Source organism: Eumetopias jubatus, unplaced genomic scaffold (assembly GCF_037043125.1).
Source record: "Eumetopias jubatus isolate StellerSeaLion01/CBP00866 unplaced genomic scaffold, mEumJub1_p1.0 scaffold_5, whole genome shotgun sequence".
In the NCBI taxonomy this organism is placed as follows: domain Eukaryota; kingdom Metazoa; phylum Chordata; class Mammalia; order Carnivora; family Otariidae; genus Eumetopias; species Eumetopias jubatus.
Genome location: NW_028274811.1, coordinates 147,678,753 through 147,967,110, shown reverse-complemented (window position 1 = coordinate 147,967,110; position 288,358 = coordinate 147,678,753). Strand labels below are relative to the sequence as shown.

The following is a 288,358-nucleotide window of genomic DNA, read 5'->3' as shown; positions in this document are numbered from 1 at the left end:
TTTCAAGCTACTTACCCGGTAGGCTGGGTTTCGTTATTATTTATTTTCTATTTTTGTTGTTTTTGCTCTCATATTTCTTCCTTTTTTCTTTCCACTTTGCATTTAAATTGCTCTTCTTTTTCTAGATTCTTACAGTGAAAGCTTAGGTCACTGATTTGAGCTTTTTATCTTTCCTAATATAAACATGCAAAGCTATATGTTTCTTATCAAGGCTGCTTTAGCTGCATCTCATATTTAATATGTAGTTTTTAAAAAATATTTTATTTATTTATTTGGGAGAGAAGGAGAGCACAAGCAGGGGGGAGGGGCAGAGGGAGAGAGAGAAGCAGACTTACCGCTGAGCAGGGAGCCTGACGCAGGGCTGGATCCCAGGACCCCAAGATCATGACCTGAGCCAAAGGCAGATGCTTAACTGACTGAGCCACCCAGGTGCCCCTAATATGTAGTTTTAAATTCATCACTTAATAAACTATTTTTAATATTTCTTGTAATTTTTTCTTTTATCCACGTGTTATTTGGAATTGTGTTGTTTAATTACCTAATATCTGGGGGAAACTTTTAAGTAATTTTATTGATTTCTCATTTTAATTCTGTTGCAGTCAGAGATAATACACTGTATAATTTTAATCCTTTAAATTTCTTAAAAGGTGTGTGATGGTTAGGTATATGTATTATGATCTTGGTGAATGTTCATTGTTCACTTGAAAAGAATGTACACTCTGCTCTGTTGGGATGAAGTGTTTTCTCAATGTCAATTAAGTCAAGTTGGCTGTTAGTGCCATTCCATCATTCTAGTGTCTTCTGTCTTTATTGATTTTTGCCCTAATGTTCCATAGCAGTTGAGATACCATTGATAAAAATCCCCCACTATGATTGTAGATTGGTTTTTAAAAAATTCCTTTATTTGTGTGAATTCTTTCTTTATGTATGTGGAAGCTCTATAATAGGTATATATTCAGAGAACTTTTAACACTTGTTGATTTATTCACTCTTACCATTATTTGATGCTCCTCTTTTTTCATTGTTTTAAAAACTACTCTATCCAATATTATCTTTCAAAGCTTGTTATAATTATTATTCACAATGGCATATATTTTCTCTGTACATTCACTGTGTTTTTATATTTAATGTATGTCCCTGTACTCAGCATATAGTTTTATTGACCTGTTTTTAAAAAAAATCCTGAACTAGACTGTTCAGGTCATTTTATTTTTTTATTTGTTTTGTGTAATTTAGATTTTTAAAAGATAACCTAGACTGTTTAGATTAATTTAATGTAATTTCTGCTATTTTGGTGTTTAATTTTCCTTCTTGCCATTTATTTACTATTTATGCCATCTCTTAGTAGTTCTTTTCCACTCTTTTCCTGTCTTTTTGTGGATCCAGTGATTAACATTGGTATTCTATTTTATCTCCACTTTCAGCTTATTAACTCTCCTTTTCTTTCTCCACAAACCTCCTGCCCATGACTGTTCTTGAGATTAATATACAATTTTAATTTATTGTTAACCTTTATGTTGATTATAACACTGGTAGAGTGTGAGAACTTGGCAGAGGTAGACTTCTATCTCCGGCTTCTCATCCTATAGGCTATTTTTGTCCTTCTCTATACTGTTACAAACTCCAAAATACATTGTTATTATCTTTGCCCTAAATCAAATTTCCTCAAATTGTGGTCCAGAAACCCTGAAATTCATGTTGTTCTTGAGTTTGGAACTATTTTCAGAATGCTTTTAAAACCTTTACCTTTTTACTCTCATTCCTTCATGAGGATATATTCACATTTTTAGAGGCTAAATAACATATGGCATGTAACAGATTGAATACAAAACAGATATGAGAATCTAGCTGTCTTCTCTTAATTCAGACATTAAAGAAATTTGCCAAAAATATGAAACAGTTACACTCTTCTTGCTAATGATTTTGTTTTAAAATACAGTTATATTTCTTTGAAAATATGTTATTTTTGTTAACATGTATGCGATTCTTATTTTTAAGTAAATTTATATATATAAAATGAATATATACTTATTGTACTGATGTACTGTATATATTATATATTCACTTTTTACATATATTTATTTTATATATATATATAAATTTAAAATAAATAAATATAAATATAAATATATAAAAATTTTATATATATAAATATTTATATATATGTAAATATATATAAATATTTTATATATAAATATAAAAAATAAAAAATATAAATATATATAAATATTATATATATAAATATATATATAAAAAATTCACCTTATATGTATAAATTCACTTGAAAATAACAAGAATATATATACATACATATATAATTTCTTAGTTTCAGTTTCTAATATGTTGAATATATTAGTAGCTATAATTCACATAAACAAAAGCTCCTTGGTATCTTCAATGTTTTTAACGTAAATGGGCCTTGAGACCAAAAAGTTTGAGAACTGATTCTTTAAACTTTAAAATGACCTGCCTTCGGCTCAGGTCATGATCCCGGGGTCCTGGGATTGAGCCCCACATCGGGCTCTCTGCTCAGCGGGGAGTCTGCTTCTCCTTCTCCCTTTGCCCCTCCCCCTGCTTGTGTTCTTTTGCTCTCTCTCAAATAAATAAAAATCTTAAAAAAAAAATGAAATTTAAAAGTCTGTCATATTTACTTACATAACTATCACTTTCACTGTTTTGCCTTCCTTTATGTAGATACAAGTTTTATGCATTGTCATTTTCCTTCAAACTGAAGAATTTTCTTTAATATTTTTTTATACAAGTTGCTGCATTGGATTGTCATTCTTGTGTTTGCCTAAAAATGTCTTTATTTCACCTCCATGTTTAGAAAAAGCTGCATATAGAATTCTAGGTTGACAACTGTTCTTTCATAGAAATTTGTGGTGAACATGGCAATGCCCTCCTCCTATTCCCTATTCAGAAAGACTAGTTGCCCCAGCTTCTGGGAATGGATATCTGAGAAGGTCAAAGTCAGTTGTATATTAAGGAAGGAAGGCAGTTGGAATGAGGAGTGAAAAGGAGCATTGCATCCATCTTTAATTTAATGGAGTGAACCTGCCCTTTTTATCAATTCATGCTCCATTGGCAGAAACTGGAATATTTTGAAGTGAGTTCTACTATAAATTTTGTATTTTTGCCCTGACCTCAAATCTTGAAAACCTTTGTTCTCAGAAACCTACGTCTGTGAACACCGCACTAATGGAATTTTTAGTTAAGCTTAAAATCCTAACTTATGCTAATGGTATTGTACATTTTGGAAGAAGCAGTTGGGTGACATTTTATAATTTTTTTTCTTTTGGTATTTATGTTGCTAGCAGTGACATCAATAAGCCTTACTAGAAAATTATAATTCTTTATAGAATGTCACGAAACGATGATATGTTTTACTTGGTGTTTGAATACAGGTGTTTTATTAGAATTTTAAAGGGGACTAGTCATTTCTCCTTTGAAACAGACAACCTCAGATCTCTTTTAGCAACAAATGCAAAGCCCAGATCTTACAGAAGAAAAATCAAAAATCCAATTATTGGAAGAGAAAAAAATTGGGATCTACCCAATAGTACCAAACAAAATCGCGATAAATGTTTAGAAAAATGCATTTTAAAATAAATATATCTTTACCGGAATGAGTACCGTGCTCAAGACCCTCCCTCTCCCCCCCTTTGGAGGAAGCAGTGCATTTAAGGAGAGCTGCAAAACCACTGTGAAGAGAAAAAAAAAATATATTCTAAAGGGTCTTTGATCCACTTCAGCTCTGCGTTCTAGGATTTCCTAGGGACAACTGTCCTATAGACATGGGTGTGCCTAGGAGGGCGGTGGCGTCAACTGATGTAGGTTTTATCCTGCTATCCTTTTGCTATCTGGGCAGATACAACACACTGAGAGCACATACCTCCGAACCCTGCAGGGCTCTTGCCACCCAAGCACCCCACACTTTTCCCCAGTCCCTGCCTTGGCCCCGAGGCCTCATTCCTGATAGGTCCAAATCCTGCTCAGCCTTCAGGGCCCCACCCAACGACCACGCCCTCCGTGAAACCGTCCTTACACCGCGGATGGACTGAGTCTTCCTCTCGCTGCAGCCAGAAGAACGCTGCTTTTATGCCCCCGTTTAACACTCCATGGGTGGGTTGTTTACTTGTCTGCACAGCTCCTGCACGGTGCAGAGGGGTGGCGTTCAGACAGCACGAGCCCGCGGTGCAAGTGGAACGTGGGGTTTCCGGGGAGAACTTAGGTGCTCAGAGGTAGTAGAACACACACACTTGTCTCAGTGGGTCTGGGTGGTTATGACAGATCACCACAGACTGGTGGCTTATCAACAAGACATTTATTTCTCCGAGTTCTGGAGGCTTGGATGTCCAGGATTAGGGCACTGGAAAGATTCAGTGTCTAGCAAAGGCCCACTTTTTGGTTCACAGATGGCCATTTTCTTTGCGTCCTCACATGGCAAGAAGAGACCTTTCTTTGCTAAGGGCACTAATCCCATTCACGGAGTTTCCACTTTCAAGACCTAATCACCTCTCTGAGGCCCCATCTCCAACACATTAGGGGTTAGGATTTCTACATATGGATTCGAAGGGATACAAACATTCGGTCTATAGCAACCCTTGAACTCTTACTATCCTAACACCTTAGTCTCCACACCCCACAGTCAACCCGCCAGCACACAGTGTTTCTGTTCCTCTGGTGCTCTACATATAGGGCCAGGGGTCAGGGAACACCTGTGTGACCATTACCAACGGATACTCTCCAGATGGACAGTTGGGCTTGTCAGGAAAGGTGAGCAGTAGTTGATGTCAGCTTGTTCTTTCGTTGAGCAGATTCTGACATGCTGAGCCACCTCTCTGCTAAGCTATCAAAAGAGCTGTGGAAGTTGCTTTTAGGGTCAGTTTTGTTTCTTAGTAAGAAGTTATAAAAAAGGGCGCGTCTTACTGATTTTTCTACCCTGTGTCCTCGCACATAGCTGGCCTGGATGAGCATCAAGATCCAAAGTGTTATTAACACATGGCTGATCTGGACAGAATAACTACATTCTCAAATCAAGACATAGCTGGAAGTTTGTAACAAATGTGCGAAGTATAACCTTCATCAGAATATTCCACAGACATTGCTTTTGGGTTTCCACCAAGTTATCAATGATCGAACAATAACCCTAGAGGTATTCCTTCAGCCTATCACCAAAGGGTTGAGACTCCATAAGCAGCTATCCTCGTGGCAAGAAACATTCTTTGCACTTCAGCCTTCAGTATCCGGCCAACATCCCCTAGTTGAGCTCACAAGACTTTGCTTCTTGCTTCCACTCTCCATTCAAACCCCATGTCCTGGGCAACTGTTATTTTTGTTGTTGTTCCTGAGTGCTTTCCTGAGAATATAAAAAAAATAAAAAGGTTTTTTTTTTCCATCCGTTTTACCATGTAATTCTCCAATGCAAGTATACACTGTTGAAACTAATAAAAAAATGCAGTTCCAGCTACCAGACAAGTTATAGGTCCTGCTTTGACTCTGGAGGCTAACAGTATTTTAGTACCTTCAACCCAAGAAGGAGAACACAAACAGGATGTGTTTGCTGTTATATCTGCTGTTATTCTAAAGTTCAGCTGAGGACTGATGGGTATTTCATTGCCCTCCTGTATAATGCATGAACCAGAGGCAAAAATATAAGAAATTGTATGAGAAAAGACAGGAGTACTAGGGAGAGCTTTGAAAGACTCATCTAGACAGAGGTCACTTGTGATTTCAAATTCAAATCATCCCAGATGGCAGCCAGGGGCCTGCCTTCGAAAAGCTTTGGTTCTCTGTTCATTCACAAAGAGTGAACTTTGCTTCCTGATTCCTGATGCTCAGCAATGTAGATTTCTTTGGCTTCAGGAACTATTTGATTGGAGACAATTCTTTACTTTTTCTGTCTTTGTTTACCTATTTCTTTGATGACTATATTATACCTTTGGACTTTAGAGTCTTAAATGGATCTCCCTGTTATATGATAATCATCTGTATTGGAAATGTATCTCATTTAGCAAGCAGCTGTGCTAAACAACCTTGGTATTTTAATTTTTCGTGTAATTTTATGCATATGATCCCAATTGCATGTCATTTTCCTAGTTCATTGCTGTAAGCATTAGCTCATAACAAGTCTGAAGTACAGAATGCTAAACTGAATAAAATAATCCCAAAGGGGAAAATTGTCTCTATCATATCTCTATGAGCACTCTCCGTAAATTCTCTTGAAATCTCGCTCGCTGACTGCTAAATTGCAAAATTAGCTCTTGCTGCACCTTTGTCTGTTGTCCCTTTAGAAACTTCTTTCCAAAATAACCCAGTACTTTTAGCCTTAGAATCATAAAACTTGGGAACAGATTGAAATCTACAAGTCACCTTTACCTAAACCCAGAAATTGCCATATGAGGTCATAAATACGTTTATAGTTGTCACACATTAAAAAAGAACATTTTTTTCGTAAGTAAAATACATTTACTCTATCAGAATCATCCTTCTCATTGCCACATGGTATCTTAATCTCAGTTAAGCACAAAATATTTTAAGTTTTCAGAAGTTGGGTGGAAGGGCATCAGTCAGAATAGACCATGTTTTGCTGAAGTAACAGATAATCCCAAAAATCTCAGTGGCTTAAGATAATGTTTTATTTCTCAGTGGCACTACTCCAATGTGGGTTGGCAGGGATGTTCTGCTCTTCATAATTATCCAAGGATCAGAAGGCCAAAAGTTCGTGTCAGTGAATTTTCACAGTTGCCCTAGTAGGTCAAAGGGAATGTGACAAATCATACATTGACTTTCAAAGGTTCTAACCTGCAGTAATATATTTCACTTCCATTCATACATCAGAGGCCAAAGCAAGTTACATGCCACTCTCGTTTTTAAGAGGACCAGAAATTCAGTCTTGCTATGGGCCAGGAAGAAGGACAGGATGTATAACTCCTCCACCTTCCCAAATGTGGAATTTTTTTAAATTTTTGAAATGAGTTTTGGGACTGATTAAAATCTAATCTAACTAAGTCAGGGATTTATAATCCTGGCTGGACTACATTGTAATCTGGAAACTTAAAAAAATATTCTGATGTCCAGGGCTGACTACAAAACAAGGAGACTAAAATCTTGGGGTGAGGCCCAATGCAAGAGAACTTTATCCCAGGGTGAAGTTTTCTGTATAAATTCAAAAATACAGATTCTCTGTGGTATATACATATATATGTATATATATATATATATATATATATATACACACAGGGACCAAAGTACCAAAGTACAAAGTACAAAACCAATGGTTCATCTTAATTGTCACAGGTGCACCAGGTAAGAAGGACAGTGATCTCCATGGTAACTGAGCTCCGAAAATTCAAGAGTAGTGCACATTAGTACTTCTTTCTCTTATGCATTTCTTCCCACAGCAAAATGCTATCTTCCTCAATTTAATAAGAAAGCATTCCTTCTGCATTTTTTTCTCCTAGAATGTTATGTAGACTCTTGCAAACAAAGGGCTAAAACTAGACAAACAAACAAAGCTCCTCTCACAGAATGTCCCTGAGTGTGTCCTTGGCTACCAATGCCTACATTTAAAACTCATGTTCAAAAGCAAAGTCAGAGAATTTCAGGATTTTTCAAATTGATCTCATGCTACGGTTGCATCCCCTTCTTCTAAGCACACATGAGTATTAAAAAAAAAAAAAGAAAAGAAAAATGTAGGTCAGAGCCACCATCCAGGCATGACAGGAGAAGTGAGGCTCTCTGACCTCAATTACTGTCTGACGATGTCATATCTTCAACAAGTGAGCAGATGCCCAGATCCCGACAAGGCAGAAGCAAGCATTGGCATTTGTTTTCACACTGATCAAGGGGTAAACAATCAAGAGAAATAACTGTCTCTGGAAATTCGAGAGAGAGATGATGTCACTGGAATCAAACCTGTGGCAGGAGCAGAAGGTGGGAGGAGGGCCAAAGACTGAAGGTAAATCACAGGTGAGCTGGGGCCTGCAGCTGATGTCTATGTATGGATGAATCTCCGTGTGCTGGCGTGGGGTTCTTGGGCCTAACGGTGAGCTCGGGAGTCCTTGAAACACATCGCCCCAGCACCAACATCTACAACTATGGCCAGCCTCTCACCTAGTCCTCATCCTGATTCTGCTGCTTTGTCATACTCTCCCAAAGAGCTTCCATCCAAACTTCCCTCCCCTCAACCTGTCATGCACATTGCTATGGGGATGTTCTATTTGACCTCAATTTGATAACGCCACTTCTCTGATCAGAAAGCTGCACTGGTTCCCTTCTTCCTAAGGAAAGTTCAGCTTCTTTCTCCCAGGCAGAACCTGAGGACAGGTTTCCCCTTTGGGAAGATGTCAGTTAGCCTTGCACATGTGTATTTGAAATCTCATCCAGGTTTCCTGCAGGTGGGGCTGAGGAACATGCATAGTAAATAGGGTTGCAGTGGTCTTGCTTCTTATTCCTGCCCAGAATGAAGGGCACAATTTTGATAGCATGGGGTGAAGAAAACCCAAACTTCTAATTTACTATATTTGAAAAAATAATCTACTATTATAGACACAGCCATGAAGACTATAGAAGTTAGAAAACTGTTTTTATTTTCTATTTATTTTTTATTTTTATGAAATTCTATATACTTTTAACATTTTATATGTGTACATTTATATCTTAGAAAATTTTAAAATTTTACTTCCAGTCTAATAAATATACAGTGTTATATTAGTTTCAGATGTACACTATTATGACTCAACAATTCTCTACATGACTCAGTATTCATCATGATAAGTGTACGCAATCCCCTCCACTTATTTCACACATCCCCCATGACCTCCCCTTTGGTAACCATCAGTTTGTTCTCTAGAGTTAAGAGTCTATTTTTTGGGACGCCTGGGTGGCTCAGTTGGTTAAACGGCTGCCTTCGGCTCAGTTCATGATCCCAGGGTCCTGGGATTGAGTCCTACATCAGGCTCCTTGCTCGGTGGGGGGTCTGCTTCTCCCTCTGACCCTCTCCCCGGCTTGTGCTCTCTCTCTCTCTGGCAAATAAATAAATAAAATCTTTTTAAAAAAGAGTCTATTTTTTCATTTCTATCTTTTTTCTTTGTTTCTTAAATGCTACATATGAATGAAATCATATGGTATTTGTCTTTCTCTGACTTATTTCACTTAGCATTATACTCTGTAGATCCATCCATGTTGTTGCAAATGGCAAGATTTCATTATTTTTATGGCTGAATAATATTCCATTGTATATCTATACCACCTCTATATCCATTCATCTATCGACGGACACTTGGGTGGCTTCCATATCTTGGCTATTGTAAATAATGCTGCAATAAACATAGGGGTGCATGTATTCCTTTGAATTAGTGTTTTTGTATTTTTGGGGTAAATAACCAGAGGTGCGATTACTGGATTGCATTCCCACTAACAGTACAAAGGAATTCCTTTTTCTCCACATCCTTGCCAGCACTTGTTGTTTCGTGTGTTTTTGATTTTACCTATTCTGACAGGTGTGAGGTGATATTTCATTGTAGTTTTGGTTTGCATTTCCCTGGTGATGAGTGATGATGAGCATCTTTTCATGTGTCTGTTGGCCATTTGTATGTTTTCTTTGGAGATATGTCTATTCATGTCTTCTACCCATTTTTTAACAGGATTATTTGTTTTTTGGGGGTTGAGCTTTATAAGTTCTTTATATGTTTTCAATACCAACCCTTCATTGGATATGCCATTTGCAAATATCTTTTCCCCTTAAGTAAGCTTTTAGTTTTGTTGAATTGTTTCTTTCACTGTGCAGTTTTTGTTTTGCTGTAGTCCCAATAGTTTATCTTTGCTTTTGTTTCCCTTTGCCTCATGAGACAGATCTAGAATAATGTTGCTAAAGTTGATGTCACAGAAATTACTGCCTGCGCTCTCTTCTAGGATTTTTATGGTTTTAGGCCCTCACATGTGGGCCTTTAATCCATTTTGAGTTTATTTTTGTGTATGGCGTAATAAAGCGGTCATTTCATTCTTTTGCATGTATCTGTCCAGTTTTCCCAACACCATTGTTGAAGACACAGTCTTTTTCCCACTGGATATTCTTTCCTGCTCTGTGCAAGACTTATTGGCCATATACTTGTGGGTTCATTTCTGGGTTTTCTATTCTATTTCATTGATCTATGTGTCTATTTGTATGCCAGTACTATATTGTTTTGATTACTATAGTTTGGTAGTATATCTTGAAATCTGGGATTTTGATACCTTTAGTTATGTTGTTCTTTTTCAAGATCGCTTTGGCTATTTGGAGTCTTCTGTGGTTCTGTACAAATTTTAGGGTTATTTGGTCTAGTTCTGTGAAAAATGCTGTTAGGGTTTTGATAGGGATTGCATTAAATCTGTAGATTGTTTTGAGTAGTATAGACATTTTAACAGTATTTGTTCTATAAATCCAGCTTGATTGGTTTCCATTAATCTGTCCTCCAGGTTGCTGATCCATTCTTATGTTTCCTTTAGTCTACTATTTATTCCCTCTAGTGTATTTTTAATTTCAGTTGTTGAGTTCTCTATCTCTGATTGGTATTTTTTTATGTTTTCTATCTTTGTTGAGGGTCTTACTGAGGACCTCCACTCTTTTCACAAGTTCAGTGAGTATCCTTATGACCATTACTTTAAATTTTCTATCAAGCATATTACTCATCTCTGTTTCCCTTAGCTCTCTTCTGATTTTGTCCTATTCTTTCATTTAGGACATGTTCCTCTGTCTCCTCATCTTGTTTACCTTTGTGTCTGTGTCTCTGTGTTAGCAAAGTCATCTACGTCTTCTGCTCTTGAAAGTAGTAGCCTTATGAAGAAGAGGTCCTGTACTGCCCTGCAGTGCTGTGTCCCATGTTCACCAAAACCTGACACTTCAGGGTGTCTCATATGTATGTTGCATGTGCCCTACTGTTGTACCTGAGCTGTGTTTGCCTTCAGTCCAGTCATCTGCAATTACAATCTTTGCCTGTTGTGGGAAGAATTTGGTCCTTGTGTTTTTAGTGGGCCAGTCTGGGGCCACCTTGAGTTAAGTCAGACCAAATCTGTGCAGTGAACTGCAGGGCACTCTCCTTGTGTTGTCCCCTGAGAAGCTTTCACTGATGGGCAAAGCCTATAGTCAGACCAGATGTCTGTCCCTAGCCCGCTGTGTGGCTGCAGCCAAACTGGTATATGTGGTTTTCTCCCCTATTCCCCACTGCAGGAGGTGGTGCTGGCTCCTGAAATGGCTACTTGTACACTGTTCTTGTGGTACTGCTTTGAATGGACTCCTGCCAAGGAAGTGTTGGAGGAGGTGAGTCCACAGGAGAGTGTGGGGGTAGGGTGCAAGATGCCAGCAAGGTCTGTGCAAGTCTGCTGCAGGAGGGGACCTGAAACCACCCTGAAAAACTCCCGCTGGTACTAGGTTGGAGAAACATGTCCACAGGAAGCTAGGTAGAGAGTGTTGTTGTTGCACTGGTTCCTGCAGATGTCTGGATCTCTAGGTTTGGATAGGGGGAGGGAAATGGCATCCACCAGCAATTTTGTTCTTAGAGAGGTCTCCCAAAGATGCCTGCTCCTGCAGCACACACTCTGAGATTAGTAACAAATCTTCCTCCCATATACCCCTGGTGTTTTCAAACTGCTGCTTCTGTGCTATATCTCAGGGGGCTCTTTGTTATTCTGTCTCTTTAAGGGTAGGGACTCAGTTTCCTATTGCCCTCCTGGTTCTCCCAAGGCTGAGCCCTCTGATATTTAAAGTTCCAAGTGTTAAGCCCCACTGGTTATAAGAACTTGTGAAGTTTGACCCCTCTGGTTTTCAGACCCAAATATTATGAGGATTTGTCTTCCCGGTGTAGGTCCCCTGTGCCTGGGGTGACTGGTGTGGGATCTGCTCCTCTCCCTTCTCTCCTCTATTGGTTCCCCCCCTGTCATGGACAGTCCCATAAGTCTGTTTGGCTCCAGACCATGTCTCTACCCTTCCGACCCTCTTCAACGTGGCCTCTTCTCTACATATAGTTATGTAGAGTCTGTTCTGACTGTCTTTGGTTCATGTTCTGGGTTATTTATACTGATATGGGTGTTATCTAGGTGTACCCATGGGCTGAGGTAAGCTTAGGATCCTTCTTCTTTGCCATCTTCCCTGGAAGTCCAGCAATTTCTTTTTAGATTCTACTATATTTGAAAATTATTTTGACAACTGTGTGTGTGTGTGTGTGTGTGTGTGTGTGTGTTAACCTAATCAATTATTCACCATCTCAGGAGTACACAAGACACATCTCCTGTAACTCACACTTGGCTGGGGACAGAGATGAGGGCTATGGCCACTGAAGGGGTTGGCCTGGGATTGTCCTTGGCAACTCTAGGCTCTTTTGCAGTAGTTAAAGCAAGAAAACGGTTCCTGGAACATTCTTGGTAACTGGAATGCTGAAGGACATTCTAGAGAGGCTCATACATGCACTCCTGGGGAAGAGGATGGAGTATGGGGCAAATCCATCCCAAATCAAGACAAATTTCTGCAAGGTGACATTAAGAACTCTTTCAAATTAAAAGATAAAAACATTGTTAGAAAAAAAGAAATCAGATGTGTAGGAAGTACTTAAAAGAGAAAATTTAAATGATGATATTAATTTATCGGATTAGAGAAATTTATAGAAGAGTGGTAACAGCATTGGCAGTAGTGGTAGGACTGGCAACTTGATGTTCCTCAGTGAGGTTTTATTCAATGAAAACTTTAGGAGGGCTTTTAGATCTCTCATTAAATCCCTTTGCCTCTGCACATCTCACCTAGAAAAATTGGCCAAGTGCTTTGAGATGGATATGATGGCCATCATGATACCATTTATGTTATAGGGAATTATCCTATTTTTCCATAAATAAAAACATCAGTTGAATGAATCACCAAGGTGAATGTCCCTCACAGTGATCCGTAAATCGGTCAATCAGTTCATCAAAGCATACTGCGTGTGTATTTGGCTCTCTGCCTTGTACCTATAGCTCCTGCTGCCATGGGCATGCTATTTTGTGGACTAGTGAGGGAGCACCTTGTTGGCCCCTCCTCATCTGGTGCTTGGCATTACAAAGGCCACGAGCTGTGGAGTCAGAGCTTTGGGAGCTGAACCCCAAAGAGCTAGCACTGTTTTTCACCCAGCTTGGTAATTAGTAATTCAAATTAAATACTAGGTGGAGTTACATAGAGTCCAGGTGTAGTTCTCATACATGCAAGTCTGTGGACTGAGATTTGTAACAGGTGTGGGGCACCACTGGTCCTAAAGGGTGGATAATGTCAGAATTCCCAGGTAAGAAAATACCCTGTTGTATTTATTTGCAAAGTGTTGGAATCTCATTGAAATGGTTGTTATGTTTACATTGCATATAAGTAGTAAGAAATCAAGACAAGCGGATTATAATAATTGGTGTGGATATTTATCCATTGATAGTTTATCAAATCTTCCTCTCCTCCCCCCAGTACAAATGTATTAAAATTTTTAATGATGTTTGGAAGGAACGGTGTTTATTAAGCAAATAAATTCTAGATTCTAGCACTCAAAATGTGGTTTCTGGACCATCAGCCCCCTTGGCCTCAGCATCCCCTGGAAGCTTGTTAGCAATGCGGAATTGTGGACCCTGCCCAAGACCTCCTGAAACAGAACTTCTCCAGGTTATTCCTATGCCAGTGGAAGTGTGAGCAGCACTGGTCTAGGGAATTGCTCTCAGCCAGGTAGTCACAGAAGATCCCTGCCAGAATGCAAGTCACAAATGGCAGTTCCATTTGACTTTTGGCTTTAGAACAAGAAAATACAGAGACTAGAGAATGTGGCCTTTCAATGTAATTGATTTGAGCTAAATATAAACCTCAATTCTTGCTGCATGTTAAAGTCACCTGGGGAGACTTCTAAAGGTACTATGTCCCAGTCTTCCCTAGCACCACAGCATCCCGGCCCCTGGTATAGGCTCCACCTGTACTCTTTAACAACCCCATGGTTCCAACATGCAGCCAGTGTTGAGAACCCCTGAATTTTTGAGCCCCACTGAGTTGCTTCTGCTCCTCCTGGCCCACTTTTATAATCACTAGGAAAAACAAATTTCTTCAAATAAATTCATTTGCTCTCCTATAATGAAAGTGACCACTTGGAATATGCTGCATATATAAGTAAACTGACTTTTCATTTCATTCTACTTACACCAGGCATTTTTTTAAAAAGATTTATTTATTTATTTGAGACAGAGAGAGATAGCGAGAGGAGGAACACCAGCAGGGGGAGTGGGAGAGGGAGAAGCAGGCTTCCCGTGGAGCAGGGAGCCTGATGTGGGACTTGATCCCAGGACCCCGGGATCATGACCTGAGCCGAAGGCAGATGCCTAATGACTGAGCCACCCAGGCGGCCCCAACACCAGCCACTTTAAAAAAAAAAAAAATTTATTTTGAGAGAGAGAGAGGGAGCATGGGGAGGGGCAGAAGAATGAGAGAGAGAATCCTCAAGCACATTCCCTGCTGAATGCAGAGCCCAATGCAGGGCTTGATCCCAGGACCCCAAGATCATGACCTGAGCCGAATCAAGAGTTGGCTGCTTAACCGACTGAGCCACCCAGGCACTGCACATCAGCTACTTCTTAATTAGCCATTGCTGTTGATGTAAGAGTACTTTATCTTTCCATTCCACCTTTTTCCTTGACACAATTCTGTAAGAGTGTACAGATCAATTTGTGAGATAATTTTCACTAATATAGGCACTGTTCAAGCTTTTCATTGTATTTGATATTTTAAGCTCTTTCCTTACTGTGTTTCATGTGCTTCCTAAACTCATCAAAGCCTGTGCCTTTTTGGAATAATAGAAGGTATTTGAGTAGATAGAGCATCCTTACCTGTGTGCTTGGTAATGGCAAGCCATGTCATTAATAAGACTTCAGAGCAGATGGAGAAGGTATGTTGATTTGAGTAAAGGCAGCGGGTCTAATCTAAAATTACCCACTAAATGGACTTGCATTAAGCAAATGAACCAACAGCAAAAAGATGTTTTAACTATGAAGAGTTAGTTTAGTTTGGCCTCCGTACGCTAATGTCTGATTCTGTTGGCAAGATTCTAACGTCAATTTATGCCAAATTCTTTTGTATTAGTGAAAAGCCATGGAATACACGAATTATATGAAATGCTTTTATAGCTGAAACATATTATAATCAGGTTCAAAACATATGGAAAAAATGGCCAATTAAATAACTAGAACAATTCAGACAGAAAGGCAAGAAAAAAATCATTTCTATGAAAAGATTCAGTCCATATTATGTGATGGATGTTAGGTAACAGACATCACAATACAGATTTTCTCCACTATCCAGAAGTGGAGTGTTCCTATGAAAAATTTCATAAGCTGAAATGGTGTGAAGTGCAGAATACATTAGTATGGTCACAGATTTTTTTTTTTATTTTTAATTTTTTTTTGTAAAGCAAACATCCTCTCTGGATTACTTTTATTTAGTGAAAATAGGTACAAATATAGGTCTTTTGTGAAAGCGAAGTGGTGTAATATGAACTTTTAGACAGTGGAGAATACCTGTATGATGCAGAGAGCTTGAATTTGTGACCTTGGGTTCACCTTAGCTTTTCCTTTAAAGTTTTTCAAACTTAAAATAAAACTATGTGAGAACTATCAATTGTCAGACACAAAAATATGTGTATTTAATGTTCAGCATGATTTCTAGATTTTCCAGCATTGATGATGAATTTAAATAATGCTTACTTCCAAGAGACCAGAGGAGGACAGGTAAAAACTTGCAAAAACTTGCATATGAAAATCTGAAGAAATGCTTTTTCTGAAACATGAAAATTATTTGGTCACAGGATATTAATTAAGACCTGCCCAATGAGCAGAACTTTCTATCCCCTCAAGGAGGCAATACTTTATTTCAGCGTATTTTCCTCTCAGGATACAAGGTAACAAGTCTCCTATTTCGAGGCCATCTTTCCTGAGGAGCATGAAGCTGGAGAACATGTTCTCATTAATCCTCATGGTTTCCTGTGAGAGACTTGGAGAAACATTAATACCCGATGACAAGGTGAATGAGGACCCAAGGTCACACAACACATTCCGTGACAAACACTGAGACTGTGGGAAAGCAGAGTGGAAGAACAGAACAACCCCATTTCAATGCCACACACCACCTGTCAAATACCCACTTCCAACTTTGAATTTTCCATGAGCACTTCTCCTTATATCCAAACGGATTAGCGTTCATTCAGACCTAAATTTTACCTATTTCTTCTTGCCTCATGTGGCATGTGCTTTTTCCCTCTGAAATTTAAAGACCTTACTTTAACAGCAAGCTTCAGAAGTATATATTTACTAAATATTAAATAAATGAAGGACTTCATGGCTACTACTTCCAGATTATGAATCAGAACCTGCTATCCTCATTTATTTTTTCCAGGAATTTTTCCCCATTAAGACTACAATGTTAATAAATCACCTTACTGCTTCAGATCCTTTCTTTTACTAATTTATTTAGTGTGAAAATGCAGTTACTAAGTACAATATAAATGTACTGTATATTATTATACAGATGTAAATCTATAGGTTCATTTTTTTGTTATTTTTACATCCTACTTAGGAAAAATTCCTTAGAAATTTTTATAAGATGTTCTTACAAAGAATATATTGGCTAATTGAACATAATAATAAAAAATTAAAAAAAAAGATGTTCTTACAAAGTGAGATGGAGCAGGAATGGAAACCTGACTTGTAATGGGAATGCACTGTGAGGAGGTAGGAAATGATTAACCAGTGTCTGCGTAGCACCTTAACGTGGATGTTTAAAAAATATTTAAACATAAATGTCTCAATTTGATTTTGAACCTCACGGTCATTCTACGATCTGAGGTGTCGGCATCACTGGGCTTTGAAACATGAAGACAGAGACAGTGGAGCGACAGAGAGGCCCTGAAACAGCTAAGATGTGCAGGATGGGAGCCCTACCTCATCCACTGGATTCAGAACTATGCTCTCAACCCTCTTGTGAGGGAGGGGGCCTGGGGCTCCTATCACTGACTTGCCCTGGCCAGAAGGAAGATTTTACCCTGGTCTTGAATTTCCCTGAGTGCAGTGAGTAAGATACTGAGTCAACCCAACAATTCTTTTGGGCCATTTCTACCTATTATTATAATCAGTAATATTTTTCTGGTTAGGAAGACCATATCTTTTCCATTAAAGTGAATCTGATACTATCACTGTATGTATTTTCTTTTTGCCTCTGAATTCAAGCCAATACATTAACATTTTTTTTTTACACCTCTAAAATAAAACCCTTTGGTTTCAAGTGAAATTCTCCCTGAAATCAATTTTAGGTTGAAGAATGTGATATATGTTGATTGGAGACACAGTGGTGTAAGGGACTGAACCCGTTAGAAGGAGACAAAGCTCTGGAACGGAGACCCTTGTGCCTGCTCATGTTGACGGGGGTGTGACATAGTTATCCTGCTTTGCAGTGGGCACATCAGCAGCCCACAGTGACGGCGAGGGGAATGCAGCCCAGGTTAATGGAACTTTAATGGTTCTTTCTAGTGGAAATGCTTTGAAGTGAATATTCATACTATTTTACTAAAGGGCAAGATCTTGCCAGAAGAGAAAATATGAGATAGTTTGGTATGGAGGAGTCTGTGCCCAGCTCCGGGCCATTGTTTTCACTCAATGGGATTTTCTTCTCCCCTTATAGGTCACTGCAGAATTGTACTACACTCCCTTCTATCTTCACCCTCACCCTTGCTTAGAAAAAGTTCTTTTTTTTTTTCTTTTTTCTTTTTTGAGAGAGAGAGAGAAGGGGGGCAGGGGCAGAGGGCTGAGGGAGAGAGAGAATCTTAAGCAGGCTACCCACCCAGTGTGGAATCTGATGCGGGGCTCCATCTTACAATGAGATCATGACCTGAGCTGAAATCAAGGGTCAGACGCTTAACCAACTGAGCCACCTAAGGGCCCTTAGAAAAAGTTTGAATAAGCTTGTTCATACTAAAGTGTAATTGACTGATAAAGGGATCACTGACCTGTCACTCAACAAGTATTTTTCTAGTAACAGAAACCAAGATACTCAATTTCCTAATTTTTAAAAGGTGGACCCACTTGTCAGAAAGTACAGGGAGCCATAGGATAAAGATGATAAAACTTCATTAATTTTTCTTGAAGAGGATATAAGAGAAGTTTCCTGTAACTTAAAAATATTATTTTTATAAAAAAGGTTTTTTTTAAAAGATTTTATTTATTTATTTGACAGAGCGAGAGAGCACAAGCAGGGGGAGCAGCAGAGGGAGAGAGAGAAACAGGCTCCCTGCCGAGCAGGGAGCCCTATGCGGGGCTCGATCCCAGGACCCTGGGATCATGACATGAGCTGAAGGCAGACGCTTAACAACTGAGCCACCCAGGTGCCCCTTTATAAAAAAGTTTCATAGCACTTAGTACTGTAAACATTCACAATGTGAATGTTTACAGGTGAAATATGAGGGTTCACATACGAATTTCCGTTTTTCCGAAGCTACACTTCCACCACCATATTTCAGTGGTGCCATTCCTCTCGCCCTTGCCCTGAAAGAGTAGTTATGGGGAAAAATTTTGAGAAGCATTGTTGTAAAACAGAGATATGGCTCTCTTGATAAGACTAACTAGAAACAGGAGAAGTATTTATTAAGAGGGGAATGGGAGCAGAGGCTCTGAATGACACTGCAGCCACATCTCGTTATCAACTGTCAGAGAATGAGACACATTAGACAACATGGAGTAGCTAAAAGCTGAGGGGAAAATTGGACAATTGGTGGTTTAATTCTAGGGAGTGTCTGCAGCAAATGGGTAAAATGGGTCCACAGAAAGCTGTGTTGCATTCTCACCAACTCCTCCCCTTATGTCAACTGGTGGCAGGATGAGCTTCATGGCTGTGATGGGTGTGGTCCCATAGACCCCCCACATTCAGAAAGGCCCCCATGTTTGACTTAGGGCTCTGCTGTCATTACCTTGACATTTTTAATATTTTGAACAAGGGACTCAGCATTTGATTTTGCACCTGACCCTGAAAATTATGAAGCTGTTCCTGCTAGTGGAAAGGATATTGATAGAAGAACAGAAGGTCTGAAGTACAAGTCCCGACCTTCCCATGACTGCATTTTGTGATGTTGAAACTTGGCGTATGTTGGTTTGCTCCCTCTTTCACCCCCACTTATTGGCTCCTCAAGCATCTGTGCTGTAGTTCTAGGTGCTGAGAGGGCATTGTGCTCCTCAGGTAGAATTGGGGCAGCCAGTTCCTACAAGGTAATGGTTTAGTACAACACGCTCCAAATCCATTTAGCCTCTGATTTTTTTAAAAAAGCTTAACATTGTACCTGATGCTCTGGTTCAGGAATCAGGAGTCTGGCTGTCATATCACGGTTGCCTATAGAGGAGAGAGAAGAGAGCATGAGTTTCTCTCTGCTCACGACTCAGCAGTGCTCAGCATGGTTTCTCATCACTCCCCAAAGGAGGTGAATACAGAGTTGTCCTTGAATATGACAGTTTACTAATGATGCACAACAGACTCATAGCCCACCAGCCCACATGGCCACACTCTGTTGCAGGTTCAGAGGTCTGCAGAAAAGGGCAGAGGTCAACAGCCCCCAGGAGCCTGGGCATCAGCTTTGTGTGGAGAGGGGAGGGTGTCATGCAGTAGTCCACACCCCCTCAGCCTCAGTGCCGGGAAACATGGAAACTGCTGGAAGAACTGGACTCAACGAAGCTGAAGTCAAACACTTGATTTGACCATATTTGATTGCTGTTTTTCATCATTATTTCTGTCTCCATGGCAGCCTTTTTACTTGGCTACAGGTGGGGAAAGATGAGAAAAGCTGAACAAGTAGAGATTAAATATTTGATGTCTGTGACCTGTGGGAAGATGAGTGGAAATCAGAAACCCCAAGAAGCTCCTCCACCTGCCGAGATACCTGCTCATGGAAGGACATTGCCCAGAAGAGGGGGGACTCCTGGCTGCTGATCTGTGGCATAATGGGATGCAAGATACCACCGTGAGAGAGAGAGCTTCATCCCACACACAACAGAAGGGAGTGAAGGGGAAGAAAGCAAGCAGCAAATCTCTGAGTGAATTTAGTAACCTGATAACATGATTATTCAGTGAGCAGCTTAGCAACAGAGTCACATCATCACAGAGGCACAGGATCTTTCATCTTCCAGAGAGGAACTGATGAAGGGTGTGACAAAATGAGCTAATGCAGAGTTAATGAAGCTAGGAAGGGAGATGATAATATGTTTTGAGGGTATGTGGTTCAATAGAGGAGGCAGAATTCCATTTCCTATGGCCTAACATGTGAAGGAAAATTAATGACTATGAACATTGTCTTTTACAACAGAAAAACATAATACTTAAGTATTTTAGAATAAAATATTATTGGGCGCCTGGGTGGCTCCGTCAATTGAACGTCTGCTTTCAGCTCCGGTCATGATCCCAGGGTTCTGGGATCAAGTCCCGCAACAGGCTCCCCGCTCAGGGGGGAGTTTGCTTCTCCCTTTCCCTCCCTCTGCTCATGCTCTCTCTCTCTCTCACCCACTTTCTCTCTCAAATAAATAAATAAAATCCTTAAAAAATAAAATAATATTCAAATAATGCTTTCATATCACATAAGCAAAACCAGGAAACATGTTCTCTGGCTCACATAAAAGTGATAAAAGTTCGTGGAGAAGAGCAAAAACATAACGAATAGACAAGCATCTGCAGAGAATTAGGAGTGGGGCCCTTCAGCGGAGACACCCTGGGAATATGGGGGGTGCCCTGAAGAGAGCATCTTCAGCTCACAAGAAGTCGCAAAAGGTGAGTCATTGAAAGATGCTTATGGTTAGATGTGGCAGCAATAACAGTTAAGAACTTCCCTTATTGGGACATTTCTGATTTTGAAATATTTTTTCCTTCTTAAAAATTTGTTACAGAAATGTGTTAAGTTATGCTTTGAATTACAGCATTACATAAAGTAACAATGTACACATTTTAAAAGTTTATTTTCATGGAATAATTACAACTATGAAATTGCAGTAGATTGTCAAAATATAAATCATTCTAATCCTATTATTTGCTTATAAGTTTCACTGTGATGAAACAATGTTATATTAGTTTAAAAGAAACTTCTACATAGTAGTTTGAGTGAGAGGGAATTTTATCTTTAGTGGGACATAAATATTCCATTTATTTCTTTTTTAAATTAAAAAACATATTTTGCAAATTTTAAGTCATTCAATTCTCATATAAATTTTAGAGTCAGCTTTTCAAATTTTACAAGAATGTTTGCTTAGATTTTGACAAAAAGTTTATTGAATTTATAGATAATTTGGAGAGAATTCACATCATAACTATTGATTTTTTGATCCATGAACATGATATATTTTCCAGTTTATTTAACTATTCTTTAATTTCTCTTTCAATGTTTTGTAGTTCTCAGCTTATAGCTTCTGCACATAGGTTGTTCAATTTATCCCTAAGTATTTTGTGTTTTATGATGCTATTTTATTTTTTTCAGAGAGGAAGAGAGGGAATCTAAGCAGGCTCCATGCCGGGCTCAACACAGGGCTGGATCTCACAACCCTGAGATCATGATCAGAGCCGAAATCAAGAGTCACATGCTTAACCGAATGAGCCACCCAGGCGCCTCATGATGCTATTTTAAATGTTCATTTTTTTATTTCAATTTTCTGTTGCCAGTATATATTGACCTTGAAGAAGGAGGAGCCGTTTCAAAGATTTATTTGTTTCTTTCAGCAGGGACCATACCCATACCTTCTGCAATAAAGATAGTTTTATTTTTTTCTATCTGATTTATCTATTTCTGCATAGCAAATTACCTCAAAATTAGTGGCATAAAAGGACAAATATTTATTATGTCACAGTTTCTGCGGGTCAGGGATCTGGATGTGACTTACTTGGTTGGGTTCCTCTGGCTTAAAGTCTCTCATGGGATTCCTCTGGGAACAATTATGCTGTTGGCTTGGGCTGTGGTCTCATACAGGGGCTCAGCTGGGGTGAGGAGATCTGCTTCCAAGCTTACTCACATAGCTGTTGGCAGGCCCTGGGTTCCTTCCCATTTGGAATTTGCCATAGGCTTCCAAGGTGACCTCATATCATGGCAGCTGGTGGTCTAATAGAGAGGGATCCATAAAAGGCCCAGCAGAAACCATAGTCTTTTTAGAACTTCATAGTGGGAGTGACATCCTTTTTTTAATCATTTTTTTAAAAGATTATTTATTTATTTATTTGACAGAGGCACAGCAAGAGAGTGAACACAAGCAGGAGGAGTGGGAGAGGGAGAAGCAGGCTTCCCACGGAGCAGGGAGTCTGATGCAGGGCTTGATCCTGGGACCCTGGGATCATGACCTGAGCCAAAGACAGATGCTTAATGACTACGCCATGCAGGTGCCGCTGGGAGTGACATCCTATTACATCTGACACTTTCTATTTGTTAGAGGCAGAACAATAAGTCCAGTCCACACTCAAGGGGTGGGGATTATGTAATGGTGTAAATGCCAAGAATTGGGAGGGCCATCTAACAGGCTTTCTACATACTTTCTAGTCTGTGTGGCATTTACCTCATTTATAACTCTTGAGTTATTGGAATGACTAAGACTTCCAAAGTAATAACTTAATAAATGTGGAGAAAGCAGATATCCTGATCTTTGATCCTGCTGTTAGGTGGAAAGTCTGTTGTAGAAGCATTTTTATCTGGTTGAGGAAATTCACCTACATTCTGATTTTATTGAGGTTTCTTTTTATCATGAAGAGGTGTTGAACTTTAGGAAGTATCTATTTTTAAACTATTGACATGATACTGTTGTTTTCTCTTTTGTCTATTAGTGAAATTATTTAGTCTATTTAATAAATTATGCTGATTGACATTTCAATGATAAACCAAACTTAGGATAGGATATCTACCTATCTATCTATCTATCTATCTATCTATCATCTATCTATCTATCTATATCTATCTATCTATCATCTATCTATCATCCATCTATATTATCTATTTATCATCATCATCTATCTATCCATCTCTCTATTAGTAAAATAAATTACTATGTGCACAAGATTTTTTCCAAGGTTTGGAGTGTTACATTTCTGGAAGAGGATTTTGTGAATAGTGTAAACATGGTGCTATGGTATGTAATGACCAAGGGGATTTATTCTTGTATCAGAGGAATGTAAAGACAGAGCTCATTCTGGCATGGGAAACATACTGAGAAGAAGGACATAGCATGGAATAACATGGAAGCATGGAAGGAATAACATGTCCCATGTTACTGAGAAGTCCAAGGGTGGATCAGGTTTCTGTATGGCTGGTTCCAGGTACTCAAATAAGATTAGCAGAATTCTGAATGTTCCTTTTTGTTCAGGTTGTTTCTAAATGGCTTCTTTCTGCAGATAGACTTTTTTCATACAGAGGGCAAGAGGACAATTAATATCTCAGACCTCTTATCTTTTCAGGGGAAAAATAATGTGCCTGCCCCCAAATTCCATATTGTAATCCCAGGCAATACCCAAATATGGCTTTTGAGTCATTTCTCAATCTTGCAACTATCATTGTGGCATTTCCCTCTTCTTCTGTTTGGGACGGGTCATAGTGACTAACAGCCCCCACCACAGGCCCTCATGCAGTTGGGAAAAATTCCCTAATGGGATATATTACCCAGCCATAAAAAAAGGAAATCTTGTAATTTGTGACAACATGAGTGAACCTGAAGGGCATTATTCTAAGTGAAATAAGTCAGAAGGAGAAAGACAAATACTATATGATCTCATTTATATGTGGAATCTAAAGGAGAGAGATAGAGAGAGAGAGAGGGGTCATTGATATAGAGAATGGACTGGTGGTTGCCAGAGGCAGTGTGCAGGGGGGGTTGAAATGGGTGAAGGGGGTCAAAAGGTGCAAACTTCCAGTTATAAAATAAGTAAATCATAGAGATGTCATGTACAGCATGGTGATTGTAGTTAATAATACCATTTTATGTATTTGGAAGTTGCTAAGAGAGTAGATCTTAAAAGTTCTCATTACTAGAAAAAAGTTTTGCAATATATAAGGTGATGGATGTCAATGAGACTTACCATGGTGACTATTTCACAATACATACAAATATTGAGTCATTATGTTGTATTCCTGAAACTAATATCATGTTAAATGTCAATTATATCTCAGTTAAGAAAAAGAGAAAGTGAATGTAGTGGGAAGGCATGCAGACTTATAGAAACTTAACTCCTATTCATTGACAAGTCCATTTTTTGTTTTATTTTTTGGCCGTGTGCTTCTACAGAGAAGCATGCTTCCAGTGTAGACCCTTGAGCTCTCCCAGCAGATTAAAAAGGCAGAGAGAAGAAACAGTGTCTGATCTGCTCTTCCAGTTTCCTAGCCCCTTCTTTCATGCATACATACTCCCCAACATACATGTGCCACATGTCCTCAATCTCAGACATGGGAGGAGAAGGCTTGGACCTAGTTCCTTTTTCACTCTTAATAGTGAGAGCTCTTGGGTAAGAGATAGAACTGCAATGATACGCGGTTAAAAGACAGTGCAACTTTCTATCTCCATGGTATTTATGCATTATTTTTCCAACCAAATTATAAACTCCTCATGATGTACCATGCTGTCTTCCACATACTAAGCATAGCAGAGAAGCACACAAAATTTTTTGAATTAGTCTAGTGCCTGTAATAGTTTCCTAGGGCTGCCGTAGCAAATTACAAAAACAAATGGCTTAAAACGACAGAAATTTATTCTCTCATAGTTCTGGGAGTTAGAAGTCTGAAATTAAGATGTTGGGGGGAGCTACGGTTCTGGGGAGGATGTTTTCTTGTATCTTCTTAGTCTCTGCTGTCTGCTGGCAATCCTTGGGGTTCCTTGCCTTTTGGACTCATCACAACTATCACTGTCTCTACTATCATGGGATGATCTTCCCTCTGTGTCTGTCTGTCTCTGCCTTCATGCGGCATTCTTCTCTCCATATGTGTCTGTGTCCAATTTCCTTGTCTTAGAAGAATACCTGTCATGGTACAGGGTCTACCTTAATTCAGTATCACTCATCTTAACTTGATGACATCTGCAAAGACCCTATTTCCGGATAAGATCACATTTGCGATTAAAACTGCAACACATTTTTGGGGGGGACATAATCACCCTACAACAGTGCCTCTTTCTGTAGTCTTTAGAACTAGAAAGAACATGAGCTCTGGTGTGATTAAGATACATGTATTTTCCATAAAATCTTTCCTAAAGAGGCAATATTGTAGTGAAAACATGGTATCAGTCCTCTCACCAATATTCTGGAAAGATGACTTTCCTGTTTTTGGTCTCTGAAAAATGGAAGTGCTGGTGTAAAGTGGATTGTGTTTGATGAGTGGTAACAGGGCCAACAGCAGAATTACAATTTCTCCCCCTGATCTGTGAATCCACATGTTAGCTAGGGCTTCCTCTGGCCTGTGAACAATTTGTGTGGATCTGTTCCTGCTCACTTTGACATGAACAGTAATGAGCACAAACAACACTTAATAAGTCTGATCACTTAAGGAGCCCCATATTGCTTCTCAATTGCATATTTTGTTCAGGGCAGTTACTGGCATCTATCCACGTGGAGTTCAGAAAGATCCAGCAGTGTTATTACTGAGCTCCCAGGCCATGGGTGCTATGCAGCCTGTTTTTAATTGGGATTCTATAGTGACTGAGACCAGTCAGCATGTGTGACAAGAATGCACTGGTTTTCAAGGAATATTAGCAGTAACTCTGTAACTGCAGTATGTTGAGAAGACCTGTCTTTCCCAGTGGGTCTTGATTTAGTGAATTCTTTGCAACTATTTGAAGATTTATATATCCTTTTTCTGATGGACTGATCACAAATGCCAGGGATCATGATGAAAATGTTCTTGATGCCTTGGAGAGCAGTCTTGCATTGTTTAGCCTAATTATGTGCCAGGAATAGTGAGCTGCCTAGAACAAAAAGACCCTATCTTGTTGATAACAATTCTTAAGGATGAATTAAGACATCCATGCTCCAAGGAAGGTGCTATGGATTGAATTGTGCCTTCACCAAAAAAAGATATGTACAGAATGTGACCTTACTTGGAGATAAGGACTTGACAGGGGAAATTAAATTAAAATGTGGTCATGGGGTGGGGGGGCTGTCCAGAGTGACTGATGTCCTCATAAAAAAGGGGACATTTGGGCACAGAGACAGACATTCATAGAGGGAAAATGATGTGAAGACAGAGGAAGAAGATGGTTTTCTATAAAACCAAGGAGATAGTCCTGGAGCAGATTCTCCTTCATGGCCTAAGAAGGAACCAACCCTGCCAACACCTTGATTTCAGACTTCTGGCCTCCACACATGTGAGACAGTACATTTCTGTTCTTTAAGTCACTTGGTCTGTGGTACTTTGTTATAGCAGCCCTGGAAGACTGAAACAGAGGGAAACTATTTGTCTAGAACTTGGAGTATTTGGTCCCAAAAGGCACCCAGTGCATCTCCAACAGGAGGGAGTTTAGCACTGGTCCCCCCAATTGTTAACATATATATTTTCGGTGTACAGAATGTCCTTTTTTTGCTTTTCCGAGGTGATATCACTACTTTGCCCATAACTTTAATTTTTTAGGCTCTGGTAGGCTAGACTCTAGATGTATAGATATCCTAAAACAGAAAGGTAAGGTGTCTGTATTCAGTGATATGTCTTTATGATTTAACTTTCTGGTACCCAAATCTCTCAGATGTCAGATGCCTAATGAAATTATAGTTCGGAGAATCAGTGATCCTTGAGTTGTTTGCATCATCTATTTTTGTTAGCTTTTCCTTTCTCTTTTATGTTCACCCTTTAATTAGGCCTCCATAGCAATGGGTAACAAATTGTTCAGCACAGTGTCCCATGGAGAAGGGAAGGGTATTAATCAGACGGAGCCTGAGATGCATCACCCCAGATAATTGAATGTTTTTACTAGGTTTTCCTTAAAAAACATGCCTTTATTTAAAGGCTTTTGATTGTGACAGCTCACTTAGCATAGGACCATAAAATTTAAATTCTCCATGTTATTTGGAAAGCAAATCCAAAATGTCTGAAATATGTTAGGTCTCAATTTAAAAGCCTAGAGAAAAACATCAGTAGGAAAAAGCAAAACACAAGGCCACCCAGTCAGTTTAATTTGGGGATGCTAATTTGGGTTCCACCTCAACACCCCAAGTGTAGGAAAAATTTCCAAAGGCAGCCAGATGCATTTTTGGCAAGCTCTAATTTTTATGTAATTCTTCCTTATATTGAGAGAAAATGTGCCTCCCTGAAATTTCATATAGCTATCATGTCTTTCACCTCAGTACTACTAGTATATAATATAAAGATTGTCCTTTTAACTGCCAATTTGCCAAAGACAGGCATTCAGTGAAAGATCTCCTTGATGTCCTCTGATCTGGGGCTAAACATGCTGACCTCCTTCAATCTTTTTTCATGTGGCAATGCTGTGTGTGTCCATCTAGGTCAGTTCGCTGTGAATACTCCTCAGTGTGGCCTTGTCCCTGAACAAGGATGGCCGGGGAACAGAATTCAAGGTTTTGACCTTGAATTTCTCTGTGGCACTAAGCAGAGTGGAAAGTGATTGCCACCCATTTGACATGAATTCTGAGCTTGCACTGAGGCCACATCCACATGTGGAGGTGGGTCAGTGTCCCCAAACACCTGAAGGTTTTGGATTCTTCTGAGAGTCACATACAGTTTAGAATATAGCTTTATATTACAAAACAACATTGGCAAACTACAGCCTGAAGACAAATCTGGCCCATGATTTTTTTGTAAATAAAGTTTTATTGGAACTCAACGATATTTATTTATTTGTGTATCATCTGCAGCTGCTTTCATGCTCCTGTAGCATTGAAAAGTTGCAACAGAGACGATACAGCCTGCAAATCCTAAAATATTTACTATCAAAATGAAAGTTACCAAAAAATTTTGCAAACTCCTTGTTATAGAATATCAGGTTTATACTCCTTTCCTCTGAAATATCTGGCAGTTTTATTTTCTCCTTCCATAAATATAATTAGATAAAATCATAAGATATTAGGGACCTTGTGAGCCTAGAAATAATGTAGCTTAATGCCTACATAAAACATAACATTGAAATATTTTTAAAATATGCATTTCCTTAAATGAGTTTTTACTTCATCAAAGTTAGATTTGTTTGTAGTTTGGAGCAAAACAAACTATATCACCTCATGATTTCAATGGAGTCCTTCAACTCAGTGAGGTAGGTGTAAGGCGTTTCCTTGGCGCCTTCTGTGGCTGACTTGTCCTGCTGTAAACTGATCCTCTGGAAGGAGCCCCTGACCCCTCCCTGCTGCCCTTTCCTTGTGTGCCATCCTCACCAATGGCCCTCATCTCTATGGCAGAGTTCCAGTCTCAGATCTGGAGCTGTCTCACTGACATGGACCTCAGGAGGGTTCTCACATTGTACTTTATTTTGAGCTTATTAGAAACTCTGAGTTTAGAACTAAGACACAAGGCAAATGGTTTCACAATCTCTCTTGGAAGCAGCTTGTTGAAAGCTCTAAATATTCATCTGGTTTTGTAAACCTGAGTGCATCTTCCACCTCAATATTTTTATTCCCATAATTAAGTTGTGTTCTAGGAATGTTTTATCTAACAGACTAAATGCATGTAAAAAGAGAAAGCAGATAAATAAAAACTGATTACTAAAAAATCTTGTGTTTTTTTAAACTAATATTGATTTTTATCTTCATAGCTTCAGATGCAGATTATGAGGATTTGTTTGGCTCTCCAGGGTCAACGCAGATGCTGAGATGATCCACAAGACATCACCAACAATCTGTGATTCTTTAAGGTTTGCTTCATGTTGTAGCGTTTCATAAAAGATGTGCGTTATGGCTTAAATAGCAGTCAATTTTAAATTAAATGAAGTAAGGTGTTTTGGTGGTGTACAGATAATTCTAAGAAATATCACATTTAAATTTATTTCTGCTCTGGGATATAGTCAGTGAATTGGAAAAGAAACCCATGGTGCAATGAATTTTAAAATAGGACTTGTTACAGAGATATTCTGATACTTCTGGCACCATACACATTTCTTTTCTGTATGATAATTGCAAATTAATACAAAAACATGGACTCACAGTCCTTGACAGCTGTGAGAACACAGGGTTTACAGGATTGGCTGCTTGATTATCTAACTGGTTTTGGAAAGCCAAACAAAAGATGCATAAAAATGAATTGCAATCAGAATAAACACAAGAAGATAATAAATAGTTTTGAAACCACTAGCCTTAGTGAAGGGAGCTTTTGAGGGCATTAAGTTGCATTCACTGGCTGCCTCTCCCCTCCCTGGCTGGCATTGCTCTGGGAGTAGAGAGCCTGCTTAGAAGTTACAGTAATTATTTGTTTACCCTTTGGCTCTGCAGTCAACCATTTGCTTCTCTTCAGCATAAAACAGGTCATTTCAGTACTCTGATTTTTTCCATCCACAATTTCTCCCCAACCCTCCCCTAGAGAAACAAAAGAGAGTTACTGACACAGGGTAGGTTCTAATAAATGATTGTTAAGTAATTAGATGCATTGACAGTTTTATTGACTTTGTTATGCATGTCCAAGTTGCTAATAATATTATATATATAGTCTTTTCTATTCCTGATATCTTTAGAATATTTGTTGTACCCTGAGCTTCAAATGTATTTGTTAATAATATTAAATTCTAGGACGATTTTGATTTAATATAATTCCTGGGGAATATTTAGGGGGGGAGAGAAAGAGAAGAAAAGAAGACCACATGGGCATATGGAAGAAGAGAGAAGATAGTAGTATATATTTCTCATTGGGACTTTGGTTAGAACCAAAGAAAACAGAAACCCTTCTGAGAATTTCAAACAAAGAGAGTTTAATACAAAGAGACGTTTGTGGTGGAAAAAATGATGGAAAAATTGAGAAATTCAGTAGGAATCCATAGGGACAACTCAGAAAAGGGCCAGCCACAGAAAATGCTACTACCCTCGCTTTCCCCCAGCTGGATATGGAGGAGATACTTATCAGAACCCAGGGTTGGGGTCACCCAGGGGCAGAGGCAAGAACAGAATTCTGTCTGGATATATAGGGGATACTCAGTCATTACCAAGATCTCCATCAACTATAGAGGGAGAGGAAGAAAGGCCCAAGTTTTCCTTTTCCTTCACCATCCCATTTTTTTTGGAGCCTCCTATTGGTGGGATCCCGACCGAACAAAACTGTCATGGGAGAGTAGAAAATTCAGCTTACAGGGATGGACCCCATGATGGAGAATAGAGTGGGGAAACAGTGAAGAATGGAATTGAAGACCAACACGTTGAAGAGCAGCTCAGGGTGAAGGACAGAAGAGGGAGCAGGTGAATATTTGTGAACTAGCTTGACTTAAGGAGCAGATCATGACAAAGGTATTACTTGATGGAGAAACATTTGTTAGCAGATATTTCCTAATACCCTGAGATGCAGGAAAGATTGATTTAAACTCTCATGCTAATAATGGTGGAGGTTTGAAACATCCCCAGGTGTTTTCACATTTTCAGCAGGATCCACATTTTCCTCTTTCCTCTGGCTTCAATGCACTACCTCTAAGAGGGTGATCTTTATGTTGTTTCACTGTCATCAGTTCGGACCGGAGACTTAGCCTCTTCATTTCTTCCACCTAGGGTAATTGCTTAGTTAGAGTAGAAGATTCTTTACTGAAGAGCTGGAGGTCACTGGGAGGGCTTACCTTGCACACTGCATGAGATGGAACTCACAATGACCTGTTTTTCTTTCCAGATACCTTGACACTGATAGTTTCTCACTACTCCTTAATCTCAATTTGTACCTATTTCCCACTCTTTTGCCTGGTTTTCTCTCTTCTTCTGTCCTCCTCACTCTTTCTTTCTCCTGCCTGGTACCCAAGCATTCAAAATTCTCACTTAATTATGTGAAATACTCAACTCATCCCGGGTATGATTGCCAAGTTCAGCTCCATACCCACCCTCAGATAACACTGTGTTTATCAGATTAACAAGGACTTTGATATTATAGGAACTTCTTAGCAGAAAGTTGACAGTTAATTAACAAAGTCATTATTTGTAATATAAGGTGTGTAGGAGGAGGAGAGGTTCAGGTCCAGATAATGAGATCAGGTTTTAGAATTTTCAAATTTCCTTTAGGATATTCTGATAAAACTGTTGCATACGGAAACCTCTGGAAGGAAATCAGATATTCATTGGTCAATGATGGCTGAAGACATGAGAAAAATAATTTTTCCTGGGAACTACATGGATACTAGGATCCATAAATAAGCTCAACTTGTATAAGAGCACAGATGGGGAAGGGCACGTACGAGACACTGACGGGGGGAACAGGAGAAAATGTTGTCAGGTAAATAAAAGTTCTAGAAGAGGATCATAGCAGATCATTGTCAAAGGCCAAAGAGATCCCATTCCCTGATCATTTGTGTAATAACTGGATTAGTAGATGTCTCCTGAATGAAGAAAATCCAAACTGGGTAATAACGATTAGGACCCTGATGACCTTAACCTGAGTGATTTCAGGGGGCAGATAGGAATCACAGCATTTGCAGTTTGGTCAATGAACAGAAGGGAAGGAAGTAGAGACTGGTTACAGATGACCTCAGAAATTTGACAGGAAGGACAGAGAGGAATAGGTCAGGTGTATAAGGAGAAAGGAGAGTAAGGTTTAGGAAATAATTATTTTAAGTGTGGTAAGAGGTTGAGTATGATTTTATGTTCATGGAAGGAAGCAATAGAAAGGGAGAGATGGATGACACAATCCATAGATGTCACATGTGGTGGTACAAGGTAAGATAAAACGGAGTCAAGCCCACAAGTTGAAGGAGGAGTCTTCATCAGAGGGCAGATGCTTTTATTCTCAGTGATGGAAAGACACTGATGAATGGCCGAAGTCCAGAATCTTTACAATCTCCACTAGCTGCATGGCCCTGAAGGAGATAGGAACGTTTTCCAGTGCACATTTAGCTTACCGTTTTCAGTGTGGGCCAACAGCCACATGAGGGAATGTTGAACATATTGGACCATTCTGGACCAAGTGTAAGATACCCAAACTTGGTTCTGAATGAGGTAGGAAGGCCAAAGCACCCTGAATGCAGCAACCTCTTTTTACCAAGGTGCTCCTATTGTACCTCCACGGTTCCTGCCTCTTTTTGCCTTTATTGCTCTGTTGTATCTCCACTGTTGAGTGGGGAGATAGCATGAGAGAAACACCAGAGGAAAAATAGCTCAGGGCACAGAAGTCTTCTCCTTGAACAGCTTGCTGAAATCATACATTGCTTTCCTCCCTTCCTCTGGATTCTGCCTGGATATTGGTAACATTCCAAAAAAAGAGGGCCCTTTCCAGGCCTTGGTTATGTTTTTAGTGGCCAAAAAAACTGATAGCTGAAGATATCTAAGCTAAAAGATTAGTGAGATGTTCATTAAACCAAAAGGGAAGGGATGGGTATGATGTGCAGAAGGAGGGATTACAAACACAGAATCTCAAAGAAGAGAAAATAGAGAAGAAGAAAACCTAAGAAAAAAAGATCCTCAGAGGAACTCCCCAAGTGGATTCTACAAGTTTTAATCTTTACTCTGAGAATCTACTGATTGCACCATCATGTCACAAGGTGACCTCGACTTTGAGTATTATCCTGGTCATTCCAGATAAAGAAGTGAGTGCCACTAATAAAGTAGGGGTTGTGAAATATACAGGATTGTAGTGGCTCATCTGTGGGCTGAGAAAGGCAGGGATTGAGACAGTAGGAATACTGAATGGGGGCAGTGGAGTGTCCCTGAAGTAACATCATACATTTGCATTTCATTCATTTGTTCATTCATTCACCCCCTCCTGAGGAATTGGAGAAATGTGTACCCAACCCACAGTATGTGCCTATGCTTGGACCTGGCAGTGAGAATAGGCATGCAATGATTCCCTCTGTGCTCTTGAGGAACATCCCCTCTGGTGGGAGGGATAGCTAAAACTTAAGTTATGTATAGTGTGAAATGTGAGCTTATGCCTTGAGTGGAAGTGCTTATTCCAGCCTGGGGAGGTCAAGGAAAGCTTTCCTGAAAAGGTCATGTCTCATCTGAATTATGAAGATACCTACTTATGTGAAAAAGCTGGTAACAGTCTACCAGCACAGGGGAGGAGAACAGGGTATAGATCAGAAAGTGCAAAGCCCCAGAGGCAGGATGCTCTTGAGAAACTGACCCAGTCTGAAGACAAGGACAATTTGAAGCCAGGAGTCTAGGAAATGACTATCTCTGACAAGGGCGCAGAATGAAGCAGAGCCTAGATTTGGGAAGTCCTTGAAATGATTTCCATCTTTAGAGAAAACTCTGGATTTTCTGGGGTAGAGATTATGGAAGAAGCAGACCAGTGCCCAGGAGAATATTCAGGCCAGGTGAGAGGTGCCTGTACCAAGGTTGTATCTGGAGGAATATAAACAAATTTGAGCCCTATTAAGAAGGGAGAATTGACAGAGGGACTTTCAGGAAAATCTCATCATAGCCTAGTCTTATTTGCTTTCATTTGATTGAAGATGCTCCATTATCCTTGTTCTGGATGTTTTGATTTTTCTCTGAATAACTACAGACAGATGGAGTGGACTGGCAGTGCGCTATAGCATATATTAACATTTGACTGGTTAATATATGAGTAACTATAAAAGAACCACAATTGACTAAATATACATTGGGCTCAGAGTGACAATATTTATATCAGCTCCCATTACTTAAGTGTCTGCCAGGTATTTTATAGATTGATCTCATCTTACTTAATGCACATATTTAACTGCATCTGCATTTATGCATGAGGAACAGCACTGAATCAGGTGGCTTGCTCACTCTATGGGCTGGTAAGTCTTGGGTCCAGAGTCCATGCCAGGGGTGCCCTACCCTAAAGCCCTTGTGCTGGGGGCAAAACCTTGGCCAACCCTGAATCTTCCATCCTGGGAAAGGTGCCCCCTTAGTGTGGTATCTGGCTTCTCTCCACTCTCCTCACTGTGCCCAGGAAAGAGCTGTGTGTGAACTCTGGGAAGAGTGAGCTGAGCTCAGGTTCAGTGCAGTCCTGCCCCCTGTCCCCACTGGGGGCACCCACCTGTCTCAGCGTGTCTGTCCAGAAGGTCCTTCTCTTGGCCTGGGTCAGAGCAGGGAGGGTCCCTGGTCCTTGGTTTGCCAGCCTCCTTTCCTAGCAGCTGGTGTCCCCCACCCATCCTTAATCAGGAATGGGTGTGATGACCAGATCAGGCATCTGCTCATTACTATCCATCTGATGCAGAGCCCGGGTGGGGGAACAGGTGCGTTGTGTGTGTGTGGGGGCCCTCTGACACCCAACACCTAAGTCTCACCATCACCCCACTGCCTGTCACAGTGAGAAAGAACAGTGTGTACCTCGACCACACTGCTTTGTGTGCCCTCAGTTCCGGGAGCGAGGCTGGAGCCCCAGATCCACCCTCACCCTTTCCTGGGTGACGTCACTCACCCGTGGCTGCAGCTTGCTGACATCACGCCCTTGTGTGACCGCAGAGAAGGACCCATGGTGGGGCAGAGAATCGGGGTCTGAGGCCATGATGCCAAGTCTGGTGCCAGCACCGAGGGTCATAGCTTCCACTGGTGGGTAGTCCTCTCAACTTTGCCTGAGTCTGTTGAATCCCTTTGAAAATATTAAAGACAATTTGTAGACCATTTTTACAAATGATAATACAATGCTATAAAATCAAGACATCAATGTACAGTATTTGCTCAGGGCAGGTTTTCTCATGTTTAATACTTCCTCTCTGTCCTTCTCCTTTCATGGTTCCTTTGCATGTAACCTTTAGTGCTGCAAATTTCTCTTTGCAGAAGTTTTTTTTGCCTTCACTAAGCCATGCTTTAGAAAAAATAGAATTCAATTTATTTTACTCTGATGTTATCTTATATTAGAAATTTTCTGTAACAAATGAGTAAAAATCAGCATTTTATTCTGAATAAAAATTATAAACAGTTGTGAAAAAAATAATTTACTAAGAAAAAAAAAGTAAAGACAAAAACAACATAACCAGTATTGAGAATGCTGTGCCCTGAATGTCAAGTACCTGCAGAGTACTTCCCCGTTTGTGGTGTTGGCTGCAAAAAATAATTTGACTAAACTAAAATTGCATGTGGTTTTAAGTTTGTCGTTGGTGGTGCTATTTCTCTGTATTCTCAGGAAAGTCAAAGCCTTCTTGTGCAGGGGTGTTGAGTGTTCCCTCATTCTTTACTCATTGATTTGGAATGAAGATTTCTGAGGCATCAGGGCTTAGCTTCAAGCCCTGATAGTGAGCCATCTGTCTTGTCTGGGACCAGATCAGAATACGTTTCTTAGAAATCAACCTGGTTTGTAGGAATGATCCATAGTGCGTGATAAATATTTGATTTCAGCCAAATATGAAAGCAAATGGTTTGTGCACATAAAAAAATAAAGTGGTTCACTATAAAGATAAATAAAATGTAGACTATAATCATTTTAGTTTTCCCCTATTGACTTAAAATGGAGGTGGTGTCTGGGGGTGAGAGGCAAGGCATTCATTTTTTAAAAGCCCTAATACAGTCCATTATATTATAGGAAAAGATGCGTAGGAAGAAACAGCCTGATCTCTTTACACGTATTAAGCAGTTACATCTTTTCCAATAAAATTGCCAATAAAATATCTTACATTTTACCTAGTGACATAGATAATACACACTTATTGTACATACATAAATCTCAGAAATCAGAACAATGAAGAAGAAAGAAACAAATCACTGGAAATTTTAGTGTTCAGTACACAGGCAAGTTTAGTGACTGTTCTTTTAGACATTTACACATATGCACCCATACACTGCATGTATATGTACAATCTATAAATACATATCAAATGTTCATTTGATATTGTATATAAATTTTAAAAATTAAAAAATATTGTATATAAATATACACATATGAAAATATGCAAATGCATGGATTGAGATACAGAGGAAATCTAAGTAAATGGACTCAAAATGGGACCTGTAGCCTTCCCAATGTATGTATGTACGTACGTATGTATTTATTTTTTAAAAATTCTTATTTATTTACTAGAGAGAGAGAGTATGTGTGCAACAGCGGGGGGAGGGAGAAGCAGACTCCCTGCTGAGCAGGGATCCTGATGCAGGGTTCAATCCTAGGACCCCTTGATCATGGCCTGAGCTAAAGGCAGATGCTTACATGACAGAGTCACCCAGGCACCCTTACCTTTCTGATGTATTTAAAAAAATAATTCAGTATTACCTAACTCCCATCGATCTAAACACGCATTCTATTTTTTTCCAAATGAAGACACTTTTAATGGAAAAAAATGGTTAAATCTTTTGTATTATTTGAAATTACCACATACAAATATTTTTTTTCAAATATTTTATTCTTGTATTTCTTCTAGAGCTGTTGGAAGATCTACGTCATGTGGTCCAGTTCACCTTCCACAAAGCAATCTTAAGTTCTTAGCTAAAACCTGCAGTAGGAAGAAGGCATGTTTTAGGAGTAGCACATTCTCCTCAGGGTCAATGGTTTTTCTCAGTGTAGGCAAGGATGCAAGATCCTTCCACAAACTTTAAATGTAGCTGCTTGTTTCAGAATATACAGAGCCGATATCAGCTTGCCCAAAATAATATGGAGCCAGTGGCTATGAATAGAATCTAAGATGATTGTAATACATTTAGGACAATATAAGAAAAATTTTATTTTAATTTCTAATTAAATAGATGTGTCTGTTTTTAATGGAAATTTAAATTATTATTCATTAATGGGTAATTAAGCTGCTTGCTTTCCATCTTTATGTTGCCTTACTTACTGTTAAAGTTGATGTATCTGAATTTGATTCTTCTTTCTTTTCTAGCCCATGTGCTAAAAATCTCCATACATTCCAGAAACAACATCTCTGTGACCTAGTCAAGTGTTTCACCAAGAGCCCATCATTTATATTCTACGAGTCCAGAATTTTGGAAGATTCACTTGTTTTTTTTCTCTACATATAGCATGTATTGATTTATTAACATTTATGAAGGACCAACAACCTAATTTCTTTTCAAATATTTGTAGTTCTTTTTTAATAATTTGTACACACAGCATGGGGCTCGAATTCACAACCCTGAGATCAAGAGTCACACTCTCTACTGAGTCAGCCAGGTGCCCCAACCTAATTTCTTTTCAATGAATAATGAATCAAAAACAGCTTAAGCAGAGACACTTACTCTTAGGTTCTTGGCGCCAGCCAAGCTACTCATGCTGTTTGACAAAGTCCAAGTAGGAGGGACAATCCTGAAAAATCAGGAGACTCCACAGCTAGCTCCTGCTACTTCCTTTCATTTTATTTGCGGCAATCTTTCTAATCAATTCTGGGGTTTCATGATAAAATGATTTATAAATTTAGTTATGCCTATGCAAACAATCATAATGAAACTGATTCCAAAAAGGCCGACGATGGGCCAAGAAGTAAAAATACCCAATGTCCTCCAATCTGTAAGGGAGCTGTTGGATCCAGGCCCAGTAAAAATTCCTATTGATGAGATTCCTCAGGCACCTCTGAAACATTAGGATTCTAGGAAAGAGAAATCTCAGGACATTCCACAGCACAGGAACCCCCCCTATGTCGTATACAAAATAGGAGGCCACCTTTGGCACGCCCCCCGAGGCAAGCCCCTGGTGGAGGATAACTTCCTTGCCCCTACTCCTCCCATTCCTTATACTGGAGTTGATAATGAGGACATAAACAAATGGTATAAGATTAAAGGAGAAAAGGGTGCGGGCATCATCTGACAGCCTCTGGGAAAGGAGTGATCCTTCGTGGTGTCTATGGAGCAAAGACAAGAGACATATAGAAATAGAATAAGGAATTTGGTAAGATAGGGTGCACACATTGTAAGCTGCCTTTGGAGAAAGTAGATAACCTTCATAGGTCACACTTTGTCTCGCACGGTCATGCTGTTTTTTAAATCTGAAATGATTGCCATAAAATGTAAAAAAATAAGATCACATGGAAGAATGGAAAAACAAGGAAACATTCTAATGAATGAAAAAGTCCCTCCGAGGCTATCGGGACGGAGATGCTTGCAGCCTGATCCTGTGTCCGTGTCTCCTCACTCGCCGATGCCGTCCTTTCCTTCAAGGACCCTTCCCCCGCTGGCGCTGGACTCCGGCAGGTTCTATGGAAGGAGATGCATTTCTCATTGGGCACAAGGCCTGGTCATCATAAAGCAATGCAGGAATTTTCATCGTCTGACTCTATTGACTAATAATTAAAAATGCTGTAATGCTCCCTGTGGAATCTTGCTTTTGTCTTCCCAATGTCCTTCTCAATTCTTCGTAGCACACGCCAAACAGATGAGAATATTAGGTTGCTTCTCTGAGCTGGAGGAAAACCAGGGCCTGTCTATCGGTGTTGCTGTAGAACGATTAAGACAGGCCCTCCACAGTGACCCAGATAATTTTCCAGAGGTGTCATTAATATGTAGAACTGCACTCTCCCTCACCTGCTTCAATCAAGAGGTTGTAAAATCCTGCCAGGTCTCTATTTTAAGTCGGTATGAAAAGCTCACAGGCAAGAGTCCTTGCCTCACGTGCAGTTCTCAGAAATGAAAGTCTCTCGGCTTCTAAAATGTTAGAAATGACAGGAGAGTGTCTTTTGCGGTATTACCAGGCATTTTCCCTTTGGCTCTGGGTTTAATCTTAAGACTGGAAGATCACAAAAAAATGAAAATCCACAAAGGAATATATCATAGGTGATTTTCTTCCAATTTGCTCCATCATTTTGATATCTTATTACATATATATTGGTATTAATAAGTGAAGGACAGGTATTATTTACATTTTTCAGAAGAGAAAAATGAGTTATTACCAGGTAATATCGGACTGAGGGCACAGTTTAGGAGAGACAAGACCCCCTCACTTTGCTCTGATTGTGTTTCTCCATGAAGGTTATTATCCCCGACGAACAGCAGCAGTGGTCACTATACAGGCTGCAGAATGGACCAGAGACAAAGTCTCCATCCCTGTTTGCTTGGGGCCATAGCTCATGCACGTTGAGGTGCTGCAATGCACAGCTCTTAGTTAGGGTCTCAAGTCAGTAGTAAACAAGCTTCCTAATGTGGTGCTTATTGATGCTCATGGAATAAGACAAGTTTTCTCAGATTAATCATTGAATGTCTATATGGGATGTCAAGGTTTTTTAACTCGAACATTTGGAGATGAAAGCCTAAAGATGAAGACTTGTGTCTTGACTCCCTGCCCGAGGTTCTCATCCATGGAATGTTCCAACCGTCTGTCCTCTTTCCTTGCTGGGGCATCTTTGGCTTCTAAGTGAGTGTTTCCTTCTGGACCGAAAGAAGCTGATCTGGGACACGTGAGCGGACACCACTCATTTTCTCAGAGAGATTTGGCAGAACAGGGCTGTGAGCACCGCTCCCCCCCCCCACCCCAGCTCCACGGCAGCCCTTCCAAGCCTCCTGTGCAAGGCAGACCGTAGACCTTCCCCTGTGGAGGAGGAATGTTCTTCCTGGAAGGGAAGCTGGTGCAGCCACGCTGCTTGGTTAGGACTTTCAAAAAGCTCTTGGTGTCCAGTTATGGGGATTTCTTCAGGGCAAAACAGAAACAGCAAATTCAGAAATCCTTCTGTGCTCTTCTGCGGATTTTGTTATTTAAGTTGCTTTACCAGGTGTATGGAAGCAGATCTAAACTTAGCAAGCAGACTTTTTCCAAATCATTTCTCTTGGAAAGTTGTTGACCTGAAGTGATCAGCCTCCGATGTTCGAAAAGTCTGAGGGAACGAAAGGACGGGCTGGAAAAAGAGGGAACGGGGAGAGGAGATCTATCTGCAGTGGTTTCTGGCCACTTCTCTCTCCCCTGATACGGCAAACCCGCACGAGAGAGCAGAGTGGCCGCCGGGAGGAAGGCACTGAAGGGCAAGGGTAAGAGAGCAGCGAGAACGCTGCATTTACAGATCTTATCTTCATTTTGAAGGGCTGCCATGTCATTGTTCCAGCTCCTGGGGCACTGTGACGTGTCAGCAAGACACGCGTGTGCCGGGGAGGGCGAGGGCCAGTGTCCCTGTTTTCCCGGGAAAGTGCTTCAGACTGTCCACGCCCGTGTTCGAGCCAGTCCCCAATCTCCCTACACAGGGACACAACCATCCGTCCTCACGGGAGCGCTCACCCGACACTCCCACTCCCACACACTCACATGGCACCCACATGTGCGCTTACACGCACACACTCACAACACACCCACAGACGTGTGTTTACAGTCACACACCACACCCACAAATGGACGTTTACAGCCACACACTCTCCCACACATTCACAGCCTCTCTCCTCTCACACTTGCACACACATACACGCACACTCACACTTGCCCTGCTCCGCTGACTCACTGGCCTCGGGGCCCAGCACAGCCTGCAGACCGGCCGTGTCACCCCCGCGGCACCGAGGGCCGCTGAGACCCTGCTCCCTCCCTCATGGCCACTCTCCCTGTGCTGAGCATCCTACCAGGAGGGCTGGAGAGAACGTAGGTCAGCTGCCTCTGCTCCGCTGTCATGTCAGGCACTTGAGATGCGCGTTTGCTGGCGAACCTGAGCAGTAAGTGGCTTGTGCAGTTTTGTCTCGGGTCAATGTTTGGCTTTCAGTTTCAAGTGGTCCAGCCCTTGCAGGAAATCCCTGGTACAAGGTGGTGAAGGGCTTTTCCTCAAGGATCTCTGAGAAGCTCAAGGGCACATTCATGGATAAATGTTGTCATTCCAACCACGGTGGGGAGTGTGGAAGAGCCAGGCACAGGGTCCCTGGGAGGTCAAGAGGAGCCAAGCATCAGGGTCCAGCTGCCCGCACAGGTGGGGTGGTCTCCAGGATGTCCCCAGCCCTTTTCCTCCCTTGTCTTTCCCCTTGTGTGTTAATAATGGGGGGGGGGGGCGGGCACTGAAAGCCGAACAGAGAAAACACTGAGCTCCTTCCTCCCTGTTTATTGTAAGTCTGCAGTTCTCAGATCTCTCCCTGGTGGTCTGACAAGCTGAGAGTGTTGGTCGCTGTGAAGTGGGGTCTCTCTCTAGACCTTTGCCCATGGGATTGAATGACGGTCACCGGAGCTCACTCTGTGCAGAGAGCTGGGACGTCATAGAGCAGAGCAAGTGACAAACACACCCAGCATCGAGCAGCTTACAATCTGCAAGTGAAGCGAAGGCAACGCGAGGCAGAAGCCCTGAGGACTGGGAAGTTGTGAATCATACCCACGAAGGTGGCTGCCTTCAGGGACTCAGCTAAGCTTTGTCACAAGAAGCCGCTCTGCTGTGACTCACGATCGGTGGGACTGATGGCACCCGCCCGACATGGTACGTCCCTGTGTAATGTCCTTTACTGAGTAAAGCCCACGGAGTGGTTGGTGTCCTTCCTTTCACCAAACAGGACAACATTTCCAACTGCAAGAAATTCATGGACACCATTTACCAGCGGAGAAAATTTGAGATTAGCTAAACTCCCAGCACCTCAATTTTTCTCATTTGTGCGCCTCACACATTTGTGCGGCGATGGAAGGCAATGCTGCACGTGGCAGAGGCCGGGACATTCTATGTGTCACTTAGGGTGTTTTTCATGCTTTTATTACAGTCTCAGTCTGGGGGGATCGTGGAGACGTCTGGATTTCTGAGCGGGACCCTGGAGCTGTCTCCGGGCTGGAGATCCCCGCAGAAGTGGGACAGAGAAGGTGGCAGACTGGAATCTGGCCGCTCAGCCGGGGAGCCCTGTGTGTGAGCTCCCAGAGCGGTGTGCAGAGACACCTGCTCGCACTCCTCCCGTTGTGACGGTGCTGTGGGTGTGGGGAACCGAATGATGTCCCATTGCGAAGGTCATTCTTTTTTCCAATAAACGTTGGACCTTAACTACCTTTACTATGTCAACATCATCCAAGGCTGTCTGTCATGCATCTGGCTCTTCATGTGGTGGGGGCTGCCTGGGGACCAGGCATTGTTCTGTCATCCCACTGTCCTGGCACACATCAGGCTTTAAAGACACACATGGAATACGCCAGTGATGCATGAATGACATAGACAATATTCTGCCGATGCTCTGTGATCAATCATGGGCTCATCTATATGCCACTGAAGGTCAGATCTGCTAGTCTTGAACCCGGCGCTTGGTGTTGAGGAGGATGAAACCCAAGCGGATGGAGTTAACACCCTGGCTGTAAGTCATGGAGTGTCTGAAACCAGGTCGGGAGGCCCCTGGGGTGGTGCAGGGTCTTGCCCAACTACATTCTTCTGGAATCCCGGGAATCCTGGACGCTTGGCTGCAGTGACATCATGGGGAAAGAACCCTGATTCATAACAACCAGAGGTCGTGGCATCTGTGTTCCCTGCGGGCCTCCCCGGGGCCGGGACCCCTCCTGGGTTTGCAGAGGGAGCTCGGAGCCACCCTCAGGTTGTGTCCTGTGCCTGTGGTGTCCCCAGAGGTCCAGTTGTGCCTGGATGTGCCATTTCCCTCCCATGCTCTGGGCGCCTGGTTGAGGAAGGAAGGTGATGTCCCTGAAGGTGCATAGGGACCTGGCACATCTTCCCTGGGAGGTGACACAGTGTCCCTTCACCCACACAAAGAGGACTTTGGGGAAAAGAACAATGTGTCCCAGGGCCAGCCTCTGGCAGCTCTCCGTGCCCTGCAGGTGCAGAGGTGAGGACCGGCCCTCGTGATCCATTCTTTTGTTAAACTCCCCCAAGACGGTGAGAGGCGGTTAGAAACACTCTGTGAGGACACGACTGTCCTTGCACGTCAAGAACCAGCAGAACCACAACCATCTGAAGTGTGTGGACTGTGGGTCTCTCATGATTCCATTTCCTCAGCTGGGTTTGAGATAACTTCAGTCAGGTCCCTGAAACCAGGTCATCTGGTGCGGGTTCACCTCCTGTGAAGGTTCCTAACCCTCCCCTGGTCCTGTGCTTGTCATGTGTCCCTGGGTCTCAGGGGAGCAGGGGGTACCCGTGTCCCCTCCAGACCCAGTGTGGGCAGGGGGGTCCAGGGCCCACACTGAGGCTCTAACCCCTGCTCCTCTGGGGGCCTCGGGGCTCCTTGGCCCTTCCCCAGGGTTTGATACTGTTCCCGCTGCCCACGGAGGCTCTGCTTCCTGTGATTCCTTCTTAAGGAGCGTTTTCCTTCCTGGTTTACACTCTCGCCTGGGGGTGCTTTGTGCTAGTCAGCGGCTCCCACCTTCCCTGAAAGTGTCGCTTTGGTTCTGCTGGACATGAACTGATTTGTTGGGCAGCCAAGTTAAACAAGGCGGTGCTTTTAGACCGTTTTTGGAATTACTCTTTTTCTGTTGGCATTCAGCCCATAATTGTTAGAATTTAGATACCTGCTGATTTAACAGAAGGCCATGAGGCTTTTGAGTCTTTCCTGAGTCTAATTACTACCAAAGGATGAGGAAAATGGGGAGAAATTGATCTGTTTATTGTGGATAATTTATAGTGGGCAGCATGTTTTACGATATCTCCAGTAGACACCTTACTGGTCTATGATAGAGACAGAATGACCGGTTTCAAAATAAACCAGTCACTGGCTCAAGTGATCACTGGGACCATTTATGGATCTTATTAATGTTGGGTACAGGTCTGGCCCCTCAATTTCTGGTGATAGCACAGTTGTCCCTGATATTTCCATCTGGTATTAACTTTCATCTGTACAGCCACAGAAATATTTTAGATATTTTGTCCTTTACTGGGGAGGAGTTTATAATAATAGCTCCTTCTCTAATACAGTACTAGCAAATGTTACAAAAAATAGGGCGCCTGGGTGGCTCAGTCGTTTAGCGTCTGCCTTGGGCTCAGGTCATGATCCCAGGGTCCTGGGATCGAGCCCCGCATTGGGCTCCCCGCTCAGCGGGAAGCCTGCTTCTCCCTCTCCCACTCCCCCTGCTCATGTTCCTGTTCTCTCTGTGTCTCTCTGTCAAATAAATAAATAAAATCTTTAAGAAAAAAAATGTTACAAAAAATAGACGAATTCTCTCTTTAAATTTACACTGGCTTCCTATGTGGCATTCCCTTGGTGAGGGTTGGTTAGCTTCTCCCGATATCAGTGCTTTGCTGTGCTCTATAACAAACCTCCCTCTTACTCAAAGGAACCAAGACCCCACCCCAAGTCCGTGTCCGTACACCCTTAATTGTGATATTTTTGTGTGTGTGTGTCCACCAGTGTTCAGCAAATGCCTACTAACTTCCTCCTAGCTGGTTTTCCAGATGGCCCCCGTGAACCATGTTGTCTGATAATCACACTGGGGGTCCCTCCTCACACATTGAAGGAGGTGCTGGTGTAACCACCAGAACACAGTGCAAGTGATGCAAAGTGACTCCTGAGACCCAAGTCTACCCCATCCCCATGCCTGGTTCCTTGAAAGCCCCTGGGTATATGTGCTGCCCTGATGAGAAGGTGAAAGCAGATCCCCAGAGAGGGGATTTTGAAGGAAATGACTTGTTTCATCTGGAGCTACCTGTACTAACTTCTTTGACACATGGAGGGAGATGGGTTTGGGATAACTTAAGTATAGACACATAATGTTACACTTTTTCTTTTTTTTGCATACCTGTATTTGTGGCCATTACCAATGAATAAATATCACTTATTTTTAAAAATTTTGGATTTTTTAGCTTAAGTGATTATCTTTGATTCAGCACCAATCCACTCATCTAGTTAAACCTTAATATCAAGTTTCCTGACTCAAAGTCAAACACATTTTTTTCCTTTGTCAGTTTGTAGAAGGAACTCCCAACAGGTTGTTTTTTTCTGTCCCAAATCATCTTTATGTGACCTGCCTCCAGAATGCCGAGGAAGGCTTTGACAATTACTTGTTACCTATTACTGCATTGTTTGTTCTGGAGACTCATTTATTGGTGATAGTGGAAAAACCAGGGCTGTGGTTTCAGCTGTAAACACTTGGAAGTTGGCATCTTTTTCAAACTTTAAAGAACTAAATATTTGGGCTCTGTCTTACGTGTCACTGGCTGTCACGCAGCGTAGTCCAAGCAGATGCAGTTCTTCTGCTCTAGGAGCTTCTGCTAGAAAAGACAGCCCTGGACAGAAAGAGGGCGGACAATGGGGAGGGGGCTGGTGCTGGACAGAGTTGCAGGATTGTCCCAGTGCAGTGTGTCCCTCCTGGTCTGCATGCAGTCTGAGTCCCCAGCCCCTGCCGGCCACTGAGGGGCTCAGGGACAATCATGGAGCCTGGGGAGAAATTATCCTGAATATTCACGTTGAAAAGTGAAAGGGATGAGCAATGCTGAGAACGAAATACCTCAGCCCAGATTATTCTTTTTAAAAATGTACAATTGTAAGCTCAGGGCAAAGAAAAGAAGAAAAACAGGTTTATATTATAACGTTTCTCACTGACGTTAAGCAGTCCTTAATATGGGTTAAATATGTGAGTCCATTTAAAACTTTCTCTTTAGGCGTTGCCTGGGTGACTCAGTTGGTTACGTGTGGGACTCTTTGGGCTCAGGTCATGGTCTCAGAGTAATGAGACGGAGCCTCACCTTGGTGTGATGAGTGGGGAGTGTGCTCGAGGATCCCCCTCTCTGTCCCTCTTGGCCTCTCTAAAATAAATAAATAAGTCTTTAAAAAAAATCCACAACTTTCTCTTTAAACCTGAGCAATACTTAAACACCAATACTTCTAAAATTTCTAGAGATCTGGTCTACCATATACTAAAACATGAAGGAAAGTACGCTAGTAGATAATTATAAGACGAAAATATTACACTGGTCACTATCGTGGAAGACCAGGGCCTGCTGTCTCCATCCCAGAGCACGGTAAGATTATTGCTGCCTTAGGCACCTATCTGATGTTTTCTCTCTTCAACCCCCACTGTGGTGGCAACTGGACCCACCAACCTCACTTATAGGGACAGAGGTCACTAGAGCAGGATTTGATCTCATTTCCCTGGTCCGCTGCCCTCTCTCCTCTAATCCATTATTTTTTTTAAAGATTGTATTTATTTATTTGAGTGAGAGAGGGAGAGAGCACAAGCAGGGAGGAGAGGGAGAAGCAGGCTTGATGTCATGAACCCAAGATCATGACCTGAGCCGAAGGCAGATGCTTAACTGACTGAGCCACCCAGGCGCCCTTAATCCATCTTTTTTTTTTTAAGATTTTATTTATTTATTTATTTATTTATTTATTTATTTATTTATTTATTTATTTAAGATAGAGGGAGTGAGAGCAGGGGAAGGGGTTGAAGGACAGGGAGAGAATCTCAAGCAGAAGCAGATTCTGTGCTGGGCATGGAACCCTAAGTGGGGCTCAATCTCATGACCCTGAGATCATAACCTGAGCTGAAACCAAGAGTCAGATGCTTAACTACTGAGCCACCCAAGCACCCCTCTCCTCTAATCCATCTTACACTCAAGGACCAAACATCTTTTCTAAACTCATATGTGACCCTGAAACATTTACTTAAACATTTTCAAGTGGCTCCTCAGACCTACAATAAAACATGCAAGTTCCAGGGCCCACTGCTGCAGGACTCCCTCTGTCCCCCAGCCAAGCTCTCTCTACCCGTTCCCTGGCTTATACACCCCATGCTCCATGCACAGGTCAGTCTTCTTTCTTGCAAGCACTATGTATTTTCCCAACCGTCAGCTCTCCGTCTGCTGTTCCTCCTGGCTGGAATACTCTTTCCCTCTCTTTCTGCTAGTCTAGTGTCTTATTATTAAGGTTAAACGTAACTACCACCTTTCTTACAGTGCCTTAAAGCCCCAACTTTGTTGGATGAAGTTAGTGTCCTCTTTCCAGGCTGTTCCAATGGCAAGCTGAGCAAAAACCTAGCCTAATCAATATGCAGGAGGCCATCTAGTTGTTGGGCTGAGTCACTCAACAGGCCCAAGGTGGCCATAAGCTACACAGGGAGCCCTTCTAAATCCTGGACATAGACTTCTCCCCTACTCCATAGTGTTCTCTGAAAGCCTATATTGGACTACATTTAATGACCTCCTGTCTGTCTGTCTTTCTGGCAAGGTCATAGGATTCTGAATGTGGGGAACACATCCCATTTTATAGTATCATCTGCCACAAATCGATGCTCAGTTTTTGTTGAACTATTTTTATTTTTAATTTTAATAACTGCCTCCATTATTACACTATTAGTCTGTACATATCTGCTTATAGGTTAATTTTTTGCATCACTGTAGATTAATATTTAGCCAGTTTGCTGTCATGGGAGGGCTTGGCTGACCCGGAGAGTTTGCTTCCTTGGATACTCGCTCGCTTTGCTGGTGAGTTGACGCAGACGGGTCACCTCAGTTCCTCTCCTCTTAGGACTTGTCACAGGCTGGTAGTGGCATCCCATCCTGGTGGCTTATTTCCTCTAGAGTAAGCAATTAAAAGACACAAGGTGGAAGCAGCAATGCCTTTTATGGCCTAGGCTCAGAAATCATATACTTTTACCACTCTCCACACTGATTAGTCCTGATTCCATGTGTGAGGGGACTCACAGGCAAAAGTCCCAGGAAGGATGATCATTGGAGGCCATCTTGGAGTTGGCTCACACATACCACCCTTCGCACCAATGATTCATGTCTCTCCATATGTAAAACGTAATCACCCCTTCCAATGCCCTCTGGGTCTCAACCCTTTATAACAACAGCTCAAAATCCAGGATCTTATGTGAATCAAGTTCAATGTGGATGAGGCTCTTCAGGTATGGTTCCTGGAGTACAGTCCTGGAGTATAGTACCTCTTTATCTACAGACCTATGAAGAGTTATCATTCATCCTTGCTCCCACCATGCACCCAACCTACAAAGGCAGGATAAGTGTGGGATAGCTGCTATAGACTATCTTATTCCAAAATGGGTAAAATGGGAGACACACAAAACTCATTGGTCCACAGTAATTCTGAAATCCAACTGGATCATTGTTTTGGGGGGGCACAGAGAGAATTTCAATACTGAGAACGAGTTCTAGAACCCATACTATCCCATGCTTCCTCTTAGGACTTACCATGGTTTTATAAATATTTATGGAGACCTGAACATTGGAAATCCTTTGTCATTATTTTTCACTATTTTTTCCTTCTTTTACTGCTACCTGCTTATTTTGTGGAAGCTTCATTTTTAGACATTGACTTCAGATTTACTTTCTTGGCATTTTAATTTGCTAGGAGGATTGTTTCAGACAATATCCAGCAGAAACCTTCAGTGAGCCAGGAGAATTGGTGATGAACTAACTCAAAAAGTGTTTGAGAAATCAATGTGCTTTCTTGATCAAAAACAGACAGTGGCTGTTGGTGAGGAAGCAGATGATATCCCAGGTTAGAGAAACTATGGTACATCCCAGGTGTTAATGTTGTTCATATTGCTTCTTGTTCTGTGTCTTCTCTTCACAATTCTTTATACAACCTTACTGAAGACAGTCACCAGGTTTTCACCAAAGGTCAGAAGGAGGAGGGATTAATCTTACCCTGTATGACTGTTACAAATGGGCCTATGAACAATTGGTCAGAAGTAAACATGATGGACTTTTTGCAATGAGTTTACAATAGAATTCTCCAAGAATGGAAGAGGTTATGTAAGAAGGTAGTGAATATCTGTTCACAGAGGGTTTATGCATAAGTTGGATGACAATGTGGTATGAAGTGACTCATTAATTAATTAAGCAAGTATCTAGTAAGTGCTTTCCGCATACGAGACACTGTTCTGTGCTGGGGATTCAGCAGTGCACAAAACAGATTAAAATCCATCTTGAGGACCAAATTCTAGTGGAGAAAAATACATCCTAGTTGGAGAGATTAATACATCAAAGATAATATTATATTTTATTACATTTAATATAATATAATATTCATGATAAGTGTCATGGAAAGAAATAAAGTAGTACATGGGTGACAGGGGGTATGAGAAAAGCAAGCATATCTATCTGTGTCCTGGCAGTGGACATAGAGAGTACAAAGGCCCTGAGGTTGGAGCATGCTTGTCATTTTCAGCAAGTACAAGGAGGCCAGGGTGCCTAGGGCAGGAAAATCTTAGGGGAGGAAGAAGGTAGATAAGATGAGAGAGGTAACAGGGAGCCAGGCTGTGTGGAGTCACGGAAGTCATTGTGCAGACTTTGATTTTCACTCTGAGTGAGATGTGCAGCCTCAGAGGGTATTGGGAAGAACCTTGTCATGATCTTACTTGCTCCCTGAAAGGATCACTCCAGCTGTTGGTTAGGAATAGCATGTAAGGGGCCAATGTGTAGAGGACCAGTTTGGGGGCCACTGCCATGGTCTGGAGGAGAGACAGTGGGAACTCAGAGCACTGGGGATCTTGGATGTATTCATGATCTAAAGCCAGCAGGATTTGCTGATGAATTGCTTATGGATGTAAAAGAAAAGAATCAAGAGTTATCCCAAGGTTTTTGGTTTACCCAACTGGGAAATGGAGCTGTCTTTTGCTGATATGGGGCAGAATTCTGCAGAAACCATTTGGGGTGTGTGTGTGTGTGTATGTGGTAAATCAGGGGCTTTGGAACATGTTATGTTCGAGGTGCTCATTAGAACTTAAAGAGCAAAAGCTCAGAAGAGAGTGACATTTAGAATCTAATGTTCCATACATTCAGAGAGATTCAGGCTTGATATAAATTTATTAGTTGTCAGGGTATAGATAGTAAAGACACAGATGCAAATGAGATCCCCAAGTGAGGATAGATGAAAACAGTAAGAGGCTCACAGACTGATCCCTCAGGGGTTCCAGGAGTTAGACTTTGAGAGGGATGAGAAAAAACCAGCAAAGAAGAATTTTCCAATTAAGATGCAGCAGAGGAAAGGCAGGTGAGCATCCTGGAAGACAAGGAAAGAGGCATTTCTGAAGAAGAATGAGTGATAACCTATCAAATATAATGAAAGAGAGGTTTGAGATTGGACAAGTGGCTATAGCAATGGAGAACTCAACTGGAGACCCAGGATAGAGCAAGTGTGCTGGGGCACAGGTAGATTCATGGAACAGAGGTAGGAAGGTTCTAGAGGCAGTGGTGGAAGAGCTTGCTTTGAGGGGAACAGAGGAATCACATGGTGTCTGGGACAGAATGTGGAGTCAAGAGACAGCTATAGATTTTTTTTAAGGATGTGTGAAACCAGAGATTGTGTCCTAATGGAGACGATCCAGTAGAGAAAAACTGGTGAAGTAGGAAGAGGGGGAAAATTGCTGCAGTGAGTTCCTTAGGTGGGAAAGAAGGATGGACTCTGGCTCGCCGTTGGAGGACCTGCTTTAGGACAAGTCATCTCAGGACCAGGAGGGAGGGTGGAGTGGCAGGCAGAGTTGTACAGGTCTCTCAGTGAATCGGGAAGCCTGGTTGGGCAGTGTAGGGGGAAGAAGTGTCGGAGTTTGAGGGAAGAGGAGAGAAGAAAATAAGTGAGTGAATGGAAGAGAGAAATTAGGATCACCAGGAAGTGCTACCAGCTGCTTGATATCAGAAATCATGAACTTAAAGTGTTTCTGTGCTTTTGTCCAGCCTCATTCAGCTTTGCTGATGCCGAGCTGGCTCAGGCAGGGAGCTGTGTGTTTCAGTTTATATTGTGGTTGTTTCTCTTTTGAGAAAACAAGACCAGAGCAAACTGGGGAGTATATGCAATGCCTTGATTAAGTGGCAGACCACAGAATTCATGATGAATAACAAAGGCTAGGGCACAGGGCTGCTGTGGGGCAGTGAAGATATGGGAGGACAAACAAATTTGAGGTCCTGGGAGGTCAGAGGACTTCTGGTGTGGGGTTGCAGAAAGAGTAAGCTAGAAATCTCGCAGGATGGTTGTTGGAGACCAGAGTTCTTTGACATTGAGATTATATAGGTATTTCAGTGTTTGGAAACAACAAGTTCAGGGGTTTGACCATACAAGGGAGGCACAGAATTTGTGTGGAGCGGAGATTATGGAGGACGGAGACCAAAGAAGTGAAAAGTCATCTTCATAAAGAGTGAAGAGTTCTGGCAGTGGTAGTGTTGGGGAGAGCAGGTGAGTGATACTGAGCAGGGTTAAAATCTTCATGGAATTAAGGGTCAGTCCAGGGTTTGGTAGAAGAGAGTAACAGGGTGGGAGATCAGGGAGTATATCCTGATATATAAGATTCAAAGTTGGGGGAGTCAGGAAAGAGGGAGGTGCATGATCTGGAAGCAGTAATGAGCAACAAAGAACAAGGAGCCATTTCCTTAAATCCAGGCTGAGGGCATGATCTGGTGTTATGGAGGTGGGTAGAGAGACTTGTCTGGGGGTGTCCTTCCTCCAAAAGCAAATGGGGATGTTTGAGGAGAGGGTCTGAGCACCCACTGTATCACTGGTTAGAATATATAGCCTATAAACTAATATATAACCTATAAACTAATCTATCTAGAGAGAGGCGGAGAGACACAGAGAGAGAGAGAATAAATAGTATAAATTCTTTTTTTTTATTTAGTTAAAGACCTTTTCACCTGCACACAGAATTCATATTTAATCACAATGTGTAAGCCTCTTGTATATTTACTCTGAAATCCCCACAATAGATGATCAATAAATGTCTGTTTTTTTGACTGATAAAAGAAATATCTAATATTGAGTGGACACTTTAATGTTGTAAAATATCATGGAAAAAATATAGCTAAATATGATTTTGAGAAAACTGCAGATTCATAGGCTTATACCCCTGGAATGGAACCAGAAGTCTGCAGACCTTTCTAACACTTAAAGCCTCTATAGAAATAGAACGGATCATCTTCTGTGATTGGGAGTTGTCTGAAGCTGCGTGGAATGACAACTCTGTTAAGGATGTTGGAAAGGGAGTGCAAACAAGGAATGGGCCTGAATACCTAGTTGTCTGTGAAAGAACACATCAGGAAGGATATTTCCAGGGTCCTTGGCCTCTGTTCCTTCCATCATATGTATGTTCTCAGAAGTCCAAGCCACTCCAAGGTCTGCTATAGGCAAAATGTGTGGTGAGTTCTATGTTTCTGTGGCTTCTTTCTCGAGTGTTGACTTCTGTTGGACTCTGCCCACCACAGCACCTGCAGCCCACCCATCCTGTGCCTCTCCCTGCAGGTGGCATCCTCCAGCTCACAGGAGCTCTGGCAAGGGGATTTCAGCCAGAAATCTGTGGATCTGGTGTTCTCCCTCAGTGGCCAGGGTACTTCCTGCATCTCACTGAATCTCCAACCCAAGGCAACCTTCGCCCCTTCAGATAATCACCCAGAATGAGAAAGCTCTCCCCTGATGGAAACATTTTCCACGCTGTCCCTCAACCATGGATCCTCCACCTGTGTCTGGAAGGGACCTTTATTTCAGGTACTTGGACACTGACCTGAAGCTCCCCCTGTGATCTGGTCAATGAGCTCTCCTGGTGGACTTCACCTAGGAATCCTCACCCAAGATGACTAGCCACAGACAACGTCCCTCCCCAATGGTACCCTCCAATTCAAATACTTGGGACCCACCAAATACAAAATTACCTCCTTGGGAGGGAGGAAGACTGACCTAAAGATCCCAGGTCTTTCTGAATCACTGGGGGTGATTTTGGGGCACTTCTCCTATCCCATGGTGCAGATACTGGCATGTTCTACTTAGCTTACTCTTGTTGTATAACCAGACTATGAACAAAGCCATCTGACCTCAACTATTTTCTTGGAATGATTGCCTTTGTGTGCGCTTAGGGGTTTGAGAGATCTTTAAGGTTCTTTATTATCTAGGGAGTTCAGGACCTGTTGAACCCAGTGGACAATAAGAACTTCGTTCTTGTGCTATTCATCTCCAGATCTGTCACAACGTGGTGTGCTGCAGAGGGTTACAACTTTGATAATAAAGGGGTCAGAGAGTCTCTTTTTATTTAGGTGAAGGTTCAAAAGACATTTATAGAAAATTTAGCATCTTTTCAAAATGTGGCATAGGTGATCATGACTGCTTTCTCCTGTCTCTCAGTGTACTAGAAATTAAAAACTGAGTCACAGCAGAGAGAAGTTAATGATATATTTTATTTGGCTCAGTGTATCCAAGACATCATTTCAACATGCAATCAATATAAACGTAACTATTCAACAGGTGTTTTCTATTCTTTTCTTTGTACTAGGTTTTAAAAATCTGGTGAGTATTTGCACTAGGACCGCATCTCGGTTCATCCTAGCCACAATGCTAGCGCTCAGTGACCACGTGTGGGAGTGGCCACCCTACTTGGCAGTGAAGATGTCGACAGATTCTAGGATCCTTTCTAGTCTGACATTCTGGGTAGCCAAGTCCACGTCTTTAGAGAGATCACTTTTTTTTATCTTCTAAATTGTCCTCTTAAAATAACGGAATGAGATCTTGCCATTTGCAATGACGTGGTTGGAACTGGAGGGTGTCATGCTTAGTGAAATAAGTCAATCAGAGAAAGACATGTATCATATGACCTCACTGATAGGAGGAACTCTTAATCTCAGGAAACAAACTGAGTGTTACTGGAGTGGTGGGGGGTGGGAGGGATGGGGTGGCTGGGTGATAGACATTGGGGAGGGTATGTGCTACGGTGAGCGCTGTGAATTGTGCAAGACTGTTGAATCACAGATCTGTACTTCTGAAACAAATAACGCAACATATTTTAAGAAAAAAGAAAAAGAAGAAGATAGCAGGAGAGGAAGAATGAAGAGGAGTAAGTCAGAGGGGGAGACGAACCATGAGAGATGATGGACTCTGAAAAACAAACTGAGGGTTTTAGAGGGGAGGAGGGTAGGGGGATGGGTTAGCCTGGGGATGGGTATTAAAGAGGGCATGTTCTGCGTGGAGCACTGGGTGTTATGAACAAACAATGAATCATGGAACACTACATCGAAAACTAATGATGTAATATATGCTGATTAACATAACAATAAAAAAGTTAAAAAAATAACGTATCAGGAGCTGTAAGACCTGTGAAAGAAGAATTACAACAATTTATTGGTCCTGACTATATGCCAAATATTGTTCTTAGTAATTAAATGTGTTAACTCATATAAATCTCATGGTAATTCAAGAAAGTTGATACTACTCATGATGCCCATCCTAGACATGACAAAGCTGAGGCACAGGAGGGTTGGTAAATGCCCAACATCACATCCAGGGTTGATGAGCAGAGATTTCACTGGCACTGTCCACTCCAAATCCTGTGTGGGGACCCTCTGCGGTTCTAGCTTCTGTTTCCTGGAGCAGGAGGAGGGGGCCATGGGACAGCAAGTGGCCAGACTTGTGTCCCGCGTAGGAGTGCTATTAGTTTTGTCACTTCTTTCTGGAGGCTTTGAACTTCAGACCTTGCTCTCAGCTAATGTGACTTGTTCCACACCTGCTGGGGTCCCAAGGAGCCTTATCCATCACAGGGATTAGAAGGCATAGGAGTACATTTTCTTTGTCCATTTCTTAGTTCTCGTCACAAAGAGGGAATTGACGGGGATGTAATTCCTTGAAAATGCCCCTTTCCTTATTATTTAGATATCTTCCCTCCCTGTTGAAATTGAAGTTGTAGCTGCTGATATCTTCCCCTCTTGTTGTCCCTTTGCAAAAATAGAACAGCTCTCGCCAGTGGAGAAAACAGTTTAACAATCTGAACCTTCTAATTGGAGGATTAGTAGATGCAGTTGTGATGGATTCTCTTGGAGAGGCTGATTTTCAGTTAACAACAAAGTTCCTTCATTGACACAGTGAGAGTCTCTGAATGGCCCCAGGCCACCATGCCAGTTTATTAGTTTGGCTTTGCAAGTGACACAATTCTTTGGCTGCCTCTTACAGTTCAGTACGTTCTACTTCCGGATTGTGAGGACACCACAGAGTTTCTGAACCATTTGGGGGGTTGACTCCAGAGTAGGAGGCTCAAAGCATAGTTTCCACAGGGTGTAGCTCAGCACTTGCTATGTGCTCCCTGGGGGTCTAGACTATGATTTGGCTCTCTACATAAGAATTTGGAAAGTGGAAGCCTTGTTGGTGATGCCCCATTAATTTGTCCCAAACTGGAGATGATATAATGTGAGTAGAGGTGAGATAAAGTGAGTTCAGAAGGAAAAATGGAAAAGAAAAGAATAAAACAGACAAATAATATTTATCAAAGCTACCATGTAAATTTCCAGGATTCATATGTGTAAAAAAGTGTTGAAAAAAACTGAGTTTAAAGAGGCTATTTACCAGCGATCAAGAGGCTAAAATCTCTTTTAATTCCAAACTCTTGATGGTGAGCCTTCTTCCTCTGGCTTCCTTCTCTGCTGTGGGGGAAGTCTGTGATCATTTGAAGCATGTGTTCCTCTCATTCTCTACATTGGAATAATGTGCTGCCCTTCCAGCACATAGCACAACTGGGGAATATCTGTAAACCCTATAGGTCTTTTGTGTCTCAGGATCTATCCCAGGCTCCCCACAGGAACCTGGTAAAGAAACCTGTTGATCACTGACTAGATGAACAAATAAAAAAGTCTCTAGACTTCAAACAGCCTCATAATGCTGGGAAAGAGAAGGGTAAGAACTGATTTGACAACGACACATGTTCTATCTTCTGAAAATTTCCCTTTTGTTTCATGGTTCAGAGGGAGTATAAAACTATGCAATTAAAAAGCATGTAAAGTGTCAGAAATAACATTGCCTTTTTTGAAAACACATTTTAACCATAATTACACTGGGTTTAATTTTAAATGTTGCCAAATAGATCAGATCAAGATGTTGTCTACAGCCACCAGTTAATTTTTGAGTAAGTCCCCATGGGACTTCTTTTTGGGGTGTGCGTATGCAGTGCCCTGGTACAGAAAATTCTAGGTTACTTCTGCTACAAATTAGAATCTGTGAAGATGTTCATGCCATGAGCCTCAACAGATCTTTTTGTGTAGTAGTATAGGATTTTATGCGAAGTTTTTTAAGGAGCACTTGAGGTTATCAAAACTATTTCTATTTTATGATATACCTCTTTTAAATAATATTGTTACTACAGACATTAACTTCAAAAGATTAAAAATATGGTAATATGGAAAAATATGGCTATGTGGAAAAACTCTCAAATAAAGATACTGATGAATTTTAGTAACCTAACATCTTTTTCAGTTCAGAATTGTGAATTAATTTTTGTGATATTCTCCCCAAAGTGTATTACACATTAGAATAAAGATCTCCTGTGTCTTAGTTTATGGCATATTTGTGATCTTAATTTAAGAATGACAAAGATTTTCCATATTCACTTTTTCCATAGGGTGAATAAATAATAATCTTCTGGGATGCCTGGGTGGCTCAGTCAGTTAAGCATCTGCCTTTGGCTCAGGTCATGATCTCAGGGTCCTGGGATCTAGCTCCACATCAGTCTCCCTGCTCAGTGGGGAGTCTGCTTCTCCGTCTCCCTCTGCTGCTTCCCCTGCTTGTGCTCTCTCTCTCTCTCTCAAATAAATGAAATCTTGTAAAAAAAATTTCTAAAAAAAATGATAATCATCCTTTAATCTTATTCTTAATTTCAGAAAAACTATCAAGTTGATTTAATTTTATATTTTTTATTTTAATGTAAAAATACGTTATTTTGAGAATTAGTAAATGCAAGCAAAAACAATTTGAAAGTTTGTATCTTATTTATTCTGTAAATGAAGAAAAATTAAGGACTTTGAGTTGAAACCAGTACATTTTTGTTATGCTCTGTAGCTTGTCTTATTCTAACAAAAACAGTTAAGATTGCATATAAAAAAATAATTGAATATATAAAAATAACTCACCGATCACCTCATAAGCTTTCCTGAAACTTCTGTTCAGTTACATGTAAGATATGCTTAAGGGTGAATCTTGGTGTATTCAGATGTCTCCCTGCATACTGACCCTATAAATTACATGCATATTTCCAGCTTTCATTTATTTACAATTTTTTTTTTTTTGTATTTTTAAATCTTGAGACCATTATAAGTGAGCTAGTCTAATTCAACACAGGGTTGAATATTAGGTCTTGGTTTATGAATTTTCTTATTTTTTAAAAGATTTTATTTATTTATTTTTGAGAGAGAGTTAGAGTGTGTGCACGAACCGGGGTGAGGGGCAGAGGGAGAAGCAGACTCCCCACTGTGCAGAGAGCCTGATGTGGGACTCGATCCCAAGACCCTGGAATCATGACCTGAACTCTGAAGGCAGATGCTTAATCGACTGAGCCACCCAGGTGCCCAGCTTATGAATTTTCTTACATTATCCAGTAGAGTGAGTTCCATGTGGGCCGTCATCTCTGCTGTTTTGTTCACTGATGTATCCCCATGTGCCTAGAATAGTACTGCAGACAAGGTAGGTCCTCACTACATGTTTGTTGGATGAATGAATGACCTCACTGGGGAAACATCTGGGCTCTGAGGCACTCATGCAATTAATTTCTTTCTCTCTCTGTGCCACCATGATTTTTAGCAACAATCTCTAAAATTTCAAATTAGTTTCGTTTGCCTCCAAACAAATCAAACTAATATCGTGTTCTTACTCTCATTTTTAGTGACATGACGTATGGAAACCCAAGTTAAGTGAAATGTTACTCCCTAAATCAGAATCCCATTGTTTTCATCATTACACTTGTATAACAAAATATTAATTGTTACCACACTGTTCTAATTTCACCGATAGAAATTTGTGAATTTTTTTCTCTTACAGAAGCATTTATCTTATTTTATTTTTTTAAAGATTTTGTTTATTTATTTGAGAGAGAGAATGAGATAGAGAGAGCATGAGAGGGGGGAGGGTCAGAGGGAGAAGCAGGCTCCCTGCCGAGCAGGGAACCCAATGCGGGACTCAATCCTGGGACTCCAGGATCATGACCTGAGCTGAAGGCAGTCGCTTAACCAACTGAGCCACTCAGGCGCCCGTCTTATAGAAACATTTAAAGAATATTTTTGGTTTTTGCCTCTTGGCCTGTAGAGCCTAAAGTATTCAAGGTATGGAGACAGATTTATCAATTTAGGTGAAATGTTTCATAATGATGATTCAAAATTCCACCTTGAAAAGCTAGAAAAAGAACAATTAAGACCCAAATAGTAGAAGGATGGAAAAATCAGAGTTAGTATCAAACACATTATTCAAAACTGGTTAATAAAAAAATTGAACTGACTAATGTGGAAAATGTAACCACATGTAAACTCCAACTGATAAGAAACAATTCCAAGAAATTCCAAAGCACAATATTTAAAAAATTAATAATTTAGAATTAAAATTCCACATAATTTTTAAATGCATGGGAAGTAAGAAGAATTTGATGCATTTGAGCATGTGACTGATTATCCTGTTCAAGTCAAGGGTATCTTACACAGGGTTTTGGTATTGATGTTAAATAAAAAGTATGTTTAAATGTTTTTGCTAAGCACTAAAGTGAGTGAAACGGAAGAATATAAAAGGCTGTGTCTTAGTTTTCACAATAAATTTGAATGGGATATATTTATTGCCAGTTTGGGACAAAATAAGAATTCAGCTAAAAGTCGTTTACAAGGACACATACCAAAAATAAAACAAAGACACACAATCTGCTGAGTATGTTAGAAGCACTAAACCAATCTTTTTGCGTGGATCAGCTCATTTAATCCTCAAAATGACATTATGAACTAAACATAATTACTGACCCAAGAGTTGACTCCAAACACTATACTTTTAACAGCTATGCTGTATAAAAGTGAAAAGTAAATGCACGGTACAAGAAAGATCTATCAGGAATAGGTTACTAAAAAGATAAGAAGCCTGGCAGGTATAAAATCAGAAATCCAGCTGAAAATCATTAAGTGGGACAAACGGAAACAAAAATTATTTTCCATGAAGAACACAGATAACACACTCTACCCTTACTAACAGAGTCTCCAAGTACACAAAACAAAGAACTAGGTGACATACAAGAAGAAATTTATAATCTAATTTGAATATTATAATGCTTAATTTTCACAGTTTATTTTTCCAAAAGATAATTTGAAAAAGACCCCAAAGTTGTAAATACAATTAACATTTTGATCTAATAGACAGCCACAGGATTCACAAGAGCAACGGATTAATATTGCTAATGTAAGATGAACCCCTTCTACTCAGTAGACAAATGGCCACAAAGAAAAGTGTTCAAAATATACATAAGCACATCAACAGAAGAAAAAATTGAAATGCTAATACACCTGTGAAATCACACATTATGTCATAGTTACTGGGGAAACAATTATAAAATCAATAATATATATGTATGTGACTCACATACATATATATTACCTATCGCACTGGTAAAAATAAACAAATAATATAAATATGCTTTATCTAAAGGAGTGAAGAAATGGGTACTTGCATTTTTTAGTAGGTGGCTTTTCACAGACCATTTAAAGAACAATTTGGTAGCGCCTCTCAAATATTAAGTACACATGTCCCCGTGACCCAGCTCTTCCCCTTTCAGCACCTGCCACACTGAAGGAATAAACCATGGCCATAAGGCATATGTACAAAAAGTCCTCTGCAACCTTGTTTGCATTAATGACAATGTGGAACCACCTGAATGTCTGTCAATAAAGGGATGGCTGAAAATTCTAGTAAATCCATATTATGTCATGCATTATGGAGACATTGAAAGGAGTGAGTTAGAGCTGAGTGTGATATTATGAAAGACTGCTAAGTCATTTTATTATGCTAACAAAAAAGAAGATATACATAAGAAATTTATCTCTCTTTCTTTCTATACTATATATTACTATGGAAAGATACATATTGTTAAGAGTGGCTCCTTTTGGGGAAGAGATGACAAGCCCCTGACTGTGAAACAGGGAGAATGAAGGAGGAATTTCTGTTTTTACTCTAGTTCTGAATGGTTCTATTGTTTTACAAATAGCATGAAGTCTTATATTACTTTTGCAAGTACAATAAAACATAAATATACTCCAAAACTGATAACATATTTCTTGAGCAGGTTAAAATGATTCTGTTACCATTTGATTTTCAGCTTTTAAGAAAATATATTTTCAATATTAATTTGTGAAGGTTTTCACAATTTTAGGAATTTTAAAATGTATTTCACCGCAAAAGTAATTTGTTCAGTGACGTTTTTAATTCTTTTGGCTACTGGATTATTATTTGCTTTGCACTTTCAAGGATTTATTTTCAATTCTACTAGATACAACACTCTACCGTATTTTTATCATGTGTCTGGCAACAAATTTGTGAAGTGAGTTGTCATAGTAACAAGATAAGGACTCCAACAGTGGAAAATGAGTTGGCCTTGATTCTGTTTGGTTTTTGATGTACTGGGAGCGAATTAACCTCTGAAAACAAAGCAGCTCTTCAACAGGTGATTCGTTCTGGGTCTGTTTTACATATTTACATAAGCAGGGTATAAAGAATGATTGATAACGTCCTTCCCTGTATTGGAAGACATCTACAGAACGGTCCTTCTCAAAGCAGAGATCATGGACCCTTAGTAAGCTCTTCCAGATCCTCTGCCACGTATGTTTCCCAAGGTCAGCACGACCCAGGCACCTGGCGTGGTTTCCCAGTCTCGGCTCAGACATCGGCCGGCTCAGCATGCTAGTCCGTGCACCTGTGAACCATCTCTCCATCCGCCCAGTCAGAACCTGAGAACCTTCCTACACAAATCCCCCCTCCTATATGCCTCCACAGCCAGGTAGTTCTTCTGCCGCCTCCTGAATATTTTCCCCATCGGTTCCCTCTTCTCGCCCCTACCACCACTACCTCAGCGCCTCTCTCAGCACACTGCTGGTCCCCAGCCGGCCCCGTACATCCGACAGACACCTCCTCCTGTGTCTCCGCTGCTTCAATCCCATCCACACCCGTGCATGCATGTTTCCCGTTGATGCGTGCACCTGTGTTTCTCGTATATGTGTGTGGGGGTGCATGTGTTTTCCATTTCTGTGGAAAGGCATACAAAGGGAACAAGGCCTGTATTTCTGAGCAATAGATTTTCAGAGGCTAAAATAACATATTTTAAAATACACCTGGGTCTGTAAATCAAAGCATCTTCATGACTAAATTGAGAAATGGTTGAAAATCAACTGCTAAGAACAATTTATCAACTATCTACCCAACTACCTGTCCCTAACTCTTAAGTTGTTGGTTATAGAAACATTTGCAAACAGTCTGCTCTTGGTGGGACGCCTATGGTAGCAGGCTTTGATTTTCTTAGCTACTGCCACTAATTGTGCTGTGTCAAACCTTCCTTGACTCTTTTGTAGCAGTTTCTTTAATGTGGTCTTGACCCTATCTGCGAGCTACAAAATCTATCCAGCTTCAAACTCCAATCTGATGCCTAGCTCAAAGTTGCTCTCCCTACCATGGATGTCCAGGCCGGAAGCTCCGGGGACCTGACGTTTCTTCTTCCCACTCCAGCCCTGGAGAGTGGAGGAAGGCATCAAGGCCCAGTTCTGGGATATCTCCTTCCCTTAATCTTTGCAGAGCCCAGCTCCTCTGGCCAGGGGTGATGGGGAACAGTGGATCAAGAATGTGGAGTACACCCTCATTTTCTTGCCAGGATGCCACCTTGTTCTTCTGGTCCTGGTCTCTGCTGCCCCTCTGGAGAACCTCTACTGGCCCTCCTCATCCTCTTGGTGGGAGGGGGTGCATGTTCTGGACTTTATATGGGGTATGTGGGTAAGTTAAGTCGGAGTCCAGAAGGGAGACACCAAGAGTGAAGATAAATGGAGATCTCAGGACGGCTAATGTCACAAGCAGAGAACACAGCTCTTCCAGATTTTGTAAAGTGTGAAAATCTGAGGGCAAAGTCCATGCTGTCGCAGGATCCCCAGCTTTGTTTCTGTCCAGAGGGAGTGGGTAGGTGTGGGGAAGGCCAGCGAAGCCATTCCTTTTATTGAAGAGACTCATGCTGACCATGTCTGGCTGAGGCTAATTGATAAAACCATGAACCCATCTCTAGCAAAAATGGTTACACGTGCAGAGTCGCTCTCTTTGAACTAACATCTTGGCAAAAACATGAGTCCCCAAAATGGCAATGCAGAATATACACACAACCACCTGAGTAAGAGGAGGTATCCTGTGTGCACAGGTGCTCGTAAACATATAGAACAAAACCGGAAGGACTCAGCAGGAGCTGGTCATGTGACTCTGGGAATGCTGACCTGTAGAATGGGTGGTAGAGGGGACTTAATTTTCATTATTTACCCTGTTTTTTTATTGAAATTTTGAGTCACGCCTGTGCATCACCTAGTCAAAACAAAAGAACAGAAAACAGAGAGACAACATAATGTAAAAATAGGAGAAATGCCATATTGTCCAGCTGCTGTAATTAAAGCCAAACAGAAGAGAATGGAATTTGCATAACAAAAGACTTACACCATAGTTACATGTGTACAGAGAATCCGCAAAGGCAGTAATGTTTCAGTGACTGAACTATTCTGTTTTGCTTACCTGCAACCATGACAAGATAAAGGGTATTTAGTGCAAACCCTTTCAGGTTACCCATTAAAATGTTTCAGAATAATATTCTTTTCCTTTCAATTAGTTAAAAAAATCCCTTTGATTTATGCATAAATAACTAACAAGAACAAAAGCAAATTTTTTCCTCTAAACTTTTCAAATGAAATTTCTCTTTGGCTTGAAAATAGCTAGTAAAATTTGGAGTTAGATTTTTTTTTTTTTACAAGAAGTTAAAAGTGTCTAAGAACAAGGGTTTAGCATGAAAGTAATTCTTCAACCATAGCTAATGGTATTCTGCCAATCTTTCATGCAATTCAGAAATGCAGGCAGAAATTTATACTAGAGAACAGCCCAGGGGAGAAAATGGGCCATTTTTAGTACAGCATGGTTTTCTCATTTGAACTCAGTATTTCAGATTTATTTACTGATATATCTAAGCTCACATAAACCTCTCCCCCACTCCTAGAATTGAAATGTACTTTTAAAAGATATGTATTCCTGGCAAATGTTCTAAATAATGCAGAAAGAGTTGCAGTCTCTGCAAGTAGCATTCCCAGATACTCAGCCTCCCGATACCCTTCATAAAGTGCTTTTTCACTTAACACTGGTAGGTGTAGGTCGGTCAGCTGCCTAGCACCAGGGGTTACTGTGTCCTTGTGCAAAACTGTTCTGTCTTTGATGTAAGGCCAGTTAAGATGTTTCCCATTTTGTTGTGATGTGTTGCAATGAAATAATTGTATATGCATCTTTGGGCATTCTCCTATTAGGGTAAGTGCATTTTTATGCTGGATTAATATTTCTTTTCACCTGCTGTCTTGATCACATTTTTTCCACTTGTGGTTGCCAGTGTAAAGAATCACATGGTACTTCAAGCATGTTACTTAGACTAAACGTATTTAAGAGTATGTTGACTATATAAATCTAAGAATAGGTAAGTTTTTTAAATTGCAGAATACTCCTCAGGCACCATATCCAAATTGCAATTCCTTGCTGATTGAGTCTCCCAGAACAACACATTCAGAGCCAAAGTAAAGAAAGTGAGTATGTAATCCACAATACTTGGGAAGAAACTCTGTTGTGTATCTTGTGCTTCTGCTACATAAGAGGAAGGATTTAGCATGTGTGTTGATTTGTCTTTTTTTTTTAAAGATTTTTTATTTATTTATTTGAGAGAGAGAGAATGAGAGATAGAGAGCACGAGAGGGAAGAGGGTCAGAGAGAGAAGCAGACTCCCTGCTGAGCAGGGAGCCTGATGCGGGACTCCATCCCGGGACTCCGGGATCATGACCTGAGCCGAAGGCAGTCGCTTAACCAACTGAGCCACCCAGGCGCTCTTGATTTGTGTTTTTATTTATTTGTAATTTATTTTTTACCTAAGTGCTGCTACTGTTCAAATCCACACCATGCTCTAAAGCTGAGTCCATCTTAGCCTGGCCAGTGGCACCAACCTCAAAATTCCATGGAATTCAGACGGAGGTTCCTTTCTTTCAAGTAAATAAACAAGCTCTGTGGAAAAGTATTTCTCTGTAGCCCGATTAGGGTTAGTCATAAAAACAGGTGCTTCGAGTTTTAGTTTTGCTGAAGCAGCAATAAATATGAGTGAAGGAGCTGTCCATGTATTCTTTAATACATTTTTGTTTTTAAAATGTAGTGGACCCTCTATAATAGGGTCAGCAGACTATTTCTGTAAAGGGCCAGATAGCAAATATTTCAGATTTTGTGAGCCAACAGGCAAGACTGAGAATGTTTTGCAGGTACTTAATTGTTTTTTGGTTTTTGTTTTGGTTTTGTTTTTTTGGTACAAAATGGTGGTTTATTAAAGCACAGAGACAGGACCCATGGGCAGAAAGAGCTGCTGCCCCAGGGTTGTGAGGGATGGCTGATTATATACTATGGGTTTGGGGGAGGTAAGGAAAAAGGGAGCTTTCAAAAGAACTTTCATGTGCTAAAGAGGACCTACAAGGTACCAGAGGCCTTGCCGTTATCAAGTTAAGGTTGTTTTCCCCTCTAGCAAGGCATTAACATTAATACAGTTGGGGGATTCCTGGAAGAATGACCCACCCAGGAGTGGGGGATGGGGGGAGGTTGCAGGGTGTCAGTTTATGCTTTTTCTTCAGCTAGGCTTCTGCTCCCTCATCATTTGCCCCCTGAACAATTTTAACCCTTAAATCTTTAAGGTTGTTTGAAGGTGGAACGGTCTCATCTTCTGTAACTTTTTCCTGCTGAATAGGGGAGTAGAGATGTCCCTACCTATGGGTCAACATTGGTCAGTTGGGGAATGTGTAGGGGAGTTATCACCTCTTTTTCATATGTCATACTTACAAACTTTGTGACAGAATAGTTGAGAACATTTTTTTTTTAATTAACAAGCTGTATTTCTTAGAGCAGTTTTAGGTTTATAGAAAGCTGAGGTTTTGGAGAAAGTTAACAGAAAACTCACATATACTTCCTCCTTATACTTCCCCTCCTCCTCTCCTACCCCCCATTATTAATATCTTGCATTAGTGTTGTGCATTTATTACAAGCAATGAGTGCTGATACAGTATTATTAACTAAGGCTCATAGTCTATGTTAGCGTTGACTTTTGGTGCTATATGGTTCTATGGGTTTTGACAAGTGTTATGTATCTCCCATTACAGTATCCTACATAATATTTCCACTACCCTAAAAATCCCTTGTGCTCCATCTGTACATCTCTCCTTCCCTGACTCCAAGCCTTGGAAACCACTGATCGTTATACTGTCTTCATAGTTTTGATTTTCCCGGAATGTCATATAAATCAGAATCATACAGTGCGTAGTGTTTTCAGATTGACTCCTTTCACTTAGTAATGTGAATTTAATGTTCCTCCCTTTTTTTTCAGGACTTTTTAATTCATTTCTTTTTACCACTGAATTATATCCCATTGTATGGATATACCACAGTTTGTTTACCCACTCACCAATTGAAGGACATCTTGGTTGTTTCCAAGTTTTGACAGTTATTATTGAAGCTGCTTTAATCATCCATGTGCAGGTTTTTGTGTGGACCTAAGTTTTCAATTTGACTAAATACCAAGGAGTTCATTTGCTGGATCCTACGGTAAGAACATATTTAGTTTTGTGGGAAACATCTACACTGTCTTCCAGAATGCTTGTACCATTACACATTTCTGCCAACAGTGAGTGAGGGTTCCTGTTGCTCTAAATCCTCCCCAGCATTTTGGTGGTGTCACTGTTGTGGGTTTTGTCCGTTCTAACAGGTGTGTAGTGGTATTTAATTTTTGTTTTAATTTGAAATTTCCTAATGACATATGATGCTGAGCATATTTTCATAGACTTATTTGTCAACTCTGTCTTCTTTGGTGAGGTGTCTGTTCAGATCTTTGCCCATTTTTTGAATCACATTGTTTGTTTTCTCAGTGTTGAGTTTTAAGTGTTCTTTGTATATTTCGGATAACAGCCCCTTATCACATACATGCTTTGCAAATATCTTCTCCCAGTCTGTGGCTTGTCTTTTCAATATCTTAGCAGTGTCTTTCACAAAACAAAAGTTTTAAATTTTAATAAAGTTTATTAAGGTGATATGGAAGAGAGTGTGCAATCTAAAATACATTTAATTAGAATTCCAGAACAAAATAAAGAGAAAATGGGCAAAGGAATTAATTTGAAGGGAGAATCTATTTTTAAAATTACATAAAAAATCATATTGTTTAGCATGTTGTATAGCAAACTACCCCCATCATTTTATTACTTCTCTTAGTCCAGGGGCTTAGCTCAGCAGCTCTCCTCCACCGTGTCCCTGGGGCTCTGGTCATCTGGGGCCTTGATATTGCCTGAAGGTCCACCAGCTGACTCATGTGACTGGAAGAGTTTTAAGGTCATCGTCCAGGAACCCAGCTGGAGCTAGAGGAGCACACCTCAGTGTGGATTTGCCCCATGCTTCTGCTGTCACAGCATGGCAGCTGGGGGCTGGGAGGGATGACCCCAGAGCGTCGTGTCTTGGATATTATACGACAACAGTGGTTTTGAAGTCAGAGAGGGCTAAATGGAGTTAAAATCCTGAGGATACGCACTGTCTAGAAGGATGGTAGAAAAACAATACTATAAATAATGTGGGCATAATCTCATAAGTCATGTTATCATGAGAAGTTATTGAAAGTATAGAAACAGAATCCTTAACAAATAAAGGATTACTTTGACATTAAAAGGGACTATAAATGAAAAGCAGAAATAAATGCGTTAAAAAGAACAGTGAACAGGAGGTTCAAGACTTGAAAGAAAAGTATAAGACACTAAAACATAATGCATCAGTAGTGCATTCAGTATAAGTAAGCTGAATGTTTTTGTTGAAAGAAAGTTTATTGGTGTGGATAAAATGACAACAATTTGCTCTTTATCAGAGACATATCTATAATACAAAGAAGCAGGAAGGTGCAAAGAAAAAGAAAAGAAAGAAAATATATAGAATACAAACACTAACCAAAAAAACCCTCTAGTATCTATATTAATATCAGAAGACATAGATTTAGGCAAGAGATAAGGGATACATCAAATAATGAAAGATTCAATTTATCAGAAATATATAACAATTATTAATTTTTATGTATCTAATTGTGCTCTGAATAAGGCAAAATTTGACAAACTACACAGAGAAACTGATAATACCATAGTCAAAGGCAATATATTAACATAACATTTCTCAGAAAGCAACACAACAAGCAGGTAAAATGTCAAGATACAAAAGATTTGGTTAACATGATGAACAAAATGGTCTTAATGAAAATATATAGAACACTGTACTCAACATGTACACCTTGTTTTCTTTTTTAAATTTTTTATTTAAATTCAATTTAATTAACGTGTACGATATTATTAGTTTCAGAAGTATAATTTAGTGACTCACCAATTGCATACATCTACACATTGTTTTCTATAATGCATGGAATTTATATGAAAATGGACCACCTCTTGGGCCATAATTAAATCACAAAAGCTTTGGCAACATGACTTCATCGAGAATATATTTTCTGACCTGATCCAACCAGGTGATAGTTAGGAATGAAATGAGAACATGGATGGGGATTGAAGGGTAGAAACCCAGAGCAATGCCACACAAGACATGACAATGATACAGTATCGATTTGCACAAGCCAACGATGATTGTCATGAATTAAAGAAAATAATCAATTAAATTTTGAACTTGAAGTCCATGAAACAAGGGTGGAAGCAAGCGCATGATAGAGAAGTCATATATGCAAAAGCCTTGCACATGAATAATGTCAATGCTTTAGAATAAGGGTCAGCGAACTTTTTCTGCAAAGGTCCAGACAGTAAATATTTCAGGCTTTGTGGGCCACGCGGTCTTGGCACAACTACTCAGCTCTTTTGGTGTGGAGTGAAAGCAGCCATAGACAACATGCAAACAAATGCTTGTGGCTGTGTCCCAGCAAAATTTTATTTGTAAACACAGCCTGTGGGTTGGGTCTGCTTTCCTTGAGCGCAACCAGAGCCTGTAGAGCCTGGTAGGCTTTCCCAGAAAGTTTTACTCTATGGTACGCTCAATGTAAAGCCTTGTAAGTGTCATCATCTTACCTTGATTAAGAAACAAACACAGGAACAAAAACCAAAACCCAAAACCCATAATTCTAGCTTCTCTGTGAAGGAGACGTGGAAGAATAAGAATGTAAAGCAAGAGATCAGACAGAACTTAACTGAAGCACAAGGAGTGTCAATAACACTATAGACCAGGGCTTGGCAAACTATAGCCCAGAAGTTTCTGGATGGTCAGAAACTTAAGAATGATTTTTACATTTTTGAAGGGTTGTAAAAAGAGAAAACTATGCAACAGAGACCACCCATGACCTGCCAAGTCTGATATATTCACTCTCTGGCCCTTTCAAACGTTTGTGGATATCTGGCCATGTTGAAGACATTTTGCCAGTGGGGATGACGAGACTCAAAATTATGTTAGATGGTTAAGAGCTGAAAGAAAGGGAAGACTTCTATATTCACCTTCCTACTCATCATCAGCCCTTGGATCTCAAATTTAAGAAGTTCAAAGTGGACATTCTTGATTTCCTCCCCCAACATTTTCTTCTCTGAGTCTCCCACATCTCAATGAATGATGGCTCTGTCCTTGCTTTGCTGGGCCCCAAATCTGTGCAGTGACCTTTACTTGTCCACATCCAGTCTATAAGTCATCTCTGCTGCTGAATCTCCAAGCATTTCCATAATCTAACTACTTCTCAATATCTCTGTCTAGCTTAATGCAAAAGCCTCCTCACTGATATTCTTCCTGCTTGTATCTTTTACCCCAAATTCTGTTTTCAACACAGCAGCCAAATTGTCCTTTTTAGACATAATTCATCACAGGAATAGGAGAATCAATATTGAAGAAGAACAACAAAAACAAAAGACTTATCTTGTCAGATCTGATGATTTATTATGAAGCTACAGTAATTAAGGCAAATAGACCAATAGAACCGACTAGGCAGCCGAGAAATAACCCACCCATAGAAGGTCACAGGATTTATGACATTGCTTTGAAGTTAGGAAAAGAAGGTATTTTAAAAAATGTAGATTTGAGATAATTGGCTGTCCCTGTGAATATAAATATACATATAAAGACCATCTAGCTAAGACTATATACAAAAATCAATTTCAGATATAAAATTTTCTTGCAATAAAACAAAGTTTTTGGAATAAAATATTGAAAAATATCTTCAAGATATTGTTGTAGGAAAACTTTCTTAAACAGAACACACGTGGATAAAAATACTAACCCTATAGGAAAAAGATAAATTTGACTATGTTAGAATTATGAACTTATCTTCATCAAAGGACATCATTTAGCGTGCAGGCAAGACCAAACCAGGAGGAGGTATTTCAATGCACCTGTTTGAAAAAGGGCTCATAGATATCATTTTACAAATCAAAGAGTAGAAGGCAGAAGATCCCATAAAAAATAGGCAAAAGACTTACTTGAGCAGATACTTCACAAAAAAGAATATCCAAAGGGCAATAAACATAAGAAAATATGTTCATCAGGAGAAACAAAAAGAATACACACCTACCAGAATGCTTAACATGATAAAGGCGGACAACATCTAATGCTGATTAGGTGCAGAGCAAGTGGAACTCTTGTATATCACTAATGGAAGTACAAACTGGTAACAATACGTTGAAATTTTTGGAAAACTGGTAGTAGCAAAAGCTGACCAAATGCACAGCACTCCCTATGATGCAACAACTCCACCCCTAGGGATTTTATGTTCCAGTAGAAATGAGTAAACTCGGGGGTGCCTGGGTGGCTCAGTTGGTTAAGCGTCTGACTCTTGATTTTGGCTCAGGTCATGATCTCAGAGTCATGAGATTGAGCCCCACGTTGGGCTCCATGCTGAATATGGAGCCTGCTTAAGATTGCTCTCCCTCTCAAAGTAAAAAAAAAAAAAAAAAAGAAAGAAAAAAAAATGAGTAAATGCACTCGCCAAAAGATTTACTACAAAGCCTTAGTGGCACTATTCTTAAAAGCTGAGTGGGAGAAAAACTGAGGCATCCATCTATAGTGAATGCATATGTTAACTGTAGTATGTTCCTGCAACTGACTAGTATACAGCAATGATACTGGGCAAACTAAAACTACACACGTAGCAGCAGGTACCAGTCTCAGAAACCAAGTGTTGAGTGGAAGAAGTCAAGTAAAAACTAGTAGAGACACCTGGATTCCATCTTGTAAACGTGAAAAGAACATAAGTAACCCCAAACAGGCAAATGAATCTATGGAGTCAGGATACAGGCTACCCTTTGGAGTCAGAGGCAAACTACTATTAGTTATGTGACTGTTATTAGTAATGTGACTGCAGGGTGCTGGTATAATATTCTGTTTCTTCATCTAGCTCAGGTTATAAAAGTATTCGCTACAAAAAATTCATCATGTTCTATATCTAGTATTTAGGAATCTTGCAATTCGTGTGTTTAATAATTTAATAAAAGTTTAACTAAATGAACAGAAAGTAAATCAGGGGGTTCACTTTTAGATGGAACTCAGAAACCAGATTTCTTCTCTCACCTGATATAATTAAAAACCAGACCAAACACTCATTCATATATTTATTTGTTCAGAGTAGGATCTGGCTTCCTAGTACCTGCTAAGGGTTGTTCTAAGTGTGGGGGAGTGAGCAATGAACAGAGCCCATCAAATATTAAGGAGCTTTCACTGTCGGGGATGGATAGAGGGAATGAGTAAGATGTCTGATAGTGCTTCATCATGCTTAATTAGTCAAAGGGGCCAGATAAGGCTTCTACCGGGAGGACATATTTATGCTGAGGAATGATGATGAGACAGATCTAAACACAAACAAATAACACTGAGAATGAGGAGCAGGTACATGGGCTTCAAGGAAGGTTCAAGTTGGCAAACTCCATGACCAGCAAGGAGGCCAGGCAGGCTGGACACTCAGGCAGGATTTCTATTGTTAAAGTCTTGGGAATTTCTTCTTCTCCAGGAAACCTCAGTTTTGCAATTTGCAGTTAAGGCCTTCAACGGATTGGATGAGGCCCACCCACATTTTGAGGGTTACCTGCTTTACTTAAAGTCAACAGAATGTAAATGTTAATCCCATGTATAAAATATCTTCACAGTAACATCTAGACTAGTGTTTGACAGAACTGGGCACCATATCCTGGTCAAGTAACCATCACATTCAGGAAAAGATACTTGAAGAGATGAATGATTCAGAGCAGTCAAACTAAAGGTCTGGTGCCTAACTTGCAAAATATGATTTCCTGATTTTCCAAGGTCAACCTTGGACCAATAAACTAAGTTCTTTAATGTAGGTTCTGCCCTTCCATAGACATTGCGGTCACCTCCCTCCCTGGCTGAGCTTTGTTTTATTTTTTTCTTGGTAACCTGACTACCCTGTGTGTTGGATTGAGTGAGGTTCTACAGGTGGAGAAAGTCTGCTTCTAGAGAAATGGGGAAAAGACTCACGGGAGACCAGACCTTCACCAAGGTCTTCCAGAGGGAGATACAAGGCAGTAGAAGAGCTCAGACTTTGGGGTCAGATGCATCTTGATTTGGGTCCTGCCCGATGTAGGCTCTTAGCTGAATGATGTGAGACAAGCTGCTTGGTCTCACAAAATCTCTTTTCCTTTATAGTCAGAGGCAGATAATAAAGCTTACTTCTCAGGATGGCAGCGAGAGTTAGAGGCAGAATCACACCCAAGTGTCTTTCACTTTCTGGAACATGGGAAGAACTAATGTAATGCTAGACTTCTTTTCTTTCCTTGTGGGGCAAGCCCATCTCTTAGTTTGTGCAGAGCATAAGTTGCCCCAGGCTTGCTGACACCCCTCAAATCCCTGGTGCAGCTGTCAGAACTGCACGGCTACAAGCCAAGGCCTCTCTCTTTGGAAGGCAGCCCCCTGACACCCACTGGGGTCCTGGAGGTGGGTGTAGACACCCTGGCCCAGTTGGCTCAGATGCTACATCCAGGCCCTTCCGTGATCCTCGGGTGGATCCCGGCGGGGGAGGCTGATCTTACGCCCCCCCCCCCCCCCCCCCCCGTGAGACTGGAGTCCGTGCCTGGTTATTATGCAGTGGCCTCTGCCCTGGTCGTGGCACAGATTCAAGTGCAAAGCGCAGACTACCGCTTCCACTACCGTGCGCGTCAGGGATGTTGCTGGGTTCTTAGTGCCCTTGTGGTCTCTATTACGCTCCTCAGTCACAAGCCTTGAAGGCTTTAAGTTCCTCTCACGGACCCTCCAGGGAATCGGCAGGTACCTGGTCGGCTTCTCTGGGAGAAGCGCCAACGCTGGAGCCTGCGGCGTCTGCGTCCTCAGTCCCTTGGTGCGCGGGGCTCCCTGATGACCCCCCTCCCGCCAGCTCCCCGTCAGGCTCGTGAGATTAAGCCCAGGCGGCCCTCAATGCCGTCTGTACCTCCCTTGCGTCTCTAAGATTCCTGCTTCCAATCAGGCTGTGACAGTTGTCCTTTTTTTTTAAGAGTAGAAAGTGGAACTTGAGCTGAACTCGAAGTTTTTCTTTGTGTTATTATTCACGACTATTAATGATCAGGAGTGGCAGTTTACAGACTGATTATTTGGATGTTTTTAATGTTTTTCATCATGTGTGAATTATTTTTCATGCTGGTGTGAAACCTCTGGTTATTAAATTCCGTGCAAAACAGCCTGGAAATCGTGGGCTTTCTGTATCAGTCACAACAATGGCTAATTAACTCCCCATTAACATTCTCAACAGAAGCTGTGAAATGATCGATCTTAGGAGACTCTTGGCAAGCAGTTGTGTTTTGTGGCGTTTTCACTTTGTCTTTTTTCTCTTTCTTTCTAAGTAATCAGGCTAACTGTATATGTTGCGAGAAACAACTTTTGAGAAAGCCAACTTTTGTTTTACTTAGTTGCTGCCTGGGCATTTTATGATATGATAACCCTGCTCATGCCCAGAGTCTGGACATTTAGATAAAGATGAGAATTTAGGATGCCCTCCTTAAGCTTCCACTTTGCTTTTACCCTAGTGCCTTTTAAAGTAACCATGAAGAGTTAAACCCAAGAAAACTTAGTGACTTCTGCCCCATCACCTTGCAACAGGTGCCTGCCACTCTGCTCTCTGTCTCCTGCTAGTTCTGACCTGGGACAGAGGATGGCCCTTCCCCTAGCTCATTGCACCCCCATTCTGGGATTTATAAGTAATGAACCTTGTGAGTACTTTGTGTGGGTCTGTTGAAACTGCACCTTCAATCAAAAGGACCCCATGGGTTCCACTTCCCCAGAGTGGGAGCTCCGATGCTGAGGGAGCATTCAGTTGCATTGTGTGGGTGACTTAATTCGATATATCTGCATGGGACTCCCAACACATGGTAACTCAGGTAGCACCTATTGAAAAAAGGAAAACACCCAAGGCTTCCTTGGGGCTGGTCTAGATGCAGCCTGCTGCTGTCCCGCTGGGGAAGCTCTGGGGGTGCACATACAGACCAACCATCTCCTGACCAGTTGTTCAGTGTCGGAGAATGATGGCGGTGAAAACCAATGATAAATTAGGGAGAGGAACTCACGCTTCACAGCCCTCTGATTTTAATGTTCTGTATGGAACCTCTGTAGCATGTAGCATTTCCAAATCAAATGAAGGGAAGCCTCCCTCCCGCAAACAAATGCAACACATTTCCTGGAGTGGCATCTTGTCTCGAGACAGGTTTCTGAGCAAGGTCTGCAAGGTGTGCAAACGTTAACTGTGGAAGAAGGAACTGTCTTAAAGCCACTGTTAACAGGTTTCCTTTCCTTTCCACCTTGACACTAACAAACTGAATAGATGAGGGTGACTTTGCTATTTTTTCTCAAGTGAGCGCATCAACTTTTTGTTGCTTACCAAACCAGACCATTAAAACAGAAAGAAAAGTTAGCAGTGGGAAACAGGGAAGCTTTTACTCAAAGTTACTATTTCCCAAGCACTAGTAACATAGGCAATAATTTTAAAAGAAAATGTGGTATGATTGTGGGAAAGGGATCTCTCAAAAACACAGGAAAATGACTTTTGGAACCTCCCTAAAGCAATAGCATGAAAGTGATTTAATAGCAACACAGATTAATTCCCAAGTTCAGTAATTTCATTTCCCAACATTGCATAGAATAACCATCTGGAGGATTCACAGAAAAATGAAAAGACCCTCACTGAATCACTAACAAAACTTTTTTTTTTTTTTTTTTTTGCCTACAGACCAGAAAAACATGAAATTTCTAGCCCCTTTGCCACAGGCCCTTCCAGTAATGATTTACTCAAATAAGTCCAAGACAGCTTAATATGGTGGGTGCAGGAGGAGCGTGACTTCTGATCCAATTTAATGGGCGGAAGCAAAAGGAGCGTAACTTCTGATCCAATTTAATGGGCGGAAGCAAAACTCAGACCAAACTCGATGACATCTTAATGTGCCCCCTCCTGCTGCCCCAAATCCACATACTGCCCCTCAAGGGAAACAAGGGGCAGCCCTTGTCTGGATGATGGCATCAGACACATGTGACCTTGAGGGATGAGAATCAAACCCTTTGTTGCCTATCTTCTCGCCCAGCTCCTTTCAGCCCTAGGGCCCACCATGTCATTATGACATGTGTCCTTGAGGAGAATCACGGAGAGATTGGCCCTCATACAGCAGACCAGTCAGGGGAGAACATCCACAATCCCAATTAGTGCTTTCTCTCTCACTTCAAATGGGCAGCTACGATGGGAAAGTTAAAGTTTAAGTAATAGGAAATGGTATTTCCCATCCATATTATGTAAGATACTGCGCTAGAGCATGGAATGAGCTTCAGTGGCTTCCATGAAGGCTATGGAAATCACCCAACACTGAGGTAGCATCAGAATCAACTTAGACAGAGCTTGGAGAGGCTGAGGCTCACATGACAAACTGTGGGTGGGCGTCTCAGGAGGTGGCCTCCAATCCCAGCCTGTCTGTTAGTGAGTTAAGTGGTCTTGCATGAATTAACACAGTGTATTCCTCTGTCAAAAGATGGAAGTGTACTGAAATTCAGGGTTGTCTGATAATTAAATGGAATAATGTATGGGAGACATTTCACACAATACCTGGTAAATACTAAATTCAAGAAATGCTGTTAACTTTACAATTTCCTTTACTGCCGCAGTTCTGGGAGGAAGGGACAATAATCAACCTCATATTGTAGAAATGAACACCACTCAAGTTCTACAGACTTCCTACAATTGATACCGGGTAAGATATTTTAACTATAGTAAGAAATTTCATTCCTTCAAAAGCTAAACTCTGGCTTATGAGAACTTGCAACTATTTGAAGCCCAAGATCAGTATGATACATTTTGGGAGTTTAGAATCCTACCATAGCAAGCCCCACAGTCTTTCGCCATGAGAAAAATAATTCTCAGGATGTAAAAATGTTCCTTTAAATACAAAATATTAGAATTGGAGAAAACTTTAGAGATTAGTCCAGCCCTTTCGATATGCTTCTCATATGAGGAGGTGCTCTGTGAATGCAGGTGCCTAGCTCAAAGGGAGAATGGTTGACAGCCTTTAGTTCTAGAAGAGATGCCCTGTGGCCTGATGCAATGACACTGCGAGGGTGGGGAAAGGAGAGGGAGGATGGGGACAGTCCCAGCTGTCATGAGCAGCCTAAGATGTGCTCACTGGGGAAGCTTTTAGAATAAAGTAAGGCTCTTTGACATCTGGATGTTTCTTTTCTAAATATCTTCATATTAGACTATTTCTTCTCTAATCTAATCTGTCTTATATCAAATGCAATCATCAATGAAAAATGATTCCTATCTGATTTCTTTTAAAAACTCTTAACTGCCACATCAGGCTATGTATATATTCCATTTTCTTTATTCATTGGTCAACTGACACTTGGGTTGTGTCTATATCTTGTCTATTGGGAATAATACTACAATAAACATGGGAGCGCAGATATGCAGATATCCCTTTGAGGTACGGATCTCATTTCCTTTAGATATATGCCTAGATGAGGGATTGCTAGATCATATGGTGGTTCTATTTTTAATTGTTTGAGGAACCTCCATACTGTTTTCCACAGTGGCCGCACCAATTTACATTCCCACCAACACTGCATGAAAGTTCCCTTTTCCCCACATCTTTGTCAACACTTGGTGTCTTTTGTCTTTTTGCTCATTGACGTCCTAACAAGTATGAGGTGATATTTTGTAGTTTTGATTTGTATTTCAAGGTTCTCGGTCACATTTCCCCTATATAAATTAACATTCACAGGCTCTGAGGATTAAGTGGATATGTCTTGATGGGGAGCAATTTCAGGTCACCATACTACCCTTCATAGAGGCCTTGTGCCCAATTGTAGTCACTCCCATTCCCATCCCCAGCCCTAGGCAACCATGAAACTATTTTCTATCTCTATACACATTTTTAGTTTTTAATAACTTAATGCAAAAGAGACATTTTATTGGTAATGATTCTGATATATTATGTAAACACCAAGTTCTACCGTCTGTATATTTCTATGGACTTTCAGTCATTTAAATTGGTTGCTTTGAAACTATAATATTCTTCATCTAAAACCCTTCTGAGAAATAAAATTCAGTACACCGCCTCAAAACATCATAAATGAACGAAACAGAAGATTTCCAGATATTTCAAATATCTTCAAATATAGGTAAAATATCAGTCTATACTTTGTAGTACAAATGTCAATTTTCACTGAGACTTTAAGAAAATATCATTGTCTTCCATATGATAATATGGGATTCTCCATAGTTTTTACATTTTCACCTAAAATGTCCATCCACATCAAGGAGATTTCATTGACAATGACAACTTAGTGTCTTTCATTACATAGGCAAAGACTTCCAAATTCTGGCTAGAAGCCAAAGAAGACAAAAAAAATTTCAGAAGGGTTCAAGGAAAACACATATATTAGATACATTTTTCTTCACAATTTATTCAGACTTATTCTATTTTCTAGTAGAATAATCTATGCGTAAGAGACATTCTCTAGTGAATAAAGTCTCATTTTTCATTATTACTTAATGGTATAAAAATCTTATATGATACTCTTATAACCACATTTGTTTTCTTTTATATTCCGTAATTTAGTCTTCGAGGAACTTTGTTATCTAGGAATCAAGAGAACAGGACTTAGACATTACTGCTCATTTCGCGTAATTATTTATTTTTCCATAATTCATCAAGAAAAAGCAGGTATCTCAGAGAGTTATGAAATTTTCTCTACTCTATTCATGAGGGTTTCATGCCTAATTAAAACACGTGGGCCACTGACAGAATGCTTTATCAGGTTGATTTTAGATTACAACATACACCATCTGATTCTACTGAAGCGCATTTTGGTTTACTCAGTAAGTCACACTCATTTTAAAGTGCATCTCTTATTTAAATGTGAGTCTCTCCAACGTAGTAATGCTATTGTGCTCGTTTTCTAGAGCTGCTGTAACAAAGTACACCCTGACCCGCTGAAACAGCAGACGTGCATCCTCTCGGGTTCTGGAGGCCGAGAGCATGAGATGCGGATGTGGGCAGGGCTGGTTCCTTCTGAGGCTCGGAGAACACTGTGCTCCATGCCTCTCTCCTGGCTTCTGGGGCTGCTGGCCACGTCTGGCGTTCCTTGGCTTGCAGACGCATCTCCCTGGCCTCTGCCTTTGTGTTCACATGTCTGTTCCCTAATTTCCCCTTTTTATAAGAACACCAGTCATAATGGATTAGGGGCCCATGGCTTCTTCATAACTACTTACATCCACAAAGACCCTATTTCCAAATAAGGTCACATTCTGAGGGACTGGGGGGAAGGGCTTCGACATGAATTGTGGGGGGACATATTCAACCCATAACAGATATTAATGATCCAGCATATTCTGAATACCTGGGGGATCGACCCTCCCTGGCAGCACATTCCTGAGGGAGGGCCATTGACACTTAGAGGAATTTTCACACAATCTCTGATTCCTTTTTGTCATTCTAGGCTTCCTTCAGAGAAACACAAAGTACCAAGTGCCATCTTGGTTCACAGTTTTCCGACTTCCTATAATCTCCGCTTGTGCCTGATGTGAGGATTCAGGAATTCTATTTGTGATGCTTCCATTTGGCATTTTGAAGTGAATTTCACAATTACATGCTTGAAAAACCCTTGTATGAAAGGTTGCTTTGTGGAAATTAAATTATAACATCATCGTAAATCTCTAATTATCTGAAAATGTGCTGTTCTTATCATCATCTGGTGTTATGAACTTTTAAATACACTCTGTCTGAAATGCTATGGTAACACCATCCACACCGTGAGCCTTTTCATGCCAAGCTTATTTTAGAATGGAAAAACTGTGTGAAAATATATGATCTATAAAATAAACTTGTCACAGGAATAACTACTGCCTCACACCAGTGCTGTAATTCTGGTGAAGGATTCTCAGACCTCAAACACACTGAGGCAGTTACCAGAGAACAGATAATTCAGGCAGCTACACAGAGTGGAGTTGAATAGGCAATAGCTCAGTGAAAACAGAGATATATAATAAAACTAATTAACCTTTAACCAGAAATGACACTTAAGGGAAACAGTGCGTGAATCTCTGTATCAGTTTCCCCTTTCTGCTATAAAAATGCATGTGATCTTCAAATTTAATAAATGAGAACCCATTCTGTATGTGAGGTAATGTTACTGGTGTGATTCTGGTTAGAATTTCAGGGACTGTAAAGGGAAAATAATGTTCCTGAACTATGATGTGAAGGTATATTTAGGATCCCTTTGATCAGGTGCATAGGTCGCCAATTCTCACTGCAAACCCACCCTTTGCTTTTTTATTCATTCATTGAAATAAATGCAGCAAACACTGTTAAGTGCAAGGGATAAAAATATCTGGCTTTGGAAATTCTAGACCAAAGGCAGGGAAGTAAACTTTAGTTCATTGACTCTTCAGTTAGACTGCCTTTGGTAATAAAAGTTTTATCACTTTCCTGGCTTTAATCGACTCCTCAGAGTCTCCGGTCCAGCTGAGCTAAATAGAAGTGGGTCCAGACCAGCATTCATTTATTTTCTCCTTGATGACAGACAAACTGTTTTGAATAGTGCAAGCCCAGACTTTTTTTTTTTTTTTTTTTTAGCCCAAACAGGGGTAGAAGGTATGCATGTTTGTGGAAATTTAAATAAATATTGCTGTGTGTGGTGTAATGAAATGTAAAAGTGGCTATTCTGTCTTTCTGATATAAGTACATTTCATCAAGGACTTCGAAACCTCTTTCATCAATTTTTAAAAAGACAGATTCCCCCAAAATTCCAGAAGATAAATCCATTCCTTGTAGGCTAATGGCCAGTGTGAATGATGGAAGACAAATGATGATATATTGGTTCAATACAAAAAAAGGCACTGAAACTCAGAGATTTTAGAGAACATTTTGTCCTGAGCAGAACTGTAGTGTATTCAAAGTTGTAGAATATAGTGTTTTAAAGATAAAGAAAAATCTAAAGTGTCAAGCTTAAAATTGTGTTGAGAAAGTACCAGTGCATGTTACATATTGATCTCAAGACTGATTTTTTAAAATCAAACATCAAAGTGGATTCGAACTTTTATTTTTTAATAATTTATTTCCTTAGTGTTGTTGGCCAGTACCACTGTCCCCCTTCCCAGAATAGGATTGGTCTCTGGGAAGTAGCTTCCCGTTTGGGACTCTGCCTCCACACCCGTGTTGAGGCTGAACGGGACGTGAGCCTGTCCTTGCCTGTTGGGATGAACTGAACTGATACAGATCACTCCCAAGCCAAGGCAGACTCCCTTCTTCCCATCCACCTGCAGAGTGGGTGCAGAGGACACAGGCCCCAAGGAGACTGCAAAGGCTCAAGACTGAAGAACCGTGGGTCCCCGAACCTTCCGCGGCTGGCCGCACTCCTGTCAGGAGGCTCGCGTTGCCCCCTGTTCAGTGGGTTCACATCCTTCTGTTGTGTCAGTTGGGCATCACCAACTACCCTTTCTAAGAATTCCTCCGCGTTGCTAGCAAGGTCAGGAAGTACAGCGCGGGGATGCTTTTCCTGTATGTCTCCAGGTTAGAGTTCCATTACAACCAGACACCTGGGCAGACGCAGGGTTCTTGAAGCTTCTTGGCCTGCTCTTGGGAACCACCCTCTTCGCTTCCATGGGCTCCTGCAGGTGGAGGGAGATCCCTCGGGAGTCTTCAGTACTGAGGCCCCTTCCCAGTGGCATTTGGACAACCGCTCACTCCGGAGCCTCGGGCTGAGACGCCAGGGGCCGCTTCCTTGACTTTGTGGACGTATGTGGATCGCTGGCAATTACACATGACTTAATCCTTTATGAAACTCTTTCCACCCGAAATGCTTAGCGTGACCTCTGTTAGCTTTATGGAATCCTGCAAACCCTGAATACATTTCTGTGTGTCAAGCTGTTGAAATTTTGGATTTATTGGCAAGTGCTCATTCTCACAATACTCAACATATCTTTTGGCTATGTTCTCTCTTTTTTAAAACACGGCCTTCATTTATATTAATACACAGTATTTGAATTTTTCTCTCAGCCATGTCCTTACACTTGCTGTATGAATCTACATCGTTTATGGAAAACTTCCATCTCCTTTCTGTAGAAATCATGTCAGTTCTTGAAACACACAGACCCACTTAACATTCTTAGTTTACAATCTCTTTCCATTTTTGAGTATTAATGAAATAAAAGTGCCATCCTAATCCTTAGTGCTTACTTGGGATCACTCTCCATAAGAGTCCAAACTAATTTAGAGGATTTATCTGTTTAATCCTTACAGTGCTCCTTCAAGGAAGGCAAGAGCAAGGGGAGAAGATAATGAGTTTGTCCCTAAATTTCTCTGAAATTCCAACTTTCTAATTTGCATACCAGAAAACAACAGGGAACCTTACAAGCTAATAAATCTATAAAAATATTGGTTGACACAAAACAAAGAAATTTTGTGCTGCGTGCATATTAGAAAACATAATAAAAGAAGAGTTTCAGGTTTGAGTATCTGGGGGAGGCAGGACTGTGTGGAAAGTCAATATAAGAGAACCAAGTAAAAACAGTTTAAAATCAATTACAGAATTCAGTAAGTCGTCGAGTACAAAATTAATATAAAAATCAATAGCCTAACTAAACGTAAACAACAGCTAGTAAATGTATTGGATGAAATATCCCATTTATTAGAATAATACAAATAAATAAAATAACTCGATATAAACTTTTAAAAGCATTTACACCATGTAGAAGAATAAACCTTTTTTATTTTATATTATTTTTAGAAGAATAAATCTTTAAGATGTTACTGAGGGATACAACCGAAGATAAAATAGAAATGCATATATTACTCCTGGCTTGGAACATGAAAATGTTAATTGTTAAGAAGCCAGTTTCATAAGCTAGCCTATACAGAGTATTCAGTGGACAACAGTTAATGCATAGGCGATATTGTTTTGCACACACATAAGCTAATTCTAAAGTTATTTGGGAAAACAAGTATGCAAGAATATGGAGGACACTTTGAAAAGTGAACTAATTCCATCGGATATTAAAAATGTAATAGTGATCATAATCAACAATATTATATATTTCAATGTTGCTAAGAAATGAGATTTTAAATGTTCTTACCACAAAAAAGAAATGATAATTATTCACCTGAGAGAGGTGTTAGTGGTGATAATCTTATTGTAATATATCAGTGTGTCAAATCAACGGTTTCATACCTTAAACTTACACAATCTTGTATGTAATTTGTGTCTTAATGAAAAAGTAATAGAAAGCAACACTAATTCAAATAGTGTGACACTTGTGCACAAAGAGAGTGTATAATCAATAGAACATGATTCAGGATCTGGAAATAAACTAAAAAACATATAGGTATTTAGTAAAAAAAAAAAAAAAAGGAAATGCCGTTTCAAATCAGCGGGAAAATATGGATTCTTAAATAAATGTGATTAAAACAACTCCCTAATAACCTGGAAATGCACCCTACCTCAGCCTTTACATGAAAGTAAATTTCAGTTCTATCAAAAATCACTTGAAAAAATTAAAACCACGAGCATAAGATAGTTAAACAATAATTTTGAAAAGGGAAAGACCTTTCTAATCATTGATCAGAAGTCTTAAGTGAAAACACAGGTGGATTCATTCACATTAAAAAAAATCTACACAATAAACAAAAACACAATAACAGACAAAAGTTGAAAACAAAAGCAATGGAAGGAGTATGTATACTACGAATGCCTAACAGAGAGGGAGGGACTGTCTCCATTCATTCATTGAAAGTAGTGAATAAGAATGAAGAAAAATTAAGAAAAGCTTTCAAGAACAAAGAATCAAGGGTCAAGAACACACAGTTTCAGAGCTCAGCTTCATGGAGTCAGGATCCCAGAGGGCTACGGGGCGAGAAGTGATCATGGTTGACTCAGGTGACATTAAAGGGAGGTGGCAGTTGTCATAGGAAAGGGGACTGCAGCAGAACAGAGTTGAAGATTTCCAGGAATAATCAGTGTTAAAGAATGTTCGCAAGAGAAGAATTTTCCACACAGCGTGGGACCACGGAGCGCTGGGACATGTTCATTTCAGAGTGCACCTGTCTGAGGTATGGGCAGGTGAGCGGAGGTCCATGCACACCGGCCAGTGTGTCCGGGCCGTGGGTGCTTGCATGGCACTTTATTCTGGGGCTCAGAACACTCTCAAGAACGTGAACTGGTGGGAGTCTCCCCACCGCTGTCCCTGGCTCTTTGTCAACGTCAAACACCGATTAAGACGTCAGGGCGACTTTGCCTCCAAGAGTTGTCCGGCAGCTTCTAGGTTCCTAGTTTTTGTTTTGCTGTAACCTTTCCCTCTATTCAGGTCTTAATGTCTGTTAACCTTGTGCGTAACAAGTAAAGTGGGGGGTTTCTTTCCCTCTAACAGTCACTGTGAAGGAACGTTGCCCCTCCATCATAATATCTGCAAAATTACTTTATTAGTTTGGTCCATAAAGTGTGATAAAGTCTGACTCAGCTGCATTGACGAATGCACTTAAACAGCCTATGTCCAAAACATGATTGCACGTGAAAAACCAACTGTTCACCCTCAGAGAACCAAGCTAAGCAAAACATCTCAAGCCAATGGTATTGTCCCCAAATAAAACTACATTTCTCCATGTAGTTGGAGGATCTTCTAGTGCCATTGGTCCATGGGAGCAAACAGATGGAACGCCAGAGACTAAAGGCTGTCAATGCTGCAAGAAGCCCAGAAGTTTCTGACACTCAATTGCAAGGGCTAATGGCATAATTTTGGAATAATCATTACTAGTTATTAAAAATATTGCCCCACCAGGATTTTACCTCTGTAGTGCATAATAGAACTATTACACCAGCAGTACACCATTCTTCATGAGACTATAAAAACTAAAATGCTCTTAGTTGTACTGAATGCCAATGTCCTGGGTTAATAATGACTGAATATTAATCTGAGAAAACCTTTATGGAACAGAACCTCCATCTGCCCAGAACAGTAAGAAAGCCCTAGCTTCCGAATGAGCAGGGATGGTGCCTGAATAGCAATGGGTATCCCAACACAAAACTTTAGAGTCACTATGGGGGGAAGGAGATGGAAATCAGTAGCCAAGACCACTAGCTCCGAGCAATACAAGAAATACACTAGCTGAATTTCAGAGACAAATCATATTCTGATAAATTTCCATATGTTGACGACGGTGGCAATGAGGTTAATCCTAACACGTATATGGAAATAATCAAATGTTGTGTCAGTTCTGAGTGGAAAGGTGGGAACATTCTAGAAGAAATTTCTATGTCTGTGAGCAGCATTTTAATCCAGCCATTGGGAAATGGTTAAATCCTAATGAATCATTAGGTAGTATATACACACTAATTGAGAAGATAATGTAAGAATTGAGAAAAATCTGTGGCTTAATAATGATTGAACAATGAAGAGCAGTTTTGGTTCACTTTCTTACAATTAGACAAAGTCTGTGCATATACGTACACATACGAGAAGATATGCCAGAAATAAAATTTATTCTATAAGACATTTAGGTATACGTTTAAAAAATCCTTAATTGTAACTTTCCTGGTGTTATAATAAGAGATAATACTAAAATCAGATTTTTCTTATTTTCTAAAATATGGCATGGTTTTTATAGGATTTATTTTATTACTTTTGGAAAATTGGAAAACTGACTTTAATGCGTACGCAACAAGCAAGCAGAGATGTACATGTTAAGATTTTTGGGGATCTGAAAATGGTTCAGTGACTCCTTTCATCTAGTGACCTTCTCTGATCCACTGGGAAGTACCACCAACCATCAGCCACTGTGGGACCGTGGCCTCAGGCTGAGCATTGCCTTTCCCTCCCACGGGCAATGGTGCAGACACTCCTAATTGCTAGGGTGTGATAAACATTACATGGGGTAATGTAGGTAAAGCTCCCTGTGGAACGGCAGAAACCTCATCAAAGAAAGGTGGACAATTATCATCATTAGACTTTTAGAAACTGCCTATATCTGGACACACTCTCTCTCTGCCAGGACAAAAAAATTAAAAACTGGGACGTCTGGGTGGCTCAGTTGGTTAAGCGCCTGCCTTTGGCTCAGGTCATGATCCCAGGGTCCTGAGATCGAGCCCCTGCTCAGTGGGGAGTCTTCTTCTCCCTCTACCTGCCACTCCCGCCTGCTTGTGTTCTCTCTCTCTCTAACAAATAAGTAAATAAAATCTTTAGAAAAAATTAAAAACTAAGCTAGTTTTGGCTTATTTAGTAACTGTCAAACAGTATTCTCAGCAACTGACTCTGGTTAACCAACTTGTCCAAGGACAAGTAAGAAATAGCCCATGGTCCCACCAACATCCCCCCAGTTTCCAAGGTTGGGTGAAGTCATGGGAGTGGCAGGAGTAAGGATCACATGAGGGCACAGCTGAAGGAGCCCGGTGTGACTGAAACAGAAGCTCTTCATCAACGCTGATGAGGCCAGAAGACAGAGAGTCGGAAGAGGAATGACCCAAACTGAATGATAAATTTGAATACCTTATCACAATGTAATGAGATTCCCATTTGTAATGCCATCCTACGCTGATGCACATTCCATTCTGCCCAAGGTGAGACTCAACAGCACACATAACAATGTCAGTCCAGGAAACTGTTCAGAAGACAGAACCACTGGATGAGTGAACAGCATCTGGGGCTGACACAGGCAGTGTGTGCCAGTGATGCATCAAATGGGGGCATATGTCCTGGTGGACTCTCTTTTCAGAGCATTCAAGAGAATTAATATCATCAAGATGAGCCAAGTATCTTAGCTAAATATTCTACATTAACTCAATTTAGTATTAGAAAACATGATGCCCAGCAGTGAAAGAGTCACCAGTGAGAAGCATTCATGACTTTATTCTGCTTACATAGTTTATTTATTTACCCCAGATGACTTTTTCTTCAGTAAAGCTCCAAATTAAGAGGGCATTTTAAGCATCATTCTTTTAGCAAAGTCAAAAGTGCAAAGGAGATTGTACACATTTGGCCTCATTCTGTATTTGATTAAGGATTGATGCTCTCAGTTGCTTATATATAAATGTTCCCTAGGTCAAGATTATCCTGCCAGAGGTAAATCACCTAATGTGATTCCACTCAGTGGGGGGTGCCACTGTCTGCAGTTATATTGATTGGAATTTGGCCTTACAATGTAAAGAGAGGCGGCATTTAGAGATCTGTTTTCCTTCTAGCTTCTCCTTATTTATTTATTTGCTTTTCAAGATTGTTCCCAATAGGAATGTGACCTTCCTGAGCCTGTAGTGAGATATAAGGCAGTGGAGGGGGGTGGGAGGGATGGGGTAGCTGGATGATGGACACCGGGGAGGGTATGAACTATGGTGAGTGCTCGTGAATTGTGTAAGACTGATGAATCACAGACCTGTACCCCTGACAAAAAAAGAAATGCATAAAAAAACCCCCACAAAAAACAGTGTTCCCATTCACAGAGTCCTGAATCAATACAATCAGAAAAGGCATTCCAGGAGGAATCGCAGCTCAGAAATCCTGGGACTGTTTCCTGTGGTGGCCAAATCTAGGGGGGTGGCTCACGGTAACCAGATTCATGAGAGGCTGGTAGACAAAGTAGTAGCTGGTGAAGGGCACTCAGGTCTCCATTTTCCTCTGCTGTGCTCTCCTTGCTCTGAGATGGGGGCAGTTTTCAGGGGCAGAACTTTGCACTAGATCATGGGTGTATAGGCATCATCTGACTCCCTTTTGAGATTCCATCTTGTGGGATGGAGATTAGTTTCTCCCTTAACTGGTTGCAGAAGATTTATAAAGGCCACGCTATAGGGGAAATGTGGTAGGAAGCAGCTCAGCCTGCCCTGGGCCCGCATGGTTCAGTCTGGTTTCTCAGAGCTTGGCACTGGTGCTTGGCAGTTTGCCTTGATGGTCTAACATGTGACCCCTCACCAGATCTGTCCTCTGTGGGTCTACAACTCTGGATTTTCTTCCAGTTGCCATGGAGAGAAGACTATAGGATTCGATCTCCCTGACCATCAGCATCCTGTGCTTCTCTGTTCCACCCACAGAGCGTTCACTCACTACAGGAAGGGCACTTGGACAAAGACACACTCAGATGTCCCCCACCTGGACACCACTTCTAAGGTCAAGGAGCCTAAACATCCTACAGTATGATCACAAGGTTAAAACAAATTTCTAAGGATATTCTTAGCAATCATGCCTTCACAAAGTCTACAATACACTTTGAACAAATTAAATCTTCCTGACCATTAATTTTTAAGAGGCCCAAGGGATCAAGTTTATGTGTCTGTTTTAGTTTTATTTTTCTCTGTACTATCTCAAGCCTCCACTTCATCTAGGTAGAATCCAAAAGGAGAAAATGAACAGAAAGCCAAACAATGTTCCTTAGAATCTGCCAGAGACGTTAGACTGAAATTCTATGTTCTATTAATTTTGTTTGAATGGATTTTATATTTATTCTTTTTCATAACAAAGAAGTAAAAGTGAAATCCGATATTATGTCAAAAATACATTGCTCTTCCTGCCCTTTTTATGTCTTTGTGATGATCAGATTTTTCTGATCTTTTCAGCAGTGCTCCTAATATAGTATAGAATCAATTCAGAAATGGAAAGTTTAAATTTAATAGCTGACACCAGGCAAGCTAGGCATTCATAATACAGGTTACATTAAACTGACCTGCTTCAAACCTTGCCTCGAGTGGCCAGTATCATATTTATCGGTTATAATTCACCATTTCAGAAATTACTCTGCTTGTATTACTTTTCTTTCTATTTGTTACAACAGCTCTAATATAGCAAGCTATGAGAAATGTTGGATATTGACATTTTTAATATCCCTAGGGTACTTCTCTAAAATGCATCTGAATTCAGATTTAATTAATTATGTGAATAACATAAATGTGAAAATAATTTCCTGCTCTTGATATATTAAGCTCAATAGAAAAATCTCAGCAAGAGAAATGAAGTGAAATTAGGTCCACATTATTATTTTAGAAAGGCTCATTTACTTTGATCCTTTTTAGCTCAATCACCAGAACTGAGCTGATATTCACTGAATTGATATGGCTTTACTCATGACAGCATCATGCACGGAGGAAATGCTTTCTTGGGTAAATTTTCCCTAACTAAGAAAAACCTTTATAATAGTTACATTACTGATTAATTTAATTTTTACTTATAATTGTAGGTAGAATATATATATATATATATATAGAATATATAATGCATATGTATGTTATTGTTATATTTATTTTAACATATGCTTATAATTTTAAGAAAATGGTATAATAATATATGATTTAGTATACCTATAGCTAAAACTAATATATACTATATGATCTCATTAACTAAATGTAAATCACTAGTAATCTGATGCTTCTAAAGATAATTTTAACTAAAAAGTAATTTTAAATCCACAACCACTTTTATTTTTATTTAGTTTTTTAAAAGATTTTATTTATTTTTGCGAGAGAGTGAGAGAGAGAGAGAGAGCACGAGCAGGGCAGAGGAGCAGAAGAAGAAGCAGACTCCTTGCTGAGCAGGGAGCCCAAAGCAGGACTCAATCCCAGGATCCTGGGATCATGACCTGAGCCCAAGGCAGACACTTAACTGACTGAGCCACCCAGGCGCCCAAAATCCACAAATACTTTTATATCATTAAGTGATTATAAGAGAAAGAATTTAAGTAGAATCTACTTCTATAAAACTTTAACAGTTGCTAGATAGCAAGTTATAAGATATAAATGAATGTAAAATAAGTCAACTATAAATTATTAATGGACAAAATAAAAATAAATATTAAATAAATTATGATAGCCCATATTTTTGTACTGCCATGGAAAGATCTTTAAAAAAATATTGAAAAAATAAAAAGTAGGTATATTAAAACTCATAAAATTATGTTTAAGTTTACATATATTACTTATACTCATAGCTTATTTATTACAATTGTACTTTCCTAGTTTTAATGAAAGCACATTCATCAATAAAATATTCAAAATTTATTTCTTTCCTTATCTCACTTTCAATTGAGAAAATTGCTACATTTGACAATATCTCTTGAATAGATAATGAATTTGAATAAGTTTAAAATAACTTCAGCTTACTGAAATTTTTTACTGGACATCACCATAGTGTTAAAAAAAATTCTCAAGTCTACTTCCAAATTTAATTACGATTGTACCTAGCAAGACTTGTGCATCAGGTTTAGAAGATCCAAACCTGATATTGAAATGCATGGTGATTAACATAATATAATAAAATAAAACAAAAAAACAAAAAACAAAAACAAACAAAAATAAAAATTAAAAAATTAAAAAAGAAAAATAATGTAAAACAGTTCTACAATAAAGTAATAAATACAGTTTAATAGCAGTTACAATAAGCAACTTAAATGCAATATATTTTATAACTAGAGGCAGGAACATGGGTGATTGTGACTTATTCCACATCCTAACAAAAGTTCTAAGTGTGTTGTCCTATTTGCCTGGACTTTTGTTTGTGACTTCTGCTGCCTGCAATCAGCGTGTACCAGACACAGCTATAAATCTTACCACCCTGACTTGTGAAATATTTGGTGGACTCACCACCTGTGATAACTGGGAGGCTCTATATGTATCTATGGAAGCTGAAGTTCTTGTAGCATCGCCAGGTGTAGCAAATAAAAATACAGAACACTCCATCAAATTTCAATTTCAGATAAATAATAATAATTTTTTAGTATAAGTATGTTTCATGCAGTACTAGGGCCATACTAATACCAAAAGAAAATTGCTTGTTTATCTAAGATTCAAATTTAACTGGGCATCTCCTATTTTCTCTGCCAATCGTAGGGTCCAGATGAAGGGCTTTCAAAACTAATGCTACTTGTGTGTGTTGGTGGTCATTATTTCAACTATAAAGTACTGCAAGAAAGATGTGACATCACAAAGGGGCTCTCTGGTTTGCAAGTGGAACCGAGAGGGAGTATGGAGAGCACGCTATTTTGCACGGTTGGAAAATGGAACTGGCCATTTAAATAGTCTTGAAGGAAAAAAGAAAATGAAGCCTGTAGCCAACATGCCTCTTTTTAAAAGGACTGTAGATGAATACAGCTTCTAGGAAATCCTTTCATTTGTACAAAATGGTACCTAGAAAAGATAAAGGTAGACAGTTCTGTGATGATAACTCAACATCATATACTTTCTTATTGTTAAGATACATTTCAAAGCAAAAATAGGAGTGTGTAAAATTCTTAGAAAGTTACTATTTACACCTGACATTGCTTAAGGCCCAGCATTTGATAATCAATCTCCTGTGTTAATGCCTAAGTATGATGTGGAGGTGCGGCTTACACATGAACGTGACCTACAGAGTCCGCTCTTGGTGTTAATAAGAATTCCTCAATATTTGAAGACTCAGTGTATTAGGAACCAATAGGATATATATAACTCTCCAGAAAGATATTTACTGCAAAGGATTACTTCACATGATTATGGAGCATGAGAAGTCCCATGATCTGCTCTTTGCAAGCTGGGGGCCCAGGAAAGCTGCTAGTGGTTTTATCCCAGTCCAAACCTGAAGGCTTGGGAAGCAGGGGAATCACAGGCGTAAGCTGCAGTCTGAGTATGAAGGCCCCGGAACCAGAAACTCAGGTGCCTGAGGGCAGGAGAAGATGGCCGCCTCTGCTCAAACCTTCCTCCACCCTTTTGTTCTCTCAGTCCGTCAAGGGATTGGAGGATGCCTGCCCACATTGGTTAGGGCAATCTTCTTTATTCAGTCTACCAATTCAAAGGTTAATTTATTCTGGAAACACCTTCACGGGCACAGCCAGAAATAATGTTTTACCAGTGTTCTAGGCACCCTTCACTCCTTAGGTCAGTCAGGTTGACACATCAAATTCACCTTCACCTCAGGTGTGGCCATCAGTTCTGAGGAACGTTCTCAGAACTTGCATGGACTACATAAACAATAATGCTGTGTGAATTAGATCATTTCATTCAAATTTGTGAGAACAATGTATAATTATCAGTACACTCCTTACTTTGGTCATGCTTTCTCTTTTATGATTTCTTTCTGTTTTTAGGGCTGACAGTGTTTGTTGACAATTTCAGCCACACTGGAATATGCATGGATTTCAAGATCAGTCCGCACACACCCACCTCTCTAAATTTACTCACTCCAGCTTCCCCATGTGGCCAAGAGCAAGAATCATTTCAGTTTGAGTCCATGTTTTCGGGCTCACATGTTGTTCAGGAAATATATATTATATCAACAAATGAGGGCATGTTTCTCCTAAAAGAATAACTACTGGTTCCCCAAAGTCTGTGTCTCTGTGTAATTCTATTGTAGTCCTCCAGGGTAGCTCTGACCTGGTTTTCTTGAGAAATCTTTCAGAAATCTTTGCTCTCTTTAGGAATCTTACTATCTAGTGATTTTTAAATTCATTTTGACTCTGGAATATGTGAATAACTGCAATAAACTATCCAGTTTTGTACTGGCCTTAAATTTTAATTGAATTGCTGCTAATTACAAGTATTAATGAAGATCCATAACAGTAATAATAAAAGCAAGCACAAGGCTTACATCATCTGACCTTAAGAATGAAAAGTGACAGTTTTCCTAAAAGTAGGAAAGTCCAAAGATAATAGACCTTTCGGTAATTTACTTGTAAAGGAGGTAGGGGATTTAAGTCCAGTGGGAGAGACGGTTAAGGAAGTGCCCGGTAAAAGCAGAGTGTGACCAGTTGAGGCTAAGAACGAATAACGCCTCTCTCCACCTGGAGTCCAGCATAGGTAGGCAGGGGCCTCCCTGGGGGAGGCAGCACATTTATCCATGTAGCTGCTGCTGTCAGACTTGCCTTGTCCTCTGATCCTCTTGTCTTGAGATTTTCGGTGGAAGACTGGGGACAGTGAGTCCGGACGGCTACACAGTTTTTACCTCCTACATTATTTCCTGGCTCTATAACCATATAATCTGGTCACTGAATGTCAAATGTCCAAGTTCAGAGAGGTCTAAATGATATAATGAAAATCCAAATTTCCAACTGATTTGAGCAAAATCCCATGAAGTGACCATGATACATTACTCTTACCATTAGAGCTGGGAATGTTTCCAGCCAAGGTACCATTTCAGTAAGTGCCCTTGTGATTTGTTTTATTCTAATTGCCATACATATGGCCATCCATTTCTGACAAAGACACCACTTACTGGCATGTGACAATGCAAAGAATAAATTCAGGGTTTAGATGAATGTCAATTATAAACTATCTCACACATACATTGTCTTCAATCTCTGGCAGTTGATGTAGAAAATTAATGCGTGGTTCCAAATTAATCCTACACCCAGTTTTGCCACATATGGACCATCTGCTGTTTTGACAAATAAAACCTGAAAATGCAAGTAGGCCATCAAAGTAATCCTACATGCTTCACCTGCCTCTCACTGTTTCTTGTCCCCGTCTCCTCTCTGTTTCTCTTCATCAGGTTTTGCTCTATCTGAAAAATGGAGAGTGAAAACCATGTCTTTTCTTTTCTTTTGAAATAAACAAGAATTCTAATGAGCAATCGTCCATGGTCATAGACTTAAAAGTTTTCTTTCTCATTAAAATAAAATGAATTCAATCTAGTCGATGTAGACAGATGTCTATATGCACATTCTTTTTACTCTTTTTAGCATCATGTAATGTTATTAAACATTGTCATTTATTTTTGCGTACAACTTAAAACACTGTCAGAAAGGCTTAATGAAACTCTCTATTTCTGTCTGCATTTGAGGACTACAATGAGTTGTTTTCCCAAATGGCAAGATGGCAAAAATGGTCTGCAGGTGAAACCATGAAAGGATTAGAGGAAAGATTTGCAAAGTGGGTGGAAATCAAGGATTTGCAAGATCATCCCGCTGAGATGACATAGTAAACCAGGCTCTGCTATTGCTGACTGAAGGAACCAAGGTATCTACATATAAACTGTGTCCATTAGAAAGAGTTTCATAGAGGATGCATGGCCCCTTGTAGACTTCATGGTGGGCGTCCTTCTGGGCTGCTCTTGGTGACTTGAAAGGGTCAAGTATTTCAGAATTTGGTGCTCTTATGGTTCCTTATCCTACCCTGTCAGGCATTCCCACACTCCACTCTTCACCTGAATCATGGTGAAGTCTCCATATAAGGGGCAATAAAGAATGACAGTATCATTTAATTAATACCAGGACAGCAAATGATTCAATGCAGAACTTTGGCTTAACCTCAGTGATGGGCTAGGAGATTCTTTAACACCTGCCCCACCTCCAGCTTGTGGAAATGTACCACTCTCGGGTTGGTCATTGGGTAGAATTGAGGGAGGGGGCAAGTCAATGTTCCCAGGGGTCTCTGGGTCTCCAAAGAGACCAAAGTGTATGGGCCCTGGGTGTATGCCTTTAATGCTCAGTGACACCACGCATTAGAAATTGTGCCTCAGAAAATGTTTTGGAATTGAATTAATTGGATTATAGTTAATATATCAGGATAAAAATGCAAGTAGCAGACTATATGTCATCTATTTGTGTAAAAATATTATCTATGTCAGTGCACAGACACAACCATAGTCAATCATACATAACTACGGTACATACGGAAACAATTCTGATGAAGAAGAATAAAATCTAAACTGTCAGGATTTGTTTCCTAAGGGGGAAAAATATGTTATGGGGTACTCTCTGTCTGCTTTAGACCTCACTGTATTGTTTGATTACTTTAAGATTTGTATCCATTAAATTAAGAAAAGATACAGAACAAATTGCAACATAGACCTAAAATTTCAAAAAATTCATTAAATGTGTTAAAATATGGAAAATACTCTTTCAGTTGGATATGTCTATGGCCTTGGTGGTGATAGTTTCACAGGTGTATACATATCCCAAAACTCATTGAGGAAGCAGGGAAGGAGAGGGGAGAGGAGGGAGGAAGGAAGAATGGAAATGTGTCCAGCTTTATACATGTCGATCACACTGCAATAATGTGGTTTTAAACATACTCTCATTCTCTTATCCTATGATGAAGGTGGATGTTTATTATACATATCTATTCATTTATTCAGTAAAGAAATTTTGTCCTCTAGGGCCTTGGTAACGTAGAGACAGACTGTAGTGGCTATGAAATATCTCTTCAAGCCATGGTGAATTATTCTACTCCTGGGAAATGGGCCATAAAGTTGAGATACAGATTGACTTCATATTTTCCACTTATGTCTGTGTTCTAAGGACAATATTGCACTGAAAATTCAATAATAAAAAACTCAGACAAAGAAAAATTCTAGGACTTTGCATGTTTGGTTTCCAGAGTGAATACATAGGTATTAATTTAAAATAAAGTGCTCTAAGACCTTTATCACTTTTTCAATAATATATTAATATTACAATACTTTAGTCCCCCCTCCCTCCTTCCTCCCTCCCTCCCCTCCCCTACCTTCCCCTTCCTTCCTTCCCCCTTTCCTTCCTTCCTTCCTTCCTTCCTTCTTTTACATTTCTGAAATATATCCTTCTTTCCTACCATATTTCCTGAGGCTCTAGCAGTGACACTAATGAATATTTTTCTTACTTTTTATGGGGGTTTCATTTTTGTGATAACTGGTCAATGTGATATTTTTTCTTTAAATTGTGAACAGGTTGCTGAGCTGTCCTGTGATAAATGGCCTTAAGTGCAGCAATTAAACCTCAAAATAGCCTGCTGCATGTTGCCACTGCTGACTCCACAGCCCCATCTGGGCCTATAATGTCCTCTGCCATTGAGGTGAGTCCTCTCACTTCAATCTGTCAATTGTTTAGTATTCTTCCATTTACCTGTGCAGTAATGGCCCTCATAGAGCTGGTTTTAACAGCAGCAAATTTGAAATTTATGAAACTTACTAAAAAGGATAACAAAGGATATAAAGAATAATTATTATATAGAGTTGAACACAACAGAAGAAACATTAGTGGGAAATTTGAGTGACATTTTAAATTTCTTTTGTATCCCTAAAAAGATAGCATGATCTTTTAGAAGGAATTTGTTTACATGAGAGATGAAGCTTATATTTTAAGGTCAACCAAATGTTAATTTAAGAATGTCATACCCTTTTTAGAGACACTCTATCAAATGTAGAGCTACTCTGTTAAATGCAATATTATCTTAAATACTTAAAACCACTTTCAAAATGGAAACAAATGAAACTGAGGGAATTAAAAATAAAAAGAATGTTCGTGATCACGTTCTCAATTAGGAGACAAGATGAAAGAATAGGCTTATGCTAGAAAAGAGAAAAGTTTTAAGAATTTTACCAAGAAATATAAAAGGCTGATAGGAATTACTCTTCCCACTCAAACATCTTTATGTTCTGGCTGAAAGCCAACTGATTATGTGAGCTGAGTAATATTCAAGTCTCTCTAATACATATTTAAATATTACTTGTGATTTTAAGAAAATATCGAGTCATTTAATGAAAATTAATGACGTTTGCAATGATGGAAAATAAGATACATAAATCAAAGGATGTGGACAGCAAACCGATTTTCTCAATGTGTTTTGAGAGCTTTTGTCTTTTGCTCTTGGACCTTACTGGTTTGCAGATCATCCAGGTTACTCAAATGAATAAATGGTTTTTCTTCTTTAGTTACAATTGGTTTTGGATTCAGGTCATGTTTATGTTTTTAACTTAAGGAAGCACCAATTCCATTTATCTAATAAATCCTTTGTTCTTGTTTTCAAATTTATATATCAACTTCCAATGATATTGTCAGGGGAAATAGTAAATATTGTTTGATCTTGGATCTTAGTAACATCAGAGAAGTATTTCAGCTTTTAAATAAAGATGACTAAATTCGTGAGTTTACCATTACAGGTTAGATGTTTTGCTAACGAGATTTTATAATCTCATGTAATTTAAGAAACACATTTTAATACAGTTTTAATTTTAAGCACAATCTGAAAAATCTTTTTCAGTTTTCACTACATATAAAGTTTTGGGAGCTCAACTTGAGCATTATGTTAGTTGAGCCTGTGAACATCTTCTCTGAACTGGAAATCATTTCAGGATTCTATGTCTGAGCTCTGTCATTCAGCTCTGTTTCCATACAGAAAATTAATATTGAAATATAGTAACTCAGTAGACTTACTCTAATTGCATAAGTCATGATTTTTTTAGTGAAAATAACTAAAATATATTGGATTGAGCCCAGAAAAATCTCAGAAAATGAGATATACCTTATATAACACTGTAGTAATATTCAATTTAAATTATAATGCCTGTGAAGGATTCATATAAAATTCTAATTTAATGAAAATTCTCACCCAAGTAGAACAGGAAAACTGTACAACCTCTTACCCTACCTTCCCCAAAAGACTTGTTCTCGCCAGCTACTTTTTTAAACCACAACTTCCAAAAGACGAGTGTGATTTTTCTAAACATTTCAAGTAAATTCTCACATCTCTAAAAGGGAATGATGAAAAATGAATCATTCTAATCAATTTTATGGAATGTGTTCTACATAAATAAATGTTCAAAATACTGTAGATTTCCCTTTAATACCTAATGGGAAGAAATTCTTCAAAATGCAATGTGTGCATTGAGTGAAATAAACACTGTGGATTCAGTGGCTGGTTCCAAGGTGTGGATACAGACAGGATCATCACATTTGAAAATTTTATTCTAGCCCTTTTGACACTGGTCTGATAATTATTCTCACTGGAGTCCACGTTCTTGAGATGTTCCTGAAAGGTTATATGAATTAAAGTGCAAATACTAATGGCTATAGTTTGCCCAAGTAATTAAAGTCAGTTAAAGAAATCAGGCCAAACAGCTTAATTTAAAGCACCCATCCAAGTTTTCAAAACCAAGGATTCATGCGGGTGAATAGAGAACAGTATTTTCACCATTTAGATGATCGTAAAAATAATTTGGCATTTCCTGGGGGCCTATTCTACTCCAAGCACTAGGACTCGTGATGTACAAACATTGTTGCATTTGAATCCTTGCTTTGACTCTTTATGAGTGAAGTTATTTCTACACTGAAACCTGGCGAGCATACACACTTCATGAGCTGGAAACCTCCCACACTAGACGAGGAGCCCAAGATTGTCCAACCTTATAATCTGCCATGTCCACCCTGGGAGGGTGATGATTTCTTAAGCTTTTCAAGTACAGTCTCATGTATCTATCAGGCATGACGAAAATAGATCATTGTCATATTTTGTGAAACTTGTTTCTGCATTTGTGGCTCACCTTCCAACAGATGAGCTGGGCTGAATGTTTTCACAAACAACTAATCTGAAAGCCAAAGTTAGTGGACCTTCAGATTTGGCACTAGTTCAATGCACAATGATTTTACTCATTATTTTTTGTGGGGAAAAGTGCTCTTCTTTTCACTACTTCCTGTATCTAGATCAGACTAAGAGAACATGCATGTTTTTCCCAAAGTAAATACACTCTAAGTGTAACTCTGGTGATTTCTATTAAAAGCATACAAAAATAATCGTGAAATATCTGAAACCACTCAAACGTCAGTAATGGGGAACTGGTAGACTAAAATATAGTTCATCTAAAAAATGAAGTACTACGTTACCATAGAAATATATAAGGAATAACATTTATGTTATGCTGTGGAAAGATTTCCAGGTTGAATGATAAAAGTGTATATGGTTTGCTGCTGTTCTTCCAAGAAAACATATCTATCTACAGGCATATACACACCCCCCACATGCACACACATATACATATACATATTTTATATGTATGCATACAGTGTATAAATGATACACACCTACATGCACAAATATAGATAATTTACACATTCATTTTTTTATGTTGGAAAAAAATAAAGGAAGTATACACTGTAAAATTTAAAAGAGAATGTTCATCAGTAGGAAAGATACAGGGTGGAGGGGACAGAGAGGAAGATAGAACTTCTTTTGTATATTTAAATTTGAAACCAAATGAATATATTACACATTTATAAAACAAAACTGAAACAAATAACAATCAGCAATTGAAAGCAAAATGAAAATGAAGACAATGGACATAGCTATGTGCTGAGGGGTGGCATAATCACAGGGAGAAGCTCTTCTAAATAACTTTAAAGTAGTAATTTGACCTGATTTGTACTGGTCTCCAAGTGAGAATGAGAGAAAAAAAATGGAGATAGCTTCGTAATAAAGGGAGACAGGTGAGCGGGAGAATGGCCAGAGCGAGCTGTGTGGAGTCACGGGGGAAACATATAAGTCACAGTATGTATACATATCCACACATACATACATATCTACATCCACATATCAACATGTCCATACGTATAAACACAGATAAATATATATCCTATACATAACATATATTTACGTATATACATATGTACACCCAGAAGCATACATACATGTACAGTGTGGGTGGTACTAGAGCAAGGGTGTGATTTTATGCTGATGACTGGCTCACGAACAGTTAGACCTTTGACAAGTAATTTAATCTTTCTTGTTTTTCAACTGTGAAATGGGATAAAATCCTGCTCACAAATTAGTAATCAAGATGAAATTACAAAAGGTAATATCTCCTACTCAGGAGCTAGGCAGGTGTCTCGTTGGCAGCAGTCCCTCTAAAAACAGAAATCCTCGTTCCATCCCTTTTTCCTTCAATCCACAAGCCAACACACAATGGCCGTGCATCTATCCAGTGTGGGTCCCTGTGTGAGAAGCACACACACAACTCACCTTGGCTCCATTAGGTCCTGAGGAAGGTCATGGTCTTCTGGGACTGTACCAGGTCAGTTAACGTTAATTGGTTACTAGAACCAGTTTAGTGACCCTTCTAGGATTTCCATTTCAGGTAAAGCTCACATTTCCATGTCAGCATATGTGCTTCAGATTTTACTTATTTTGCCACCTTACAGTGACATTTGATTATTGTATCTCATTTAATCCTCCCAAAGCTGATAAAAGGAATTACTATATCCATTATGGAGGTGGACAGATAACTTTTAGATGGTAAGTGATCTGATCAAAATCCAGTCTTCTGATCCTGGCCCCATTTCCTGGGTCCCTGTTTCCCAGGTGAGGCTGATTTGCCCAGGAATGTGGGGTTGGTTGGGTTGAGTGGACACTGGAACTTCTTTCTACTCTCCAGTGGTCCAGTGGCTGTGTCCCTACCATGCAGAGCTAGATACTTGCCAGCTGTAGGATTCTAAGTTCCAACATATTTTCCTAAATTCAGTGTCCAACTACATCATTCAATGTAGTAGGTGTCTTAAATTGTTCTATTCTTTCTCTTTTTAATTGATTTTTATTATTTTAAATCTCCTTTGCTGTCTTCTATTACATTCAATTTCCACAAATCTCAATTTTTTTTTAAGAATTGAGAAGAGTATTTCTCAAAAACAAACCCAAGATATTTCTTTTCATATCTTTTTCTGTCTTTTTTTTTTTCTTAAAGATTTTATTTATTTGACAGAGAGACACAGTGAGAGAAGGAACACAAGCAGGGGGAGTAGAAGAGGGAGAAGCAGGCTTCCTGCAGATCAGGGCGCCCGATGCCGGGCTTGATCCCAGGACCCCGGGATCATGACTTGAGCCGAAGGCAGACGCTTAACGACTGAGCCACCCAGGCACCCCTTACCTGTCCTTTTGAAATGAGAAGAAATCATGAGATAAAAACGCTTGCAATTGAGGAAAAACAGCAATATACTATCTTTATATTGTGTGTATATAAATGCATATATATTTTTGTGATGCTCTTTTCCATCCTTTCTATGGGTGAGAGTTTATGCTGCCAAACTCTTTAGGAGAATTTAGATTTTAAACTAATTTCAACTACTGGAATAGGGAATATTGGTTAACATCATGGCACTAATAAAAATATAGTTACCATGGATTTATGGTAGTTAATTATAACACATTCTCGCTTTTATAGTTCTCTAGGAGTAATGCAGCAAATACATTAGTATATAGTGCCTGGCCTGGAACTCTGGGAACGCCTGGGGCCCACGGAATGGAACATCTGGGAGGTTGTGTAGGCTGCCGCATAGAAAAACCATCACCAAGCTCAGTCCAGGCCCAGGTGGGACCCAGCCATGCCAAGGCCAAGGCCAAGGCCAGCCTTTCTCTGCAGATGGGCCAGCTGGCTGGGGCCCGGGGGTCTTCAGAGTACAAATGTCAATCCAGACCTGAGTTAAATCAATTTTAGATGTGACAATATATATTCCCGTTGGAGACTATTAAAGTCAGAGTGCCCAGAAAAGTTAGTGGATTAGTTTTAGTTTATTATTCAATAAAATTTTGTTTTCCTATTGTCGGGTGGAAGTAGAACCTTTTCAGAGAAACGTATGTGCAGTTATCCCAATAAAGTGAAACTCATGATTGAAAATATATGACTGGGGTCTATTAAATTGTGCCTGGGACACAGGTAACATAGGAAGAAGACATGCATTTAAACACGTATCTCACACTTAAAAAAAAATATCCAGAGGTTATTTGTCTTTCTATATGAGGGCATTCTATAAATTCTCATTCCCATTTTCCCATGGTCGCATCCCCTTCTGTTATGCTGAATGTCAGAGATGAGTCTGTGGCTCAGTGCCACACTACTGAGACTCAATTAAGGGGTCTCCAAAGCTTTTCAGAAATCAAAGTTAAAGCAGACAGCATATTTTAATTCATACTTAATACCTCTTCTCATTGTTTATTTTCACTTTGATTAGCTGTCTTTCAACATTAAAGGGTGGATGTGTTCTTTATGTTTTAGGAAATTCGGGTGATTGCAGATAGATTTTCTAGGTGTGTGAGAGATTGTCAAAATTCCAGCATATGGAATGATGTAGCAAAACACAAGCCATGCCATTTTTGAGAAACGCTAGAGTTTCCTCAGCTCAAACAATTTTCGTTCAAGTGATTCTGTGCCTTCCTGTAAAGACAAGAATAGCATCTCTGATTTCCATAAACATAACTTTTATATTGTGGCTTTTAAAGGCTTAACGATAATATCTGACCACAGATAGGAAATAGGTAAAAGTTATTAATGGCCTAGCTTATCATTGGTGCTCTCTGTGGTGGGAGACAATAGATTTGCCATAGTTTTCATTTTTGGGATTTCTTGGCACTGTGCTTTTTTCTGGAAAATGTGAGGCTCGTGTTGCTCGTCATATGTCACGACATACTGAAGCAGTGAACATGTGGTAGGTACCACGATGGTGATGCTTTGTCAACCTTCCAGAAGATAAAGGAGTACTTCTGATCTCAAATTCCATGAGGAGTCCAAAGATTTCACCATTTCATCAGACACCCAGGGACCCCCAATCCCATGGCCCCATGGTGTGGGGTTCTGCTTTTGCAGCTCTGTGGTCTCCATTATCTGATGCCAACTTCACTATTTAACCTGAGCACTCTGATGTTGATACAGAGTCAAAAGTTATTCTAGTCAGTCCTTTATCATGCCTTCCAAACTTGGGTCTTTTAATACGGCAAACAAAATGTCATATGTTTGAGAAATCTGTCACTAAAACAGACTGTCCAACTGTGGCTTTATTGCTTTTTATATTACTCTAGAGAAGTTTAAAGAAAGATATGGAAAGAAATAATAAAGAGCTCGTATATATAGTTGTCTCAATAAAATATTATTGCTCTAAAAATAGGCTTTTTTGGGTCTATGAATTTCATATAAAATGTCTTCTTTACTAAAATATGCATAATTTTTAAATAATCTACCTTAAATACTGTATGTGTTTTAGCTTTCACTTGTTCTTTTAAATAAATGTTGTCTTTTAGCAGATGCAATAAAACGGAAGATTCTGTGTGATTCCAGTGTTTGAGTAACATATTCCTATAGAAACTCAGTTCCATGCAAAAAATTTCTTTGGATTATATACTCTACTCATGTTAGAAATCTAAGGGAAAGTACAAGTTTGAACATGAATTAGCAGAAAAAAATCATATATCCACACTTGATTTACTTTTTGTTTGTTTCTAACCATCCAGCTCATATCAATGTCTAAAAAATTGTAAAATTAGAACAAAACAAAGTTCTTTCCAGGAATAGAGGCAACAAATGGGTATAAGACACAATATATTTTATATATTATGAAAGGTCATTTTTTACGTAGACACAGTCTAAGTTCAGCATGGAAGTTAGAGTAGGAGCTGGCGTGCTGTGAGGGGCACCGGGGAGCCCCCGGCATGGGCGTCTGCGTTGGGCAGCCTGTGTGGGGTGAGGTGCACTGGGGGCCCAGGGCCTGGGGAATCTGTGCAGCTTGTGCCGCCCACCCCCCGGGGTCTGTGTGGATAAGGTGGGAATGAACAGAGCCTCGTTTCAGAATTTGTTGAATTCTGAGCTTAGGAATTTGAAATCAATCTGTAGGTCTGGAGGAGATTATTAAATATTTGGTGTGGAGAAAGGATGACATCAAACGACACCCCAGATCTGCCAGGCAGAGCTAGTGGAGCAGGAGCAAGAGCAGAGTGGAGGGAGGGCAGAGGGATTGAGGTGCACGGGCCAGTCTGTGAGGATGGGGATCATTGCCCGATTTTTCTGTACGTTTATTCTCAACCCATCATTGTCAGGGTTATCCTTTGTACTAGCTTCATAGTATCTGTCTGTAATTTACAGGCAAATCGGCTTAGATGCCTAGTGAGGGATTCCCAATCGCTTTTTCCTGTTGGGGATGATGATCGGGAGGCTCAGATGAGGTTGGCTGGGGAGTGATGGAGAGGACAGGGCACATGCAGGAAACATCCTCCAGGCGGAGGGAGCAAGCTGCCCACCGTCAGTGGTGAGGGCCCAGCTGTGGAAGGAGATGAGCGCAGTGAAGCCCAGAACTGATAGTTTCTTGAAGTTCAGGTTGTCAGGACTCCTTGATCATCACGGAATGAGATAATTCTTTTTTTTTTAAATTTTTTATTGTTATGTTAATCACCATACATTACATCATTAGTTTTTGATGGAGTGTTCCATGATTCATTGCTTGTGCATAACACCCGGTGCTCCACGCAGAATGTGCCCTCTTTAATACCCATCACCAGGCTAATCCATCCCCCCCCCCCTCTGCTCTAGAACCCTCAGTTTGTTTTTCAGAGTCCATCGTCTCTCATGGTTCGTCTCCCCCACCGACTTACTCCCCTTCGGAAAGAGATAGTTCTAAATTCTTCTTGTACAAATCGTTACAAAGCTGAACATGAATGCATTTCCAAATGGACACACCTCTCTTATCACAAGATGGACAAACAAATTAATTAGTTTTATCTACTGTCCGACACCAAATTTAAGTTTTTGTGGGTTTTCTGTTTTTGTTTTTTTTTTCTTTTTTATTTTTTTGGTACATTCCAAAACTAAGTCAGGTATGTTAAACTCTAAGAACATTCACTTTGTCTAAACTTGGTCCTTCCAGGAAAACAAATAACAAAGGTAAGTTAAAAGACAGCCAATTCTTCACGGTAAGTAGGGTTTTTGACTTTGGCTTCTTTTATGTGGCGAACTTCCTTCCTTACAAGTCACTGTTGCTGACTACATTAAAATATACTTCAATTTAAACTATTGTAATTTGCATAAAATTCTTCAGAGGCAGACTCTGAGAGATCCTTCACTAGTGAGTCTCCAGGTGTGAATCAATTTAGGATTCTAGTTTAACTATGAGAGGACACTAAAAATCATGCTTACTGCAGAGGTCAGTTGAATCCACATTTTCTCCTATCAGGTATGACATACATACTTTACAAAAGATGGCTTATAAATGAAAAGCTAACATAGCTAGTGTAGTTAAACTGTCATTTGAAAGAACCAGGTGAGTACTAATGGTATCAGAAAATAAAGCACATTAGTTCTAGGAAAAATACAATGTTTTTGACAACAGGAGGAAAACCTACATAGAAGCAAAAACCCAATGCAATGTTTTTTCACTAAATACCAGAAGAAGACTTAAGAAATCTGCTTTGCTTCCTAATTCCTCCAAATTTGGGGTCTGATTCTACCCAAAACATGAACCATTACAATAAAATTAATACACAGCCTTAAATATCTCCTTATCAGTGACCTCATACTCCTCAACTCATGCAGTCGTGAGGGTTTTTTTCATCAGCACCCAAAAATACTAAGTTGGGCTCAAACAGTTGTGTGGTTTTACACATGCAACAGCTCACATTGAAGCATGCACTAGACCTCTGTGCGCGGAGATATCAATTTCTGACATCTAACACTAAAAGTCCACCCATAAAACACTTCATAGAACTGTTCTGAGGATATGTTCCAGTTAGGGTTACAAGTCACTATTGCTGAAAATGTCCTGGAGTCCACTTTCCTTATTTTTCTCATCACAATGTCAAAGAAAGTTATCATATTGTAGGTTGATCCTTCTCTCCAGGCTTTTAAAAATCGATTACAAAAAGTTCTAATGAAGTCCCATTACAAAGGAAAAGTAAAAAATCAAAACACATCCACCCTTAATTTTGTTCCAGATTTATGCTTTTAATAGAAATATTAATATTGTTTCTACCTGATGTCTTGGATCTTCTTTGGGAAGGCTGGAATGAAAACTGGGGTTAGTCTCCTTTTTTAAAAAGTTTTTATTTTAATTCCAGTTAGTTAACATACAGTGTTATATTAGTTTCAGGTGTACAATATAGTAAGTCAACACTTCCATACAGCACCTGGTGCTCATCACAACAAGTGCACTCCTTAATCCCCATCATCTATTTCACCCATCCCCCTACTACCTCCCCTCTGGTGACCATCAGATTGTTCTGTATACTTGAGAGGCTATTTCTTGCTTTGTCTTTCTCTTTCTTATTTTTTCCCCCTTGCTTGTTTGCTTTGTTTCTTAAATTCCCACATATGAGTGAAGTCATATGGTATTTGTCTTTCTAGGACTGACTTATTTCCCTTAGTATTACATTCTCTAGCTTCATCGACATATATATATATATATATATATATATCATATTTTCTATATCTGTTTATCAATTGATGGACACTTGGGCTGCTTCCATATCTTGGCTATTGTAAATAATGCTGCTGTAAACATTGAGGTGCATGTATCCCTTTGAATTGGTGTTCTTGTATTCTTTGGGGAAATACTTAGTAGTGTGATTCCTGGATCATTAGGTAGTTCTATTTTTAACTTTTTGAGGAACCTACATACTGTTTTCCACAGTGGCTTCACCTGATAAAGACACCAGTAAAATAGAGAACTATAGGCCAATATCCCTAATTAACATAGATGCAAAAATCCTCAATAAAATATTAGCAAACCAAATTCAACAATACATTAAAGAAATCATTCACCACAATCAAGTGGGATTTATGCCTGGGTTGCCAGGGTGGTTCAACATAAGCAAATCAATCAACGTGATACATCACATCAATAATGGAAAGGATAAAAAACATATGATCATTGCAATAGATGCAGAAAAAACATTTGACAAAGTTCAACATCCATTCATGACAAAAGCCCTCAGCAAAGTAGGTTCAGAGGGAATATACCTCAACATAATAAAGAATATGACAAACCCACAGCTAACGTCATACTCAATCAGGAAAACCTGAAAGCTTTTCCCCTAAAGTCAGGACCACGGCAGGGATGTCCACTCTCAGCACTGTTATTCAACATAGTACTGGAAGTCCTAGACTCGGCAATCAGACAACAAAAAGAAATAAATACATCCAAATTGGTAAGGAATATACATAAGGAATGACTTATACACTAAGTCAATAAAGTTGCAGGATACAAAAGCAAATGTACAGAAATCTGTTACATTTTTATACACCAATAATGAAGCAGCAGAAATAGAAATTAAGAAAACAATCCCATTTACAATTGCACCAAAAAGAATAAAATACCTAGGAATAAACCTAACCAAAGAGGTGAAAGATCTGTACTCTGAAAACTATAAAACCCTGATGGAAAAATTCAAGCTGATACAAAGAAATGGGTTTGTCTACTTTTGAGGCTCAGTGGAAAGAAAAGAGCACAAAATGGACAGAGTACGTTAATGTAACAGCATTTGCTCCCTAGTACGGTCTACCTACTGAGGTCTCACATAGATGCGCTGGAAATGCCCTAGAAGGGGAAACGGATGGTATTTCTTATCCCTCCATTCTTTTTTTGTTTGTTTGTTTTGAGTTTTTTTTTAAGTTTTTATTTATTTATTTGACAGAGAGAGAGAGAGAGCACAAGCAGGGGAAGCAGCAGACAGAGGGAGAGGGAGAAGCAGGCTCCCTGCTGAGCAGGGAGCCCGGCGTGGGGCTCAATCCCAAAACTCTGGGATCATGACATGAGCTGAAGGCAGATGCTTAACTGACTGAGCCACCCAGGGCCCCCTCAAGTTTTTTATGCGAATTCTAGTTAGTTATCATACAGTGTAGTATTGGTTTCAAGGGTAGAATTTAGTAATTCATCACATTGGTAAAACACCCAGTGCTCATCGCAAGTGCCCTCCTTAATCTCCATCACCCATTTACCCCTCCATTCTTAAAACCAGTAATAAGAGAGAGAACTTGTCTTCTTTCTTGCTTTGAGACACAATATCCTCACCACCGGGGAACAAACACAATGTGGTCAACAATTCCTTCTTTTTATTTTAGGAAACAAATAATAAAGTGCAGAAAGGAAAACTAGATGCATCCATCTCATTACTGACATTTCTGGATCGTTGAGTGGAAGCCAGTCTTCTCTATATAAACACGAAAAGAAAGGAATACCTTTCCTCCTCAATATGACATGAGCAAAGGTATATTAAATAATATATTGGAGAAAATAATGTATCACAATTAACTGGGATACATTCCAGGAGTGAGAGTGGGTCAATATGAAGAAACCTATTACTATAGTCCATCAGATTAATAGAGATAAAGGGAAAATTCTGTGATCATCTACATAGATGCAGAAAATGTGTTTGATGATTTTCAACTCTTAACACACATTCATATTAAAACACTCAATAAAATAGGAATTGGTACTTGTGTTGGCATGTAAAGGTACATATATATACACATATGGATATGTCAGACATATAAAATTACACAGAAGAAAGTAATTAAGGGCACAGGATTTAGAATAAAATAAGTAAAACTATATACATTTGCAGGTAATGTGGTTTTATGTTTTAAAAATTCACAAAAACCAATTCAAAATTATTACAAATAATATAGTTTATGGGGCTCAGTTGACTAAGCGCATCTGACTCTTGGTTTCAGCTCAGGTCATGATCTTACAGGTCATAAGATTGAGCCCCACATCTGGCTCCATGCTCTGTGGGGAGTCTCCTTGAAGATTCTCTCCCCCTTCCCCCCACACAATCTCTCTCTCTCTCAAATAAATAATCTTTAAAAAAACAAATAATAAGATAATTTAGCAAAATAGCATGTTATACAATTAATAGTCAGTTTATTAATAATGAACAGGTATATTTATCCATATATATGAAAAAATAGAAAACATAATAGATCCATCGATAATATTACAAATATAATACATAGGAAAGGAAAATAAAAAAGTAAAAATAGCTAGGCATAAAGTTAAATTTGAAACCCTAAAATCCCTTGAAGGACATGAATTAGATGTGAACACAAACGAAGCCATTCGAAGTTTACGTTCCTACTAGGCTATTGGTGAGAATATGGCTCACTTCTCACATGCCTCTGTCCCAGTGGGTCTCAGCACGGCTGCTTGAGAACACAGTTAAGTGCTCAATAAATCTTGTTGAATAAATGGATGACTGGATGTTCATGTGTAAATACTTCAGCATTGAAGTATTTGGAAAATGTCAAATGATTAAAGTTTTATAGCCATAAAAAGCCTGGCACGGTGTCATTGAGATTTCCTTGAGATAAAAATTGTTCTTGCAAATCTGTACATATATATCTCACTTGGAAAAGAAAATAATGGAGTTTTACAAATTATACATGTTTGGCATATTTACATACTAATTATGCATATTACACAATAACTTCTTCCCTATATAATGGTTTTATTCTCAATTTCCTTTAAATAGGAAGTAACTCTATTAAGTTATTTCTCAATTGAATAACAAAATTTAACCTGGTGTACACTCAACTTTCTGGCTCTGGGATGAGTGACACCTATTTTTTTGCATGCTCACTGAGATACATGGAAGTTTAGGATATTGAGATCAAATCTCTCAGGCTGTCCTGGTAAAAACTTTATAGGAAAATTATGATCTGGCTGTGATTCATTGTCCAAGAATCTCAACCTTCTTTGGTATTCATTTAAGGAGGTAATTAAGGTTAGTGAGTTTGTAAGGATAGAGCCCAAATTTGATAAGACTAGTGCTCTTAAAAGTGGGTACACAGAGGAAAGGCCGTGTGAAAACATGAGGAGGAGGCTGTTCCTCAAGCCAGGATGAGCGATCTCACCAGAAACCAACCCTGTCCATACCTTGATCTTGGACTTACAGCCCCTAGAACCGTGGCACAAAAATTTCTACTGGTTAAGATACCAACAAGCCTATGGTACTGTGTTATGGCCAGCCAAACAAAATAATACAGATTTTGTCCTCCGCAGCACCAGAAAATCCCTCTCATTATAAAATTAATTTTGATTTGTTTCATCATTTCACAAATGTTTATTGTTCAGGCTTAGATTCATATAGTGGAGGTAAAAAGCAGATTGAGGGTGTTTGGGTGGCTCAGTTGGTTAAGCATCTGACTCTTGGTTTTGGCTCAGGTCATGATCTCAGGGTCATGAGATGGAGCACCGCATTGGGCTCCATGCTCAGCAGGGTGTCTGCTTGAGATTCTCTACCTCTCCCTCTGCTCCTCTCGCTCTCAAAAATAAATAAATAAATCTTTTTTTTTTTTAAAGGAGATTGAGGTCTCTGTCCTTGCAGGGTGTATCTCTAAGATGAGAGATGATATCTACAGGGCTTCTGAGCAGCTCTAGCAGCAACCATCCTCATCCTAACTGCTAATTGATAACAATGATATTGCACAATAAATCTTCAGGCTAACTGAACATAAAAACAAACACACAAACAAAAAACCACAACTTCAGAACTTCAGAATCCCACTTAACACAGTATCACTACCAAAGGATCAGATGAAGAATGTTCTAGGAGAAACTTGCTGGTCCAGGGCTACATGCAGAGTGGCCTGGGAAGTGAGGTGGCTTGTGAGCACTAAAACCACACCCATAAATTCAAAGTAAAAAGTCACAGAAGTCATAAAAGAAAGTCTGTGGGTGCATTTGTATGCCCAGGATCATAAAGAAGCTAAGCAGGCCTTAAAAACAGTGTTCTAATTTCTCCTTTAGGTATGGTTACTATATCATTTCTAAAACCTCAACAGCTGTCAGACTGTCCTCTATGTCAAACTGTGTGACCTTTGTTTGGCTCCTTACCTTATGAACTCATTGACCCACAGCCACTCAGTACCTGCATTTAGCTCACTGGGGGAGTGTACACGTGGCCCTGGGCACCTGCAGTGCATTTACTTTGCACCACTCACTCACCCGTCTGTTCTCCTCCCGGAAAGTCACTGAAAATCCAAGAAAACATAAAATGTTCAGCCTTGTGTTTATTGAACCAAATTCATAATGTTTGTACTTTTCTCTCTCATGACTCTTGTTTCTCATTTCTAAGTGACCAAAAAATGGTTTCCTTATCATTTCCACATTTTTCAAAAATGGCAATTTCTTACTCTTTTTCAGTGGAAAAATATTATTTGACTTTATGAAACATGCATGATATCAGATAGATACAATTAAAAATGCCAACCATTCATATCTTTTTTTTTATAAAGGATTTTATTTATTTGTCAGAGAGAGAGAGAGAGAGACAGCACAAGCAGAGAGAATGGCAGACAGAGGGAGAAGCAGGCTCCCCGCTGAGCAAGGAGCCCGATGCAGGACTCTATCCCAGGATCCTGAGATCATGACCTGTGCGAAGGCAGACACTTAACCTACTGAGCCACCCAGGCATCCCCATTCACATCTTTTTTATTATGCTCCATAGTCATATGTTATAGATCTACCTGACAATGGATCTACCAATAATGTATCTGAATTAGCACATGTTTCCAGCACCTTGCTTTGAACAATGAAAGGTAATATTGTCATGCATTGTCGTGATAATGATTGGCTAGGATAATTCCATTTGAATGAACGAATGAAAACAAAATCTTGACTACATGGCTTCTATATCATTTCATAGCTTTCGTTTTAAAAAATGTTGGTTTATGGGAGCAAGATGGCGGAGGAGCAGGAGACCTGGATTTCGTCTGGTCTCAGGAACTCAGCTGAATAGGGATCAAACCATTCTAAACACCTACGAACTCAACAGGAGATCGAGGATGAGAATAGCAACAGCTCTCTGAACAGAAAAGCGACCACTTACTGGAAGGTAGGACGTGCGGAGAAGTGAATCCGAGGCGAGATTCGGGAGGATAGACGGCGGGGGAGGGGGCCTCCGTCGGCCGCTTCTGGCAAGTGCTAGAGCCGCGGAGCACAAAATCGGACCTTTTAGAAGTCGGCTCCGCGGAGGGACGTCGCTGCAGTGGCCAAGCGGGGGGTGGAACCCTCGCGGGACAGTGGGGTCTCAGGACCCTCGGGGTCACAGAAAGACCGGGGGTGCCTGAGTGCGGCAGAGCTCCCAGGGATCGGAGCGGGGAAGCCGGCTGCAGAGACGGAGCCGAGGCGCGGGCTCTCAGCTCGGGGTGGCCATAAACTGTGATCCGCGGCCCAGTCGGGCCACTGCTCCTCCAGCAGGGACCCACCAAGCGGCAGAGCCGGGGAGACTCCCCTTCCTCCCCCGGGAGGAGCGGCGCGGGAGCGCACCGCAGGGATCCGCTGGGTTTGGAGACTCCACACGGGGTCGGGTGCCAGAGACAGAAACGCTCGGTCACAGGCCGGGTGAGCACGGAGTGCGGCCGGAGACCGGGGACACGGGAGTGACTGCTTTTCTCTGGGGGCGCACTGAGGAGCGGGGCCCCGAGTTCTTGGGTCCTCCTGGCAGAGATTGGGAGGCCACCATTTTCACCCTGGTCCTCCAAGGCTGTACCGAGAGCTTGCAGGGAACAGAAGCTCCTGAGAGCAAACCCGAGCAGCTTGCTTAGCCCGGACCGACAAGGGCGGGGCAATTCCGCCTCCGGCAAAGACCTTTGGGAACCACGGCGACAGGCCCCTCCCCCAGAAGATCAGCACGAACAGCCAGCAAGCCAAGACCAAGTTTACCGATCACGGAGAACGGGAGAACTCCAGCGCTAGGCGAATACTGCACATAGAATTCATGGCTTTTTACCATGATTCATTAGTTTTTCAAAGTTAATTTTTTTAACTTTGTTTTTTTAATTTTTTTTCCCTTTTTCAACCAACATCTTATCCCTTTTTTAAAAAAACATTTTTTTATTTTTCATTTTTAGTCATATTTTATCCCTTCAAAGTAGTTACCCTTATTTTTGGCATATATATATAAGTTGTTCTCTCTTTAAAATTTTGAGATACAGTTTCTTCTAACAGATCAAAATATATCCTAAATCACTAGTGTATGGCTTTGTTCTAGTCTCCTGCCTGATCACATTCTCTCCCTTTTTTTTCTTTTTTTTTAAATCTTCTTTCTTTTTTCAAACCACTTCTTGTCTTATCAATTCCTTTTATAAAATCTTTTATAATTTTCATCTTTACAGTCATCTTCCATCCCTTCATTGTATCAACCCTTATTTTGTACATATATAATTCTTTCTTCCTTTAAAATTTTAGGAGGCACTTTTTTCTAACAGACCAAAATATGCCCAAAATCTAGTGTGTGGCACTGATCTATGCACTAGCCTGATCATATTTGATCATATTCTGTTTTTTTTTGTATTGTTCTGTGTTTGTTTTTATCTTTTTCTTTCTTTTTTTTTCTTTTTCTTTTCTTTCTTTTCTCTTTCTTTTTTCTTTCTTTCCCTTTCTTTTCCCCTGGTTTCAGATCTTTTCTGACTTGTATAGAGTATATTGGCTGGGGACGTCGTTAACCTGTTAGCATTCTGTTCTCTCATTCATCTATTCTCCTCTGGACAAAATGACAAGACGAAAAAAATCACCTCAGCAAAAAGAACGCGAGGTAGTACCGTCAGCCAGGGACCTACTCAATACGGACATTAGTACGATGTGGGACCTAGAGTTCAGAATCATGACTTTAAAGATACTAGCTGGGCTTGAAAAAAGCGTGGAAGTTATTAGAGAAACCCTTTCTGGAGAAATAAAAGAACTGAAATCTAACCAAGTTGAAATCAAAAAGGCTATTAATGAGGTGCAATAAAAAATGGGGGCACTAACTGCTAGGATAAATGAGGCAGAAGAGAGAAGCAGCGATATAGAAGACCAAATGATGGAAAATAAAGAGGCTGAGAAAAAGAGAGAGAAACAACTACAGGATCACGAGGTCAGAAATCAAGAGATAAGCGATACAATAAGATGAAACAACATTAGAATAACTGGGATCCCAGAAGAAGAAGAAAGAGAGAGAGGAGCAGAAGGTATATTGGAGCAAATAATAACAGAGAACTTCCCTAATGTGAGGAAGGAAACAGGCATCAAATTCCAGGAGGCACAGAAAACCCCTCTCAAAATCAATAAAAATAGGTCAACACCCCGACATCTAATAGTAAAACTTTTGAGTCTCAGAGACAAAGAGAAAATCCTGAAAGCAGCTCGGGAGAAGAGATATGTAACCTACAATGGTAGAAATATTAGATTGGCAACAGACCTATCCACACAGACCTGGCAGGCCAGAAAGGACTGGCATGATATCTTCAGAGCACTAAATGAGAAAAATATGCAGCCAAGAATAGTATATCCAGCTAGGCTCTCATTGAAAATTGAAGGAGAGATAAAAAGCTTCCAGGACAAACAAAAACTAAAGGAATTTGCAAACACGAAACCAGCCCTCCAAGAAATATTAAAAGGGGTCCTCTAAGCAAAGAGAGAGACTAAAAGCTGCATAGATCAGAAAGGAACACAGACACTATACAGTAACAGTCACCTTACAGGCAATACAATGGCACTAAATTCATACCTTTCAATAGTTACCCTGAATGTAAATGGGCTAAATGCCCCAATCAAAAGACAGGGGCTATCAGATTGGATTAAAAAACAAGACCCATCAATATGCTGTCTGCAAGAGTCTCATTGTAGACCCAAAGACACTCCCAGATTGAAAGTGATGGGGTGGAAAACAATTTACCATGCTAATGGACACCAAAAGAAAGCTGGGGTGGCAATCCTTATATCAGACAAATAAGATTTTAAAACAAAGACTGTAATAAGAGATGAAGAAGGACACTATATCCTACTTAAAGGGTCTATCCAACAAGAAGATCTAACAATTGTAAATATCTATGCCCCTAACATGGGAGCAGCCACTTATATAAGGCAATTAATAACAAAAGCGAAGAAACACATTGACAACAATACAATAATAGTGGGGGACTTTAACACCCCCCTGACTGAAATGGACAGATCATCTAAGCAAAAGATCAACAAGGAAATAAAGACTTGAAATGAAACACTGGACCAGATGGACTTCATAGACATATTCAGAACATTCCATCCCAAAGCAACAGAATACACAGTCTTCTCTAGTGCCCATGGAACATTCTCCAGAAATGATCATAACCTAGGTCACAAATCAGGTCTCAACCGGTACCAAAAGATTGGGATTATTCCCTGCATATTTTCAGACCACAATGCTTTGAAACTAGAACTCAATCACAAGAGGAAAGTCGGAAAGAACTCAAATACATGGAGGCTAAAGAGCATCCTACTAAAGAAGGAATGGGTCAACCAGGAAATTAAAGAAGAATTAAAAAAATTAAAGAATTAAAAAAATTCATGGAAACCAATGAAAATGTAAACACAACTGTTCAAAATCTTTGGGATACAGCAAAGGCAGTCCTGAGAGGAAAGTATATAGCAATACAAGCCTTTCTCAAGAAACAAGAAAGGTCTCAAATACACAACCTAACCCTACACCTAAAGGAGCTGGAGAAAGAACAGCAAATAAAGCCTAAACCCAGCAGGAGAAGAGAAATAATAAAGATCAGAGCAGAAATCAATGAAATAGAAACCAAAAAACAGTAGAACAGATCAACGAAACTCGGAGCTGGTTCTTTGAAAGAATTAACAAGATTGATAAACCCCTGTCGAGACTTATCAAAAAGAAAAGAGAAATGACCCAAATCAACAAAATCATGAATGAAGGAGGAGAGATCACAACCAACACCAAAGAAATACAAACAATTATAAGAACATATTATGAGCAACTCTATGCCAGCAAATTAGATAACCTGGAAGAAATGGGTGCATTCCTAGAGATGTATCACCTACCAAAATTGAACCAGGAAGAAATAGAAAACCTGAACAGACCTATAACCACTAAGGAAATTGAAGCAGTCATCAAAAATCTCCCAACAAACAAAAGCCCAGGGCCAGGTGGCTTCCCAGGGGAATTCTATCAGACAAAGAAGAATTAATACCTATTCTCCTGAAACTGTTCCAAAAAATAGAAATGGAAGGAAAACTTCCAAACTCATTTTATGAGGGCACCATTACCTTGATCCCAAAACCAGACAAAGACCCCAACAAAAAGGAGAATTACAGACCAATATCCTTGATGAACATCGATGCAAAAATTCTCACCAAAATACTAGCCAATAGGATCCAACAGTACATAAAAAGGATTATTCACCATGACCAAGTGGGATTTATCCCTGGGCTGCAAGGCTGGTTCAACATCTGCAAATCAATCAATGTGATACAATACATTAACAAAAGAAAGAACAAGAATCATACGATCCTCTCAATCGATGCAGAAAAAGCATTTGACAAAGTACAGCATCCTTTCTTGATCAAAACTCTTCAGAGTATAGGGATAGAGGGTACATACCTCAATATCATAAAAGCCATCTATGAAAAACCTACAGCCAATATCATTCTCAATGGGGAAAAGCTGAGAGCTTTTCCCCTAAGGTCAGGAACGCGGCAGGGATGTCCACTCTCATCGCTGCTATTCAACATAGTATTAGAAGTCCTAGCCACAGCAATCAGACAACAAAAAGAAAACAAAGCCTCCAAATTGGCAAAGAGGAAGTCAAACTCTCACTCTTTGCAGATGATGTGATACTGTATGTGGAAAACCCAAAAGACTCCACCCCAAAACTGCTAGAACTCATACAGGAATTCAGGAAAGTAGCAGGATATAAAATCAATGCCCAGAAATCAGTGGCATTCCTATACACCAACAACAAGACAGAAGAGCGATAAATCAAGGAGTCGATCCCATTTACAACTGCACGCAAAACCATAAGATACCTAGGAATAAATTTAACCAAAAAGGCAAAGGATCTGTACTCAGAAAATTATAAAATACTCATGAAAGAAATTGAAGAAGACACAAAGAAATGGAAAAACGTTCCATGCTCATGGATTGGAAGAATGAACATTGTGAAGATGTCAATGCTACCCAGAGCAATCTACACATTCAGTGCACTCTCCATCAAAATACCATCCACTTTTTTCAAAGAAATGGAACAAATAATCCTAAAATTTGTATGGAACCAGAAGAGACCCCGAATAGCCAGAGGAATATTGAAAAAGAAAAGCAAAGCTGGCGGCATCACAATTCCAAACTTGCAGGTCTATTACAAATCTGTCATCATCAAGACAGTGTGGTACTGGCACAAAAACAGACACATAGATCAATGGAACAGAATTGAGAGCCCAGAAATGGACCCTTAACTCTATGGTCAACTAATCTTTGACAAAGCAGGAAAGAATGTCCAATGGAAAAAAGGCAGTCTCTTCAACAAATGGTGTTGGGAAAGTTGGACAGCCACATGCAGAAGAATGAAACTGGACCATTTCCTTACACCACACACAAAAATAGACTCCAAATGGTTGAAAGACCTAAGCGTGAGACAGGAGTCCATCCAAATCCTAAAGGAGAACACAGGCAGCAACCTCTTCGACCTCACCCACAGCAACTTCTTCCTAGAAACATCGCCAAAGGCAAGGGAAGCCAGGGCAAAAATGAACTATTGGGATTTCATGAAGATAAAAAGCTTTTGCACAGCAAAAGAAACAGTCCACAAAACCAAAAGACAACTGACAGAATGGGAGAAAATATTTGCAAATGACATATCAGATAAAGGGTTAGTATCCAAAATCTATAAAGAACTTATCAAACTCAACACCCAAAGAACAAATAATCCAATCAAGAAATGGGCAGATGACATGAACAGACATTTTTCCAAAGAAGACATCCAGATGGCCAACAGAAACATGAAAAAGTGCTCAACATCGCTTGGCATCAGGGAAATCCAAATCAAAACCTCAATGAGATACCACCTCACCCCAGTCAGAATGGCTAAAATGAACAAGTCAGGAAACGACAGATGTTGGCGGGGATGCGGAGAAAGGGGAACCCTCCTACACTGTTGGTGGGAATGGAAGCTGGTGCAGCCACTCTGGAAAACAGTATGGAGGTTCCTCAAACGGTTGAAAATAGAGCTACCATACGATCCAGCAATCCCACTCCCGGGTATTTACCACAAAGATACAAATGTAGGGATCCGAAGGGGTACGTGCACCCCAATGTTTATAGCAGCAATGTCCACAATAGCCTAACTGTGGAAAGAGCCAAGATGTCCATCGACAGATGAATGGCTAAAGGAGATGTGGTATATATACACAATAGAATATTATGCAGCCATCAAAAGGAATGAGATCTTGCCATTTGCAACGACATGGATGGAACTGGAGGGTGTTATGCTGAGTGAAATAAGTCAATCAGAGAAAGACATGTATCATATGACCTCACTGATATGAGGAATTCTTGATCTCAGGAAACAAACTGAGGGTTGCTGGAGTGGTGTGGGGGGTGGGAGGGATGGGGTGGCTGGGTGATAGACACTGGGGAGGGTATGTGCTGTGGTGAACGCTGTGAATTGTGCAAAACTGTTGAATCACAGATCTGTACTTCTGAAACAAATAATGCAACATAAGTTAAGAAAAAAGAAAAAGAAGAAGAAGATAGCAGGAGGGGAAGAATGAAGGGGAGTAAGTTGGAGGGGGAGACGAAGCAAGAGAGACGATGGACTCTGAAAAACAAACTGAGGGTTCTAGAGGGGAGGAGGGTGGGGGGATGGGTTAGCCTGGTGATGGGTATTAAAGAGGGCACATTCTGCGTGGAGCACTGGGTGTTATGCACAAACAATGAATCATGGAACACTACGTCAAAAACTAATGATGTAATGTATGGTGATTAACATAACAATAAAAAATTTAAAAAAATGTTGGTATATGTTGGCAATCATTAACTTGTGTTTACTTTTTTATGATTAATGAAGATTACAGAATGACAAAATTCTATATCACTGCATAAACAAAAGATAAAAAGAAAGGATCCATAAAAAACTAAAAAGCAAAAGAAAACAAATCTGGCAATGTTATTCTCAGACAGACCCTAATTCAAGATCTAAAAGAAAAAGCATATTTTAAACTTACTAAAATAACAACATTACAAAAAGTTGTATCATTCATTAACTTTATTTAGTTACTAACATAGGATTAAAACATTGAAGACAAAATTTAAGGGAATTACAAGGAAAATTTGACAAAAGCACAACCTATCTTGGAAACTCAGGTTAATAAATTATGCAAACATACTGAGAATACTGAGGATTTGCAAAACAATTCTACCTGAGTAAGCAAATAGCACATATATTATATTCGGTAATGTAAGAACAAAGTTTACTCATATACCCATGGATTGTTGAAAAAGTGATCACACATCTTTCTTGCAATCCAAAGAGCAGAAAATTTCACAGGCTACCATCACTAGGTCATGTGCAATAAAGCTTGATTATAATAAAAAGGTAGGAAAATAATATTCTGAAATTTATAAACATACATTTCAAAATATCTCCTTTTTCAAAAGAAATTCAAATGATGAGTTAAAAATGACTTATAAATGAACAAAAATTAGAACACTACTTCTGGCAATCTTCAGAATGTTGTCAAAGCAGAATGCAGTGGGACATTTATAATTACAAACACACTCACTAAAAAACAAAAAGGAAAAGGAACTAAGATAACTACATAAAAAGTAGACCATAACACTAAATAGGACAAAAGAAAAGAAGCAATTTTTTAAAAATAGAAATTGATTTTAAATTATGTGAAAATGTAATGGACCTGGGAGAGCTAAGATGTCTGCACAAATAAAAATAAAATCGCAATACTTAATAAATAGCAAGACTTAGTAAAAGGTGAGTATAAATAAAATGATATGACATTGATGTAGACAAGAGAATAGAATCCAAGATATCACACACACGCACACATGCACACACACACACCACACACAAATGACAAAGATGCTACTTGAGAACAATAGATGAAGGCTGATTTTTTTTTTCAATACATGGGTCCTTATCAATTATAAGTCCATATAGATTTTTAAAAAAAGAATCTTGGCCTTTATGCCATACTACAGACAAAATTGGTTCCAAGTGAATTATAGATCTAAAAGTGAAAAAATAAAATAATGAGTCTTCTAGAATATTCTCATGATTTTGGGCAAAGATTCCTTAAACAGGTCATGATAATCAGTTACCATAAAGTATAACAATGGATATTATTCGAATTAAGGAAGTTTATTATTAAAATACACCATTAAGAGAGTAAAACAAGTTTAGGCTGGAGAAGAGCTTTGTGAAGCACATAAGCTACAAAGAACTAGTACCCAAAATGTATATAGATCTCCTGTACATCAGTTAGAAAACATATTTCAATGCATTTGTATCATTTGGAAAAGCAACTCTTTTGTTTCAATTTTCATATTAAGATCATACAAGCAAATCAAACCCCACAACCAGGAAGTATCTCTGTGGGTTATCATCAGCTAACAAGCCAACAGCGTTTCCAGATGCTTTTTTGTAGAAATTGCACGTGAGAGCTATAAATCATCCGTTGACTTAAAGGAGATGTTATTTGCAATTGTGCAGATGCAATCTGATTTATGTTCCTAAAATTTCTCTCTAGCTGCTCTGTAGAAGGAGAATCTAGGCAGCCAAGGGCAGGAGTAAGGAGACCAGTTGGGGGGCATCCAGTGAGAGATTATGGTACCTAGAGGAAGATTGGATGGGGGGAGGTGAGGAGAAATGGCCAGATTTGGTCAGTATGTTATAGCAATAGTGGACAGGGCTGACAAAGCACAGGATGTCAGTGAAAACAAGGCTATTTAACACAGCAGAAGCATTAGAAACTTGGTTCCCCCCCACCACTTGCATTTTATTTTGAAAGTTTTCAAACATTCAGCAAAGTTGAAATACTTTTCTAATGAAGCCCCTCAGAGCCTAACTCTATTTTCTGCTATTAACGTTTTACTTCATCAAGTCCCCGGACATGTACCACCTATCTTTCCATCAACCTATTTTTATGCATTTCAAAGTAAGTTGCCATAAATACATCTTCCTAAATACTCTGCATGCATATCATTAGTTAGATTTCAACATTTGTTTATAGTTTTATATAAAATTTACATGAAATGTGAAATGTGTAAATCATAATTGTATATTTGCTCAATTTTGACAAATGCCTACATCTGGGAAAACATTATTTTTTTCCAGTTAGGATAATGAGATGCTGCAATTCATTATGAATGCATCAGCCTATATTAAGTCATAGGTAATTGCTCAAAGATGTACAGAAGAGCTGGTAGGGAAAGCTAGAATCAATATGTGAGGAAAATATACCCCAAATCCAGTAATTTAAATAGCCACCTAACGGTGTGCATATTTTTTCAGCTCTTTTTTATTAGAATGATAAATTTCATGGCTTTTTAAAACTAACTAGAATTCCATATGGAAAAGATAAGGTCGTTAATTTGATTTATCTATCGATTACTCAATATGTTTAGCCTGGACAAGTATTTTTAAGACTCAGGTTAATGAGACATAAAGCTTTAACAAAAGTCAACAATTCTGGCTAAACTGAATTCATAAATCATAATTGTAATATTGACACAATAAAACCATTATCTGCATATAGGAAATATATAATGACATTATTCCAAAAGATAAAAAAAATAATAACTCTCAGGATGCTAACAGTGTTAAAGGACTCATTTAGCTATATTATACAATATAGGTGGTTTATTTTGGGGGGGGTCTCCTTAATTTTAAAAGTATCTCTAATTAAAGCAGCACTACAGAGATGCCCAGTACAATTTCTCCTCAATATATAGTCACCTCTGGCATTGCTTACGTAACTTAAATACAACTACAGATGTCTCTACAACTGGTAGCAATAAGAATTTCATGATTTTTCATACAAACTTGTAAATAGATATCAAACAACTAAGCCTCTTTTTTAAGAAAGGCCAAATGATCTCCATTTGTTATCAAATCAGAGAAACAAAGACTTCATATTCCTTCTTGAAAAAATTATTTTCTGCTCTAGTAGAGGCAGTTTGTTATAAATGGGGTAACTGATTCCAAGTTCAAAGGCTCATCTGAGAAATTTGTCATCGGTAAATATTTAAAAACAAACGAATAAACAAACAAGCAAATGATCAATTTCCACATTCCTCCTGTATAGTGCAGAGATTTGTTTGATTTTGAGTCAGCTAACCCCATGTTTCTCCATCCTGCATCTGTTTGAGATGAATGGGCTGCATCCATCCAGTTACAATTGGATGAAGGTGATCCAAACATGATGAGGCTGCATTATCCCCGTCCGCACTACTGCTCAGTCTTTAGGATTCTGCTTCCTTTTTTATGCATATTTTAACCTATTTTACTATCTAGACTTGATTTATAAAAAAAACATAGTTTTAACTTTTGTAGGACTGCCATGATGTTGAGATTCTGCATTCAAGAGTGTTAAAACTCAATTAGCTGTCACTAGTGGTATTTTTTTGAACTACTAGGCTCTTTTTGATTCCATATTGTAGGTATATAAAATGATGTTTAATACTGTGGTAAGAAGAACAATATCACCTCATTAGGAAAAATGACACTGGCAATTTTCAGCAGAGATAGTTTGCCCTTCTTGTAGCTGAGAGTAACAGATCATACAATGTTCCTATAGTTTTCTACTCAGAACTTAAAAACACACACAATTTCAACAACCCCAAAAGGCTTGTGGAAAGGAGGTCAAAGTTAATTTTTTTTTTCATATTTTAACAGCCTGGAACAAACAAAATGCTCTGCATTATCATCTTCGTCCTCAGCACTAAAATTTGGAGCCATGAGTCACAGTTGAGATTTGCAGAGAGATCTTGGGAGATTCATTATGAAGTGATTTTAAATGTCATCCTGGGAAAATTAAGAGTGTGTCTTATCAACATCCCTGAGCATGAGATAATCAGGAAACTATGAGGAAAGATAAAGCAAAGCCAAGAACTGAAGACATACAGAAGAAGCGTGGGAATGTCTCTTGGAAGAATTACTGTAAATGCCGTGAAAAAGTGAAGTATGAACAAGCCTCCCACCATCTAGACCATCAGGCAACTATATCATCCAGTTGCTTTCCAAGATTGGAGTTTATTTTCCTGCTTTTTTGTTCACTCAGTTTTTTTTCTGCACATTGTTTTTCACAGTTTAGTTTTTTCTTTTATTATTGAGGTATTAACTGACAAAATTGTATACGTTGTATGATCTTATGTGTCTATACGTTGTAAAAGGGTTCCCACCACCTCGTTCATTAACACGTCTGTCACCTGACATATTGATCTCTTTTTCTTGGTGGGGAGAACATTTAAATTCTACGCTCTTTGCAAATTTCAATTATACAGTATAGAGTTATTAACTATAATCACCATTAGATCCTTGAAACTTACTCATTTTGTAGCTGAAAATTTGTACCCTTTTACCAATGTTTCCAATTCCCACCCCACCCCCCACCGACCCCCAGCTCCTGGGCAACCACTTTTCTGCTTTGTTTCAATGAGACTGTCTTCACTTAGCATAATGCCCTCAAGGTCCATCCGTGTTGTCCCAAAGGTCAGGATTTCCTTCCCTCACACAGCTGAATAATATTCCACTGCATGTATATACTACATCTTTTTTTTAAAGAGCTGTTTATTTATTTGAGAGAGAGAGAACAAGAGGAGGGACAGAGGGAGAGGGAGCAAGAGAATCTCAAGCGGAATCCCCGTTGAACACGGAGCCTGACTTGGCGCTCCATCTCACCACCCTGAGATCATGACCTGAGCCGAAATCAAGAGTCAGATGCTTAACTGACTGAGCTACGCAGGCGCCCCTATATGCCACATTTTTATCCATTCACCCACTGATGGACACATAGGCTGTTTTCATATCTCGGCTACTGTAAATAATGCTGCAATAAACATGGGAGTGCAGACATCTTTTCGAGATCCTGTTTTCATTTCCCTTCAGATAAATACCCAGAAGTGGGATTGCTGGATCATATGGTAGTTCTATTTTTAAGTTTTTTGAGGAACTTTCATACTGTTTTCCATAGTGGCTGCTCTAATCTACATTCCCACCTAGAGAAGTTATTTTTTGGCATTTTAACTTCAAATAACAGGTCAGCCTCCCCCCCCCCACCAAAAAAAAAAAAAAAAGAAAGCCCTCACATGGTTTACTTTATTTCTTCAGCTGTGGGGAGTCTTTGGGGCTTCTTTTACCTTTTCTAGCCATTGCCACCTTCACATGATGCTTCTGTCATTTGCCTCACTCCTGGACACACCCTTCCATGCTTTGAGACCACAACTTCCATGTGAACGGGGAGTGGGCTGTGCTGGGGGATAGTGGGTAGGGATCTTGGTCCCTTACCCTCGTTAGTTCTGTGCTGTTCTCCGCTCCTCCAGCCCTCTTTACTCCAACGTCATGATCACTAACTGCACAACCCCTGAAACACTGACTCCAAGTCACCCTATCTTCTGATGTCACATCCTTTCATTTGGGGCCGCTTCCTCTTATACTCCCACTTCTAGAACCCTCTGACCTTAATGACACCTCCCCACAAAGTGGGCTGTTTACTCTCTCAACACCTGTGCACCCCCTCACTTCCTGATTTCCCCAGTCCAGATCCTCAGCTCCCTTTGAAGCCCTGAGAAGGTGGAACTCTGGCCCAGTATGTTTTATATCCCAAGAGAAATCAGTGAACTCACAGTAGTGAAGAGCAGGACTTTGCCACTTGGTGTCAGGGTGGGAGGGTCCCAGTAGGTCAGCGTGACAGGCAGTGCTCCAGGTGACAAAGATACCAAACACACAAGTGCTAGATGCTGCACAGCTAATGAGACATCAGGTGGATATGTCAACACACAGACATTGATGGAAAATCCCCACACAGGTGACCCCAAATGTTCAAGGTTGATCTAGAATAGGAGTGCTGACAACACTAAGTCCATCTTTGGTCCTTCATCCTGTTCATGCCTGGGCAATGACTTGCCTCAGGCCTAAACATTCCAACCTCTGTGCAAGTGAATGCACGCCCTGAATGGGATGTGGGAAGGTTTGTTCTGATCTTCCCTAAAGCGGTGCACAGAAGGCCCCACTGTAGATAACTACCCTGTGACCTCACCAGCGTGCCCCTCACTCTCTAGAAGCTGGTGGTCTGAACTTGGAGGAGAAGCTGTGGAGAATGGTTGCATAGTGCTGGGACCGTCTGTCTGATGCCCTCTGTCAGTAAGGTGAGCCTGAATACACCTCTGTGTAAACAGTATGGAGGGGTTTGCTTGGTTTTTTGGTCTTCAAGTGCCCCTTGTAGGATACATTCCTGCCCCTCCTCCATCTCCTATCCCCTTTGTTGTAACGAATAAGGGCATCCACTTGACAGAGAAAGAACTATTGCCACATCTTCAAAAGGAAGAAAATGACTCAAAAAACCACACCTATACCATAGTAGCATTTACTTATATGGAGTCCTGCTTCAGAACCTTCGGTGATTAATGAGTTGAATAATGATTCCTGGATTCCACTATAAAAACTGATTGTAGCATGGTAACAAAAATGATGATTTGGTTATTTAAAATAACTACTGGTTATTTAAAATAATTATTTTAAAAAGTTTTGCAAACACTGTTTCCATAAAACAGTCAGTAAAGCTTCTTAAACTATCTTTCCCTGGAAAATATTGTCTCCTGAATTATTTATTGAGAAGATAAACACACAATGTTTACATTCGCTATTTTTTTTTATAAAGCTCTTAAATACTAAACTTTTTATTTCCAATGAAAACATTAGTTTGATTTTTAAGCGATACCCATATCTGTCCTTTCTATTGGTATCAGAAGGAAAAAAGTTTTTGCTATGATAACACCAACGTCAGTAGATACTGTTTATAAAGTTTCAGTGGGATGACCATGCTCTGGAGCTTTTATTTTTCAAAGTAAAGTAGTTTTATGTGTTTCCAGTGCCTTTCACATTTCACAAAAATCCTCCTTCCCCCAACAACAACACCCATGCATTTCACTGCTTACCTTTTACTATCCAGCAAAACTATATTTAATACACTCGTTGACCTCATCAGTAGGGATTTCTCACATCTCCATAAAGAAACTTAGGGTCTAATCTGTCATATTTAAAAAAGATTTGTTTATTTATTTTAGAGAGCAAGAGAGTGAGCATGAGCTATGGGAGGGGCAGAGGGAGAGGTAGAGAGAATCTCAAGCTGACTCCCAACTGAGCATGGAACCAGATGTGGGGCTAAATCCCACGGCCCTGAGATCATGACCTGAGCCAAAACCAAGAGCGGGATATTTAACCAACTGATCCAACCAGGTGCCCCTAATCTGTAATTTTTTTTTAAGATTTTATTTATTTATTTGAGAGAGAGAGAGAGAGAGAGAGAGAGAGCATAAGCAGGGGAGAAGGAGAAGCAGACTCCCCGATGAGCAGGGAGCCCAATGCAGGGCTTGATCCCAGGATCCTGGGATTATGATATGAGCCAAAGGCAGACTGTTAACCGACTGAGCCACCTGGGCCCCCCCACCCCAATTTGTCATTTTTAAATGCAATGAAGCAAGGGGAAAGCTCTGTAAGATGGACCGCCTTGTCTCCGGCTTTCTATCACACACACTGGTTTAAAGTCCAAGCTCAACAAGACCAAGTACGTATGCCTGAGAGGAAACTGCACAGGCCTGTTTACACATGCACTTAACCTTAATTAAGATAGCATCCTGTTTTTGCTGAGACTCCAATCAAATAAAAAAAAAGAGAGCAATATTTTTCCAGATTAAGACACAAAACTCTACGTTGAATATAATCATGGAGAGTTTTTATCTGTCTCAGAACATTAACGTTATAAGGATTTTACACAGAGTATTGACTGATTTGACATGAGATACAGGAAATTATTTTAGCAGGAAGAGTTATAAGTGGTTATTAATAGTAGTTTAATGCTTTTAAGATTTTTTTCCTGCCAAATAATCTTTATACTAAAAATTGCACTTGTTTGATGGGTTCCTGGAGTAGTACAGAGAACTTTGGGACTCTTTTAATGAATGTTTGTTTTTGTTGCTGTTGTTGTTGTTGTTGATGTGTTTATTTGTTGGTTTGTTTTTTAGAGAGCATGAGCAGGGCCAGGGCAGAGGGAGAGAGAGAATCTCAAGCAGACTCCATGCTGAGTACAGAGCCCAATGCAGGGCTGGATCCTGAGAGCATAATCTGAGCCAAAATCAAGAGTCAGACACTTAACCAACTGAGCCACCCAAGTGCCCCTAATGAATGGATTTTATGTAGAGTATTATGATGAGACTTTTGCATTCAGAGCCCATGGCATTTGGGGATTATAGTGTAAGACTAGAAAATAGAGAACAGGGGAGCAGAACTTTAATTAATTGTTGTCGGCTATGATGTACTTTTTTGGCTAAATAAATAAAAGTTTTAATACTTAGAATTTAGTGGGAAAATGAAGGGTGCCACCTAATAGGGTATATCCACTATAGCCCCTTTAGCCCTTATTTTGTTTTCTTTAGAGCCAAAGTATCATTCAGGAGTCAAAAGTTAAAAGCCCCTTCAAGACCAGAGTAGAAAAACTGGTCCTTGAGATTGGGAAGCACAGAGAGGGAGGAGAAATGATGGAGTCCAGCTACTCTAACGGAAGAATAGTTTCCAAAGGTAAATATCCACAAGCCCCCTAAATGCTACTGAATATACTGCTCACATTCACTCTTACCTCTTGAGTGCAGAGCAGGACTCCATTTCCTTTGCCTCCCAGTTAGGTACCCTCCTACCAGATGACTGGTGTGGTGAGTTCACAAACCCTCAGAAACCACACAAAATGGCTGAGCAGCCGGAATAGCCCTAGACTGTCGAGCAAACAAGAAATTGTCCTAGCCCTTGCATTTTAGGTCCCATATTGTATCAGTAGTTTAGAATATCTTAATTATAGTAGAACAACAAAGGTTCACTTCAAGAACAAGTCATAACAAGTCACATTTCATTTTGTTTAAAATTGTCTGCTTATTCATTTACCGCTGACCCTTCCCCATGGCCTCGAAGCTCTGTGGAAGCAGGGTTGGTGTTTCCTTAGCATTCCCTGCACTCCACATGCTAATGACAGACCCTGGAGGCAATAGGTCCCCCAAAAGTCCTTTCTAAGATGAAAGTCAGAGGCCAAAGTCCGTGGCCTGGTGAAGATCACCCTTTTCTCTCTGGGGAGCCTCAGGCATCGGGGCCCCTCAGGAAGGTCACGATCAGGGCTGTCAAGACTGTCCTGCTGGCCATTTTCCCAGCCCCAGAGTGTGCCCCAGAGACACATCCTGTGCAGGGAGCAGACTATACTCCTTCCTTTCATGGAAACATACTTTAGAGAATTTTCATGACTGTACTCGCTCTAGGACAGAAGGGAACATGGTTTCCAAGCTCACACCCTCCCTGCTAGTCTGAACATTCCAAGAGCTTGCTATTGGAATGGGACACTTTGCTTTATTGTGCTTTATTCTTTCTCAATATTCCCTTTCTTCCTTGCCCTCATTATAAACTTACTGTCTATATGAGGGACATGACAACAGAAAATGAAGACAATAGGAATCTTTTCTGATATTGATTTTTAATATCTTACATTCTGAGGGATGTGGAAAGACTCCTGGAATAGACCCAAATAATGGGAGAAAACACCAGATGAGAGCAGAAAACTACTTCCCAAGCTGGAGACTGGGAGGCGTGAGATGGAAGATACGATCAGATGATGGACACTGGGGACCTGGGACCAGGGACTGAGTTAAGAAAGAACAACACACAGGGGAATACTTTCAACAAAAGCAGGTTCCCTGCTCCCCTCCCCAGCTTAGCTGATAGTGCCAGCTCCGGAGCATAGGGTTGCATGAGCTGTCTTTCATGGCATCTGAAGAGTTCCTACTCGACAGAAGCCAATGTGAAGCCAATTCATGGACCATCAGGAATAAAATCTGAGCTTTTGCTCAAACACACCCCAGAGATGGGGCAATGTCCCAAGGCACTGGTAACCTTCCTGAGAAGTAGAGTGGAACTCTATCTACACAGCTGGGAGAGTGGTAGTAGTGCCAGCCATCAGGTTTGAAGCAAACCAGCACCAGCGTGCGTCAGAATTCCCTTTGCACCCATGACATTTACAACTGTCCTACAGGCAACCAGGTTGCAGATCTTTAGCAGAGGGCTTTTCTTTCAAGAATCCAGCCATTGTGTCTAACTTCAGCTTCACAGATTTCGCATAATCAGGTGAAGATTGATGTTCTTTTTCTTCTACATGTCTGTCATTATTTGAATTTCCTGTGCTATTAGCATGAAAGTTTTATAAACCATAGAACAGGTAAATTGAAAAGGGAAAAGGAACTTCTCCAAAAATTGATGAAACAGCCGTTGTGTTAGGGAACATGTGAATTTCCAAGATGGTTCTAAAAAACTTCTCTGAACATTGGCTTTATCAGCTTACATTCTTTTTGAGTTCTGAACGAACTCAAGTGAAAAAATATTGCAAATCTATGGGAGAACATAGCCCCCTGTTACAATGAAAGGGCTGCACCACCTCCTACAGGAAGCCAGTTGCCTGGGCTGTGTGGCTCATCCCCCTAAACAACACCAGCAATAATAAACCACCATTCTCTTTTGTATCTTCAGTACCTTCCATGACCCTAGCTCCTCCTTGGCTAGCTTGTCCTAATATTCACAACTAAGCAGTGTGAACTGTCTACACCTTCTGCTTCCATTATGCACTTTCTCCTCCATCCTCAGTTCACTGCACTCTGGCTCCTGTCCCTCCTCCCAGTGGAATTGTTCTAGTCAAGGCCACCGAAGGCCCACATATCCTTAAACCCCATGGTACTTTCCCTTTAGCAACCTCAGCAACTCTGCCCCCTCACTCTCTTCTGTGGATCCTTTGCCACCACCTTTTCATGGTTTTACACTCCCTTCCCTGTCTTTTCACTAGGCTTCTTCCCATCTTCCCGTCCAAAGATGTTGTCATTCCAAAGGTTTTGATACTGGCCTTTATTCTTCTGTCCCTATATGGTTTCTTTGTCTAATCTTGGGCAGCTCCCTAGCTTCAATTACTCCATGATAGCCAAGGTTTCTTACTGTCCAATATCCTGCTCACTTTTCTTTTGCACATCTCCATTAAAACTCAAGCTGTTTGGCACTCAACTTGTCATATCCCCTCATCACCTCTACCAACTCTGTGCCACTCCATCATGGATCCTGATTCTCTTTCTACCTTACATGAACAATCACCCATTCATCCAGGGTAGAAGCAGATCTGCTCTTTTATCATTGAGATCTCAAGTTCCACCATAGTGCATCAAGAAACTTTCATGTAGATGTGATGGCAATGGCATCCCGGCATTGCTCAGTGCACAACTTGCACAGCAATAGGAGGTATGCTGATCTTCTTCTCCCTCATTACCAACACTCAGATAGTCACCAAATATGTTTAGCTCTGCTTCTGAAATATCTGTTGCATCTCTCCATTTTCCCCTTCTAATTCCAGGTAGAGTCTGTATGTTTATCCCTGGACTATGGATCTCGTTGTCTGGCATGTCTCCTTCTCCCACGCTATCTCTCTAATCTCTGTAGCTAGAGGGACATTTATAAACACAATTATGGTACTTAAACTCTTTCATGGCCTCCCACGGCCTTGTGGGTAACAAAGAAACAAACTGGCTCTCAAATCCTCTGGAATCAGCCCCTCCTCTCTCCTTGTCACCACTCTTTCTCCAGGGTCCAGACTTGGTGGCCAACTTCATTTGTCCCAAAAGAGCCATGTTGTCTCTCACCTGTTGGCTTTTGCCTTTGCCCCGTCCTCCACCTGGAACAGTCTTCCCACCCTCATCCTTCCCCCATGGTTCAGGTCTCAGCTTAAATATTCCTTTATATGGAATCCCTCTTCTGGCCCCAGACAGGGTGAGTTAGCTCTGCTTGTGTTCCTCAATTACCTGTGCTTCCTCCATTATAGCATGATTGAACACTATGGTGATTATGTGTTTCATTGTCTGTCTCCCAGGAAGACAGGAGGTCTTGTTCACTAACATATCCCTGGTATCCAGTAAGTACTTTTTAAAAAATTGCTATTAATTGGATAACTTTTATTATTCCCTTAGTATCTCAAATATGTATGATAAAAAAACATAAGAACTTAAAACTCTGTTATCTTTTGGAAGTCTATGATTTCTAAGACAAGCTAGATGTTTAAATTGTCTTTTTTCAACTTGATTTAAAAAAACAAGTTTCTGAAAAGTAATAAAAATAAAAAGCCTCAGAGTTTTAAAGGTTACATTTAATGACCTCCAAACTTAAATCTGCACTAAATATAAGTGTTTTTGCTCATGCAGAGAATGGCGTGACAGCTTTCCTGAGAAAGATACAGGGCTTTCCTTTTTTATTCAAATTGTGCTTCTCATTGAAATCCTTAAGATTTAATTTCCATGTGGGGCAACTGGGAACCATATTAATAAGCAAAAAGATTCATCATTTACTAACTGTGTGAATGTAGCAGAAATAGTCCAAAGACCGAACACTGTGGGAAGACATATGGCATATTATCCTATAGCTGTATTGTTTAGTTTTGTTTTTCTGTCCCAAGGGAATAGTTTATATTTTCCTATCATTTCTTTTTCTTACTTCCCTTCATAAATTATGCCCAAGATCTATAAATGACCAAATATAAAATTGCATCCTTGCTGAATAGGGGTTCCAAACGGGAAATATACCCCTACCTTCGAATGTAATGAAACAACTCTCAGATGAGAAGACATTATTAGAAACTCTTGGGTATTTATTTTGACATGTAACTGTCTAAACCAACATTGGAACCTATCAATTGCTACCTGAGAGATCTAAATAGCTGAAAATGTGTGGGTGCTTTGTTTGGCTTCTGACATTATTGTAGCTCTTAGATTTTGATGAAAGTTTTTCAGATTCTCAGGCTATAGGAAGTCTTTATTCTTTTTTAATGTTTCACGTTTTCATTTAAATTCCAGTTAGTTAACATATAGTATAATATTAGTTTTAGGAGTAGAATTTAGTGATTCATCACCTACATATAAAACCCAATGCTCATCGCAAAGCCTTTAGATCAGAATCCTCGTGGTAATGGGATCTCCAGTGAAGACAACAGGTCATTGGAAGGTAGGGACAATCCCAAGCTGTGTGCTGGGAGTATAGAGTGTAGATGTCCAAGAAGCATCCTAGAGCCTGCCCCCCTCTCCTGCAAGCGGTCTATCAACTCCAACAGGGAAGACATACATGGCATAACTAGAAAGCACGTGAAACCTTGTACACTGTTACATAAGCCATAATGATTGGGATGCATGTATACTTTAGAACAACACTGTATAGTACAAATATGATGCAAGCCACATATACAATTTTAAATTTTCTAGACCAAATAAAACAAAAATGGTTAAATTAATTTTAACAATATAGCTTAGTAAGCCCTATATATCCAGAATATTGTCATCTCAACATGTGATAATTTAAACAAATTATAAATGAGGTATTTTAATTTCTCTTCTAGCTAAGTCCTCACAATCCGTTGTGTATTTCACACTTACACCTCATCACAATTTAAACCGGTCACATTTGAAATGCTCAACAACCATATGGGAACAGCAGATTTGTACTGAAGGGAGTAGATCTGGACGTTGGAAAATGAGGGTATGGTTGGGACTAGAACAATCAGAAAAAGTTCCTGGGAGAAGGAGGGTCTTTATCTTTATTGCTGATTTAAACTAACAAGAGTATTTTCAGGGAATGTGTTTGGGGTATGATAGTGGCTGGGCAAAGGTATCTTTTCTTTCACTACCAGAGATAGTGGCTGAGATGTGATCACAGCCTCAGTATGGAGGGTGGATATAGAATCACTGGAGAGAGCTGGAAAGAAGATGGGGGTTTAGGAAATAAGGCATCATGAGGTTGCCTAACAGAGTTACTCAAAATTTATTTTTCATTCACATCTACTGGACACTTGCAATACTGTACTTTTTTAACTTTTTATATTAGAATAGTTTCTGTTGATACACCTCACAGTTTCCCTATTTTTAACCTCTTACATTGACAATTTGTCAAAATTATAAACTAATATGGATAAAATATTAACTAAAGTCTGCCCTGTATTCAGATTTCCTTAGTTTTTGCTTCTTGTCATCTTCTGTTCCAGGATTCCATCCCAGAGACCACATGACATTTAGTGGTCTTGTATTCTTAGGCTTCTCTTGGTTGTGATAGTTTTTCAGAATTTCCTTGTTTGGATGACCTTGAATTTGAGGAGTACCAGGCAGACGTTTGGTAGAATATTCCTCAATTAAGACTTGTCTGATGTTTTCCTCATCAGACTGGGCCTGCGGGCGTTTTGAGGGAAGACCCCAGTGTAAAGTGCCATTCTCATCACATCACCACGGCACCTACTGGCAACATGAATTATCGTGGTTGGTGTTAACCTTGATCAACTGGCTGAGGTAGTTTTGTCAGAGTCTCCACTGTAAAGCTACTCTATCTCCCCCCCTTTCCATTTCGTACACTTTGGAATTCATTACTTGCAGCCCACACTTATGAAGTGGGCAGTGATGCTGCACTCCTTGAGGGAGAAGTATCTACACAAATTATTTGGAGTGACTCTACATTGGAGAGTTTTATATTCTCCCCCATCTATTTATTGATTAAATCATATATTTATTTCAGTATGGACTCATGGATATTTATTTTATAGTTCTGGTTAAATCAAATACTACTTATTTATTTTGTTGATCAAATTGTTCCAGTTTTGGTCATTGGAAGCTCTTTCAGTTGGTTCCTGTCCTTTTGATATAACCACATTATTGTGGGGGTTTTTGAGCACTGTCTTACTTTCTCACACTGCAAGATGCTCCAGATTCATCTTGTGTATTTTCTGCCCTTCTCCCCCAAATCAGCCATCTCTCTAAGGAGTCTGGTTCCTTTGGGATACCTGGCTCAGTCAGGTAAGCATCTGCCTTCGGCTCAGGTCATGATCCCGGAGTCCTGGGATCAAGTCCCGCATCGGGCTCCTTGCTCCCCGGGGAGCCTACTTCTCCCTCTGCCTCTGCCTCTCCCCTCTGCTTGTGTTCTCTCTCTCTCAAATAAATAAACTTTTTAAAAAATCTTAAAAAAAAAAGGTGTCTGGTTCCTTTTATTGGAGAAGGGTATTAAAAAGCAAAATCTGGACACCAGCTGTGCTTATTGCTCTGGGATGTTGTTGCTTCTAGACTCCCTTAACTGCAGGAGCAAGGAATTGTATGTGTGTATACTGATACACGTGTATGTACACATCTATCAACATTTTTATGTGTATCCATCTATATCTATGTTGAGTTCCTCATGACTTCCTACTGACGTCCAACTCCAATCAGTTGCCACGAGGATTATTCTAACCTCCTCCCCTTCCTCACCTGCAAACTCCCACATCAACAGTGAGAAACCTGGCTCCCTGCACCTGCCATCCATTCACTTAATTCTTCAAAACCAATCTATAAGCACAGTGATTTTATTTTTTTATTTATAAATTTTTATTTGTTTGTTTTTAAAGATTTTATTTTTCAGTAATCTCTACACCCAACATGGGGCTCGAACTCATATCTCCAAGATCAAGAGTTGCGTGCTCTACCATCTGAGTCAGCCAGGTGCCCCCTATGGTGGTTTTACAATTGTTCATTTGCACCTTTGTGAGAAACAACTTTACCAAATAGAGTGCAGTATTTATGTGTAGTTCCTTTTGCCTTTCGTCTTGAAGAGTTCACTAATTTTCCAAGTTATTTGGGTTGGCACTCTTCCCTCCCACTCTCTACAGGGAGGCTATTTTATGTGGATCATACATTTAGATTCTTCCCCCACATTGTGCATTCCATCTTGGCATTCTTTGGCCTTCTAAATGATTTCTTAAAATTTGCAGACATTAAGCTTCTTTGGGTGGTAAAATTCTATGGGTTTTGACAAACAAACTGTGTCACTTGTCCACTGTTACCATATCATAAAACATAGCTTATTGCCCTAAAAATCCCCAGTGCTTCACATATTCAATCCTTGACTCCAGGCTTTTTACAACCACCAACCTGCTGCCATCTTTATTTGTTTGCATTTCCAGAATGTCATTAGTACACAGATAGCCTTTCAGAATGGCTCCTTTCACTTACCAATATGCATTTCAGGAATATCCATGTTTTTATATGGTTTAATAGCTCATATATATTTATCCCTAGATACTATTCTATTTTATGGATATCCCTCTGTTTGTTTCTCCATTTATCTATTAAAAGATCTTGATTGCTGGCAGTTTTTGGTGATTATAACACTGCTATAAACATTCATGTACAGATTTTGCACGTACATATTTTTCAAGTCAAACCAATTGCTGGACTGTATGGTAAGACTCTGTTTAACTTTGTCAGAAACAACCAAACTCTCCTCAAGTGACAATAGCATTTTGTTTTACCACAAGCAACATCATTGCCAGCAATTTTCACTGTCATTTGTTTGGGATTTAGCCATTCTAATAAGTATGTAGTGGCATCTTATTATTTTAATTTTCATTTCACAGTTGAGAAATATTGAGCACCCTTTCATATGCTTGCTTGCCATTTATATATCTTCACTGGTGAGATGTCTGTTCAGATCATTTGCCCATTTTTTAATTGGGTTGTGTGTTTTCTTATTTTTGAGTCTTAAGCGTTCTTTGTATATTTTGGATATCAGTCATTATCAGAGTGTGTGTTTTGCAAATCTTTTATCCCAGTCTACGGCCTATCTTTTCATCTTCTTATCAGTGTCTTTGCAGGGTAGAAGTTTTTAATTTTAATGAAGTCTGGCTTACTGTTTTGTTGTTGTTCTTGTTTCATTAATTTTGCTTTGGCCTTGTATTTTGAAAACATTATGCAAACTTAAAGAAGCCAGTAACTAAAGAACATATATAATATGATTCCATTTATATGAAATTTCCAGACTAGGCCAACATATAGAAGAAGTACATTGGTGGTTGCCAAGAATCAGGGGAGGGAAGGAATGAGAACTGACTGAAAATGGATAGGGGGTTTCTTTTTGTCCTGGTCAATGAGATCTGGAATTAGATTATGATGACTGCACATCTCTGTGAATATACTAAAAAAAAACACTGAATTCTCCACTTTACAAAGAATTTTATGCTTTGTGAATGTATCTCAATAAAATTGTAAGAAAAAAAAAAGAACTGCTCAAGGAATCCCAAGTCACAGAGATTTTTCTCCTATGTTTTCTTCTAGAAATTGTATTTTACATCTGGATCTATGTTCCACTTTGATTTAATTTTTGTGAAAGGTGTAAGATCTTTGTCAAGATTCTCCTCCTCCTCCTTCTTCCTCTTCCTCCTATTCTTCTTCTTCTTCTTCGGCATATGAACATCCAATTGTCGCAGCACCATTTATTGAAAAGGCTATTTTTTTCCTCAATTGATTTGCCTGTGCATCTTCTCAAAAATCAGTTGACTATATGCATGTGGATCTATGTCTCATCTCTGCTGTGCTTCACTAATGTGTCTTAAATATCTTACATAATGCCCTGTCTTAATTACTCTAGCTTTAGAATAAATTTTGTATGTGACTTCTGCAACATTGTACTTGTAATAATGTTTTGAAATGGAAAGTTTAGTGCAAGTTTCTTTTAAATTAGGGGGAAGTAAAAAACAAAAACACAAACACCTCTAAAATTCCTCAAGTCCTTAATTCTACAGTTATTTTCCACGGTGATAGAAAATCCAAGCCATCATTTTTACAGAAATCAAATTGATGAGGTTTATTCTGGGGTTTTTTTTGTGTGTGTAAGTCTGAAGTACAAATATGTCCAACAAAATTTAAACTAATTTGTGGAGTGTGGATTTATTCATATTTACTGAGGAAAACAGCAGTATTTGGTCTAAAAGTGAGCACAAAATGACTGCAAAGATCAACACACAAATTTATAACATTCCACAAAAAGTAGTAGAAAATGTAACAGAAACTCAGACACTATTTGCATTAATATTGATCTATAACCTACCTAGATTAATTAGGGATAGAACTGTTTATGTATAAATTATAAAAGTCAATTAAGTTCCACAAAAGAGTGAATAAAAGAAGAAACATAACATTTTAAATATAACCATAGCCCCAAATTAATAAAAACTTTAATACAATCCGTTAAAAGATGAGTGATATTAGGGAGATATTGGACATCTTTCGAAAATATATATGAAAATAAAGAAATAAGACTTGTCCAACCTTGTAGAAAGGACTATTCTGTAGCCATAGCAATGGGGACAGAGCGATAGTTTTAAAGCAGTAGTTCTCAACTAAAGTCAATTTTGTCCTTCAGGGGACACTTGGCAATTTGAAGACATTTTTTGGCATCACAACCGGGGTTGGGGGTGAGCTACTGGCATATAGAGGGTAGAGACTAGGGATGCTGCTAAATACGACACACAAGGCAGTCCCCACAACAAAGAATTATCCAGCCAGAACATCAGTTATACTGAGTTTGAGAGATCCTGCCATAAAGGAACAGAAAAATGGACCATATCACAAACACATAATGGAAAATTTGGTTCACCCTATACAGAAAATAAAATTATATCACTACTCAGATTAAGTTAAAAATGTCTCTGGATGGATTAAAGATCTGAACAAAAATGGGAGAAATATGACACGATTGTAGAAAAACATAGAGAATATTTTTTTTTTTGAATTCTTCCTAATGTGAAATCAGAACACGCCAAAGAGGAATATTTGATTATAAAAACTTCAGTATTTATGTGGTTGCCTCTTGGTTAAAAGCCATCTGAGGTATCTCATTTACTACCAGATAAAGTTTAAAATTTCTGCCCATTTCTCATTGATGAAATATAGTTGTGTTTTCCAAGTACCTCCATTTTCTGTACCTCTCTTGGCCCGGAGTGGGGGGAGTCAGCTGCTCTGCTCCACGTGTATTTTATACACATTGAGCTATCACCACACTTACAATGCCTGATTGACTTTCTTTCAAAGTCCTTCTTTGCTGCTAGAGGAAGAGCTAAGAGAGGAGAGCCTGTCCTGAGGCAGACATTTTTCACCCCAGCACTGAGCCACAAGCCTACAACAGAGCAGCCAGACTTGTGCTTTGATTGGATGAATCGATTAACCTCTGCTATTGGCATATAATTATTATTCCTCACTCTCAAGGCTGCCTAGGATGAACCACAATCCATTACATAACCACAGGTCTCAGATATATTAAGCAAAAGTTCATTTCTGCTTCTCAATTATCAGAGACTATTAAGAGCCTCACCCAAAAATGACAAGTGAAACATCTTGACATAAATGCAATTTAATAATGTAACAGAGAAGCCAATACCCCTAGAATCAAATAGTGTATTATGTGTCATTGAAAATCTTACAAAATAGTTAAACTGGGGACACATTCCCAAGCGGAAACCATTTTAGTTTTTGTTCTCCTATGGATTGATCACATTGATTTATTTATCTCAAATGTTGTACTTCAATCCCACACTCATTTTAATCAGAGAAGATTTTTCAGCGTCTTACCTACCTTTGAAACAAAGGTGTGCGAAAGTAGCTATTCCTGGTCCTGTTTACACTTTAGATAATATTCATAGCAAAACCGGGATGCATATGAAGTACAAAATGGGAGGGGCGTGTTAGTTTTGCCTTTAGAATCTCCAGCAATTCCTACAAACACAAACTTAATTTCCAGCTCAGGGAGGCTTAACTAGCTTTACCGTTGCCACAGGGTCTGGCTCCTGTGATAGCCCTGAGGCACAACGATTGGTTTCCCCAGGTAATGAGAAAAACCCAAAGGCTTAGGAGTTTATCCAACAAGTCTTGTCTTTTCCGAACACCTGGTTTTCTTCCAGCAGTAGCTCATTCAGAGAAACTGGGAGACAGAAGTCCACTGGCTCGGAGAGCTTCCGAACACATTTATTCCAACCTTTGCAAGATCTACTAACGCTTGTGCTAAAGTGGAGTGACACAACACAGAAGTCAGTTTTAACGGGGATGAGGTGAAAAACATAATTAAGCCTCTAATTCCCTTCTCATGCCAATTTCCTGTAAAGTTTTTCTTTCTTTCTGAGATTTCCAAGAAGTTAACCTTGAGGACTGCTTCGGGGTTTTCCCAAACTTATCCCCAACCCTTTAACTGGGATGGACTTTGGGGCTGGGCTGATGGGGTGGAAGGTCATTTTAGCCAATAGGAGTTGTGGGGGCTTTTCTCAGCTGATTGTGATCAATAATTCAGCTGGACCACATAGGGTAGCTTGTGGAAACCCATAGCAGATGGGGCAGAATATGGTAAGGGGACTGAGTTCAGGCAAGAGACTCATGGAGTTCATGTGGAATTTTCCCGGAAGGAACACCCTGGGGTACCCAGCCGGTGGCCCATTGCAAAACCGGAATTATTGCCAATTCCACCAGTGGGATTAAAAGTAATACAGATGCCGCACTGCTAAATGCCAAAAGGCCAAACTTTTTGGTGTGCTTTATGTCAGAACATATGCTTATGGAATGCCACAAAGGCCAAATTTCACACCCAATTTTTTTCCTGAACTTTAAGGCAACGTTTTAGTAACAGCAAGGTCTGACATATCCCATGGTGCACTTACAGTGGAATTAGTCTTTCCCGAGTAAAGCAGGAAAAACAAGGCCCTGATTTACTCAGGAAAAACTAATTCCAGTTTGTAGAGAGGTAGCAGTCTAAAAGATATTTGACTTTCAGGCCGCCTGGGTGGCTCAGTCGGTTAAGCAACTGCCTTTGGCTCCGGTCATTATCCCAGGGTCCTGAGTTCTGGCCCAGCGTCAGCCTCCCTGCTCAGTGGGGAGCCTGCTTTTCCTCTCCCTCGGCCTGCCACTCCCCCTGCTTGTGTCCCCCCCCCCAAAATAAATAAATAAAATCTTAAAAAAAAAGATATTTGATTTTCCATTGGTAATAATCCTCAAAGTGAGTGATGGTCACTGCATAGTGCCTCTGCTGACTGGGAGTTCAGGTTGATTGTGCACGCATGGGAGTGCCTGGCAGAGGCAGGATGTGCGCTGGCTTTGATGCTGGATATGGTGGATCCCCTTCATGGCTGGGCAAGGTCCAGACATCACTGGTGACCATGCAAGTGGTTTCCCCCAAGTGGTAAGCTCTCTCTGGTTCTGTCTTTCCGTCTCCCACAAGGCAATGAGAAAGGACTCACCCTCCCCTCATGGTCTCAGATTAAAAAAAAATAAAATCGAGTTCTCTGTAGCTGAATTGCCTTCTGGTTTGCCCACCAGTCTTAACATCAGAATGACTTCATTAACTGAAAATTCCCCTCAAAATTCCAACTCATATTCTTTCAATAATCAAATAATTCTCAGTGTGCAGCCTGTAGGCTTGTCCCCACCTTTGTAGGTGCTCTCTCCTGAGGCTGTTAAAATTTCTAGTCCTTTTAAAATCTCAGGAGTAATTTGTTTTCAGAGATTCGATTGACATTATTTTTTATTACAGTGGAAAGCAAATCTGTGGTTAAAAAATAAATCATAGTTAATAGAAACATGAGAACTAATACCCAGAATAATCCACTAACGGATGGGGTGATACTGATCCCCTGAGTATCTCAGCACCAATGCCACTGGCCCAGGGAACACATGGTGAGTGCCACGGTACTGTACCCCTTGAGTCTGAAAGGTTGTTTCCCTTTACTGGACTGTGCTGGAACCCGCAGTGAGAAGCTTCCTGGGGCAGCCCGTGCTGGGCAACTCTGACAGAGAAAATTCTTCCTCATGTTGGATTGAAGGATGTCCAGTTACTGACTCTGCAGCTTTGCCAGTACAACTGGTACAGAGAAATGACCATGCTTCCCCTGGGTTGGGAGAAGGCAAGGAGCTGGGGGATCCATATTGTGCCTATACTTGTTAACTTGGGCAGCTAACATGGCAAGCAGTGGAAACCCCACCCTTAAAGTTGAGGAAGCCCAAGGGTTGTGTTCTGGTACTCTCCCTGGGAATGTGGCCTCCCCCTCGAATCAAGTTTCCATGGCCTGCTGAAGAACCCATAAGATTGTGTCTGGAAGGTACAGACATTCTACCCTCACCATCATCAACCTCCAGGACTTGTGAGCTGGGGTAAATCCTGAGGCTCTTTCCTTCTAACCAGCTCATTCAAAGATGGGGAGATGGAGGCTTCCAGACACTAAGGGGCTTTCTCCCGATTTTACATGTTGAGTTCAGAACTGCAGTGCTTGGGGTGGGGGTCCCGGTCCACTGACCTCGTCGTCCATCACACACAGTCTTGGACATCAAACGTGGTGCTCTTCTTTGGATTTGGAAACATGTCTGAGAAAACTTGAAATCTTTTATCATCAGAGAAAACTTGAAAATAATATCTTTTCTATAAATTACAATGCAAGGACAAACTCTATCCTTGCAAAACAATAAGTATTGTGTATACAGGCTTAGGAATTAAAAAACAAACAGATTCACCAAGAAATGACATAATTTGTCCATAGTCTGACTATAATAAAACAATTGTGATTGAAAAGCTGTAGGGGTGGAAAACTCTTCCCTTTTCCCTTCTAGGTTCTTTGGCTGGTCTAATAATTAAATTGACATAAGACAAATTAACAGGAAGAAAACAAATTTCATATGTATGGAATCCCCATTAAAATATGAGACTTCCCAGCACTCAGGCAATTGAAACTTATATTCCATCCCGAGCTAAGGACAAGGAGTCTCAAAAGGTAGGAAGACAATTCACTGGAAGCTGAGAAGAGCAGACATTTGGTAAACAAACGTTTCCATGCTGTGCAGATAAGTCTTTTGGATATAGAACATTATTTTTGGTAATAGCTCTCTTCCTGGTACAGGCCCGTTATCTAAATTCTTTCAGGCAGTTAAGGGGGAGGTAAAAAGCTCTTCCTGAATCTGCTGAACCCTGATTGTCTTCAGCTCGGAAAAATCCACATGCTAAAGTGGCACGTCCTGGGGTAGCATATTCTGCTCCCCCTCAAAGCCAAGCATCATGGTGGCCAAATCCCTTTTCTACTTTGGGCCATAAGGGCGGAGGCAATCCACACCCCGCTGCCGTCACACTTCACACTTACCTGAAGCAAATCTAACCCCCTGATCACTTCCAGATGCGGCAGCTCTGAAGAGACCTAATCCTCTCCTTGTGAAACCCATCCCACCTGAAGCGTGCTGTACGATAATGAGGCGCGCATTCTATCCCCACACGACCAACCTGCATTCATAAGCAGCATCCATTTACTGATGGGAAAATCCACAGAAAATGTTCGAGACCTGACCCCCATCTCAGAAAGAATGAGCTCATGGCAGTCATGAAACTCTGAGCCCAGAAACATCATTTCCACACCACGCTAGCTAGTTTCTTTATTCCCTGAACCATATGCTCACTTCTTAGCTGAAATATCCTGAGTGGTTGTCAAGAACTAAGATTTGCTAAATTTGTATATTTTTGCTTTCCTCTTAGCTCAAATTAGAAACATATGTTCACTACCTCTGCCTACAAATAGTTCAGCATGAACTGTTTTCCTCATTTTATTCAAAGCAGATCAGACAAATAGTTATCACTTCAAAGTCGATCTGCAAAAAAATGCGACACGCACAACTTATTTTATTAATTGTGTTTCTTTGCAAACTAGCAAATGAATTCAATTAACTGAAATATGGCTGTGTGTCTCAGTGCCTTAATTAGTGCTGCCTTCAGGTAGGAGATGCTAATGGCATCATTAAGCTTCGGAAGCCACATGAAGAGCCTTCGAGACCCAGAGTTCATGTTTGAAGTAGGGACTGATAATGGGATCTGGGACTTTTCATCTCTGGAGCTCTGTCTTTAATGGGGCCATGGCTGCAGCCGAGAATAACAGCCATCCGAAGATAGCTCCCAGCGTGGTCCTGGAGGGCTGGAGGTGCTGACGCAAAAATCATTCCTGGGTCAGCCCACCTGTACTGGGTGCTTTCCTGGAAGTGTGGCAGATCAGGAGCAGTGAAGATTATCAAAAAGCTCAGATGTCATTTAGGGCCACTTAGGAAGGCAGATGGTCACATCCTGGTCCAAAAGTGATGCTGGAGGTTGACAGGGGTCTATAAAGAAAGCTGGGGCTCAGGTGACAAAAGAGGTAAACAGCAGGTATCCCTGCATTATAGTCCAGGAGCTATCATGTGCCAAACTCACTTTATCTCTCCCTAGATAGATCTGGATATATAGATATATCTGTGTGTACACACACTCACATATTTTATATAGAGAATATATAAATATATATTTGTGAATACCTACAGACACATGTGTGTGTATAAGTGTATACACATGTGGTTACCTAGTTTGTGCTCACAGAAATCCTACTAGATAAACATTTAAGTAATTTACTTTACCAAAAAGCTGAGGCTTAGATTGTTGTTATAGTTTGTGCAAGATTCCACGGACATTAAGTGCACAATGAGAATTAAATCTATCTAGGTATCTATCCAACCATCATCTATCTACCTATCATCTATCTATCTATGTATTTGTCTACATATCCTACTTTCTTATGCAGTTGTTATTATCTGCCTGGTTTCCACAGTCTAGAGTAGTTCCTGGCAAAGGTTAGGTCCTCAGTAAATTGTGCTGATCAAATTGCCTTTTGACAACCCAGGGCCTGTGTTCTTCTACCACATCCCCACATCTCACCAGAAGAGTTGGCTCCCATCATTTCTGCCCCATGTTTCTCATTCTAATTTCAGCATTTTCATCTAAGGATAGGAGGTGATAGGGCTGCAGTGCTCCTGCCCTGGAAAAGGCAAGGATCTGCACAAATAAATTCTTGCTTATGACCCCTGCTGATCTGGACCTTGCAGGGGCAGGACTAGAGAGAAGATGGGTGGCAGATGAAGAATGTGAGAGAGAAGGAAATGTTGTCTGGACTACTCAACAGACATGATCCACTGAAGAACATGCAATACATAAGTCAAAGATTGGCGTAAATTGATTCCTTTGCAACTAGTATTTTACTTGACCTTGGAGAGGCAGGGACTCGTGAGGAAGATGGGATAGAGAAGAGAAGATTAACAGTAGTGCCTGCTCTCGAGAAGCGTACGGCCATTCACTCATTCATTCACTCCATACATCTATTGACTGCACACCATGTGGCCACCATCCTACTATGTGAAAAGAAAAAGAGTGCAAAAAAGTCCTCATTGCCTTTAAGGAGCTTCCATCCCAGTGGCCCCTTATGTCTGTCTCTTTCAGCATAGCCAGCTCTCCTGGGCACCACACGGGGCGACAGCAGTCAAAGTCAAGCATTTTCGGAATTTGTCAGGACTTCCCCAGCTGATTCCTGATCTGAGACGCTCTGCTCCCATACTACCGCCAGCCACTAAAACGGTAGCACTTGCCACATGCCTGTGTTATTTCACAACAATTCCGATACTATCTCCACTTTACCGGTGAAAAACCAGAGACTTAGAGATATCTATATTTTCAATAGCAGAGTGGTTAAGTGTGTAAATTGGAGTTTGTCCGTCTGGGTTCAAGTGCAGCTCCAATACACACCTGTGGGGCTTTGGGAAATTTTCTAACCTGTCTGCACCTCAGATTCTTGGTTTGTAAAATAGTCCTAATGTTGGCACATATGTCAAGGAATCCTGGTATAAGAATTAAATGAGTTAATACACGTAAAGTGCTCGGAACAGTGCGCTGAATACAGTAACTGTATTAGGTTGAGTGGTGGTCCCCGAAAATGTCTAAATCCTAACCACCAAATTGGCAGAGGTGACTTCTTTTGGAAAAGAGTGTTTTCAGTTGTAATCAGGTAAAGGATCTCTAGATAAGAAAATCTAGATCTAGGATAGGCCCCCAAACCCATGATAGGTGTCCTTATAGGAAGAAGGAGGAACACAGACATGCAGGGAAGATGGGGGTAGAGGCTAGAATGATGTGGCTACAAGCCAAGGAGCACCAAGGACTGCCTGGTGGCATGGACAGATTCTCCCCTTCGGAGCATCTTCAAGGCCCCAACCCCGCCAACATGTTGGCTGACGATTTCTGCTTGTAGAACTGTGACAGAATAAATTCTGTTATTTGAAGTCACCAGGTTTGTGATGCCATTTGTTAAGGCAGCCACGAGAAATGAATGCAGTAACACACACACGCGCACACAGTTTTGTTGTTATACAGCAGGTGAAGCCTGCCGAATCTTAACCTCCATCATCTGCTTCGAATCCTTAATCACCCAGCCCTTCCATTCTCATTGACCCTCCAGTTCCTTGTTTTGCATCCAGATTTGATCTCTTCCCTTGACCCCTCATGCTTCTTTCTGTGGCTTGCTGAGCTTGCCTCCCCACTCAGGGATCCATTTTCCATGCACACCTGCTTTGGATTTTCCCCACAAACCCCAGGGGCAAAACACACCTTTGCCAGACCCCCGCTTGCCGAAACTTCCACTGTTGACTCCTTATCCCTCCACGGCCTCCCCAGACCAGGAAACTCAGCCATTTACAGCATGAGTTATAGGACCTGCTCTTAATACACAGTTGTGGAGTCATTCAAGCAGTTTACAATAAAAGCTAGACTGAATATAATGTAGACTAGAGGCAGCATACACACCATTTTTTGCAGTGATCAGATAGAGTGTTACAGAGAAAGAGAACATTACGATGTGCAGTGAAGAGCAAGAACCTAATGAATTCAGGAAACAACCCACAGCCCAACACAAGAGCAAGTGACAGGGAAAGAACAAGTCGTATCAGACAGATGGAATTGAGAAGGGCTTTCTAGGCAAAAAGTTTTCACAAAATAGGATTGACATGGGGCAAGACTCCAACTTCCTGTACTGGTACAGTTTATGAAATCTCTACATCTCACATCCTTTCTTTGAGCTATTTCAAGCCACTACATAAAAGCCTGAGGAATAATTGAAAGGAAAAGTCCCACATATTATTTATACAGAAATCCATGTTTTTAAAGTTTAAATATTTCAGGAAAACATTTTCCTCTGATTTGTCAACATGTAAAAGACACAAAGCATTACAGAAAATTAGTCCCCAAAGTCCCACTCATGATAAAGGAGGTGGGCACAAATAACCCTGGTGTGACGACCGGCCTCTGACTCTGGCTTAGCTGTTCAGTTGACAGAACAGATGAGGTGGTGAGTGGGTATAGAGAACCCTTCCTAGTTCCTCCAAGTGTGACAGATAGAGTAACTGGGGACCATGACGCAGGTCAGTGTAACAAATGTTATAGGAAGTCCATCTGGCAAAAAGAAAATGACAGTCCAGTGGGATAGGTCTACCAGAGGAATAAAGAGCATTAGAAATGGAAAGCACATGCGTAAATACAAAAAACTGTTGGAAAACATTATTTATATCTCTTTAAAAGATAATGGACTGTTTAAACAAAAAATAACAAAAACATAGTATAGAATTAATAATGGAGGTAAAATTAAAGTGTATAACAACAAAGGGATAAAGGCTGGGAGGGAGAGAAATAGAAGGGCAGTTGACTTTTGAATAACATGGGTGTGAACTATGTGTATCCACTTACATGTGGATTTTTTTCTAGGAATGCGATACTGTAAATGTATTTTGTCTTCCTTATCATTTTCTTAATAACATTTTCTTTCCCCTAGGTTACTTTACTATAACACTACAGTACATAATACATATAACATACAAAAGATGTGTTAACTGACTGTTCGTGTTATCAGTAAGGCTCCAGGTAACAGTAGGTTATTAGTAGTTAAGTTTTGGGAGAGTCAAAATTATACACAGATTTGTGACTGTGTGGAGGGCTGGTGCCCCATCTTCCGTGTTGTTCAGCGATCAACTGCATGCTAGTGTGAGTTTTTTATTCTGTACAAAGGGGTAAAATATCACCTGAAGAGGGTCTGTGATATCTTCTACGTGCCTATTTATTTATTTTTGGTAGCACTAGGATTTATTGAACTGTGCCTTAGTACAGGCTCTGGGGTTTGCCCATGGTGCTCTCCATGTATAAAGCCCGGACGTTCTGCCAATTCTTCTTGAGCAAAGACACCAGGAAATTGACAGCTAAGTGGATGTTGTACACAAGCTCATCATCGGTCATCTTCACGTGGCCAACAGTCACTGCCAGACACAGCACCTTCTTCATCTGTAATCTGAAGGTGGACTTCGCTTCATCCACTTTGGCCACCATGTTCTCATTGCATGTCAGCAAGCAAGGGAACTTGCCAGCCTTATTCATGCCTGGGGCCCAGGATTCATGGGATCTGCTTGATCAGAGATTCTGAAACCAAAAAGGCATCATACATCTTGGCCAGCTTCTTGACTAATTTCTTATTCTTGTTGAGTTTCTTTAGTGCCTCGGTGTCCACGTGGGGAATATCCGCTGCCTTGGCCTCATCACAGTGCTGCTGATCCCCCAAAACACATACGGAGAACTTGGGGTAGGGAGTGGACTTAAGCCTGACAGTGCCCGAGAAGCATTTGTCCTTCTGAGGGTCATAGCTCTTCAGGCTGATCTGCAGTTCCACCGTCTCCAAAAACTTCCAGCGCTTGTGCTGGTGTTGCCGTGCAGGACTTCCCACACTGCCTTGTACAGGGTGTCGTGGGTGACTTTGCTGCTCATGGTTCCTTGAGTCTCAGTAACCAGAAAAGAGCCTACATGTCCATTTAAATAACAACAACAAAAAGGTAGTAAAGGAAAAAAAAGAACAAATAATAGTTGGGGAAAATAGTAAGCAAATAGCAAGTGGCAGACATAAATTTAACTATATCAACATTCACATTAAATGTACATAGTCCAAACATCCAAGTTAAAAGGGAAAGATAGTCAGATAGAGCGAGAAAGTCTCAACTATATGCTGCCTGCAACAAATTTAAATAAGATGACCCAGATAAATCAATGGAAAAGGAAAAAGATATGCCATGAATCAAAGGATAGCTGGATTGGTTATTTTCGTTGCAAAGTAGGTTTCAGAGAAAAAAATAACATCAGGTATAAAGGAAGTCAAATCTCAATGATAGTGGGGTCGGCTCATCAAGCAGACCTACTGAATTTAATCATTTATGATCATTGTATGCTTCAAGCAGTGACCCCGGTTGTATAGACTTGGTCAGACTTCAGGGAGCCAGTTCCTCCCATCTCTTCCCAGAGGATGCATTTCTGTGACTTTTGAGAGCTGGGTGGACAAAGGAGACTAGTGGACCCATCATTCAGTTCAGATATTCTAAAAGTATTCTCCTGTTTCTGGAAGCTCTTTTGCCTCCAAACATGTCTGCAATTCCCCAGTCTGCAGTCCCACAGTTTTGCTTTTTAAAAAGTATGAACCTCCATTATGTTTGCCATTGGGGAGGGCAGCCTCTTCTTACATGGATTTGGAGCTGCAGGTCTCCAGGAATCGACTTTCTTCTCAAATAGCTTTCAGTTAATCTTTGTCACTTGAATTCTGTGTCATAGTGTTCAATTAGGGGAGCAGAAGCACTGACTTATGGGGTAAGGGAATTATCACTGAAATCAGATTTGACACAATTATGAGAGAATCTGGAGAAGTGACGCCCTAAAAAAGGGAAGAGCAGCTTCAGAGGAGACACCCACTAATCAGTCTGAGAAGCCAAGCCCATCCAATACTGAAGTTGGGCAGCGAAGCGGTGCGGGTGGACCAGTCCCCACCACACATCCGCGCATCCTCAGAAAGGGCAAAGTTTGTGTATCCTCAGAAAGAGCAAAGCAGCCCCTGACATTGGAATGGGGCCTGGCGTTATCAGCCAGGTCTTGGTGGTCTCCTGTTGAATATGAATGATTACACACACACACACACACACACACACACACACACACGCACGCACACGCACGCACAAAGAGTACTCCGTAATCATGTCTAAATGCAGGAAAAACATGACTATCATCCAAGCCACTATTACCAACACATCCCTCCCCCAGCTAAAATAAGTGACTATTTTTCCTTACAGCTTTACTTTCACTTTAATCTGCCCTCCCTGTAGGTAAGATTTAAGAAAGCACTCAGGATTGCACTGACTTTCAGACTGCATCCAATAGAGAGCAATAGAAAGCGCCACCTCATTAAACTCTTTCCCACATCACCAGCCATAGCCCAGATTCTATCAGAGGGCTTTCTAACATCCTCACCCTGGGACACCCCCAAGTCCCCCACGGTGTGCGTGAGCCCTCACTACAGTAAGTAACAAACTTGTAATGAAGTTCAAGTATAAATGATTTCTTGGATAGCTATGTGAGAAGGAAAATACACTTCTAACATGTTAACCCACCAAAATTTGGGGGTTTACTCCTATTGAAATATTCCAGTTCAATTATGAGTGTATAACAATATGAATATGTCATCCCTTTCTGAAAGAAATATTTCAATCAAGATTCATTCTTTTCTTTAGCTGACAAATGTTAGGATTGTTGGTTTTGCTTAAGAATCATCACAAAGATGAAAAGTTAACTAGCACACACTCTGTGGGAAGGGGCAGGGGTCAGATTAAGTGACAAAGCAGGAAACGCTAATCCTTTAAATCAGGAATCAGGGAACTTTTTCTATAAAGGGTAGGAGTAAATATTATCAGTTTTGTGGGCCACATAGATCTCTGTTGCATGTATATATGTATTTTAACAACGCTTTAAAATGTAAATATCATCCTTAGCTCACGACTGCAAAATGACAGACCCTGTCAGGGTACTTTTTCTAGTAGCAACAGTAATTGTTATCTGATGCTATCATTCAATATCTATATCACTTTCAATTGTGAATATTTATATGTGGAAGCTTCAATGAGAAAAAAATAATACTTGCTTTTTTCCATTGACTTGATACAGAAACAGAGTAAAAATATTTGTAAATTTCATATGAGGCTTTTATCTGAATAGAAACAAAAATAATATAAATTTTGACTAAGATATGGTGATCTCACCTAGGGATAGATTTTTATCTTTTCCAACTCATTCTAAAATCCCACACATTATAATTCCTTCACAAAGTTTAGAAGCTGGGCAAGTCTGGGTTCCCAGAGCAAGTTGGGGGCTAAGAAGCAGGAGGAACCCTAGTTTCCCTGTTCCCTTGAGTTATGATTAAGTCCTTTGTATCTGATCTGTGAATATCCCTGCTAGAATGAATGCGTTGGAATAATTCTATGAGCAAAACCTACAGCACAGGCTCTGGTCTGTCCCTGCCGAAGTGTGTAACACAAAAGCTATCTTGAAAATACAATCAATTCTCATGCCAACATCCTTCAGTTCATTTGGTAATTGGGAACCTAAAGAATGCATGCGGATTTGTGACACCATAATGGATTCTGAGTCTGTATAATTAATGAATGAATCCCTGGCCTATGTGTTTGCTGAACTAAGATGTGTGTATGTTATTTTTCTATTTTAATCTATGCATTATGTGTCAGGGTTTTTCAGCTCTGAGCTCTAATAGTAACCACATTTACATTTTGCTACAACTTCCCCTAAGGAGCTCCTCTCCCTGGAGAAATACTTCCATTAAACTGAATCCAAATTTTCACATGAATAAATACAGTTGAATAGATCCACAGTGAGGAAAAAATATGATTATAGCACAGAAACCCAGTGTAATGAGATCAACAGCAGCATGGCAACTTACCTGTTATTCAGGTTTGTAATGATAACAGAATAAATCCAGAGCACACATTGCAAAACTCCACGGAAATAGGTCCTTTCTGGATTTGAACTTTTTATGTGTCTACTGAGTCCATGATGATCATCTTTTGCCTTGGAATTTTTCTATCTCTGTAGCTGATTCTCCCAGACCATAATTTTCTTTGAATGCACAGTGGTGGGATAGAGATTTCTTTGCGTCTCTGAGATTATTATCATATGTGGACTAGAACTTCCTGTGTTTAGAAATAGACAGTTTAAAACAATCCTGCCGATTTGCACCCAGAGAAATTCTCCCTAAAGACAAAATATTTTTTAAGAGATATCTTGCTCATTAAGAGCTCCGATATCATGATGATAGTCACAAATCTAGCTAGCATGAGTCATTAGGATGATTCTTTTTTTTTACATTTTATTTTATTTTATTATGTTATGTTGGTCACCATACAATGATTCTACAAATACAACTCCAACAACATTTCGGAGAGCCCCTCTATTATGACATATATGCTAAAATGTCACATTTCAAATGGCAATTGAGTAGCTATTTTTATAGGATAAGTTATTTTTGGCAAATAACTAATACTATTGCTAATATTTTCAGCCCTCATTGGTTAAAACATAATTTAAATGTATTCATTTTAATATGTGTGAGTGAAAATAAGTCTACATAGGAGACAAACATATGCAAATACTTTTAACATGTAAAGCAGCTAAATTCAAATAAGTAAATCTATCAATAGACAGCAGCTAAAATGTATCAACTTCTCTCTTGAACCAGGTATCCCTTCTGACATTCTTTAGTATGTAAATGACATACACTTTTCTCAGGTGTCCAGATCTAGGTTCCAACCACCGAGTCATCTTTTGGCTCCTCTCCAGCCAAGTTATGCAATTTTGATAATTCTCCCTTCTTCTCCATTCCATTGACACCACTCTTATTAGTTAGATCATTATTCTCTCACACATATGTTATTACAAAAACCCTCTCAGCAATATTTATTCTCCTGACTTATTCAACCTAAATCCACACGGCATGCCTCCATAACTTCCTCCATGCTCCCTTTAGTCTTTAGACATTTTTGGAACGTTGACTAATTACAACGCACCATCCTTCTCAGGCACAATAGGTCGGCCGTGCGAAGTGCTTGTTACTTACATCTCCCCCTTCGGTGGAAGCCAGGGGTGTGCACCTTATCCCTAAACTTTTAAGAAATTCTTCAGGTAGAAATCTCTGTGCTCACTGGTGGCCCAGCTCTCTTTCCAGACACGGATCAGTCAAGATTGTTCCGTCTCAATAAAAGGCTGACCATGCCGATGTGGGTGACATTGCCCCCAAGGAGATGAAAATTAGTGGGAAGCAAAGAACATTTTTATATATAAAACTTTAAAATTAACGGGGTAATTCATAAATAAAGGAATAATTAACTAAGATTAACGATCGTTACTGTTTGAATATCAATGATGGATCTGTTGTCAGGCTTAAATTCTTAATCCCATGTTTCCTTTTGAGCCATGAAAAAGTCTTACAGGTATGTAGTATTGTCACCACTTTACAGTTGAGGAAAGTAACGCTTGGAAAACCCAAGTGGTTTATCAGTGGTCAAAGAATTAATGTCTGAAAGTTAAGACAGTCTCTTTGATTTGAGACTCTGTAATCTTACCTGCTAACGTCCTTGAAAGATAACCCACTAAAACCATTATAAATAAAGTCCGGCATCTTAACTACGTTAAGAGTAAATGCATCCCTGTGATCCAGGGAGAGGGAACTTCTCAGAGTGGGTCCTTCCCATAAGGCACGTTATGATGAATGTCAGAATCATGGTAACAAACTTGGTCTATGGTTAAATTCTAATTCTATGGGCAAGCAGAAATTTGTTTCCAAGGACTATATATACAAACTATCAACTATTTACATCCACAATGCCAAACATTTATGTTGTGTCAACAATGTATAATTTAACAGCTAAGGACTCACCAATGGTCCCTGTTAGCCCCTGTTAGATCAGTAAACACTAAAAGGCAATCACACTTCTATGCTAGCCTCACATAGGCTAGGCTGTGCTCAGGGTGAGCGATCCACACAAATGCATGCAGAGGTGGCCCAGGAGAACATGACAGGGTGCCACTTAAAGAGGAGTCAACATGTCACTGGAGTCTCCTTCCGTTTGGTTCAGATGCATTATGCCATTGGCTGCTCAGTGCAGCATGGACTAGTGTCCTGCGCATTTCTGCATCACTGAGCATGCGTGTCGTGCCAGCTATTCCTAATAAAAAGGTCTGTACACAAGCAGCGACTGTGGTGAGGGCTTCTTTTCCTGAAGGCTCAGCAATTGGGATGAAAAACCTGGAGGAATTTTTGGATTTCATAGGGCCTTCACCACTGAGACATCCCAATAAACCCTTTTCTCTCTTCACTTTGACACTGACTTGAGTTTTGACCTATTTCACAGGGTAGGTGGCTCAGAAAAATCTACAAATACAACTGCAAATCTCTATATAAGGCTCATAGACTGCTTACACTATTTTTTTTCTTCTTTGGAATCAGTAGAGCACCATGTATATTTTTCCTGATGGCTTAGGGATATTTGAAACATACTCAGGATTTTCCATCTAACTACTAGTCTATGGCTCTGATTGAAAATATTATTACTTTAAGGAGTAAAAAAAAATGGCTCATTAAAAAATGCACTTCCTGAAAGTCACATCTGGGGCTTCTCGGCAAAGCAAGAGGAAGGAAACTGATGTTCTCACATCAACATTGTTAACTCACAAGTCATTCTTTTCTGCTTTATTGTAATTTCATCTTTTTAAGATCAATGTGTAATATTTGATTAAGGGAATAAATGAATTCATTGCATATGAGTAAATGACTACATAGCTTTTGGGGGGCTTTGAGCTTATATGTTATCTCCATTGAAATAAACTAGGTCGGTTGCATAAAGGGTTAAAACAAAACTTCTGAGAAAATAAGCTTAATGATTAAAATAACCATATTCTTTTATTCTTGAGCCCATTTTCCACTCTTGTCAGATTAGCTTGGGGTAAATTAACTAAATCCGTATCCTGCTGGGCAAGGTCCTTTCCTGATTATTCTCTCTGCTCCCCTCTTTTCCTATTGACACTGATAGACCTCGGGACTGAACATAAATACTAATTATTTTCCACCTTTATCCCCACTGTTCAAAGCAGTGTGTGATGTTTTGACTGTGACATTAACACAGAGCTCATTAAAGCCACACAGAATGAATGAACTCACAAGAGCAAAGATTTTGTTGATTTAAAGTTATAAATAACATAAGGCACAAACAAGAAAACAAATATTATATAGAAAATGTTACCCACTCTATTTTAATTATGGAAGAGGGAAAAAAAAATAACGCTGATGAGTGCCATGCAGAGGGTGACACCTGTCTCAGTCGTTACAGGAACACACATCCTTTGCTGCCTCTTTATAGTCAGCACTGGTAGGACTTAGTTGGACAGTCAGGTCGTCAGAGCCAGGGTCCCCAACAAGAAAATACAGAGTCAGGACAGGGAAAATAAAACAGCACTGACATCCTGCTTTGCAGCATAGACTGGACCGCACTGACATCCTGCTTTGCGGCCTTTGCAGAAATGACTTCTGCAAAACGTCCTAAACTAAGACAACAAACCACAAAAGCATTTGTCAATATCACGGGCGAGGGGCAGTTGAGACCTAAGCCCCCAGATGTCAGCCACAAAAGACCATCAGCACGTGGACGTGAACCTAATAAGTAGACAGATACGTGACCAAAGCCCTGATTGGCATAACTCAGCACACCCTGATTGCTTGAGAATGTTCCTCAAAAAAGCTCATAAAACCCCTTTAACCTTGAAACTCCAGGAGCAACCTCCAGGAGAGTCCCCCTCTGGCGGCTTTATACTCTTGCTCAATAAACTTTGCTTTGCTGCCCACCACTCTCTGTCTGGTCTACCTCTGCATTCTTCCAAGTGGTGTGACCAAGAACCCGGGCACTAAGGGGACACAAATCCTGCAACAGCACCACTAACAGTTGCTCAACTCTTGGCCCCCATGCCCAGTCCCAAAGGAAACTAAACTTATTGGAGAAATTAGGTGAAAAATAGGTGCTAGATTCATCAAGCACCTGTGTTGGTGGAACATTTTGAAGATTTGAGATTCTGCAACCATTTGCTAACCAAACTGTACCCAAGAACAACTCTACATTGAGAAGTTTACTCATTGAGTGAAAAATTAGTTCCCAAGGAAATAAATACTCCTCATCTTGAAAAAGAGAGAAAATGAGAGAAGACAAACTAATCACCAACAATATGTAAAAATGGAGATCAGCTTGACCAGCTTGCAACAGGGACTGTTTTATGGTGTGAAAATAGAACAGAACTATTTTTTCTGCATCGTTTTATTTTTTATTTTATTTTATTTTTTATTCAAAGATTTTTATTTATTTATTTGACAGAAAGAGAGACAGTGAGAAAGGGAACACAAACAGAGCGAGTGGGAGAGGGAGAAGCAGACTCCCCACCGAGCAGAGAACCCGATGTGGGGCTCAATACCAGGACCCTGGGACCATGACCTGAGCCAAAGGCAGACACTTAACGACTGAGCTGCCCAGGTGCCCCTCTGCGTGGTTATAATGCACAGACTGTGCATTCATTAGCATATGTCCTGAAGGATCAACCTATCATTATTTTTATAATAGAACTTACAAAGCAATTTTGGATTTACAACCGACTTCTATATAACATCCCAGTGGGATAAAAAAGCCAAATTTGGGGGGCAACTGAGTGGCTCTGTCAGTTAAATGTCTGCCCTCAGCTCAGGTCATGATCTCTGTCCTGGGATTGAGCCCTACGTCAGGCTCCCTGCTCAGCGAGGAGTCCGCTTTTCCCTCTCCCTCTGCTTCTCTCCCCAGCTTGTGTTCTCTCTCTCTCTCTCTCACTCACTCTGTCTCAAATAAATAAATAAAACCTTAAAAAAAATACAAATGTTTTACTCCTTTACAGAAGAAGAAATCAAGGCTCAGAAACTTCGTTAATTACATAAAGTCACTGGCTTATAAATAACAGAACTGAAGTCAGACAGCAGTGTCCTAATGTTTATCCAGTGCTTTTCCTGGTGCTTAGTGATAAAGATGTATCAGCGCATAATACACACTTGGCCCTTGAACAACAAGGAGTTAGGTGTGCAGACACCCTGCACAGTAAAAATCTGTGTATAACTTTTGACTCCTCCAAAACTTCACTAATAGCCTACTGTTGCCTGGAGCCTTAACGGTAACATAAACAGTCGATTAACATATTTGGTATATGCATTATATGCTGTATTCTTAGAATAAAATAAATAAGAAAGAAGAAAATGTTATTAAGAAAATTGTAAGGGAGAGAAAATACATATACAGGACTCTATTGTATTTGCTGGAAGAAAAAAAAGTTGGATATAAGTGGACCTGTGCAGTTCAACTCCGTGTTGTTCAAGAGTTAACTGTAGTCAATGTGATGTTTCATTTTATGTGTTAACTTGGCTGGGCCATGAGGTGCCCTGATATTTGGTCAAATGTTATTGCAGGTGTTTCTGTGAGAGTGTGTTTTGGATGAGATTAACATTTAAGTTGGTAGACTGAGTGAAGTGGTTTTTCTCTCTGTCTCTGTCTCCCCACCCCCGGAGTCCCGCCCCGTGTGTGTGTGTGTGTGTGTGTGTGTGTGTGTGTGTGTGTGTATTTGTTTCTTTTCTAGAGAACTTTAATACAGTTATTCTCTCTGAATTAGCAAAAATATGATTTATAATTAGCATTAAAGTTACATCGTTTGGGATTTTACAAGGCCAAACACTAGGTGAACAAAGTTAAATGCACATGTCTGGTTTTTAATGTACAGAGAAGAATGATGTACTATATGGTGTCTGTCATTTATAAAGAAATAAGATTATGTCTTAGGCCAGAGTTTTTCAATATTTTCATTTGCATTATCTCTAAACTAATTTTGAAAAGCAACTGTCCAGTCAAAACATTTTTATATAAAATTTGTTAAAGACTTTTAAATATTTGCAAAGAATATATATTTATTTTATTATGTGCTGTGTATGAAGATTAAATCTCTTTTCACCAAACTGTTGGAAGTGCAAGTTTCCCTCATTCTTAAAGGAAAATGCATGCTGCAGACAGATGGACAAGAAGTCCTCCTCATGTTTGCCAAATCAGACTTATATCCTTTCAGAAAATAACCTCAGTTCATGCTTTCTTTCCAATAAACATAGTAATGGGTAACCACACAATAACTTTATCACCTCTGAATTCTCTTTTGAAGATAAATGATTGATAGATGATTGATAGATGATAGATGATAGATAGATAGGAAGATAGTAGAGACACAGAGCCTCCGTGTGACGTTTTGCCTGGTCATATAAGGTTTGACTCTTCAGTCCTTCTTAACAATCTTTCTTACTAAAGTTTCTCTTCTTTGCTCTTCTGGGATTCTTCCTTAGATGTGGAAATTCTAGATCACATCTGAGGTTGGTGCCCGGAGGTTTGCGCACCTCAAAGCCATGCACCAGAGGAAGAGGGGATGAGAGATTTGCCTTCCTCTGTAAGGTGGGGGGAGCATGGTAATGAGAGGGGAGGAGAGAGAAGAAACAGCCAACCACAGGGTACTCAGGCACATCAAGTTTAGCACACACCACATGGGGATGGAGGCGCTGGAAGTCGACTCCCTGTAGTACCTCTGCATGCCCGAGAAATTGCATCAACTGCAGAAGTATGGACACCTCACTGGGAGAGCAGTTCTTCTTGACCAGGGTCAGCAAAGTGTGTGCTCTTGAAATCTTCAAGGTGCTCCACAAAATAAAAGTCCCAGGGCCAATATCAGCAGTATATTACAAAGAAGCAATGGAAAGCCTCTATTATATCATGCAGAAAATACAAAGAGAAGGGTTTTAAAATATTGATACTAAACCAAATAAGACTGATGGAAAGAAAATTACAGGCGAGCTTCTTTCTGTACATAAATGCAAAAAATCCTAAAGAAAGCATTAGCAAACCAAGGTCAGCAAATTAAAAAGAAAAAGTATAAAGCCAATTTAAGTTTATGGCAGGAATTCAAGTTTGGCTTAATGATTAAAAAACAAAAAATATAATTAGTAACTAACAGATTAAAGGAGAAATATGGATATCTCACTAGATGAAGAATTAGCATCTGGTAAAATTCCATTCCCATCATAATGAAAGTCTTTGCCAACTGGGAGTAGAAAGAAATGTTTCACAGAAGTTCATATAATTCAGAAAATGTATAATCCTTATATAAAAAATATACAGGAAAAACAAGGAAAGTTAGCAAACTCATCTTATGAGGTATTGTTATAATCTTGATAGCAAATATAAAATTAAAAAAAATGGGTCACTTTCATGTATAAACCCAGAAGCAAAAATTCTCAATCAAATATTAGTAAATGGAATCTAGAAAGGCACATAAAATTAAATATTATGATTAGCTAAGTCTTTTTCCAGAAATTGTAGAATGTCTTAACATTTAAAAAGTTTAATTTTGGACACCCGGGTAGCTCAGTTGGTTGAGCATCTGCCTTCGGCTCAGGTCATGGTCCCAGAGACCCAGAATCCAGTCTTGCATCCAGCTCCTGCCTCAGTGGGGAGTCTGCTTCTGCCTCTGATCCTCCCCCCCTTCACGCTTTCTCTCTCTCACTCTCTCTCTCACATAAATAAATCTTAAAAAAATATTTAAAAAGTTTAATGTTATTTTCTCACATTAACTAATTAAATGAGAAACTTATAGGGTCATCTGAGAATATGTAGAAAAATAAGATTCAGCAACCATTCAAGATTGCTCAACTTTTTGGGGTGCCTGGGTGGCTCAGTCATTAAACGTCTGCCTTCGGCTCAGGTCCTGATCTCAGGGTCCTAGGATCGAGCCCTGCGTCGGCCTCCCTGCTCTGCGGGGAGCCTCCTTCTCCCTCTCCCTCTGCTTCTCCCTCCTGCTCGCGCTCTCTCTCTCTCTCTTAAATAAATAAATAAATAAATAAATAAATAAATCTTTAAAAAAAAGAAAAATATCCATCACCAGGCTAATGGAGCACTGGGTGTTATATGCAAACAATGAATCATGGGACACTACATCAAAAACTAATGATGTAATGTATGGGGATTAACATAACATAATAAAATAAAAAAAAAGATTGCTCAACTTTTTAACAAACTAGGAATACTAAAGAACTTCTTAAATTGTAATGACATGACCACCAAAAACTGAAATAAATAATATTCATAACATTAAACCATTAAAGTGATTCCCATTAAATTTAAAATCAGAACAATCTCCATTCTTCAACAATGTGCCTGGAGTTCCTAGCCTATACCATAAGATTAGAAAAAGAAGGAGATATAAGAATATTGGTTAATTACCGAAAATATATTTGGCTAAACATAGAGAAAATGAAAATATAAACAGACTATTAGGGTAAATAAGAGTTTAAGCAGTGAATTTTGGCTGTATGATTAATACAGAAAAACAAATACCTTTCCTAATCATTTGAAATTACAAAATTGAAAATAATTTAACAAACCCATTCAGAATAGTTACCAAATTCTTCAATAGGAAGCAGAATATAAACATGTATAAGACATTTATGGATAAAAATTATAAAGTTTTATAAAGTATTAGAAGTCTTGAATAAATTAATGGAGACATGTGCCATTTTCATGGATGAGAAGACTTAGTATTTTAATGTCATTAATTATCTCCATATGAATATACAAATTAAATGACAACCAATGAGGGGCGCCTGGGTGGCTCAGTCATCAAGCATCTGTCTTTGGCTCAGGTCATGGTCCCAGGGTCCTGGGATCGAGCCCCGCTTCAGGCTCCCTGCTCGGCAGGCGGCCTGTTTCTCCCTCTCCCACTCCACCTGCTTGTGTTCCCTCTCTCGCTGTCTCTCTCTCTCTCTCTGTCAAAAAATAAATAAAAAATCTTTAAAAAAATGAAAACCAATGAAATCCTAAAAGAATTTTCCACATAACATACTCTTTCTAAAATTCATTAGCTGGATGGTGGGGGGGGTGGGAGGGATGGGGTGGCTGGGTGATAGACATTGGGGAGGGTATGTGGTATGGTGAGCGCTGTGAATTGTGTAAGACTGTTGAATCACAGACCTGTACCTCTGAAACAAATAATACATTATATGTTAGAAAAAAAAAAGTAGGAAAGGAAAAATGAAGGGGGGAATCAGAGGGGGAGACAAACCATGAGAGACTATGGAGTCTGAGAAAAAAACTGAGGGTTCTAGAGGGGAGGAGGGTGAGGGGATGCGTGAGCCTGGTGATGGGTATTAAAGAGGGCACGCATTGAATGGAGCACTGTGTGTTATACACAAACAATGAATCATGGAACACTACATCAAAAACTAATGATGTAATGTATGGTGATTAACATAATAAAATAAAATTTAAAAAAATTAAAAAAATTAAAAAATAAAATTCATTAGTTGTGAAAATATATCCAATATAATTTTATAGGGTAATATGGACATCTTGGTTATTCTTCTAGTTCTCAAGTGATATTATAAAGCTATATTGTTAGAGAAAAAAGTTTAGAAACATTCTATCTATGATGAAAATCTGGTAATGAGAGAGATTGCATCTTGAACCTGTGGGTAAATGAAGAAATACTTCAAAGATAGCACTAGGTGAAGACCCTATAGACATAGGACATAGGACAAATAAAGAAAAAATAAATTGGATGCATACCTCATACTATTCTTAAAATTAGTTCTTGATTCACTGAAGTCATAAATGTGAAAATAAGTACAACTTTTATGAGAAAATTTTAAAAATTATCTTTATGACCTCAAGGGAAGTATATCTTAAATTGTGACATAGAATTGAGGATGGGTATCCTAAAGGTAAATTTTGATAACATGACTCTTGAAATTAAATCCAGTATCTCTGAAAAAAAAAATACCATAGACAGAACTAAAGAGAAAGTGACAGACTGGGAGAAGATATAACAACATAAATAATAATGTAGAAGGTTAGTATCAAGAACATATAAAGACTTTGAACAATGGGAAAAAAAGCCCACAATACAAGCACTTTTTCTTATAAAAGTTAAGCATTAATGTTCCATTAACACGAAAAACTGCTCATTCTCACTAGGAATCAGAAAAAAAATGCAACAAATCAATGAGCTGTTTCAGATCCATCATATTAGCAAAGTTAAAAGATCTGGTATTATAACTTTTAGTAAGGACATGCAGAGAAACAAGAAAACTTACATATTTCTTGTGGAAGGATCAGTAGGTGAAAGCAAATTTGGGAGCGATTTGGCAATCAATCCCCATTGCCCTGCATGCTAAATGTTATCAAAAAATTCCATTTCTAGAAATCCAACCTTGAGGTGGAGTGAAAGGAGAATAAAGCAAATATGACCCTTGTTGTCATTGTTGTTGGTTGTTAAACACAGGGAAGTGAGGAATGTATTCTCTCTACTACCGTGTATGGTTATATTTTCTCAGATTATAAGTAGTTTTTTTTTTTTAATTGAATTCAATTAGCCAACACATAGTACATCATTAGTTTCAGATGTAGTGTTCAATAATTCATCAGTTGCTTATACCACCCAGTGCTCATTATGTCACGTGCCTTCCTGAATGCCCATCACCCAGTTACCCCATCCCCCACCCACCTCCCCTCCAGCAACCCTCAGTTTGTTTCCTATAGTTAAGAGTCTTTCATGGTTTGTCTCCCTCTCTGATGGCTTCCCATTCAGTTTTCCCTCCCTTCCCCTATGATCCTCTGCACTGTTTTTTATATTCCACATATGAGTGAAACCATATGATAATTGTCTTTCTCTGATGGACTTATTTTGCATAGCCTAATACCCTCCAGTTCCATCAAGCAATTGCACTATTAGGTATTTACCCCAAAGACAGAATACAAGTAGTTTTTAAAATGAAAAAGCCATCACACTTCACAGTGTTCAGAATTTTTTTCCCCCTTTTTGGTAAATTCAAATGAAAAAGCACAAGATTATGTAAAACACAAAGTCACAACAATGGTAAATATGCTATTTTCCCCACTTATTTGCCCTTGAAGTGTTTCAAGAAGATGCTTGAAGGTTGCGTGCTACATGCATCACAGAAACATAGTCCTCTGGAACTGATTTTGTATTTTGCATTGCAACTGGAAAGCTGCAGAGTATGAGATGGGCCACTCCCGGCCCTAACTAATTTAACTGTCATCAGTGAAAAGATATTTTCTGCGTTAAGGGCTTGAGCCAAAAGCTCAATTTCTGAAATATTTCCTATACTACTTTGCTAGCTGAAAATAGGGCTTTTATTTGTTTTGTGTGTTGTCACATCCCCTGTGCCAAGATGAATTCCTCGTGCATAGCTGGTGCTCAACGAAGACTTGATACCTGAGAAGAGTCACCAAATGTATGATTCATCCAGGATTATGAGTGATCCATTTCCCTCTGTATTACGTGACTCCTATAAAAAGCACGCATTGCAAGTAAAATGCAAAAAATAAAAATAAAAAACAAAAAACCCTGACTTTCTGAAAACATGTTAATTTTCTTTCCTATAGCTGCTTAGGAATTCACTTCTACTAGAATCTCCTGAGAAGCAGAGACTCCTTCATAACTGCCTGTCTGAAGGATGGCAGGTCAAAACGATTTTCTCTGGGCTCCACGGAGCATTGGCTGAAGTTTGTCTCTGGGAATTTTCAGTCCCCTTGGCCTTCTGAACCGCATTCCTGCGTGGGCCACCCCGACAACCTGTTATCAGAGGAAGACCCAGAGTGGGAATGGAGACATGAGAGGTTCACACTTGATAGGAGTGGCTGTAAGCACAAGCTGAGTGTGCATTTGCTTTAAACTGTCTACTCGGGTTCTGGTTGAAGCCAAAGGTGGGCCATGAGACAGTGATCCTGGCTGGGCACCGGGGGACCTGCTACAGGTCACGACTTGGAGGATTCAGATTGTTGACCACCACCATCAAGTCACTGTGCTACTGAGTCTTTGAAGCTATAACTGGCTACAAACTCTATAAAAGGAGAGCCTCTAAAAGACTGCCTAGGGGCTCCTGGGTGGCTCAGCTGGTTGAGTATCCGACTCTTGATTTTAGCTCAGGGTCATGATCTCAGGGTGGTGAGATTGAACCCCACCTCAGGCTCTATGCTCAGTGTGGAGTCTGCTTGACATTCTCTCTCCCTCTCCCTCTGCTTTCCCCCACTTGTGTTCTATCAAATAAAATAATTTTTTTAAAGAAGTTAAAAGGCTGCCCAAAGGTAGAGTGTCAATTCCTGGTTTGAGTGGATGTAAGTTGCAGTAACTGGCTCTTTAAATTAGGAAGGATTTCCTAAGCTGTCAGACACCTACGGCCCCAAAAGCACCACCATGTGTCAGGTCCCTGTGTCTTCTAGGGTTTTTCTCCCACTGTTTGGCATGTGACTTGATAGGGCATACAGGACATCCTGTTCCCCTGTCTGGACAGGATGCTGTCATTAATACACTGCACAGCTGTCAGGGCTAAAGACAGACAAACCAGCCTGGCCTATTCTTGCTGTTTAACTTTGAATCCAATGCTCAGCATGGCTTTACATGCAAGGTCATTACAACCAAGGTCATGGTCTACATGTTTGTAGAGAAGATGGTTGAAAAAATGATATTGTTAACCTAGCCTGGGGTGGTGAGTGATTATGTATGGCTGGAGCTGTCCATCTAAAATGACAATAAATTTTGATCCTCTTTCTTGATGGGAATTGAAAAGAATGCACTAGTGTTTCAGATATTTTTTCCTGTATAACAAGCCAACCCAAAATGTAGTGGCTTAAAAGAACAGTTTATTAACTTATGATTCTGTGGATTAATAATTTTTGGCTGGGCTTTTTTGAAGGATTCTTTTGATCTTTCTGGGGCCCACTCACACATCTGTGGTCAGCTGCTGGGTCGGTGTGGGTCTGGGGCTCTAACATGGCCTTGGCGGGGTGGCTCTTCTCTGTTCCACATTCTGTCTCATCCTATTGCAGGCTAGCTCCTGTCGAGGTGGAGAAACCCAGGGCCAGAGACAAGAGATAGAAAATGCAACTCAGATGAGGAGCTGCCAGGCCACCAGGTGAAGCAGTGGCCAGAAGGCGAGGGTGGAGCCTAAAATATGACCTGTTCAGTGGTGGGAGAGCTGCTAGTCCTCCCATACCTTGAGATAACTCTTAGTAGTAATCTACGTCAATAGTCACATTTTATCTTTGAATTGTTCAGGCCTCGATTGACAGTTTTGGGAATCTTCTCATTTGAAAATAAAGACTAATGAAAATTAAACAAAAAATACAGAAAACTATAATGTTTTCATTAATTAAAAAAAGTCAGGAAGGAGTACTAAAAATTTTACAAATGTAAAACCCCTGATAATATGATATTCTTGCAACACATCAAGTTTGCGTTACCAGTAGAGGTTCAGAGAGGTAACAAACAACTTCCAGCGTGGGTTTAACACAACAGAATTCACTTCTCATGGGAAAAGCAGTCCAATGGGTCGGTTTGGGTGGGTGATCCTCCTCATGGTGACGTTGGGGCCCAGGCTCTCCTCCAAGGTCCCAAGGCCTCTGTTGGGTCCTCTCCAACTTGGGCACAGAAGGAAGAGGAGAATGAGGGGAAGAGCAGAGGGAATTACTGTGAACCACGGGTGGAACAGATTTCCACCTTTGTGGCACACAAACCACTGGCCAGATTGCAATCACAAGACTGATGCAAAACATGCATATAAAATTCAAAAAGAAGCAAAATTAGTGATTTCAGCAAGCAGCTGAAATCTGTGGTCACTTACGGCACTGACCACAAGGGGCCCATGGGGGACAGTCTATGGGCTCTCGAAGCTCTCTCCCCACCCCAGGGACGTGGGTGTGACCACCTGGAGGAAATTCACGGAGCTGCACAATTATGAACTAGGTCATTTTCAGTGTATGTGTGACACTTCCATTTTAAAAGTTTAAAATAATTTAAGGTGTTTAAGAGAAAGAAAATACAAGTCTCGAACAAGGGAGAAATATTTAGAAATCACATGTCTGACAAAGGACTTCTACCCAGAATATATAAAGAACTCAGAAAACTCAACAAGAAGAAGACAAATAACCCAATCAGACAAGGGGAGCAGCACTTGAACAGGCCATGCTCCAAAGGAAGTCACGTGGATGACAAAGTAAAAGATGCTCCACATCCTTAATCATGAGGGAAATGCAGATTAAAACCCCAATGCAATACCACTGCACAGCTGTCAGGGCTAAAGACAGACAAACCAGCCTGGCCTATTCTTGCTGTTTAACTTTGAATCCAATGCTCAGACTTTGCTCTTGGAAATAAATACAGAGACTGTGACACATTTGCAGTGTGCTTATGTTACCGTGGTTCAAATCCTACCGCTGGGCAGAGCCAAATATGTGTGCGGACTATTTTATATACCCTCAGACTGAACTCTAAGGATTTGCATTTTTGCCTATGTTAAAGCCTGTTTTAAGAAAAACCCTGTGAAACTCATAATTTTATCTGCCGTAGGGATGTTATTGGGAACACCGTCTACCCCACTGCTAAGGGAAAACTCCCCATGGAAAATAGTAGCAATTGTCTGTGTGTGTCCCCAGAAGGGCTGGGTCAGCCGGGGGACAGGGTGGGACAGAGACAGCAGGCATCCCCATGGAGAACTGTGACACGCTGGACGTCCATGGCTCATGTCCTGACATCTGCTGGGAGGACACTTCTCCTGGGTGCTGGCATTGCCCCTTTAAGGAGCTGCTAAGTCGTTTGAACTTTGCTCACCTTCTGAGATGTGGAGCATCAATGGTATCAGTTCTCTGTCTGTTGTCTTCATGCTTTTCATTTCACTTCTGTGATTTCTGTAAAATAAAATCAAGATAAAATAAAATAAAATAAAATAATAAAATAAAATAAAAAAGCCCTTACTTCTTCCATCCTCCGTCCACTAACAGTGGAACACCCCCTGCTATGTAAACCACAGGGTGGAAACGAAGCAGAGAAATAAATTTGGAAAGAGAGAGGCTCTCAGTCCCACCCAGAGCACCCAGGACTATCTGGCCATGAGCCCCCTCGGTCTCCCTGTCTCTGTCAGTCTGTCTCTCCTCTTCTTTCAATCTCCATTTCCTTCTCATGTACACACATAAACACACATCCATACCTACATGTTTTATGTGAATATTTAAGAGCATGCATGAAACAAAAAACAAAGGGCTAAATAGTGGATTCTATCAGTATAGATCCTAGAAAACATTTGGGGCAACTAATGGCTTATTTGTGACAAAGGTTAGATACTGTCTAAAGGCAGCACACGTTTTAAATAGAGGCAGTATAATTACCTTCTAAATCTTCCTGGAGAGCTGCACCCCGTGTAATGAGGCCAACAGAGAGACAAGGTAGCAGGCATCTCAGTCACTAAACCTCTGTCTTACCTGCATCTAATAACGTAAGATAATAAAGGCCAGGGAGTTAGTTTTGCGGGTTAATTAATGTTCTAGAAATGGAAATGTTTTTATTCTTCAGGAAAAGAGCATAAAGAAATGTCCTTAGCTAGTGAAAACTCACGAAAAATGTAGATTCTCAGATCTGATGGTCATTTTACATTTAATAGACCTTCCTCTAGGGGATAAAGGACTTTGTGGTTTTACAGTGGAGAGCCAAGCAAGAGTTTAGGTCAGTGGAACAGGAGGTAAGCAGGATCCAGTACGTCTCCATATCTGAGTATCTATCTGTCTGTCTGTCATCTATCTATGTATCATCTATCTGTTTATCTATCTATCCGTCATCTATCCATCATCTATCCACCATCTATTATCTATCTATCTTTCTACCTACCTATCCTCTGTCTTCCTAGCCTACCTGCCCATTTCATCCATCCATCCATTCAAGAGATTTAAAGGGTTTTGCGGGGAGTGGGGGACACGTCCAAGAGGGAGGGGAAGAGGCAAGGGTCGTGCAGGGAATAGCAGGTGGGGGCGGGGTGTCCTGCCACCGACGTTTGTTAGAATTCCTCACCAGTCCCTCAGTCAATCAGGAATGTTCACATACCGTATTTACAGAACTCGGGTTCTGTCTGCGGCCCTCGCATGTTCTCCTTATGTGCTGACCCTGTCAGCTTCTCAGCAAGCCCTTCCGGGAGCAAAAGGAAAACAAAAATCTGAGAGGTTCTCTTCCCTCAAACCAGATACAGCTTGGAGTGTCCATGCTGAAATCCTCCTGGGGGTTTTTCTGGTTTTACCTGGGATCTCCCTCTCCATAGACACCCCCCCACACACACAAGCTTGGGAGACTCCTCTGGGGATAGGATAGACTTCTAATGTACATCGGAGAGTTCTGTAAATACGGTATGTGAACATTTCTGATTGACTGAGGGACTGGTGAGGAATTCTAACAAACGTCGGTGGCAGGACAGCCCGCCCTCCCCTGCTATCCCTGCACCGCTGCCGTGGGTGCCACACAGTAAGTCTGGGGACAGCGCAAGTCCCCCTACCCTCTCTCTGAATGATGGGTGATAATGATCATTTCTCCTCATGCTCTGGTGCTGCTTCTGCTCGGGAGGAGATGGAGGCCCTGACCTTGAATGAGCTGTACAGCAATCTTCTCTTCCTCAGAGCTGAAAGACACACACCCATTTGTGACGCCCATGTCACCACCCACCCAGCCGCTGGTTTTGGATCCTGGAATGCATCTGACTGCTTCCCCTCTGCCTCCCGCATGGTCCTTTGGTGATGCTTATACCGGCTGAAGTGTGAAGAAGGGCATCTTCTCTTTCCTGAGTGATCATTTCTAACGTCCGCCGCTCAGCTTCTGGACGACCAGGGGAGCTGTCTGTGGCCCACGTTTGCAGAGGCGCTGTCATCTTTGAAAACCTTGGAGCATTTGAACAAACCGCTCAGTCGTCTCCTCAGCTCGCCCTGTCAGGATAAATGCCTCTGCAATCACTTCTCCAAAGCTTGCTTTTGTCCCCACCTGGGGCAAGGCATGGAAATGTCTGAGTTCCTGAGGAAAGGAGAGTGTCCTGTGATATTTTCTACAAGACTTACAGAAAACAGAAGCGGCATTTACGCGCACTGAGACACCGTCATGATCTCATAAGGAAAAATTTACCATCACAAAAGCCATTTATCTTTTAAAGTCAGTAGAGGGAAAGAGCCTGCCTAGATTTTATCGTGTTCTGTACCACAAAAATGTATGTTTTGTTTAGAAAGATAAGATCTGTTTTTGATCAAAATTGCAGTCATTTCTTTTTCTTCTGTGTAATCTGTGGTAATTACTGGTGAATAAAACTCTTTCTGAAACAAAGTATTGTGGGCTGTGGACTAGTTCAACACTCAACGGTCAGCTTAGGGGGAGCTTGGCTGCTTTCACTTTTGGATCAAAGTTTAAAACCAGGTCTTTTCTCATTTCTTTCACTCCCTGTACCTTTCCAAAGAGAGAGTGTGTGTGTGTGTGTGTGTGTGTGTATGAGTTGTGTGTTTGTGTAGTGTGTGGTGTGTGCATATGTGTGTATGTTTGATGTGTATGGTTGTGTGTGGTGTGTGTGTGTGTGTGTGTGTGTGTTTTATGTACGTGTGTGTACGGTGTATATGCCGTATGTGTGTGGGATGTTTCTGGTGTGTGTCTGCGGTGTGTGTCTACAATAGCTTTCCATTTAGTAAAACAAAAGTGCTGTTGCTTCTTTATCTTAGTACAGACGTCTCCACTAGCAAAAGCTTCTTAATATTCAATATTCACGATATGTTCTCAAGTATTTCCCCAACTCAGGTCCAAAGCTTGATCGCTATACTATTATCAAAGGATTTCTTGAAATAATTGGGCTTACCAAACCCAGCCAAAGGCATGCTCGCAAATGCTCTTCCTGCCCTGGTGTAAGGTACGCCTTGCCAAACTCTGCATAGCAGATGCTCAGCTGTGGAATGTGGCTTTTATTACTGAAACCTGCATGAGACATGGCTGGAGTCTGGGTAAATATGCACAGAAATGTGTCCTGCTGCATAACTAACTGCCATCTTGTTTAGCATATTTTGATTCTGCATCTGCTTAACAAAGAATTATACAGGTGGAAGAAATACACTGCATGAAATGGAAAGTGGCCAAGTTCATAGAAACACTGACGAGAGACCAGTTTCTAAATTGTTGACTGCTCCTGTGTCCCTTGAAGCCACCAATATGACCCTCTAACATAGAGAGTTTCTACTTATGGAGCTACCCAGACAGATGCTGCCCTTTAAGCATTGTGCTTGGGTCCATTTGATTTTTGCAACAAGGCTACGTATTCTATGAAGGGGCTGAAATTGGAAGCTCTTGAAACCTGTATTTCAACACAAGTCAGCTACAATGGTTTTGCAAACAAACAAACAAACAAAAAACTCAAATGTCCTAAGAGAATTGTAGTTAGAGAATCTAACTGGTATCTAAAAATGCAAGCCTTTTTCCAACCAGAAGTTCTCAAGCACGCCAGGCCGCTCCGGTGCAGCCTGCATCTGCTGGGCAGCCCTGGCCACCAGCATGTTCCTGGGCGGCCGTCCTTCTCGGAACCTCCTTCCTGAGATCACCATGCTCTACCTGAGCCACACTAGCCTGGGCAAGGAGCCCGATCCTTCAGAATTCCTCTCTCCACACCAGTTACAGGGAGATGACGAAGTCCCATGAACAAACAGGATAACTCGGGAGCAGTTCTTGGCAAACCCCCAAATTCTCCCCCAAGACTTCAGGCCCCATATTTGCCCCTCTGACTCAGCACCCACACCCAGGCAGACACATGTATAGAATCTCCCTCCATGCATATCAGGGACAGATCAGAGCAGAAGCTTCATTTTAAGGCCTTTGCACAGGTGTGACTCACGTCAAGGGTCCTCCTTCTGTCTCCAACCCCTCATGTGCTGCACATTCTGGGCTCTTGGCACGTCACAGAAATAAGCGTGGAGGCAGCTCACTGTCAGCAGAAAGCACTACACTAATCCCCTCTTGTCTCTTCCATGGGTCTTCAGCTTCTTCATTTTCCCATGAAAGGTTATAGTGGCCAGTGATTATCACAAGTATCTGTACATGTGAAGTATATGCACTGCAAAGAGTCAGGGAAGAAGCAGATTATGGAGGCATCTGGACTTTGGTCAACTGCATGGGGTGGCTCACAACCTAGTGAAAAGGAAATAAAGAAAGCAAGTGAGTCCTTGAGAATTCAGAAGGAGACCCCATGCTACCAGGAGCTCTTCCAACCCTTGACCTCCCTCCCTTCGCTCCCTCTCCCTCCCTCCCACCTTCCTTCTCCATCCTCTCTGCCTTCCCCCTCTCCCCTGGCCCTGTCTCTCTTTCTCTCTCACACACACATTCAATTTTTTTTCCCTTCAAGCTCAAAAAGAAGTTTGCTAGGGTCGAGTGATAAATAGCATCTTATAGGAAAAATAAAACATACATAGACGATGACTAATGGCAGGGCAAGCACAGATAAGGCAGAAAAAAATGTGGGAGATAAAGAATTTCAAAAATTAGCTCTATTTAATAAAAAAAAAAATCTTCCTTGCCATAACTAAACAAATAGGAGTACCAAACAATAGCAAAAAGCAAAGCTCATTTGTTCTATCTATTGGCAATATAAAATATAGCTGGTGTTAGTGAGTGCAATTTATCCCACCGAGGAGAGAGAAATATGGTCATTTCTAGTGGCTCTCTTTCCCTCACCATCTTCCTGTTACATCCCTTTTACTTGATTCTTCCAACTAATTTAGAAAGGGAAAGGGCAGGAAGCAAAAGGAAAATTTCTCAATGAAAAACAAGGGCGTGAATTCATGAATAAATGCGGCATTTTCCTTAAAACCAAATCTTTCAGAGCCACAGTCCCTTCTGCCAGGAGGTTGGTGGGTGGGGAGGTGAGGGTTGGAGCTCCTGGTGTGCACAAACCCTGTAGCCCAGCCCTCACTGCAGATGGAAGCTTCCACAAGGCTGCTGACTGGGTTTTTTTTTTTTTTTAAGATTTTATTTATTTATTTGAGAGAGAGAGAATGACAGAGAGCACGAGAGGGAAGAGGGTCAGAGGGAGAAGCAGACTCCCTGCTGAGCAGGGAGCCCGATGTGGGACTCGATCCCGGGACTCCAGGATCATGACCTGAGCCGAAGGCAGTCGCTTAACCAACTGAGCCACCCAGGCGCCCTGCTGACTGGGTTTTGACATGTGAAGTCAGAGGTCCAGAGTTCCCTCAGACCTGCTGGCAGCTTCTCTGATCGGTTTCCTCACCTGAAAGTTGGGACAATAAGATCTGCTTGGTGTCTGCCCCTGGAATGAAATGACACCAGGTAACTCAGAAAAAAAAAAATATGGGGTGTGTTATAGGCTGAACTCTGTTGTCCAAATGTCATATGTGGAAGCCCTTGCCCCTGTGCTGTATTTGGAGACAGGGCCTTGAGGAGGTGATTTGGTTAAAAGGAGGCTCCTAGGGTGGGTCCCATCCAGTCTGGTGGGTGTCCTCATAAGAAGAGGAAATCCAGACAGGAGACACCGGGCATGCACGCGCAGAGGGAAGGCCAAGTGAGGACCCAGTGGGAGGGGCGTCTGCTCGCCAAGGAGAGAGGCTTGAGGAGAAACCACACCTGCCAACACCTTGATCTTGGATTTCCAGCCTCCGGAACTGTGAACAAATAAAACTCCGTGGCTAAGAAGCCCAGTCTGGGGTGCTTTGTCGTGGCAGCCCCAGCAGATGGAGAGAGGAGCGGAGTCCTTTTACAAACATCACTGATGCTTTGAAAAACATGCACATCTGATGGGTGCATAGGGACCTCAGTGCCACCTCCTCATCAGCACCCAATCTGGGTGCAACACACCATGCTTTCCTAAGGCATCCTGACTTCAGATAGGTAGGATTTGCTCAGAGGAGAGGCACCATTCCCACCTTGGGTTGCCTGTCCTCCCCACACATACCCGCTAGCGCATTATCTGGCCCCTAATTACTGAAAACCAATTTTACAAACGTTAGCCCCAGGATGGCAAACCTGAAGAAGATTGAGAGGAAATGAATATTTATAAATGCAAAGGGAAGAGTTTAACTATGCAAAAGAGCATCATTAAATATCTTTTCCCTTAAAGCATTAAATATTTTCTGGGCATTTTATACTTTGTGAAAATGTTAAAAATGTCAATATTTATGCTCTACAATGCTAAAAAGAATACAAAAAATTATGATTTTCACTATGCAATACTAATTTAAAAAACAGTGTCAGAATAAATTTATAATTATACCATGGGGCACCTGGGTGGCTCAGTCGTTAAGCATCTGCCTTCAGCTCAGGTCATGATCCCAGGATCCCGGGATCAAGCCCCGCATCAGGCTCCCAGCTCGGCAGGAAGCCTGCTTCTCCCTCTCCCACTCCCCCTGCTTGTGTTCCTGCTCTCGCTGTGTCTCTTTCTGTCAAATAAATAAGAATTTTAAAAATATTTTTAAAAATTTATAATTATACTGATATGGAACTGTCTTTGCCCTTTGAACTCCCTATACCACTAAAATGTGGTTTATTTTTCATTTTTCTTGCAGCCTAAAAACCTCTTAAAATGTAATCCTTGTTGTTTTTCAGAAGATGGATGTCTTGGGCAGTGGATTTAGATCAGGAAAATGAGCCCCTCACATCTCCTGTCTATATTTCATTTCCACCCGGCTTGCCACTGACACCTGTCCATTTCAATAACCACTGAAAATTAATTATGGAGTCCCCGAAATCACAGGTTTGGGTTTAAATTCCGAGCTGAGAGCAAAATCTTTCCAAAGATTCCCTTCAACCTGGGAACTCCCACTGTGCCCTAAAACAAGAGATTTATTCTTACCCTCTTCCCATATCCCCCTGCAGGTAATGCCTCCAGAAATTAATCTAAACTCTACTTCAAAGCCCAATGCCAAAATGCCAAATACTGCAGGTGTCCAGGGATGTCTTGTCAATGATTTGAGAATAAAAATAAAACAGTACAAAACAAAAACCTAGGGCGCCTGGGTGGCTCAGTTGGTTGGGCGACTGCCTTCGGCTCAGGTCATGATCCTGGAGTCCCGAGATCGAGTCCCGCATCGGGCACCCTGCTCAGCGGGAAGTCTGCTTCTCCCTCTGACCCTCTTCCCTCTCGTGCTCTCTATCTCTCATTCTCTCTCTCTCAAATAAATAAATAAAATCTTAAAAAAAAAAAAAACCTAGATTGGTCCCAAGAGCTACTTGTTATCGCAATTCTCTAGCTAGAGTTGCCCTTTCCTTGTCCAGGTTCCCAAAGCAGCAAGTTTGTGTCTCGCCTGCTTTCACTCTGGGCCACATGTTAAGATTCTTTCTCTGTCGGGACGCCTGGGTGGCTCAGTCGTTAAGCATCTGCCTTTGGCTCAGGTCGTGATCCCAGGGTCCTGGGATCGAGTCCCACATCGGGCTCCCTGCTCGGCGGGAAGCATGCTTCTCCCTCTCCCGCTCCCCCTACTTGTGTTCCCTCTCTCGCTGTGTCTCTCTCTGTCAAATAAATAAATAAATAAATAAATAAATAAATAAATAAAAAGATGCTTTCTCTGTCTTTGGACACTGAGGTCCTGGCAGGATGCCAATCCTTGGAGTGTCCCTCACCAGGGCTCCCCGGGTCATCAGAAACGGCATTCCCACAGAGAGGGCCTCCCTGAGTGTCTGATGAGCTCCAGTGTGGGCAAGGGGATCAGCTGGGCACACAGTGATGAAGAGGTGTGTGTCTCACAAGGCGAGGGGAGCGTCGGTCCATCTTCACAAGACAAGGCTGACCTTCTTACTCGTGGCTGTTTTTCACTGTCTCTATGGTACCCATGTAAGCTGACACAAAAGGGTACAGCAAATAAGGCACCTGCCCACCAGCCATCACCCGAGGGAGATTTTGCCCCAAGGGAACTAATCATTGACAGGAAAACTCATGCTTTGTTTTGGCAGAAACTTTTGGCAATCTTACAGAAACTAGCATTTTATTTTATTTTATTTATTTTTAAAAGATTTATTTATTATTTTAGAGAATGAGAGAGAGAGCACATGCGTGGGGAGGGGCAGAGGGAGAGGGAGAGAAGCAGACTCCTCACTGACCTCAGAGCCCCATACGGGGCTCAGTCTCATAACCTGGAAATCATGGCCTGAGCTGAGAACAAGAGTTAGATGCTTCACCAACTGAGCCACCCAGGCGCCCCAAAACCAGCATTTTAAAACAAGTATCAGTAAAAGCATCACAAGACTCCAAATGTATCCTGGTAAATACAGTTGCATGTCTTACTGAAAAAAAATTTTTTTTTAAGATTTTATTTATTTATTTGACACAGAGAGAGAGAGCACACAAGCAGGGGGAGCAGCAGAGAGAGAGAGAGAAGCAGGCTTTCCACTGAGCAGGGAGCCTGATGCGGGGCTCGATCCCAGGACCCTGAGATCATGACCTGACTGAGCCACCCAGGCGCCCCCCCAACAAAAAAATTTTTTTAAGTAGGCTCCCATGCCTAGTATGGAGCCCAACATGGGGCTTGAACCCATGACCCTGAGACCTAGAGCCTAGCTGTGATCAAGAGCGTCAAGAGTTGATGCTCAACTGACTGAGCCACCCAGGTGCCCTGAGATTTTTCTTGTTTAATGAAAACTCCACGGAGCCGAAGAAGGAGGCTGTCAGGCAGCTGCTCCAACAGGAGAGTCAGAAATGGGAAGACAGATGCCAGAGGTTCCCTGTCCTCTGCCCCGCCGGCACCTTACTTTGTGCTTCTGCCTCAAAGAGGGAGAGAGCCGCCTCGTCTACTGCTGCAGAGAAGAATGCATTTGACTTTTAACAGTAGTTGCAAGGGACTTGTGCCAGGAAGGCGAAAATCATGGGACACTGTGCTGTATATTCCACTGGAAATCCCCAAGAAACATATTTGTTTTCTCACAGATTGCATTCTCAGGAAGCAGATGCTGAGTTGGAGTTTGGATAGTGAGATGCTTCCTGGAGATCAACACCCGGGAGAGGGAAGGGAGGAAGCAAGTTGGGCAGAGGAAGAAGTCAAACTTTCGATGCCAAACTGACAAAGCCTCTTCTATCCTGGCACGGAGCTCTGGAGAGGGCCGTGCCCCTCAGAGTATCCTGGGTCAGGGTGTCAGGACTAGGCTCCCTGTGTCTCTAACTGCAGGCTCTGGGCAGGGGTTTGCCCTCCATGAGGTGACCATCTGCAGCTGGGGCAGACCCTCAGGGAGCCCGTCTCAGGAGCCTTCTGCTAACCAATGCTGTGTCATCAAACATCGAATTTTTCATGAAGGGGACTTAAGGGACAATCAACACTCTTCGACAACCTCATATCAGACTGTCCATCGGCCTTTGCCTTCACAGGGTCACAGCTACTCCACTTTCACTCTGCTCTACGGTATTGAAAAACACAGCTCTTTCTCGGTGCCCGGTGGTTAGCACTGAGAACCTACCTGCCTAAGAAGGCAGCACAGGGACCACACTTGGCCGTTCCCTTTGGGATTGTACTACACCTACTGACTTATTAAAACCGTGCTCCACACAGATGCACTGCAGTGGAAGTTCTGATAAATACTCCCCACCTTCTTAGAGTTATATGGAATAAAAGATGTCAATAAGCAAAACATATGAAGAACTTCACTTGATGAGTAGAAGCCCGAGACCATCAACTCAGTCAGAAACTGTTGCAAGGGTCTCAGGGAAGGGATGGGGTGACCTGGCGGTGTTGAGAATGGCCTGCAGTTTAGGGGCACCTGTTTCAGCCAGGGGGTCCAGCGGGGGACACTTTTCACCCTTGGGTCTGAAAATGGCCCAAGGGGGTGATGACTCTTAACAGCCATTTTGGAATGTCACATGACTTCTAGGATCTGCTGAGAAAAAATTATTTCAGAATTGTTTGAATCCTAAATATCAAAAAATCAATCTTCATATCTGGAGTCCCTTTCACCAGAGGCCAGCCTGAATCTCAGGTAGGCTCCTCATGTTGCCTGCAAAGACACTGCCCTTCTCCCCACCATCCCAAACGCTGCTCTGTCCCTGCCTCCCACATACCTGCTGTGGCTACTAGGCACTTTTTTTTTTTTTTAGGTATATGCACTGAAGACATTACTGCTCTGAGAAAACAGTAAGAAATGCTGGATTAAAGAACTCTTTGATTTTAGAAAAAGGAGATGAAAATGTAAGTATGATCTCACGTAATATAAAATGACAGATAAATCAGGAATTAATGGGTTCTATCATAAATAAAAGTTAAATTTCAGTTTCACATCGGGATGGCTTTGATATATTTTTCATCTGAGTATGTCCACTTGGAGAATTCAAGGACTTAAAAAGGTAATCACAAAGAATAGAATTAACACTTGTGTATTTTAAAACATTAATTGTTGAGGGGGCCTGGGTGGCTCAGTTGTTAAGCATCTGCCTTCAGCTCAGGTCATGATCTCAGGGTCCTGGAATTGAGCCCCACATCAGGCTCCGTGGGAAGCCTGCTTCTCCCTCTCCCACTCCCGCTGCTTGTGTTCCTTCTCTTGCTGTGTCTCTCTCTGTCAAATAAATAAATAAAATCTTTAAAAAATAAAAAAATTAATTCATTAATTGTTGAAGGAGACATTTTCCCGGGGAACTCCTACATAAAACATTGAAAATAATGTGGAGGCATAGGCATAATATATCTTCTAAAATATATCTTATATTTTTCAATGGATTATATATACATATGTGGAAATAGATCAGAAGAACTGAATAACTAAATTGTAAAATAAAAATGGTAGATCAAATCCAACGATATCAATTTAAGACCATTAGATATGAATGGATAAAACAATCTAATCAAAAGTAGAGATTATCAGACTGGATATCTATCTACTAGGAAAGAAACTCAGCCAGTAGAATTTTTATTTTATATAACATTAAGTTTCTAGTGCACTCGGTATATCAACTTTGATCTTGTACCTAGAGAAAATGAGGGAGGAACAACTTTATTGCTCCCCTGAAAGCTGCTACCCATGAGGGCGGCCAGTCACTACGAGGTGGTTACACTTAGGTGCTGTACTGTTGACTTCTTTACTCCAAAGAAGTTCCATTTACTTGAGCTGGACTCTTAATGGGGCTCATCCCCTTCATCTCAGACAATTTCTGCCTAACTCTCTCTAGCTCCTACAACTCACACATGCCTGGTCTGCAGCAGGCGTCCAATAAATGCTTGCTGAGGAAGTTTGTGCATCCATTACCTGGAATAAGACTCTCTGTTGTAAATTATCATGTATGATATGCTAAGTCCCCAGAGGTAATTTTCAGTGGAATAGCATTGGGTTCTCTACATCATGGCCTGATAACTCCATAAATAAAAATCAAAATAAAATACACTTGGCATTTTCTTGATAACTTGGCTATGCATTCAGCCCAGTGATTTTTAAACCAATCAACCAATAGGTATTGAGTAACATTTATATGTAAGTTTCTGGGCTTTAAAAAGACTTGTCCACCTAAAAAGGAAACTTGAAGAAAGGGGATATCAATCCCTCAAATCAACATAACTGTTTTATAATTATAGTGTATTACATAGGACCTTCTGTTCTTTGAATGGTAGGATCGAATACAAAGATATTCAGGCAGATGAAAGGCAGCACTCTTTCTTACTTGCAGTTTCAAATAGAGGCACCAACGCCCCCCCTTTTCCAACCAGAACTTTAACAAAACTCCCTAACCCCACAAAGTCCTTATGCCTTTCCGTGTCATGCACGAATTTCGTGGAAATACATGAATTGCCATATTTCAATGACTGGGTTGAGAAAGAACGTAAACACAGGTGCTCTCTGAAGACATTTTAAACTTTGTTACTGGAATAAAAACTAAAGTCATATTCAGAATTGGGACCAAACGAAACACACTAAGTTCTGCATATTCTAAGGCATCTGTTGATAAATTGCTATTGTGACTTTGTCATCATTTGAAGAAGTGAGAATTTAAATGGCTTCTCCAACGTCCCTGACAGAGTGCCACAGGTCATCAAATGACACAGGGCACAAGTCAGAATGTAACAGTCCATGTGCTAAGGGCAGACAGTGTTTGGCAGTGGAATTAGGGCTGTATTATTACCCTATTTGGCAAATGCAACTTGACACCTCCCTCGGCTCCCATACTGGAACCGCATATTGATCAGCTCTCTATAAACTGACTAGGAATTTGTACAAAAGTTGGCTTGGTTTTTAGGAGATAATGGCACCACAGATTTGATACTGTTTAGTTAAGTCAAGTACTATTCACTTTTTTAAAGTGTGCATTTCATTAAAGACATGAAAATATTATTTCTCATAGAAATATTAAAATAACTTTTCTCCTAGTAGTTCCTAAAAAAGTATATATTACTTTCCAGATTTCGTGTGTCACACCAGATAAATATAGGATTATTTAGGAAGAAATGATACTCTTGGTTTACACACAAACGTATATATGGGGTATATATACGTATATCTGTCTATATGTGTACACACACACACACACACGCATGCACACATACACACACACACACACACGCACACATACACACACACACGCACACGCACACACACACACTGGTTCTGTCATTGGAAGAAAGTGACTTTAACTCCCCCGGACCTGATTTTTTTTTTTATATTTGAAGCTGTTGGACAATACAATCTTTAAGATTTTATTTAGGTTTTACAGCCTTGGTTCTATTAAAAGGAAAAATGAAAAAGAGGAGAGAGGTTTAATACCTACGGTTATAAAACATCTCTACTTATTACATTTTACTATGTTCAAAGAAAGAGACACTAGTTGATCTCATGTCCTAGCTTGTAATTTAATATATTTGCATAAAATGAGGTGGGGAAGCTGGCTCATCCCCCTTTACTTGTAATATACCTTAAGGAAGTTTTTGATTAATCTACAAGACCCCAGGGCAGATGTTAATAACAAATGAGGAGAGCATATGGTAGAAGGACTGATTCATTTGTGGTCTACCAGTCCTAACCCCCTTGTGAAAAACAATAAAAAAAGAATTCATGCAGTAATTTTAAAACAATCCTTAACAGTGCCAGAGTCTCTTAAGCCTTACACTATTTGATTTATCTTTAAAATCTCTAATTAAACATACTGATACTTGGAATTAAATAAAAGCCTCAGAGGGTAGGCAGTATTTTTGCTTTTAACATAATTCAAAATGCAGACACCTCAGATTTGCCAGTGGCAACTGAAGATTTCCTAAAAATAAATCTTCATATATAGCTCCTCTTTCATAAGAAAGAGATATAGCACTGGTTGTTATATGCAACTCATGAATCGTTGAACACTACATCAAAAAAAAAAAAAGAAAGAGATATAATTCCATGAAGCTCCTGTGCAAGACTCAAGGACAATTAACATCAAGCTATTATCAAAAAGATGAGATAAAATGTGTTGGCAAGATGTGGAGGAAAGGGAACCCTTATTTACTGTTGGTAGAAATGTACATTGGTACAGCCCTTCTGAAAAACAGTATGATAGTTCCTCAAAAAATTACCAGTAGGGCCAGCATATGATCCAGCAATTCCACTTCTGGATATATACCAAAAAGAATTAAAATCAAGATCTCAAAGAAATATCTTCAGTCCCATGTTCATGGCAGCATTATTCACAGTAGCCAGGCATGGAAACAACCTTAATGCCCTTCAACGGATGAATGGTTGGATGGAGAAAGAAAATGTGATTACACACACACACACCGGACTGTTAGTAAGTCATAAAAAAAAATCTTGCCGTTCATAACAACATGGATGAATTTAGATGGCATCAAGCTCACATAAGGCAAAGACAATTACTGCATGGTATCACTTATATGTGGGATTTTAAGGAAAAAAAAAGCCAATTTTGTAGAAGCAGAGAATAGAATGGTGGATGCCAGGGGCTGGTGGAAGGGGAAAATCAGGTGATGTAGAGGTCAAAGGGTACACATTTTCAGTTACACGGAGAATAAGTTCTGAGGATCTAACGTACAGCATGGGGACTCTAGTCAATAATGCGGTATTCTATACTTAAAGGTTACTGAAACTGGATCTTGAGCATTTTCATCACACACACGAAAAGAACAATTACTATCAAGAAATATAGACGTGAGACCAGAAGCAGTAAAGTACACGGAAGATCTCTCTTTGGAGACCTACAGGAGATTTCAGAGTAGCAGAGACAGAAGCAATGATTTAAGACTCCCACCCTTCATCTTCCGGCCTCCAGAAACAGCTCTTGGATGACTCTAAGAGCTGAAAATTTCAGTTTGCATAACAGTCTCTTACTAGCTTTTATCATTATAAATCTACATCATTATGATATACTCCTCAGCCCTCAGAAGAAGTTTATTTACAATTCAAACATTATTTTGCAGCATACCATTCTGGCAGGCTAGCAAGATTGTGCTTTTTAGGGGCTCTCTCTACTCTCAAATCTAGCTTTGCCAAAACATCCAAATGTGTAAATGTATCTCCAGAAGAGCAGCCACATTTTATTTGCCTTCACATCCCCAGAGATATGCCAGTGCCTGGCCCAGAGCTGGTGGGTGATCCATTCATCTCTGTAATGGCGGTCCTTGAAGATAAAGTCATGAGGTCCCATACTTTTGTGGTATCTGCTTTGTATCCAGTCATGTGCTGAACACCTCGACTCACAGGAAATGTGATGGCTAATTGCTCTCCTTGCACACTTTTCTCAAATTACGATTTTTGTTCATTGCAATGCAAAGAAAACACAGCATACATCATCCACATTCCAGCTATTCAACAAATTCTATTTGTATATTCAGGTACCAAGAAATCTGGAGCTCCTGCCTTGGTTTCCTAGGAGGGACCTATGTAAAGCATTATCACATGTCCTGAAACAAAAATGGGGGCAATATATAACATCTCAACATTGCGCCATGTCCAGGTGCAAGAGGATGTCCATGAGGCATGTTTCGGATGCTGATCATTGTCATATCTGATTAATTTTGTGGGGAAATGAAAGAATATTGTAAATTGGAACGTCTCCTGAAATGTAGGGTTCAGAATATAATGTTACCATAAAATATAAAGATCTATTTGCAACAATTTTGAAGCATCAAGATTAGGCCAAACCAAAAAAACAAACAACAACAACAGCACAACAAACTCAACCAAACCAAACCAATAAAAAAACAGTCCAGACTTAAGAGAAAAAGTAAGTAACTACTCTTAAGCCTAAAATAAAAAGTTCTACTTCATCTATTTCCAAAGCACCTCCTCAAAGTAGAATGAGTATAAGTTAACTTCGAGGGAGGCTTGTTCATTTTTCTGTGATGTCATTAACACATTAACATTCATTGGACAGAAATCAGATCTGGTTTTGGAGAATTTGAGTTTCCAGAAGCCTACATTGTGACTACTTCAGCTGCACATAATTAAGCATGAGTTTTCTAATGAAATAGGAGATAGAAATGAGAAAGGGTTCTGATAAAATATGAAGTTGATACACGGTTAATTTTAATCATGGTGCAGAAATCCCATTTAATTATGCATATATGCATGGAATACTCCACATTCGCAGACTGTGCTAACGTGAATGAGAATGGGCCAGTAACTCCACAGAAGAGGAAACTCCTTCCTCTGGACTCCTGGAGACTCACTGCGGGGGGGAGGTTTGTAGGAGGTCGGGGTGGCAGCTGTGGCCTTGGAACTCAGCCAAGTTCACTAATCGCAAGAGAAGTTGCTCCCGTGACCGGGGCCCCTCGACTATAGGCCCCTCTAGGTCTTGGTCATCTTTGCAACTGCAGAGGATTTTCTGGGCTTGTTATTGAATAAATACTCAGTTAAAGTTTGTATAGCTTGAATTTGCTAGCAATATAATGTGGTCAACACAGGACACATACATACTGTCCTCAAAGCCCAATGCTCTGGAAGGACATTGGTTTTGGAATCAGAGAAAACCAGAGTGGAGGACCCAAGGAGAGATCACAGTGAAAAGAATCACTGTGTTTCTGTTATGACAGTGGGGATGCATTCCTTTACCATGCAGGTATGTGTGAAAGGGCAGTGTGGTGGCATTCCTGGGGCTAATCGTCCCCCTTCACGTACAGAAGTCTAGGGCTTCCCAGACAAAGAGGGCAAACCAAGTCCATACGGTGGACATTCAGAAAATCATATACCATCACTTAAATCATAAGAGGGCGATGTCATGGGTATTTACTGTTTTGCTCAGTTCAATTTTCAATCTGCCTTTCTCTGGTAATAACGCCTCAGTCTTCAAAGGAGAAACAAGCCATTTTTAGGGTGAATGATGGTTCCCCACTTTTCACAGGTCTGTGGGAGTTCCCAGGATGCAGGACTTTCAGTGATAAAACTAGGAAGTCTCAGGCAAATAGGAAGAAGCAGTAACCCTACTTCTCCGAGATCAGGCCTACTAACACTATTCCTCAGACTGCCCCCTCCTCCCAGGTTCAGAGGATAGCATGTGACCCAAACCAGGCCAATCAGAATCTCTCTCCTCTGGGACTTGAATCTTGACTGGGAGAGAGAATCAAGGATAAAATATTTGAAACTCTGCACCCTGAAGGTACTGTCCATCATGTCTCAAGTCCCAGGACCCCTGTGTTTGCTGGGTCCAGACCTTCTGAAAATTGATTGTTCAGCCACCCTGAATCATGTCAGCAAATTTCCCCTGTGCTCGAGTTAGCCAGAGCGGGGGTAGATCAGTCACACCAGAAACTCTCAGTGGTGCCGAGAATGGTCCCTGGAGCCGAGCTGGGACAAGTGAGAGATGCTCTCTGTGGGGTCCGCCGAGGCAACAACAGTGGAGGAGGCAAGAGTTCTTCTCTATCCCTGCTTTTCCCAAGGGTGGAACAGGAAATCCTGCCGCAAACACAGCATTTTGTTGAAGTGTTTCTGTTGTGTCCTGTGACTCACACCAACACCTGCGGTGGATGAACCTCAAAGGACTTGACAGAAGAACGTGAAAGCCTTGGAAATAAATCAGGAAAGGAGGAAAGTTTTGCTCAGACGGGAGCTTTCTCCCTAAGGCCCTCGGGTACTCCCAGATGCCCTCAGGACCACAGTATTTAATGTTGGAAAAGCCCAGCCACCCACCCACAAGCCGGCAATGGCTGTCGAGGGAGGCTTGGGGCAGGGAACCAGAGGGGAGGAGAAGGGGACCTGCGCCCTCCCAGATGCCCTCGGGACCACAGTATTTAATGTTGGAAAAGCCCAGCCACCCACCCACAAGCTGGCAATGGCTGTCGACAGAGACTTGGGGCAGGAACTAGAGGGGAGGAGAAAAGGGGACCTGCGCCCTACCTGGTTCTCCCAGAACTCGCCCCCTGTCGGACGAATGTGGGATTGCACGCGGCCTCCTCTGGGATTCCTCCTCTGGGTAAAGTGCAGGTTCTCCGTTGTTTTGAATTGCCTGAAGGTGGAGACCAGGATACAGATTAAACCGAACATTGTGGAGCTGGGCCCATACTCACGTCTATTTTAAGGGACAAAGTATCCCAGACTGGACCTCGGTCCTGGAACAATATCTCGATATTGCTCCCTATTTAATCGACTTGCCCAAATGCAAATCGACAGAAAGCCCGCTGCCCCTTCCCAGGAGCTGTGTTCTCAGAGACGCCGGGGCTCCCCAGCAAACAAGGAACTGGGGTTGCTTAGCCCCTCTGGTGACCCGAGGCCCCACACCTAGGGGACGCAGGTGTGTAGGTGGTGCTGCTCCAAAAGGGAGAGCCTCCCACGGCACCTCTCCAAAGGGTGCTTGGAGAACAAGAGACAAAGGAGGGGATGCCAGTGGGCAGAGGCCCCACCTCCGACCCCTCCTCCGCCAGCGCCGTGAGCCCTGCTCTTCCGACGCAGCAGGATGTGGACATTGCTCAGGACCCACCACTGTCACCTGGGTCTGCGGGGTGCATCTCCTCTTCCCCTTTCCCAGTGACACTGCAGCTGCACACCAGCTTCGTGGTACCTGTTGCCTCTGAGAAAGGTCAAAGTGAGGGGAAACTGGGAGAGGTTCCAGGGCTCGTGGACAAAACGTCGACATACGTTCAGTATTTGTGGTGGATGCGTGGGGATGGGGAACGTATTATTGCCTTCACATTCCTATATTGAAAAAAAAAATTTTTAGAAGTTAGCTTAATTAAAATACTGTTAACTCCTATTAGTAAGCAGCTATACATTATAATTCTCTGTTATTTGTAATCCAGTGTTTGTCTGAAGTAACCACTCCAGATAGTCTTTAGTCATCTCTCTCATTCATAAAAAGGCAAGCGTCATTTGTAATTCACAACAACAGTTTATTTTATCTATATCTATAGATATCACCATTCATCCAAGAATTCCTGGACAACAATTAAAATAATAGTAATAATAATAATACAAACCAACCACTCTTGCTGGTCCCATCCTGTCTTCTCCTTTCCAGGGTGACCTGGCAAGGTGACAAGGTCGATCGATGATCATTTGCTTCTTATCTTTTCCTAAGTGAAGATGGTAATTTCCCCTCACTCTCTTTAAGCTTCTGGAGAGATTTTTGGTGTGGTTCTAGCGATAAGACTCAGAAATCAACTCACAAACTATGCAGATCAACTGTAAAATACTACAAGATAAGCCACTGCTCAGCTGTGTGGATGACAGCAAAATCTAGAGGAGTCAGAGCAGGCAATGATCTGACTGCAGGGGAAGGCAAGTGGAATGAAGCATCCAAAGGATTTGAAAATTCATTTCTGGGGCACAGACCCCGGAGAAAGCTGAGCTAGCAAAAATGGGAAGCATTTATTCGTTTGTATCATTAGGAAAGCATCAGCTCCTTGAGCTGGGGTGTCATGTAGTAACTGCGATTACTCTTTGAGGACAAACCTGCTCTGCTTGTGTGGAAACATGGTGGGAAGAAATTGCCTCCACCAAGCATCTGCTTTGTGGTGTCATCAAGGACAGCGCCACGGAGGAAGGGCCATCCTTCCAAGCTCACACCTTGTTCTTCAAGGGCATGGAAGCAAATGAAGACCACCCGAATAAGAACAAGCACAGGCTTGTGACAGCAAGGGAGTTGGCCACCATTACATGCCTTTGGAAGAGACTCCAAGACAGACGGGGAGAGTAGAAGCTTTGTGGTGAAAATAAGGAGGGCTTCAGGGGTGTCCTGATTGTAGGCTGTTGGCGTGGGGAAGCTGGAGATGGGCAAACTAGAAGAAGGGCTCCTAGGTGATTGGTTTGGGGCATATATTTGACTTCCTCTGGTTGGTCCTGACTTGCAAGGGGGAAGCAACAATGAGGAAAGCTCTCAGTTATTACGTCCTGGTCATTCTGGGCCGGTTGCTGCCGAGGTCTGAAGTCAGACATCTATATTCATATATGGTATGACCATTGTCCCCTTGTGTAGGTAGTCTCTCATGAGGAATCAAGTTTTTCACCATCATTTTATAAAATAGGATCAATGCTCCAGGGACTACCCACTTGCATTGTGCACACATAATTTCCCATGAGAAACTGAAGGCTGATTCCCAGTTCAAGTCTATCTAGGAAAGCCCCATGACAGTGACCTACAAAGCTTCCGACCTAGGAGGAGAACCTGGTTTCAATGCCAGCTCTGCCACCTCCAACTCCGGTGCCTCATTTGTAAGGCGTGGATTGCAATACCTGTTGGAGCTAGCTGTAATATAAATAGTTGTATTATTATCAAGTATCTGTATTATTATGCAAATGTAGACATGGGAGCTTAAAGGAATGAAAAAATTTACAAGAGTCCCCTGGAACTGAAAAGACACAGCCTGGGGACCAGGTCTACCTGCAGCCAGGTTATTCCCTCCCACGAGGTACAGGACTGCAAATAAGAGCAGAGCAGCGGAGTGTTCTGCAGAGCCGAAGGCCCCGAACCCACATGCTCACTGCTATTGGAGAGTTCCATCAAGAGGGACCGTACAGTGTGGAGGAGGAGCCAAAGTTTAGAGAGCACTTCTGTGACTCAAAAATAAAATAAAATTTGTGGATCTATCCCAAGAGCTGCTCTGTGCTAGGTGAGGGAATAAAATTCAAAAAGATTTGTAGCTGAGAAGTGGTTTTAACCCCATTCAAACTTCTGTGGCTGGCTCCTTTTGGCTCCTGCAAGTTTGATCTATGTTCAAGAGGGTTACTTGCTTTCAAAGCCATAGTAAATATTACTGAAGTGTGTACGCTAAATTTCTTTGAAGAAGACATCTAGAAGAAGAGACTTAGAACACACTGTATAACTCCAGTAAGCTGCTAGAGGAATGCTAAAAGTCAAAATTCTCAAAATCCCAAAGAACAGAAATCATTCTCGTGAGCTAATTCCCTTGCAAAGCTGCTAAGGAATAGCTCTGTCCCTCCCAGGGGTTGTGCTTCAGGAGGGACAGGGGTCTGAACTTCGGTGATCTGCTTGGCCATGCCCAGTACCCAAAGGAACAAACCACCCAGACTCAAACCTGAAGACCCTGGATGTGGTGTTTGAAGATAGGAGTGACCATGTCCCGATTGTCCGAGAGCCTGTTTCACAGAAGAGAGAGGGGAGGGTGAGAGCCCTCTATGCATCAATCACCGCCAGCACCCCAACAACTTTGCCCTGGTCAAGGAAAGATGCTATGTAGAGACACCTGTCAGGGCCAGAGACCAGGAGGATACATGGCTGGCTTGGCAATTACAGTCAGTTTGCCCTGGGCAGGGTGCTGTGTGAGCATTTTATGCTCATTGAATCTAACCACCTTATGGGGAAGGTGTTACCATTACCATTTCCATTTTACAAAGGAGGATGCTGAGGATTGGAGAGATTGCGTAGATTTCCCTGAGCCAAATGGCTATTGAAAAGACAGGGAAGAATACGATTAAGAATTATAAGAACAACAGGGGCCCCTGGGTGGCTCAATCAGTTACGCATCTGCCTTAGGCTCAGGTCAGGATCCCAGAGTCCTGGGATCCAGCCCTATGTTGGGCTCCTTGCTCAGTGGGGAGCCTGCTTCTCCCTCTCCCTCTGCCCCTGCTTCCCTACTTGTGCACTTTCCCTCTCTGTCAAATAAATAAATAAAACCTTTAAAAAAAGATTTATAAGAACATTAGAATAACAACATAGTTCAAGAGAATAAAATGTAGTACTTTCTGTAATGAATAGGACAATCTCTAAGAAATGCATTTCATACGGATTTAAATATATAAATATATAAATCACATATACATATACGTCTATAACTACACATATACTCATTCAAATGCATGAAAGTCTGACTTCTTAATAGACATGGAAGGAATTAAAAAGGTTTTCAATATCACTTGCAATATAGATCGTCAACTGGCTGATCTCCTTTGATAGTGTAATAAAATAAATGGGAATGACGTGTTTGTGAGGCAGAGATATTTCATAATTAGAAAAATTCATTAATATCAGTCATCCAATTAATAGCTCCCCCCATATTTCTTTAAAAGGACAGTTGATATGTACAGGACTGTGTTAATACCCAGTTTACAGAGAGCTGGCGTGCTTGTTTTGTTACTAACACTTGTGTGGTTGTGTGTTTGCTCACAGCTTCAGCTCTCAGTAAGATGGGAGTTGCTCGCAGACTGTTTTCCAAGGCTACATTCGAGTGTCCTCTGACAGTTAGAACTCTGGTAATTGCGTTCCCCGAGTCGTCAATTTGACATGCTTTCATCGTTTCAGAATGTTGTAAAGAGAAAAGTCCAATTTACCCTAGTTCCACCCCCGAGGCACAAGAGATCCTGCTATTGTTTCTCTCCCACTCTTGTTTCTAGACTGTCACACTCAGTGTCTCAAGGGGGATGACACAACTGTGCTTGTATTTTTCAGCTGATCATCAACACGTGTCCGTGCCAATTAGTGGAGACCTGCGTCTGCGTTTAGTGAGCTCAGTGCGTGGATGCTCCTCCCCAGTGGTGAATGGATTAGTGCATTAAGAATACGCCTTTCAGTGAATGAACTCCCTGGGGAAATATATGTTTTGGCTGAAAAATTTATTAATTATTTGATAGATACAGTGGCAGAGAGGAGATACCCTGACAACTAAAAATCTGGCTGATCCATGACATATTTTGAAACACACCTATCACCATAAAGAAAGAGATCAACACGAAATTGGAATTCATGTACAGGCACACTATCTGTGTTCTGAGCACATTATCTAGCTTAATGAAGGGGGTAATGTTTCCCTAGCATGAATATTAAACAGTGCTATATAATGAAGCTGATGTGGGCTGTGGACACGGAGGACCTGCATGGGATTCTGGAGGTCCAGTTCTAAACTCAGCCCTGAGACACCGGAGCTCCGGCTGTTTTCCCCAGACATTGGAAAGAGTAAAACATAACTTAGTCACGGAGGTAGAGTATATAAACAAGACACTTAACAGGTGGTAGGTACAACGAAAATTAATAGCAGAGTTTGTCGTGAAATGTCTCCCAGCCAATATTATAAGGATGTAAGTGAACAAATGCCCACGATAAAATAAGGGATTTTTATTAGAAATTTCATTGGCTGGTGATGATCACTGACAAAGAACCTCAGAACTGAAAATGACATTGCAACTGAAGAGGAGAAATTATGAACTATGTTAGCTACATTTTCAAATATAGTAAGACCTGAGAACTTTACTTGGAAATAATTACTGTAATTCTGTTTAATCTTTTACTATTTTTTGACAGTGAACTCAGCAAGCCACGAAGCACATTTTCAATCTAATAGAAAGGTTAAGCAAAGAATAAAAAGTATAGTTTCTATAGAAATAATTTTCTTGTAAGTTGTCATAGCAATAGAACAATAAAATGTAATTATGGGAAATGAGTTATGTGTAACTTTAAGCAAAGCCTGCGGAAGATATTTTGTGACATAACATACAGTATTATTTCTCGATGGCACACACGTGATGCTTTGGCCAATTTATTCAGTCCTCCTCACACCTAAGTTTAGAACAAATGATGCAGAAATATCAGTCATTGGCATTAAAATCAAGCAATTTCAAAAACAAAAGGCAAATCCTTTCACTTTGCATAGACATCTTTAGGGAGGCAAAACATGAATACCATATCGCCACCCAGGTGTCCTGAAATGCCAAGTTTCAATTTCCTCTCTCCTTACCGTCCTGGATGACTTCAAAGAGTTACTAGAGTGAGCTCCTGGTTTATTCTATGAAGTTGGGAAGAATGCAATACACATATAGCCTACCATAGAGATTTTGGTTTCTAAATAATCTTTTCTGCTGAGAGGATCCAGGACTCCTTGGGAAGGTGCTAATTCCAGAGTTGAGCCAGGAAAAGCATAAGATGAATCTAGGACATTTTATTTCTTTTTTATTTTTTTATTTTTTAAAGATTTTATTTATTATTTATTTGACAGAGAGAGACACAGTGAGAGAAGGAACACAAGCAGGGGGAGTGGGAGAAGGAGAAGCAGACTCCTCGCCGAGCGGGGAGCCTGATGCGGGACTCAATCCCAGGACTCTGGGACCATGATGACCTGAGCCGAAGGCAGACACTTAACGACTGAGCCACCACGTGCCTAAGAATCTGGGGTATTTGAATGCACCAGAAAGTAAACAGTTCCCTAAGGAGTCGTAGGAACATATCAAAGGGAGTCAGGAGCTAGAAGAGCTGCCTTGGTCCAATCTGTCAAAATCTGAGCATCAAAATAAATATTTGTTGTAATAGACAATGACCCACTGGATAAAATAAAAATACATGAGTTGACCCTGACATAAACCAGCATATCAATAGGGGGAGGGAAAGCTCTCATTTGTAGTGCGATGCCAGCTAATAAATACAGAAAGAGTGTTGGAGTTATCCATTCATCGGTGGATGCTAGAACTAGCAAGTAGACAAAGTTTGATGAAGAACAGGGTCTTTTTACACACTCCACGTGTCTACCCATGGATTACCTACAAAGGGAAATTTATGATTCTGCACTGGAGAATCTTGGCTGGTAGCAGTAAACTAAGTTATTAAAATGTAATCTTTGGGAGCAGCCATGATGCCCTTCAGTATGTGGATGGATAAACATTCTGGAAGAGGCAAGACTACAGAGACAGTAAAAAGATCAGTGGTTCCCAGAAGTTTGGCACTGGGAGGGATGAACAGGGTTTTAGGGAAGTAAGCACACTCTGTATCTTACAATAATTAGGGATACATGTCATTACACATTTGTCCAAGCCCACAGAGTGTACAACCCCAAGAGTGAACCGTAATATAGACTGTGGGTTGGGGGTGATCAGAATGTGTCAGTGTAGGTTCATCAGCTGCAGCAAATGAACCACTCTAATGAATGTGCTACTCTGGTGGGGGATGATGATAAGGGGGTGGAGGGTAGGCTATGCTTGTGCGGAGGCAGGACTATATGGGAAATCTCTGTACTTTCCCCTCAATTTTGCTATGAAGCCAAAACTGCTTTTAAAAAGTAAAGTCTTAATAAAAAAAAAAAAAAAGGGAAAATAAAGCTTACTGTCACCAATTTGGGAATAAATTGATATTAAGTGCTTCCTTAAACGATGATGTGCTGGGAAGTCAGCAGTTCAAAAACACAGCAAATCAGATATATTAAATATATAAACAGTAAATTGGAATAAATATCTTCATCACTTGGCTGTTATGAAACTGTGTCCCCAACCCTGCTGGGCATGGCAATCTCAAAAGCAAATACATCTTGACATTGCTAATGGTGGTTTTCAGAGATGACACGATTTTTCAGGCTGTTGTCACTGAAGTAAAAAAACCTTCATGTGGCGAAGTAGCCCCGAGGTACTGAAACGAGTTTCTGCGAGTAGTTGTGGGAGCAGAGGAGGTTGATAACCGGGATAGTTTGTAATGATGGATTCAAACTACAGCCATCACGTAAGTGCACTGATTCATGTTGGCACAAAATGTATTTGTTTAGAGCAAAGGGTGTTCTAAGGCTTCACATGAGGTCACAGCGTTTTGCAGATGACGTGGGGGGTGAGGACGCAGTTTCAGCAGGGAGGGTACATGAGGGGTTCTGGGGGAGCCAGGCAGGTTAATGGTGTCCTTGCTCACCTCAGCCAGGCTTCCTGGATGTGTGTTTCTGAAAACAGCAGCTTAATGCTCTGGGGTGGAAGTGTACCAAGACTGAGTAGATTGGCTTCAGGGGACGAGTCATTCTGATCCATCCCGTGGGGAGCCCCGGCGCACGGAGCTTATAGAGCCAAGTCTCCCTGGAGGCTCCTCAAGCTCAGAGTGTTTGCTCAGGAGCAGATCTTGCTGATCAAAGGTGCAACCCCACCATAGCTCATCAAGGCCTGGCAAGGCCAAGGACCTTCCTCAGTGTCCTTGGTGTCACCAAGCTTCGGTGCCAGAACCCAGCAGAGAACGCGCTTTATGACTCCAAGATCAGGGCTCTTTTTACACTTCCTGATTTTTCAATTCCGTCAGTAGTATGTTTGAAGATTCCAAACTTTCCTTCAACTGATTAAGATATTAATCTTAATATCTTAATATTAAGATTAATATTAATCTTATTAGATTAATAAATACAGAAAGAGTGTTGGAGTTATCCAACTATCCAGGATTAGTAAACCCTGTTTTTTCTTGCTGTTGTCATACAAATAATTTGCATGCTGATAATTATTACTAAATTATCCCTGAATTATCCCTGAATGTACCAGGGTCTTGGAGGACCTTTCCAAACCTTTGAAGGCCACGTTTCGGGTGAGTTCCTTCAAGGTGACTTGGTTTTCCAAAAATGGTTGTGGTTCTGCAGTTGTCAGCCCTGGGCTCAGGAAGATGCTCCTGTGAGCTTCCCATCAGAAGCGTCACTAGGACCAGTGACGAGCCGGCAAGGACAGGAGGCATGGGACCAGCTCCGGGTGGGAAGACCACAGAATGAGCTGAGTCTGGGGCATTGTGCAGAAGGTCATCCCCAAGCCCCTGCTGCTTGGAAGCACCCATGGTGCCTCTGGTCACCGTGCTCTGGGCTCACAGAGCTCTTCCCCAAGGTAGGCAGCCCTCAGGTGGAAAGGTCTGCACTGGTGTTTTGCTTCACAGAGGAAACGACCATAAAGAAGAAACTTGAGGAAAGAATTTATGCTAAACTCTCAAAGCTATTGTATTTCTGCATGTGGGCAATTTATTTGCTACCTTTAGTTTCAGCTTTTTCAGAACGTAGGAGTAGGTGGATTTCACAGATCTCTTTCCAGTGTAGAATGAGAGACTCCAAGGACTGGGTCATAAATGGAATTATGGCAGGCTAGAAAATCAACTATTTTAAGTCCAAAGCTAACGTGGTTTCCAGGGTGTTGGTACCCATGAGAAGAGGGAGGACTGACTAGTCCCATGTAAGGGAAAGAGGAAACCATAGGGTCTCATTTAGTAGTTTTAACGTTAAACTTATTTGGGCAAAATTGGAACCAATATTGTGATCTAATAAATACAAGGATGAGATTTAGTAGAAATATTAATGTTCATCTGTGTTCTATGGTAAGAAGAAAACCTGTTACAGAGTAGGGATTTTACATATTTTGAGCATGGAGATTCAGCTGCTTCTTAAACTAGAAGATTATTTTCTATATATTTAATGTGATCTTACATTCCCTGATAATGAATTTAAATTACAAAATGCCCTTCGCTGAGAAAGGGAGTCTATTTGCTCTCCAGAAATACATACCCAGTATTTGTCAGATAGCTTTTTGTATAATATAATCCCATTACATGATTGCAAGGGGTGTGTAGTAGATTAGAATGAAGAAGCACATGAGCAGAAATATTGTGAGTATGCTGATTCAATTTTACCTAATACTCACTTTTTTAAAATGTGTAGTAGTAGAGATCTCCAAACACATGAGCTTGGCTGGGGTATAATTCCGGTGATCTATAGAAATCAAGGTCTGTTATTATTTTCATTTAAATATATATTAGATTAAATTTCCAGTTGACCTGCTCTATCAATAAATGAATAAATCTAGAGCTATTTCCCACTGGCAACCAATAGGTGAGACTATTTCTAATGTAAAGTGTGTGTAGAAGCCAAGTACAGAAGGTAAGGAAGGGACGGAGAGAAGAACTGTGATTATTCCCCAAGGGGCTGGTAGGCACAGCAGAGTAAGAGGTTCCCAGCTGGAGACTGAGGCCAGCCAAGGCCGTGTTGCCATGTTATCTAGCATTAAGGCCAGAGCAGAGAAGTCTTGCTTTGGATATCAGGTAAATTTTAAGTTTTACTCCCCAATTCCTTGATCTTTGCAGTGAATATGATCTTGGCGCTGTCCATACCATCAGATGCACCTGGATCAACCCAGCTGGGTCCTTAAAGCGGGCCGTGGTCAAAATCTTATATCAAATTCATTACTGAGTAAATAAAATACTGATATTTGGATTCAGTAGACTTTAAACATTACATTCAATGGACTTTAAAGATAGGGACAAGAAGTTGGGAAGCAGCTAGAATGGGGAATGGGTGTATCAGACACCCACTGTGAAGATACTTGATGCTGTTTAATATTCCTCTATAATCTCTTGATAGACGTTGGTCATTCTATACCAGAAGTTCAGTATTTTGTTATTTACGAGGCCAGTTCTGGATGATACCAGGCAGTGAACTGTGCTTCACCGACTTTGAAGAATTAGGGCAGGGTTTGAGTTCACTGACCTGGTAGAGAGACCCTTTGGTTTTTCTGGAGATAGACTACACCTAGGAGTCCAGAGATAAAAATGTTCTATCCAGTTCTATCACTAAGTAGTTGTGTGATCTTAGGAAAGCCACTCAAAGGTGCGCTGTCTCGGTTTTCCCATCCTTAAAAGGGAGAGTATATGTCCATTTTCCCACTTTCCTGGAATTAGCAATTAACAGATGAATTTTAACTATGGGTGGACATGTGAAAGGGAGAGCCAGGCTGGGGAAGTTGGAGATGGGAGACAGGGATTGGGTCCCAGGGCAGCCAGCTCAGCAGACAGTACCAGAGGTGGAGCAGGTTAGAAATGGGCCCTTCCCCCTCAGTCCCTGGCCACCACACTCCCAGCACTGAGGATGAGACAGCAGGAATAACTGCTACCCGAATGGGGGGAAATGTCTCAGCCAGTTGGGGTTCAGGGGACAACAAATTCCAGACCAATCATCTGCAACAGATTCTATTACAACAAACCATTAAGTGGCAACTTACTGCACACAGGACTTTTATAAACTTCATCATTTAAACTAAACACACGTGACTCCCTGTAAGAGAACTGGGTAAAACCAATGAAGGTGGATTTCGGTTAGACCAGAAAATCTTTGTCCTGGAAGGAGCCGCAAGAGTGTTCTCACCTTGACCAGCCTGTGAAGCTGGCCACCGCCCATCCTTGGGACAGGTGGGCTCTTCTGCCCCACCCTGTGGTTTCTTTGTGAAGGAGCAGTTATTGCCACCCAAGAAGAAGGGAGAGGAAGATTCCCCCTGGAATGTTCTTAACCGTAAGGCATTACTACGCCACGTTTCCTATTCTGGAAGGTCGTTTTATTATCACACTTTTTCCTTATTTCCTTCTTTCTATCTTTTTTTCTATACTTTATCCTCACTGATTCATCAGTCATACATCAAATGAGGGCTGGTGATTGGTCAGACCCAGAGCAATGCTATGCAATTGCAAAGGAAAATGTAACAAGGTTTCCTCTGGGTGGGTGGTCACGGTTACTGAGGGAGACAGTAAGTGGGTTTTCACATCCCTGGGGCCACATAGTGACAGCCGGAGGCAGGTGGTGCTGTGGAAAAATATGGGGGGGGGGGCCCAGGTAAGTCTGCTGTGGTCAGGAACACCTCTCTGAGTCCTACCTTAATGTACCTTAAGGCTGAGGAGAGCTTGTCCAGATGCAGGGAGGAGAATGACCCGGGAGAGGGCGCTGCAGCTGGTACACAAAGTAAGGAGACTGGAAATCCTTCCGCTTCTAGGTCTCCTCCGCCTCTCTCTCCCTGAACCTCCTCCATCCCTGCATTATTTTTTTCTTAAAGTTACTTTCTATTTATCCTAATTACCGCTCTCATCAAAACCATGATTCTATCATTGTAAGTGATTACAAGCATAGTGATATTTTTAGTGTGATGGAAAGGCTTGAAATACTTCCTTATATTTTAAAAATCATGGTTCTGGTTCAGCTTATTTTGGTGTTTGGCTTTCATGAGGCCTCAGCCTAGAAAAATACCTAAAATATAAGTGTAAGATCCAAATGGAAGCAGTGCATTGACCGGGGAAATGGGAAGCTAACGGGAGCAGAGTCGATGTGGCCCCCGCAGGACAGAGGAACTGAGGTAGGGTACTAGAGAGAGGAAAGCAGAGCCTGCTGGTGTGCGGTAGTGTTCTTTGGGGAACAACACGGAATGTGCACTGTGTGCTATTTCAGTATCTACTATTTTACAGAAAAGGAAGGAAATAGAGAAGAAAGAAAGGCAAAGGACAAAATATAGGAGGAAGGAACACAGAGCTGATCAGTGTCCAGCCCAGCCCCGGGTCGGGGGCTTTGGTGTGCACTATGCTTTTAATGAATCACAACAGCCTTCAGAGAAAAGTGTTACAGTCCATACTTTATAGCGGAGCTAAGAGAATCAGCGGCACAAAACAAAGAATTGCTACTGTGTAAAATTCTGGTTTCTTATCTTTAACTGCTTTAGGCAGTAATCATCAGTGCTAAAAACATGTGACAGGACAAGTGTGATTTTCACTATGTAAATGATTGATAGTCCCATAAACATATGATCATAAAACATGCACATAGGCCCGGAAACATGAGACAAGTAGCAGTACTGTTTAAACTTGTTGACCTCTCGTTCCTGAAGTGTTGAAAAACTCCTGGAAGATAAAGAGGTTTCGTTTAGGCTGATGAGCTTATCCTGCCTTTGTGTACAATATGGGATCAGACATTTGTTGATGCTTTTAAGCTGTAGATTGTTTCGTTTTTTTAAGTATTTTATATAGAAATTACAAAATTAAATTTAAATTTTCTGGAAAACTAGAAACCACTGTGTTCCCAGTCTAAATATCGCTGCTCTTATCTGTTTATTTACATGCTTTAGACAGTCGTCACTTCACACTGAAAATGTATGAAAAAGGACAATTCTGATTTTCACCACATGGAAGATCAATATTAAGATTTGCATAGTCTAATCAAAATTCCACTTGGGCTCAGAAACACAGGCAACAGTAATGTCATTCTTTAATCCGTTGAGCTTCTGCTCCTAAAATGATGAGACCCTCCTCAAAGACAAAGATGTTTACTTTATGCTGATGAGCTTATCTTGCTTTTGCACGGAGCATGAAATCTGAATATTGCCTGATATATTTAAATTGTAGATTTAGATTGCTAGAGTATTTCATATAGGCTGGCTTTTCCACATGGGCACGCATACACACTCGTATGCGCACCGAATTAGAAATCCCTGGGCGTGTGTTGTGCTCACAGCCTAAATTTTTGAGGTAGTTAAGAAAACAATCATAGGAGAAGAGAGAGGACACACTTCCCACCAAACCCGTTTCGGTCCTGCCTGCCTAAAAAGCCCCTGAGCACCAGGTTAGGAGCTGTGCGTTTAGGGTGATGGCCATGGTGCTTGTCCCAAGAGCACGGACGCTGCCCATGGACACCTACTGTGAGGGAATACTGAGCTGCTGTGGAATTTGACATTGAACGTTATAGAAAAACAATGAAGGACCCCTGGGTGGCTCAGGTCGTGAACCCAGGGTCCCGGGATCAAGCCGCACATCGGGGTCCCTGCTCCGCAGGGAGCTTCTCCCGCTCCCCCTGCTCGTGCTTGTACTTTCTCTCTCTGGCAAATAAATAAATAAAATCTTTAAAAAAAAGAGAGGGAGAGAAAAACAATGAGTTGACTTTATCTGGTGAGGTTGTTACCTGCAAAAATTGATTTGACCAAAGTGCTTCACCAAAATGGCAGTGGGGAAGGTTGCCATATTGAGAATGAATTGGCTGAAGCATGTGCACTTTGACTGAAACCACACAGCAGAGATAGAACCTGAGAGCCTGGAGTGTGGCTGAGCCTGGCTGAGCTCTTGACCTTTCCCAGATCTTCTCTGAAGGGGCCTCTTACGAAGGGAATATGATGGATCCACTCTCTCCACCTGGGCTGCTCGGAGGAGGCATTTCTGGGAAGGACCTGCCCTGCCTTCTGGGGCAGACACCAGCCACCAGCATGTGCATCTGTGAGAAGTCCTCTGAACCTTGTGGGATCCGGGTCTCAGAGCCTCCTTACTCTACACTAACCCCTCGGGGTAACCGACCACACCCAGAGATGCTTCCAGATGGTCGGATACCTGCTGAGGAAGGTGCTTGCCTTGTCTTCTAACCCATTTTGTTGGGTTTCCAGTCAGTCCCTGCCCTGGTCCAAGTTGATCTGAAACTAACAGACACGTCCAAGCCCGTTAAGGCACATTTCTATATCAGAGTACATGCGTGAATCCTACAGCCTGAGTCAACCTGGGCCTGATTTCCACAGTGAGCAGAGCGTCCGGCGCTTGAGATGGAGGAGCCGAGGCATGAGGGGATAGTGCTTAAATGGGACGTACATTAAAATGACTCCTTTCATTTTGTTGAACGCAGAAGCAAATACAAAATCCTCTGAAATTTCCTTATTTAAGTTACAAGTTATTTTTAAATGAAAGAAAATAAAATTTGTGCAGAGTGTCTTCTCTAATGATAGGGCATGTGGGAAACCTGCAATTCTGCTTAGCATCTTCCTTCTTTAAAGATATTTTTCATAAGCAGAAGCCATAAATTATAACCTCTGGGATATCAAACCCATCCTTATTCATACAAAGTATGTGGCTCATGAAGATGAAGACATTTAGTTTATCCCAAGGCGTGGGTTAAAGAATGCCCCTTCAGGAGAATGATGGGGAGAGGCAGTCTTCATTTCAAGGAAACACCCTCATGATCTAAAAATGTCACCGGCATTAAACTTCTAAGGGCCCCTGGCCGTCCTCAGAACACAGCTATCTTCATGGAGCTCAGTACCACATGGGATCACTCTCTCTGTGCCTCTGTGATCTGGGGTGGTCTTGATTGCTGTGAGGTGCAAAACTCTTCCAAATACCCCAGAGTTGTTTTGTACAGTGCTTGATAAAGAAGGATTCCCATCCCTGGTGCGATTCCAGAGGGTCAGTTTAAGAGGGAAGCTGGGAAATTTTACCCTGGCTTTATGTGGAATTATTTCAATCCTTCTGGAGATTAGAAACGAAATTGTGGCTTTATGACTTCTGTATGAAAGTTGCTACTCTGGGATTATAACCATGAATACCAACAGGTGGAGTAGTTGCTTCATACTGGATGATTTTAAAAGCCAAGAGAGTAAGAATGTTCTACAGCTATTGTTAATATGGCCAAGGAAATGTGGACAAGTGGGCAGTTGGCGACGATTTATTGAAATAATCTTGTCTCTACATTCTGAGGCAATCTGAGGCTACCCACTCACAAGATGCACAAGTGCAGGGAACACTTGTAGACAACTATTTAGAGAAACCTGGCCATGAGGGCATAGAGCAGATGGGTCTGCAAAGGGATGGATGACCAAGGGAGATGTGGGGCTTTGTTTCATTTTGTTTATAGAGAACGATACTAGAACACGTTTATAAGCTGCCAGGAATAATCTGGAAAAAGTGTGGGGATTGATGATACAGGAAAGAGAGAATGACAGAAGGAGCAATACAATGTCAAGAGAGGAGACCTGGGGTGCCTGGGTGGCTTGGTCGGCCAAGTGCCCAACTCTTAATTTTGGTTCAGGTCGTGATCTCAGGGTTGTGAGATCCAGCCGTGCATCGGGCTCCATGCTGGGCATGGAGCCTGCTTAAGATTCTCTCTCTCCCTCTCCACCGCCCCTCCCCTGCCCTATGTCTCTCTCCCTCTCTAAGGGGGAAAAAAAAAAAAAGAGATGAGACCTGTAGCACATCTGGATGGGGTGGGTTCTGATAAAAGAAGGAACAGTTCATCAGTTATAATGGGAGGAGAGAAGAATTGGGCTGCAATGTGGACAGATTTATGATTTGGGAGGGAACAATAAGAGGTCTCCCATCTGGTGACCTCTATTCATTCTGTGAATTATGAGGCAAGGTTTTCCACCAGGGATATGAGAAAGGAAAATTTATGAGATGGCCACCTATGAGAGTGGAATCCCAAGGGGAAGAGATGCACAAGGTAATCATGCCCACATGAAATCTGAGATGAAGACATGAGAAGGATATGTTGAGGACAGTTTCAATGTTCAACTGCTCTGGTGAAGCCTTCAGATATCAGACGGAAATGTCCATTCAGGCTGGACGGTCGCCATTCAAGTACCGGGCAGGAAAAGAGAAGGAAGGGAGTTGACAGAAGAGGAAGGATTTTAATGATGACCCTAAGTTGTGTAATGAAGGAAGGGAAGCCTAAAGGGATGGTGAGAAAATGAAAAGGTTAAGTGAGCTAAAAATTACATTAAGGCTCAGAAATTTCGCAGTGCAATATTCTTGACCAAACATGTTGGTGGTTAGCAACTTGGGGAATGAAATGTCAGAACTGATCATTTTCTGATGTAGGACCCTGAGACAGAGTGGCCAAAGCGCATTGTGGGAAAGGTCATGGGAGACGAGGAGGCACAAAGCTTCAAGGTCAAGGTATGAAAGACACATCCATGTGGATCATGGGGGATGTGTGTGTGGGTGTTGGGATCCAAGGATCATACAGAGATGTAAGTAGAAGGTACAATGTAGATGTAGGAATAGAGAAGTCAGTGATCCAGAAGCTAAAATGTTCAATGACTGAAGGAAGTGACCAGGATGACGGTGCAGGCAGCAATGAGGAGGAGGTAAGGTTGATTAATGGTGTTACTCTCACTGGGAGCAGGGCTTGTGAAAGCTGGAGATGAGTGACGGTCTGGGGAAGCAGCATGGGGAAGCAAGGGAGAGCCTAATGCCTTATCCTGGCCCTCAGGTATGGTGGGTGTGAGGGAAAAATAACCCTCTGTCTTAGTCTGTCACTCTGCTATAACAAACTACCATAAGCTGGGTAGCTTATAAGCAACATAAATTATTTTTCACAGTTCTGGAGGCCGGAAAGTGGAGATCAAGATACCAGCACCATCAGGGGAGGCCCTTTACTGAGTCACAGACTTCAGGTTGTGCCCTCACATGACCAAAGGGGCTAGCTCTCCAAGACCGCTTTTATAAGGGTGCTAAGCCCATGCCCTCATGACTAGTCACCTCCCAAAGTTCCCACATCCCTACACTGTCACCTTGGCCTTGTCAACATATGAATTTGGTGGGACACAAACTGCAGCCCACAGAATCCTCCATCTGAGAAGTGGGTCATCAATGGGAAATGAGATTTCAGAGTGAGGAACCAGGAGGTTGACAAGTTACCTCAAGAAGTATCAAGGTGGACAGAAATGTGGTACCCGGGATGGAGAGTCTGGAAGACAGAAAAAAAAAACAAAATGTAAAAATTAAAGAAGTCTGTAACATGCATGGGCTTTAGTTATTAACAATGTATCAATATTGGTTCAGTAATTTTAACAAATACACATACTAATGTAAGGTGTTGCTATTAGGAGAACTTGACGGGGGTTTATGGGAACTTTGTGCTATCTGTGAAACTTTTGTGAAACTGCAACTTTCCTGTGAACCTAAAATTATTTTAAAATTAAAAGTTGAATTAACAATGATACCTGTGGAAACATATTCAGGATAATTTTAGTACACGCAACAGGTAATGTACAGAACAAACTCAGCATAGAGTCAAGTTCAATGGAGTCAGGAACACTGTTATGCAATTAACAATGTTTTGAACTTTGTTAAGTCTTACTTCTGGACAGAGGATTGTGTGTACTTCCTTCCCTCACTGACCTCTCCCAGCTGAGGCCACAGAAACTGACAGAGTCCCCACCCGGGAAGGGAGGAATTTTCAACCATTCCTCTTGCCACAAAACATCAAAAATCCTTTAGAAAGGCCGATCCGTCTTATGTTGCTGATGGTGATATGGATAAATAGATGGATAGATAGATAGGCAGAGACATAGACATATAGTTCTACTCTGATGGATAGTAATCTGGAAATAGATACCAAAGTTACAAATGCATATAGCCTTTGATCAAATCATTTCCGTTTGAGAATATTCTGCAGAGATTCTTACATACATGTGAAATGGCATATGTGCATTATTACCCTCCACAGCACTATCTGTAATGCCAAAATGTTTGAAACAACATACATGTTCATCAACAAAGGATTTAGGGAAGTCAATTTAACATGCAACGGAATACCATGAACTATAAAAAAGAATTTTTCACTCTAAGGCATATGTCTGTGTGTATATGTGTGTATTTTGTGAACATATCACCCCAAATTAACATAAACTAATGAATGAGCCAGTTCCCCACAAGAGGAAGATGAGACAAGAAATGGAATTGTGTGGGGGAAAAAAACTGTGTTCAAATGGTCATATATTAAAACAAAATGCATGTGTTTCAGTTCTAGATATATAAGGTAGTATGAAAAATTCTTCTTTAAACAATATTTCCAGTTGGATTAATTTAAATAAGCATGGTAAATATACTTGGACTCCCGATGGTGCCATCTCAACCCTTATTTTCCACTTTTTCTTCTTTCTGTTATGAAGAATGGCTTTAGTCCTTTGTTCCCTACCTTGATAGTTAAGAAATATAACATCTTTGTCAACTATTGGTGAGCAGCTCGTTAAGCCAACTCTGAGTGAAAAAGCAATGTGATGAGTCAGTGGCTTTAAATTCCTTATCTGGATTAACAAAATGATTCAGAAAATCATGAAGAAATTCAGTTCTGTGAATGCTAAAAATCTCTGAAATATGTAATTATATATAAAATAGATGGCTTGAACATAGTTTTAATGATGTTGGCAGAATTTGCAATAACCCTAGAGAACATGATGAGAAATTTCTATAAGTAGATAGTGAAAAAGGGAAAAACATGAAAACTATTAAACACGAGCCCTTATGTATCTTTAGAAAATATGTATATATATATCTAAAACAAAACTGCTGTCAGCCAGTTCTGACGATGTGTAGGTAGGACACAAAGGATTCTCTTTATAATACCCTCCACTAGTTTTCATGCTTGTTTTCTCAAAAAGAATAAGTTTTTAAGACTAGTTGTTACCCCCAAAATGAATAGAAATGCTATAAAAATAAACTAGAAGGAAGAAAAGTAAGCCAGTAAATTATACTTGGGGATAATGAAAGGAAACTGTCAACTAGAAGAAGTCAGGTCCTAAGAAACGTCTTTGTGAGGGCAAACAGAGGGAGAGTGGGGTGGGTTAAAATACAAAACAAATTGCGAATGTCGGTATGGCTTTGACTGAGGTCTTGCTGTGCTGTGTACATAGAGTCTACATGCTGAGTGCCCCTGTTGTGCTGGGAGCTGAGCTGCATCCTGGGATCTGCTGCGGGTGGTGGCATCCCTGCCTGACCAAGTAAACTCACAATTGCAATACACGAAGCTCTGACGCACAGGGCTAAGAGAGACTTCCTTTAGGGGTTAACACTTGAGATGCTTTGGAAAAGCGTCAAACATAGGGGATTAAGATGAAGAGTAGAGGGCGCCTGGGTGGCTCAGTTGGTTAAGCGACTGCCTTCGGCTCAGGTCATGATCCTGGAGTCCTGGGATCGAGTCCCACATCGGACTCCCCGCTCGGCGGGGAGTCTGCTTCTCCTTCCGACCCTCCCCCGTCTCATGCTCTCTCTGTCTCATTCTTTCTCTCTCAGACAAATAAATAAAATCTTTAAAAAAAAAAAAAGATGAAGAGTAGACAAGGAAAACGCTTCCCAAGCAGAAGCCCAGTGTGTGTGTCAAGGCTGCAGAAAAGAGCAAGTCTGGGGTGTGTGGGAGCTGCCAGCTCTGATGTAACTGGGAATGAGGGTTGAACAAGCAGAATGAGGAGAGATGGGAGTTGTGCTATGTTAATATTCATAAAAGCACGATCTTACTCACATCATCAAAAAATCAAGAGAGTCGGATTTGTCAGGTCAAAAAAGGAGAGAGTGCAAGCACTATGAGAGCCACTAGCCAGTGGAAGACATGGGGAGGGATGAAGGCAAGGCTGTGATGGTGAAATAGGGAGGAAGAGCAGCAGGCAGGAGGTAAAGTTAGCAGCAGTTAGAGACTAATCTGATTTGGGATGTGAAAGAAGTCTGGGGGTCAGGGGTGATGGGTTGGTCCCTGGACTAGGTAAACTGATGGTGCCATATACCAAGAAGGGGGCAATGCAGAGATGGGGGTGACCACATGTTGGTGGTGAAGATGGAAGGTGGTCATTATACAGATGTCGTACAGGGGGTAAGGGGCTAAAAGAGGCAGGATGGGGGTGTGAGTTTAGTTTTAGACATATCTAATGTCAACCCACCGTGGGACACTCATGTAGAAACTGTGAAGTAATCTGGAAGGTACTTCAATCTGGAGCCAAGAGGGTGCTAGTTTCTAAAGGAGGGTGTATGAGAGCAGGCATTAAAAGTATGGGTGAGGAGAGAAAGGGACCTAGGATGGAACCCCTAGGGATCCCAATATTAAAGGAAGAGGAATTGGGAGGAGAGCTCGGAAGAACAAAAGGAAGCCCAAGAAAAAGAGGTGTCAGAGGACTAATGTATCTGAGGAGAGGTACGTCCTTACGGTCACATTCTGCTGTATGTTCATATGTAAACAGGTCATGGAATCTAGAAGCCAGAGGTCGCTTGGGATCTGAGAAGGAACAGATCACATGGAGACCCCGTAGGAGTGATGAGGAGGCTGAGGCAGTTGTAGATCACAACCCACCTGAAAACTGAGGCAAAGGCCTTGGGCAACAGGCAAGATTGAGAAGCAGGACTGAAGGGAAAGCTTCTGAGAAGGGGATTCACGAGGACCTACGAATAGGTTGAAGTTGACCAGTAAGTCGAGAGGAGAGGTTGGAGATCCGCACAGAGTGGGGACAGTTCCTGAAGAGGGGGACGGAAGGGGCCCCAGAGCACAAGCTGGAATTCAGTCCTTGGCTGGAGGAGAGGCTCCTCCCCTGAGCAAGAGGAAAGGAATGAGCAGAGCAGGTGCCGGTAAGTGTGGGATTGATGCGGGATGGGGAGGGGAGAGGAAAGCCAGGATCTGGGAAGCTCTCACTAATCCATTCCCTTCATGAAATTGTAGGCGAGGGAGCTTTCTGGAGCCGATGTGGGGTAGAGTACAATAGCGAGGAATCACAAGATAAAACCTCGGAGCCGTTTTTAATGAGAAATTCGAGAGGCAGGCCCAGGACACAGGAGGATCGTCAGGTGGCAATGAGGCTGGAGCCCGTGATGTTTGGGGGTCCTAATCTTCAGGTGCATGTCACGCTCTCCAATGGTACCCACGGACCTCAGGCTCCAAGGGGAGAATTTGAAGAGATTGGCCAGTCAGAGTCGGGGTTTCCTGTTGGTAGGGCGGGGGTGGGACTGAAAAGCCATGGAAGTCAGGGAGTTGAGGTAGTGACCGAGAGCAGCTGTTAGGGTGAGGGGTGTGATACAGGGGGACGGGGGAAAGGTAAAGACACGAGGACACTGAGGAAAGAAGGGGGAGGACAGGGCCTTGGGCATTTCAATACATTTAGAAATAAATTGGTAGAGAAAGGGAGTGGGGAAGTTTGAAATATCTTAAAAGTGTGGCTAAAAATTAATTGAGTTAAAAAGTCCTCTTTTACGTTTTACTGAGCTCCGAGGCAGTGATGAGAATTCAACTCTGTCCACAATCCTGCAGAGTGCACAGCAGGTGGCATAACCCTCACCTCCCCAGGCAAGGGCCAGCCCATGGACTATTAGCCGAACCTTAATCATCTTCCCTTCCCAAGACTGACTAAGAATCCCACTTTGTCAGTGGCAGGTGTCTGAGCTGAAAGTTTACGTAGGGTTGTCAGCACTACAGTAAGCAAAGGATGATCAGGGGAAAGCACTGGGGAGCAGGAGCTTGTGGATACGCAGCAACAAGAGTCCCCATCACCCCAGAGGCACAGAGATGAGGGGACAATGACTTTCTTATTCTAGCTGCAGCCTCCACAGGGGCCCGACAGAGTCAGATCTGTCGCGAAGCCTTAGCTTCAGGCTCCCTCACATGCACGGCCATCCCCGAGCCCCTTGCAATGTGTTCATGCAGTGACGTGTTTAAGTAAGATCCATAAGCGTACCGCAGTTGGTTAAAAGACCAGTTGCTTTCCCCTCGTTTTCTTGCTACCACACTTCACTGCATGCCTGTTTGTCGTAGACATTTATGGAATCAGCTTTGGGGGGTTTGAGTGTAGAGTAGGGGTTACATTTAGTCTGGCTGTGTTGACATGTATGCCCATGATTCTTGTTGGGTCTGTGTATAGTAATTAGGCATTGCTGTGTATAAAAAGACCCAGGAAAACGTTTACTCGAAGCTATGACATGAAAGTGCAGGGCCAAGGGCCATATGGTGATATGAACTTGTCCAGTGACTCCAAAATCAGAAGCGTGTGAGCATTAAGGAGGAAAGGAAGCTTGAGTCCTTCAGGACTGTAAGCTCAACATACCGTGTACTTTATGTATGCATGGGTTTGTGTTTGGATGTGTGTGGGAATATGTGTGCTTGTTTATGTATATTTAGTGTCCATTTAATTATCGTAATTTCTTCTGTTTTAATCCTGGGGGTAAAAATTTGAGGAAAGGTTGATTAAGACAATAGAATCTTAATAAGAATTAAGAACAGAGAAGAACTGAGAAACCAATAGGGAAAGAGTTTCCCAGTGCTGATACACTGTCAGGAGCTTAAAACAGAAGAACTTAAATTTCTGGACATCTGCATGTAGACTTCTCACTTTTTGTCTCTGGCCTTAAAGCTTATTATTTAGGATATACCTGCGCATTGACTCTGTCCCCAGATATTTGTCTTGATATAATATGCCCCTGATATGACCCTGATAGGAAGCAACTTCCCTATACCATACATCACACATCACATGCCTCACACACACACACACACACACACACACACACACACACACACACACACTAAACACCTTGGGATCTGTAAAGCAAGAGGCCAACCTTGACTCTAACAAGTTGGGATCTAGGCATGGGAATGTCATGGGTGGTGCTGCTTCTGGTGTCCAAAAGGAACATGGAGTTCTGAAAATAATGGCCTCCTGCTGTGTTCCTTGGATGAAGGCATATTCGTTATTTGTATAACATTGGGTCAAATTAATCTCTTCAGTGACTTTGTGTAGACTTCTGTGAACCTTGATTTCACAAGGCCATTATAGGAAACTCACTTGGGCTTTCTCTTTCAAGCTTCCCCCGGATCTCCAGTTCACCAATGGAAGCCATGGAACCCATGGAAAATGTTCAGAATGATGAGACAAAGCATCAGCTGTACACACTTTAGATCCTAAGTGATCTAAGCAGCGTGAAATTCTCAGATGGACTGAGTTCAGGAGGCCATCAGGGACCTAGACCCAGTGGAGTAAACACAAGTCCTTTGATGAGATTCTGGTTTGGAATCTATAAGAAGCAACTCATTATAAGGTATTACTTCTGCTCTCACGGTCCATATGGAGTCCTGGTCCATCACCCAAATCAGGAACCCATCAGCAGAAGCAGTGGCTATCTGATAAGGATGAGAATTTCTTTTTTTTTTTTACTAATCACTTCTGCCAGTGGTTTGCCTTTCCTCATTAGCTTAAATCCACCAGCCAGCCATCTCAAATTTTCCAGGAAGAGAATGTAGTAGTAGATGTATGTGTTTTTGTTTTTGTTTTTACACACACACATACATATATATATATATATATTTATTCTGTATGTGATGGCACATAGGAGAGTTTTTCAACGTGAGTATATTACTTTACATATAAATGTTTTTGTGCTTTCAAAAATCTCCAGGCTTTCTTGGTCTCTTATAGCAATGGTATCACGACACTTCTTTCTGTAACACTGTTGGGGACAAATGGAACCAGGTGGTCCAGTCTCCCAGTTGGAAACTACAGTTCAGTGTGTTAAATGATAATATTTTCTTTCAGACAGAAATAATATGTGCCCATAGCAACGCTACAAAAGAAAGATCTATGTTCACTGAAAGGATTTTTCTTGCTGTAATTGAGAAAAGTCGCTAATAGATAAAACATTTAGTTGTCTCTCCCACTCCGGGAGCTGGAACTTAGAGTCAATAGGACAAATCCAGTGAAGTATGAGAGACATAATTCAGTTCCTAATAAACACCATATTCATCATTCTTTGGCTTGTTTAGGTATGAAGCAACCCGCTCACTGGGCAGGATGCTTAAACTGTCCAGCAGGAAACACTCCTGATGATGAGTGCAACTTTACCATGAGCGTGATGACAACTATGTTCAATTGAATTAGAATTTCAGGCTGCCCATTTCCATCAATAATTAATATGCTGTTGGGTCAATAAGCGAGCTGGGGTGTAATCAATATTACATCATAAGGCAGTAATTGCTGAGCACCTCAATACAATTTTGAAGATCCAAAATGGATTATAATATTTTATTTCCCAAAGCACTTAGGTAAGCATTTTGCTCTAAGATGAAGTTGTTTTCTTAAATGCTTAGTGATTTGCTGAGGACACAGAGAAAAACAGATGACAAAATTGGGAATACAGTTCCTATCTCCTGGAATGTAGTTCTGTGCTTGGTCCCCAGAGCATTTATTACTACTGACTCAATCAGATTAGGTCAGGCTGTGGGGAAGTGGACAACTATAGCAATGATTCTCAAATGGGGTGTGTGGAGAACTGGTTAGAAATGCTAACTCAGGAGCCTCTCCCCTAGACCTATTGACCAGGAAACTCTGGAATTGGGGCCCCCCAAACCCATGTCTTAACAGGCCTTCCTGGTACTTGTGATACATGCTAACACCTGAGAACCAATGACACTGGAAATAATAAAACACCAGATGAAAAGGAAGCTAAGGTTATGTCTAGCCAAGTTATCTGTCATCACTCAGAAAGACTGACGTTCCCAGACAATGATCATAAGAACCCAGGCTAGAGCTTACATTCTAGAAGGGAAGGCAGACAGACACTTAATTCCAGATTTTACAGCAAAACTATGAGGTCTCATGGGCTCCATAAAATCATGGGAGCATTAAATTGTGGGGAAATCAAGCGGTTGCCATTTGGTTGAGACAGGAAGAATGAGCCGGTGTTAGGCAGGGGAAGTGTGGAAAGACACAGGCAAAGGGCGGTTGTGAAGGAACTAGGTGCTGGGGGCTTTAAGAAACAGAATAAGAAAGGCAAATGGAGATTCATGAGCTAGAGGTGAACAGTGAGGGATGAGGTTGACATATCGATAATCAGGTTAGCAGGGAAGGTTTAGACCCAAAGATATCTGCCACTGAGAGTGTAAATAATAGTAAAGAAGGAGATTGGTTAGATGTTTTGTTTGCTTTTTGATGTGATTTCAGTTACTGCATAGAATATATGCAGTGGAACAAGGATGGAGCGAGGAGAACAGTTAGCGGACAATGACATGAATCCAGGTGATAGTGGTTTGAATCAGCCGATGGTGGTTTGAGAGGGTTTAACGCATCTAAAAAATACACAGGAAGTAAAATCAATAGGACTCGATGATTAATGGGATTTGTGAGATGAAGAAGATGGAGCTGTAAAGAGCAATTCTGGATTTTCTGGCATTAGACACCAGATGGATGGTGGTTCCATTAATCTTTGCAAACATGTGATTATGGAGACTTTGTTCTGTGAGGTACAAACACAGAACAGGTTTTGTTCAAATAACTACTACCACCTTTTCCCTTCTGAAATCTGATTCTCAGTTCACCACTCATTTTAGGCATCAGAGAGAAGAAAATTCTCAATCAACAGTGTAACAGTGTCTCAGTACTTACTCATAAGCATCCTTTTTGTTCTACATTGGGTCCAGATAGTAAATCTTATCTTTATTTTGGTTGAATATTTCATTACATTTTAGGACCGTTACCCTCTCTTACTGTCTGCTGCACAATGGGACCTGGGATGGCATCCACTCATGTGTCTACCTGCATCTAGGTGGGACAGTAGTGGGGATGTCCCCTCTAGTGATGATTGATTCCAGTTCTAGAGCAAGTGAAGCTAATCAAGCTACGTGCATCTTCATGGTCACATGGGGCTGTGCAGTATGGATGTCTGACCTGGTCTCCCTCTTGGTTTACGTGGTCCCCTCTTTGACTTTGATCTTGGCTTTCTGATTTCAAAGTATGTTGGAAGCCCAGAGGGGAGCTGCCCCCTCAGCCCCCGTCAGCATTACAAAGCCCTTACCCGATATTTGGTGATGAGCCCCACATTCACCTGGAATAGGTGTTCTGGAGCAGCCTGCCTTCCCTTCATCTGAAGTTTATATTCACATAACCGAACTGTCTTCACAGAAGTAGGCTATCAATTACAATACACCTATAATGAGAGAGGGATACATTCTTGGGAAAATTGTGAAGCCATCAGCCAGGGTATCGCCTACCATCACTTCATCCATGAGTGTCAAGCATTCTGAAGGTTTAGGTGACAGATGCCCTCCTCTCCTCCTGGATAACTGAGTCCTTAAACTTCCTTGTAGGAACAAGAGATACAAGAATTAACCAGCTTCCATAATTAAAGAAGACAGAGATATTTTAAACAAAATGTGGGCAAGAGAGAATGCTTGAGACTTGCCAAGAATTTTTGTTTCCATTTTGAAAGAGAACAAAGGGAGACTATAAATGCCACATTAAGAAAAAATAAACCAACATATCGGGAAAAACAGTCCAGACCTTGAAACTAGTTCTTTCAGTGATACTGTTAATCCTACGGCAGCTGATACCCAAATGCTGGGAAAGCAAAGGGGAGCTCAGAAATGCTACCTTAGGGAGTCAGGCTCTGGCTGTTGATCACCGTGGATGATTTTTCAGTGGTGTTAATTTACTTTAGAATATTTATAAACACCGGAAAAACCAAGGTCCAGTCATTTTTAGCAAGGATTACCATTTCATCCGCTTTTTGGCAATGATTATTGTCAAACTTGAACACTTCTCAGGCTTCTTTAATATTTGGCAAGTGTATTTGCTTTGGGATTTCCTATAAGTCGCTTGAAACTGGACTTGCCACAAGCTATTTTTGGAACTCACTCTTGAAAGGTATATCCATTCCCAATTTTAAAGCATAGGGACTTTTGCAATGATCAATAACATCATAATTTATACTGTTTTTTCTATTCCAGCGATTAGTAACAGAAAAGAAAACGTATCTTTGAGACCGCAGGACATTCATTATTGACATTATTGAAAATAAGATCCAATCAAACAGTTTCATTTAGGTATAAGAAAGCTTAACATCAGAGATGACAGAGACACAAAAGATGATTTGTCTTATAATGTAGCAATATTTATATTCTAACGTTGAGAAGAACACAATAAGCTATCCATTTTGACTTGATATTTATTTGACCCTTTGAAGTTTTTTTTTTTTTTTTTTAATTAAAAGTGTTCCAGTAGGCGATGACTGTCGCTTTGGGAGATCAACAACTGGCTCTTTGGTCTTTCCTTTTTTTTCTGTTTCCGCCTTTGTGTCTGTTGTTTGTTTATTCCATTTTGTTCCTGGGCAAAGGGAGTGGTGAGCAATGGATGGCTTCCATGCCCCATCCGGCCGCACGTCTGCACTCTCCCTGGAGTTCCATCCTGGGACTGCCCAGCAGCACAAAGAACAGAGCTGAGAGGCCAGCTTCAGGTGACCCCAAGTCAAAGTGTGGCCACCATTGGCTGTTTATTCAGGCCACCTATCCTTTAGGGCTCAGATCTGTACTTGTGAGAGGTGTATGATGACGACTCTCTGGAAAGTTGTTTTGTATAACAAGTTGAAACTCTACGCAAAGATTTGAATCCAGTGTCTGATGCAGACTAAGTCCAAGTAAATGGTGGCTCCTATTTCTATGATTGGTGTCAGATAACTCGATTCTGTGACCCCAGAGGGGATCCCTAGCTAGACAAATGGAGGCAAAGCCTTCAGTTACCTCTGAAGCAACTGGTTAGACCACGATTTCCATGACTGGCTTAAAAGACTTTACAAATATCTTGCGTTTATGGAAAATGTACATTCAGAATAGAAAGATTTGTTTTTTTTTAAGATTTTATTTTTTTATTTAGAGAGAATGTAAGTGGGGGAGGGGCAGATGCAGAGGGAGAGAGAGAATCTCAAACAGACTCTGAGGTGAGTGTGGATCCTGTGGCAGGGCTTGATCCCATGACCCTGAGATCATGCTCTGGGCCAAAATCAAGAGTAAGACACTTAACTGAAGAGGAACCCAGGTGTCCGCCCTTCCCTATGTTTGAACTTGCTATTTTGAAATTTACATGATTCCAAGTTTTAAGGAAAAAAACAAACAAAAAACCAAAATGCTTGTTTTGAGAATGAAGAGAAGCCATCTGATGTATGAGCAAAGAAGACTGACCAAGGCTAAATTGCTTGAGTGTGCCATCGAACTGTGGAAATCTTATCATGACCATCATTAATGATGTGGAATGAAATACTCATCGTACAGAGTCAAAGAAAACCACCCATGCCCAGACTGCATCGGGACCACCACTGCCCAGCTTCCTTCTACCTGGATCCTCTGCTTTGCAATCATGTCATTCATACTTGAGAGTACAGAGATCTTTCGGGAGATGGGAGAAGGGGCCGCCGTGGCCAGCAGAGTGCTCTGCAGGATTTCTTCCCAGTGAGCAGGTGCCCATTTCTTCTCAAGGCCAACAGAGGTAGGGTGTGTCAAACTTCCCTTCCGTCGTTCCATCCTCAGTCACACTATCTAAGGATACACTAAGGAAGGAGGGAAATCAAGGGAAGAGTCTGTGATCATCTGGTTTGTGGTCCAAACAGGCCTTTGCAGCTGTGCTTGATCATGATGTTTAGCCTGTCACTAGGTCAATAGTCCCTACATGTTCAGAAATAAAGGAATCTGAAGTGGGAACGAAAGTGGCAGCGTAGGGGTGAGGAAATGCTGCATGCCTTTCATCCGGTGGAAAATGGGACCTGCCACAATCAGAGGTTCTTCGGTAATACCCGTGGGCCTAATACTCACTGGCCAGAGGCATTTCCTTCTACTCATGACCTGTGTGATGCACTGATCTGAGTTCCCCACTCCCTTTCTTCCTGTTGACTGTCCTGGTCTCCATAGAATAGTCCATAGAATTGGTGCTCGCAAAGACCAAGACAAATTTTAATTTTGAAATATATGTGGCAGAGGCTTTATTTAAAAATGAAAAAGAAAAATTTTTCTACAAAGCTTTTCTGCAATATTTTTTGATCCAAAGAAGGTTTGCTCTTAAAATCAGTTCCTCACCAGAATATAAACCTAAGATAATGAAGCAGTTGCTTTAAATGAATCAAGTATGTCTTAATAAGGCAACTGTTTTCATTGACATTTGTGTTTTCATTTTTCTGATTCGTGACTCTTCTGTTTCCTTTGACCACTGTGGTCTGATAATGAAATTGCTCACGTGTTCTTAAAGATTCTGATATCCAGAAAGACAGCAGACTAACACATTTAATTGTTTGAAGAGACTCTTCTTATTGACTGACCCATATTTTTGTGTGGAGTGATTACGACACATGAAGGATGGCACATAAAGATGTCAATAACCCGGCCATGAGGCACATTTAATGACTGCAATTAGGGAGTAACGTGTTTACGAGGTCGCTCCCAGCATGTTCCTAATTCATTCTGGGTCCTTGGCTAAGATTTTAAGTCTATTATTTCTCATTGTCTGCCTGTCGCCGCCCACCCAGTTTGGAGAAATAAAAAGGTTAATTCCTCACCAGGTGTTGTGAGGTTACACATGTAAGGTTGCTACGCCATCTCTTCTCCTGGCTTGGGCTTAGCGTGCACACCCTAGGAATCAAAATCCAGAAAACATCTACCTCTTGGAGTTTAGTTGAATGACGAAGAGCATTTTAAAGAGGACAATCCAAAAGGACGAGCGAAGTTTCTGGGAAGATTTCAGAGGAATGAGCTAGTGAGGTCAAATAGAGAAAATTAAGAATAAATGACTATCCTTCAGTTTTCCTCAACTGTGGTGGTACAGTGTGGGGTTCCCACTTGTGAGAGCACTTCCGCTCCCAACTCCAACAAGTCTCTTCGGCTTGCTGAGGTCAGCATATTGAAGACGCATTTCAGATGTGCCTGGGGAGTGTGCCCTGCAGTTCAGTCCAACAGTGGTGAATCTGTATGTGGATGGAGCTTCAGGGACGGAGAAGGTCTAATGTGTGATAATGAACCTGTATCAGAACTTCTCCTGTCTCAGGGATGGGGAATTCTGCATGAATGGCAACATGATGTGTGCCTCTCGGATCTGCCCTTCAACTCAGTGATCCATAACTGCAGTCATGCTTCAGTCTAGTGGAAACGAGGGGGACTTAGAGAAAGAAGGGGAGGGATGTAAAGAAGCTTCTTCCTGTGGCCCCAATGCCTGCTGGTCAACCTCACCCTCCATGGTCCCAAATTCCATGAGGTAGTCTCCATAAGATGGTTCTAGCTGCTGGGCTCTGGAAATGCTCCTTGTTCCCATTACTTGATCAGTCCCAGGAATGGCTGCAGCTCTCAAGTGTTTACTAACACCCTTGATTACTTTTCATTTGGCTTCTCACTCTCCTATGTCATTTATAAGTCCCTATATTGAATTGTCCTTGTTTGAAATCTCTGGGGTGTCTTCTCTTTTCTTGTGTGGACCCTGACGGATATAGAGAAAGTCCTTTGGGGCTCACTTAAGTAAATCAAGTAAAAGAGGCAAGAGACCAGTGAAGTGGCCCAATCACTCTGAGTATACACTTCTGTATATGTAGACTGTTGAGGCTAGAAAACCTCAAAATTACACATTGTGAAACTTAGTGGCTAAAAACATGAATATGCTCAAAATTTTGCAATTTGGCCAGGTCTCAAGAATTAGGGACAATTCAACTCTGCTCCACATGGCATCAACTGGGTGTCCCAACTAGGATTAGAAGTTCTGCTTCCAAAGTGTCCTCATTTCTATGGCTTATTCCTGGCTCTTGGCTGGGGGCTCAGCTAGGGTTGTGGGTCTGGACTTCTGTTCTATCACATCTGGTGTCTCCATGTGACTATGTTGGTCTTCTCACAGTATAGCCATCTTGTGTTAGTTAAATTCTTACACAGTCCAGGTTTCCCTAGAGTACAAAAGCAGAAGCTTCTAGGTCTATTTAATTTCTGTGTTCAGAAGTCCCAGAATATTATTTACATCACTCATACTATTCAAATTAACCACAGATTAACCAGATTCAAGGGGAGGGGAATTTCCCTTTATCTGTACATGAGGAGTGGCAAGATAACATTACAAAAGGGCACTTGGGAATGGAGATGTATCTTTGCCATTTTTGCAAACATGTTCTATCACAGCTGGTTAGTTGGATTTCATGCATTTTTTGTGTTATTTCATATCAGTTTCCTTACTGATAGGGCTGCGTTGCATGAAATGCAGCTCAGCAAGGATATAGAAATTTATTCTCCAACTATATTCAGCTTCTTTCTAATTCTTTCTTCTCTGATGCTTGTGGACCTTTTCTTAACATGCCTCTCTTATATCCTTCTCTCTTCCTATCCACCACTTTTTGTGTTGAGCCATCATTGTCTTTTCTAACTGCAATTAAATGTCCTCTTTTTTTTTAACTTAACTTGCATTTATAATATTACTTTGCCCCTCTCAGTTGTAAGGTCTTTTCTCTTTTCTCATCCTTCTTGCTAACTTCTTTTCACTGCCTTTTCCCTGAAGCCAACCATATTTCTCCTTTGCTAATTCGTGTCTCAATAATTTCCCTTTTAAAAGGAAGGTTGCTTCTATATACCATACAAATACCGTATTGAATCCCAAGCCAAATATTAAATGTGTGTTTTGGGTGTAGGGGAGGTTATGGGCCAAGGTCTCTATAATATCATGTGCATTATCTAGTGAAGATTAAAGAAATTGTCAATTACAGTAGTTCTGCAGACACCATCAAAATGTCCTCAGGCTTGATCATAATTCCAAGTTTGGTCAACTCATCTTCATATGCATTTGTAAAGAGAATCACGGTATCTGCTTCCATCCAAACTCCCTCAAATGTTTCCCATGGAAACAATTGTGTTCATTCTTTTAAATCAACCATAATTTGGAAGAAAATCCATACAGACAATGATTACTTACTCTATATTAGGAATAGCCATATCTGCTTGCTCTGGGACAGAGGTTCATGGTACATGCAGTGCCTTGGCTACTTGTTCATTGGGACTCCTAGGCCAAAAGAAATGCCTATGGTTAAGTTAATTGTGTCATTAAATCTAAGCAACTTTGTAAGCTTTTGCATCTTGATGAGTTAGCACCTACTGGGCACTGAACAAATTCTCAATCCTTGGGATTATATTGGATACTGCCATTCTAATTTCCTGCTCCACATTGATTTTTACTCAGTGCTTGCTTTTTACTATACCTATTCCCCAAATCCAGTTTCACAAATATGGGGATGTCACCAAAAGTAATATAACAGCTTGGGCGCCTGGGTGGCTCAGTTGGTTAAGCGACTGCCTTCGGCTCAGGTCATGATCCTGGAGTCCCGGGATCGAGTCCCGCATCGGGCTCCCTGCTCGGCGGGGAGTCTGCTTCTCCCTCTGACCCTCCCTCCCCCCATGTGCTCTCTCTCTCTCATTCTCTCTCTCAAATAAATAAATAAAATCTTTAAAAAAGTAATATAACAGCTTAATGTTAAAATTGTGAACTGCCTCAGAGTAGCAGGTCCCATGGTGTCAGAAAAATGTCACTGTGATTTGCTAGATAATTTAAGATATGCCTTGGCACCCCTGAGTGTTTCTAGAGAGCCCAAGGAATCTTAGCACAGAGTTTGTGCCAAGAGTTTGTGTTCTAGAACAGCAATTCTCAACCAGGGGACACTTGAGCCCCAGGGGACACTTGGTTGTCACAACCTGGGTGTTACTGGCATCTACAGGGTAGTGGCCAGTGATGCCGCCAAATATCCTGTAACGTACAGGACAGCCCCACACCAGAGACTGATCCGACCCAAATGTCAATAAGTGCCAAAGTCAAGAAACCCTCTTCTAGATGTTTGGAAATGGTGTAGGTTACAGAAAGGAGATTTTTATTTTTCAATTTTCTAGTCTTTGTCACCAATCTCTGACCATTCACAAAAACTTGGGATCTGTTATACTCCCCTTTTTTGTAAAAGTGAGGATTAAAGAAAGAAAGGATAGGGGCACTGAAGACAGAAGTTCAGTGGAACATTTTTTCACCTGTTCAGCTCTCATGGGGCTTCTGTCTCATCCAAAATTACTTTTGATAAGAAATAAATTCTGTGAGCTAACACACTAGAATATATAGAAACCTTTTTTTCCCCTTTCAAGCTCTGAATATCTTTTAATACTGGCTTTTTGGGCTCAACTTTGGATTGGTAGGTCTCTTATTTTCTGATTCTCTTCTAAAATATTTTAGTTTGCAGAGAGAAAAAAATATGAAGTGTTCTTTGAAATCTGAGAAGAAATTATAAAATACCATGGAAACAAAAAGAAACGGAATAAATAAGAACTGTTGAAATTTTGGAGTGGCAGATAGGGAGATGCTTAACAAATTTGACGAGAAGAGGTAGGAGGAAAATATGCAAAAATCTTTGCAGTATATGGTCATGGGGAGAACATATTTTACTTAAAATATTGAACACTATGTGTCATGTAGAGTTTTACAGGCCATGTAGAGTTTGTATCCAGTTTGGCATAGACAGGTGTATGAGTAAATAATCGCTGTAAATGTGGTCTGTGGTCTCATAGAACTGTTAGTGGTGCCATGAGACAAAAGATGAGGAATCTAGGAGCCTTGGGGAAGATTTCACAGAGCAGGTGAAATTCAACCTGGGTCCTTGGGAGTTAGGGCATCGTGAGGAGCAACAGCTAAGAGTCTCCGTACTGCTGAAACAGTATGTGCAGAGCAAAGAGGCACCAAGAGCTTTGCCTTGTTAAGAGGTGGTTGACGTCTTGTGTGCTGGGAGCATGGGGCGCTTGCACTGGAGAGGTGAGAAAGGAGAGTAGGACTCACACACCTGACAATCTTGATTAAGCAGGAACCCTTGGCCACCCTGGGAAAGAGAAATGTTAAAGAGCAACAAAGGTTAGACCAGGGATCAATCACTAACACTCAAGCTTGTATTGAGATTGGAGGGCAATGCATTGAGGGGCGGAGTCATCATGCATAGTCCCAGGTTCCGACAGGTGCAGCAGCAGGAACGCCCAGAGACAAGGCGTTGGGCTCAGACTCTTCCGATGTTTCACTCAGAGACAAGTGGATACTTCAGGGGCACCTACTGGTGGCACAAAAGGCGAGTCGAGACAACTGCCCCAAATCCATAATGTCCGGGGAGAGCTGGGGCTGGGGAGGCAGAGAAAAACAGAGTAAGAGACATGGAAGCATGTGCTTGGGTTTTGAGGTACAAAATTATAGGTATGACTGGTCCGTGGTACTTGCTCATTTCAAATATAATTTTTCTCTTTGGGGAAATGATTTTAAACTGAACATCATAAATAAATCCTAACTAATGTTCTTTTTCAGATCAATTACTGTGAATTAAATGCAGATTTTTATAGGGTAAACAAATCTAATGATTTGTAAACTTCCTCCAGCCTGCTGTGCACTGTGCTGCTTCTCGAGACTGTCACCATTTTATTTACTTGTGCTGGCAAACATTTTCCCTCCCGGAGAATGAAGCTATCAATCTGCAAGTCTGAGCTGAGTGGAGCCTCATTTCTAATGTAGATATGAACGTTGCAGACAGGGGGCGATGGTTCTCCATGTCACCTCTACAGCTGGTATCCCCTCTTCTATTATTGGTGTTATTGGCGTTATTGTTATTTGAGGGAGATGAAGGAGAATGCTGTGTGATATGGTATATAAGTTGTTTGGAAGCCAAAAAATACAGTTCTCATGGGTGGTTTGGGGAGACTTTGGTCTTCCCATAAACAGTATAAACTTGAGCAACCAAAAAGCATCTTAGAGCTACTGTGTTTTCATCAGTGAAGCCAAGAGGCTGTCCTGTTGAACATATACAAATTCACAAAATGCTGACACCAGGAAAGATGCGTGATCATGATGGAGCGGAAAGGAAACCAGACTCCTGGGGTCGTGTCTGAGCACAAGCCCCACTCCCCCCCTGCGCGCGCATGCGTGCAAAACAAGAACACTGCCCAAACCACAGAAAATGACCCAACATTACCCTCTCCCAGCTAACCTGAGTGACCACTGCTTCTTCCCACCTCCTAGGTAAGATGCATTGAGAGACCCAGTCAGAGGATCTCTTCTGCCTTCTGACTTCACTCATCCAGAGCGGGATTACAGCTCCTTAATTATGTCTCCCGAGTGACCTAAGCAAACCCAACGCCTTTCACAAGCCCTCTTACTGAGAAGCTCCAACGTCCTCCAAGGGCTGCTGTTTTCTTTGCTGAAACAAACCAGTACATTTAACTTTGATCAGAAAACATATTTCTTGTGGTATTTAGCTGGATGAAGAAGCTGCCTCCCAATCAAGACATGCCAAGGCAAATAAACCTACAATGTGGGCGTGGGGAAGGGCACCAAAACCATTTCAGGATAAGAACCCCAAACCACCTCTTTGTGTCCAGACTGTTGCCTCTAAACCCCTCCCATATAGAAATTCCAGAGCATCACCTGGGGCCAACGATGACAGGAAGCATGGATAAGGGTGGCATTTTTCCGTAGAGAAGCAGAGGTCCCAGCATTTGTCAGTGTGGAAAGGAGATGGTTGAGGTACAGCCAGCTGCTGCCAGCAAAGCAAGCTGACACCCTTGAGGGACACCAGCTCCCACATGGGGCCAGCCTGCTCCCTCAAAGACAGGTCCAGCTGAGCTGTTTTCAGGAATGTGTTTCTTTCATTCCATGCTCAACCAGATTCTCCCCCAATGAGCCTGAGGTTGGTGCTTTCCTTCAGATATACTTGGCAGTCTGTTCATATGCTCTCTATAGACAATACTGTCACTCTGTTCTGTGCCCCAGATGACTCATTTTCGATTTTAACTAGGAAATGCCATGCCCACTTTTGACCACTCTCAATCCATAATTTATCTAAGCAAAGTATTTCACATCATTTCCTCATCGTTTCAGCCTTCGCTTTGCCATATGACAACACCTCCCCTTATTTTTGTGATATAGTTGGAATCTCACTATGTGGTAACACGTTAAAGCTCAGGTGTTTGAAAGAATATTGATTGAATTGTGTCTCCATGGATGTAGATGGTTAGATACAAGCTCTTCCCACTTCCTGGTGTTCGCTTCCTGGGAATGGAGCCCAGTGAGTGGACTCGTGATCCAGCTCGAGGTGTGTGGGTCTGGTTTGGGACACCCTAGGCATACGGGGCTTGGCTCTGTCCTTATCTGCCTGGGGACTGGGTCTGTCCAGGGAGTGGTGAGGTCCATTCAGCTCTTCCACGCTACAAATCTTATGGTGCAGGCCCCCAGTGAGGCCACTCAGGCCAGTGCTAATGAAGCCTGAGTGGAAAAATTGGCCTAATTTTGAATTCAGTGAATGGTCTCCTTTGGCTCTCAGATGGAATGACACCTCCAATTTAGCCTTTATTTGTAGTGAGGATGATGCAGAACACTATTATTGTTTTTTAGAGCAAGGTGATTTTGAACTCCAAGTGCTTAGTTTTTTTTCGAGATCAAGGGTGTGGGAAATACATATATATCCCAGAAATGCTCCTTGGGCTGATTTTAAGGCCAATTCATGTTTAGAGTGAAGCATAGGGTAGCAAGTCTTTCAAGAAGAATCAATTCTGAAATGTATGCGCGTCTCTGTCATGATGTCTCTGAGTCATTCCTCCTTTCAGAGTTTCTTACAGAGGTACCCTAAGGGCCAACTAAATTGATTGGTGATGGCTGGGTTCACGTGTGTGTGGGCCCCATAGCCCCACTCCAGTAAGGATCTGGTTGACCTCTGGGTGATGGTAGACTGCATTCTGTTCACTCCAGTATTTCAGAATTAGTCCCCGCCCCGTTTAAATGCAAAACAGATGATAGCATCACAAGTGGGCAGAAAGCAAAAAGAGACAATATTAATGATCCTAAGAAAGGTGAGTCACAGTATAACCTTTTGATGAAGTGAAGAATCATTGTTGGCTACAATGGCACAATGTTGGTTTACCTGTTCATGCACTGTGACACCATTGTAAATGCAAAAATACAGTTTCATGAAGCAATTCAAGTAGCTGGGGCTTTCAAAGATGCATCTGGAGTTTGCAGACTTCTAGGTGAGGTATACAGCTGAAACAAGTAGAAATCTACACACAGTGAGGGCAGTCAATGGTGGTCGAGGGCTTTTGCCCAGGAGGTGATTTCACTGGGCTGCCGACCAGGCTGGAGCAACTGTAATGAGAAAGACAAGATGATTAAAACAACAAAACAAAACAAAACAACTGTAACATTCTTCATGGCACAATACATCGGAATAATTATTTTGTTGTCAAAAAAATGAGAATGGGAAAAAATAATAGATTCTAGGGCATAAGAAAACAGTACTGAACAATTTGTGGGTTTACCCAGTTTTGTCCAGGGAAAAGGTGCTTTGATTCTAGGGCGTTGCTACTGGTTATCTGGACAGATAACTATCTCTCATTCTTTTATGCATTGACAGCAATATCCCTTTATAAAACATTCAGAGTCCTCCTTTCTAACCACACTTAACCCCATCATAAGTGACTAAATTGTCACTCTGGTTTCTCTCCACACCTTGAAAAGGTATTAGGTACTTTCCCTAGGCCTGATCACTTTGGGGTAAGCTAGTGGAACTGCCGTTTTCCATAAAGAACCCACAAAGTCCTGTGCCTTGGGGCAGTTCTGCCTGCCTGGTCCAGCGGACTTTCTTCTTTGGCACCTCTCTGCCCACAGACTCTCTTTGTGAGTCTTCGTGGGTTTCCCTATTCACATCATATGCCTTTGTTATGGTAGTGGTCTTTCAGTGTGGTTTTGGTGATGGAACCTGTGTTCCAACAGAACAGTCTGCCTGGAGGCAGCCATATGGGAAGAAGAAAGCAAGTGGGTCTGCCTTGGGGAGGAAGGGCAAGCCAACACTCACAGACACATCAGCAGGAGTGTTTTCCTGCCCAGCAGGAGCAACCCCTTTAAGAACAGGAGAGAACCAGCGCCCCCCGCCGCCCCCATACACACACAAGAGCCACCTGACCCATGAGCTTTGGTGAAGCAGCCGGTTTCCCTCTCATGCCTCGTTGGCGAAGGCACCTGTGGGCTGGGTCCATATCCAGGATTCACACACACACCAGCTTCCAATGCTTAGAGCCTTGGCTTATGAGCCTCTGTGATCCTCCAAGGCTCATCCTTGCTCATTAGCCAAGCCTTGATTCCAGCCTTTTTGATCAGAGATTTGGGGCTCTGCCCCACCCTTCTCTGCTTTCTGTGTCCTCTAGGCTGACTGTTGACTCTGCCACGTGCCAGCACTCTCATCGATGTTCATGCTAATTAAATGTTATGCCTCCTTTGTCCCATAGAGAAGAACATGACTGAGAGTCCCCAGCCAGGAGGGAGAATCTTGAAGTATTACGTTTTTCCAAGGAAGTTTTCATGTGTAAACTGCTTGAAATATAAGGAAGGGATTCACTGAGTTTCAGACTCTGTGTATGTTCTCTGGGTATGAAATTAAAAGATCAAATAGCCTCCCAATTACCATATTGGGACATGACTGCTCTCTAAATAGACGTGGATGTTTATATTTGTCTACTTATAATAAAAACGTTAATTTTTTTTCTTATGGCTAGATGAAGAAACTATCAAAGCAATAATTTCTATAATACATCGCCCACCTTTCTGAGACCTGAAAGGTAAAATGAAAACCTTATCAAACAAAACATCCAATAATGCCATATGTATTTCAATAAAAATAACTATTTAAGGGTCATGGAGAGAAAGCAGATCGGGGAATATTTTAAAAAGTGACAGCCAGAAAAGATTATTTTCTTATTTTATTAAATCACACAGTAGACATCTTTTATCCCTCCTTAACAGGAACTTGGGTAGTTCTCCATCTGCGTTCAGTTGCTTTTAAATGGAAACTGCATGAAACAAAAATGGAAGAGAGCCAACTTCAACCACCAGCTACCCTAGAATACTCACCTCTGGACCTGCCCCCCAAAACTATGGTACCAGTGCAGGTGACTTCTCAAAAAGTGCCATTCTGTACCCCTAGTATGCATGAACTCTCCCCCACTCCCTGGGTGTCTTATGAAACACGAATCCTGAGTCTGTAGACCCTCCACTAGGTTGAGTGTGGGTATAGTTTTAATGTGGTCTCCTATGGTTTTGCATAATTGAAACGTATCTACTCAGGGTTTTCTCATGTCTTTGGGGTCTGAGAGTTGAAGTAATCTCTGCGGTGCAAGATTCTCTGATTGCTTTTGGACAGCCCTTGGGCAAGGAAGTCCCTAATCAATCATGTGCTAAGGAGCTAGGACTGTCAATCTGGGATGGACAACAGTTTAGTAGATAGATTAGAGAGTAAAGCATCTACCAGAAGCTCCGCTGGTGATTTTTCTTTTCTGCCTCCATTCCTTGACAATTAATTAATCAACTAACATGCATTTATTAAGCTCCATTATTAAATATCGATTATATTTCTCTGTGTGTGTGAAGTTCCATAGAGAACAGAAGATATATTGGTGGGGGATACAATGATGATTACAAAATAATCACCAGCGTACTGTGGTAAAGGCTGCCTCTGTTTATTAATTACCTCCCATGTGCTGGGAAGGATCCTGGTGCTTCACACATATCATCTGTAGCTCTCTTGGAGGCACTACAAGGTGGTTGTGCCAGCCCCATTTTAAACAGGAAGAAATCAAGGCTCGTAGCAGTCACACTTTCCCCGAGCCTTTACGTAGGGAATGAATAAGGCAATATCACCATATACTAATTCTGAAGATGACATTAATTATCATTCAGTAAGTAGAAAGGGCCTAGTATGCGCAAGGCAGTCCTTATGCCACTAAGAGCCTTGGAAAGTTAAAGAAGAGGAAGATTCAGTCTTTGTCATCCATGAAACCCAACTATCATCAGTTGGGATTACAAAACAGGCATATCCACAGGCCCACCCTTGATTTAATAATGATCCCAATAATCTTTGCCCCAACGTGAGAAGCACATGAGAACATAAAGAGACAAGAATGACCCTAAAAGAGTAACTATTTGGAGAGTCACATGGAATGGTTAAAAGAGCTCTGCCCTAGCACAGAGGCTTCTGTTCCAAATTCTGTTCCTGAATCTGGGACAGAATATGGTGCCTTACGTAAGTACTTTCAACTCTATGAGCCTCAGTTCCCCTGTCTGTGTATGGGGGAGGGACAGGCTCCACCTGCCTCCCAACCCTGAAAGACTCAATAGTGTGGGACATATTCTAACCCAAGTTCTAACAATGTTAGTCCTGTTGTACATACTCTACATAGTAATCCCAGGAGCATCTAGTGTTCAAATGTGTCATTTAGAGGAAAGCCATTTGGGTCGACCCTCTGCTTTATAAGCTTTCACTGGCACCCAAGGACATCAGGCTGAGGGAGTAACTCAAGCCCACCAAACAAACACATCCTCAGTGGACAGCAGAATGCCTTTTCATGCCTTTACAGCATCATAACCCTTGTGCAGACTGGCAGTTGTCTTGTCTTCATCATCTCTCAGCATGTTCTCCCTCTCATTAGACTGCACGGAAAACAAAATCCTACTCATTGATAAAAATACAGGGTTCAAATACTTAAAGTTCATTAGATTTTTCAAAAATCTCTTATGTGGGCAGGCGTATATGAGAATAAGAAATGTGTCTATTGAGTTGGAATGAGAATAAGGAGGCTTAATTGACTTGAAAGATTTCATTTTTTCAGGCCAAAATGGATGGTTTTACCATTCGGACTAAAAATGAAATTTTTATCTAGCTACACAAGGAATGACCTTGGTAGTGACATTGGATCCCCAAAAGTCTGATGGCTGTTTTTTCTACTAAAACTGAATTCAAATGTTCAATTATTAGCTCTGAAATTCTACCTTTTTTTCCTTTGCTATTATGACAATTCCACTTTTTGGAGTTACTGATTTCAAAACAAAGCAGGTAGGTAGGTAGGGCCAAGGACAACCCTGTATTGTAGGCCATGTACCAGGAGTATAAACTCAGGCAAGATACTTATCTGCTTTTTTTTTTAAGATTATTTATTTATTTATTTATTTGACAGAGAGAGACACGGTGAGAGAGGGAACACAAGCAGGGGGAGGGGGAGTGGGAGAGGGAAAGCAGGCTTCCCGCTGAGCAGGGAGCCCGATGCGGGGCTCGATCCCAGGACCCTGGGATCATGGACCTGAGCCGAAGGCAGACGCTTAACGATTGAGCCACCCAGGCGCCCTAATACTTATCCTCTTAAAGCTCAAGTTCCCCACTGTAGAAAGGGGAAAACAATATCTAATTTATACTATTGTTGTGAAAATAAATGAGATAATATATGCAAGTTATTCAGAACCACTTTGAAACATAGAAAATACAGTAATTAGTAGATATTGGCTTTGAATGGAACAATGAGTTCTTGGTTAATTGCCACCAAATATACCTTTGGCAATAAGAGAAAGTTTCTGAGTTTCTGGGAAATATAATGGAAACAGATCATAATGGTTCAGTTATGTGGTGACATTCTCTGTTTATTTAGAGAATGAAAGATTAATGGAATCTCATGAAGGTGGATGAAAGAAGGCTTCAGAAGGAGTTATTTTTAGTTAATTTTCATAGATCTCTCTGATAATCACTGGGAGGATGCTGAGGGAAGACCTTAGGGTATAGAATTGGTAGGAATCAGGGGAAATGGAGAATGATACTCATTTACTGGAGATGGGAAGATATATAATTCTAATATAACTGAGGCTTATCTATTTTTCTTTTTTTTTAATCGAGGTGCAATTGACTTATGACAGTATTATTAGTTTCAGGCATACAACATAATGATTCAGTATTTGCATATGTTGCAAAATGATAGTTTACATCGGGCATCATACATAGTTACAAAATTTTTTCTTATAAGAACTTGCAAGATCTCTCTTAGTGAATTCCAATATGCAATACACTATTATTAACTGTAGTCACCATGCTGTACATGACATCCCCGTGACTTACTTGTTTCATAACTGGAAGTTTATACCTTTTGATCTTCCTTTATCCATTTCACCCACCCCTGACCCCCAACCTGTGGCATCCACCAACCTGTTCTCGGTATCTATGAACTTGTTTTCTTTTCACTTAGCATGGTGCCCTTGAGGTCCTACCAATTGTCACAAATAGCAAGATCTCATTATGTTTTTTATGGCTGAATAATATTCCAGAGAGAGAGAGATAGAGATAGAGAGAGAGGGACATTTATCACATTTTCTTTGTCCATCTATGAACACTTAAGTGTTTTCATATCTTGACTATTGTAAATAATGCTGCAATGAACATCTGGTGCATATATCTTTTTAAGTTAATGTTTTCATTTTCTTTAGATAAATAGCCAGGAGTGGAATTACTGCATCATATGGTGGTTCTATTTTTTAATTTTTTGAGGAAACTCCATACTGTTTTCCACAGCGGCTGTGCCAATTTACATTCCCACCAGTAGTGCACAGGGTTCCCTTTTCTCCACACCCTCGCCAACACTTGTTACTTCTTGTCTTTTTGATAATGGCCATTCTAACAGGTGTGAGGTGAGATCTCATTGCAATTTGTTTTGACTTGCAGTTCCCTGACAATGAGTGATGTTGAGCACCTTTTCATATACCGGTTGGCCATCTGTATGTCTTCTTTAGAAAAATGTCTGTTTAGGAGCACCTGGGTGGCTCAGTCAGTTAAGCAGCTGCCTTTGGCTCAAGTTGTGATCCCGGGGTCCTGGGATTGAGCCCTGCTTCAGGGCCCCTGCTCAGCGAGGAGTCTGCTTGTCCCTCTCCCTCTGCCCCTCACCCCTGCACACACACATTCATGCTCCCTCTCAAATAAATAAATAAAATCTTAAAAAAAAAGGAAACTGTTTAGATATTCTGCCCATATCTTAATAGAATTGTTGATTGTTTTTTGTTTGTTTTTGCTGTTGAGGTGTGTGAGTTCTTTATATATGTTAGAAATTAACTCCTTATCAGATTTATGATTTGCCAATATTTTCTCCCATTCAGGAGTTTGCCTTTTCATTTTGTTGATTTTTTTTTTTTTGCTGTGCAGCTTTTCTCTATTTTTTCTTATTTATTTTCAAGTTATGATAATATGGAAAGCATACACATAAATGCAAAATTTCCCCTTTCCCTGATGCCCCCAAATTTTTTTCTTCTGAGCAAGCTTTGGTTTTAAGCATGATGAGTGTTTCCAGATCTGTGTTTATGCAGATCCTGTGCATGCACGCATACATATGTATAAATATATAGTTGGCTTGCTTATAACATTAATGGATTCACAATGTACATCTTTTTTTTGCCATGCATTTATTACTGAAGATATCTTGGGATTATTTTAATATCAAAACATATGGATTTATTATTTTTTCTTTCTAACCGCTGCCACTATTCATCTTAATATTCCCTCATCGATGAACAGTTAGGTTGTTTGCAATTATTCTGCTGTTACAGGGGAAGCTTTCTTGACTATATATGCATGTGCCCTTTTTGCACACATGTGAACATTTCCCTGGGAGGGATGTGAATTTATATTTTATAGATACTGACAGATTACCTTGTTAAAATATCTACACCAACTTGGAATTCCACAAATGGAACACAAGATTGCCATGTGCACCACACCCTCAACAACACACTGGATATTAGCAATTTCTGCCAATCTGAAAGGAAAATCACATGCCATTTGTTGAATTTATATTTTCCTAACTTTGCATATTAACCATTATGTAAACTTTGTATATTTTTCTGCTGTTATCTTTTCTTATTAATTCATGAGAACTTTTTATATATTGTAGTTCACTACTTTTCTTTTGATTGTTTTATGGTATATTTTGTCACATGAAAGATTTTATAGGAGGTCTTATCCTTCAATAATTTTGGTAGGGCTTCTAAGGTTTGTGTAAGCATAACTTTCCTAAACCAAATTTGGCAGTCCATTTATATTCCTTCTACTAAATTCCTTCTACTAAATATATATACATATATATATATGTATGTATATGCATATCCACTTTTAATTTATTTGGATATTTTAGGGTTTATGTTTTAATAAAACAATTCTAACTTTGACTACAAAGTGAACTTCTATATTCTCTTCCAATGCATTTATTATTTTTATTTATATTATTAATTCATAAAAATTTATTTTGGTTCTCGATGTGTAGCAGGGATATACCATTGTTTATCAGATTGGTAGGTTTTTCCCAACAACATTCATAATTTCACTACCAATTTGAAATGTTGTCTTTTATGTAATTTTAAAAAGATATTTTATGTGGCTCTGCTTCTGAATTCTCTTCTCACTGTTTCACTCTTCATTCCTGAGTTACTGTAGTTTTAGACTATTCATAAAAAAGCATACATATGTAGGTGTGATAATAAATTTAGAGACCCCTTTTTTTTCCAAACGAGAAGAGTCAAGTTCTTGAAAATGTCTTCAAATGTATCTTTCCTTATACGTGTGCCTTCACTAGCACGCGTGCCGCTCCTTCCATCTGCTGAAACTGTTCGGGGCCCGCAGACTAGGCCCTCAGATGGTCATATCCAAACTGTGATGATGCCTAAGTGTCGCCACGCCCGGAGTTTATGTTATGCTCCAGATACATCTCTATATGTCTGCTGATTTGGTCAAAAAAGTTATGTTAGAAGTGAAAAGTCAGAGTTTAATAGCTCTGTAAGTTTGCACATTAAACTATTGATTTATCCATGGCTGAATGTTATTTGTGATAATTTAAGCACACAGCTTTGTTTTGTGCCAGAAGTAGGTAAATATGTAAAAGAGAGACAACTTCTCTGGCTCTTATGCCAAATTTTAACTGAAAGAGGAATGAGAATTCAGGAAACAAAAGATCACCTGCTTATATGCTACTGCGAGATTCATGTCCTCACCTTCCCAATGATCCGGGAGACTGATTTTAATCATATCCCTGAAAGAGTGATATACTTCATGCACGGAGTATGTGTGCTGTAAATTTTGATAAGCTCACCCACATATTATTGCAAGCGGCTTGGAAAACATTTTCTCCACCAGCTCATAGTACAGGGCACAATACAATATTTGTTTCCATTTCTAAAGCTTTATCTATTTGCTTCATTTTCCAGGAAAATAATATATTTAAATAGACACTATGATTTGGCAAGTTTACCATGCTTGGAGTTTTCAAGCCCATTAGAAAAGTATGCTAGTTATATAATATAGCCTCTCTTTCAAATAGGCTTGCATTTTTACTTATTTAATTTCATAAAAATGCTTGAAATAACATACTCCAACCACTGAAGGATACATATATCAGAGTTTAAAAAATGGATTAATGTAGTGCTTTTCTTCCAAGAATCTCCAATGTGTCACACACATTTTCAGGACCCAACTCTTCATTTTCCCTCAGTATTTACCAGAGGTTTATGAGGTCTTATGTAATATGTAGATAGTAAGATCTGCAAAGTGTAGCAGTGTAGACACTCAGTAAACTCGTGGCATGGCAAATCTGGGAAAATTTCCTATAGTGATTTCGTCAACTGAAAAATACCATGTATAAAAATGCAATAACATCAACCCACACAAGTACTCTGGCTATGAATAGATCATTTATTGTACTGAAAATTATGGAAAATAAGCCAGGTTTCTTTGGCAGTACTTTGAACAAGATCACTTTTTTTTTTTTTAACTATTCTATAAATATACATAGGAAATAGTTGATGGACACACAACCAGTGAGAAAACAAAGAAGATTAAAAGTAACATGAAACAAAAAAAATCACTAAGCAGTAATCCTGTTGTCTCACTTCTCTGTGCTTTACTTGAAGAACGTGTTTGTTTTGTTAATAAATGTCACATAATAGGTTTGCTTATAACTCCGAAAGAAATAGAAGCAATGTTTCAAAGCCTGACACAGTGATTTCGATACAAATTGAATGGAGTTAAATATAGAAGTAATGTGAACAGCAATGAAACAATTCAGAACTCAGATCCGTCCCTTCTCTTAACCTGGGGTAATTTACTAATGTGAGCAAGGTCAAGCCTGGGGAGGAATTCTAAACCTCAGGAATAAATCATGACTTCACCAGACTGACTAAAAAGGTTCATGGCTTCTGTGACTGGTGTGCCCTCCCTTGTACTCACTGCATCACATGATTTCAGGATCAGAGGTAAGCACTGTCATTGGTTGGTTTCCTGACTTCCCTGCGTGTATTTAAAACCTTATTCATAGTTTGCTCTGCAGACACGCCCTTTAGTCCTTTATTTTGTTTGATAAAGTATTCCATTCAAAAAGTGTTTACTGGACAAGCGCCACAAAAACGAGTGCTAATTTAGGGATAATAGGACATTTTCCTGGTTCTATCCATCTCTGAGTATCATCAATTTAAGAAACACATATGAGTACACCACAAAAATAAATTGCATCGGGTACTGTCCTCAGACTGCTAAAGCAAAAAATGAGGATTTCTGGTCTATGACAATCTTGATCAATGCATTATGAAATACATGTCTAAAACCTGGCTAAATTAAGTAATTTTTATGAAAATAGGATAAGCGGCCTATCTAATTGCTTTAAATATTGGCTTTATGCCAATCAATCAAGACAAACACCAAAGTCATATGGACTTGAATTAAATTACCTTATCATCTTAAAAAGTCTCTTTCCCTAGGTAACATGGCAAAGTTATGCCCAAAGTTATTATCAAAGGGTGTCATTTAAAAACAGCATATGAAATTTATTAGGGCATTTGTGGTAAAAATCTTAGCGCAGCAAGAGTCATTTTGGACCAGTGTCCTTGCTGACTGAGTTATCTCAGACAAATGTTAGCTCAGGAAGGATTGTTCTGGACTGTATATGGGATCCCTAAGCCCACAGTCAAGAAAGACCTGGTTGGGCTGCAGTATCCCATGATGCCCAGGTTTGGGCGCCTGCAAATAACAGTGGTTTACCTCTTGTTTGGGGTGGACCAATGTGGGTTTCATGAGGGCTCTGTACTGTGCTGTCCCCGTTCACTACAGCTAACAGAGCCTCCGCCTGGGACAAGCCCTGACGATTGAGCACTTGCACACACACATGGTCACTTTTGCTCACATTTAATTGACCAAAGCAAGTCACAGGCAGCTCCTCATCTCAAACAGGAGAGAAACTATTTTCAGAAGGATGGGAATTTGGAATACTGGTCCACAGTACTGATGGCTACCACGACCCACGATGAAACATAATGGGAGAGACTATTAATAATTCAGGACTAGGTAAAACTATGATTCCCACCCCTTCATGGAATTAAGATTTTTTTTTTCAATAATGAGGATAATTTAACTCATCTCTCCCCCCCTCTCTTTTTAACTTCTACTCTAGGAAACTCAGACTTGAAGCTCTGCTACAGCTTCAATTATGGAACCCTGAAATTTGAGACTCTATTTCTATACATTTATAAATACATAAAAATTTATATATAAATTTGAAAATTATATATAATATATAAATTTTGTGTTGTGTGTATTTTATCACTGTAAAAATTGGGGGGGGTGTTATCCGAGAGGAGTCCCACATCAGGAAGCAGGAGCCCCGGCCAAGTAACCCCACTGTGTTCACTTGCTGGGAGTCTCGGGGAGCGAGAATTAATGTAGGCTTTCAGTCATCTATGATGGTATTATACATTCTATTAATATGTATACATGTCACATTTTAAGCAGTATAAATGTCAAGTGAATGGAAGCCACAAGTCAGCCTAACAATGAACAACTGACAGAAATTGACTACTCAGTGCTAATCGTCTGAGGTGAAATGAATGAACAAGCTCTTTCACACTGCCCACCTTTATTTTTTTGCAGCTAAAAGCACTTGTCTTAAAGCTTAAATTTTTTTCCATGAACCTTTTTCGAGCATAAAGTGATCTTACTTTAAAATGGACACCTTTAAAAAATTAAAATGGGAACACCTGATGGTTCAGTCGGTTAAGTGTCTGACTCTTGATCTCAGCTCAGGTCTTGGGCTCATGGTTGTGAGTTTGAGCCCCGTGTTGGGCTCCACAGTGGGCGTGGAACCTACTTAAAAAATAATAATAATAAAATGGACACCTTAGTTCTTTTCTTTCCCCAAAATTACTCTTGAACACCTTTGGGAATTACTTGTTGGTTAAAGCCATTGAATTCTCACTAAAATGTTTGAAGCTTCATACAAAATCTATACTTTTTTGCTTTGAGGATTGGCAATTCAAATGTTCATATTTTGAGGTATCTTTATGATGACACATTCTCTTAGCAAATGGAATGACCATATGTGGCTGGAGAAAAAGTAGTTTTTAATAAAAAGGCTGGTCCTTCATCTCTGGGTGATATATTCAAACTGTGTGACTGAAGATCGGCAAGGGGCAGGGAGCCATCTTTCCAGATGGCTCCTCAAACCCTAATAAGCCTGAAATGTCATGGGATGTGGCTTTGCATGGAGGTTTAACTGTCACTACAGCTTTGCTTGTTTTCCACACCGTGCTATTCTTTTTTTTTTTTTTTAAGATTTTATTCATTTATTTGACAGAGAGACACAGCGAGAGGGGGAACACAAGCAGGGGGAGTGGGGGAGGGAGAAGCAGGCTTCCTGCCGAGCAGGGAGCCTGATGCGAGGCTCGATCCCAGGACCCTGGGATCCTGACCTGAGCTGAAGGCAGACGCTTAATGACTGAGCCACCCAGGCGCCATATACACCATGCTATTCTTATAATCATTCCTGACTTCACCTTAGATTGCCCCACAAGGGAAAAGAATACTAGTTTGGATAAAACCAGGAAGTTCCTTTCTTTAAAAGCTCTGGTTAATTGTACAGAGGGTGAGAAATGTTCTGTCAGAAGAGACGGGTCTCTGACGCCTGCCTTCAGCACAGGGCTGCAGAATCCCAATGCGTGGAACTTCCAGCAGTTTCCATGCCTCTCAGTTGAATCCAGAAGACCCCATAGATGAGTGAGTTAGTTGCTTTATGAATGTTTTAATAATCCTAATATATTTCAGCAACTAAGTTAAAATTGTGGGTACTTCAAGTAATAAACAAATATTGTGAAAACTCCCTTTGGATAATAAGTTGTGTGTGTGTGTGTGTGTGTGTGTGTGTGTGTGTGTGTGAGTACTAAAGAAATCTAGTGTGATATTCTCCTCCCAAAACACACATATATGGGGATCTTACCTCTTCACTTCAAGGTGTTCATATATTAGCAACCTAATTCCAGGAAAATGGTCACTTGAGGCAGCTAAAATTCTTGAGGCTTAGAGGACTGGTTCCCACACCTAATTACCTAATTTTGTTATTCTTTTTCTTAAAGGGATGCTCTAAAACTGAATGAGCTGCAGGCCCCCAAACCTTGCTCACTCTGATAGTTACTATTTCTCCCCTGATGTGCTCTGAAAGCCCAGTGAACCAAGGGGCTTTAAAACCTGTCCCTGCTTTGTGACAGGAGGGTCACAAAGGGGTGAGAATAGAGCTATGATAGAAAGTGGGCTGGACTTTTGCTTTATAAGGATCTGTACCTCCTTGTCTCCCCCCTCCAGAATGTAGAATATCTCTTTTCTACACTTTCTGGGAATTTTATTACAGACAAGTTACATCTTTAGTTACCTCATTACATAGACGCCACATCTTTATAGTGTGCATTGGGTTCTTTCTATGAGAAACTCAGCATCCTCAGGCAACCATGAGGACCTGATCTGGACTTTTAGCCAAGGCTTTTTTAGGGATGCCTGTGCACAGTCGTGTCCTGAATGGACCTTTGCTTTCCCTGGGCTGCTGCCCTACTGATTTTGCAAAGAACGTCTGAAGGATCATGTTTCTGCTGAAGACTGACTCTTGAATAACTGAATATAGGAAAATGTCCCCATGGATAGGCAAATGCCTATGAGCCACCCCTTAAATATTTTTATTATGATGCAACACAATATATTCAGCCCCCCAAATCAAAATAGTATTAGTATTAAGCATATTTGGTTAAATGTCATAACTATCCCAAAGCATAATCCTTTCCCAGCACTGTTTTACAAAGCATTGCTAAGCTACCCACTCCTGATTATAGGGATAGGAATGCAGTGTTTACAGAGTGACACTTGTAGAATTTTTGACAGTATTCCTGTGTGAACTGGTATTTCTAAAAGCTAAACCCCCTACATTGGCCTCATTCCTTTGTATTCCTAGACCGCTTCTTGGAAGCGTGCGCATGAGTGACTGGTTAAATCATTTGCCTTTTCTGTATTTCAGTCGTACAAATCACAGTGAGAATATCTGCCTTTCCTTTATTACAAAATGACAGTTTTAGACTAGTGCATTTTTACATCTGTCTGCAACTGAGATTCTGAGAAAAAAACAAACAAACAAACAAACAAACAAACCTTGTAAACCTCCTTCACTGGATGAGACTGGCCTTAAGAAGAGTTGTGTGTGCCTGGACTGATGCAGCTGGAGTAGGAATCAAACCAGAGATTTACTTCCCAGACCCCTACGCACCTGCTCTCCAGCAGGCAGGAATGATGCTGTTCACCCGCACAGAGCCGGAACGTGGGCCGTGGGGGGTGAGGCACGTCTCCACCTGGTCAGGTGAGAGGCCGTAAGCCGGCATGTCCACCAGCCGACAAGCCAGACGTGGGGAGACAGAGCTCCCAGGGAACCGCAGTCCATTTGAACCTGACCTTTGGGAATAAAGGGACAAAAAACACTGGGGGAATTTTACATGAGGGATCTCTACTCCACGGAGCACATCTGGATTCCCTCATTTACTGACCACAAAACTGACATCAGGCAGCAGATGTTCTGAGAAACGGCCACCGGGGACTGCATCAAACTGACAACTCGCCGAGGTAGAATTCACATTCGTTAAAAAAACAAAACAAAACAAAAAACCAAACCCACAGGCCCCAAATGACGCCAAACCAGCTAACCCTTTAACCTAATTGTAGTTTCAGCCTCCCCCAGAAATGTGTCTTAACCTGCCAATCTATTTGGCAGGAGTTTTCTATAAGCACCAAGGAGGTAATCTATCCCCTGGGCCCTCTCCATCACCAAGGGGAAGATGAGACAGTTCAGCTAGTAAGACCTTCTGCCCCACCCCTACAAGGTCAGGTGACTTGACAAAACCAATCTTTTCTTTTCTTTTGCTGATAACTTTCTTTTTCTTTTTAAGATTTTATTTTTATTTATTTGAGCGAAAGAGAGTGAACGAGAGACAGAGAGTGAGCACAAGCAGGGGAGGAGCAGAGGGAGAGGGAGAAGCAGACTCTCTGTTGAGCAGGGAGCTTAATGCGGAACTTGATCCTGGGACCCTGGGATCATGACCTGAGCCGAGGGCAGACGCTTACCCGACTGAGCCACCAGGTGCCCCTTGCTGATAACTTTCATGGTGTGGTCTCCTTCCTCTAAAAACCTGCCATCTTGTACAATTCCTCAGAGCTCTCCTCAACTCAGTAGATGGAAGGTGGCCCCATTTGTGAATCGTTTCATAAAGCCAATTACATCTATGAATGTACGTCATAGATTGCTGTTTTGCTGATATCTAAGCAAGGGACATTCACTTTGGGGACACTAGTTGTCTTGGTATTTTTATAAGCTTTTTGAATTTCCAGGTCAGGTTAAGGAAAACTAGAACAGTATTTACAACAAGCACCTTACCTCAACTTCTGCAGTTTCTAACCTTAAAGAAAGACAAATCTCTATATATCCCTACATAAGTAAGTGTATTCCCTAAACTCAAAGAATTTCATCGTTGCATGCACACACACACACACACACACACACACACACACACACACAGCTTAAAGAAACAGAACATCCTTCAAAGCATAAGGACTAGGGGAACTCCAAAATTGTTTCAGGGAATATGTTAAAATTTAAGAATCAACGTGGAGGTGTGTAACTTTCTAGATGGGTTCTTCCCCGCCTTCACCTTTGACATATTCTGTGGTCTAGAAGCAAACACCAGGTCCCGCCCACATTGAAGGGGAAGGGTTTACAATGTCTGAACCCCAGAGGGTGGGATTTGATAGGACCACTTTATCCTCTGCTTGGCCACCTTCGGCCTGAGGTCCCCAACGATTCCTGTCTCTCCCACATACAAAATGCAGGCATCAACTAGAGTCCAAAATCTCAGCATCTAAATGCAGTCAAGGTGCAGATGAGGCTCCTGGGCCCTCAACAGATTAACATATATTAACATATAAGTTGTTGAATATAGCTCTTGGGGCAAAATTCCTCTCCCTGGACCAGTGAAACCAGGGAGATAATGGGTGCGTGGGACGGGTATAGGCTGACAGTCTTGCCCTGTTAAGGTAGGACCACTCTTACAGGGGAATTAGAAGGTAGAAGGGAACCACTAGCCTATAGCGATTCTGAAATCCAGCCAGGCAAATACCGGGTTTCTTGATCAGGTTTCAAGGCCTGGGACTAATTATCTGTGATTCTTAACAACACCTTTTATGTTGCTGGTTCTGTTTCCCAAATAATTATTCTCTTTCACAAAAAGTATGTGATTGCCACTGAGTAGTTTGATAAGCCTGTTCGTGGTATTAGCTCCATGAATGAATTCACGGAGACTCTTGCGAGTGGATTTTCTATCCATCCTTCCGAGTGAGACAGGGAAGCTAAAGGGACTCCATTTTAGAAACAGCTCCCTACTGATTTTCTTTCTTTCTTTCTTTCTTTCTTTCTTTTTTTAAGATTTTATTTATTTGACAGAGAAAGACACAGCAAGAGAGGGAACATAAGCAGGGGGAGGGGAGATGGAGAAGCCGGCTTCCCGCCGAGCAGGGAGCCCGATGTAGGGCTCAATCCCAGGACCCTGGGATCATGACCTGAGCCGAAGGCAGACGCTCAACGACTGATCCACCCAGGCGCCCTCTGCTGGTTTTCTGCTAGGCCTCGTTTCTGAATAAGCCATAGAAGCTATGTTCCCACTGTAAGGGGAAAGCAAGAAAGTTACTCATCCTCTGAGTTTTGTCTTAGGCCCCAAACACCTGACAACATTCAAGAAGACCCAGATTCCAAACATTTCCTGGACATTAGCTTCGAACAAATCTCGGCTGACACCGGCATCAATAACCCTGACTTTCGGTGATTTATGGCATAACACCTATTCTTCATCTGACATTTGCCTTTGATTGGACCCTATCCTGGATTTCTGAAGGGAAACGTACCCTGAACCCCTTTCCAGTAAAAAACCCAAGCCCCAAACAATGATGAGACTCATTCTTCTTTCCTTTCCTGAGTCTTCCAGACACTCCATCTTCTGTTCTCTATCACTCACACTATTCAATACACTGCTTTCACATTCTCTGGATTGTGTTTGATTTCTATCCTGTGCGAAGCCACGGACCCTTGACTGGTCCCTCGGGACCCCTCCCTCTGGATCCTCAGACCCAGCCTGCCGGCATCACTGGGTTTTCATCTGTGAGGAGATAAGTTAATTCTCTTAACTAAAGTAAATGCAATAAAAATTTTGAAAAATAGCACAAAAATTATAAAAACACCAACAGCTTCATTTATTAATAGATACAAAAATGTTAAATAAAATATGAGCAAATGAATTTATAAAATACAGTAAACAATAATATGCAACATCTGACTAGTACTTATTACAAGTATATGATAGTATAGCATCTTAATATCAGGCAAAATGAGAAAATCTAAGATCATCTACAAAACACACTTGAAAAGATTTGATATCCATTTCTGGTTTTTTATTTTTTGTTGTTGTTTTCAAGTAAAATAAAAATATAATGAGATCTCCTTACTCTGATTTTAAATTTCTCAAAACAATATCGCCATTATGTTATTCTGGAAATATTAGCCAATATTATTAGATATGAAATGAGTTATGAAGTATTATTTTGGAAGGAATGCAGTGAAACTATCTGCATGTGCAGATGATATTTTGATCATCTGGAATAAGCAAGACTTTAATGTAAGCTGTTGCAGACAAGAAGTGAATTAAGATGTATGGCTTCAAAACACAGAGCAAAATCAATAGTTTTCTTCTAATTCAAAGCTACTAGATGGAAAACATGGATCTGCCTCCTCCCACACAAAATCCCACCGAAATGTTGAGGAGTGTGTGTGTGTATGAATTTCATAACCACACTGGGGAAAATAAGAAATGAAGCTGTGGGGTGCGGGGAAGTTTTGATCAATTTTTTTCAGTAACGTTTGAAAGCGAACGGCATCAGACTGGGGAACCAGGGCCAAGAACAGCCAACCGACCCACTCCCACCGCCTGCTGCTTGGAGTAGCTCCTTTTTCCCTCCCTGCTGCTCAGCATCCGAATCACAGCGCAGGTGTGGGCCGGGTACACTCAGGGGAATTAGTGGAACAACTGCAAAACCCCTGATCCAGTGAATTTGCAGCGTAGGGGTTGGAGTCCTTTCACAACAGCTCGGTTTCCCCAAGCCCAGCACAGTATGGAGGACACAGTACCGCGTCCTTCATGTGCTTGAAGAATGGATCGATGGGACGGTCAGTGATGAAAGAATGAGTGATTGAGAGGAATGCCAGCCCCCCTCCTTGTGAAAACTCCCCTGCGCCCAGCTCTGCCTGGGGGAGCACTACCACGGCTCCCCGGGCGGGCAGCACCGCTCTCACACTGCTTCCAGCTCTCCGCTCGGGCGGGGCTCCTCGCTCAGGGCGCTCCAGCACCCTGCCGCGCCCGTCGGGCCCCCTCAGTCCTCCGACAGCCAGTGAGCTTCTGCCACGTGCTCAGCCCGGGGCTCCTGCGCAGAGCCAGGACTGCAGTGACTCCCCGTAAAGATCTGGCTGAAGGAGATTTTGAAAAATAAAAGTAGATGCTATCTCACTTAGAATTGCTATTGGATGGGATTGAAATGATAAATTTGTCAGACTCAAATTTTTGGTTCTTTCTCTGGTCAAGCAGACTCCTTGCCCTCCCCTGAAGCCGTTTGTGACTTTGCCAGAATTACAGTATGTGGTGTTGCGTGAAAAGGGCAACTAAGAAAGCCCAAGACAGATGCCTCCAGAATAAATCTATGGATACCCGTGCAGACTTGTTAATTTTAACAGAATCCCATAGAGACTTAAAGGAAAGACTTAAGGCAAAGACAGGACACTCTACGTAACATACAAGGAGGTTATTCTAAGGATTGTTTTGCAAACAAACCTCAGAACAAAAAGGCTTTTTTTAAATATTTGCCATTAAAAATGGCATATTTAATGGCAAAAATATATTTAATGGCAAAAATATTTGCCATTAAAAAAAAAAAACAATGGCAGACTGCACACACACTTTTTATAACTCACTCCAGGGGAGAGAGGCTTAAAAGTGTTAAAAGAACTCAGGATTCACAGGGAAAGTGTGGAATAGAGATAAATAGAGCTCTTTAAAACTGGGGGCATTTTCAGTGATAGGTCGGTATTTTAAAAAGCTAAAACTTCTACTCGTTATATATGTCATTAATCGTGAATTATTGAGTTCTCCTTTGTTTATTACTCAAGATAGAAGTGGGAATTAGAGTGACTCATGTGTTACTAGTTTAAAAATACTTTAGTAATTTTATTCAAATCAGAGTGCCTCTGAGTCACCAAAATGAGGCTAATAAAAATGTATAGATAAGGAAAACAATATATTAGTGTATAGACCCCAGTGAATAAAAGTATCTATTTACCCAAAATATTACATTGTTTTTCAAGTGATAAAACTGGAAAAAAATACCAGCATGTCTTTGCCAATTACAGAGCTCATGGTCCGCAGGCTGTGACGGGGCTTTTCTCAGGCACTGGTGACCTTCCAAGGCTGACCTTGACATGCTTGCTTCGGGTTACTGTGGCTCACCCAGGACAAGGGGCTTTGCTTGGTGTTTGTTTTTATTTTGGCCTGATGATTTAAAACCAGCCAGCTACAGTGAGCCAAGGGGAGAAGGTTGGTTACTGACCACAATATGACAAACCTATTTTAATTCTGATCTAAAGGGAAGACTATGTGTAGTGCATTGGATCTTCCATCAACTATTTCTACACCAGCTACTTGATTTGCAATGATTCTTAGCTATTTTAGGGTCTACACAGAAAACAGCCTTCTGCCCATGCCACACGACCACTGTATTTAGCGATGCTCCTTCTTTTGGAAATGATCATTTGCTTAGTGTTTATCAAGTGTTTATTATGCGATCAGCATTATTTTAGAACTATACACAAATCATTTCACTAACAAGCAGCTGAGTGAACTGGGTACTCCTCGTGTCATTACACAACTAAATGGGAAACCTGAGGCCGACGGTGGGGGAACGACTCACCGAAGCTTATACCTGAACAGATACAGGCCCAGGTGTGTGCTCCACATAGTGCTTGCTCTTAGTCTCTCCACTATATTCTCTAAACACCTTGTCCAAAACACTTCCATCGTCTCCCATTGTTCTTGGAATGAAGACAAAAAACCCTAAAGAGACCCCAGGACATTGCCCTGATGTCCTTCTCCAGCTCGCTCCGTCCTGGGGTCTCAGTGGCTTTGTGTTCCAGTGGCAGGGCCTTTGCACATACTGTTCCTTCTAATTGAAGATGCTTTTCCTTTCCCATTTTGCCTGCTTAAACCCTATTTATTATGGATATTTCATCCTAATGGTGGCTTCCTCGGAAAGGCTTCCCAGACCTCTGACCATATCAACCTTCCTAAGGTAATTCCTGAAGCCATCACATACCAGTTCTTCACCTCACTTTGTAGAGTTGTCATTTAACATTTATTGTGGACTGCCCCAGGGACGCCTCTCTGCCTGGCCCCAGGGCCTGCACAGTGAGGGCTGGGACCGCGTTTACCCATGATCATGTTCTTTCTCCCCCAGCAGAGATCTCAGAAATGGCATGAGGTAGGTGTTCAACACAGACACTTGTTCAGTGAATGAAGAAATGAGAACATTTTGTGGAAAACGATTATTTGCTTTTCTTCTTTCCTCACCGATAGAGGGCAGTGGTTCCACCACAAAGAAGAAACTAGAAAGAATGAGGACAATTAAGGTGAGAAGAGGGAGAACAGGACAGTAGTTTCATGATAATTATACAGTGGAAATGTTTTGGAAGAGTGAGACCTTTCAGGCCGCAGAGTGAGAAGTATTAACATATGTCCATTGGAAGCCACGCTAGCATTCCCAGACACTACCTGAGGAAGGAGCCACGCTATCCACACCTGACATTGTAACAAGTACAAGAAAGGGACAAGACCCTTCTATTATGCCCTAATAGTTCATTCATGTCATTCTCTAACCAAATCAGGGAATTCGTCCATGGTACTTGAAGAGTATTCTGGGAGTATTAATACTGAAAAGCCCTGGGACGCAAGAAGTTATTCAGGTGGTTGGTGTGGCCCTAGATGGAGAATATGATCATGGCAGGGGTGTTTCTTATATTTAGGTCTACATATTCTTTTTTTTTTTTTTGAGAGAGAGAGAGAGAGAGCAAGGCAGGGTGGACAGAGGGAAAAGGGAGAGAGAGAATCTTCAAGCTGACTCCCTGCTGAACATGGAACCTGACACAGGGTTCGCGGACCGAAGATCATGACCTGAGCTGAAATCAAGAGTCAGATGCCCAACTGACTGAGCCACCCAAGCACCCCTGGGTCTACATATTCCGAACTGTGAACGATTGCTGTAGGACTGAAATCAGCCTTCAGAGTAGAAAACAAATGTATTTAGTAACCGTGTTACAGAATAGACAGAGCTGGTACCTTGCCAATGTCCACCTTAGATAGAATACTGATTTATAAGAAAAATGAAATCCAGAGGCAAGTCTGATGATGACAAAAAAATTCCATACTGCTTGATTGGAAAGGGAAATACTGAATCAAGTTGTGACTATCAGGCTCTCATAATTTAAATTTCTTTCCTCATTTGTTGGATGTCCATCATGGTAAATATTATATCCTTAAACCCAAATGATATACCATTCATAAGGGTGAAATTATGGCTTTAAACTATATTAATGTGAATGGTCACATATTCAGTGCAGATAAACATAAATTTCATTCCCATAACAACTTGCCTGACTTTAAAAACACTTAAACAGAATTACTTTTTAATTGCATAAGACTGACGAATCACAGACCTGTACTCTTGAAACAAATAAATACATTATATGTAAATAAAAAAATAAACGATAAACTGACATAAATGTTAGAATACAAATTTTGCATTCATGTGAACATTTAAAGTGGGCCCAGAGTGAATTCTAGTAATCCAGTTTTTCTTTGAAGACCTGAATCAGGAGAAACTTGTCAAAATGTGTCATTTTCAGGCTAAGTAATCCCAAGCTATTCATTCCCAAACTTGGATTATAATTCTCATGACACCATTGTAAATGGTACCACCATCCTCATTTACCCAGTGAATGAACTCTAGAACTTGTCTCACAGCAGTAAGGATAGGAATTGGATTTGAATCCAAATACGGACCTTCCAAAGCCCTCGGGAAGATTTACTACTGCAGTATGTCCAAAGTGCAAAAGGTACATAGAGAAGAGAAAAAGTAATCTGCCTTGTCAAGAGGAAGGGATATTTCCAGCAGGACAAAAAATGACTAGTTTGCTAGGCAGGGAAGCTTGGGAAGTGATTATTAGGGGAGAGAGAAAGAGAGATAGAAGGAGAGAAAGGGAAGCATTCACAAACACACAGAGGGAGGAAATTCTAAAGGATATTGGGGATTTATGGCATAATCCAGTGTGGCTGAAGCACAAGGTGCAGGGTAGAGGGTTTGGAAAGGTGAGGCCAGGGGAGGGCAGGAGGTGAGTGGGGTAAAGGGGACGACAGCAGCAGGCCCTAACTAACAGAGATGTCTGGACACTGGATAAAGACTAGAGAGGAGAAGAAGGAGAAGAAGGAAGAGGGAAGCAGGGGAGGGGGAGAGGGAGCGGAGAGGAGAGCAGGGAAAAGACTACTGAAATGACAAGCTTCACTGGCAGTTGGGATGTGGCTGGCGGGCTCTGAAGTTCCTGGCCTGGTCATGTCCCATAAAGCCTCCCAATAAGACAGGAGCCACAGCAGTCCGCCTGGGAAGGCACCTTCAGCTTCGACCACGCTGGCTCAGATAGCTGACACATCAGAAAAGGGAGCTCTGAGCAGGCTGCACATACACAGGTGTTGTTATACGTAGAGCATTTAAGAATAAAATAAAGATTTGGGAATTCTCAGAATAACTGTCTTTAACGGTAACTCCACAAGTGCTCAAATAGTGGATGAATGCCTGATTTAATGGATGAGTAGATTTATGCAGCTATACACATTGATAAGGCCGTCCTGGCCAGGGACAACGTGTGAAAGAAAGAAAATGTGATATTCTTTGAACAGGTTTGAAATGCCCAAGACACCCTAAAGCCTGCTTTCTGGTTTGGACTGCCTCTTGCCCTTGGGCAAGAGGGGGAAGTGCCTCAGTGTGATGTGTAGGATTCTCGCTGAATCTATGGCTCTTAAAGAAGGGATGTGTTGCAGCAGTAAATTATGCAGATTTTCTTCAGTATTCAAGCAAGCTAGACTCTAAAACGTATTTATAAGTAATTGTTTGATATGCTGGAGGTCTTTCTCAATAAGAGAAATATCATAAACGAAGGCTTGTTCCCAGGTCAACATGCAAAAGCCACTTGAGCCCATGAAATGGCTGAAATAACACTCAATGTCTGAACAAAATGTTGGGACGCAAATATGTCAGAAGTAGCAGGGCAGGATTTCCGGTGCAAGGGCTCTTATGCATCGGGTGGTTCCTGGGAATAGCGCTTTAACAGATGCGGCCTTGTCAACCCAGCTCTAAACCCTCTCATGTCAAACACGGAAGAATTGTCAGCAAAATGGGACAACAATGGAGAAAATCACACATATAAAGAGGAAAGAAATTGAGTTTGAGAAAGAGGTCAGTGAGGAAAGCGAGTTCAATTTCTTTTGCATTTTGAAATATTTTGGGCAAACACTCAATTCTTTGGCCTACATCTTGCTCATAGTAGGTGAGAGCATACAGTCACATTAGATTTGACTTCGAGGTCCAGGCACCAGGTACAAAGAGGAAGAAGATAGGGAGCTCCGAGGAGGAGGCAACAGCAGTCTAAACGCATCAGTTTGGTGTGCGTGCACGTGTGTGTGTATCGTTGTTGTTGATGTAATTCTGTGACTGCGAGAGTAAGAAGGAAAGCCCAGGGTATGTTTTTATGTTGCATGGTAGACTCTGAATTCAAGGGAGCATAAGAGAGTTCAGATAACCCCAACAGGAGTCAAGAAATCTTTGTAACAACAGATTACATAAAACCAATTTAAGAATCCCCTCCATATTTGATGTGATACCACACTACTATCTCTTGCAAATTCTCCCCTAAAATTATCCACCACGTGTTACGATGGTGACAGTACCATTTCTAATTTTCATGCCCATGAAAAACAAATGAATCGTGGAATGTTGATACAATGCTTGTAGTAAGATCCGAGCTATCCTGGGTTTCTACAAGCAACTTAGAATCTTTCCTTTTTAACGTCACCTGTGGGATCCCATTAAGGCTACTCTATTTCTGATTTTCTTTGCTTGCTGTGGTATCATGGGATTTTCATAACTATTCCTACCCAGAAGAGTAACTAAGACTCAAAATTAAACACCAAGAATCAAGCTGCGAGGGATTCTCTCTAAGAAGGCAAGTGAACATGCACTTGTGGAAACTCTGTGTTTATTATTACGTTGTTTCTCCGCACCGTCTAGAACTGGTAAGTGCAGAAAGGTGCTTTCTACATTGCAATACTCTCTGAAGCAACCATGTGTCCTGGGGTAGTGTAAATAGTGAGTTTTCAGGAAAGAGAAGTAAATCTACTGCCACCACCACCACATCAAAACCAGTGCATGCCCCATCCCGCAAAAGCTCACTGAAGCCCAGGACCACCCCCCTCCCAGAGTTTTATAACTTGCTCCCATGGTCTCACACTAACTTGTGCTGGGCCGGCCCCCAATCCCTCTGCATAGATCTTGGGTTTTGTCTGATATTTAGTCGATCTACATACTTGTGTCCAGAGCCACAATTTTAATCAATCCTATAATGACCAAAACAATTTTCTTTTGACTGGACAGGTCACACAAACAGAAACTAAATTCTGGGAGTCTGCATGTGCCTAAGAGAGTGCCATTCTCAGGTTTTTGTGATATTCATTATGATATTCAAAGTATTCTTGCTATATACAACCACCTTCATGCTTTGCATTTTCAGTAGGGAAAAACTTAGTGTCAAATAAATATCTTTCCTGCCAATACATCTCATGTGAACACTGACTCTTGACTTGGTGTCCTCGGGTTCTTGGGGAAATCTCTACACAGATTTCTGTGCCTTGGAAGATCAACCAAACTTCCTAGAAATCCATTTCCATGACAGGGCTTTCCAAGGGAATCAGGAGAATAACTAAGAGAATCCCCACAACTAGGGAAATGGGGTTGCTTTCCCTTGTACTCATTACACTAACAGCAAGTTAATCCCATTATTATGCTTAGGGATTTAACGCTTTACAGAAGTGAACATTTCAAAATTAAAAACATTTGTACCTTCAAACGACTGACTCACAATCTGACTTTTGTGGTTCTCTACTAACGCCCCCATTTAATTATTGGTAGGAGTCTAAAAATTATCAAAATTCAAGTAACTTAAATGGCTGGAAACAATAAAATAAATATATGCCATATAGGCAGTATTTTGGGGAGGCAGTTACTGGAGAAATAAACAACAGCATCATATTGCTTCTTGTCCAAAATGTGAGACTGAGCACACCTGCTTGTCCTTCTTCTTAAGCTTCCATTAAAGTCATAGTAACTGGGTGATGGGCATTAAGGAAGGCACATGATGTGATGAGTACTGGGTGTTATACACAAGTGATGAATCATTGAACTCTACAACTAAAACTATGATGTACTATATGTTGGCTAATGAATTTAAATAAAAAAATAAAGTGGTAGTAAAGGAATATCTCAAAAATCCAAAATAATGAAGAGTTCTGGAAGGGAGACTGGGGCAGACACAAGAACTGGACAAATGCCAAGACCATGGGAAGATGCAGAAAGAGGAAAGAGCATACTGTACATCCACATCAAACAAATGACTTACCACCCTCTCAGACTTAACAATTTCTTATCATAACAAATATTTTGTAATATTCCCATAATTGCACTGAAAATAAATGGATAAAAAAAAGGTAAACTATCCATAGACAATTGTTAAAAATTAGTATAATGTCTTCACTGTATTTGGAAGGAGAGATACTAAGTAATTCATAATCATTTATGGAACTCGATTTGCAAATTCTCAGGTGGAACTACACTGGAAGACTGTGAAGTTGTCCAAGGCTGGCATCTGTATAAAATAGTGTGAATTTGGGGCGCCTGGGTGGCTCAGTTGGTTAAGCGACTGCCTTCGGCTCAGGTCATGATCCTGGAGTCCCAGGATCAAGTCCCGCATCGGACTCCCTGCTCAGCGGGGAGTCTGCTTCTCCCTCTGACCTTCCCCCCTCTCATGTACTCTCTCTCTCTCTCATTCTCTCTCTCAAATAAATAAACAAAATCTTAAAAAATAAAATAAAATAAAATAAAATAGTGTGAATTCATTACCTGCAAGTGCAGCGTTTGGACAGGTATATTGTTTTTGCTACATACATACTGTAACAACTTTGCCTTTGATTTTGGAATTTTCCAAAATGATAAAAGTTCAAGCACAATAAATTCATCTTAGCTGGATTTCAAGATCGACACCTTCCTTGAAAATTCAAAGCTTATTGAAACTACATTTAAAATATGTTCACCATATTTCCTTATAGGAACACTAATTGTCAAAAGACAACGAGAGTTGTCAATACCCTCAAAGTTCCGAGGGGCAAGGTTTTTAATCTGAAAATGCTAAATTGAGGCAAGCTATCACACAAGGCAAGAATAGAAACATTTTAAAATATGTAATAACTCAGCATTTCTTTTCTGATAAAGCTGTGCGAGGACAGACTCCAACAAAAGAAGGGAGTAATCCCTGAAAGACAAAGAAAGGAAAATCAGGAAATGATGGATTTGATAAAAAGGAAAATACAGGAAATTTGCAATATGAAGAAGATCACTCAGCCTCGAAAGTAGTCAACCAGATTAGAGTCCATGTCTTACCTCTCTGGAGACTGAAGGCAAGAAGCTAGGGGCAGGAGGGGTGCTCAGCAGAAAAGAGGGTTCCATTAAAATGTTGAGAGACCATGAGTTTATGGTAAAAACAATTATTATAAGGGAAAATAGACGATTACAAACAATGGGAAAACATAAATGTTTTCAAGAAACCTGTGTTTCCAACACGAATAAACTAGTCCCACTTACAATACAAAGTTTACAAAGAAAATTAAAATAATTCCAAAGAAGGGATTAAAAGTGTAAGAAATTGAAAGACAGAGGGATTTGCTGAGAACAATTTTTTTTTTCTGTCAAAAGAAAAAACATGATGTTAACCAGTCACTTCAGTAAAAACAAAATGTGTCAAACTGGAGGCACACAACTATATGAAATAAAAATAGCATCATTTTTAAGCAACTCCTGAAGTGTAAGAAATTCTTGAATTAATTAATTAATCACTTGTTCTTCAAATGGAAGATATCAAGGCCTGGTTCTCTGTGTACAATAAATATTCATGTAAACCCTGCCTTGCTCTGTGTCTACCAGAGCTCCTCTCTACCGAAGCCATACAGGGGGACATATTTGTATCTTGCAGCATGGCTTCCAGAAGGATGGGGAAAGTACAGGAAGATTTGACTGTGTGTGATGGTTAGCTTCATATGTCAACTTGGCTAGATGGTGGTCCTCACTAACCAGCTGAAGGCCTTCAGAGCAAAACGTGAGGTTTCCTATAGCAGAAGGATTCTGACTTGAGGCTATAACATAGAAATTCTACCTACGTTTCCAGCGTGCTGGTCTGCCCTGTAGATTTCAGACTCAAGACTGCAACATCAGTTCTGGCCCTACTTTCCAGCCTGTCGCCCTGCCCTACAAATTATGGACTAGCCAGCCCCCATAATCATGTGAGCCAATTCCTTAGAATCAATTACATATCTATCTATCTATTTATCTGTCTATCTATCTATCTCACCTATCTATCCATCTCTCATCTATTTTATCATATCCTCTTGGTTTGGTTTCTCTGGAGAGCTTACACTGATAAACACTGTGTTGCCAGGATTCCTCCCAGTCATTCACCCCATTTGAATTCAAAGAAATGGCTTTTCTTTAGGTCAAGTTACTTGTGCAGAAGACAACACTGTCAGTAATTTGGTTGTATGAGCCTTTGGGGTGAGGCTGGGGGTGGGAGTCACAGATCTGAGTCCAATGAAATGGAAGTCTATATTCATAGAACTGCTTTCCAAAAGAATGTTGGTATGCAGGGAACAGAGAGAAGAGAGAGACTGCTGGTTTCACTTCCTTGTCCTACAGACTCAACTCTATGCCTCCAGGCAGTTCTCTTCCCAAAGTGCTCTGGCTTCTTGGTGGCCTTCCTACCTGATAGCCAGTGGTTGTTGTTTTGAAATTTGTTCTGGTAGTAACTCACTCTCTACCCTCGCCCTTCTCACTGCCAGGATTAATAGGTGCTGACAATATTTTGAGTTCTGTTGTTTTTTTCCTTTAAATTTATTCCATAACCTTGGTTAGCCAGGCTCATAATCCACTAATTACCCCTGGGAAATTTGGATAACTAATATCTGAAAGGAGAAGGACAGTTTGGGTGCCTTTGTACTGGTTCTGTCTTAGTTCTGTCAAGTACATCAGTGAGTTAGCCCATCTTTTCTCCTAAATTTTTGAGAATCTATACCAAAGAAAGCAAAGTATTTGGGCAGATTTTTGTGCAAGTCAATTGGAATTTGTACCTTCATATTCCCTTAAGAATCAGGAGACAAGTTATAACTCATTTTTCACTTGAGATTTCTCCTTCAAGGCTGATTCACTCCATCCTGTGAGCGTCTACAGGAGGTCCCATCAAGATGAACCGGAACTGGCTCTGCTCTCCACAGCTCCTTCACAGGGAAGCTAGGGCAAAGCAATGGGCTTCCCAAGAATAAAGGAAACGGCAATTACCAAGCCCCTCAGACTCCTAACAGACAGGAGATTAAGTGGAAAATTATGACAAATCCTAAAAAAGAAATAGGCGACTCACACTATAGTTGGCAAGACAGACATTATTGCATGAGCTATTTCTTTTTTTCACATAAATTCCAGGCCTGTTACCAACAGGGCTACTATCATCTCCAAATTCAAGTCACCTTGGCCAGTATTGGATTGAAATGATCTCCCTCATGTACTGCTTCTCAGTGGAAAGGATGACACTCAGAGAAAAGCCCTAGAAAAATCTTCTTGATTCTCGACAATGGGACCATTTCCAATTGTATGAGCCCTCTGGTGTCATACACTCATTTTCTTTATGCCCCGAACATTTTCTCAGAGAATCATTGCCAAAATGTCACTATTCCCACGATGAGGGAAGCATCAGCATGATTTTCTCTTTATAGTTCCACACACATTAGGAAAGCATAAAACCATTGCCTTGTGGATTCTAAATGCATGAAATCCAGCTGCGTTATACGATTTTCATCTTGTACAGCCTTTGGGAAAGCTTAAATGGACAGATGGGCATGATTTAGGGTGGTAGTTCTCAAACTTTAGAGGGCACTAGTCGCCTGGAGGGCTTGTTAAAACTTGGGTTGCTGGGACTGTCCCTTGCATTTCTGATTCAGCAGGTGGAAGGCGGCTGTGGGAGGGAGGAGAATTCTAGCAAGTTCCCACGTGATGGTAGTGCTGCTGTGGTCTGTGGGGGTCTGTAGTTCACAAGCTGGAACCACCGATTTAGGGAATAACAGGCATTAAAGTATATGCTATTCCTTTCATGAGACACAAAAGAAGGCAATATTCTCTTCATTGTATAAGGAAATATTATGCTTCTCTCTTCAGAACTTTTTCCCATGATTTACAAGATTATTTAAGAGTTTACAGGAATTATGAAACCAACCCTAATGCAAGTTTGTCATTCTCTTGCTAACCATTTTCTTCCTTATTCTGGATCCCAGCTGGTAAGACGACAGTATGTAGGGATCTCCTTCCCATTTCTCTTTTAGAACTGCTTGATTTTTAGCTTGGGCTCGTTCCACTAAATCACCATGTAGAGGTTGTGCTATTCTTGCCATATATGCCCAGAGAGATAGAAAACCTAGGGACTTATCTTTCCTTCTTCATTTATTTTTTTTTCCTGCCATCAACTTCTGTGCTGTGTTGTCCCTTTTTTCTCCAGAGACCAGTCTGGCTCCCAGAAAACACTTTCCTATCATTTCCATGGGTGCAACATTCAGTTCTCTCTATAAGTGTTCACCTCACGAATACATTCTGTCTGTTGTGTTTGTTTAAGGTAATAAGGAGAAAAATACCCACTGGCCCATTCCCGTAAAGAAGGTAGTGTTAGATGTGGTGCAGAAGAGCCAATGCTGTCTGGGACAGAACAGTTGTGGTATGATGCCAATTTTGCCATGTTTAGCACCTCCCCGCATCTCTCTGGACCTCAGATCCCCGCTTGAAAAATATGTGTGTGATCGGGTGACTGTGTAGGAATTCACAATGTCTTAAAAGTCTATTATGTAAGATTTAAAATGGCTACTAATAACTATAATAAATTATACAAATAGATACGTTATAATTTACAATAGCTCCGGGTTACACAATAATATGCTATAAACTTAAGAGCCATTTAACTTAAGTTATATTGAAGTTATCCTCATTTCCAGAAATTGTATATTAAAAATTATTACTTTTAAGTTTTAATATGCTGCTTTCTAAGACTAAAAATTCTACCTAAGGAAAAAAAGTCAACCTAGATTTTAAATGAATTCACATGTACCATAAGAGCTTCAAGCCTACTATTCATGGAATCCAACCAGAGGCTTCCTGGACTCTAACAAATTTAATTTAATTTAATTTAACAAATTTAATTTAATATTTAGTAGGTATTTTGAGTTTGATTGGATATAGTCAAGGCTAACTAAATCAGTATGAGTCATCATGGTTTCTCTGTTACAGTTATACAGTTTTTTAAAAACAAGGAAATTTGATGTTATCTTAAAGTATATCTTACACATTAAAAATGTAACTTTTAAGATAAAATGTAATATAACCTTTGATGCATCTTACACAGGATACTGTAAAAGTAGAATTTTGTTCCTAATTTTCAAAACCATGTTCTTACAAACACATTAGGCACAGAAATCCACTCAGAGCAGAAGAAAAGTGTGATACTACCAAAGTCTATAATCTTGATATATTTTTAATTGCATGTAGCTTAACATATGTTGATTGCATAAGCCATAGGTAACAGTCAGAAAAAGAGATTCACTTCTTTTTTTCACTCAAAACTCTCCAGCAACAGATAACCAAGTTGGATTATTTACTAAGCTTTGAGTTCATATTATAGAAAGTCATGAAACTGGCATTTTCCATTTGGTTATCAATTTCTATTTTCCTGAACACATAGCATATCTATCCAATGCCCATTTATTATTTGCATGTCTGAGAAAGAAAATACTTACTTCATAAGAATTATTACATTTTGATTGCTAGAAATGATCAAAGTAATTCAGTTTGGATAATAGACCAAATCTTTTCATAAGACAAATAAAATAAGATGGAAGATGAGAATAATTTAAAAAAAATTTTCTGTGGTGGTAAAAAGTGGGAAAACCCTTAATATTGTCCAACTCCATATTAATAAGTGATATACACTTGGTTTCATACAGATAAAATGGCTTTATAGAATAGCCTACAGTGAGAGAACTGTGACCAGAATCCCAGATTTTCTGATGTGACAGACCTGAGTTCTTAACCCTTCATCTCCTAAAAGAAATAAAACCAAATTACTCTTTCAACATGTCCAGGGATTGAGAATCTATCTCAGATTGCAGGAGACTAAGAGGACATGTCAATGAAATGCAATGTAGATCCTAGAGAGGCTCCTAGACCAGAAAATGGACATCTGTGGGACAAAAGAGGATCTGGATCCTCTTCAAATTACGGTATTGTATCCAATCATGGTATCGTATCATTTGTCCCTATTTTTCTAATGAAACAGCTCATTTAAAATAATTATATGAAAATATTTAATTCTCCTATAGCTAATGTTTTCTGCAGCTTCAGCCAGTAAGTCAAAATATTGCAGTTGTATGGGTTTAATTCTTTATAATATGAAATTCATCCACATCGGCCATAAAGGTAGAGTGATTTATGGAGCACCGTTACATCCTTCACATGAGAAATGTCATTCCTCCTCCAATGAAGGTTTTCTGTGAATTCATTAACTTAAAACCGTGGTAGAATTCTTTGAGAAAAGTCATGTTCTGAGATTAAAGCACAAGTACTTTCCATTGGCCTGAACTCACTCATCCTTACAATATCTGAATTTGCTGGGAAATAGTTCAATCCACCCAGATTCTCTGCTCACTTTGTTCTGTACTTTTCTGAAGGTACATCTCCATCAATTATTAATTTGGCATTACCTAAGAGATATTATCTTAGTAGTTCTGCTAATTGTTAATGTGCTTTAAAAACAGGAATCAACATTTCCTTTTTAAATATTTAAGTAAGTTCTTTAGCCAATGCCCTAGTATAATCAAATAAGTCATGCCTGCTGGCCAAACAGAGATATTGTACAAAAGGAAATACTATAGAAGTGATCAAACCTGCAAGAGTCTTAACGTCTCTTGACTTCATGTTTCAATAAAGGCAGTGGATTGAATGCCCAAAGGTCACGGTGTATGTATTGCAACTGGACATAGAAACCACTCCAGCCCACGTTCTGGTGGGCACTGGCTGGAGACATAGGCTTCAAGGGACCTTCCTACTCTGTATCCCTCCTAGAGATATGGTTTTAGATTCTGATTTGTCCAAGAAACTTCTTACGCTAACTCATGAGTTTCTAGGTCCATCTGGGGATTTCTACATTCAGAAAATCAGTTGTTAGATCCTCTGTCTAGAAGAAATATCTGCTTCCATATCAGGATCTACTGAAGACAGTTCCCTCTATATCCAGAACTCTAATCTGTATCAATGGTTATTCTTTTTCTCTTTGAAGCTGATTTCTTAAGAATTTTGTTTAAAAGCATCAGTGATGTTGTAATGTAGAGTCACTGTATAGCTGCTAGGGATTTCACTTACATACATACTGTACTATTTGTATAGTTCTAGAACGCAGGGCAACCCCAAATCTGCCAGAAATCCCTCTTCACTCTGTTGTAGAGTTATTCAGATGTCTGTGGCTTGATCTGTGACACTGCTGTTGGGGTGTAGCAGGGCACAGGGGGCTCTGGAGCCAGGCCCACCTACACTTCAACCACCTGTTTGCAGCATTGACCTGAGCAAGCCACATACATCCCTGGTTCTCAATATCATCACCTGCACAAGGAAGGCGACTCTTAACTCACAAGCCTGTTGTGAAGAGCATTTGAAATGAAAAGGGTTTGGGACTTTGAGTAGGTGCTCAACACATGCAAGTTTTCACACGCCACAAATACATTTAGCAGAATTCAATTGGGAGAATCATTCCTTCACTTACTAAGTGTTTATCCCATTTTCAATTCTGCAAAAACCTTGTTAGTTGCATGATTCCTCACACTTGCTCTAGCTATTCTTAACTCTTATGACTTTTTTTTTATCAATCCTCGTTTTAAAAATTAACAAGTGATTTTGGCAAGCACTTGCCCAACAGGTATCTCCTCCTCAGCATCACCAAGGAGATCCTGGACTGAGGAGCAAGAGGTCCACATGAGGGGCATGAGGCAAGGGACAATAAAGTCGTGCTTCCTTTGAGGCAGTGAGATCCCATGCAGGGCCACTCTCTCAAATTGCCCTAGACTCCAATAAATAGTCTAACGCCCCCGAGACAGGGGAGGTCCAAAAGTCTGTAATGGCCCAGCAGATGCAACTGATAAATATCTATTATCCCGTTTAATCCCTACAAAAACCCTAAAGGGTAGGTAGTACTTTGCTGGGAATTATTAATTTATTTACACTGAAATTTTAAAACAAAGAACCAGCCCATAGTGTCAAAGGTCTTCTACCAATCAACAAATGATAATTATATAACAAGCTGTTTCCTTTGTTTGCCATTTAAGAGAATAATATTTTTGCTTCATATGGTATAAATTGGTCATTGGGTTTCTTTTGTTAGTCCAGACATATCACTTTCCTATAAGAATTTAGAGTCTCTGTAAACAGAATCTGAGTTACTGAACTTCAAGGATTTTACCATTAAATAAATTAGTCATCTATAAAGTGTTAGGTCTTATGGTAAAACTGTATATAACTGGAACTCATAAAAGGAAAAAAAAAGGCAAAACAGACCTCTAACTTGTCCATCAGAAGTCATTAAAATTTGCCATAAAATCCAGGAATGTTGTTCATTAAACTTGGGTTTTAATTCTGCTCTGCCACTAACCCTCCTTATTCTGTGAGGTGCAAGGTCATGGTAGCTGGAAGGAAATGGAAGGTAAGAGAGGGAACCCATTGCTGCTCAAAGCCCAACAAAAAAGGCAGAGATGGAAACCTACAGAAAGGAGAAACGAGACCTCAGAAAGCATAAGCACATCCTGGACCGGTTGATACAGGGACAAAGACTCACACATTTAAATAAGATTTGATGGTTTTGTGCATGATGGTTTCCACGTTAGCCCAGAGCTAACGTGGAAACATACTCTATACAGACTGCTTTTGAAAACCATGAATGTATAGTATATTTTGAGTTACTTTTATTTAAATGACATGTTTAAAAGTGGTGATGTGGGGTTAAAAGTGAACTTCCAAATTTAACCTGTTCCATGGGGTACAAAAAGAATGCATCCTCAACAGACAAAAGTTTATACTACCTCTACCTGGAGTTTTAGATAATATAAGAAGGAATTTTTTTTAGGTAAATATTTATTTATTTATTTATTTGAGAGAGAGAGCATGAGAGCACGTGGGGGGCGGGGCAGAGGGAGAGACTCCTCAAACAGACTCCCTGCTGAGCATGAAGGCCGACATGGGGCTCAATCCCAGGACTCTGAGATCACAACCTGAGCCAAAACCAAGAGTCCAACTCTCAGCCAACTGAGCCACCCAGGTACCCCTGTAGGAAGGAATTTCTACACCTCATGCAAATTCTTATAATTTATTTGTTTTTCATTACCTAAAAATACTCAACAAAGCTGGAGAAGTAATAAGTAAAGGCACCATTGTAAGTGGCCTGATGGCATTTGACATCTTGTGTTTACACAATGCATTGTACTAGGGCTAGAATATAAACAGGTGATACACTGAGACCCTTTGGCTACAGGGCATCATACAGGACCTATAACCCCAACAATGAAAGGCACAGGTGCCTTGTTCTCTTTCCAGCACTTTACACAGCCCAACTCCAGCCCCTACATGCACCTTGCTGGACCAGTGAACGGAGGACACAGTCTGATCATTCATGATCAGTCTGTAGCCATGATAAAAGGGCTATAAAGACAGAGGGGAGAAAAGCTATGAAGAACACAGGAAGAAAATGCCATATATCCTCAAATAGAGCCATGCAGTTGCTGTGGGCCTGCGTTACTGCCAGATGGGACTTACTCAAGGAGAAAGTCAATAAAGAAGGAAAATTTCCACCAGCTGAGAATGAATTTAGAAAGCCTGGATGTGGTTCCATTTACCAGCACTTTCTTCAAACACAAAACCAAAAGGCAACTGACAGAATGGGAGAAGATATTTGCAAATGACATATCAGATAACGGGTTAGTATCCAAAATCTATAAAGAACTTATCAAACTCAGCACCTAAAAAACACATAATCTAGTTTAGAAATGGGCAGAGGAATGAATAGACACTTTCCAAAGAAGACATCCAGATGGCCAACAGACACATGAAAAGATGTTCAATATCACTCACCATCACGGAAATACAAATCAAAACCACAATGAGGCATCACCTCACACCTCTCAGCATGGCTAAAATTAACAAGTCAGGAAACGACAGATGTTGGCAAGGATGCAGAGAAAGGGGAACCCTCCTACACTGTTGGTGGGAATGCAAGCTGGCACAGCCCCTCTGGAAAACAGTATGGAGGTTCCACAGGAAGTTAAAAATAGAGCTACCCTACGATCCAGCAATTACACTACTAAGTATTTATCCAAAGGATACAAAGATGCTGATTTGAAGGGGCATATACACCCCAATGTTTATAGCAGCATTATCAACAATAGCCAACTTATGGAAAGAGCCCAAATATCCATCAACTGATGAATGGATAAAGGAGAGGTGAGATATATATATATATATGATGGGATATTACTCAGCCTTCAAAAAGAATGAAATCTTGCCATTTGCAACAACATGGATGGAACTAGAGGGTATTATGTTAAGTCAGAGAAAGACAAATACCATATGATTTCATTCATATGTGGAACTTAAGAAACAAAACAGAGGAACATAGGGGAAAGGAAGGAAAAATATAGTAAGACAAAAACAGAAGGGGAGGCAAACCATAGAGACTCTTAACTATAGAGAACGGACTGAGGGTTGCTGGGGGGAGGTGGGCAGGAGGATAGGGTAACTGGGCGATGGGCATTCAGGAGGGCCCCCGGTGTGATGAGCACTGGGTGTTGGATGGGGGTGACGAATCACTGGATTCTGCTCCTGAAACTAGTGCCACACTGTATGTTAACTAACTGGAATTGAAATTTTAAAAATAACAAAACAAAGCAAAACAAAACTCACCTTTTGACTATTACAGGAGCTAAACTATACTTTTATTGTGTTACACTTCTGAAATTTGGGGGTTATCTGTTACAGTACTAACAGAATCTTATGTTACAGAGATTTGCATTCAGATCCCAACTCTGCGGGATACACTCCACTAAAGTGACTTGAAGCCCCTCCAAGCGGAAACAAAAAGATTCCCAGGGGCGAGGTGGGAGGGCATCCAGGTTTTCTGGAATGACAACTGGCATGCTGGAAACTTGAAGCCCCAGTCACGTGTTTTTTGATCTCAGTTTGGTCATCATCAAGAAGCAGGGGGATTTCTGTAATCAAAACTCCATTTTCTTCTTTTATCCTGCTGCATTCTGAGTGATACAAGGGGATCTGAAGGTGAGGTTTAGAGGCAGAAAGCTGGAATTCATAAATTCACTACTAACAGGAAATGAATTGTGGCCAAAATGATAGGGAGACGCACAGTTCCCGTTTTACAGGGTGCATCTGCATCAAAGAAACGGGTTTCCATCACAGATGCACATAGACTGTGTGAATGTAACATGGTACGGTTTCTGAAGATACAAAAATAAAATGAAAAATAATATTTCCAAGACATACCTGTTTTTCTGGAGTTCTTCCAGGAATAAATTAAAGTGTCAAGCTTTTATGATTTCGGTCTCTTATTATGATTCATTTATGCAGGTAATTCTCCTTAATTAAATGACACCCGCGGGCCAGGCCACATTCTTAGAGAACCATCAGTGCTTGGCATCCTTCCTACCCCGCAAGCACGGCTCTTGCCTCAGGAAGAACCGCCCCCCTGCCCCTGGGTCCTGGGTACAGGTGGCAGAGGCGGGGAGGGGGAGAGGGGAAGGGGCTGGGCGGGTCTGCAGAGGAGGCCAGCTAGGTGCAGGGTTCCCAGCAGCTTCAGGACTTGTTGGTAAGGTGCGTTTTCTGCCCTCTGTGGGCTTCACACCTGCCCCAGAGGATCGGAGGTGCCGGGTAGGGCGGGGGAGACTACCAGGCAATCACAAAAGGCCCAGGAGTGCGGTGGGAGAAACAAACAAAAACAGATCCGTTCATTTAGATGGAATGCAAAGTTAATACGAAATGGCCACCTCTCACGCCCCTCGTGCCTTGCTTACTTCTGGGTTGGTTCTATTCCAGCTTCCAGAATAGGGGCTTTGGGACCTGCCCTTTGTTAGCCCAAACCACACAAGATCAAAAAGCAGCATTTTGCAAGTGTCTGGTTATTCTGGATGCTTCGGTTAGATGCTGGTGTGCCTCCCGCCTCCAAAAATGACAACTCTATCTTCCAGTTTGTTCATCTGAAAACCCTGCAGTCGTTCTGTACACCATTATTTTCTCATACCCTGTATCCAATCTATTACCCAATCCTGTCCCGGCCACCTTCCAAATATATCCCGAACTGACCTCTTACCTCTCCACCACAACTGCTCTGGTCCAAGGCGTCAGCACCTCTCACCTGCTTATTGCAAGAGCCTTTTAGGAATTGCTGTTGTCTGAGCTTTGGGCTACTGTCCTAGAGTCGCTTCTCAACAAAAACCGAAGCCAGTAAGTTTAAGGGAGTGTTTCTCTTCTGACCAACCTCGTATATTGGTTTCTATCTCATTCAGGGTAAAGACAAAGTCCTCAAAGTCCCTGAAGCCCCGTCCTATGAGGATCCCTGAATCTTTGGGATCTCACCTCCCCCTGCTCTCCCTCCTGCCCATCCCACTGACCTCCGCTCGCCACAGCACTCTCCAGACTCCCAGCCTGGAGTCCCGGCCTGGCTGCCATCCGCATGGCTGGAATGCTCTTTCCCTAGTCAGCCACACAGCCGTTCCCAGCAGCGCCGGGATGCTCTCTATCCCCACGCTCTGCTTTATCTTTCTCTTCGGACTAGCCCAACACGTTACATGTTCCATGTGAAGGTTTTCATCGTTGTGTCTTTGGAGGCATGTAAGGAGTGAAAGTCTGGTTCACTGGTCTCTATTCCAGTGCCCCGTGCCTGGCACATGGTCGGCGCTGAGTAATTAGATTCCATGAACGCATGCTTTACCCGAAAAAGGATTGTTGTCGCTGCTTTATGTTGTCAAGGGAGCAGCAGCAATTTCAAAGTAGGCGTTTACATTCTGTACAGAAAAAAAAAATGCGTTTTTCTATTAGGTTCGGTTCTCGCTGGTTTTGTTTCTTAGGGGGGCAAGGAGAGGGTACAAGAGTGAGATCAGCCTCTCTCAGTGTCCTGTGAAACAGGACACGCTTTTGTATAGTCAGCTCAAGTTAGTCTTCTGGAAAATTTTATGAAGTTTGAAACATTAGGTGTGATATATTTGGGCTGTTGGTTTTCTTTCTGTCACTGTGTGGTTTTGTTTTGCTTTGTCTTTAATTTAAATTAATCAGCCCGTGGATGATATTCATCAGCCATCTGCTATGCAGCAGACACTACGGGGCCACATGAAGATGGGACAATGGGGGATGCCAGGGCCACTAACATGCTGAAAGGGTAAATTACTGGCATGCTTCACACACAAAGGCTTTGTTGTCCATGATCCATAACATTCTGATTAGGGAAGAAGTTCTGGCAGCCAGCCTCCCTAAGAAGGAGGAGGCAGACGCAGAGCAAATGATTATTTTTCCTGATGGAATTATCTACCAGTAAATCTTCCTCCTTATTTCTTAGTAAACTGTCTATGACAGGTGGGTCATGAGGTATAGGAGAGATATGTGATTAAATGGTTTTTCCTAGCAACATCAAATCATTACATTGTTAGGTTATCAAAGCCCAGACTGGTCCAGGAGGCCTCTCCTTTCAAATGTATATACCATTAGTACATTAGCATGAATTATTTATCAGGAGCTTTATGAACTACTTTGGACCCAACGGATTGAAAGGGAAGGTAAGTGAGAGAAAGAGAGAGAGAGAGACAGAGACCCAAGACCAAAAACCAGTGGGTGGAGGCTCCCAAACCCAAAAAAGCAGAGCAGAGGGGGACGCTGTCTCCCTCTTGATACTGAGAAAGGGAAGACCTTAGACCCAAGATGAGGTTGCTTCATCCAAGAGCAATATCCCAGGAAATTTTCCCTGCTCTCTCTCAATGTCACTTTCAGAAAGTAGAAAGCCTCAGCCCTCGACGGTCCTGATTTATGATTCTCCAGGATCATTCCACTGCTGTTTGCAGGAGAAGGGTGAAAAATCAAACCCACTTGACCTGCCGGTCCTGTGTGGAAACCCAGGTGGACGTCAAAGTTCCCAGCCCGATGCTGGCTCTAGGGACGCACCCATGGGGCCCCAGCTCACGGTGGCAGGAGAGATGGCTGCCCGCATAGTGGGTGTGCGACATGCAAACACTGAGCAAGCCGCACACGATGTCCCCGGGCACACGTGTCCCGGCATGCGGTGGCGTTCTGCTCAGCGGCTGAGATGAGTGAGAGGGACAGGCATGGAATTGTGTCCGTGTTCTATGAACACAGAGTACAGGCCTGCATCCCAAGGTCACCATTTCCAGACAGCCCCAAAGGGGAACACTTGAGAAGCAGTTTTATTATGTTCAAGCCCTGTGAATATTCACTTTGAAAAATAGAGAGGAGTTCCTATTATCATTATTGCCCTCTAAAAATATATGGATGGCCTCTGAGATTGAACACTTCCCCCACTAAAATAAAAGTAGAGTTTTTAACTTGAAAAAAATCTAAAAAAGATATAATGTGGAATACGTGAAGACCTCGGGTTTTTTTTAAAAAAATGCATAATTTGTTGCCTCTCTCTTAGGCTCCATGAATGTGCTAACATACTCCCTAATATTTATTTATTTTTATTTTTTTTTCATAAAGAGCAAAAAAGGCTTCACTTATTTTTTTTCAGAAAAGAATGTTGTTACAATATTGTTCAAAAAGTGTTTGGTTACTCTAGCAGAGATGTACAGATTTCTGTTACAAATGAAAGTCAACGGAAGCACTGACTATTAGTACTCAGCTCTAAATATTCTTCTACCCCCGCCCCTTATTGAGGGGTTTCCAGACTGTTTGACCTAATTCCCAGTAATTTTCCACTGGGGCACAAACCTCTACGGGAAACAGTACACCCCACACACTTACACCCCCTTCTCTGGAGGATGCCCACTGCAGTGCCCCGAACCTTTGTTATCCCTGGAAGGCAGGTCTTACAGTCACTGGTACTGGTTTCTCTGTTTACAAATGGCAGCCACTAATTCTAATCAGGGTTTGACAGGTGGCGTTTTGCAATTCAGATCTGCCTATCTCTGGGTCCCCTGCTCTGAGAACTTCATCACCATCAAGCATCAGCTGAGTCCGCCTCACATAGTATTTTCCCTTTCAGAGCGAGAAGCATTCCTTCATCACAGCCTTATTTGTCTGGTTTATTTACCTGACTCCTGCTCAAGAGGCTTTTAGCTCTGGCAATTTTCCAGGCTCAAAACACATCCTGCTTCATCCATAAGGATGACTATCCAAAGGACTGGTTCTGCCCCAGAAGAGAGCAGTGGGGGGGGGCGCAACAGAAATCTACAGGAAATCTCAGCTTTCCAGGACACAGGTCAGACTAGCCAGTGCCAAGGTTAGTAATTATACAAGGACAGAATAAAGAAGGATACCCATATCCCCCCATCCCTCAAGTGGTCACAGAGATAAGCAGCAGACTTCCCTCCTCACCTTAAAACCACACATGACCTCAGGCTGGACAAGACACCTAGAGATAAGGCCAGCCTTGCCCCTGGTTGATTTGCGGGATCTGGAAAGGCCGCTGCAGGAGAAACAGCGAGCTGCCTATCCAGTGTCTTCCTACGCTTCTTTCATGGTCACAGGGCCCTGAATTTGTTTAGGGTAGTGGTGTACTCAGCTCAAAGATTGCAAAGTATTTAGTTTTCCTTGATACTAATTTTCTAGCCAGTGATTTATTTTGGTGAGATATGAATGTACTAAAAATGGGCACATAAATCTGTTTAAAGCCTTTGTGTACTTCCTCCCTTCCTCTTTGCTTGGAACACAGTGAGATGGCTAGAGTTCCAGCAGCCATATTGGCCCACGAGGTAAACTTCAGAATGTCAGCCTCTGACTTAGAATGTCAAACAGAAAGATGGAAGGAGCTTGGGTTTCTTTTTGCCTAGAAGATAGCAAAAGAGTTCTAGATTTTCAACTTTTATAATTTTTTTACATGAGAGTAAATACATTGTTTTTATTTTTTGTCTATGCAGCCAGCAAACAAAATTCTTACAAGTGTCCCATAAGTGATACTCAATACCAATGCCCACATACACACATACTCACATAGGCACACACATACATGACACACTCACACATAGATGGGACACACACACACATGTTATATGTCAGCAATGATTATTCATGACCACATCTGTGGATATCAGCCTGGGAAGGATGACTTGCTAAGTTTCTGTTTTCTTAGTGTATGACTAATTCTATCACAAAGTGGACAATTCTACAGAGTAGAAATAAAGAGAAAGTATAACAAATGGGGAAAGAGAAACTACAGGTGAAGGAGACAAGAATATCTGGAGAAATCAGAATCTTAAACTGTATGTGGCCTATGATTAAGCAATATCTAAATCATGCATATTTATATTAATCTAATTTGGAAGGAGAACAAAAAGAATGAAAATGACTGTGGGTTCATGGTTGAATATTTTAAATATTCATTTGTAGTGTTTTTAAACACTGAATTAATAGAAATAAATCATATTTAACAAATGATAATGGGCATGTTAGTTCTGTTCCTTATCCAAGGGTTGGCCAGTTGCTGTTATCATAAATGCACCATCCATGTTGTTAACTAATATTTGATCCAAAGACCAAACTCCATTAATATAACCATAAGCACTTCAGCTGCTTGTCTCTCTAGGCAACACCAGGTATATTTTGTTAGTGCTGAAAGGCTGGAATGGATTTTCTTTGGTGAAATTAGTGGTGTTAGAGATACAGTCCTTGGCTTGATATTTCAGAGACACAATCACTATCCTTGCAAGAACAGGCTATAAGGGTCCTCTGAACACTTCACCCCATATCCTTTAGAAAGTCACCCAAAGCCTGACTCTGAAACCGTCCTATGCTCACCTACTAACTTAGAGAATACCAGTTGCTTGAAGCTGATTATATATATAACTGGATCTGCCTCTAGAATATCTTGTCTACCTCAAGAGAAGACTTTGTACAAGGGGTGGAGGCATACCTAAACATATAGAGACCTGGGGGTTTACTGAGCTTACATAACAGGATACATAACTATTCTGGACATGTTTACTAAAAATAAACATCTTGTACATATTCCTACATGTAGCACAACTCAGTACGTCACCTGTTTTCACTCCCAATATCAAGGTCATGTGGAAGAAGATTGATAGACCTTGCCAATCTCTAACTATGGGTGGCTACATATTTATCGAGAATATCCAAAATCCCCCAGGATTGGCTGTTTAATCATTTTGTGAATAAACCAAAGAAACCAAAGATACCAAGAAGTTATTTTTTTGAAAAGGTCTATTAAACTCATAAACCTCCAGCCAAATAGTAAAAGAAAGACAAAAAATGATGAATTTCGGAAATGAGAGGTCATTAACACTGATCTCATGGATTAAAAGAATAATAAAAGAGTACTATGAATCACCGTATACAAACAAATTTGATATTTTAGACTAAATGAACTAAATTCTTGAAAGGCATAAATTGCCAAAACACAAACAACAAAAAATAGATAACCTGAGTAGCCCATATTTATGAATGAAATTGAATCAATAATTAATAACATTCTAAAATACAGACCACCAGGCTCAGATGGTCTAACTGGTGGATTCTCCCAAACATGTAAGGAAAAAAGTGACACCAATTCTCCACAATTTCTTATAGATAATCCCAATCCCAAAAACAGATAAAGACATGACAGAAAGGAAATTAGATTCCAATATCTTTTATGAACATAGAGGCAAAAGTCCTCAACACAATATTGCCAATTTGAAACCAACAATTTCTAAAGTAAATTATACACCATGACCAAGTGAGATTTATTCCAGGTCTGAAAGACTGGCTCAACATTCAAAAACCAATCAGTGTAATCCACCATATCAACAGGATAAGGAATAAAAATCATCTGACCATATAAATTGATGCAGAAAAATCATTTGACAAAACACAACATCCAATCATAATAAAAACTCTTTGAAAACTAGGAATAGTTGGGAACTTCAACTTGATAAACAACATATATAAAATATCTAAAACTAACATCGTACTTAATGGTGAGAGACTAGATACTTTCCATCTAGCGTAAGGAACCAAGAAATGATGTCCCATCTGACCATTCCTATTCAGTATAATACTGGACATCCTGGCTAGATCAATAATACAAGTAAAAGAAATCACATGTATAAAAATTGACAGAGAAGAAATAAAAGCATCTTTATACACAGATGACATACTAGTTTATGTGTAAAACCTAAATAAACTGCAAAGCACAACAACAACAACAAAACCTTCTGGAACTATAAGATAGCAAGGTTGCAGAATAAAAGTTTAATATAAAAAAGTTCTGGGGCGTTTGGGTGTCAGTTAAGCGTCCAACTCTTGGTTTTGGCTCAGGTCATGATCTCAGGGTTGTGGGATCGAGCCCCATGATTGGCTCCACACTCAATGGAGAGTCTGCTGGAAGATTCTCACCCTCTGCCTCTCCCCCCACTTGCATGTGTGCACGCTCTCTTTCTCTTTCTCTCTCAAATAAGTAAATCTAAAAAGGAGTCAGTTCCACTCCTAAATGCCAGTAATAAACAATTGTAATTTGAAACTAAGACAATGATTATTAAAAATAGCATGAAAAAGTGAAACGCTTAGGCAAATTTGTAGGGAAATATGTATAGGATCTGTAGGGAGAAACGACAAAATATGAAGAAATCAAAAAAGATCTAAACAAATGGAGAAATATTCCATGTTTAAGGATTGGAACACTAAATATTGCTAAGATGTCAATTCTTTCCAACTTGACCTATAGATCCAAGGTAACCCTAGTATCCTATTTTGTAGATATCAACAAACTGATTCTAAAGTTTATATTTAAAAACCCAAAGACCTAGACTGGCCAACACAATACTGAAAGAGAACTAAGTTGAAACACTCACACTACCTGATTTGAAGGCTCACTATGAATTACAGTAATTATGTCAGTGTGGTATTATGAAAGAATAGGCACATAAATCAATGCAACAGAATTGTGAGTCCAGATAACAAATACAGTCTATTGATTTTGACATCAGCACAAACACCAGTTCATGGAGAACTTTTCAACAGCTAGTGCCAGAACAACTGGATTCCCATCGGCAAACAAAAGAAACCCAGAACTAAGCTCAGACCTTTTATAAAAATTATCTCAGGGACACTTGGGTGGCTCAGTCGGTTGGGCATCTGCCTTTGGCTCAGGTCATGATCCCAGGGTCCAGGGATGGAGCCCTGCGTCCAGCTCCTTGCTCAGCAGGGAGCCTGCTTCTCCCTCTGCCTGCTGCTCCCCCTGCTTGTGTTCTCTCTCTGACAAATAAATAAATAAAATCTTTTAAAAATTACCTCAAAATGAAACATATATCTAAATGTAAAACATAAAACTGAAAAATTTCTAGAAGAAAACATAAGATGAAAATCTGTGTGTCCTTGGGTTTAGTAATAAGGATTTGAGAAAGGGTACTGACCTAAGGAACTGAAAATAAGTGGAGTCTGTAAGACTAAAGGCAAAAGGAAAAATACATAAGCACTGTACTCTAGTTGAAAGACTCGGCTTTCCCCAAGGGGTGTGCGTTAACACTTCCGAAGCCCGTGTATGCAGCAGCTGAAATTAACAAATAAATAGATGGTAGATAGTGAGAGCCAGGATTTTCACCATTGGGAGAGAGAGTTTACAGATAAGAAAAGGGAGAAGGGTAGAATAACCCATATTGTAAGGATTGGAGATGCAGCTTTCAGTATGAATACAGGTTTAGCTTTTTATTGCCATGTGTATATATGCCAGTTAGTATAAACATATATTTCTGTGCCCTGCCAGCTGAGAGAGCCCAAAAGCAATAACATCCCAGTAGTGAGGAGCAAAACCAGGTCTTTTTTTCTAACACCATTCTCCAGTTAAAGGAACCATGACTTCTTGGAGAAATGGATGATTCTAGAACTGGGGCAAGAAATATACAATATGAGCCTGGAGCATCTTGCAAGACCAGAAAATATGAAAGGGCTCAAATACATGTAAATAAATGAATACCCACCCATAAGGATGAGGGTATGCCAAAGGGACAGAGGAGCTTCCAATGACCAAAGCTGGAACAATTTGAGCAAAAAATAAATAAATAAATTAGTATTTGATTATAACCCTAAAACTAAGATGTCACATCCTGAATCACGTTTTTTTGTCCTCATATCTCCAAGGACATTCTGTAAAGATGTATCCTCCACCCAGTCCTGATGAGGATTAATTCAGAAGTGATTTCCAGTGAAGGTATATGGAGCCAACTGATGGACTTTTTGATGGTGTAAAGCAGGTAGAGATTAAGGATATCCTGAACAACATAAAACCAATGAGAAGAGACTTTCTATCTCTGGAGGTATGTTGCATCCCCTCTGACCTTCCAGTTCTGAGAAAGCATTAGAAGAACACCTACTATGCGCTCGGTACTAGAGAGAGCAGTGAATAGGACTGCCAAGAATGTGCCCTCCAGGTTATTACATTCAGTGGGTAAAGGGATAGTGAGTGACCTAGGGGCAAGGCAACGGCGGTCAGAAAGACCTCTCTGTGGAGGTGATCTCTAAATTATACCTTAATATGAGGTCAGACAGAGAGAACCTGGAAGAAGCATGTTCCAGGCAGATGCAACAGTGTGTTTGAGGAGCATAAGAAGGGGGTCAATAGAACGAGCAAAGGATGGAGACACTGCGATTGGCCAGAGGTGACCAATTATGCAGGCCCTCGTCCACAGTGAGGAACTGAATTTTATTCTAACTAGAATCAGGAGTTTTCAGTAGAATGAGGAAGGAGTAGGTGGGGTCTGAGCTTCGCAACCATAGTTCCAATCATGGCAAGCCCCTGCTCTAGGTTTGTCCTTATGTTTTAGAAAGACTGCTTACATAACTGTGTTTGGGTTCCATGAATTCCAACCATGAGGTCAAGATGCCCCAGTCGCCCATGATTTCTTAGGATAAGTATTTCCACTACCATTTGCCCTGTTCAGTCTCCATCCTTCTTCATGTAAGACGATCTTTGTAACCGTAAGTGCCCACAACAATAGGAAGGAAATAACTGGATTAAAGCCTCCCATTACTACTACCTCCAATGATCATAAAGATCTCTTAGCTGGAAGCTCAGCAGAGGACATACTGGCAAAGATGCTTCACCTATTCAGGACTTGCCTTATTTGTTTATTTGCTTGTTAGTTTTCTATTTATTTTTATTATTTGTAAAAAGTAATTTTTTCAAGGATTTTTGTTACCACCTATGCTAATCCTTATAAAAAGCATCAAATTAATATTTAATAAAATATGAAACTTGAGTAGATTAATCATGACAGATCAGGCATTCTGGAATAAAGTGGATACTGCTCTTAATTTAGGTCAGACTTTTGTATATTTGCCCCTTCCCTCTCTAACATGTTTCCCAGGTGATTCATCTCTGATGATGAAATCAAGTCCATTTAGCTGTATGGAGGTTATGGAGTTTTAAAATTATTTCATTCTGTCTTGTTCAAGTTTTTTGTAGTCTTATAAACAGAAAACATGACTGCAATCGCAGGATTGATCCTGGCAAAGATGCTGCATCATGCCATGCTCTATTAGGGGTTGTCCATCTATTCTCTGCAGAAGAGTTAGAGACCCGTTTAGATGTGCATGGCTGTCAAACCTGGAGTAACCTAATAAGGTAATCTCCAGTAGGTTATTTCCACAGGCACGTTCCCATATCCTGGGTTCAGTCTTAACTCCATGGAAGGGGAGGAAAGAGGATTTTAAAGCTCTTACGGGGAATCCTTGAGCAGCTTCACCCAAGAGGAATGCCCAGGAAAGGAAAGATAAGAGGTTAATTAAAGCCAAGTGGAAATGAAGCTGATGGGCGTCTGAGCTGGGAGGCCCAGGGGATTTCAGTAATTTGAGTTCCCAGAAAGCACAAGTGTCTAGAAAGTGGCAGCCCTGAAGCCGTCCTTGGCTCATAAAATTAGAGGTTTTCTTATCTACAGGACAGGGAAATGCAGTTTTAGTTAACAGGGCCAAAGCCTAGGAGAGAAGTACACACAATCATAAAAACAAAACAAAGAGCAAGTAACACAAGAGCAATCAGCCTATTGCTACCCATTTACAGGCAGTTTGGGGGAAGAGAGACGTCATGCATTCCATCACTCTAGTAGTCAGGATTAACTGACCTCAGATCAAACCTGACATCAAATCCGCCTACCGGGAGAACGTCTGCATACACCATGAACACTACATTCAGAGTCTGCACACTGACTTTAGGGAGGTCCCATATTTCACACACATGGCTAGGATTAATTATTGACATTACTCATAATAAAGAAAGCTAAACTTCATGCAAGGTGTTAGTTCTAGAAGGACCAAGAGTCCCTGCACTCAGTGAACTGTGGTTCTAGATTAGTTGTCCCCAAAATTGAGTGAGCATCAGATCTACCTGTCAGGCTGGTCAAACCATGGGCTGCTGGTTCCCATGCCAAGATTCCTGAATCAGCAGATGGGGCTGGAGAATTTGCAGTTCACACAAGTTCCAGGGGAGGCTGAGTGACTGGTCCCAGGGTCATGCCCTGATTGCCACTGTTTTTGACTAAAGGCAAAGAGGGAGCTTCAAACACAACAGCAGGCTAGCCCCCAGAGAAGGTATACCATGTTGAAAGCAGGATAAACCAAAGTGTCTGATATCAAAAATATTTACTCCTTGATATATTTCAAGTCCATTTTTATCTCCCTCTTTGGATTCTAACATACTAGAGGTAGTTGGTATTTGGCTTGTTTGTTTGGTAAGTAAATGATTCAGAGTCCCGAGGTGTGAAGCCAGTTTGGCATGAAAAATAACCACAAGAACGAGGGCCTCCAACCACAGGCAACTCTTATGTTATCTAAAATGTCTGTTGAAGTTTAGGATCAATTTACAATGGGAGATGACACACTATGATTTCCAATTATTTATTTTCATTATCCTCCATGCTGGACTTCTGATCTATAGAACAGAGAGCTAGTAAATTGGTGTTATTTTGAGCCATCGAATTTATGTTGATTTTTTACACGATAGAAAAGTAAGGCGGAACAACTGAAGGACTCATTCCTGAAGCTGAGGCTAACTCTTCTACCAGACAGAAAACGATTTTAGATGACTTTACACAGCTTGCAAATTTCAAGAAAAAAGCATGAAGTTTCTTGTGGAGATACATCTTTTTTTACTTTATTTTAGATTGTGCGAATATAAGGGGGGATCATTTTTCACCATAGCATTTTCATAAGAAACTGCAAAAATGCAGATTATCTGATTCAAAAATCTCTTAACAAGCCACATCATAATCTGGATTAGAGGCTGCTTCCTCTACTGTTAATGTAAATGGGTGGTTAATATCACAGTTCAGCTAGCATGTAAGAAATATCTCAAGACTTGTGCTAAAATGGAACCATTTCTTGGCCAAGATGCCACAGCCACATTCACACTTTATAAGGCACATTTGAAACAATGTCCCTAAAGCAGAAGATAAATGCTTCAAGGCAAGGGGGGCAGACATTTTGCTAATAGATGAAGATGGAAATGAGGTTTCTTTCTCCTCCCACTGAATATGAGAGAGATAGCTTCTTGCCCAGTTGGATCCATGGAGAAGCAACCTGGAGAAAGAGGCTGACAGAGGTGGGGAAGGAAAGAAAAAACCCAAGGAGAGGAAGGGAAGAGAACAGAACTGCTCCTGAGTGGGAAAGGATGGAGCAGATTTTCCAGGTAGAGCTGTTTGGAGCTCACTGTCCGCACTACTAAACGCGAGGAACCCAGGCTCTATTACTGTGTTGTTCTTCGCGTAACCCAGTGGCTCCCCAAATATGTGTTGGGTTGGAACTGAAGACTGGGAGTGAAGGGGAGTGGGGAGAAAGAGAGATCCCCAGAATGAATGAGAGAGATGAGAGAGAGCCTTATTTTAGTTGAGTTGCATTTGCATGTGGTGCTGGTTGGCTGCCACCATGACGCTTTCTAATTTTTTTCTTTGTAAAAAAAAAAAAATCTCCCAATTCACCGAACACCTGAAGTCTCAGAATTTATCATATTTTATAGTCTAAGATTTGTGGAGTCAGAGGGATAACACATTAACCAAGGAGCTCATTCCCTGAGATGATTGTATCTGTTTTAAGCCCGTGGCTCAGTGCCAAGGAAGGATTAAGATGTTAATATCCACGAGGAAGTCCACTGAGACCTCAGGGTCAGGCTGCAGAAATTAGAGGTGAAGTGATGATCAGGACCAACTCCAAGCCTAATTCAGACCATTGCCTCGGCCGTGACTCTGAAGACAGGGATACTTAGCCGGAGTACAAGCTAAGGGACCAGCTCTGAGGGAAAATATTGCTAATTTAATGTCTTATGTGAATCTAGCAGAGGATTTACCGCGCCTTCTCCAGAGAGGGCTCCACCTCCTACCCTAGTGGGAGAGTGGACTGAGGTTAACCCTTCCAAGGTGAGAGAATTGCCTCTTACAAGGGTGAGCTCCAAGGGCACCGTAGCTCATTAACCTGCTAATTAAGAGGAGTAGACCACAGAGCACTTAAGAAAAGGGGCACATAAGGACACATAATTAAGAAATTAAATAACAATAACCATTAGCATTTGTAACCTGAAGATGCCACAAGGGATACATAATCTCCTTTATAGACTACATTTTAGGGAAGGTGAGGAATTCTAAGGAAGCCCAACTTTTAAAGAACAAATTTAATTGCCTAATAAACATATTGAAGTGAAACATGTAAAATTGAAGCAAATAAATTATTTTCCTATGAAAACAGAGTCAAATGACTACTGAAATTGTTATAATTATGTAATTGAAGCACTCAGGACTTCTGCCAGCATAACTGCATTCCCAACTGTCCAAACAACCCAGTCTGAAATGCGGAGTCTTTTGCAGACAAATCCTTTGAAAAAGGATACAATGCATTTACTCACAAATGACAGTAACCCTTAGACAAAGGAATCCACAATTAGCAATTGAATCATTGTTACAGGTTGCTTTGGGGAATACAATAAAAATTTTCATTACATTTTTGCATGATTTACTCTCCTCTAGAGGGTAGTTCCCTATTTTCTAGTAATATTGACAAAGCTTATTGATGGAGACATAATTTTTAAAATAATTAATAGAATTGCAGCAAGCAAGCTTAAATCTAAATCCTGAATTAACATCACCTCGATCTGACACCCTGACATTAGCTCTGTTTGGTAACAGACAGATGAAGACACTGGTTTTCAGAGACGGCTGGCGGTGGTGTTTTCCCGGGAGGTCCACGGGTGAAACCAGAAATTGGAGAAGGAATCAGAGAAGACCTTGTGCCCTTCTCCTGATGAATCCTTGCCCTGTCCACCTGGTTACCCAGCCCATCTGGGGACCCCTCTCCTCTCCCCTGCCGTGGTCAGCTTTCTCGCTGGGTCCGAGTCTGCCCAAGGATACCCTTGGATACGTCTTACCCAACAATGACCTCTGGGCACCGAACAGAGGTATGTCTGCCCTTCTGTGGGCTGGGAGAGCTCGGTGGAGCCTGGTGTGTGTTTTCCTGGGACTGCCCTCAGGCTGTTATTCCAGACAAGGTAGCCCCTCTGATGAAGGTCTGACCTCTGGAGGGAGGGCTTGTGAGAGAGCGTGAGGGGGAGCAGGTGCCTTCTCAGGGAAGCTGTGGGAGTTGCCTCTGAGGAGCTTGAAAAATACCACCCCGAATCCTGGAACAGAAAGGAGTGGGGGTGCAGAGTGAAGAGACGCACAGCTCACAGGAGGGGCCCCCTCTGAGAGGTTATGGGGAAAAAAATCTGTAGCAAATAGATTTTAATTTCTTCCTTCATTTGTGGCAATGTAACCCTCCTTTCCCAATGAGATCAAGCTGACACACCCTTTATGGTGTGGCCGCATCCCTGGCCAGCTCCTACAAGGAAGCAAATTCGGAAAGTTCTGGATCATAATGAGGGCAATGTGGTCCGTGCATTGCACGCTGTGGTGTGATGGAGGAGTCCCACTGGGCGCTGGGAGCTGGCCATGTGCCTCCATCCCTTTGCGTGCCCCTCTGGGTTCAGCGACATCACTTTGGCAGCTTGTGACTGAGTACAGATGGAGTATTTACACACGGAAATAGGCAAACATTGAACATCACCCCTATCTGCCTCTGCCTCTTTCTTTCTTTTTTATTTTTTTCTGGAGAGCCAATTTACAACTGCTGACTGCATGTCTGCACCTACTCCTTCATCGTGGAGAAGCCGGTGGCTCTCAGGAAAGGAGAGTTTGGGTGGGATTCAGAACAGACGACTAAAGAGCAGAGACAACGTGAATAGTCTGAGAGCAGCTGGGAGACAGAGAGCGTGGATGGGGGGCGGAGAGGGAAATGCCTCACAGTGAGAGGAACATGGTTTAGGCAGAGATGGGAGGGAAGGGCTTCGGGGCAAAGAACCCAGCGGGACTATCTGCACGTGGTAGATGCGGGACGGAAGGATAAAGCCAGTGCAGGACAGAAGAGCCACCTGACTAGGTGTTTCCTTTGATAAAGATTACACTCAAATGAGATATCAACATTTACTGAGCATCTATTATATACCAAGTACTCTGCTATATGTTAGGAATATGATGGTAGAAAAGGTACACACAATCCCTGCTTTCATGAAACCAACCATGGGGGGGCAGTTAATAAAATATTTAGCCATAAGTGATTCAAATATTACAAGGACACAATATGTCCTCATGAAACACCCACCGACTTGCCAACCCAACACCTCGTCATTTTCCTCCAGAGCTCATGGAACTTATAGATGGGGTCATGTTGTGGGGACCCAAGAGAAGGAGCCAAGAGAACCTTCGAGGGATCCCGGCTCAGCTGGTACTGGCTGCATCTCTTCGGCAAGTTAACTTTCTCAACCTCCAGTTCCTATTCTTAAACATGGGTCTAACAATATCTACTTTGTAGAACCATTGGGAAAATAAGTCCGTGGGAATTGGCCTGCATGTTCCTGAAATAGGTTAGTGACTCAATAAATTGCTAGCTTAGAGCAATTCTTCCCCATCACATCAGTGTCCGGGGAGGCTTTGCTGACAGAGACAGGGCAGGGAAGGATGAAAATGGAATCAGATCTAGGGACTATCTGCTCAGACCGTTTCAGCTAACATTGAAATCTGGTCCAGGTAAGAGGCTTTGAGCTTTAATTAACGTGTTATTTCAGGAAGGACTTCTTGAGGATTGGGACACACTGCTTATTTTCTGTTGGTTAACACTGGCTAGAGGAAAATGGGCATTTATTTTCCTGCATGATTTTAGAACGGAACCTGATAAGTCTTCAGAGAATTTTCCAGGTTACAACACAAAGTATAAGACCTTACTTAAGGTCTTTAGCATCCATTCCTGGATGTGCTGACTGCGCCAGGAGCAGCTCACTGACCTGCATGAATGTTTTATTAAAACTGTCCCCAACCACCTTGTTGGAGGAAATTGTGCCTAAGGAAGCATGGTTTTATATGCTTTCTTATGAACTCATGAAGGGAACAAAGGATGATATATGAGACACAAATAAAAAAAAAAATTGATGAGAAAAAGTCCACGAGTCAGGTCTCACTTTAAGGAAGCTATGAAGAGGTAAGAGAACAGAGAAAATTCTATTTTTTCCCTACTGATGTGGCTTTTCTGTTGCTATGCAATGCTTCTTAACACCTTCACAGCTATCTGTGCTAAGTTTTGTAAAAAATATGATCTATTAAAATCCTCTTGTAACCCTCAGACCCCAGTGGTTACTGCAGGGGACTGGTGTGGAAAATCAGTGAGAGTCCCCGGATGAGCCCAAGCTACACTCAGAGGAGACCTTGTGAAGTCCTTAGAAACAGCTTCATACATCCACGTGCATGCATCTTTGTCTCAGAATCCATAACATGTTGTCCATGCTGTAGTTTTATTTTTGCTGAACACCGTGCCAAGAACATAGGCACATTATTAAATGTTCTCTGAATATCTCCCAAAGCAGACAAATCAAGTTCTCCTCTGCTTCTCCTCATCAGACCCCACCTTTGTCAAGACCCACAGAGCTATGAGACTAACTGATGGGCTGGGTCTGGCCAGTTCCTGAGTCAGCCTGGCCAGACCTGGCAGGACCCCAGACACTTTACTGCCCACATTGGGAGGGCTCTGGAAATCGCCATGCTACCCTAAGTGTGGGACTCCGAGTGGTCCTGAAGACAGTGCTGTGTCCTCACAGGGCCACTGAGCTGCACGTTCCCTCTTATCCTGGAAACATCTTCCAATTCACCCACTTGACCCATGTGCTGTGATTTCCTGATGAGCACATTCACCCCCTGTAGGTGAAACAGCCCATGCTAACTGGCACCCAGGCACTGTGCTGCTCAGCTCTTGGTGGTCCTGCCCCCCCAGGGCTTCAGATCCAGATTCCTGAACCCACCCCTCCCTGGGGCACTCAGCTGCTGCTTAGCCTCTGGGACAGCTCCCTGTGGGCACTCTGCAGCTGGTTGATTTCATTCCTGTCTTTTCGCATCACACACCTGTTGGTCCAGCAGTATCTCCTCCTTCCAGATCCCCGTTCTCTGCCAGCTCAGCCTCCAGGTCCCTGCATCCTCAGAGGAAGCCCACACAGGTCAGGGCATAGGACTCAGTCACTAAAAGCAAGGATCTAAAAAGGTCCCTGAAAGAGTAGGGGCAGCTGTACCATCATGGGGAGCCAGGGTGGAGGGCAGAAATAGTCACTGCTTTTGATGGGCTGCACCTTTGCAGGGGCAGACGGGGCTATAGGGAGAGACATCACAGGAGGTTCCCCATGCCTGCCCTCCCCTGGGACCTTCCGCTGCATTCTCCCACAGCCAGTAAGTTTCTCAGCAGGACCTCAACAGGGACAGTGCTTTTGTACTTCCCTCCTTTTCTCTTCACTTCCAGAAGGCCCTGTGAGCACCTCAGGGGATCACTCTGGAATGCGGGTGGGGCTCTGAGTCTCACCTGTCCCTACAAGGCCTCTTTCCTCCAGGCCCTCTCCCTCCATGTGACAAAGCCCCCTTCCTTCAAAATCACGCTGTGCTTCTTCTGCTGGAAAACTTCAGCTTTTGGTCCACTGAGACCCAAACTCCTTTGTTGGCCCACAGATACGTTTCCCACACCGTTCGCCTCCAATCTGCTTCATGGCCTACTACCCTGTCCCATCACCTCCATGATTAGATTCTTCTGCAAGAACAAAAACCCACGTTAACAGTGGCTCAAATGAGGAAGCTTATTTTTGTCTTGTAAGAAAACCCACAGACAGTAATCCAGGCCTCTGCTCCGTGAAATGCTTGGAGACCCCGGCTCCTTCTAGATCATTGTTCTGCGAGACCTCATGGTCCAAGATGATGGCTACAGCTCCAGCCTTAACATCTGCATTCCAGGCAGAAGGATGGAGGGAGGGACAAAGAAGGAGTAAAGGACCCAGGCCAGCTGTCTTTTAAGAAAGTTTCCAGAAACCAGTTCACAACATTTCCACTTATGCCCCGTGTTCAGAACTCGGTAGGAGCTTTATCAGAAAGGGAGCCTGGGAGTTCTAGACTTTATTTTGGGCTTTCTGTTACTGTGGAATAAGGGGGACTGCAAGCAATTTTAGCCACATCCATGAACCTTCAATCACAGTGAACTAATTATCATTCCCCCAAAACGCCATTCCCTTTGTGTACCCCATCTTTATCATCACCCTTTGTTTCTTTCTAGAATGTTCTTTTCCTTCTTCCTGGCCTGAAAACAAAGTGCAAATTCATCCTTCATAATGTCTCAGTCCCTATTTCCTCTCTTTAGTTAGCATCTTCTGCATGCCAGCCATGGTTCTAAGAAAGGCCCGTGCATTAATTCACCGTTGCGGCTTCCCCAGAAAGTAGGTTCTGTCATCAACCCCTTTGACGGACGATGCAACAGAGCCATGGTGAGGTTAAAAACTATGTGCAATGTCGCCGAGCCAGTGACACAGAGCCCGCCCCCCCACACCCCCATCCACCCCCACCCCTGCTTCTCTACTCGTGGACCCGTCCTCACTGGTGCCCCAGCACGGGGCCGTGTTCTGTAAGTCCGCAACCACATGTCCCCTCCTGCACTGCATGTCCCATGGGCGCCACTGACCCACCATCTTGCTGCGTGCAGGCCTGCTGTCTGTGTCTGTATGTCCAGTGCCTGGCCTGGGGCGCACACACTCATATCCTGGGGAAATGATGTCCTGAGGGGACTGTAAGCCACCTGTCCCACCTGAGAGGAGAGGACAACTGCTCTGAGCAGAGCTGGAGTGTGTGAGGGTAAGTGTGGTGAGGGTGACGGGCAGCCCCGGGAGATGTGGGAGGAATGCCCAGCCCAGCCCGGCGTCCTGGGTCAAAGCGAGGGGAGGACCAGCGTGACAGAGGGAGGAGCAGGGTATGAGAGTCCTGTTACCCCGCCGTGGGCCGACGGTGCTGGGTGCTGGGACCCAGGAGTGAGAAGGGTCACAGCCAAGCTGAGAGAGGCCAGTGAAAATAATCAAGAGCAACAGGCCACATGGAGGGGAGAGCCGGAGGGGAGCATCTGTCACTAGAGGTTGGCACAGACTGGAGTCTTCAGATGAGGTGCTACTCAGGGATTCCCATTGCAATCAACAAAATGCCACTCTGGCCAAGGAACAAAACAAAGCAAAAAGGAATGTCTAGGAAGAATTTGAGCAGTCCAGACGGTGGCGGTGGAGTAACAGTGCCCCTAAAACACATGGGAGCCCCAGGGCCGACCGAGTGCTCAGCCAGGAACAAAGGAAGATGAGTGGGGTCGCATCAGGGCACCACCACAAAGGCTGTACGGGCAACTGGGGCCTGTGGCTGAATCTCTCCACACAAGGACACTGGCTGGCTGTCCTGCCTGCCTGGGCTCCCATCCTTGGCAAGGAAACACAGTTCATTGTGATCCATCCCAACCTGCACGTAACTGAAGCTTCATAGCTGCCAAAAGCAAAAGCATTTGGGGTGCGGCTTCCCAGAGCATCCAAGGGTGTGCTAGCCAGGGGGGAGTGTCCTGCATCCACTGGGCCGGGAAGAATTTCCACTGACAAGTGGACAAGATATTCCTCCAGCAGCGCGGGTGGGTGAGTTAAGAAGCAGGAAGTTGGAGGTGACAGGAAAGGAATGGAGAGCAGAGCAGCTTGGGGGAAGCCAGGAGGCTATGGGGCTGGGGCAGTCATTATGCTGATGCCCAAAAAAGACCCGTGTGTCCCACAAATAAGCTTCAACGTTGTTCTGTTTGCAATGGGAAGCCGCTAACGTCTATGATGAGCAGGGGTTCGGCTCTCTTGAAATATCTTTGCAGGGAGGAAGGATCGGTAACAGGAACATCAGTCAGCAGGCCACTGCAATGTTCAAGGGAGATGTAATAAAGACTTAAGACAAGGTAGTGGCGACGGGAGATGATGCTGAAAATAAATCTCTTTTCGAAAGAGAAATTTAAAATTGTATCATCTCAATGAAGCCATTCCTCTGCGGCCGAAATCCAGTCGTGCCGACTCCAGTCGGGTGGGCTGAGCTCGGCACTCAGTAATGAATGGCTCTCCTAAAGTCATGGGACACTGCGGTCCTGGCCAGAGCTTCTGAAATATGCAGGTGCATAAATATCCACTGCCTTCTCATACAGACCTCCAGTGATGGGATAAATCAAAAAGTCCCGGCAAAGCAAGGAATGGAAACAAAAAATATTGGAGACAGCAAGGAGGGACCAGCAAACAAGGAACAAATAAAATAATAAGGATTTTACACTCTGAGGATAATGGATCTCAAGCAAAAGGCAGGAGGAGAGAGTCGTCAGAGGCCAAGCAGCTGCAGACAGAGGAAACCAGTTATGCATGTTTAATTTAACAGTTCAGGAAACCCAGTTACCATTTGCATCCAAGCATGTGGCGTGCCTTGCTCCTCTCAAGAAACTATCTCCTCTTAGAAGTCCCCATGGCATGACCGCATCCACTGTGGGAATGGCTAACACCAGCCAGCGCAATCCCTTTCTCCGGTACCTGCTTCCAGCCCCAGGGGCTGGAGAGCCAGGCACCCGCTGTGCCCTTGCCTTGTGGCCCAGGCACATGGAAGGTGAGGGGCAGGCTGCTGGGGGCTTGTGGGAAAGATGCTTCCTTCTTTGTAAAATAGAGAAGCTCTCTCACCACATCGGCGGCCCTGCTTTCTGACTTGGGATGTCGTTACCTGAGAATATGAGAGCTGGAATTCTGGCAGCCACTTTGCAACCCTAAGAGAAACACAGAAGAACCCCAGAGACTCTGACTAAGGTCCTGCCATCTTGGTGCTGCTGAACGCACTTTGAACCACTTGCCTTCTCGTTAAATAAACAAAGTACATTCCTATGGTTTAAACCACTGCTGGCTGGGCTTTCTATTTCCTGCAGATGAATAGCTCCTGATACAGTCCCAACTGAAGGGGGCTGATACAGTCCCAACTGAAGGGTGTAAAACATGCATGCCTTGCCCCACGGTACCTGGTCCTATCCCTGTCTGATGAGTACACTGTACCCAGGCAGGGAAGGGATATTATTGACCGGGTCCTTCTGCACCATTACCTCTTGGAAAAAAAGAGGCACATTTATAGAACTGTTTAATAATCATAATAACAAATAATTATTTTCAACATCTCAATCAAAATATTCAGTCTCTCTCCCTAGTTTCCAAACAGTACATACTATCTCCATTTTAATAAAACAAACACAAACTTCTTGATGTGCATTTCAATGGCAAGGTACTTACCAGTTGATAAGTTTTCTGTCTCCTAATTATGACAAGCTATCTGCTTCAGAAACTGATATACCCTTCTCGTTTTTGTTTTTTGTCTTTATTCCTGAAATAAAGTTACTTGGAGCTGGCATGACAATAATGCTCTGATGTTAAGCAATTGGATATACTAATCACAACTAAGTTTTGAAAAGAGCAGGTTTTTAATTTCCACAAATCACTATGTTGCTATGTTCTTTTGAATTGTTTCAGGCCACACCCTTAGCAGGCGGCCTCTAACAGGATTAAAACACTAAAAAATGTTAAACAAGGCACTGGGATGGATGAACCTTGCAAAGGAAGACGTGGGTATGCAGCGAGACTGTGAATTTGAATCCCATCAATCCAGTCTTACAGATCAAGACATTAAGATTTTTGCTATTGGGCTTTTAAAAGTTTCTTTTAGGTCTTGGCATAACCATATCATAAATCAAAAAAGAAATCCGTGTCAGTTCTTGGGAAATTAAGTTAATTCTACCAGCCAGAACTAATTCATTGAAGAGCTTCAAGTAACATTTGCTAAATGATCTCTTGAATTTGCTACTACCTGTCTGCCCTCACAAAGTTGTTCTTAAAAAAAAAAAAAAGCCTTTGACGCACAGTTTTACTTCCACTGTCTCCTTCTATGCCAGAATTTTTTAAGACCAACAGTGTCTTGCTTCTATGTCTCTCACAGACAGTAACAGAAGAATGCTAATGTGGGTTACTGAAACCAAGCTCATTACTTGGTTCAAATTAATTTGCATGTGAGACAACACTCATGATGATACAATTCAAAATTGATTTAAAATACTGAATGTGGAGGCAGTTCAGAAAAAAAGAAAAGGCATAGCGATTTGTAAGTGATCAGCGACCAGAGTGGACTCAGAATTCTATAAACTGCAGATCTATTATTTAAGATTACTTTGTTATCAAAGCTAGATAATTTATTCATAATTTATAGTAAAAAATTCCCTAAGTTTGGATGTTGCTTACATTATACAATGCCCAACCTAGACTAGGAGTCACAGGAAATATCTTACACGCACAGCCTGCTGGGAGTACAAAATCCCTCCCACAGTTCCACTGTGTGGCCGTGGCTGAGCATCCTTGCTGGGCTAGCACTCACCCTTTACTGCAGTGCCCATCACCAGGCAGTGAGAGAATGAGCTGGGTTGTTGCCAGAAAAGCACAAGACAGGCTCATGAAAGCTACTCTGTCTCATTTCACCGAAGCCTGTTTTGTTTGATGCATTATTAAAGCAGGAGCAATAATTGTGATAAAGTACCTCTCAGCTCAGTGCCCTATGAAAAGAAGGAAATGCTCGGAGAAAATGAAAGCCCACTTAGGACTTGGACTTGAATTGCTGCTTTAAAAAAAGGGGAGGGGCACCTGGGTGGCTCAGTTGGTTAAGCAGCTGCCTTCAGCTCAGGTCATGATCCCAGGGTCTCGGGATCGAGCCCCGCATCGGGCTCCCTGCTCGGCGGGAAGCCTGTTTCTCCTTCTCCCACTCCTCCTGCTTGTGTTCTTTCTCTAGCTGTCTCTCTCTCTCTCTCTCTCTCTGTCAGTTAAATAAATAAATAAAATTAAAATAAATAAATAAATAAATAAATAAAGGGGAAACATCTCTTTTGGAATCTGAAGAGCAAGTTTGCCACCTCTGGCTTACATCAACCAAAGTACTAATCCTCATGTCTCTTGGGTATTGGTGATATTCCTCTCTACATCCAAGGTCTCCTGTGTGTTGACTCTGCATGAAAGATGGGTGTTGCCAGGCCATCTTCTAGAACAGATGAAACAGTGCTTCAGTGCCAGGCTCACCAAGCATCACAGGGCAGGAACCCCACAGACCTTACTTCTGTGTACTTCTTGTCTCTAGTTTTTGAAAGCCTGAAATACACATACTTCCTGTATCCTGTGGTGAGGGATCAGAAAGGCCATGGAGAACCATCCCCCAACTTCCCTCACCAACTGTGTGCTATGGACTGAATGTTTGTGTCTCCCACCCCCAAAGTCACATGTTGAAACCCTACCCACCAGTGTGATGGTATTAGGAGGTGGGGACTTTGGGAGGTGATTATGATTACATGCAGTCATGAAGGTGGAGCCCTGTGATGGGATTAGTGCCCTTGGAAGGTCCCCAAGAGAGCCTGCTCCCACTCTCTGTTCTCTACCTTCTGAGCACACGACCCGGAAGAAGGCTCTGTAACCTGGCTCTGCTGGCATCCTGACCTCAGACTTTCAGCCTCCAACTTAGAACTTTCTGTTCTTTATGAGCCACCTAGTCTGTGGTATTCTGTTGTAGCAGCCCAAACAGATAAAGATGCGGTGTGATGGTAGAAAGTTCTTGCTTGCTCAGCCTCTGTTTCCTCCTCTGCCAAAATGGGTCTACATGTGTGTGTGAGATTCGTTTTGGTCTGTTTGGGCTGCTGGAACAAAACTGTCATAGACTGGGTGGCTTAAACACAAACATTTATTTCTTACTTTTCTGGAGGCTGGGAAGTCCAAGATCAAGGCACCAGCAGATTTGGAGTCTGGTGAGAGCCTGCTCTGTGGCTTGTGGGTGGCTGTCTTCTCTTGCCCTCCTGTGGTAGAGAGCAGAGAGCTAATCTCATTCAGGAGGGCTCCACTATCATGACCTAATCACCTCCAAAGGTCCCACCTCCAAATGCCATCACCTGAAGGGTTAGGATTTCAACATATGAATTCAGGGGGTGGGGAGACATAAATATTTAGGTCATAATAAAGATTAACTATCAAAATAAACAAAATCCAAATAGAGTAGCTGGCATATGGGGGAAATACAAACTATTGTATATTGCTATTTATTAGTATTATATCTGCACTTTATTATCAATTATAAAAGGTATCTTACTTATGCTAATAAACCACTGTTCCCTAGGGAACTATAAACTGACTTTCCATCATCTTCAGAATAAAATCCAATATTTAATGGAACAGATGCACAAAAATCTAGCACCCAAAAAGTTAAAATTCACAGTGACAGGCATCCAATAGAATTGTCCTTGTATGCAAAGAAGAAGGAAATGAGATGAATAACCAGGAAAAAAGTCAATTAATAGGAAAACCCCATAGAAGTGAAGGAAAAGATGGATATTATTAGAAGAGCCATCATCAGTGTCCTCTGTGTATTTAAGACAATAGAGAAAGACATGAAAACAAAGAGGAAAGAACTGGAAAACTCACAAAAGATTCAAAAGGAACCTTCAGATTTTAAAAATAGAGTAACTCAAATGGAAAACAAATGATCTAATTAATAACGGATTAGATGTTATAGAAGAAAAGATCAGTGAATTTAAAAACATTGCTATAGAAATCAACCAAAATAAGATTAAAGAAAAAGGAACAGAGTATCAGAGCATGAGAGGCTATATTAGTGTCAATATATCTTTTAGAACAAGAATTTCATTAGTGAAGATGAAAAGACACATCTAGGCTAGAGGAGTCGATTGAAGAAGAGGATACAGTAAGAGTGATAATTGTGTCCATACTTCATAACAGAGCACTGAAGTAGGAGAAGCAAACACAGATTGAAATGAAAGGAGAACTAGACACGCCCACAATTATAGCTGGAGAGTTCAACACTCCTCAGTAATTGATAGAACAAGAAGAAAATCTCAAAGAACATAAAGGATGTGAACAGTATTATCAACCAACTCAATCTCAATGACATGTATAGAAAATTCCAACCAACAATAGCAGGATATACAATTTTCTTCAAATGCCATCAGCCATATTCTGGCTGTAAAGCAGGTCTGAATAATTTTAAGAGGATAGAAACTGTACAAAGTTGTGTATTTCATCCAATTAATTAAAATAATTAATCATATTAATTAAAATGTTGATTGTTTTAAATTAAACAATAAAAATAGAAATCAATAACAGAAATATACCTGGACCAAAAAAAAAAAAAGAAAGAAAGAAAACTATCTGGACAAATGTCCAAATATTTGGACATTAAACAGAATGCTTATCAATATTCCTGAGACAAAGATGAAATCACAAGACATCAAAATGTGTGTAAGGTAGCTAAAGCAGAGTGAAATTCATTGCATAACATTCTTAAATTTGAAAAGAAGAAAGACCCCAAGTGGATATTTTAAGATTTCCTGCTTAAAGAGTGCGGAATGGGAAACTGAATTAATACAAGGAGATGCAATGGAAGATTAATCAATTAATGCAAGGAGAGAAGGACAATAACAAAAGCAGAATAAATCAATTAATACTTTTAAAAAACATATGAACTAGCAGCAACACTACTCCAGGAGAATTTGCTCTTCTAATCATAGCGGCAAGTTCCTGATTCATTCGGATGTGAACAAGGCACAGAGATCCAGAAATTGTCCAAAAAGAAGAGCCCAAATTGGAGAGGATGTGAAATCAGCAAAATGGCACAGGCAATGTTCCCTGGGGAATCCATGATTAGCTCAGACTCGCAGAAGTGTTACAGTAAAGTACTGAAGTGGACGGGGAGTGGAGTTTGGGAAAGAACATTCTCTGATTCATTTAATTTCAATCAAGGCTTTAATTTTAGGAAAGTGAATTTAATTATTCATGTTATAATGGTTACAAACCTGGCATCTTTAAAAACAGGGACTGTTTGTTATGCATGCTGCTTAATCTCTCATCACTCTACTAAGCAAAACTGCAGACTTAGGGTCATTTAGCTGAAGCTCATGGCAGAAGATAAAACTTGTATATTTCCTTATGTAAATTTGGGAGATTTTGGTGCTTGTCAGTGAGGGAATGTTTTACCATGGAATTCATTAAATAGGGGATTTTGGTGCTTGTCAGTGAGGGAATGTTTTATCATGGAATTCATTAAATGGGCACATATGCACTTCACCTTTACAATGGTAAACCTCTGCTATATTAGAAAGTCTTTGCAATTAACTTTGCAATCACTCTATTCGAATTACTCTAGGCAGATATTAAAAAAATAGTAGAATAGAGCCTCCTTTTGTAAAGCAAATGAAACTTATACTAGAGTCTCCCGATACTATAAACATTTTTTGTGTGTGTGTGAAATTTTCCAGTCCTCAGTTTCCAGTTGTAATTTCTAGAGATTGCTGATGATTATTTATATGTCCTGGAGGCAGACTTTTGCTAGATTAATTCCTATAATCCATCATTTTTCTTTTCTCCCTGTCCGTGTCCTGAATCTTTTTACATTTGATTGCAGAACTTCTGAGAAGTTAAATTTTAGAAAATGTATAGTTTTGTGGCCATCTGCTACACCGCATGATCACATGCACTGGTATCACTTCTTTCTCAAGACATTCCAACTTGTTTTAACAAAATTTGACATTTTCACTATGACAATCCTTCATATTTACAAGCTCTTCACCAAGATGTTTCAAAAAACTGAAAGTAAATTTCTCATTTCCATTCTTATGAGGATGGATTATCATGTTTCATCTGGGATAATCAGGGATCGTCCTTTGCAGAGGGATATTTGGAAATATAAGTGAATACATTTAATAACAACGGTGCAATTACAGTGTTTGTTTTGTGACCTTTTCAAAGAAGGCCAATATCAGTTGTTGCTTTAGGGGGTAGTCTTATCTCATAAAAATCCTGAGATTATCTCCACCAGATATCATATAAGAGTATAAACAATCATTAAAAACATCCCTGCTACTCAGCATGTGTAGCTACACATTCCTAATAGGAATAGAAAGAGAAAGCTGGACAGCCCTTCCCAGCCTTGAGGATCTGGGATTTGAAGGGCTTCGGAGGGGCTTCCCACAAGGCAAGTGGTGTGGGGGAGGTAACAGGCACAGCAGTTAGGTCCTAATTGTGGCTCAAACTGGCTTAAAGCATAGTGAACTTTTTTTTTTTAAGATTTTATTTATTTATTTGACAGAGAGATAGAGAAAGAGCACAAGTAGGCAGAGTGGCAGGCAGAGGGAGAGGGAGAAGCAGGCTCTCCGCTGAGCAGGGAGCCGGACGGGGGGCTCGATCCCAGGACCCCAGGATCATGACCTGAGACGAAGGCAGCCGCTTAACTGACTGAGGCACCCAGGCGCCCCAAAGCATAGTGAACTTTTGATCTCACACATCAAGCCATCTGAGGAAGGGTGGCTCCCAGGCAGAGGGGCTCAGCTCTGCCCCTCAGCTTTTGGTTTGGGCGATTCACTTTATCAAATTTGTGTGGATCATATTCAACTGGAGTAAAACAGATTTCTGCAAGCAAGTTGGTGTTTATGTTAACATTAGGAAAATTGCACCCAGTTAATTTTCAAGTATTAGATGGGATCACAGAATGAATTGGGGATCCCTGTGTGTTACTGAATTCACAACTGAATATTTGAATGAAATTAATTAAATCAATTACAGCACATAGTGAATCCTGTTCTGCATGAGACACAAGAGTAGATTTTATGTTGGGAGCAGGGAGGGAGTGTGGAAAACTTCTGAACCAACATCAGCTACTACCTCAGCTAAAATTTATTTGAATTACAGAGAGAACGAGAGAAATTATTCAGCTATCTGGCCATTCCAAAGTATTTAAAATTTCTGATTCTTGATTGAGGACTTTCCAAGATAGCAGAGGAGTAGGAGATCTTAGTTTTGTCTGGTGCTAGGAATTCAGCTAGTTAACTACCAAATCATTCTGAACACCTGTGAACTCAACTGGAGGTCTCACAAAGTATTTAAAATTTCTGTGCTCCTGCGTGCACATAAGTATAGCACCTAAAATGAAATGTGGTTTATTGAATACCAAAAATAAAATAGCTAATATAGAGCATTTATTAAGCTTTGTAAACCATGATGCTAAGTTCTTCACCTGGATACATTTATATAATACTAACAAAAACCCAGAAGGTAAGTGCAGTTTCCAGACGAAAAATTAAAATCACAAAGAGGTCAAGCAACAGGCACCAAGTCACACACCAAGTCTAGGCAACTCTCTAAGCCTAAATTTGGTCAATGCCTTCAGAGAAAAACATTCAAATATCATGGGGATTTTGAGTTAATAATCATACATTAACATAAGTGCATAAAATGTTAAGATCTAAATAACAGATTGATAAATTTTAAAAAAGGGAAGTGATAAATGGAGAGTTAAGTAACCATTAGCTAGGTATTTGGTGTTTCTAATATACTACATGACTTGAAATGTGTTTTTCACACAGTATTCAATATCGTATTCCATTTATTATTGCTTATATAATGCTAGAATATATTGGAGACCTACAAACATAATGGTAAGTTGCTATCTTGTATAACTGAAACAATCAATTAAAAGGGATTACAAACAACTTGCAAAAAGTCCAGAAAACTTTGATTTTAAAATGAGCCCTAAGGCGCCCGTCCTTCCCCATCCCGCTTCCCATGGCTTCCTCATTTCTCCTTTGGGATGTCAACAGAGTCCTGCACGTGTCTCCATGAACGGTCTCCTGCAGGTGCCCTGTGATAGTTCCCCACAGTATAACTGCCACTCCACGAACACTCCATGCATTTCAAATTAAATACTCTATATGCTGGAATGTTCTGGGAAAAGCCTTTTTTGTTTTGTTTTGTTTTAATCTGCTAAAATAACCTTGAAAAAAAATCTTAAAATAATGAAATGTATTTCTCCCTATACCATTAATGAGTCATAGCTATTAAAATACTATCCATGCCAGAAGTTGGGTTTCAATATTTAAAGTATCTTCAACTTAAGGAAGATACCTTTGTGCTTTATTTTTCCAGATATATAAAGAAAAATAAATGGCTGCTGGGGAGACCTGAAGTTAATTTGGGAATCCGAATTTCCAAAAAGAGCAAGATGAGGCTGTTTGCAGCTTATGACCAAAATAAAAACCTCTTACGAATGTCAACAAGTTTTTATTCTACTACTTATTCTTATTCTACTTATTTTATTTATTTATTTGACAGAGACATAGGGAGAGAGGGACCACAAGTAGGGGGAGTAGGAGAGGGAACACAAGCAGGGGGAGTGGGAAAGGGAGAAGCAGGCTTCCCACTGAATCCTTTTGCCAGCATGTATTGGTTTTAAGGTCTTTCTTTTTGACCTTTAAGGGTCTCCTGGGGTCAGCTCTCCAGGATCAGGAGGGTTTATGTTTATTCTATGTTCAGCGTTGCTATCTTTGATCATAGCCTTGTCCAACTATTTTGTATTTTGTGAGCAGTTCCAGTGAGGGATACAGTTTTTGAAATACCAACACCAATTCTATGTTTGGAATGCCCTGGATATATTCAGCCCAACACTTACTTCTGTTCTTTAACATATCTGTTAAACATTTGAGGGAGAATTTTACTTACACTATACTGAGGAGCAATTCTGTTTACTCAGCATAAGTATCCAGAATTCTTCTTCCTTTTATGTGTTGTAATTTTCAATTATTTTATAATAGTTAACTTATAATAATTATTAATTATTATATTATTACACTATTATAGTATTACAATAATTTACTATAATTTACAGTAATACAAAAACTCACATTCTTTATGAGTTTACCTTTATCTCTACTCCCTTCTTATTGATAATTCTTTAATGCTTCTATCATTGTTAGTTGAGTAGACCTGATCGTAACATTATGAAAACTTGAGGACTTAAGTGAATGGATTTTTTTTTAACAACTGAAGTGATGAGATAGAAGGAAAACTTGCTCTGAAGTGCTCTGAATGTGAGACCTTCTGCCAGAACCTCACAGATGTCACCGTCTTTGATACTCACAGTGACTCTGGGAGGAAGGGACTGTCGCGTCCTCTCAGAAAAGAGAGACTGAAAAATCACCTGACTTTTCATCCACTCAGATACTGGCAGAGAATCAAATTTATGGTGTCAAATTAATAAATTACCTATACTTACAAATAGTTTCTAGAAAAGACCCCTTCCAATCACACTCTTGGTTGAAGATCTCCAGACTGCGACTAAAATGTACAGATCAATCGTGTTACAAATCTGTGGGACTTGCCCTTTGAATGGACAAGTCTTAGGCATTTAATTGAGATGATATATTTTCTAAGCAATTCAAAGAAACTTAGCTTCTGCTTGAACTTGTGTATACTCCTCAATTCACCTGAGCCAGCACACCTGCCTTAGGCAAGACAGAGCTGGAATACATAGAAAAGCTATGTGAAAAAGAAAACATTTTTGTACTTTTACCATCAAGAAATAGATTGACTTGATTATGCTAATTACATCCACTAGGAAGTAAACTCCAGTAGAAACTAGTTGGGAGAAAAAGAATAACTAAAAACCCCAACCAGAGTTATTACAGATCTATGTCAAGTTCTCCTGGATTCTAACACTGGTGCTACATTCACTTTATAAGCTACCAGTCAATAAACATAAACATGAATTAAATAACAAATGCATTACCATTTTGAAGAACTAATCATTTATACTGATAATCAAAAGAAGACGTATGTATATATATGAGATGTGTTACACTTTCCTTAATATAATTTTTGTTATAGTAAAATATCTTATGGATGTAATTAAGAAACCAATAAGCAATAACAAAAGAATGATGCAATGCATGTTCAGATTTCTTGGACTTGTGAAACCCTAGAAACTAAAAAGCAAGATCAAGAACAACTCACTTGGGTGCCTTGCCTGTGGTTTCCAGAGGAAAAGACAAACATCCACATGGGGTTGCAGACCCCACCCCGGACACACAGCCCCAGCCCAGGAAGCGACATGCTTCAGCAAAGAATAGTCACCACCTTTGACTGATTTTCCTAGGACAGCAGAGGCTCCTGGTAACTACCATGCATTACCTTCACATTTATAAAAATAGCTGTAAATTTGAACATCTGGAAAGTCAATAAAAATACCACCATATCTAGATACGAAAATTTTTTTTGACCCAAAAGTAGTTCAGGCCAACTTGGAAATAACCATCTCTATAATCATGAACAGAATCACTAACACTACTACAGAATCTTTGCCAGTTTGAAAGAAAAGAAATGTAACTGCAAATCCCAAATCCCAGTAATGGAAATGTCCTTGGCGGGGGGGGGGGGGGGGGGGGGGGGGGGGTGCTATCTATCAAAGCACCTGATGATCCTCTTCCTGTCTGAATCTCCCAAGGCTATTTGGGGTATGTAGGTTTTTGCATCTTAAACAAGCTTTACCGCAGCACAAAAACATTGCTCAGCCTCATGAACCAAGTGATGAAAGTGATGCAAAGAACAACTGGAAAGATGAGTGAGGAAGGATGCCAAGCCAGACCTTCTCGCATGGAACGTCTCTGCCAGCCCACGCCCACCCACCGCATGCACTCAGCAGCGCCAGCGCCGGGGAAGCTGAACCAGGTGGAAGCCCAGCGCCCTTCTGCACTCAGTCATTCTTACAGGTGGCACAGGAAGGGCAACAACGGGCCTTTGGAAAGGTGCTTGCACAAATAAAATTCAAGGGTTTAAAGAGTTAAAAGAAACAGGACTTGCTAAGGCAGAGGGGGGAAAAAAGCCATAAGTTGTGATTTATTCCCTTTGAATTGGCACCAACTTACTCTGACTTCACAGTTTTCTTCTCCTTATAATGTGTCAAGTTCGTTCTGCATTCTGTAGCTTAGTGTGGGCTCAGTGGGAAGAGTTCCCTCCATTTTCCCAAACCAAATACAGTGACCAGAATTAAGAAGTCTAAAGTTTCTGTCCTAGCGCAGAAATCAGAACTGAAATATTTCTCAGGTCATCCATATGCTAATACTTACTTCAGAAAGCCTATAGGTTACTCTGACTTTCCAGTATTTTCTCTGGACATTCTTATTAACCAAAGAAATGTGGGTGATTCGCTGCATCTAGTGTATGCAGAACATCTAAAGTTTACACGTGTATTTGCAGAGTATCTAGTGTACACAGAACAACTGGTGTTTGTGGAGTATCAAGTGTGTGCAGAGCACCCAGAGCCTAATCACTTCTCGGCCTTTTGGCTAAGATCAAGTGTAGAGCACCCAGTACCTAGACATGTCATGTTTACAGAGCATGTAGTATTTGCAGAACACCTAATGCTTGTAGTATATCAAATGTGTACAGAGCACCCAGTATATAGAGAGCACCCAGTGTGTGCTGGCTCAGGACACCCAGCTCTAGGTCACGGGCTGGGAACGACGAGGTCAGTACTCACCACATTCAGCCCACGCAGTCAGGTCCATTCTCGCAGGTCCTGCTGCGAGCTTGAATGCCGCCCCCACACTGGGCTGTGCACCGTTCCCAAGGACCCCAGCCTGTCCAGAACATGTGCGGGGGACACAGCAAATGTTCGTTGCAGTATCTGTGATGGGGAAACCAAGAGGAAAAGGAAACTGTTCAGGGCAACATGAAGCCACAGACCTTTCCACGGTCCGTCCCCGCACCGATGTTGAACACATGGGCATGCTCCACGTGGAGGGGCTCTGTGAGTGCGGAGTGGTGGCATGGTAACGGGGGCAGATGTGGTGCTGGCCATGCTGTGAGGGCACAGACAATGGGATGCGTGGGACACAACGAAGGAAACGCTAAACTCACAATGCAGGATGGAGTTTCCTGTGCAGCCAATCAGAGGAGAAAAAACGAAAAAAAAAAAAAAAAACCTTCAAATAGACACCCAAAAATGCGCCCATATAGAAAAAGTGTGCGTATTGAACATGGGTCTTCTAGGTGTAAATGTTAAAAACTAACATGGATTTAAAATGTTAAGCCAACAGGGGCGCCTGGGTGGCTCAGTCGTTAAGCGTCCGCCTTCGGCTCAGGTCATAATCCCAGGGTCCTGGGATCGAGCCCCCGCATCGGGCTCCCTGCTCGTCAGGAAGCCTGCTTCTCCCTCTCCCACTCCCCCTGCTTGTGTTCCCTCTCTCGCCGTGTCTCTCTCTGTCAAATACATAAATAAAATCTTTAAAAAACAAATGTTAAAGGGCGCCTGGGTGGCTCAGTTGGTTAAGCGACTGCCTTCGGCTCAGGTCATGATCCTGGAGTCCCAGGATGGAGTCCCGCATGGGGCTCCCTGCTCAGCAGGGAGTCTGCTTCTCCCTCCGACCCTCTTCCCTCTCGTGCTCTCTATCTCTCATTCTCTCTCTCAAATAAATAAATAAATAAATCTTTAAAAAAAAATGTTAAGCCAACAGAGAAAACACTCTCTCTCTATACGGTACACACACACACATTTTATAATCCATATTATGTATTTCTATAATTTAATAGAAAACTATAAGTTTTTGGAATAAGTCCCATTTTATATATTATTTAGACTTATTTTTTTAAACTTATTTATAAACTTCTTGAAACTCTCTCAGACAACTTTTGAAAAAAGTCTAACAATTATCCAATAAAGAACTATATTCCCACCTTCCGATAATCATCTCACTTTTCAATTTTGGAATGTACTTCAATGTACTCTCCTACATTCCCAGTGCGTAGTCATATATCCAAATCCCTGTTTATCTTTATAATTAGTCTTATTCTCTGTACTTGTTGGTACTACAAATGTAAAATGCATTTCAAACTAAAATTTCCATGTGAAAGATCGTGAAATGCAAGAAGAAAAAGAGAAAGGAATTCTCCAGTTCACTGCCTCTAGGGTGGCATGGGGCTGTGTGAATATGTAAAAATCCTACTTCATGATCTAAAGGGTCCTGTAAGTGTAATAGTTTGTGCACTAAGTCTACTAGGGGGAGACTTCTAGGAAATGGTAGAATTCCTTTGCTCCCTTTTCCTTCCCAGATCCTTTCTTTAGAAATAAGAGGATAATAAGTGGGTCTCCTTTAAGGCACTCATTGCCCGCAGGACACGCCGTAGACAGACTTGCAAAGGTCTCTCCCCGACCACAGATGTTCACAACCCAAGATGAACATGAGGAAACGGACAAAAGCCCAGGATTTGCAGGACGGAAAACATCATATTAACTCAGTGCTATCACTACATCTTATATATACCAAAGGAAATGCATTCGGGAGTAGAATAAAGGAAAATGGTAGCTAGTAACTACAAAAAAGTGTTTTGGGGAGTTTGGTTTTCTGACACCAGTCCAGGGAGGTGACAACAACTTTTCCTTCACATCAGAAAAACTCCTGATAAAAGGTAGAAGGTAATGTGAAGTTGAAGGTTATCAACAAGGTGAGGCATCTTGAGCATATTGTGGTGTTTGGAGAAAAATGGAAAGTACAAATAGTAAGAGTCAAGTAAAATATGTTATTTAGGAGACAAGGGAAATGAAGGAAATGATAAAGAAGCTGGAATAACCTATTTTTATGGTATGGTGAGGATGAGCTTGAACTTCATTTTTAAGTGATCAAGAAGGTTCCACAAAGCTCCAAG

General features: G+C 40.9%; 1 pseudogene; it reads right to left on the bottom strand.

Annotated features, from left to right (window-relative positions):
• Positions 1-144,626: 144,626 nt before the first annotated feature.
• Positions 144,627-145,283, bottom strand: LOC114223683 (large ribosomal subunit protein uL1 pseudogene; annotated as a pseudogene).
• Positions 145,284-288,358: the final 143,075 nt, after the last annotated feature.